The sequence below is a fragment of the Nannobrachium achirus genome, assembly GCF_963921795.1.
Source record: "Nannobrachium achirus genome assembly, chromosome: 3".
Lineage (NCBI taxonomy): Eukaryota > Metazoa > Chordata > Actinopteri > Myctophiformes > Myctophidae > Nannobrachium > Nannobrachium achirus.
Window position 1 is genome coordinate 41,253,491 of NC_137812.1, and position 288,358 is coordinate 41,541,848.

A 288,358-nucleotide genomic window follows, 5' to 3' on the forward strand; every position below is an offset into this window, starting at 1 on the left:
GGGGGAAAAACTTTTGAAAAATAAAAAAATATATATATTTTTCGACTTTTCGACTCGTACTTTTTGAGTCGCGGTGAGCGTGAGTCGATCGACGCGTCGATTTCCGATTTTTTTTCACATCCCTATTGAGTACACAGTGTACTTCCCTGTAGCTGTTTCTGTAAACTGATAATAAAGTATTCAATCAATGAATTAATAAATCAGTACCCATTTGGTTTTCAAGATACTCACGGGACCAGTGCCTGTCAAACTACAGTACTGGCCCGCTGACACGCCCGAAATTATAATAGTATGATACAGTAGGTCACGTGGTCTCTCTGAAAACGGTCTGAAATAGTCTGAAACTCAAGTCGCAGTGTAATCTGCCCCTCGCCCCCCAACAACAGCTGACCAGAACAGTAAGTAGTCTAAGTACAGTCAATTAATTTGATTGGCTTATAATTGCACATTCCCACAATGACATCATAAAGTTTGCCAGCCAAAATAGAATGGTGGTTGGTAGATTAGCCGTGAAATTTCTATTATTGTATTGTGATCTGAGACATAATATTATGTTTATAAACATGAGCCCGCCGCCCCTCCTTCTTGGACAGCGCCGTTGTTTTTTTGTTTTTTTTTCCCAGGTCATTAGCTCACCGTGATTTTCTCGATCTCCGTTGGGATAGAGTGGTGGTTTTGGTCGAGCATCGATCTCCCCGTGCGTTTCGCGTGCGCGATCCGCGCGCATAACGATCCATGCATATAGTCCAGGAGTGACTGAACAGTCGATGTGTCCACTTTGGATAGCCTAGCACCTAGCACTCCAGCTCTGCTAGTGCTAACGTCCAAACAACAAGTGGGTGGGAGGAAGGAAGGCTGACGAAGGAAACGCCATGAGAGTCACTTCTGTTTCATGTCAGAGCAGCCACGAGCCACCGATGGACGAGCGGTGACTAGGGAAGGTTAGACGATCGCCGATTTTCGGATCAAAATCATTTATTCCGGTTTTAATGACAAAGTCCGGGAAAGTACGGCGCGGCTGAGACTCCTTGCTGGGATGTGCGATATACTACGGTTTTAACATTAAGGGGCTCCCTGTGGCTTGGAAAGGGTTAACTCATATTTTAAGATGACTTTTTAAAGTGACAGTACCCCTTTAAAAACTTTCTTTTAGCATTATTGTATAACTTTACCTCTGTACTTTTTGAAAAATGTTAATAAAGTATTCAATAACATAAAAGCATACAATAACTGAGAGGATCTATGTTCACCCAGCTCCACCATAACACTATTCACACTTCAAACATAGCCTCCTGCATATTAAAGGCCTAGTCAGTGATACAAATATAATCAAATGGTATAGCCACAAACAAATATATATTTATTTTATTATCGACTTAGATTGATTGATTCCATTCTAGTGACACAGACAAGACAACACGTCATATTTGAAGTGTTACTGTACATTGGGGCTGTGATAGCTGAATGGCATATTTTTCATCTAGACTAAAGAATTGACTCTGTGTATGTGAAAATAACCATAATTTAAATGTGTTCAAGAAAACCACAGTGTTGGCCTTTAAGGCAGATTGAGATGTATCTGTGGAAACACAATCCACATGTGATACAGACAACAATGGAAAACACAGATTGTATCCTCACAGATTAAATAAGCATGAACTGCATCCACTATTTTCCTCTATCCTGCCATGCAGTTGAAAATAAATTCTTCTTCATATACTGTAGTAGCCTAGTAACAACAGCAACAACAGAGTTCGTCTTTGATTATTTAAGTAGCAAGACATTACAGATCTTATTTATTTTTATGCTTTTGACAGTCAGCAACATAGAAATGTGAAAGAATATAATTATAGTAACTAGATTATTGTTGTATTCTCCATCAGGATCTAAACATTACCTTTCAACAAGAATGTTTTGTCTTTTTATTTTTACCTTGAAATTCTACTTGATCAGTCATTGAATGGAATAGTAATGTCTATACAGAATTCTTTGAGAAACACATATGGGTATTTGGGGGCGCGACTGAGTCTGTACATGACCATTGGGATTTTCTGTCCTATAGTAGTTCAAGTCTATGGTAACTGCAACATGGACCATGGCAAGTTTTCTCATTCCAAAAGCTCCTTTGAATTGAATTGAAATTGACAATGAAGACGGGACGTCAAACTATTTGTTGTTCAAGCTCCCGAGCCACAAGGAGCCAAATCCATGCAAGAAGCACCTTCGTTTGCACCGCCAACACTCAATATTGGACACATTCATCATAGTTAAGATTTGGGGGTTAACTCAACACACTTTTCCTTGATGACTAATTTGACACATAGTAATGTCAGTCTGTAGTTCTATGCTTCTTGTCGAGCAAGCAGCAAGTAGTCGTGACGGTGGTGCTGTGTAGACTGTATACATTATATTTGAACTCTCTTCGATCTATAACTGTTCTATTGATCTAATTTAGCAATTGTACAAATGTGCTGCGTTGTCGGATGCAATAGCAAGTGTTCAGACTTTGGAGTTAACAAATTCATTTCTAAATATGATGGTCCACCGCCAAGAATGACTTAAGTCGATAGTCTTTCAGCTTTTTCAGTGGTTTAGGCTTGATGCCACACTCCCGCACTCATGTTTCCAGGACTACAAATCCCAGAACACAACCGGAAATTACCCCAAATATTGAGCAGCACCTGGCTGCAGACACTAGGGTCCTGTTGAGGTCCACGGGAGACAGGAACCTCAACAAGTGGCAGGAAGTGACCTCACAGTGCGCAAGTGACTTCATGCCGCTTGTGGAGGTCACGTGACGTCTCTGCCTTGCAGTCCAAGGCACTACAGTCCCTTTGAGCCGCATTGTTGCTATGTGTACATGTTATCTTTTAGACAACCCAACTCTACCCCTAACCCTAAACTTAACCTCCATGGGGTAGAGCAAGAAAGAGGTGTGAGGTCACTTCCTGCCACTTGTTGAGGTTCCTGTCTCCCGTGGACCTCAACAGGACCCTAGTGGCTGCAGCCAGGTAGTCTAGCAAATATTCCGCTCCGCCCGGCCCGTGATTTAACAGTCTTAGGAAAAAAAAAACATTTATCTCTGATTCTTTTTTGGGTGGCAACTGTATAATTGCAATACACTCGAGGGAGGGTACCTTTATCATGATTATTGGCACTGTTCTTTATTTATAACTGTCTTTACAGTGAGTCACAGCCACATCAAACAAGATGGCGACCGGAACTACATCACCTCGGGGTGAGTACCCGTCCGAAGGTGTTATGTCACTGTAGCAAAAGAAAAATGTGTGATCACTGCTGAAACAATAAAGTCTGGAATCAGAATAACCTTTTTTCATGGCAGCCATTTTAAACACAAAGGAGGGGGTGCACGCCTGGATTGGTGCGGTGCTAACCACTGCAGATAATAATGTTAAAAAAATAGGCCACACAGAGCTGTTCAGCCACGATGCAAATCATTTATTTAAACAACCAAAGTTTAAACTGTAACAGTCTTCCTCAGGTTTTAACAAACTCATTAAACCCATGAGGAAGACAAGACTTAATCAAAACATTGGTTGTTTAAAAAAAATATTTGCAACGTGGCTGAACCGCTCCGTGCACACAATCTTTTACAACATACACAATAACATTGTTATGTTTGACCTGAATGAAACACAATCTTAATTAGTATCATTGGTAACACCTGTGTTTACCCAACATTTTTGTCAGAATGGCTACTGTGAAAATGGTCTATACACACTTGAATCTTTAACATATAGCAATGTAATTGCACACAGCTGCAGAGGAAGTAAAAGTGAAATGAAAATAATTTAGAAGACCACCCAATGAGACAACCAGGGTTCCCTGGCCTCAACAATTTTGATAGAGCAAATTCTCAAAAGATTAAAATAAAATATGCTTTGCATCACTAGAAGGCATGTATTGGCCTAATTTCCACAAGTATATGTCCCTAACCAAAGCACAATTACAGCTTGGCAACTAGACTTAGAGAATGAACTTCTGAGCCTCTAAACAAATAGGCTTTCAATTCCACTGCCAATCATTATGTTAATTCGCTAATACAGATTAAAAAGTAATTGGCAACAATGTGTACACATAATAATCTGTCTAGGCTGGGTGCCATGCAAAAGATAAGAATAGGCTGCAAATATGTCCAGTGTAGGACATTATATTATATGCTTCATTACACTTTTATTCCCAGAGTTTATTAAAAAATATATTCTTCTAGAGTTGCCCATCTGTGGCATTATCTTCCGGATTCATTTTACCTCATTTAGTCTAATTTCACTTTACAAACAATAATGAGCTGTCAATTTAGCCTACATAGAATGTGAAAACGTACTATCCTTTAGGGGCCATTAGAACTCTCATATAATAAACATACATCCAGAAATCAGAGCCTTGCTTAAAGCCTTTTCTGCTGAGCAGTACCAATATCTAATGGTCGCTACTCGCAGACAAATGTACACTTATTGCTGTGGAAACCTAATCCTGATTAGGTTAGCAACAGTATGTGTGTGACACACACCCGCACGCACACTTCCTGGTGATAAGTTACATGAGTGCCCATGAATACATACCGTATTACATTTAAGAATACAATATAAACACAATCATTGTTTAGTTGATAGCCTATCATAATTGGCACTTGTCACTTCAGAGGGAGGGACAGTCCATTGAACATATGGGCGATTTATTTGTGTCCCCAATTGTAAGTAATTATTTCTAGGCTTGAGTACTTGTGACATGTTCAATAGAACCTTTTAACCCAGAATACGGTACACAGAAATGAATCCACATACACTATATTTATACATAAATTCAGTGCATCAGTTATGGTAATTGGACAGATGTATTTAGTTGATTACTAAAAACCTATGAGAATGTATTTGTCAATTAATTGACATAAAAACATGCTTCCCAATTATTTGATTAACCCAAAGAGTAACAAACAGATATAACAATTCCTAAGAAAATAGTTACTTTCAACTAACTGAATTTAGTTGTCACCCGACAAATTGGTAGACACATACAGTATCTGCGATTGTGTGGCTATGCAAGACTAGTAGACCAAACTAGACCCACATTTTCAGTTTGTGATATCATCATCAGCTGTATTCAGGTTGTTTTGAATCCATTCACTTATGGAATGGCTCACAGTCAAGCACTTCAAAAGCATTTTGCCATTGAGCATTGATTAAATGTTTTCGTCCATAAACAAGTCTTCTACAAGGACAAAGATGAAATGATGGTAGAGTATTGATGCATTGTACATCTTCTCATTTCTCCTTATAATTATTCTAATAGGTTCCTTAGTGCCCCATAATGTAACTTTCTTTTGATTCATGGTACAGCATGGACATCCTGGTTGCTTGGTCTACTGTATACCTTCCCGTCTCATACACGCCATAGTGATGTTTTAAGAATCCAGTATCCAGTATATAAACTCCTTTACCTTCTACAGTATGTTCCTCAGTGTTCAATTATCCATCTACTGTACAACCCGTAGGATCCATTTGGTTACATTTAAATTTGTATGGTTAAATAAGCTCTGAGGATTCTCCATATTGGACAAAGTGAATTGAAAATGTGGCTTGTGACAAGTACTTTGCAAGTACCTTGCACCATTGAGACCATTGTGTCTCAGAATCCCCCTGCATACTATGTACAATATATAGTCAGTGAGTGCACATCTCAGACTTTCAATTTGGCCTCTCTATTCAGATTCTTTAGATTCCCAGAACCCAATAAGCACAGTAAAACCATAAACACGCCAGAGCAGAAAATGATTTGAGAAATATTTCTTATTCAGGTGGACAGCCATTGAAAATGGATGAGGGCATTTCTTACAGTGAGAGTGAAATAGAAAGTCACAAATAGATCACCATGACGTCTCTTCTCCAGGTGTTGACGAAACAGATGTTGCATTAACGGGGGTGAAGCAGTTCACTTGTAACAGATGGATACAGCGTTAAAATAGTTATTCAGGATACAATACAATTAAGACAGTGTTACTTATTCTTCATTTGTGTTTAAGTACAAGTTCATACAAGAGAAAGTAATTGGGAAAGCTACACTGCATGTGCGTATGAAACTGTTGAACTGGTTGAACTGGTAGAACTGTGAAGCCTGCAGGGCAAAGCCACCTCAAGAACTGGGCTGTTCATTTCACGGCTGGGCCAGCGGGGTGGGTGAGGTGCTCTCTCTCTCTCTCCCCATTTACAACATCTTCCTCTTCTCAAACTCCTGTCAAAGTGGACAATAGAGAGAGAGAGAAAAAAGTAAATGAAAAATGAGAGCGTGAGAAAGACAGGAAATGATTTATTCATGGCCAATTCTAACAACTTGTTTTCATCTCCAGTTTCAGATCTGCTGTTCAGAAGAAATGGGGGTCTATCATTAAGAGACCACGATGAGGCTTTCTTTTCCCCTGGGGGAAGTGAAATCATGTGTGTCGGATAAACCGTAATATGTTAAGAGCATGAAAATAGCTTCTACTTCCCTATACCATCAACTCTATTTTCACAACATGAGATTGTACATCTGCTATTCTCACTATTTTTGTGAAGCAAAAAATTAAATAAAATAGGGACACCACACCAGGCTGAAATGAGTCTAGTCAGTTGAGTTTTATAAACCTTAAACCAATGAAAATGATCAACAAGCGCTTGTGATCTAAATGACTACATTGGATCCATTGGAACACCACTGTTACTTTTTTCCAATTCCTGAATAATAACGATTTTGGACATAAAAGGTTTCTGGTCAACAGCTGTTTTTAAGCACTACACACAGAAGAAAAGGCTCACACTTGTCAGAGGTCACTGAACAGTTCAGGTTAGAGAGTTAACAGCAAAGAGTTCAATAATATGACAGCAAAATGACAAAGCATTATGTCAGCCATTACACAGAGGATGTAGTCATTTACATATGCAATTCAAAAAATATCAAACAAGCTGCATGCAGGATGATAGAATGTCATTCCCTCTAGAATTTCCCATTCCACAGAAATATTCCTTTATGCAAATGCATTTATCAGGTCTAAAGAACACACACACACTCACACACAGATGTCGACCCATTCTATATTACTTGTGAATACGCGGTGGCCTACTGCCATCTTGTGGAGAAAGTTATCTTCATAATCCTCCAGTCTGCAGTAAGCTACTGTAAACTACCTTAAAAACCTGTGAGGAAACTCTAATGTCCTTCAGTCTCTGTCCTCAGCTTTGTCACAGAGGGAAGGAGGTGTGTGAGAGCAGAAACATTGAGAGAAGACCGTCAGAGAAGCAGGTACACAACTTACAAACTTCACCATTACAACATACAATGTTCAGACTAAATTAACACACAATATGCACATGCATGCCTTGATGATATACTAAACACAGGTGAGTATATCAGGCGAGGATAATTCAAGGGTACAAGAGCCTGATCTTAGAAACTAGTAGTGTGTCGGACTCTGCTTTAAAAAGCTTTTATGCGAGACAATTACCAAATATAGAAGAGGAGAGATGGAGAGGGCCTGAATAAGACAAGATAAGTCTAGAGGAAGTGGGGGTAGAAAATAAGGGAAATGGGGCATGTCAATCAAAAGTGCTGTATTGTATTTCTCACACAAATATAAGTAAAGTCCTGGCTTTACTCCCTGCCTCACACATAACAGGTTAAGGTTGTGGCACATTGGAGGCTTAATCAGTTATAGTAAGGTGCAGACAAATAAAGAACAAGAGACATAATAATAATCACAATAATAATCACAAAAATATAGTGTCTGCATTGTGTGGAGACTGCACATTATGTTCATTCTCCAAAAACAAATATCATTGTCTGCATGGCACAATTAGAAGAATTGTCTAGGTACTCCATCATTTGAATAGTTTTGTGTGAAGATTATACAAGTCACATACTGTACTGCAACATTTGGTTTCCATTCTGCCAACTTTTCTTAACACCCACAACTCAAAATAGATCATGCCCAACCTCTTCAGCCCAACTGAAAACTGGCTTTAACATAGAAAACATATGCGCCACACACACACACACACACACACACACACACACACACACACACACACACACACACACACACACACACACACACACACACACACACACACACACACACACACACACACACACACACACACACACACACACACACAAAACAATTTGAATAAAACATAAAAAACACGAAGAATAATGCTGCCTTCAGATGCCAAGGCTTAGCCGATGTGACAATTCCTACACTGACATTTATAATAAATATTGTCTTGGTAAATAAAATGAACTGGGTAAGCACTAGGGTTAGGTATCGAAATTTGGTTCCAAGTTAACACTTTTAGTGCTATTATTTTTGTAATCATCCAGACACAGAGTAACGCCATTCACTGCGCTTTATTTTGAAGAGCCCCGGAAGCCACGATCGTGTTCATGTTGTGGAAATTCACAGTCTTGTTATGTGGATTAGGATGTTTACTTCCACACAGTCCAGTCAATCTGAGGTTTGACCCAAAAGAAATTGCAATAGTAATGGTTCAAGGTTTTTTGTGATCCTCAGGGTCATCCAAAACACCTGTTAAAAATTGTCCAAAATATTCTTAGTGGATCAAGGTAAATTCATGGGGTTCAAGTTTAGGTCCCTTCACTTACTATAAAGGGGGGGAAAAAAGAACTAAAAAAAATCTTTTTTTAAGTAGCATGTGAGGGGTCTAACTAGAGTTTTTTCATGATTCTGAATCCATTGCAAGCATTTGTTTTGCATGAAAAATATTCCTCAGGCTAAAAATGAACCCCACAAAAGTGTGAAAAGTGATGACTCATCACTAAACCATCACCATAGTGTTGTGGGTCCGTTTTTGCTATGCTACTCAAAGAAAAAGATTTACGTCATCGCCCAATGGATCACCGCACAGTGAGTTTTCTTTCACCAGCAAGTCCCATTGACCGCGAACTAGTGTTATGTAATATAAAACGATATCCCAAACTAGTTCGGGATCAGAACACTACGGCTGGTTCTGGGAATGGCACTTTGTGTTTTAAACAGGATTAACCAGACGCCTAGAGAGGTAAATGAGATAGGCTGAACCAATGGATATGTTGCTTTATCTATACTATAGGGACAATTGTGTAGTATTCAGCACAAAATGTTTCACCATTGACTATCCCAGGAACTAGTATACACAGTTAGTACTAGTTGCGACTGTAGGTCGCAGTTTACTGTCAGAACCGGCACATCTTGTCCGTATACGGGTAACACCTGACATTGTGGTTCCCCTGACACATCACAGGTGACATCACAGGCGATGTCAGATACTCAGTGCAGGGATCTCCTTATATGGGCATAAAAGGGATTGTATGTTGTGATGTCATGGGAACGACTCTATGCCCATATACTGTATGAAGATCCCTGATGTCATCAGCCCATATCCAACAGGACTTCATATGGGAATGCCCATATATGGAGGAATATAGCCCGTATCTGTGTGGCTGGTTCAGACAGGGATTTCCATGTATGGGGATAAAAGGGATTGTACGTATGTCAGATGTGATAGACGTCAAAGGATTTTCACATAACGAATAACTGAGTAGGCATGTTTGGGGTCTCACAGCATATCTCCATATACAGTTACATGGATCTCCATATATGGGTAACTGGTCCAATATACATCACTGGCCAGGCAGACAAGATATGGCAGAGGCGTCTTACTAGTAATAGTAGAATTTACTATACTGTTTACATCAGTTAACGCTTAGTTATCTTTAATAATAATAATATAAGAAAATAGATCTTTTTTGTTATCTAAACACTTCTTTTTGCCATCATGGGACGAAAAGCATAATCGGAATTGATAAAATGTTAACTAAACCTATCCATAGTAAACACTCATAACTTTCCATCTAGATCACACATCTGTACATGTTTCAGGAATCACTTGTTAACATTGTTTTGTAATTGGCATGGCCACCATGATATTTGCATTAAGTTTTACATACAGCATTTGCTTCCCTGAGCAGTCAACAGATGGCAATGGGAAGAAATGAAGACCAAATAAAAACTAAAGGAAATGGGCACTGCAACTTGGGAATATAATAACCACTTGCAACAGAAATATGAGACGACACATTGAGGTTAGACAGCACACCCCATATTTGGGCATAGCTGCATTGGGAACTCCTTTTATGGTTATGACTGAGTCATGGTGACATACTGTAAAGCCCTTTGCACACAGGACAGTTGTGTTTTTTTCATTTGCTGCATGAATAAAACGCATTGGATTTGGTGTGCAAGGCTGTGCGGAATCGGCGCTGCGGATCCCAAAAGGAGTCATAAAAGGAGTGATGAGTTTTTTACCGCATGCGACAAGACGCACAAATCGAACTGGGTTCGATCGAGAGAAAAACGCACGGCCGCAGCCATTCGTCGCACGGCTAATTCGGATCTGGTGTGCATGAGGTCGTAGAGAATCATTGTTTTCTTTAAAAAAATTGTCCGTTTTATCCGTGCGGATAAACGCGCCTGTGTGCAAAGGGCTTAAGCCTGACGACGTGGTCTGTCCGCAAGTTCTCCCTTGAGCCAAGTGTAATATAGGATACGATACAATGCATGTGTATCTATAGCCATCACTGTGATAAATGGCTAGTGTACAATATGCTGATGGCACTTGGAAGACAACACTTTCAGCATTATTAATGTTGCTGCCTTCTATTTCATTCTTTTATTTGCAATGCTTCAAATAAATGCTCTCATTTCCTGAAGACAATACACTTACTGATGCATGAACACACATTTTAGGTCTACTCTGATTTCTTTTCATTTTTACTATGTTCTTATTAAGATTTGAGGACACATCTGCATATGCATGTTCTCAACTTTATACATTTTAACCATATGTTAGTTCCTTGTGGTTGAACCTGTAATTGGAGTCCTACAGGAGAAAGGTATCACAGAGGATGCAAATGCCAGTTGATTTCTTTCAACCTGTTGTCCCTATTTTATGCATGACATTAAATGTGAAAATTGTCAAAAAGATTGTCAAAAACGTATATTGTGTATATAATAGACCTACAAGGCTATTGAATAGATCTACAAGCTTATTGTCTCATGACATGTTGAGATCTTGTAGATTTGCTATTTTCTCCACAGCAAACTTGCACATCAAAGTATAAAATAGAGCAGGGGTCTTCAAAGTTTTCAGGCCAGGGACCCCCAAACTGATGGGGAGATGGAGCAGGGACCCCCAACCTCGTAGTGTGGGGGTGGGGCTACAACATATATTGTATATTTATGTATAAAATTGTGTTTCATGTGTATAAACATACCATGTTATTGTGCTTTCAATACAATGCTATTACATTAATAGATTAATATATTCATGCTTTTATTTTAAACATTCATGTACAAGTGGCCGTACCACTGCCATTTATAAACATACCTTATTAACTGACAACCAATGTCAATACTAACAATCTATGACTAACAATCTGTCAATTGCACAGTAATCATGTATACAAGCTATTTTTTTTTTCCCTCCAACAATTTCGGGGACCCCCTGCAGTATCCCCACGGACCCCCTAGGGGTAGCGGACCCCCTGTTGAAGACCCCTGAAATAGAGCTTAAGTGGTTAACAAGTGTGTTTGAGTTGGCTGTGCTACACAGAATGTTATGATAGTCCACTCTTCACCCCATATGCTACAGTACAGTACATGTTTGTTTGCTCCCCTTGTGTGTTAGCACACCGATTACAACGGTCAATGACATTAACAGAGATGTATGAACACAATGGGCTGCAAAATTAACAACAAGGGGGCACGTTTTTCATCATTATGTGCAATGATTATCCCATTCAGAACGGGTACACATTATGGTGTATTATTATTTTATGCTTTAACTATTAAAAAATAGCAGATATACAAGCTCACTGCGCGGCACCGAGTGCCGTGCTGCGAGCTTGTAGATCTGCTATTTTTGAAAAATCGTGAACATTTGAATTTTGACACGATTCTATGTCTTTTGAATTTTTCTAAGGTTTTTTGAAAAACCTCTGTTTCTATGTCAGCAATCTGGCTAAACATCGTCAAAGAAAAGGTCCTTTTCACTCAACTGGAGCTCAGTTAGTCTGTTCTTGAGAGACTACTATGTCAGTGGTTCTCAAACCTTTACATGTGAAGGACCCCCAAAATGATATGTATTTGGCCACGGACCCCCATCTCAAAATATTTAGTTCCAGGGACCACCCAGAAGCAAAATCTGAGTTACAAACGTTCGCTTTAAAAATACAAATATTCAAAGATTTGCACACATTTTCACGACTTTTTCAAAAATAGCAGATCTACAAGCTCGCAGCGCGGCACTCGGTGCCGCGCTGTGAGCTTGTATATCTGCTATTCTTCAATAGTTAAAGCATTCAATAATCCTAGGCCTAAATGGGTTATGAATTAAACTTGGGTGAAACACGTGTGAATCTATATCTGGTGCAGTTGTGCCGGCGCTGGTAATGAAAGTATAAGATGATGAATGGCTGTAATACGCGCTTTCACTTTTTATACATCTTGTTAAAAGTGCTTCCCCCGTAATAAATTGAAATAAAAGAGGCAGTGGTGCCAACTCAGCCACTGTCAACAGACGTTTATTAATTTCTCCCGCCTCAACATTGCCTTTTTATTGCATATTAAAAGTTCAAGTCCCATCTTGCCTCTTCATAGCAAATACCAAACATTTTTGCCATGTAAGAAGGACCACCAATGTTAGAGTTTTGAACGTCATCTACAAATATTATTACCAGTTAAGACTCTAATCGGGAGATAAGCAACCGTCACGTCGCATGCACAGACTTTAGAAGGCAATCGTAGCCAATCAGGAGGGAATATGGGAAATGGGACAGATCCATGTTGATGACATGACTTTAGAGATACTGTGTACTGCTTTACGTGATTTTAGGGCAAGATTTGTAGGAGCAGTGTCCAAAAATGTGTTTTGCAAAGATCAGCTTGATGGTGGCGCTAGAAGAAGGCCATATGAGAAATCGGGGGGGAGGTTGTGATTTGCCATCCAAGGAGGGTGTGTGCAAAGTTTGGCATCGATAGGGCCAACGTGGTAGGGATAAGAGTAGGGGAAAAAGTGTGACGTGACAGACAGACGGACAGACATCCTTTTCATAGTAACATATTATTATAAATACTCAACACTAGGTGAAAATCACCAGCCAAGAACAAAAAGTATAATATTTAAGCCTGACCTCGATTAGTCGCAAAGTTGACTAATCGATCAAGAGAGTCTGATTCGACTGCCAATCTCTTAATCGAATAATAATCAGTCATGATTCTCACTCAGAGATTGGCCTAATTTGTTGTATTAATTAAATAGTTTGCCAACATAGGATATATATCATTTATTGGGAGAAACCAAGCAAGTTATGTTAAATCAGACATTAAGCACCCCTATAGCCCAAATGGAATGATCATAACATAACTGGACCAACGGGAATATCTCAGGAAACTTGGGTCGTGGCAGTCAAATATGCATGGTGATAATGTAACATTAAAAGTGTGGATGGATATTAGGGCTGACAGTTTCCCTCTATAATCCCATTCAAATGTCATTCATTTAGCATATTTAGCATATAGAGCATCGCAGCAGAAGTGGATTCCTGGGGTCACTTAATATTCCCCATTCATTTTTGCCATAGACTTTTACAAAAATATTTATAACAATTATGTTAAGCCTCGAACCAAGCCATCCAGGATGGAGGTGAAAGCCGGGGAGCCACTGGGCCAAAATGAGAGAGGACCTGTGATGTCATGACATACTCCAAATTTTTGTTTGTCCTATTAATTTGGTCAATAAGGTACACAGAATGAGAGGCCTGCTCTGCCGGAAATCCTGCGAAAAAAAGTTTCCCATTGACTTCACTATACTGGAAAAAAACACACCAAAAAAAGTAGCATTTGAGGGGTCAAACTAAGGGTTCTTCATGATTCGGAATCCATTGCAAGCATTTGTTTTGCATGAAAAACATTCCTTGGGCTAGATTTCAGCCTCTCAAACCTGTGAAAAGTTATTTTGGTCCGTTTTCTAGCCCAAGGAATCTTTTTCATGCAAAACAAATGCTTGCAATGGATTCAGAATCATCAAGAATCCCTAGTTTGACCCCTCACATGCTACTTAAAGCATATTTATTTTGGTGTGTTTCTTTCCTTTATATTGAAGTCGATGGAGTGAATATACAAATGGCCATAACTTTTTTTCGCAGGATTTCCGGCAGAGCAGGCCTCTCATTCTGTGGACCTTGATGACCAAATTAATAGAAAAAACTAAAATTAAAAGTATGTCATGACATCACAGGTAACATCCTATTCTTTGAGCTTTTGGGCCTGTGGCTCCCCGGCTAACCATATAACCCTTTTTTCTATGAAAAGAACATTTTGAAAATCGCTAAACAAAGGGTAGTTAGTATCAAATAATGTAATATTAAAATATGTTTTCACATAGGATCAAAGGTTATATGATCATGATTCACCTCCATCCTGGATGGCTTGGTTTGAGGCTTAACATAATTGTTATAAATATTTTTGTAAAAGTCTATGGCGAAAATGAATGTGTGTAAAGTACATTTACTTTGAGTACAGGTTTGAGATATTTGTATTTTACTTGCGTTTTTCCAATTTCCAATACTTTTACTTCTACTCCACTACATCTCGGATACAAATATTGTACTTTTAATCCACTACATTTATTTGAAAACTTTAGTCACTAGTTACTTTATACATTTTGATTATGATTACAAAAAGCCTAATACAGATTTTAGCCATTTGAGAATAGACGATTCTCTATTTTCAAATGGCCGATGCGACGCATTATAAGCATGTAGATTCTACAAGCTCACAATGTGTTGCATCAGCCATTTAAAAATAGACGATCTACAAGCTGACAATGTGTCGCGATACACATATCCTTTCCACATACCAGTAAGACTCCCTAATCGGGAGATAAGCGACCGTAGGTGGCTTATCTCCACAAATAGGGCAAAAATGTGTTTTTCCAAAATCTTCCTGATCCATGTTGATGACATGAGTGTAGACATGCTGTGTAGTGATATTCGTGATTTTAGGGCAAAAACTGTAGGAGCAGTGTCCAAAAATGTGTTTTAAAAATCGGCCTGAAGGTGGCGCTAGAATAGGGCCATGTGAGAAATGAGGGGTGGGGTCTCCGCGTTGCTTTGGCGGACGAATAGGTACCGGCCCCGGCTCTCCCGGACGCTCCTAGCCCGAGTTACGGCATTTTATGTGCGCTGCAGTGGCAGGGGGTCCTCCACTGGGGGCGCCACCACTTTTGCATCCGTTCTGGAGCACCAGGAGTCGGTGGTCCCCGGGAATTCCCCGCGAGCAGCCCCGTTGGGGTGGTCATTTGGTCATTTTTGCACATTTGGTCATTTTTACATCTGGGGGTCCCCCAGGGACCCGGGGGTCCCTGGGGCTCCGGGGGTCCTTGGAGGTTGTAGTTTGGCAGGCAAGGAGTGTGTGTGTAAAATCTGGCATGGATCGGGTCAACGGGTGCGGAGATATAAGCAGGGAAAAAGTGTGACGTGTGACGTGTGAGCACATTTGGTAATTTTTTACCTCCGGGGGTCCTTGGAGGTTGTAGTTTGGCAGTCAAGGAGTGTGTGTGCAAAATTTGGCATGGATGGGGGCAACGGTTGTGGAGATATGAGCAGGGCAAAAGTGTGACGGACTCACTGACTCACTCACTCACTCACAGACAGCCGGTGGAGGTTTTGGTAGTAAATGCGACCTACGGTCGCAATCACTCCAGAAAATGTGCCAGAGAGGTGATCTCCACGTCGCTAGTTTCTTCAGTTTCTTGTGTTTGTTCCGTCATGTTTACAACGTGAGAACCTGCTGCTGCTAGTGTACTGACTACTGAGTGTTGCTGTGCTCTGCAGCAGTCTGCAGCGCTCCAACAGTAGGATGGCACGTGTATATCACGTGGCAGCCCGGCAATGCCTGTGTGCTCGGGCAAGAAGCAGCCAAGATTCACATCATTAGATTCGTCATTTACGAGGGTGTAAATATACATGAAATTAATAAATTACAATTACTACATTCGAATGGAAATTTAAGTATTCGAATGTTAATTTCTTTAATATTCGAATTATAGTTGAAAAACGAAATTCGATCTGACAGCTCTAATGGATATTGTCACTAAACTTGAAAATGTACGTAAAAAGAATGGGTAACACAAAAAAAAAATAGTCATGACAGGTCAGATTTTTTCATCTTCTCTCTGTATGCTGTGAGTGGAGAGATGTTAGCTTTTGCATATGATGCCATCACAACCCCACACACACAAGCGTCCTGTAGCATTTGCAAGAAAGGCCTCACCTTGAACATGGTGCTGCCCAGCTGGGCAGGTGACATGCTGACAACAACCCCGGCTGACTGCAGGGCGGCGATCTTCTCTTTGGCTCCACCTTTGCCTCCAGCAATGATGGCACCGGCATGACCCATCCTACGACCTGGAGGAGCCGTCAGGCCCGCGATGAAAGACACAACAGGCTTGGCCTTAGCTCCCTGGACAGACAGACAGAGAAACAGGGAGAGATATGGTGAGGCCTTAGCTCTCTGGACAGACAGACAGAGACACAGGGAGAGATTTGATGAGGCCTTAGCTCCCTGGACAGACAGACAGACAGACACATGGAGAGATATGGTGAGGCCTTAGCTCCCTGGACAGACAGAGACACACGTAGAGATATGGTGAGGCCTTAGCACCCTGGACAGACAGAGACACACGTAGAGATATGGTGAGGCCTTAGCACCCTGGACAGACAGACAGACACAGGGAGAGATATGGTGAGGCCTTAGCACCCTGGACAGACAGACAGACACAGGGAGAGATATGGTGAGGCCTTAGCACCCTGGACAGACAGACAGACAGACAGACTGACATAGAGCGATATGGTGAGGATCCTAGACCAGGGGTTCCCAAACTTCTTTGGCCCCTATAAATATTTTTTTCATCTGAGGCACCCCTACATTGTATTCATAGTTTCACTCCCGGCACCTTATATTTATGCCATATTTTAATATTACCTTTAGCATAACATGTCATTAGGTCGAACACCCTTTGGATCGACCACCAAAACCTAACCTTAACCCTAACCTCAGTAAAACTATGCCTAAACCTAACCCTAAACCTAAACCTAACCTCAGTAACCGTGGCGCGGGTGATTATCTAACCTGCCGATGCTCGCGGGTGATTATCTAACTTGCCGACGCTGTTCAACCCAACGGGAGTTCGACCTATGGGGCAGTCCCCCACAGAGAGAAATGGTGAGGCCTTAGCTCCCTAGACAGACATTATGGTGAGATTTGTGAGAGGAGGAAGAGGATAGTGGCTCTGGAGGTACTGTAGAGCGGCCACTTGGGAACCGGAAGGCTCCCAGTTCGATCCCGGGCTACCCCAGAGTTAAGTGTCCTTGAGCAAGACACTGAAACCCTAAATGCTCCCAAAGAGCAGGTTGGTGCCATGCATGGTTTTCTCCGCCATCGGTGTATGAATGTGTGTGTGACTGGGTTAACACCCAAGGAGCCAAACTCGTTCAGTAACGAGTTAAGGCCACTAGGTGTCATCCTGCCAAAAGGAGTTGTCTCGTCCCTGAACGAGACAACGAAGGGTTAACTGTACGTGCAGCTGCCTGCCCTCTGAACGACCCGAGTCCATACGTCACCCCGTAGCAGAGAGAGAGAGAGAGAGGGAGAGAGAAAAAAAGGCACAAGCTGGTTGCATTGTTTTCCATTCTACTCTGAAACATAAAAAGGGCTTTATCTCTGAATGAGGTGAAAAGAACGCCAGGGAAGCAGAGATCTGATTGTTTTCACGGCGACACTATAACGCGATGGTCGGCTCCCGTTTGGATTTTAGTTTCGCAAGCGTTTGTAAACAAAGGGATTATCTTCCTCAATCGTCAGTGGACACCCACGTGCACACGCACGAAGCTTCCGAGTCTCTTCAAAATAAAGCGTGAGTGAACGGCGGCAGCAGCAACAGCTAGAAATGTTATAAACCTGAGCAGCCCATGTGTTAATGTAATGCACAACCATTGTAAAGCACCTTGGATGAAGGTGCTACATAAATGCACAATTTACCAAAAGTAAGACTGCCGGAGAGAGAAGCGTTGACCAGTGGGAGTGAAAGAGGCAGAGCAGTTAAAGAATGAATTAATGGAAGAGGAGGAAGCAGATTACAAAGGGATAAAAACAGAAAATGTCTTTGTTGTTTATTCATTCGAAGCAGGCAACAAAGCTCCCATTCTGTCCTTCCATTACTGGATTGATTGATTGATTGAAGAATTTACTGGACTGGTCAGTTCTGTCTCAATCAACATTATTAAACAATGGGTCAATCAGGCAATTGAATGGTGTGTGTGTGTGCGTGTGCGTGCGTGTGTGTGTGTGTGTGTGCGCGTGCGTGTAAGGGGCACAGGCAGTTGCCATTTCACATGATCTCATTTCTGAGAAGGTAATTAGTCATGTTGGCAGTGATTAGCTCAGCCCCTGTCAGTGTTGCTCTCTCAATGATAGATAGCTACATTCAGCAGTTGAGATCATTTCCAAGGTGGCGAAAGCTAATATCTCATCTTCAGCAACATCATAATCTGAAGTGTGCAAGCCACAACGTGTAAGAGAGACAGAGTGAGTGTGCGTGACTACATGTGAGTAATAGCTAATATTTCGTCATAAAGCCTGATTTATATTTCATTACAACAATGTGTTGGATTGTTAGCTTGAAAATCTGTTATTTTAAACCATTTAGGCCTAGAATTATTGAATGCTTTAGCTATTGAAAAATAGCAGATATACAAGCTCACAGCGCGGCACTCGGTGCCGCGCTGCGAGCTTGTAGATCTGCTATTTTTGAAAAAGTTGTGCAAATCTTTGAACATATGTATTTTTAAAGCGAACGTTTGTATCTCAAATTTTGCTTCTGGGGGGTCCGTGGAACTAAATATTTTGAGATGGGGGTCCGTGGCCAAATACATATCATTTTGGGGGTCCTTCACATGAAAAAGTTTGAGAACCACTGACATCGTAGTCTCTCAATAACAGACTAACTGAGCTCCAGTTAAGTAAAAATGACCTTTTCTTTGACGATGGCTAGCCAGATTGCTGACATAGAAACATACGTTTTTCCAAAAACCTTAAGGATTCAAAAGACACTTATAGAATCAGGTCAAAATTCAAATGTTCATGATTTTTCAAAAATAGCAGATCTACAAGCTTGCAGCACAGCACTCGGTGCCGCGCTGTGAGCTTGTATATCGCTTGTATATCGCTTGTATAAGCGACCGACAGTCATGCGACATTGTATAAATTACACTTTAGAATAACCATAAAAACCGTAAAGAATGGCAGGACACACCATGTACAGTAAGGGTCAGGGTCAGGTCAGGTTCATCTCCTGATTAAGCTGTATATTATGACTCCATTTACACACTTTCAGAGTTAAATTAACAATCCAGTTTGTACCGTGTAGAAATCCCTAGACCTATATTTCCTTTGGCATTATCATCAAGTCTTCCACATTTTGAATAATTGAAATACCCGTTGTGAATCAAGTCTTAAATCAACCTAAACAGAAAAGAGCTTAATTACTCCATTAATCCACACCTCCCTGGGTACTAAGTACTCACAGCACATAAAAGGAGGTGAATCATATTAGCATTTACTTTTCCTGTCTTTTGTCTTCGAATGTTAGCTGTAGAGATATATGACTTTAATTATGAGCTGTAGAGATAGATTACTTTAATTATGAGACCGTAGAGGGTGGTTCCCCCTATTTTTCGGTGTACTCTCTGAGACATAAGTGAGGAATGCCTGAGCTCTACAAACTATTAACAAGTACGCTCCAAGGTGAGGTATATATCTTTTCAAGATTAAGCTGGTAAACTGAAACAATTGCAAGTTCCTGTTCTCCGGACAGGTAGATATTCATGGAGCTGGTATGTACGTACCAGCACCACGCACAGCACACCATCATGTACCTATTCTAAACACATACCTTTCCCGTGCCTTACAAGGACTTAAAGTTGAGCTGAAATTGCTTTTTTGGGTATTTTATTTTGAAGTATCAGTCTGAAACGCAAGCCAGTGTATTTCTGAACCAATCAGAAGGGACCAGCCCTTCAGGCGATGGGATGGTAACATATCTGCCTAATGTTATCGTTTGTAGCTACCATTAGCCTGCAGCCGCAGGCAGAGGGAGACGGCCAGTCTTGTTTGTTACCAAGTTGCGTATTATTCTAACCTATAATGTTTTAAGATATATTTTAATGAGCTGATTAAGTTTACAATGAATAAGGCGGCGTTCACATGATGCTGCTCTCATGAAAATTCTGCTAAATGAAATGTCAGATAATGTTCAGACGAGAACAGCCACATTACAAGCCTGATAATCTATGAAATGATCAGCCAATTTTATTACCGGACCTCATGTAAAAATGTTCTTCACGCAGTATTTGGCACATACAGTATGACACCATGATGTACCAAATACTGCACAAAGCAAAGTGTAATACCAGTAAGACTCCCTAATCGGGAGATAAGCAACCGTCAGGTCGCAGCGTGATTTTAGGTCCAAAATGTGTTCAAAAAATCGGCCTGATGGTGGCGCTAAATGGGACAGATCCATGTTGATGAGATGAGTGTAGACATACTGTGTAGCAATTTGCGTGATTTTAGGGCAAAAACTGTAGGAGCAGTGTTCAAAAATGTGTTTTAAAAAATCTGCCTGAAGGTGGCGCTATATGGGACAGATCCATGTTGGGACATACCGTGTACCGATTTGCGTGAAATTAGGGCACAAATTGTCGGAGCTGTGTCCGTAAAGGTGTTTTGCAAGAACCGGCCTCATGGTGGCGCTAGAAGAGGGGCATGTGAGAAAAGAGGAGATCCATGTTGATGAGATGTGTGTAAGTAGACATCTCTTTGTCTGTGGCAGAGCAACGCGGTGAGCAGCAAATTTGGGGGCGTCATTTCGTATTTTTTTTTGCTTTTTGGCGGGGGTTCCTGGGGGTCCCTGGAGCTGCGGGAGTCCCTGGAAGGGTGGAGGTTGTGGATTGGCAGACAAGGATTGTGTGTGGAAAATGTCACATGGATAGGGGCAACGATGTCATTTCGTTGTTTTTTAGCTTTTTGGCGGGGGTCCCTGGAGCTGCGGGGGTCCCTGGAATTGTGGAGGTTGTGGATTGGCAGACAAGGAGTGTGTGTGTGTGTGGAAAATTTCACATGGATAGGGGCACCGATGGCGGGGGTATGAGTAGGGCAAAAGTGTGACGTGACATGACAGACAGACTGACGGACAGACAGGCGGTGGAGGTTTTGATAGTAACTGCGACCTGACGCAATGCCAAACAAAAATAATATCCAACTTCAAATGTCAAAGAAAGGCTGATTGTCTCCAGAGAGGATAGGAATAGGGCTGTCACGATTAATACATAATCGTCTATTCGCGATTATTTTTCATATTCGCGAATATTTTTCATATTCGCGATTATCGTCAATTATCTAATTTAATTAAAAAAGTAGTGAGTTTTGACAATAAAACCATTCTTAAACAAGTTAAACCTCACGTCAACACTTGCATTCTTGAATGCGCCTCCCCCTTGTTGCCACGGGAACCCGTGAACGCTCAATGCTGGTCCTCCTCAGTCACAGTCAGTCAACACAACAGCAGCACGGCACGGCACGCAGTTTGTTTTTTCCAGACGGTCGGAACAGACACATGTACCATACACATCCCGGGACTATATATTCCTTTTGATACGATACAGAAAAAGGCGTTCACTTTCGTTTCAACACAGAGGACTGGAGTCAGTGCCTTTACTGCAGCTTAGCTTAGCATAGCTCTGGTCCATAGCGTTAGTGGAGTTCTCCCTCCACTCTCCCTCCACTAACGCTATGGACCAGAGCTAAGCTTAGCACTGCTGCTCTGCTGTGGAGAGGATGATGATGGGTGCGTTCGGAAACCCGCACCGAGTGTGTGCTCGGTGTAGTGAGTGCAGTGGGCGTGACGTTGGAGAGTGCGTTCAGTGTGGCTTATTTACGAACGACCAGTTTTAACAGGGAGCTGTGTGCTTTTTCACTCTGAACTCTGAAGGCAAACTTTCAAAAGCAGCAGTTGCTAAGTATGCTAACGTAACATTGACATTGAAAGGAGATGTAATTCATAGCATTGGCATACCTGCTGTTAGTTTACACGTTAATGTGTGTGAAACTATCAAGGCCAAACGACCAATTAAGCTGCAAATGCTGCATTTTGCGGTAATTTCCTCCATTCTTCACAGCTGAGAAGCGTTCGAGACATGGCTATGAAAACCAACCAATCAGAACACCGAACCACCGCACCACACTGCCTAACCCCATCTTCTGAGTAGGGTTGGTGAGTGCGTGCACTCAACACACCAGTGCGCCGCGCACTGGATTTCCGAACGACAACGCACCAAGTGCACCGAATAAACGAACGACAACATGGCACACCAGTGCGTTGAGTGCGCATTTCCGAACGCGCCCGATGATTACACACAGACGGCTAACTAACTATAGACTAGCCCTTACCCGTTCAAAGATATGAGCTCCGAAATGATGTGCAGTGTGTGGATTATGGGATGTGCACTGTGCACACAGTATATGAGGGATGGAAAGTAACTTTAACTGGTGCTTGCATGCTAATATGTAGGAGCATCAATGTAAGAAATACCCTTTCCATTTAACGGCTACAGAGATACTGTGTACCGATCTGCATGATTTTGGACAACATATGTAACAGGGCCAGAACCCCCCCCCCCCCCCCCCATGTGTGTGTGTGTGTGTGTGTGTGTGTGTGTGTGTGTGGGTTTGTGTGTGATTGTGCATGGCCTGAACAACAGCGCCCCTCCCTTAACATGTGTGGTGACAAAAGGTACTGTAGGCTAAATAGATATAGATACACCATAAAAATGCAATTATACAGCATACGATTTGTGAAAGTGACAAACAGGCTTCACAGTTATGTCAGGTGTGTTCATATGCTGATGGTGATGCGATTTCAGATCAATTGCTCCAGCCACTGATGAGAAACGCGGTTTCAGACAGACAGACACTCAGACAGACAGACATTCGGAAAATTATATGTTAGATGTTGGATCGTGGTCGTGATAAACATTAGGCCTATTAGGCTACTGTCGCTATTTTCAGCTGTAGGCTATTTTTGCAGTTGTCTGCTATTTTCACAACGCAGCGCGACGCGTTGTGAGCTTGTAGATCAGCTATTTTCACAACCCACCGCGACGCGTTGTGAGCTTGTAGATCGGCTATTTTCACAACGCAACGCGTTGTGAGCTTGTAGATCGGCTATTTTCACAACGCACCGCAAGCTTGTAGATCGGCTATTTTCACAACGCACCGCGACGCGTTGTGAGCCTACAGATCGGCTATTTATTTTCAAATAGCTACGGTATAAAATAGGGCTAAAGTTAGCAAGTAAATGTACTTAATAGTTACTTTACACCACCGAACTGATGTTTAAAAAGCAATTAAATTGCTCATTAAGGTACAGTATGAGTATGAGCTCAAAGCCTATTATCATAGTGGCATAAAATGAAGGGGGGAAAAAAGACGATATATTCGTCAATCGGCGATTATTTGTATGACAATTAATCGTCTGGAGAAAATCCTAATCGTGACAGCCCTAGATAGGAAGACCTTTTATGTAGGTGACTTACAAGGCCATGTTACATTGGCAAGTTTCCCAGACATAGTTGCAGAAACTGAACCTTGAAATGTGTTCTACACCATAAAACCTGTCAGTGGAACTTGTTGAGAAGTATAACAAGTTTTATTGCATTAACAAGTTTTATTGCATTTAAGCGCATTTTCTTGTCCACAGATAAACAACCCATCAGTTAGTATCCAGGAACTAAACTTAGTTCCTGGAAACTAAACTTAAGGGATCAATACTTTTTGTCATAAAAAAAAAAGGACCATACCGGCATCACTACACGTCATTGTCTATTCATAAGGTCAGCCAAATAGAGATCATATGTAGCAATCTTTACATAAAGGAAAGACCACAAGCTCAAGCCTTTGAGCAGGGTTTTAAGTTTTAACCCATTAAAACATTGTCATTTTAGACTTTTCACTATTCAAAAATAGAAGATATACAAGCTCTAACATTTAACTAACATTTTTAGAAAAACCTCGAAAGTGTGAGAACTACTGCCTATGATTGGGAAAACATGTTCCTAACTAATGGAGAAATGGTCTACGGTAGAATGGGATCAGTAGCATTTCGGGTTTCCGATCCGGTCGGGAGTGGAAACAACCTACGTCATGTTGTAGTCATCAGACGGACTACACATTGGCCAGAACTACCAAACAGGACAGTTTTAACCCAAAATAATTCTCCGCCGCCGCTTTTAGGGCATACCCAATAAAACTCTTGATGCAGCGTAGTTTTGCTTATTTGGGAAAAGTTTGTTTGGTATATGCATCTTTTAGTCCAAGTCTCACACTGGACTCGACTTGCAAGACGACACTTCTCGAGCATTCAAATCGGGATTGGGGAAAAAAAAAGGGGGACCAAAACAAAGCAATGCCGCTTCTTCTGCCCGTTTCCGGTTAAGGCCACACCTAGAGTGGATCACGTACAGCCTGTTTAAAACAAATATCAGGCTTTCCACCGAGGTGGAAAGCCTGGTGATGCAACGTTAGGTCTATGGTAATGTGGCTGAAGTTATGAATAGACCATGACATAGTGATGCGATTGTGGGCATATGGGGGGCAAAGTAGTGGTATTAGGACTTCCAATGTTTGTAATATGACATGACAACTCATTGATCATGACATTAGCACTCACATTTCTGTGCACAAAACTGCACATTCTATAATTATATAATCTGTTCAGCAGGGAGGGAAGTGTCAAGTTAATGTGCTCCATATCTCAAACACTCCATGAATTGAAAAAATACTTTTGAGCTGAAAATACCCATCTATAAAAGGTAGACCTAAGAAAATAATAAATAACATTACAAAACAGATGGAAGCTGCATGCAGCAATGACGGGGCACTCACAGCTTTGTCCACATCAGGATGCACAACCACGGTCTTGTATGTACATTGAGTGACTTTGAGCTGGATCTAATTATTCTTCAAGAAGGGGTTCGTTAAATTGCAACCTGTTTAAAGATGCACAAAAACTCCATAATACATTCAAAACTTTTTTCACGACGTGATGTGGCGTGCAACTTTTTCTGATGTTTAGACTCACAACAATGCAATTTATCAGTGCTATAAATAATTCCAGCATCAGCATGGACATACTGACATACATATTGCCACAACTTCAAATCTTCTGATGTTCAATCATACTGGTAGTCAATGAACTACATTGAAAACAACATTAAGAGGCAAATTCACAAAGCGATTGTGTGGCTCTTGCAAAGCCAAACCGACACAAACTGTAATTCTCAAAGCAAAAAGGTTGAAATCTGTCGACTTAGCTGGGGTCTTCGACTGACTACTCGAATCATCGGTTTGAGGGGGCAGCTCTAATGAAAATACAATAATATGTCAGAGATACTCAATAAACAATTTTCTTACCCTGCCTGACAATCAATCTATAAATTCTACGGTAAAATAGAATAAAATCAAAGTCACCGTACCTAGGGGCCATACCCAGAACAGGCATTCATTGCACGCATATACATACTGTAGAAACATTCTCAAACACAGCCCCAGAATGAACTACTACTACCCGTCTTACTTACCTCATGCAAATACCATAAAAATAAACGTAATTGAGTTTGAACGATTGTAAAACACTGTCTTGAGGAATTAGGCAAGGTTCTATGATGTGCGTATTTTGTGGTGGTCGGATCCATTTAAAAAGGCGTAACTAAACTATTGTGTGTGCGATGCACTACACAAAATTTACTTTAAGTGGAAGATCAATGTGATTCACGCCCATGCTCCCATGGTCTTTTTCATGCATGTCAGTGTCTCATGTGAATGGTCTCTAGTTGTTGGGGGGGGGGGGGGGGGGGGGGGTTGGTTGTACTTTGAGAGAAGAGTTATTCTTTTGAGACACCATGGAGATTTGCATGCATTAGAGCAACCAGGAGCAAATCAAATCCATTTCTCAGCTCCAGAGCACCTTCGACAGACACACACACTCACACAAAAATTAACAGGGAGGGAAACTCATCTCCAAGTAGAAAAATCCCACATATACAGGCCTATTCAAGTGAGGAAGCACCACTTGAAAGTTCTTTGCGTCTTAACTATATAATCCACCCACAGTTCTCCAAAGACAACTTTCTTTCACACCTTCCTTCACTCCAAATGTGAGGATCACAGTGTGAATAACAGAAAGTGGAAATTCAATGATGACCGCTACTCACCAGTTAAGAGTGGGGTGGCTCAGAGTAGATAACAGAGTACAGCAACTTGCAATGGGCCTGGTGTACAAGATACACTACACCACTATGATACCCAAGTACCTGTCAAAATACTTTATAAACGTTAAGGATGTCCATAATTACAACACCAGAGGCAGTGCCACAGATCACTTTCAACCCAGAGTCAAAACCAACAAAGGGTCAACTCGTTCTTCTGCTATACCACCAAAATGTGGAAAGCCTTACCTAAGGCCATAAAGGAGTGGGGATCCCTAGCATCCTTTAAAATTGCCCTGAAAAACCACTTACAGGCAGCAGCCGTTCGCAACTGGTAAAAAAAAAAAAAACTAGCCCAGCCCTACCCCCCCCTGCCCCTTCTTTGTATATACTTACTGTTTGTTTAGACTTACTGTTTTCTTTTTTTTGTTCTTTCATTTTATTTTATTTACATATCTACTGCATAGTACTGTGTTCTATTCGTCTGTCATTCAATGTTATATGAGATACTTCGTCTTTTCTAGGATCTCCTTTTAGTAGACCTTGTACCAGTGAACTGTACCGTCATGAAACTGTACCTTTTCCTATGCAAACTTCTAATAGTCTTCAAAACAGTCAATGAGTTAAATATCTTTTAACATATTTTTAATTTCCATTTCTGCTTAATAGCAACCTAAATATATTGTAAGTTGACCAATTTGATTTACAGTATGACTGCATACTACTGCAAAGCTGAAACGAAGTGGAGAGAACATTGTCTAGAGCAGGGGTCCTCAAATACAAATCTTGAAGGTCCACAAATATTTTTTTGAAACCGGTCTGGGTCCGGGGAAAAAAATTAAATAATAAACATATATATCCACTTATTTTTATGTCGGTCAATCTTATATAGTAGGCAAAGATACAAAAAAGTACCAACCAGGGGTTGACACTATGGTCTCAGAGGCACTTGCCCGTCTGGCAAGTACAGGTCATGTTCTACTTGCCCTCAGGTCATGGCCACTTGCCCTCATAATCTTACATTAGGGATACCTTTCTTATATTATTTTACATTTGCTAATGTTAGTTTTTTTAGTAGTTTGTTGATGCAGTAATGGTCTTTTTCCGTTTCTTTCTTTATTAAAAGGGTCTTTAAATTATAACTTCACTGTCATCTGGCCTGGCCTGGGGACTCTGAGTCCTCCAAAATCATTTGGGGACCTCACTTCACTTGACTAAAGAACAACAACAACCCATTGAAAGGAAAACAGTAGTAAATCAATGTGGAGCAGAGATATTTTGCACTAGTGTTAGTTGCTCTGGTTTCTTTTAACAAACTGGGATAATCTTCGAATAATTTATGCTTGTGTCGCAACGTGAATATCGATCTGAAAACAAGTTGTTGCGCGTCGGTGACGATTGACGAAACGGCTCGTGGCTCACTCCTGTACTGTACCGAGTACTGCGTGTAGCTCGCCATGCAGAAAGAGAGGCGGCCGTTACGGACTCTCCTGAGAGAAGATTACAATCCTGCAAACGTATTCACGTTGATGTTGATGTGCGTGAATGAAACCCACTGATTTATAACTAGTTGCACTGTTGCAGGCTGCAGCTAGAGCTAGCTGCTAGCTGCCTGCTCTGAAAGCTTCCAAACACGGTCTGTGGTAACAGCCTGTCAGCGCCTCGTTGTCATAGAGATGACAGCCCATAATACTATGTAACCCGGCATCAGCCAATCAGCGCGTCGTTCTCTCTCTCACACACGCACACACACACACACACACACACACACACAGTCTCAGAGCGCATGCAATGAAGTGAACGAGAAGTGGAAACGAGGAGATATTTTCCGATTTCTTTTTTTTTTTTTTTTTTTTTTTTAACTATAATTCGTCCTGGGTCCGGTCGGCGGTGCCTCGCGGTCCGGACATGGACCGCGGCCCGCCTATTGAGGACCCCTGGTCTAGAGAGACAGAATGGGCATGGCTGGGCATGAGTTAGGAAGCCAGGTAAGATTTCATCTGAACACCTGAGGTGAGAAGTTGTGGTGAATGTGCTTTTGTGTCCCCTTACTGAGTTGTGCTGTTTGAGGTAATCTGCTGCATTCTCCTCTGCGTTGCCCCCAATTTCTCCAATCAGAATGATTCCCTCTGTCTTTGGGTCCTGCAGGAACACCTCAAGACAGTCAATGAAGTTTGTTCCGTTGAATGGATCGCCACCAATGCCTGGAAGAAAGAAAGAATCACCTGGGTTATCCAAGAGAGGATGATTTCAAATTGGACTATAGTTCATCAGCCTGTGTTAGTATGCTAAAGAACAGATGAAAAGATGTCTGCTTGGAGTACTTTGAGATACAGTATGTGGTAATAGATTGTGTTAGCCACAATGTTATAAAGAAATTCTAAGTCAAAGCAGAAACAAAACCCACACGAGGCCAATTAATAAAAACAAAAGGTATGTTGCTATACAGTATAGCTCAAATCTAAACTGACACAGATGCTTTCCTGGATTTAATGGGTATTACCACAGAGAAAGAATATTCATTCGAGTTTTATGAGGTTTTCACTCAATTACTTTATGTTCAAGTAAAGTTAGTGTTAATTATTTTCCAAATTTCTATCAGAATGCAGAACATAGTTGCACAATGTCTGCAAGAAAAATATAATTTGCCTGATCATTATTTACTTAACAAAATAACACTATTTTGTTAGTACTTCAATGATTAAAAAACTCAACCAAGCATTAAACGCTTTTTGCAATACTTAAACTGTTAGCTGAATTTGGCAATTGATCAAAATTAACATGGGAACACTAAGAAATAATGAATGAAATAATTGCTATGGTTGGATCAAAGACCCATTAAATGTTGCGTTCAGTATTGCAGTCTAGTGTGAAGTAAATTCATTCAAAGAGACAGTGGTAACAGGCTTACCAATGCAAAGTGATTGGCCGAGGCCAACTTGTGTAGTCTGGTGCACTGCTTCATATGTGAGGGTGCCTGATCTGGACACAATGCCTAAAACAAATGGAAATACAATTGTAATGCTGAGCTGCACATTACAGAACTGCCAACCATAGAGAAATGTTTCAGTACCACATTGCGTGCTTTCGCACCACTTCCGCACTGCTTATCCTTGAACCGTCATTTCCAAACCTGCCCCCACGATAATCGTATTGTGGAGATTTAATTTATCGTGATATCGTCCTCCGTCATGCGGTGGGATCAATTCACCTCTTATTTGACGAGCTGCATATCCGGTACCACTTAAACCCCCTATAGTAACACTATGGTAAATGGTACTTATAATATACAGTACGAAATTTACGTCTTTTGTTCACTCTCTATCAAATGTCTTTGCCAAATGTTCCGCCCCAGGATAATGGATTCTGATTATCGCGATAATATCGTAAATCGTAATTTCTTTTGTCACAATAATTGTGATGACATTTTCATATCGTCCCATCCCTATGGTGGAAATGCTATATTTACTGTATGTTTGGGATCTGTGACAATCAGCACCATAGTAATGGTGGGCCACCACTTACAGCCTTACAACATGATAATGCATGAGCACTTATTTTCATTATGGAAGATACTTATATACTGCAGCAGTGCAGCTAGTGTTGACAGTTCACATTTTAATCCCTTATGATTTACAACACTTGGAATACATATATATTACCCTGAGAATATGTATCCTTTGATGTTCAATTATAACCTGATGTCAATATCAGTTCAAATAATTTACATACAAAACATTAGCAGTGCTGTATGTGATGTGTTATGTGAAAACAAAGACAAATTGCAATATTCTGATAGTAATCACTGCTATGGAGTGTTTATTCAGTGAAATGAGTCTACCCATCTCTCCAGAAAACAGAAAATAGATTTTCAGGTGGGACGGCAATTTCACCCAATCAGGAAAGAGAATCCATTTATCAACTTTATAATAATTTATAGTGTTCTAGACTAGTTCCAGTTTTGTGTTCTTTTTGTTCCATCACTTACAATTTCATTTGTTTATCCTGTATGAGTTCTCTCTCCTGATTGAATGAAATCGGTATCCCAACCTGAAAACGACCTAAAGTATTTTCTGTTCCTTTAAGAGCTGGAGACAGGGAGGTCCCTGTTACAGAGCAAACACTATAGCAATGATTACAATGGGAATATAGAGTTATAGAGCTCAACTGTCCCCCAGTCTTTGCAAATGAGTTTAACTCATACCCTGCCAAAAAAGACGTTTTCTATAATAAAAACGTCTTTTTAACTATGGACCTCCCTGCCAGACGTCTTCTGGACGTCTTTTAAAAAAAAAAAAAAAAGAAAAAAAAAAATTGAAAAAAATGTTTTTGAAAAAAAAAAGATTTGGACCTCCAACAGTGTACTAGCCATGATCGCGATCGCGAAATTGCATGTTTAACCCCCATACCAACCCCATCTTTCAAACATGGCAGCCATGTTTGTTTACATTTGAAGAAAACATAAGGGCTGCCTTCTCCTGAATGCCTGAACGGATTTCCAAGCTGATTTTTTTGTGCATGATCTGTGCACGAATGTGTGCACCAGCGTGCACACTATTTTTTTAACCCTTTGTTGGCGAACCGGCAATATAAGAGGTCCCACTTTAAATATGGCACTGAAGAAGTTAAAGTACTGAGGAACTGGTCAGATGGACTGAGGCAGGGGGGAATGAGAGGGATCAAATCAAGTGCTAACTTTTAGGAATCGGATATGTGTCTGCAAGGAAGTAGCTAATTGTCTGCAAGCTATCATCGAAGCGCAAGGGATTCTACGCTTTTTGTAATTGGGGAGACGTTATACACAGCGCTGTAATGACACACCGAGAGAGGGAGAGTGAACGAGAGGGAGTGACAAAGAGATACAGAGAGAATGCAAGAGAGTGAGCAACACAACTATAAGTGGGGAAAGAGAAACAGTTTGACGTCATGTTGTCAGACGATATTATTAGGGAATCCTCCTGAGAGAGATATGTGCTCTACTGAGACACAGATTTGCACAAACTCACAAGGCATTAGCAGCTTTTTGCATACTTTGATGTCAAAAATTGCACCAGTGCTAAATGAGCACATGGTATCAAACATGACAAACGTGCATATCTCCTTGTATGGGCCGTTCTGTCCTTGATATCAGCTGTGGTGATGTCTGTCTCTGTGTATCGTGTGACCTTAGTCTCGTGCTCATACGGACATAGGAACTTACACACAAAGCAAGAAGTAGGAGCCAAGGAGCGGTTAGCCCATTCTAATGCGTCTGTGGCTGTAGATTTTTGTTCAATTACCTAAGGCTAATGGGGAGTGACAGTTTTTATTCATCTACGAAAATTCTTCAACCTTCAAAGGTTGGGCTTTTGAATACATAAACATTTCACACAGTTCATCAAACCTTACCAATTCTCCCTTTCTTGTGAATGTGGCCAGGCATGATCCCAATCTTACATTCTCCAGGCTGCAAATAAAGCATTTCAGAGAAATAACGGCAGTTTAAAACATTGCATTCTTCTTCTTTATCTTTTTTTTGTTTCCCCTACAGCAAAACAATGTGCTGTAGAATAAAAAAGGTTTATCAAACAATCACCTAACACAACATGTTCAATAAAAGAAGAAAATCTTAGCTGCATTAGAGTTAGAGCTTTTGTGATTTCCTTTAACTCATATGCTGCCATTTAACAATACCTTCGTACTCTTTAACTGCCATTCGTCTCCATAGACTTCCATGTAATTCATAGTGCACGGATCATGCACACCCATGCCTAGATAATGCACCACGTGTGTCCACATTGCTCACAGCTTTCAAACAAAAAAATCCGAATGGAAATCCGTTCAGGCATTCATGAGATAGCAGCCATTATGTTTTACACTGTTGTGAGCTTGGAGGTCTGCTACCTGAGTTGTATGGGGGTTGTATGGGGGTTAAACAAGCAATTTCGCGATCGCTATCATGCCTACTAACGTTTTTGGGGTCCAAAAAAAAAAAATTGAAAAAAAAAAAAAAAAAATTTTTTTTTTACGGGATTCACGGGCGTGGCAGGGTGGTACAACGGGATTTTTAAGGGATTCACGTTTTTGGCAGTTAATGAGTTAAAATGTTAAATATGTACTGGGAATGTTATAAAGCCCTACTTTTTATTAACCTCTATAACCCTGGACAAAACGTTTTGGCTATTTATGTTTGGGTTAGTTAGGTTTTGTTTTTGTTGTATTGCACGTTGCAGGTTTACTTAAATTGTCTGCCTTGACAAATATTTTTATTTTTATCTTGAACCACTAACACTGACTTTGTTCTTTTGGCCTAGTTCTATTAGCATTTAAGTTCAAATGATGGTGTCACAGTGATACTAAATCTTACATTGATGACTCCTGGGCAGTTGGGGCCGATGAGGCGGGTCTTGCTCTGTCGCAGCAGCTTGTGCTTCACTCGCACCATGTCCTGCTGGGGGATTCCCTCAGTGATGCACACCACAAGGGGAACCTCTGCATCGATAGCCTCAATAATGGCGGCTGCCGCAAAGGGAGGGGGGACGTAGATCACAGTGGCGTCTGCTCCCGTGCCTTCCCTCGCCTAAAAACAGAAGTGAAAGCATGAGGCGCATAAAACTGCCAATTTATAAGTAATGAAACAGTGCCATCTAATGGTTCTCGTTGAATTTGTTTTGAAGCAGTGGTTAAAAAGACCATTACCTGAGAATTGCAGGGATTCAAAAAAACATAATTGTCAACTGATTAATCTCAGAGAATGCTCTTTGATACCCCGCGCAACTCATTTCTACTCAAAAATAATATGTAATGGATTTTATTAAGGATAATAATACATTTTATTCATAATGCACTTTACATTTAAATCAATTAAATCTCAACGTGCTACAAGCATTTGCAAAAAAAAAAATCATACCACTTTAAAATATCTAAGAAACTGAAACAAAGATGAGGGCATGAAGTCCAGATAAAACCAGTGTAGCAAAAAAAAGTGGATCTTTTGTCTTCTATTGGTGCCCTCGGGTGGGCAGGGAGGGCGTTGCACAGTGCACAGTTCAGGGGCGGCCGAGCAGAAGGCTCAGTCACCCATGGTACGTAGGTTGGTCTTGGGGGTTTTGAGGTTAGAGTTTTAAGAGCGGAGGTTGGGAGTCAAGGGTTGTGGGGGAGACCAATTCCTTGAGGTAGGAAGGAGTGTTGCCGTGGATGCACTGAAGAGTTAAAACAGGGATATCTTGTTCTCGGTCCGGGGAAAAAAAACAGAGGAGTGAACGGAGGATGGGTGTGATATGTTTGTGTTTGCGCACTCTCATCAGGATTCTAGCAGTGCTGTTCTGGAAAAGTAAAACACCTACTGTACCTCCTTGACGGAATTGAAGACTGGCTTCCCAAGGTGCGTCTTTCCCCCCTTGCCAGGAGAAACTCCTCCGACCAACTGGGAGCCATAGTCCAGAGACTGCTGACTATGGAAGGTCCCCTAGAGGGAGGCAGAGAGAGGTATAGCCAGTTATCCACACACTAAACAAAAGCATCAACCTTGAGATGTCATTCTTGGCAGGAGAGAAGCTGCCATTGACAATGAATAATTTGTACAGAATGTTGAAATGGGATGGACAGCTAAAGGGGTGAGCATTTTACACATACAAATCTGCACCACAATACCATCACTTCAACTAAACTGTTAATAACATAAGGCCTGATATCAAACAATAATGATTATAGTCATCAAATGATAGTGTTAACAAAGTTATCCAGTAATTGGCTCCACTGTCACATTTAATTGGGCCATGCCATGTTCTTCAGGAAGTAAAGACCTCACCGTTTGGTGTCATTAGCAAGTAATCATGGAACCTAGCAATGATTGCAATCCAGTGCAGTGATAAATGTATCCAGACTTATATTACCAGTAAGGTAATACATATGTTTGGTTACTCATTTTAATGCAATGGTACATCATAAAAAATCAAATAAAGAAAATGCTGGTACATATGCATGCCTTTGCGTAACAATTAGTCCATGGGCCAGACGGGTTGTCGGTATCAAAAAGGTGGCAAAGGTTACCATGCATTTTTGAAAAGCTCTATATCTGTAGATTATATTTTGGTATGATAACCCTTTCTTAGACACAGCTAAATTGGTGTTATCAGCCTCTAGAGTTGGTGTCCCATTAACATTACATTACAGGAAAAGAGGTAAAAAAAATAATCTGCTTTTAGTAGCATAAGAGGGGTCAAACTAGGGGGTTTTCATGATGCCGAATCCATTGCAAGCATCTGTTTTGCACAAAAAACATTCCTTGGGCTATAAATGGCCTCAGAAGATGATGCATGTATGGGTGTGCATTCATGTTAGTCGGAGGCCTTAGGGTTTTATTTCTCATGCTAATCAGTCTAAAAGCGCCAAATTTTGCACAGATGTAGCCCAGGGCATGCTCTAATGATTTAGCTAGGGCGCCCGAGTCGGTGACCTTCGGGCTCCACAAAACATCCACAAAACTCTGAAAAGTGATGACTCATCACTTTTCATCACTAAACCATTGTTTTTCTGGAGCTGTGGCGACCCCGAAGGTCACCGACTCGGGCGCCCTAGCTAAATCATTAGAGCATGCCCTGGACTACATCTGTGCAAAATTTGGCGCTTTTAGACTGATTAGCACGAGAAATAAAACCCTAAGGCCTCTGACTAACATGAATGCACACCCATACATGCATCGTTTTCTGAGGCCATTTATAGCCCAAGGAATGTTTTTTGTGCAAAACAAATGCTTGCAATGGATTCGGCATCATGACAAACCCCTAGTTTGACCCCTCTTATGCTAATAAAAGCAGATTATTTTTTTGCTTTTTTCCCTGTAATGTAAAGTTAATGGGACACCAACTCCAGCGGCTGATAACACCAATTTAGCTGTGTCTAAGAAAGGGTTATCATACCAAAATATAATCTACAGATATAGAGCTTTTCAAAAATGCATGGTAACCGTTGCCACCTTTTTGATACCGACAACCCGTCTGGCCCATGGACTAAATGGTTTGGATGGAATGCAGAAAACTATTGTATGAACAGTTAAGTACAATCTTTCATAGAGGCCACATAACAGTAAATCTAGTTAATCAAAGACAAACCTGTGATATTTCTAAATTGATTTCCAACTAACACATCAAATAATATGGCTAAGGATTATAATTTACTAGAAGTGATCCTATCCTTAAAATTGTTTTATTATTTACCCAGGGAGGTAGCTAAGTTAGGGTGCCTATTATCAGCCACACCCTGCACACCCACCTCAGGATTATACTGCTGGCCACTGAACAGTTTCATAACAAATGGGAAATTAGACCCAAAATAGAACGAGTACTAAATGATCTGCAATGGTATAGAAAATCATACCAGTACTAAAATGGAAATCTAATTTTGAATTTAAAAAAATTATAGTATGTATTCTTCTTAGTCATAAAGGCAAGTTAAGGAAAGTATACATTTATGATGGGAATCAAGGGAAATGTCCCCTTCAAATGGCCTCGCAGTTAGAGTTTTGTTTGTCATCTTTTTTTTTAAGGAATCTGGAAGGAAGTTTGATTCGGAAGTTGTTTGATTCTAGTATCAAATTATTCGACAACTTTCTACTCTTAACTCTTTCTCAGCCACGTGGAGCCACTTATAGGTCATTAAAACCTAAATAAATGAAAACAATCGGCAGCTGTCCTCCGTCTCTTCTTCGTCTGATCTAAAAGGATCATTCTCTCAACCGTCTGAACCGGAAGTGCTTCTGGAAGCTTTCCGTTCTCTATAGCCAAATTCCCGTTCACTTTCATTGTAGGAGGAAGCGTTAGCATAGCATCTCTCTGTGATGTTTTCGACCAGATACAAGTTGACATGGGGGCTTCATACGGAGTGGATTACATTCGTTTACCTCGATGTGCACGGATCGTGCACGCGAAGCGCACGGGGGGAAGACGACTCGGCCAAAATCCCCACTATATGCCAATGCAGATCGAGATACTTCTGGTGAGTTTAAACCGGAAAAAAAAGAAGTGCCATTCTAGAAGGACGGGGGGCGCGTTGATGCTTATTAATCATAATATTATGTCCCAGATCATAATACAATAGAAATGTCCGGCTAGTCCACAACAAGCCATTCTGGCCAGGCTGGGAAAGTGTTAAGGGCTTTGCACACAGACGGATTTCTTTCGCACGGAAAAAACGAACGATTTCATTGTTCAAAAGAAAACAATGATTCTTTATGACCTCATGCACACCGGCTCCGAATTTGCCATGCGGTAGGTGGCTGCGGCAATGCGTTTTTTTCCCGATTGAACCCAGTTCGATTTGTGCGTCTTGTCGCATGCAGTAAAAACTAATTGACTCCTTTTATGACTCCTTTTCGGATCCGCAGTGTGGATTCCGCACAGCCTTGCACACCAAATCCAATGCGTCTTAATCATGCAGCAAACAGAAAGAAACGCAATGTTCCTGTGTGCAAAGCCCTTTATTTCCATTTCCAGCACTTACTGTACTATGGACTACCATGTGTTTCATTAATCCTTTCCTGTCAGACAAAGCCAGTGCATGCCTACAAGGAACTTTTGACCTGCCTTGCTGACAACAATGTTGAAAGCAAAGCATTCTAAAGTTTGGGGATATTTCACCAAAAGTTTGCTACAAAGTGAAATGTGCTTTAAAGAATAAGTGCTTCGATAACATGCGGCAGCAATCATAACATGTCTAAAATGACAAACACCTATTAGTGCACAGAAAAGGCCTACATTTGAAGGCAGAGATGTGTGGCATATTTGCCTGCTTGAAACCGGACACCTGCTTGTCCACAGGCAATGTAAATAGCCTGTGGATGGGTGGAGAATGACACCAGCTGCATTGCATCTTCAGGTAGGCCATTATGTCAACTTTAGTAACACTGTCATGTATACAGTATGTAGCTTCATATATTGTACTGGATATATCAAACCAATCAAATATTGGTTCAGGGATCGTTTAAGAACTGGAAGTAGGGATGTAATTCAATTTACAATTCAAGGGGTCCTGTGTGTGTGTGTGTGTGTGTTCAACAGCACCACTTGGCCACACAGCACTATTGCAGCATGTGGGTATGCTACAAACAGACATGGAGAGATAGCTAGATAGCTACAGTAGCTACAGACTCACTCCCAGGCAGGAGGCACTACATGCACCGCTCAAAAATACACCCGCGATGATCCCTGAGTAAGATATAGTCCATAGAAAATGGGGCCGTTTTGACCAAATGCGCGATGTGGGAAAAGAATCTGAGATATAGCCATTCTTCTGCAGCAATCGGTTAACATAGTAACCCGTTAACAAATCTCTGGAATCAATAATGGTACTAGAATCGGAATCTGTACATTTCAGACGATATTATTCTGTCAGCAAGCGGCCATTGAGCTAGACTGCAATTGAGCGAGAACACACACACACACACACACACACACACACACACACACACACACACACACACACACACACACACACACACACACACACACACACACACACACACACACACACACACACACACACACACAATCTGTTGATGGTATTATAAATAGTCTTTGATGGGTGAAGCCAAGATGTTACTTTATACAAACCTGTTTCCCTGTAAAGCCTTGGCAAATGACCTTGGTGTTCTTGTCAATGTAGAGGTTATTTCTACTGGCAGTATAACAGTTCCTCACTCCACTCTGCTGCACTGAAAGGAAAAAGGCACAAAGAGTGAGATTTGGGGTGTAGCAGCCTACAGTATATCAGTGATTCAAAAAAATGTAAACACCTTGACGAGTTATTCTCGATTCTCTGATTATGTTCCAATTCCAGGACACCCCTGAGCATTTGCATACACACTCCACACAGTCAACGAGTCAGGTGAGGACTCAGAGGGGTCGCATCAGGAAATTAATCAATCATGGCAGCTGTCACCATGCCAAGTGGGGAAAAATCACCAGTGTGGAAATACTTCAAGTTAACAGAGGATAAAAGAAAGTCTGTGTGTCAAATATGCGACAAGCACATGGCATTCCACCCCACGGTGGCACAACTAATCACAAATGTAAGTATGAACGCTAATTAGAAGTATCGCCAGGTGCAGGCTGCTGGCACATATTAAAACCTGTTAACAGTCGACGGCCCACCCGTGGGCCCGTGGACTGTATTCTGACAAACAATTAGTGTACACAAGTGGGTGTGTCACGTACATTGGCATGTTATATACAATTTTAAAGCTATGAGTCTTTAAAGATTAAAAAGATGTATGTAAAGCTACTCTCAGTCTCAAGCCTAAACATGTATGGCTTATTTAACTTTAATCATTCCCCACAAATTCACTTACAAAATGCACTTTGATTTAAGGTGTGTTGAAAGATTCATTGTGGTACAGAGTTGTTAGGAAACTTTTACAAGAACCAATCCTATGACTAGTATATGAGTGAGATACAGAATGGTCGATTGAAAACTGTAGTAAGGAGTAAACCACCTAATGTAACCCTTTAAAACTCAAGCTGTGAGGGCACCCCCTTGCCTACTGGTCCAGGCGCATTGCCACATAGGCATGGATGCCTGGCGGCGGCGCCGGTGTGTTTTCATTGCAATTACAACATTGGCTCTGGAGGTTGCTTATTCAATTTCAAGCTCCCTCTGGTTTAATGTCCTTGAACAAGACACTGAACTCTTAAATGCTCCTGATGAGCAGATTAGTGGTTTCATCAAACGGTGTGTGAATGGGAGAATGTAAGATTATATAAACGCACCATTTACAGAGATTGTACATGGGTATTGCTCTGAGCTAGCCAACCATTAACCAGTCTCTTGAGTCTTGCTCCACGTTTCAAACAGCAATCAGTGCACTTTGCACTTTAACCTATGTGCAGGCCCAGGGGTCATCAATATGTCCATACACGGACAAATGTGTCTATGGCAAAGACCTGTCCTCATCCGTGGCAAATTTCTGTTTTACACACCATTATAATGATGTGTCTTATTTTGATGATATGACACTGGTCTACTGTTACTCCTATTGTGCCACCATTTATGGCACAATAGGAGTAAATCAGTACAGTGGTTCTCTACGTTGTATTTCAAGGACCCCGTAACTGTACAAAGACCCCCATAACTGTATAAATAGAACACTCACTGGACCCTATAAGTCCATTTGGTTCCATGTACACTCTCAGAGTTACAGACCGGTTATGCTCATTCAGGGATTTTTGAGTTTCTGATGATGTTATTGTCGGCTCATTTTGTATATTCATGCTCTGTGGCAAAAAAATAGCATTTTGATTTAAAAAAATATATATAATAATCCACCACACAAGCCAACATGGCGATGACCCCTGCCTACTATGTTTGTGTGTAATGCAACCAAGGGACCGTACCTATGTTCCCCAGGTTCTATGTTCCCCACTTTCTTACCACCTAACCTACCCCAGCCGTTCGCAACTGGTAAAAAAATGAACCTAGCCCAACCCTACCCTCCCCTGCCCCTTCTTTGTATATACTGTTTGTTTAGACTTACTGTTTTCTTTTTTGTTTTTCTTTACATATCTACTGCATAGTACTGTGTTCTATTTGTCTGTCATTCAATGTTATATGAGATACTTCAATGGTTTCCAGTGGAAATAAGCTTAGTCTTTTCATGGATCTCCTTTTAGTAGACCTTGTACCAGTGAACTGTACCGTCATGAAACTGTACCTTTTCCTATGCAAACTTCTAATAAAGTCTTCAATCAATCAATCAATCAATCAAACCTACCCTAGCCCTGAATACATGACTATCATATACATGTATAGTCATGTATTCAGGGCTACCCCTATCCCTACTAATCTCACTAAAACTAATGCTGTGAGGTGGGGAACATAGAGAGGGGAACATAGAACCTGGGGAACATAGAGAGGACCCCGAAGAGTTCAGCCGTAGTCAGTTGCAGACAGTGATTTATCAAAAAATATCAACACGTTTATGTTTGACCGTGACGAGGGAGAGGTTCCGATTGGAGCAACAGTTTGACCAGCAATGCCTTAACCCTAAACCTAAGGTGAAAGTGCCGAGCTGATGAATGGGTCAGCTGTCAAATCCATGGCAGAAATGCTGCTATAATAAACATTACCTGCTGCCTCCCATAAAGCTGACATATTAAACTTTAGCCAAGACAATTATAACGTGTTAAGTGAGGCGCGCAGAAGTCAGGCTAAAATAAGCAGGACATGTGAGGTCAAAGTTCTACTTTAATTCTAAAGTGGTCAAGGCTAGCTCTCTAGCCCCGCAAGCTAATGTCCAGCAATGTTAGCTGACAGCAAACACCCTACAAAACCCAAGCACGTCGTTGTACAAAGAAACCTGCTCTCCTTCTTCACTATTGCACTGCAGCACAACAGACTGTGCTGTTGTTGACATTATTTATAACAGTTTGGTACTTACAGAGCAGCCTGGTAAACAACCTACAGTGAGACATCTTCGGTCATTCACCAATGACACGGGAGTCTGTGGACCTAATCCCGACCTGCTGGGTGACTAGAAATATGCCTGATGGAGTTTGACTCTTGAATATTCGTTTTTGGGAAACATTTGCAGAACAGCGATGTTATTATTAATATTATATTATTTTCAAGTCTATTTTTCACGCCCTAGTGTGGTGTTTACTGTTTAGTACACAAGGCAGTTCGTGACACTAAAATAATTAGGGGCTTACGTTCGCAAGGAACACTGGATATTGAAGTTTTTTTTCCCCACGTGATAATTGAAATAATGCTTTGTGAGCACTAGAGGGTGCCACTACTACGAGAAAATCGTGTTTACTGACAGAGAATAATTTCCATGCATGCATTTACATTTAAATTTGAACTGTCAGGGCTGTATGAAATACATATAATGCAGAGTAGGGAAGCCACTTCAAAAGCAAAGCTACTTTAATTATGGCAGTAGCTGAACAAACTATTGACTGTACCCCTGGGAGAAATGTAGTTTATCACTAAAGCTATAGTAAAAGTAGTTCCACTAGCCTACTTTTTAAGTGCTAAATTATAATAATATGTCAGAAGGCTTTCATGGTCAGTATCATGGTCAGTAGCCTATATCATGATGCATGTCGGTAGGCTATGGTCAGTCAGTATCATGTCATGTCAGTAAGGTCATGGTCAACGGTCAGTTTATCATGATGCAATGCATGTCAGTATGGTAATAGTGTTGTATGCTATGTCCAAAATACAGCTCCCGTAGGATTTTTGTGCCAAAATTGATTTTTCTGCAGATTTTGGTTCTATAGGGACCAAACTATCAGAAAATTACAGGGGTCACATTTTCAGACCCCTCCCTCATTTCCTTGGGGCGGGTCACTTCAGTTTTTGGCCCTATTTGGCTATATCCCAATTTCCCATAGTATTCTTTTGCTAATATGGATTTGTTTGCTGTTTTGGCTTCTATAGGGACCAATCCAACTTTCCAATCCAACTTTATTTATAGAGCACATTTAAAAACAACAAAGTTGACCAAAGTGCTTTACAAGAATCACAGCAAATCAGAAGTAAAAACAATAAAAACAAAGATGAACATAAAAAACACAGATAGGCATAAAATAGAAACTCAAAAACAAACACAGATAAGACTCACTCTGGATTAAAAGCTTGGGAATAAAAATGTGTTTTAAGACGGGTTTTAAAAACAGAGAGTGAGGGTGCCAGTTTGATAGTGAGGGGGAGTTCATTCCAGAGCTTAGGGGCAGCCACAGAGAAGGCTCGATCACCCCTATGTACTAGATTTGATCTAGTAGGGACCACCAGCAGCAGGCGAGCAGCCGCATTTTGAACCAACTGTAACCTATGAAGGCCGCCATGGCTAACCCCCAAATAAAGTGCATTGCAGTAATCAAGGCGAGTGGTGATAAAAGCATGAATCACTTTTTCAAAATCCACAAACGATAAAAAAGGCTTGGCCTTTGATAAAATCCTAAGCTGAAAAAAAGAAGATTTTAAAACTGCATTTATTTGCTTGTCCATTAAAAAATCACTGTCCATTTTAACTCCTAGGTTTGTTACCAAACAATCAGAAAATTACGGGGGTCACATTTTCAGACCCCTCCCACATTTCCTGGAGGCGGGTCACTTCAGTTTTGGCCCTATTCGGCTATGCATTCGCAATTTCCCATAGGATTAGTTTTTTGCTAAAATTGTTTTGTTTACTGTTTAGGCTTCTATGGGGCTAAAACTATCAGAAAATGACAGGGTTCAAATTTTCATACCCCTCCCCCATTTCCTGAGGCGGTTCAGTTTTGTCCCTATTCGGCTCTATATTCCCATAGACTTTTCTTCTTTTCTGTTTTGGCTTCTTTAGGGACCAAACTGTCAGAAAATGAGGGGGTTCAGATTTTGAGATGAAGCTCACTATGTCCATCAAGGAACTCCTGACTGTGTGATCAACCAAGGAGAAGTAGACATGTGTTAGGCCAGGAGACTGCTTGAGTATTTCTCAAGGGACAGTTCTTTCATGCTCTTTGTCATATATGATACCTTCATCAAGGGACATGATTTGGAGGAGGTGCACACATCGAAGAGGCTGCTGACACCGACGTCCAATTGCCCTGAGCCCTGAGCTTCCACCAATTGAAGAGAATTGGTGGAATTCAGAGAGTGGAGGGTATGTTCCAGTCAGGTGTCTTGCCCTCCCTGCTCCAAAGGCAATACTTGAGCTCATCACATGTGGCTGCAAAGCAGGTTGCAAGGGACAGTCAGTCTCTGCAAGTGCTATGGCACTGGACTGGAGACTTTGCCAACAGTATAAAGGCCCATTCCCACTGGGCCAGATTAACAGATAAAGAAATATCTTTCTCCATTCAAGTGGATGGTAAGACACAGATAAAAAATATATGTGACAGATATTTTCTTTTATCTGTATCTTACCATCCACTTGAATGGAGAAAGATATTTTTGTATCTATTTATCTGGCCCAGTGGGAATGAGCCTTAAGGGAGGACATAGATAACAGTGATGATGAATAGATCCTGTATTTGACAAGAATAATAACAGGTCGGAAGTATAAATTCTACCCTATCCTCCTCACTTGAACTGTTCCTACCTAAACTATTGAATAGCCTCAGAATATACTGTGAAGTTGTTTATAAAGTACTGTAAAGTGTGTAAAATGTGTACCCCGTCATTTTCTAATAGTTTGGTATAGAAGCCAAAACAACAAAAGAAAAAATATATTTTAGCAAAACAATCCTATGGGAGACTGGGAAAACATAGCAGAATAGGGCCAAAACTGAAGTGACCCGCCCCCAGGAAATGAGGGAGGGATCTGAAAATTTGATCCCCATCATTTTCTGATAGTTTGGTCCCTATAGAACCAAAATCTGCAGAAAAATCAATTTTGGCACAAAAATCCTACGGGAGCTGTATTTTGGACATAGCATACAACACTATTACCATACTGACATGCATTGCATCATGATAAACTGACCGTTGACCATGACCTTACAAGCCAAAACAGCAAAAAAATCAATTTGGGCAAGGCCGAATAGGGCCAAAACTGAAGTGACCCGCCCCCAGGAAATGAGGGAGGGGTCTGAAAATGTGTACCCTGTAATTTTCTGATAGTTTGGTCCCTATAGAAGCCAAAACAGCAAAAAAATCAATTTGGGCAAAAAGATCCTATGGGAAATTGGGAAAACAAGTCCGAATAGGGCCAAAACTGAAGTGACCCGCCCCCAGGAAATGAGGGAGGGGTCTGAAAATTTGACCCCAAAGCCAAAACAGCAAAAAAATCAATTTTGGCATAAAATTCCTACGGGAATACATAGCATACGCACTATAAGTATCATGTACATTTTCAACATTTTCATACATTTTCAAATTGTACTTGAACTCAGCTAGTTGAACTCAGCTAAATGTATTTAAACTAACGGAGTTCAACTACATGTAGTTAATGCTCTCCAAGAACACTGGGCAATGACCGTACAAGCTTCAGGCCATCAACTCAACAAGTCAAGTGACAAGTCAGAAATACACCCAAGCCATGGGAATTAGTGGCACGCACGCACGCACGCACGCACGCACACACACACACACACACACACACACACACACACACACACACACACACACACACACACACACACACACAGCGCGTGCACGAGTGATGAGCGTGCGGGTGATTCCCAAGGTTCCCTGGGGGTCCAATCAGATAACACCAACTCTTCTAACGTTCATTGGGTAAACGCTCTGACGTCACTGGCCGCAGCTGCGCTCATTCTCCAACAGACGTTACGTTACGTGAAGGTTATGTCCACGTTTCACACAGGCAGGCCACCGTACGGAACAAACCCGAGCTTTCACACCAAAATAAGCGCAATGACGTAAACGAGCCTCAGGAACTGTTCAACTCAAATGTAAAACATTGCCAGTAGAACTATAACATTCACGATGGCGTTAGAAACTATTTCAAGGATTATTAAAGTGCAGCTTCCAGCCTACCTCAAGAAGCTTCCCCTCCCCGAGACCATCGGAGGATTCGCACGCTTAACAGGTAAATAATAACACTGTTGTTATGTTGTTACAATGTTGCAACGGCTGTCCTCTGATCTGGACACATTGTAACAACGCTCTTTACCACTTCAAACACCCTATAGTCTACTTTGTGTGTGTATTATCTAATATATCCTCTTGTTTTGTGTGATCTGGTTTGTGAAGTTTCTTCTGGATGGACCAGGCAGACTTGCACTGGTGTAAAGTAGTATCTACATTTACTTAGTACTGCACTTATAAGTAAAGTTTTTAGGTTGGCTATTTGTACTTTACTTGAGTATTTCCAATGTCCAATAGGTACTTCTACTCCACTACATCAAGGATCCAAATAGTGTAGGCATACTACTACATTTATTTGAAAACTTAGTTACTAGTTACTTTCACTTTGTAGATTTTGATTATTATCACAACAAAACATAAGCTACATTAAAATAGTAGTTCAACCCCCAAATTACCTTTTTACTATTAGTCATGCCATGGAGACTTCCTGAGACAAAAAAATGATTATAGTAAATTTACCCCATTGATTCTGGATGGGGACCCAAATGCATAGGCCTGGATGGGGACCCAAATAAGGCCCTGGATGGGGACCCAAATGCATTTGGGTCAGAATCAATGGAGTACATTTAAGTAAAAAAAAAACTACTCCTTTTAAGGGGCGGCAGTGGATCAGGGATAGAGAAACCGTCATTAGAACACAAAGGGTCCCCTAGTTGCTCCCGATGAGCAGGTTGGTGGTGGTGCCTTGCATGCATGGTTTCCTCTGCCATCTGTGTGTGTGTGTGTGTGTGTGTGTGTGTGTGTGTGTGTGTGTGTGTGTGTGTGTGTGTGTGTGTGCGTGTGCGTGTGTGTGTGTGAAATCTGTGAATGGGTGAATGCAATGCACAATCTCTGTAAAGCACCTTGGATAAAGATGCTATATAAATCCACCATTTACCATTATTTTAGTAACATCTTACATTAGGCTTTATATAGTAAATGGTGCAATTACATAGTGCCTTTATCCAAGGTGCTTTACAGAGATTGTGCATTGCATTCACCCATTCACACATGCATTCATACACTGATGGCGGAGGAAACCATGAAGGGCACCAACCTTCTCATGGGGAGCAATTAGAGGTTCAGTGTCTTGCTCAAGGACACTTCAACAATAACTCTGGGGCAGCCTGGGATCAAACTTCCGGTTCCCAAGCAGCCTCTCTACCTCCTGCCTCCTGAGCCACTGCCTCTGAGGCACTGCCATTACGCTTGTCTGTCTTACAATTGATGTATGTACTAGAAAAAAGCTCTAAGGCTTGTTTTGACCCCTTTCCTATGCTACATGAAAGACCCCCATCCCACCAGGGTAACCGGTAGAGTCGCCAGAATGAAGGTCGCCGGGGAACGCGGAAGAGTCGCCCGGGAAATCTCACCAATTGCGGTGGAATTCTCACCCCCCAGATTTGGTATCCTCGCCCATAGCTTCTCCATCTCGCCCCACGATCGTTCAAAGTAACGTATTGTTTGCAATGTGAGGCCGTCAATAGAAGGATATCAAATCAACAATGTAAATATTTTGTAAGTTGTCTAAACTTAATGCGGTCTGCACAATGTTACGTTTTGAAAATAGCAGATCTACAAACTCACAACGCGTCGCATCGCAACACGTTGTGAGCTTGTAGATCGCCTATTTTCAAATAGCCAAGTTATAAAATAGATCTAAAGTGGATTAATGTATGTTTTATAATACTAAAGTTTTCAAATAATTGTAGTGGAGTAAAAGTACTGAAAACTGGAAATACTCAAGTAAGGGTGCACACACACCAAAATACCTATGAGAGTGGATTCCCCATTCCGCCAATGCGTTTCAATGAGAATGGAGCGTTTTTTGCAGAAATCCTCTACTGGCATGAAACCGCTCGCCTCCATTCTCATTGAAACACATTGTCTAAAGCACAAATACCTCAAAATGTACTTGAGTACAGTACTTAAGTAAATGTACTTACTTTACACCACTGAGTGCTGGCTTAAAGTTGACACCAGCACATAGATATCTGCACATATGAACTGCACTGACACATATGAACTGCACTGACTGCTGTTGAGGCAGAACGCAGAGTATTCGGGTCATCGTTGGTCAGAGACAAACGGGCCAGCTTGTACAGTTATAAAGCTTATAGTTTCTCTAAATAGCGCAGGTACATGCAGTAGGGGAGGCTCTCTCCATTCCGACATGTCGCCACTCCGAAATTGACTTCTTATTGTCGGAGTGGCGACACTCCCATAGGGGTTAGGTTTAGGGTTAGGGTTAGAGATAGTGTCGGAATGGAGACATGTCGGAAAGGAGACATGTCGGAGTGGAGAGATGCACCCATGCAGTAGCCTACTAACTATTATTTTAGGGTAATTGATCTATAGAAGTACCCGCGATTGCCATTGCATTGGGTGTGTTCCACACATCTGCAAAGTGATGGACACTTTAGATGCAAACTAAAAGTCACACTTTATGTGTGAATGGGTGAAATTGATGCATGGGTACACTCACTCCCTTTGTTGTCTATTTTGGGCATCTGTGGCCTCAGGGCATGCCATTTTTATATGATTGTGCCGTGGTGATCTTTTACCATAGAGTTAGTCTTTTACCCTGTGCATATAATTAATATAGGTGAGAGTATACACACATTGGTGAGATTTCCTGGCGAGATTTCTCGCTGCGTAGATGAGTATTCCAAACCCCAGGCGAGTTTTCCTAACACATTGGCAACACTTCTCGGTGAGACTCTGGCGACTCTACTGGTATTCCCCACCAGACACTGCTGTGCCTCCCGCCAACTGTCACCTTTGAGAGTAATCTACAGCACTGGTTCCAAAACATTGGGTCGGGACCCATTTTTGGGTCATGGGCACATTTGTATTTTTGTTTCCTACATTTTGTTTTTAATTATTATTATTTCAAAACATTTTCAAAAAACATTCCCAAAAAAGCTAAATTATTTCATTAATTAACAAAAAAATAAAATAATAATAAGATCGGAAGACTGAAGCAAGAGTGGGCAGAGTGTGTTGTCTAGATCCAGGCAAGTGGTGTATACCTGTACAATTTCAGAGCCATTGAGATAGCAGAGTTGCGTCAAAGAGGCATCAGAAACGATATGAAGATGGCACAACTCTTTGTATCCCAATGGTTCCCTCCCTGCCATAGCCATAGTGGCAAGTATATGGGTAAAATTCTGACATTATTGTTAAACAAACAATTTCTGACAAAGCTCAATGTACCAAAAGCGGGCACAGTCAGACCCATAAGGGATTGTTGTGCCAAGTTTGGAAGCAATTTACCAACTTGTGTGCTGGTGCATGCAAGTGCACTAACACAAATTCCATGGCTCTTAGGTTCCATATGTAGGAAGATATGAGGATTGTAATAATAGAACAGGAAATGCAGACATTCAAGAGCTCACTGTGAGCTTAAACTGCCTCTGGCAGATAGGCCTACTGCACTTGGACTGCAATACACACTTTCCTCACGTGTGTCCACACAGTAGGATGGGGGATTGCATATGCCAGTTCATGAATAGATTTTACAAAAATGGAGGAGGTGACTTAAGGGAGAGGGGCTAGAGTCGACATCAATAAAGTCTTAAGTTGGCATTATTGTTATGTGTACAATGTTATTGTAAATAAAGGATAATTCGAGCTATTTTACACTAGCAATCGAGGAAAGCTGTTGGCTATTCTCTTCTGGACAAGCTAAGGAGGCAGTTCAGCTTGACCTTTAAACGTATACCAGAAAGTGTCAAATTCAGCCTATTAATAGTCCCAAAAAGCAATGCTCTCTGAACTGTGCTGTGACAAATGATGTGGGAATGTTATTCATCATAAATGATGAGGTTCCAGTTAGGCAGGGAGGAATTGCATCATAAAATAGTTTGAGACAAGACATGCAAGGCTTTTGGAAACATAAAATGCTTGAACAATTGCTGTGCAAGGATTAATTTCAATAGCTTTGAAGTTAGAAGTTGCCTGAAGTGCTATTCGTATCGGATTTGTGTATAGCCTAGTAGTCACGAGTGTTTTTAATTCAATATGAGTTAATTGAAATGCCCATGGGCAATTTTAGACAAATCCATTCTAGCTTGTAATATGATTATAGTATTATATTCCCTAAATGTTGTAATACTGTAATGATATACATACTCAGTCTGCAGGATTCGAATGTGTCCAAGTCCAAGCTGAGGTATAAAAGAAAAGGGGAAAGTCAGTACATTATTATAGAGTTATTTATGGATATAACCATGAGGGGAGGCTAGATCTTGTTGAAGCAAGTTAAAACGAGACTGCCCGAGGTGAACGGAAACAGTGGGGTATACACACTCTACTGTAAGGAGTGTGAGATGACTAGGGAATGATTAGGACAGATTTGAGTAGTTAAAGGAGTAGTTCACCCCCAACATGACTTTTTTTCTATTGATTACTCACACCATGGAGACTTGAGTTCAGTAATATTTGTTGGTTTTTGTTACATTCCTAAGACAAAAAAATGATTATTCCTTTAATACTCTGGTGATGTGGATCTCTGAAATGAAGGCAACAGGCGTGGACTTGGGCATGACAAATATTTGCCTTTCACATGGAAATAAACACAATTACGCAAATTCATGAACGCAGCATCTGATTGGGGTGAAACTTTGCACGCATATTCACACTACGTTGTGGAACAAATTCCACCCTTTTAACATTGCCCTAATGTCCTATTATAGCGCCACCAGGAGGCAGATTTTTGCAAAACATTTTTTATATTACCTCTACAAATGTTGTCCAAACATCACACAAATTCGTACACATTATCTCTAGTCAAGTGATCAAGAAGGATCCGTCTGATTTTACAAATTCCATCCTGATTGGCAAATTCCAAACCTTGTTCAATTCATACACAGAGATCAGTGATCACCTATATATTCCTAAATAGCGTGACGTGTTCTGCACTGACGGAGTTTGGTCAAGAACTTTCATGTTTAAATCTAGCATTAGAATAAAAAAAAAAAAAAAAAAAGCTTCCAAGTTCCAACTTCTCTGTTTGTGTAAACCTGTGTGTTTGTTCTGTGTATCTTTCTTAGTGTCAGAGTGGCTCCGGTTGCTGCCTCTCTTGGGTATCCTTGCCTTACTGGGGTACCTGACCATTCGACCCTTCCTGCCTAAGAAAAAGAAGCAGAGGGATAGCCTTATCAACCTGAAGATCCAGAAAGAGAATCCCAAAGTGGTTAATGAGATTGACATAGAGGACTTGAACAGCGCAAACGTCTGCTACTGTCGCTGCTGGCGCTCCAAAACTGTAAGTTCCACAGAACGTTAGATAGTGCTAAGGAAATTAAAGTGTTCTTGCAATTGATTACATAGTAAATTTCACACTAATCTTGCCATTAGTGTAAAATAAATTATATTGGTCGAAACTAGAGCCCGACCCATGCCATATTTTTGAACCGATGCCGATGTTTGCCGATGGAGAGTGCTAGACCACCGATTGCCGATGTTTAACCAATGTTTTGTAATAATATAAAATAATAATAAATAGCCAAAATTTAAAAAACGTCTTGCCTTCTTTTCTTTTTTTAACCAATGGTCCGGGGACTACCAGTGGTCCTTGAGTGGTTTCTAGGTGGTCCCCAGCTAAATGATGGAGATTTGGTAACCAAATGGATCTTTAACTTATGAATGTAAAATGAAACCAAATGGATCTTTTAGGGCAATGACAATATAGTTTTGGGTCTGAGTAGCTAAATGTCATCAAATGGTGGTCTAATGTCTAAACGACCGATACATCGGGGAGATAATGACCGATGTCCGATGCTGAAATCGGGGTCCAAAAAAGACCAATAGGGGCCTACATCGGTTCGACCGATACATCGGTTGGGCTCTAGTCAAACTAGCAAAGGAACTAAGGCCCCTGAAAGTTGAGATAACCCTACCTGATATAGAACAAACCACAACCATGTTTTTTGTTTTTCAGGACTTTAATGTCTATTTCTTTTAAATTGATGTTGGATACAAAATATTGTACCGCAAAATGTGTTTATTTGGTTGATGTTTGGTGAGGTCCTCCCCAAAACTGAAAATGAAATGTAGGCTTCTTCAAAAAGTTACAGCATCTGCTTATCTCTTTTATGTCTGGATATATTGACCAGAATGTCACAACATGTTGGCTTATTGTCCATACACAGTTATTGCATGCAATAAAGTATTTAATCAGCTAGTGCAATGTTGGGAACGATGCCTGTTGGCAACGCATGCCCCTCTGGTTAGGCAACATCCGTTGTTAGAGAGCTTATCCATTATAGTACTTGGACCCATAGTTAGGAAAGTTAGAGTCTTTGACCAATCTGGGAACTAAATGCTTAATATTTTACTTGCTATACATCTCTGTGAACAACCTGTCCAAATAGGGTTACCTTCCGCTCATTATTTCCAGAGACACATCTGATAAGGCAGACGCTGTCCCTTATGAAGAATCCTACATGTTCACTATTTGGGGAGGACCAATAATTATCAAATCAAATAAACAAAATGGTTCGGCTTTGTTCTACCATGGGAAGGTGTATCTCAAATACCTTTTATTTATTTATTTTATTATTTACTTAAATCCACTGATATTTGTATTGGATACTGATGTGGGTGAAGGACTACTGTAAAAAATATATTAATTTAGAACTTGTGTTAACAATTCAAGGACTATTCTTCATTTCTACAGTATTAAACCGCTTTCAATCAATAACGTATATATCTTCAATTAATATGTTGAATTTCCTGTTTCAGTTTCCTGTTTGTGACAGATCGCACATAAAGCACAATGAGTTAACTGGAGACAACGTGGGTCCACTCATACTCAAAAAGAAGATTTTATAATTCACCATTGCCACTACCGTTGCCTTATTTTTTATAAAAAATGTTTTTTCTTTTTCTTTTTAGTTTGTGTGTGTTTAGAAAAGGTTTGGTTTATATTTTCAGAAGTTCATTTGTTTGTGCTGATCAAAAATGCAGAATTCCAATGTTTAAGTAATCCTGCATAGTGCATACTATTTTGGTCACACACTTGAAATCCAAGATTTCCCCATTTCTACGTTGTGCAAATGTATTTTTATGTTCTATGTTCTAATGATAGTGTGTGTGAATGGCCATGGGTTAAAACGTGTTACTGGGTCTTTCAGTTGGTTCACTTGATGTTCAATAGCCATTTCTACTGTGGTTAAAGAACGTTGCACTGTATTGCTGTAGCTATCAATTTAGGAGTCTTGGATTCAATCACCTGTTTGAAAACCATCTGGGACCACTTTTAAGGATAACTGTGTAAATTAATTGCCATGACATCATGGCATTTGTAGCAATGAAGTAACCTCACTAATGCAACTCCCTTTAAAAGGGAGTATGTTTGTATTAAACAGTATCATTTGGTTTAATAAAAGGCATATAAATACCTGGCCAACTTGCTTTAATTTGAAATAATACAGTACTGTACTATATGCCAACATATTCCAAATGCTGTCTGGTTTCAAGCATAAAATGCTTAGAATTACATAACGCAATTCCAACAATTAAGCACATTTAATGGAATGTATTTGATAAACCATTCAGTTCAGGGTTTTAGATTATTCTGTATTACAATTGTGTATTTTGTCAGCTGCTAAACTATGTTCAGCTTCATTAATATTCTGGTTCATATCTCTGGTCTCGTATGCTTGTTGTGTGCTACATTGCTGTGAACACTCGCAGGTCATGAAATAGGCTATTATTTTAAGTTATTGTGTACATGGGAAGCTATAATTAATGTTGCAATTTTATGTTCATTGCTTGTATTCAACTATTTGCCTTTGGACATTTCAACCACTGCACCCTTAAGCAGAATCAAATTTGTAATAGTTTTCCCACAACACTAGTATTCAACATCAAAATATGTGCCTGACTCCCCATGTCTGTGTTATCAATGTCAAAACAAATGTTCATTTATTTGCTTTCCTGTTGAAATGATTACCCTCATTCATGAACAATATTGTAAAAAGGTCATTATAATCTGTCAGATCCATATTTTCGTAATGAACAATAATAAAGTCCTTAAGTTGCTCGTTATGTTTTGTAAGAGATAATGTTCTGGTTTATGTTCAACCTTTTGAGAGACAAAGGAGAATTGCAACTCGAGTAAATAACAGACTAGTAACAGTGTCCTAATTAAAATGCCATTTAGAATGTGACCAGGTAATATTATAAATATAATTTAATATGAATCATGCAAATCTAACTGATAAATATAACGTATTGTGTGATACGGATGTAATGTGAATAAGATTGGATGTGCTCAGGTTCAATATAAGTAGGTTATTGCCAACACACATGACACATTTTTCCATGTATTTTTAATGTATTGCTAAAAAGTTTTTTGCTAGATTTTTTTCTTTATGTATAAAACTAAACAGAATTCTATTCATTCAAAACAGCTAAAACAGAGGCCTTATCAATGCAATCAAACAAAAACACAATGTATCCAAACAATAAAAACTTAAAATAAAAAATAACTGCTTGAATCATATTTTGATAGTTTGGTTTTACAGATTGTAAATTGTCAATCTTCAAAGACTTATTGACCCAGTCTTTTTGGGAAGCCTTAACATCAGTCAGAGAAACTTTAGTTATCTTTCATGTATAACATTACATATTCTCTTTCATGTATAACATTACATATTCTCCTAAACTGTAAAAAATAATGTCCATGTCATGTAAAAAATAAATACAGCTAACACAGTGTATAGCAAGGACACATCTATTTATAAATAAACCATTTGATGAAATACCACACTAACTGCAGAAGGCCTAATGGCTAGATTTAGATTCAGTGTTACCAGGTGGAATATGGCTTACATTGATTACAATGCATTACGTAATCCCACAAAGTACCACATCTAGGGCAGAAGTAGTCTCGCGTGGCAAGACTGTTGACTCCCGCGATTTGCAAATGCTCCCGTCATACAGTCTGGGGTAACGTAAGAAGAATGATGAGTACCCGGTTAAAGCGGAAGTGAGGCCTCCTCCTCACTTCCGTTTCCGTCTCACATTTATCCTAAAATAAATAAAAATCATCTAAGCATATTTAGCTTGCTGCTTTGTGCTTAGCAGAAATGACATTTTCAAATATATGTTCATGAACGGAAATGCCAGCTTCCATTACTCGCCGCTCAGGAGCTTTAGTTCCAGACTCTATATAGCATTCAGAGATTGTGGAATAGTTGCTACACGAGACTAGGGCAGAATACACTAGCTTTAAGTACATAATGTGTGTATGTGTGTTTATTTGGTACACAAAGACTGAAACAACATAGGAATGTAACGCACAAGGCAGATGTGAAGATCTCCATGACAAGTCGAGTTCTGTCCCACCAAGTCCATTATTTTCATATATCAGATTCATGACAGAGTGCATAATACAACGCTTATACAGTGGCCCCGTTCCAAAGGGGAAAAGGGTGAGTTTGTGTTTGTATAAACCCAAACTATAACAAACATTTATACTTCTATTTGGTAGACATTTATAACATAAATACAGTAAGTCATTATTAGTGCCAGAGTTAGTGGGGGATATATTGTATATTGACTGATTATTATTGCAAACAACAGCAATAGCTTTCAAGTTAAATAAAATAAATTACCATAATTAAAAAGCTACAAAGTGCCTTTAAAACAGAAAAAAGTGAAACTTTGGTCTAAGGATGATGCTAGGAGAAAGGCCATGGGGCCACCAAAATCAATAGTGCTTATTAGATTATAAGATGTCTTGTGTGGAAATGACTTACGAAAAGGTCATGAGGTTGCGTGCAGTTTAACGTATGAAAAGTGTTGATTTAATGATTAAACAGTTGACCTGAACTATATTTGAGGTGGCCCGATATACAGTATGATTTAACGGATAGTTCTTTGCATGGCCATGGAATAATGATGAATAGATGTGTATTCCTGCAGAATGTCAAGCAGCAAGCACCAAGTCAAGCACCAAGAAGTGATTGTCAAAAACACATACAGAAACATAGAGGGCCACTATGTGGCTAGAAGATGCTCCACTATAACCACGTGGTACAGTTACATGAAGGTCTGTGGTCTTTCTGTTTCACAGTTGATGATAGAATGGTGTCAGAGGGTACTTTCATAGGTTATGGGAGTCTCACTGTCACCTTCAGCTCCTGCTGCTCCTGTCCCTGTATTTCAAGATTGTGAAGAAAAATAAATATTGCGTCAATAATAATGTCAGCACCAGCACCTATTGGCCTGACTAATCTAATGCACTATTCTATAAGGGCTTTTGAAAAACACATAATGAAACACAGGAACATTGCTGGCACATAGGCCTACTTGAATAGTTAATAGTTTAGTTTATAAATGTTTCATGACATTATCCACTTAATTGTTAAGCAAAATATATATTTCTGTATATGTAGGCATATGATGAAAGTCAGTGGGAAGAGTGTCCCTTTGATTTCAGTCAATTGTGTGTTGTAATAAAAACAGTTCAGTAGGCATACAATCATAGGTATGGCACAGAAGTGTAAAAACATTTCTGCTGAGGATAGTCTAGTCTACTACGATGGTCTACTCTACAAACAAACAAAATCTCCAAATTCCTTATTACATGACATCACTTAATATCACGATTCTGTCCTTGTTTTCTTAAACATGGAAATCACTAATACGTGCACTCAATGCAATGATGACGCCATGCCACGACATGGCAAAAGGTTAATACAGTATATGTTCAAACTAGTTTGAAAGTATTTTCGATGTTGGAGCTTTGCAGCTTTGGAACAGTCATATCAAATTAAAACAATTGGACCTGCCAGAGCAGGGAGTGCAGATGTGATGACTGTTTTGGGAGACTGCTTAGTCGTCATGTCATGTTAATTGTCTCCACCAGCCGAAGGCTGAGGGAGAGTATGTTTTCCCCTCCGTCCGTCCGTCCGTCCGTGCGTCCGTCCGTGTGTCCGTGTGTCCTCGCAGTTTGTGTGCAGCTAATCTCAGTCACCGTTGGCCCGATCGCTGCCAAACTGAGCACACACACTCCCTGGATGCCAATCTAGAACCTCTGCCCCACATTTTTCAAATCAGCCTCATGGTGGCGCTATAACAGGCCGATTTGTGTGGCCTGGTTGTTACCAGCTAATCTCCGGCGCCGTTGGCCCGATCGCTGCCAAACTGAGCACACACACTCCCTGGATGCTAATTCAGAACCTCTGCCCCACATTTTTTAAATCAGCCTCATGGTGGCGCTATAACAGGCCGATTTGTGTGGCCTGGTGGAGACCTGTGCTCGGAAGAGCACTGCTTCTAGTTCAACATGTTTTTAAAGGAAGGTAGGCCAAAATAAGAGGCATTAAAACATGAGGTTCTACTACAAGCCATGGTATTGAGCCACTCAAGCTTTTGCAAGTAAAAAGGTATGGTAAATTGACAGCTCATAAATCTGAACAATAAACAATAGCACTGTTGTGTAGAGGTACACTCAGTACTGCAAACTAAACAACGGCAATGCAAATCCTCATACTGTCCCTGCAATACAGGTTAAATGAAAGCGTCAGTGCTTTTCATAATGGGGCACCAAAGCTATCCCAATAGTGGAGCGGCGTAGCTCTTGAAACATGACAAATCGTTCAATTTTGCGATAAAAGCGCCAAACTTGGTAGATATGTTGATTGATATATCAGAAACAAATCTGGATATCGGGCCATCAAAAATTTTGATTTTTCAAAATGGCCACTAGCGGTTTGTTAAACCTTCCTAAATCACCCTCTAGGAGCGACGGTTTTAGTGATAGGAAGCTGAAATGTTGCATGCTGTGTGTGCGCATGTTCATGTCAATTGGTTAAAAGGGGGTGTGGCAATGGGAGTGGCCTATCATAAAAAGGTGCATAACTTTGATATAGATGCACAGATTTGCACAAAATGTTGTAGAAAGGTTGGTCACGACTCACGACCCAAATAACAGCTGAGTAACTGTTCACACCATCTTCCAAAAAAGGGGTTTGTCATTAGGACCAGTGTAATACCAGTGTAGTACCAGTACAAAACCAGAAGCTCCCTGTGGTCCAAACACCCAGAGGTCGTAGCGGCACAGGGCAGGGTGGAGGAAGCATGGCTTGGCTTTGCATGTGAGCCTACTGTGGAGAGACGTGGGATACTGAACGAGGCCAAACAGATTCTCTTCAGTACCTATGATAACATCAAGGGGGAGGAACTGATGGAGGGGTGCAGAGAGTCCAGGCAGCGCATGGTGAGAGGCAGTATGGAGAAGCCTGGAAGAGGACGAGGACCAAGGAAGAGGACCATGAAGGGACAGCTCGAGGGACACACCAGTGAGGAGACCTGGTTCAACCACTTCCGAGGGCTGCTGGGCACAACATCAGATGGAGAGGAGGAAGATATACCATCATTCCTCCAGGACCTCAACATCAAGGATGATCCCTTCATGGTCACTGAGTTTGCCATGGTGAAAAACACTCTGAGAGAGGGTAAGAGTGCTGTGCCGGACGGCATACCCCCAGAGGTCGTAAAGAACTGATGTCTTGACCACATCATCCTACAGTTCTGTAACCTTGCCCTGCTAGGCAACTACCGAGGCATCAGCCTGACCTGTATTGCAGCAAAGGTCTACAACCGGATGATACTAAACCGGATTCGGCATGCCATCGACCCTCATCCGAGGAAAACCAAAAAGGCTTTCCAGAGGAGAGAACCACATTATCCCAGATCTTGGCCCTGAGGAGTTGAATTGAGGAGGTGAAGAAGAACAACCTGATGGCTGTATTGTGCTTTTGGTCCTCTTCCTTGGTCCTCGTCCTCGTCTAGGCTTCTCCATACTGCCTCTCACCATGCGCTGCCTGGACTCTCTGCACCCTCTCCATCAGTTCCTCCCCCTTGATGTTATCATAGGTACTGAAGAGAAGCTGTTTGGCCTCGTTCAGTATCCCACGTCTCTCCACAGTAGGCTCACATACAAAGCCAAGCCATGCTTCCTCCACCCTGCCCCGTGCCGCTACGACCTCTGGGTGTTTGGACCACAGGGAGCTTCTGGTTTTGTACTGGTACTACACTGGTCCTAATGACAAACCCCTTTTTTGGAAGATGGTGTGAACAGTTACTCAGATGTTATTTGGGTCATGACCAACCTTTCCACAACATTTTGTGCAAATCTGTGCATCTATGTCAAAGTTATGCACCTTTTTATGATAGGCCACTCCCATTGCCACACCCCCCTTTAACCAATTGACATGAACATGCACACACAGCATGCAACATTTCAGCTTCCTATTACTAAAACTGTCGCTCCTAGAGGGTGATTTAGGAAGGTACAACAAACCGCTAGTGGCCATTTTGAAAAATCAAAATTTTTGATGGCCCGATATCCAGATTTGTTTCTAATATATCAATCAACATATCTACCAAGTTTGGCGCTTTTATCGCAAAATTGAACGATTTTATAGCCATGCCGCCCTACTACAAAGCAAAGTGGGCAAGAGACTTTTACTAATCCAAAACACGGAGAAAGGGAGAGTGGGTGGGGTCATCGCATTGTGCTTTGTTTTGTACCTACCTAAGAAAAAGGCTGATAAATTGTGTTTGACTGGCTCACCCCAGGATGGGTTCCTTGGTTTCTGCAGCAAGTAAGGTCCAGAAAGGCCTATGAGGAGGGCTCCTATGGGGGCTGTGAGAAGGATGGCTAGGACTGCCACAGTCAGCACATCCATGCCATACTTCTGCGATATCTCATCATTATTAGTCCTGGCCATGTCCAATGCTGTAGAGCCAATAGCTGCCTGAGGGTGGAAAGGAAACATGAAACAGAGTGTAATAAAATGTAATTTTTTTTAATTCAGGAAGTAGTTTTGACCAGGGGGTGCGGAGCGCAACTGAACCTCTGTGAATGGACTATGGGAACGTTCCCGAGGATGTCCTGGACAACAGGTAGTTCCGACGAAGCAATCTGATTCGTTGAAACAATCATGTGACCGTGATTATATTCAGCATTATGTAAAACTCTCATTAATCAAAAAAATCAGCTGCGCTGTCACAAAAAAAGCTGCCGGGGCTGCCTGTCCCAGCACTATGCTAGTGGCTATAGGCTAGCAGTTTTCATGTGGAGTTCAGGGACATAGTAGCTAAATGTGGCATTAAAAAATTACAAATGTATCTATCGAATGTCTTAATTGAATGAAATTAAGTTGATGTGTTTTTTCTTCTTTTTTTAACAGTTGTATAATCGCAATATTACACGAGAGGTTGTGCCGTCATATATCATCACTTCTGTGCTGCCAATGGAACTCGCCTCTCTACTACAAGCCATGGTATTGATCCACTCAAGCTTTTGCAAGTAAAAAGTTATGGTAAATTGACAGCTCATATATGCAGGCGTGATGATATCTGACGATATAGAACACCCTCTCGTGTAATATTGCTTAATTATAACGTGGCATCGATATTCATTACATTTCAATGGCCGCCCCCCAGCACCCCTTGTTATGCTATACTTCGATCATAGGTTAAAATAAAAGCTGATTACTCATCTCACTAAAACCTTTTCATTAGCATGTATTGTGTCGAACAGGATCAATATAACAGCAAGCCAATCCCAAATAGCCGAGATGACATTTTTATATTCACAGAAATAATAATCTGGGGTGGCTTAGCAGACAAACTTCCAAACCTGTACAGTGGCCTTGGGCATCCATGCCAGGGAAATGAACACCTTCTCCTTGAAGTTGAAGCCCGCACACAGCACACAGCAAAATGTGAAGAGTAGTCGAACCAGCAGGGCAATAAGCAAAGAAGCAATACCCAGACCTAAGACATAGAGATAAGAGGAGTCCAGTCATAATTGTCCCCAATATTACTATTTTTATAAACACAATGAACGTTAGACCCCAACTAAACAATGCCTCCGTTGATCCGACCACATTAAAGGGATATTTCACTTGGCCTTATCATCTAATCAGACTTTTGGGAGCACCTGGGAAGTTGCTTGATTCAGTATTTATATATTTGATATTCCTTTTATCAGACACAACCCCTTCCTATACAAACCCATTCTAACTTCAAACTCCATTTTAACCATGATAGATTCATCGATATATACATACTTTTTTTTTTTGTATTTTTTTTTGTATTTTTTTTTTCATTTTCCAAAATAATTATTACAAATAAATGAAAAAACACAGCCAGCTCACACCAGAACCAAGAACGGTTGTTTTCAATGAATCTGTCATGCTTAAAATGGAGTTTGAAGTTACAATGGGTTGGTACAGAGGAAAGGGGCATGTCTGCAAAAATTAATTTCCGTCTTGGGATTTCTTTTTGCTTTAACCCCTGGGGCTAGGCTTCCTTGGAAGCATGACACTTTAATAAAGAAAAATCAATCAATCATACTGAATCAAGCAACTTAAAAACTGCCCTGGGTGCTCCCAAAAGCCTGATTAGACGATATAATGACCACATTTTTCTTTTTTAAGTGAAATATCCCTTTAACCACTTAAAACACATATTCTCCTTTGACCAGCGTCCCCCAGGGAGATTCTATTGGCCTGTGAAATACACTGTGAATATAAAAGATTATCATTATGACTTCTGTTTTGTGGTTATGTAAAGGGATTTGCATCCATACACAAATATGTCTATCTCTCACAATGGACAGCACACACAGACATCCTAAGATATCCGTCTATTTGTTTGCCTGCATGATCTTACCAACTGTGTTTCCCTCCAGCTGTGAGATTGTGATCTCTGCTCCTATCAGGCCAAATAGTAGTGGCTGGAACACATCCCAGGCCATCCCCACAACTTCCTCCACAGGTTCCTACACAGTACACATACAAACACACACAGTTGGATCTTGGCAATAATAAATAAAGATGTGAACCCCTGCAGTAAGTAGGATCAGCACACAAGCTGCCAAAACAACATTTGCACCATGCCTGTCAGGGAGTAAGTAAGTAACAGACTAATTAGATCACAGCTGGACTCAATAGACATGCGTGTGGATAGGAAGAAAGTTTGTTCGATTTTGGAGCGAAATATACGTCCCATTATCTCATAACCCAGCAGTTTAAATTAATACTAATTAATCGCACAAAATAAATGTGGGTAAGGTAAGGTCCTTTAGCTTATAGTAAGGTTGTCTTTTCTCCATATGCACTAGGAGGACCAAGATACAATTTCAGCAGACGCCAAAGCCAGAGATAAAATATGTACAACTGCAAATAAAATATTCCTTTTCTGACTTTCAAAGTCTGTTGAAATTCGAAATGACAACTAGTATGAACTAGGAACTTGTTTTCATAGAGATTGAGAATGCAGGAAGCCATAAGAGGAAGAAGGGAAGGAAATTCTGTGCTTTTCATTTTGAATGTGTATGCATGTACAGTACAGTATGTGTTATTGCTGACCTTTTCTTTATCCCAGCCGAGGCCAGCCAGGAAAGCCAACACTAAGGTGCAGAGGCCTCCAGAACCGGGAAACCCTGCTTGGTTACTTCCAAACACGGCAAATACAGACAGGCCCAGCACCAAGAAGGAACGCTTCATCACCAAGTGTTTCTAGCAATAAAGAAAAAAAATAATAAAACGCAAATCAATCCACAATCTATAACAATACAATAATGTATATACTGCATGTTCACACGTGTGTGATTAGGTAGTTGACGACATCTCACGGTTCAAGTGAAATAAGTTAAACTGAATTTGAATTAATATCAGCTTTTAAAATAATACAGACATAAAATTGGAAAGATTTGTTAGAAACAAAATTAAAACAAAATATATATAAAACATTTTATCTATAAAACATGATATCACAAATCTACACAGTCCATTCCTCAGTTAATGTATCCATTTAAACTCTGATTGTGTAAACAAAATGGACCCGTAATTAACTCTCAAAATAAATACCAAGGGTCTTCAATGTTTTTCAGGCCAAGGACCCCTTAACTGAGAGAGATGAAGCAGGGACCCCCACTACATATTGTACACAATAGTATTGTGTCGCAGATTAAGCTTTTTATAGATAGCTTAAACCTAGCCGATTTACAACGCCTTGTGTGCTTGTAGATCGGCAAATTTGGGCTAATATTATAGGGAATAGGGATGCTAGGGTTTAAGTGGTTAATGCAATTAAATAAAATTAAAAGTTCCTATCACACAAAGATTTGGAGTCTGCTGTAGTAACTCTAAGGACACCCTAGGGGTTCCGGACCCCCTGTTGAAGACCCCTGGTGTATACTGTATGTCAACATAGACTTGGTTTTGACACGGTCTGGACAAATAATACTCAAACCAGCTAATGTAGTCGTAGTCGGGTAGAGCTCACATACTTGGTCACGACTAGGGAAATACTGGATGAGAAAGCCAAGGAGAATCCCAGCAACCAGGCCCCCAGCAACCTCCAGGACGCCTCGCAGCAGGTTGTACCATGTGCTGCCTGAAGGATTCAAAAGAGCAGCATGATGCATCATTAATAACAACTCTGTTTCTGTCTGGTGTGTGCAAGGCTGTGGGAATTAAGGGTGCGGGGGGCAGAATCACCAATTGACAGCAGTACACACAGTGGTGATGATAGCACAAGTTTTATAGATAGTGGCCCTCATTTATCAACGTGGTGCAGATCTGTTTGGTGTACGCCGAAATTTAGGCAAGTGTCGGGATTTATCATCATATCGTGACTTTGACGTTGGCGTAGGGTAGGACACCACATTGTTCCATTGTAGACATGCGGAGCAGCATTGTCAAACTATCTGACAGGCAATGGACACCTGTATCCACTCCAAAATGTATATCTAACACACTAATAAATAATCCCTGTGAATATATAACATTTTATAAAAGCATAGGCCTACATCATGCACATGCACGCCGATTTTATTTCCAAGTTACAATGACAAGCAATTAAAATCTAGCAATACGGAAGCAATCTAACAACAAAAGCTTTAACAGTCATTCAGCCAGCAAGGATGGGATCAAATGTACGCCAAGATTGGCTGTTTAGGACGCTTTCATAAATGCCACTTCAATGTTACCGTTACCATTGTAATGTTACTAAAATGTTACTAATGCAACATTTTGTTCATCAAACCTTGATCATGCATGATGATTACTGACTGACAGCTTCTCTACTCTCAGATGTCTTAACATGGTAAAGGGCTGAGGATCTGCGTTTTCCAGAAGAGACCAACGCACTTTTCAATCATGCAGACTGTACACAGAGACATCACTGAACAGTTTATAGACACAACATGAGGAAAAGCTCCATCAGTGTTTATCCTAAATGCAAGATTACTTTTCAGTATCAGAAAGAAGTAAAACCACGTTTTCATAAATCCCTTGTGTGGTGATCATACCTGGCCAATACACAGATTCTGACTTATTTTTTTCTGTGTGCAGCCCTCATGAAAAAATAAATAACAGTCAAGTTCACTGTGCTTCAAGCCCGGAAACAATGACACTGTTTATCTCACAGTAGTGAGCCACTGACTCCCCCTGCTGAGCTTGTGACAAAGTTCACACCACCAGTGTTTGTTTGTTTTTTGGCATTTTGTCAATGCTGACTCAACTTCACTGAGGTCTGCTCTGCAGGATGCCATTCCCCCCCCCCCCCCAGGACATAAACTGGTATTGAATTCCAGCCCTTCTTATATTTCAATGAACCGTCTCTTGTCACACTCTCACGTGGAAAAACACAACTCCTCCTCCAGCTCACCTGTGGCAAAGGCCATGCCCATGCACGTGGTGAAACCAGTGATGGCAAGGATGTCATCGAAGCTTCCTGCCGCCATAAGAAGGGTGGGGATGCCTTGCTCCAAACCGTAGCCGTCCTTCTGAAGCATCAGCATGGAGGGAACCACCACGGCCGGAGACACGGCACCAAGCACAAAACTAAAGGGTTGAACACACACTTTATTCATTCATTCATTTAACCACTTAAGCACAACATAGTTTGTCATACGGCAAATATTTTGAACTTTCTTGAAAAGTTCTATATTAGTGAATGTTAGTTCTATAAATAGTTGTAAACTATAAGGACAAATGCCCAAAATAGGGACACCAAGAGACAAGGTTATGGTGGTAACTGATATTTTACCCTAGTACCCAAAGTGAGAATTAAAGTCTAAACTATTGCCTAATGACAAAGCTTAGGACTCTGAAGTAAGTTACAAAAGCACATGGCATTGATGACAACACAAGAGTGCGTCATTCACTCGAAAGGAGAACCTAGAAAAGAGAGTGTCAGCGTAATATTGTATTTACCCCAGGATGAAGCCCCACACCCAGGGCAGGCCCATGAGGAAATGAGAAACCACGGCTACGCTGGCGGCCTCTATCAAGCAGGGCCCCATTGCCACACGTACGCAAACACCCTTCAATTTCTTCAGAGCCTGAAAACATACAAATACTTCATTTACCAGCACATAAGATTCAAGATCTTTTGTTGTTACATCTTACAGTATGTAATGGCATGTGTAATTGTTTTGGTTTCCTCAACACAGTTTTGTAGCAGCATACGTCCAGGAACGTGATAGGAATTACAGCGGTGCGGCACCAAGGCCCCGTTATCATGTCCAGGGACGTGTTACATGGTTACCATGGTTACCAGGTAAACAGGCCGCTGGTGAGCGAAAAAGCTTCATATCCTGTGATGCAACTCGGCCGCCATCATCAGGAAGCGTGTAATCTCCTTAGGTTCCTATTCATTGCTGCTGCAAAGAAACTGATTGATCTCGGAATATACTTCCAAAAACACTTTGATCGGCGATAACCTTTTTTTTTCCGTGACACTAGGCCGCGACGGTCGGCCGCGGTTAGAATTTTTCATTTCCTAAAGTAAACATACTGATCTCCATTACAATATCGTAGATTTCCACAACATGGACACGATCGTGGCTTCCAGGGCTCTTCAAAATAAAGCACAGTGAATGGCGGCACTCTGTAGCCAAATAATTACAAAAATAATGGCATCCCAAAAAAATACATAATAGCAGCAATAATAAACAATGATAAATGTTTGCTTTGGGGGAGGGAACTACAAAATCAAAATTTCCACTCGAAATCTGAGTGACGTACTGAGGGATCCAATCCCAGGCCGGCTCTTGCCAGAATGACAGCCAGGGCAATGTTCCTCAGGGAGGCGGACCAGCGGAAGTCGATATACACAGCCTCTGTTACCACAGGGATGTTCCTCAGCAGGAAGCCCATCAGCAGCATTCCTGTGGTGTGTCAGAGAGGGAGAGAGAGGACAGGTGATACCTCTGCAACAACACTGCTGTTTGTTCTTCAAGCTCTCTCTCACACAGCCGGAGAGCCAGTGTAACTTTCACTAGTTACATGTAGTGGTAAAATGTAGCTGTACACAATGAACTGCCATGTTGAGGATGATAGCATGTGCTCAAGACTCAAATGCCTGTTTATGTTAAATTGTGTGCAATGATGTCTGTTGAAGATAGTGTAAACTGATATTAACTTTTAAGAAACCTTTTACGATCAAGGCAGTGATGTTCAGTTACGGATTCTCAATTTGTCATATTTAACAGGCTTAAAATCTAAACAGAACAGATGGAGAAATGGAAGATGGAGTGAAAATGTGAGACTAATCTTAACCAACAGGCAGGGCAAAGTAAACTTTCTGTACAAGATAAAAATCCCAAATCGTTTCAATCTCTGAGGCGCCAGAGCATTGCCAGGGATGGCGAACGATGATATATGGATGCAAAGAAAGGGATTAAGGTACAGTACAGCTGGTACAGATGATCAACTAGACATTACTGTAGTTAGGCCCACAGTCACGTGATAATGTGACGGTTGGTATTATCTAGAAATGTTTGGCTAAACCAACAATGGAACGAGGAGCACTTCTTGCTTTTTCTTTTTCAGATTTCCTACTCGGCTACTGGTCACTCTCGTGCTGATTCATCTTTGTTACTCTGCATACGTGTGTAAACTTAAACTTGGCACACTGCCAAGGTAGTACCTTTATTAAGGCCCTTTTCCACCGGCAGCGATAACGATGACGATAACGATTTAAAAAAGTGGGTTTTCAATTGAAGTGGATCGGCAGCATCCACCCAACACCGATACAGACAACGATAGCCGACATCTACATCGCTAGGATCAACAACGATGTGGTTAAGATCACAGTGATATGGAACTGGGTCTCTGACAAACAGCTCGAGGTGCGCTCTGCCCGAGCGGCTGTTAATTGGCACCTCTTTACATTGATGTCCGATAACTTTATCGGACATCAATGTGAAGGCATAATTATCGCTGCGATATTTTATGGCTATCGTCATCGTTATCGCTGCCGGTGGAAAAGGGCCTTTAGAAGGATAAACACCTGGAGATGCACCATCTCATGTTCAAGGGTGTAGTTAACTCTTAGCATCATACAGACTCATGACTTCATAATGAACTGTACATTCCTGCATTTCAATAGTTTAATAATAATATAATTTGTGTGATGTGATGTTGGTGGGAGGACAGTTGCCTGAGTTTTGTCTGACTCTGAGTGGAAGCCTACAGTCTCATTGAAAACCCCTGCTCTAGTCATTCTTTGACAAAACCTAAAGCAAAGTGAAGATCAAGTTTGTTAATAGGGTCCAGCACACCTTTGGTTTCCATCTTAGTGATGCAGTTGGCTGCTAATTCTAGGGCTCAGTACAAATGTAACATGGAAAATGTTAATGTTAAAAAGAGGAGTCATACCATCTTCTAGTGAAATCTATTTTCACAAATATCCATGGCATGAATAGCACTTGGTGGAACCATATCAGTTTGGGTAAACATGGATTATTTAACTTGGGCATGGCCAGGGCATGAATTCAGATTCTTATCATTATACAAATTGTATTTTGCCATCCTTTTCCACATCTGGTGATAACTTGTTATTCAAATAATATTATATTTTTGGGTTTAAAAACGATTTACTTACTTTGATGAATTTAGAAGGACAATTATTTTAGGCGAATAACATCAATCTAATATATACATTATGATGATAAAATAATTAATGTCTGTTTGATGGAATCAGAGATTAATCACTGAGTACTTTTCTCCCACCTTTGTTAGCATACTTGCACACCCTTTTGATATCACAGAGGACTTTCATCCACAGTGGGATGAGTCAGATTTTCTTCTGTCAGTCAAGTTTTCCCAATGCTAACTTTGACAAAATTAATGAATGTGAAAATGTGCTGTTTAGAGTATAACTAGAGGTTCTTAATATATAGGAAGGTTGTTGATATGCAGATACATTTCTGGTTTACCAGCAGGCTGGACTGAACCAGTAAACTATCTCTTATTCAAATAAAGATAAGCAAGCAGACAATATTACACCAACATCTTCACGTAAACATCTTTGCCAGTCATCTCAAACTTACCGAGAAGTGGGGGAAAGGGTGGAAGTTTAGGTAAACGTATGAGGCCCACCAGTTTGCCACCAGTGACTGAACAGATGAAAACCACTGTGATGCCAAACAAGTTGCCTCCTGGGAGACACTCGTTCCCTGTGATGGACCACACCACTCCAAACAGCACAGCAGCCAAAAGAACTAGATAAAGATAAGGGAGAGCATTATCAATTTGACATTGTACTTCTTGCAATTGGTTCATTGTAACACAGAAATTCAGGAATCGCAGTGGCTTCTGAACTGGCAGTTCCATACCAACAATGCAACAACAATGCCAGTCAGTAGTAACGTTAAAATGCTTGTATGACTCCAAACTCCCAAGATCCAGAGCTTGTGGGAAGGTCAGCACAAATGGCAGGACTGCTAAATGTTACACAGTGGTGGCCACTTAAATCACTTAAGTGAGAATTCCAGGCCCTTATTCCATAGTAACCAGTTCAAAAGAGGGGATCAGGGTTCAATCCCCGGCCGAGTCATACCAAAGACTATAAAAGTGGTACCCAATGCCTCCCTACTTGCAATCAGCATCCTTAGGTTGGATTGTGAGTAAGTTCCTGAGATATAATAGCATGATGTCCAAGGGGTGTACCGTATATAAAGCTGCCTTGTGTTATGCAAACAGGATATGGTACTGAGCTATGGGCCTATGGCTTGGGCACCATTGGTTCCCAAGGCTACTTACTTACTTATACCATAGTAACAGTCACTAACAAAAATACCTCTGAAACAAGTTGGCAAGACAACAATGCTAATGTAGCAGAGTAGCAGAGAGCTAATGCATCATATTTTCAGCTACAATATATATGATGTTGTTGATATATGATGTTGTTGATGTTTTACTTCTGTCCTGCTCGACGACACTGTAAATGAGTCTAACGACTCAGTTGTAATTTCGAGAATAAATAAATATTGAATGAATGAATGAATATATTGTTAAGTCTCTGCCCTGTGCCTACCTTTGGTAACGAGGGAGGCAAACAGGCCTCTTGGTGGACATGGGCAAAACTTGCGGAGCAGTGGACAGCAGACCACTGGCGGTTCTGTGTTGGTGCCTGCATCCGCCACAGCAGCATTGCGAGGAAGGAAGTAGGTAGTCTCCTCAGTGACATTTGGAGTAGAGCAGCGTCGGACCACCACCTGGATCTGGTTCACATTCAGGTGCTGGAGTAGGAGAACGGATGTTGTGTCAATTACTAACATTAGTTGTCCACTCTAGACACATTTGCCCTCGCTTACACCACTTTTAAATTCACATCGTCTTGCTGAACACTAAATATCCCACAATAAGATCTTTAGATGTCTTCAGGTGACATACAGGTATAAATATATAATATCTAATATATAATAAATACAACAATTTAGTAAAATGCATGTGGTGGTCATTATCATCATCACTCAACTATAATAGCCTAGTTGGCTGAGCAGCCTTGTGAAATTAGCATCAATAATGCATCGTCATGACAAATCTACAGAATCCAAAATGTCACAATAACAAAACAATGCTTTGCTTGTGGAAAAACATCAGAACAATGATAAGAGTGGTTCCTTAGGAAGCTTTCCACACTCGTATCAAGTGACTTACCCTGTTGACATAAGGTTAGAGCACAGAATACTACTGTTCGTCAGCAGATTACACAGTTGGGACGTAAATTGGAATAAAGATATGAATATTACAACACACTGACCATACAGTATTAACTGTGTGGTATCCTGACCTTTCTCTGTAGCCTTGGTAATGGCAATAGGTTAACGTCTAGAATTAAGACATACCTGTCATACCCTATGAACTTTATAGTCCCCTGAACATCAAAACAATGGCTCAAAGAATAGAATATCCTGATATTTGGATTTCAAACGGTATGTTTTCACAGTAAGGAGAAATGTTTGTCCTTTTAGAAAAAATAAATCACAGGCAAATAATCCTATTTGACAGATATCTTTGTTAGATGTATTTTCATTCTTTAAATTGCATGTTACCTTCACAAAGTGCACTGTCTAGCGAGGAATACGTGCTTTATTTTATTTTTATGAACGTTATTGAAGCAACCCCTGGTCAAAGTCACAGATTGATCTAATATAATCTCTATGGTACTTACGTCTACATGGTTAACACTGGCAGTAGTCGTAGTAGCTCCTTCCCTTGCCGGACTGGGAGAGGGACTGGGCAGCGGACTGGGCACTGGACTGGGCACTGGACTTGGTGCAGGACTTGCCTCAGGTGTAGCTGGTTTGGTCTGGGTGTCCTCCATGGCATTTAGCTCAAGTATTTCTGGTCCCCTTGCGTCTAACACAGCAAACCCACTAAAGGGGTGTGGTTGGCCATCTATGGGGCTGTTCCTTCAGTGTTGTACAAAAGGTTGTGGCCACAAGCTCCTATTCATATATCACCTGTTCATCAGTGGGGGGAAATAGAATTAAGAATAACACTTCCGGTGCAAGTGATAAAACTGGCATCTGACAAACATGACATAGAGTGATGAACTAGAGGTTCACTTAAATTAACATAAAGTAGGAGACCAATGTCCCAAAAAGGTGAACAAGGAAAATGTCATGCGTTTAAAAAAAAGAAAAATAGTTGTCCATAATAATTTGTATGGTCTTGTAGATAACCGCGTGGACAATTATTTCAAGGCAGATAGGATGCAATATAGCCTATATAACCTTAATGGATAACTTACAGTAACAAAGGCAGATGATGAAATAATATAGCCTATATAACCTTAATGGATAACTTAGTTACTAGTGTGCTATTAACTAAAAGGTCATTCAACGCAAGGGTAATTCATTTCAAGTGTGGTCTAAATTTATTCAAGACCCGTGGCATGGTGCCCACCGCCCACCATGACCTGTGGGCTGAGGGCACACGGGTATCAACACAGCCCAGTGGGAGCAGCAGCCATAAACATTGGTACCAGGTCCAGCGGGCAACGTATAGACGTGTTAAATGGATAGGCGTAATGTTTTGACAGGCTGACAGCAGTAGTATAGCAAGCAACAGACGCTGGTTAATCCAATTGAGGAGGGACCACATCTAATCAATGCTTTACAGCACGACCATATGCCACTTGTTTTCTAGGCAGCTAACTTATAGCCGTCGCCGTATAAGCTAGCAGCCATGCTGGCCGTTAGCATTACGTCCATTAACCTAATCAATGGTCAACTTCCTTGCCTTATAGTTGTATAGCTACTACTGTACCATCATGAAACAATGGCTCGCCTTTTCTTCCTGTTTCCATTCACCGACAAAACGTTGTAGAAACAAGTCAACGACATAGGTACTACACATACACATGGCTAATAATAATACGCAGTATGTATCCATTAATACCCAGTTACGCACAGCCCAGCGACAAACAAAAATAACTTGCGTAGGAGGAATGTCCTCCTCCTAGTGGTTCACTGTAATTGTGTTAAAATGTAACTCACCACGTCGTAAACGTCTGTCATCACAAGTTAGTTAATATCCGTGACAGGACAGCAGCGGGCTTCGGTTCAGGCAGTTTAAACGAGTGGGAATGAGTGGGATTAGAGGAGATTCAAAGCTGTCCCATTTCAGGGGCCGCGCGCATCCTTCAAAGGACGCGGAGTAAACCGGGCAGGCGTGTCCTTGTTCCTCCAAAGACTGTCAGGTCTGGGAGTTCATCCACCAACTGTTGACTTGAAACAAGCGTCTGTCTGTGACTGTGTGCGTGTTCAAGGATGTGGACGTTATGGCTGGAGTTAGACTGCAGTCAAATCTAGCCTAAATAATGTACCGCTATTTCTCAAAACTAATCTTTTGGCCCGACTGTTCACACTGCATGACCAGATCTGATCTGTATGTTCAGACTGATTTTAACAATATCAACCCAAAGCCGCCCTGCGTCGACATACTTGCTTTGGTTGCCATGGTAACCAGCAGGCATCATGACCTCTCTCTCTCTGTGTTTTTTCAATTTTAAATGTTCATCTGACATTGCAGATAGGACCTTGTGTCTTCATATATTGCCTTAATTGTTCCTGTACATTTTCTATGTACTGAGGTATCCCCCCCCCCCCCAAAGTGCTAGGAGACGTTACATTTCTCCTTCTGTCCACTGAATGCTGCTCTGCATTTCTTCTGCAGTGTAAAACATATGCTGAACTATTGTTTTAATTTCATTGTACCCTCAAAATGCAATTCTCACACTCTGAAATGATCGCCATCAGTGGCGCAAGTGACATTTTGGACAGTTTCATGAGACTTGGCTCGTTAGATCAGGTTATTGCGTTCAGAATGTGACACATAATTAGAAATCAGATTTGAATCAGATTTGAAAACACCTCTGGATGTGGTTTGTAAAAATCAGATTTCATGTGACCTGTCTGCATAATGTAAGCACATCTGATTCCAATCTGATGTGACACAGATCTGATTCAGGCTGGATTTGGCTGGCAGTGTAAATCAGGCCTTAGTTCAACGTGTGTGATGGCTGATGGGGTCATTGGGAGTACATAAAACACCAGGCTTGGATGTCAAGAAACATTTAATTCCATAGCTAAATACCATACACACTTTCACAAATAATCACGAAATGGGGATATGTATGCTATGATGATGATGGCACAAATGTGCACAACATCACTGTCTGAGACTGAGTCATCACAACATGATCTGTGTGACCTACTGTAGTACAGTATTTTCCCACACATGATATCCTACCGACACAATCATATCAGCAGTTTTAGTGTATGAATTGTGCGTGTGCAGTCTTAATCATTACATCTGTTGCCCGGCAGCATTGTTTCATTAGGGTAGCAACAAGAGTCTCCTCCTTCCTACATTGTCATGATGATGACAGCACATCACATGTTTGATCACAGACAATCTGTAACAGATTTTGCTTACATTAAAGTTAACAGACATTCTCCAACCACAAATTCAAAAGTAGACCACATTGATCCTATACATAATCATATCAAAAGCAGGTGTGCATGATTCAATCATTAATTTATTTTTGTTTTGTGCAGTCTTATAAATGACGGCTGTTGCCCAGCAGCACTGTCTCATTAGGTTGGCAACAGGAACTTCAGAGTCTCCATCCTCCATCAATGATGTGCTCTGTTCCAGTCACATATGCTGACTAAGGAGGAAAGAAACTCATCATACATCTCACATAAATAGTGTCAAGTCAAAATCTAATTAAAGGACAACTTTGTTTTTTTAGACAAGGGTTCATATTTTAGATTGTAATTAGAGAAAAGAAAAGATTAGTGTTAAAATGTTTTCATTTACCCGTAATTGCTGGACTATAAGCCGCACCTGAATATAAGCCGCACCAGCTAAATTTAGAACAAAAAACAAATGTTTACATATATAAGCCGCACCTGACTATAAGCCGCAGGTGTCCTTCCTGCTTCCCGCTAGAGCGCCCCTGGTGGCCGTTAGCTGTACAAATCTATATAAATCCTTGTTAAAGACCATTGTAAAACGAACTAACTGGCCGTTAACTGTAAAAATCTCTATATAAGCCGCACCGTTGTATAAGCCGCAGGGGTCAAAACATGGAAAAAAAGCCGCGGCTTATGGTCCGGCAATTACGGTACTGCTTTCTATTGTTTTAGCGATTTTAGTATTTTGATTACAGTGGTTGGGGGCATGCGTAGAAGTGGCTAAATGTCTTTTTAGACACAATAAGCCGGCGATTTCTTTCTTACTATTTATACCAGCCTCCATAAGTCACATCTGCCCATGAAAGATTGCGGTCCATCTTGGGAATGGGCTTATTTAGCCACTTTGTTGGGGGTATGCATGCAAATCAAAATCGTTAAAATCACTAAAACCAGTAAGACTCCCTAATCGGGAGATAAGCGACCGTCAGGTCGCATGTAAAAGTCGGCCTGATGGTGGCGCTAAATGGGACAGATCCATGTTGCTGACATGACTGTAGACATACAGTGTACCGCTTTGCATGCTTTTAGGGCAAAACCTGTAGGAGCAGTGTCCGAAAATGTGTTTTAAAAATCATCCTGAAGGTGGCGCTAATGGGACAGATCCATGTTGATGACATGAGTCTAGACATATGTGTACCGATTTGCGTGATTTTAGGGCAAAAATTGTAGGAGCTGTGTCCAAAAATGTGTTTTGCAGGAATCGGCCTTATGGTGGTACTAGAAGAGGGCCATATGAGAATTGAGGGGTGGAGGTTGTGGTTTGGCAGGCAAGGAGTGTGTGTGCAAAGTTTGGCATGGATAGGGGCAACGGTGGCAGAGATATGAGTAGGGCAAAAGTGTGGAGCCAGTGGAGGTTTTGATAGTAACTGCGACCTGACGGGCGCAACAATAGAAAGAGGTAAATGCAAACATTTTAACACTTATCTTTAATATGAAACCTTGTTGTAAAAAAACAAAGTTGTCCTTTAAATTTTGCTATTAGAAAAGCATTAATCTGGGCATTGGCATTATTAGCACACAGACAGTGAACCTAACATACAGTATTATTATTTTGTCACCCATGTAATACACATACCTCATCTGAAGCCAGGTAGATACACAGGTAAGCCACCTCTTCTGCTGTGCACATTCGACCGGTCTTCTGTCTTGCCATGAAGTCCTTAAAGGCCTGCAGACCATAGTTACCATTACCAACCATGTTCACAATGTGCAAAACACAATACAGGGGGGAATAATCAAAGGGTTGGTTGATCAAGACCAGACAAATCCTGGACAATTACAGCTGCAACTGGTAAGCTGTTTATTGTACAAGCCTTTTTGGCCAGTGAACAAACCACTGTCTGGAAGCCATCTTCAGTAAAGGTGTCTGGTAAATATTTATAACTCTGTGTAGTAATAAGGAGAAATATGTGCACACTGAAAAATAAGCTTCCAATGTTTCATTTATTTATTCACATGGAGCTTCATCCATATGACTGAAACGTGAATATGTTAAAGATATTGACGATTCTTTTTCAGGGTGCAAATATGCTCCTTTTATATAGTTATTTTCTTTACCCTGCACGCGCGCACACACACACACACACACACACACACACACACACACACACACACACACACACACACACACACACACACACACACACACACACACACACACACACACACACACACTATATATAATATATACTTTAGAAGACCTGTCACAGAATACCTGTTTGTCATGATACAACTGTTGATGATGATGATGATCTGCTATAAATACAAAATGTAGAAAATACAAAAACAATGAAAAAGTGAAGTACCTGCTCTGGGTCAGGTTGGGCCTGGATCCTACCCCTCAGTGATGGTGTATCAACAGTCCCTGACGAAAGAATAGAGCAACCATTACATTCAAAGTCTAAAAATGATATAAGCTAAGCCTTTAATTTATACGTTGTTTTACAACACATCACTTGTCAAACATAAAGAAGCATCATGTCACATATTTCACTAGAAAATCTGTTATTTTTGTAGTATAAAACAAACACGCCTTTGGTCAGGAGGGATTCCATTGAGTACATTTTGAAGTCATGATGGATCATGGATAACGGCTAGCACAGCACTGTATGTACACTATACTGTATACCACCAATCACTTAATCATATCAGCTGCAAAGGTCACAAAATTGCTGCTGTCCATTTGTCTAAGTATTAACTCATTTTCATTAAATACATACAGTACATACATACCGTACATACATACATATTTAACTAAATAAATGTCTAAATAAAAATGGGTAAATAAATCAATATATTTGAATTACTTGTCTACTATAAGATTTTAAGTACACTACAAACAGCAGCCCGACCGATTAATCAGTCTATCGCTAGCTGCAAGGTTTTAGAGTTATTTAACCAGAGCATTTGGTTATAAAAGAGGATGTTTAACCACTTAAATGTTATATACAGTACTTCATTGACAGCGGCCTCCAAGGGGTTCCCTTTATTTCGTCTAAAATGCCTTCGCAGAAGCCAATCTACAAGCTCACAACAGGTCACAAACAATGCAACGCATTGTGAAATTATAGATCGATATAGATTTTCTAAGGGTGCCCTCATATACAGTACACATACAGTACTGAAGTATGTCTTCAGCAATGTCTGTATTGTAATACACTACAGGGCCTCATTCTGACCTTGGGCTCAACCAAGGAAAATAACTCGGTTTTCTTCACATGGCGTTTCAAAACAATAACATACTTACCAGGGCAGATGCAATTACAACGGATGCCTTGCTCAATGAAATCTGCAGCTATAGATTTTGTGAGACCGATGACTGCAGCCTTGGAGGTACTGTAGACACATCTATTCACAACTCCTGTGGAAGGGAAACCATGTGTAGAGGCAGACACAGAGATACACACACACACACACACACACACACACACACACACACACACACACACACAGAAAACAATTATCACAGATAAGAGGATTACACTGAACATGGGGCATACATTGTTCAGCAATGTTTTTAGGCACAAAACTATTTTATTATAAAATAGTGCTTTTCAATCATAGTTAGATTCTTTACCTTTGATACTTGATGCAACAGATGCCATGTTAATGATATTTCCTGACTTCTTTGCCAACATCTAGAATGAGAATGCAGGAAAATGTCTTATTCAGACTTTTCAAAATTACAGGAATATGAATAGGATGATCATGTGACAATTTTATGTAAAAACTGAATGAATGGGCTACTTTACAAGGCAATTATTCATCATTAAGGCAGTTTGATCAGTTTGAGGCTAAAGCTGGATTAGCAGATGGGAAGTTACTGCCATCATGTCACAGGCTCAAAGTAATACAACTAATCCCAGGGCACAAAGTGAGGGAACAAAAACATATGTCGCTCAATTTACTGCAGATCCTTGTTGTCTCAATAGGATAAGCACAGAGAACATATGTTTTCTTTAACTTAAACCCCATACTTAGTTGACTACGGTCACCCAGGGCTCTATACATGGTCTACTATGTTTTTCACTCAACACCATATCTCTTCACCGAAATCGTAGATCGTTTTTTTCCGCATCCCAGAATTGGGACACAAGGGTTCATGTGGTTAATGATCCAGATTCCTAGAAAGTAGTGGGAGGACAAATGTCACCTTTGGCAGGAAAGCCTTGCTCATGAGGTACATGCTGCGGACGTTTACGTTCATGGTGAAGTCCCAGTCAGCTTCATCGCAGTCCAAGATGCTGCCATGATGCACAAACCTGAAAGCATTTTACATGTTTTTTTAGAAAAAGAGGTTGCACATTCTCAGTAGAGTGCTAGACCCCAAATCCAGCAAATTAAAATAAATACGAAAAAGGTAGCCCAGCCTAAACCTCAAGTCAAGTGAGGGCAAACTACTGACATTCATTTTGATGTTTGGAATGAACTACCTCTTGGTATCTATTGTTGACATATTGTATTTCTCAAATGACAAAGACTTGTAATAGCAAAAAGAGCATGCAAAGTAATACTGGCTATATGCTTACTATATTTCAATGTGTTTGGTGAAATACTGAATCAATGGATCCAAATATTTAAACACCAAGCATTGGGGATCTTAAACGAAGGCTGTTAAACATAAACACGTTGAGTGTCCCTCACCATGAAGCTGTAAGACAAATATGAAGTTGTCAATTTGGAGGCCCCTGTTAAGGTGATTGGTGACATAAGGTCAAGTGGGGGTTAAGTCTTAAAGTATAAGGATTTTGGAAATGTAGTTAAGTAGGGGATGGGTAGACAACATGTGTTCAACATGGAGACATATTATTTGGTATAAGCAATACGGTGATTTCATCATACATTTGAAATCATACAGTAGCAGCATTGCATGAAGAGAGAGATTGATTGTGTGTGTGTGTGTGTGTGTGTGTGTGTGTGTGTGTGTGTGTGTGTGTGTGTGTGTGTGTGTGTGTGTGTGTGTGTGTGTGTGTGTGTGTGTGTGTGTGTAGGGGGGAGGAGTACCCAGCAATATTACACAGCACATCTACATGGTCATGTTCCTTGGCCAGGACTTCAACTTGATCCTTGTTGGTTACATCCACCACTTTCGTCTTGATTCCTATAATTCATGGCAAATTAAAGTAATTAATACATAAGGTAAAATATCAGTACTACCCAAATAAAAAGATGAATTACGCCAAACACTTTTAAAAGGTTTTAAGAAAGTATAATAATAGCAGTATTATAAGTGAGACAAAGGCCTCTCATGTGAAGCAATTTAAACCAAGATTATCAAGCTTACCATGCAGATTACACTAAGGTATCTAAACTTTACACAGTAAAGGACAGCAGTGTTTTTGAAGTCCACTGAAGTAACAATGAATTATGAAGTAATGAACAATATCTAGTGTCTAGTCTACATTACACATGGTATGAGCAGAGTGCTGTATAGTCCAGTGGCCATTGTGTTATTCACTGGCTTAAAGAAGAGTTCAAAAACAGTACCATTTAAGTACCTCAGTGATCAGTGAGCATGACATTTAATAATAATGAAGGCCAGTTGATGCATTTAAAATAGGTCATCCACACTTGGCAAAGCTAAAGTATCCTAAGAAGAATTCCAACAATATGCAATAGTGGGTGATCTTGAACAATACAAATATATACATTGTATTGTCTTTTTTTATATACAGTATATAAATACATATCCTTTAAAAACACAATTTACAAATTTCAATCTACATAATCCAATAGATCCACATCAGACCCACACCAGTTATTCATATAAAATTAAGAAAAGTAACCAATCAACCATACGTCCTCATTTGCTATAGAGGAGTACATAGCATAATAACAACATGATATGGATGTCAAGGAAATTCTGATGATGAAAATCAATAGGCTCATCCTGACTGCACTGTGTGTTGTCCAGTAGATGGCAGCTGTAGACCAAAACAGGAGAGCAGTACCTGGAATGCCCTCCAACTCCTTGAGCTTATCTCCATTGATATCTGTTGCTGTGACCTGAGCCCCCTCTTTAGCAAACGCCTGCATTTGAAAATGAAAATCTGTTTAAAAATGGATCCAACATTTCGATATAAAATACTCTGCCATACAAGCCTAATATTTGATCAAGAAAATAAATACATAATATATATCCAAAAGATGCCATGAATCGACATTGGATTGATATTCTAAAATTCAAGATAAGTCTATCTTGCTATATTAAACACTGACATAAAACACTTGAGTATTTGGCAAGGGGTGGATAAGATAGGTTGCTTCCCATAAAAAATGTAGTCACTGCCTAAAAGAAAATGAACCACTCTGTGACTAACGATGACAATAAGCCATGCCTATATCCAGTTCATAACATGAAGATCACATTCCCAATGGTCCGTGGACATAGAATCATTGTCCCTATTGAGTTTTAAACGATAATACGGTCCACAGTCAGAAGCCAACTCATGTAGTGACTGCATCATTAACCACATAATAGTGTAGGCCTTTTCAGCAGAAGTACCTCTTGAAGTGTAAACAGCACAGCACATTACATTAAGCTCTTTGGGATATAGCTACACAGCCCTAAACAGAATATGTAATTGCTCTAAGCCTACTGATCTGTATGTATTTGATTAGCCCCGCCAAAAAACGGACTTGACAAAGAGCCAATCTTGACAACAAGAGCGATTTATAGAAATGTGTTCTCCTTGGTCAAAGTAACCTTTGAGGATTCAGCTGAAAGTTGCAATAGCCAACACTCTGCATTGTGTAAGATTATTCATTCTAAAACATGCTGCAGATTTGTGTTTCCAAATACAAATATTTAAATTTACATAATACCATAGTGGTGGTTAGTGGCTAAGGAGAATTCCCAGCATGCACACTACAGTTATTGCTGTATTATTGTGTTATCATTTGCCATGGGGAAAGTGTTACGGGAATAACATTTTTATGTTTTGTGTCATTCATTTAGCCATTTATTTTGTATGTGTGTTTGTGGACTATACCATAATAGGAGTAATTATGGAGGGCCTCCGCCTCCCTTCAATTTACAATTTAGGCATTTAGCAGAAGCTCTTAATCCAGAGTGATTTACAATAAGGACAGCACAAGATAATACATCTATACATCACCATCAATACATCAAATGCATAAAAATAGTAATCTAAAAAATGTAGGTAGATCAAGAACCTATTAAGTAAAATCAATAATAATCAATCGAAACAATGAAAACATCAATAATCTGTACATCGAAGCTATACACACTATAGCTTCGATCTACGATAGGATGTCAAAATCCTTTGCATGACGACTACTCCTTCCGATCTGACTGGCCATTAAAATACAGTTTTGGCTTATTTTCTCTCTAGTCTAAAGGATAAAATACTTCTTATTCACTTTCAGATATTCAACAATATGATAGCCCTGCCCCCCCATAAAGACGAAACCTGAATCCCAAGAGAAATCCAATACTACTCTGACAGGGATCATTCTGAAGTCTTATGCTGAATGAGAAAATAAATGTACTTTATTTTTTGTAGGATTTGTTGATTTGTGGTTGCAGTTAATTTATAAACAACATTCAAAGTTTGACTTCCCCGGCTCAACCCGAACAAAGTAAAATAATACCCCCAGTCAAATACTGGTGCCATGGAAACGGTCGGCACCTGGTATAAAGCTTGATATATTCATTCTTTCACTGTATGATGTCATGTTGTAGTAGCCACATTAGAGTGGCTACTATTCATGTCAAGGATCCCCAAACTTATATATGTATTTGGCCGCAGACCCCCCCATCTGAAAATATTTTTTGACCATAAATTGTTCTGTTAAAATGTAAAAGTGTCACACATGCAACACGTTGAGAGCTTGTAGATCGGCTATTTTGAAATAGCTGATGTACACAGTATATAGGGTTAAAGTGTTTAAACAGATTCTTATGCCATACTGTATTAACTTATATTGTTGGGACCCCCTGGAACCCCCAGATCCCACTTTGAGAATCTCTGGGTTATGAAATGTAACAGTGTGAAGTAGTTATGAAGGTTCATTACTATTGCTGCTGCTCGTCCAATCCCTTGTGCCGCTGCTGACAACACGATGACTTTCCCATCCAGACGGCCCATTGTGTCCTTTTACAGCTACTGTAATCAAACAAAATAAAGAATACAAATATTATGGGACCATGATCTTACTTACTTACTTTTTTTTTTAAACCAAAAATGGGTAAACTAAGTAATGCAACAGTTCACACATACCTCATTGTTTACACTTTTTACAGTCAATGCCAATCTCATTGGTGTTTAAAATCTGATTCAGAGTAACCATTTTTGTTTTATACATTTATTTATAAATGTGTGATGACTTGAATGCTTGAATCACGTCAAAATCAAATTAGAGAATGACAATTTTCCAAAAAGAACTTAGTGTGGGTACAAAATCTTACTTCAGTAAGTAAAGCTTAAAGGACCACTTCACCTAGCCTCGGGTCAAGACTATCATACATTAGTTGTATTTTATGATTTTGTAAAAATCGATAAGAATGATAATCTTGATCCAAGGCTACATACACTTCACCCATTTTCAACCAATCTTCATACTAGCCACAAGCAACTCTTAGGGCACGGTCACACCACACTTTTTATTCTACCTGCAGTATGAGGGCGGATTCTGGAGCAGTTTGTTGCCATTTGCGGATTTCTGCAAAAAAAGAGGCTCCATTCCCATTGAAATGCATTGGCAGAATCCACCCTCATAGGTAGAATATTAAAGTGTGGTGTGACATAGACGCAAATTGCAACAGTAGTTTTGTTTTAATCGGTTTAATCTAGGGTTGCAATACCTCCCATTTAGGCAGCCGATCCATCAAAACAGTTTTTTCTGTTGTATTCTGATTGTATTAAACGACGTCAAACTCACCAATATTGGGGCTGTATGGAAAGCTCTTTCTATCTGAAAATTAAGGGTTTGTTTCATAAAAATCCACCATAGACATGTTATGAGCTACTTTCTCTCAAGAAATTCAGTTCAGGTGATTATTTGTGTTACGATAATTTTTCTATTGGAATTTGGAAACGCTCATAGGAAATCACTCAGCGCTCCTATGTGTGTACCACCTGGTTAAAATGTCACATAATGCAGGAGGCAGCGGGACGTTGCATTATTGAAGATAATCCAAAGTTCAACACTTAGAAACAAAACCATGTCTGCTCAGATTTATTGACAGAAAGTAACTCATAACATGTCTACAGCGGTACAAAGGCGATAATCCAAGCTTTCCGTACAGCTGCAATGTTGAGTATAACGTAGTTTAATACAATCAGATCAGACTTTTCTATGAGCTGATTGAATGATTTGTCAAGGTTTGGTTAGAATTCTAACTCTAGATGCCAATCAATGCTCATTATGGTACTTTTTCCCCCCTGTTTGGTCTGTGTCTCAGAGGAGGGCTGTGGACAGTTCAGAAATCCACCTACCATGTTTTTTGTTGTTGTTTGTTTTTTTTAAACACCAATTGCTTCTATTATAGTATGCCAAATGTCCAGGAGGAGAAAGGCTTCCTCATTGATGGTGTCACTGATAGGTGGTTTTATTAACTCTCCACAGCCCTCCTCTGAGACACACTGACACAGACCAAGTAGGAAAAAACATGTAACATATTATAATTATAATGAGCATTAGTGGGGACCAATTATTATGAACATGGGTTGACAATGGGCAAAGTGGTTCTTTAACTAATGCATGGTTCATGGCGCATGAATGAATGCAGGATGTAATTGAATTCCTGTTCACATTAGCAAATCAACTAGTCATGCATTACTTTAGTTATGCGTACAGAGTAGACCTACCCTTGATTTAATGTACTGTATTATCCCTGTATTCTGTAAATGTCTTGCTGAACATTTGTGTGAAAGTTCATTTATGACTGACCACACTGTTACTCTCTAGCGCAGTGGTTCTCAAACCAGGACCGCAGGACCCCCAAATTGACACTTAGCCCGCGGACACCCATTTGAAAAGATATGCCAGGGACCCCCAATCACCATAGAGAAGATATTTACGGTTCTAGCAGTGATTCTCAACCATTTTGATTTAATTAAGGACCCCCAGTTTGACATGCATTAGGCTACGGACTCCCATTTAATGGCATTTCTATCTCTGTAGACCTCAAATGGTATTGTAAAATGAATGTTAATTTAAGTGTACAAATGGAACCAACTATGCATACTCTCTGAGTAGCCCTGAATACAGGACGGTCATATACATGACCGTCCTGGTGAACATCAGATTTCAAAAATAAAGTGCTTACCTAAGCCAACTTTGATAACAATTTGACGCCGCACAACGTTCATTACACGCCGCTACCGGATTGTTGAATAAAAAGCATTTTTGTCCGAAATTATTTTGCTTAACATAGGACTTCTGCCTCTAGTGGACAGTCACGTCATCCGGTTGATCATTGTAGTGAACGGAGATGATGCGATGACGCGACTGTCCACTAGAGGCGGAAGTCCTATGTTAAGCAACATAATTTCGGACAAAAATGCTTTTTATTCAACAATCCGGTAGCGGCGTGTAATGAACGTTGTGCGGCGTCAAATTGTTATCAAAGTTGGCTTAGGTAAGCACTTTATTTTTGAAATCTGACGTTCCTAGCTCAAACCGTTAAGGGCTCGATTGCCCACTACTCCTCAAGTTGAGGCGGCACCAGGACGGTCATGTATATTATGACCGTCCTGTATTCAGGGCTAACTCTCTGAGTTACATAGCCTACCCATAAGGGTCCACTTGGTTCCTAACTATCATTTAGCTGCATGGGGACCACCTGGAACTCCCTCAAGGACCCCTGGGGGAGTGGGGGTCCCCGGACCCCTCTTTGAGAACCAATTCTCTAGCCTACCATGTAATGTAACCCTAAAGCACAGGTTTTTTTTATAGGCTGCCAGAACGAATGTTTTGATAGTAGATTCCGCCTGGACCTGCTGCTTATGAGTTGTCCCTCCTTGTGTTTTCTGAAACCTTTGAACTCGCCGTGGAATGTATAGCATGTGCTCTAGCCTTCCGCATGGAAAGACTATTCTTAGCTGAAGTATAGTTGTCATTCTGCAACAAGCTACTAAAATAAAATAATAATAATCACCTTCTTGTTTTGCAAGAGCAAATACCTACTCATACTGACTCGTTTCCTACTTACCTTCACTTCTTTCTGTCACTCACGACTCACGAGTGGTTATTGAAAGTGGTCAAAAAAATGTGATGTCGTCACATGCTTGGTTCTGAAAATGCTATTGGTTCTTAACCAGGAAGTGTATCTCCCATAGTTTTACATTGCACCTGCAATATAGTATTTGCCGCTAGGCGTCGTTGTTGTGTGGAGGAGCGCAGATTCGTTCAGAATGTCAGATGCTATTCATTTCAAGTACATTTGAGTAATCATCATTACAACAGATTGAGATTATTAACTTGAGTAATCAATACAACAGATTATTAACTGGTACTAAAAGCACCCATGTTAAAATTATAAAACTTACATTCATTTGTCTACATTTTAGGATTGAGCTTTTGTGGTCTGAGATAATACAACATTCAGCCCTTTATGATTCAGCCAAGCTGATTAAAAAAAGGTTACACAAATAAGATAGGTCTACAAATCAGTGCAGCTTTGAGATCCATACCACCCGACAACATTTGAAGTGAATGTACTTTTGCAACCTTCAATGAAAGGACACCACTGAGGAAAACATTTGTGGTCTAGACTGGAAGTGGCAAAGTGTCCTGCAATCCTTAATTATAATGAAAGTCTTTGAAAGGTTTCTCCATGCTTGATGTCACAAGCACACATGCTATCCAATTAATTCCTTATTTTGTGCTGGGGTTAGGAGACATTCAAGAAGATGAATATGTTGAAGTGGTTCATACTCTGCATGAGATCATCATCCTTAACTAGATTGACACATGAGAGTGAACTGGGAGCCGGGAGCCATCTATCACACACACACACACACACACACACACACACACACACACACACACACACACACACACACACATGCAGGGCCGTTTTAATGTCAAACTGGGCCCTAGGCAAAGGCTGATTTTCAAGCCCCCCATGTGCACGGCGTGCATGCTCATCTGAAATTATTTGTTTTGTTTATTGTTTTGTTTTCCGGTTAAAAACGGGTCAGGGGTCACTATAAGCAATAATTAATAGCATGCAAGTCGCTCCCCTCCAGCTCATATGTAAACACTACTTACACTATTGATGTAATTGTTATTTAATTTAATGAGATTATGTCAACAAATCAACACACTTAAAAAATTTGAAAAACATGAAATTATAAATGATTAACAGAAAAAGACTTCATTGTGTGAATGTGACACATCAGACCTTGCCCGCCCGGCCCACATCCCCACTGAGGCTCTGTCTCAAGGTGGGTGATACTGTAACAGCAAGAAAAAACAAAATCACCTACCTGGGTTACATCAATTAGAGTCAAACCTTTCCAGTGAAAAAATTACTACTAAGGTAATCAAAAAAAGTCAACCAACGAATTTGTTGATCGGCCCGCTAGTAAATAGCAATACACGAAGAAGGAGGTGCACTCATTCTGCCCCTTCTATGGAGTCCACGTATGGTAATGTGATGCCCTAAATGCCTTAAAGGTTCTACACCATGCATTTAAAAATAATTAATACCATTAAGACTCCCTTTTTGCAAGAATCGGCCTAATGGTGACGCCAGAAGAGGGCCATGTGAGAAATGAGGGGTGGAGGTTGTGGTTTGGCAACCTAGGAGTGTTCGTGCAAGGTTTGGCATGGATCGGGGCAACCGTGGCGGAGATATGAGTAGGGCAAAAGTGTGACGTGTGGCGTGTGACTGACAGACAGACAGACTGACAGCCGGTGGAGGTTTTGATAGTAACTGCGACCTGCCGGTCGCAATCATATATTGTCCCAAAAACGTTTTTCAAAAGGTTTGAGGCTAAATTATGCTACATAGATCCGCCCATAAACTGAGAAAGACACAATGGTCAGAAATAGGACTTTGTGAGGATAGAAGGTGCTGGTGGGACAAAAAAAAATAAAAAATCATGGTGTAGTCCCTTAGCTTTTCGAAAGCTCCAAACACCCCAAAACAAACTGATTATAGGATCCTGCTTGGCCTTCCTTCTCGAGCTCACCTTACCATCACTATCACTATAAAAGCTTGTGGTGGCTCACGATAGCTGACAGAGTACAGCATCTTGCAATGGGCCTGGTGTACAAGCACTACACCACAAAGATAGCCATGTACCTGTCAAAATGCTTCCTAAACGTCAATGATATCCACAATTACAACATCAGAGATACTCCACAGATCACGTTCAACCCAGATTTGGCAAAAAAAAAATGATCAAATTCATTCTCCTGCTATAAAAACCACTGTAGTATTATATGCCAGGCCTGGCTGTGAGTGGAGTGTAAAGCACCAAAAAGAGCCTTTGTTTTTATGAAGTCCACTTGTTGCTGATGGAGGTAGGGAGGAGTACGGCTTGATGTACAAGTACACCTGGGCGCTAGTATGTCGCAAACCTACCTCCAATCAAACCCTTGATGCTTAGTGCCATGCAAGCAGGGAGGCATGGGGTCCCATTTTTATAGTCTTTGGCATTATCCGGGTGGGGAATCGAACCCTGACCTCCCAAACACAGGGCGGACGCTCTAACCACTGAGCTCTAACACATGTGTAATGAGGATTAATTAATACTAAATTAATACTAAACTGCGACCGTAAGGTCGCAGTTTAGTATCAAAACCTCCACCGGCCGTCCGTCCGTCGGTCGGTCGGTCGGTCGGTCGGTCGGTCGGTCACACGTCACACGTCACACCTTTGCCCTGCTCATAGCTCCGCATCAGTATGACATCACACTGCTGACATCAGTATGACGTTTGTGTATTGTATGACATCACGCCACATCATCGGCTGAGGACTGTGTGATGTCATCATATCTCCATATATGGAGACATAAGTTGCTCATGCCCAAATATGGGCTGGTGAGGTCAGACTTAGTGTGATGCGTAGGTTATCTCCATATATGGAGATTCAACTTCAATGAGTATATAAGACCGGCATTATCTACCGACAGCTGCTATAAGCCAACCCTGGCGATAAGGTCTGAGTCGAAGAAATGCTTCTTTCCTGGCAAGAATTGCCCCTTTATACTGTAGGGCTCGTTTGTGTATTGTATGACACTAGAGGTTCGTGGCCCTTCGGGCCGCTCACATCTAGAGATCGCGCCTGCTTCGCAGGCGCTCACAGCTACGTTGCAGCAGTGATCCACCCACATCCATCCATCCATCCATCCACATCCATCCATCCATCCACATCCATCCATCCATCCACATCCATCCATCCATCCATCCACATCCATCCAGCCATCCATCCATGCATCCATCCATCCATCCATCCATCGACATCCATCCATCCCCATCCATCCACATCCATCCTCCATCCATCCATCCATCCATCCACATCCATCCATCCATCCACATCCATCCATCCATCCATTGGAAGAACCTCTCTCCAAACGAGAAGAACAAGGCTCGAGGCCCGAGCCTCTCTACTCCGCCTAAGTTGCACTAAAACTTCAGAAGGTGAGGTTATGCGTAGAACAAGAATGAGTATGGATGTGCCAGTGAAATCAATACTAAAAACAGGAGACTTCTATTTAAAATAATAGCAGTTAACTTTATTATATCAATACCGTTTGCACAAATGGGCTATTCTAAGTTCTAAGTAAAATCTATGTAAGGAGACAAAAGAGAAAATAATCCAAGTACCGGTACCAAGAGGTTCGTTCAGTAAAGTACACAACAGCAAGCTGTAGTGTTCTCGTAGAGACGGACGCAAAATGAAAGTAACAAGAGTCTTTATAGTATTTCGCAGGTCTTCAGCAGGGGAGGTGAGACTTTCTGATTGGTTCGTGGGAGGAGTCCCGGGCTGGACTCTATTGGCTGTTTCTTCAGCTGAGCAGGCATGATTGGGCCACACTCTCAGAGGGGCAAGGCTGTCTGCCTCCGCCCCATCACCACGTGATCTTCACTCCTCCTTCCCCCGCCCCTGGGCTGTGCCAGGAATCGTTGGGTTTCTCTTTACAGATAACAGAGAAATGTAGCTTTTCCAAGGCGGCTGAGACCCCGCAAGTGCGTGGGTGCGGGTATCTGCACGTACAGGCTGACTTGTGCAAAACAGGTGCAAAACATCATTCACAGAAGATAACAGAGAAATGTAGCTTTTTCAAGGCGGCTGAGGAGTATCGGTGCGCACAAGCTAACTCATGCAAAACAACATTCACAGAGCATGCACTACTATATCATTGGTGACATGAGGTGAGCATGAGCTGATCACGCTCTAGGTGCATGCTGGCGTGCGTGTGAGACAGGACTGTGCGTGAGTGGATGAACCTTAAAATGAACTCTAGTAACCTGACTGTGGGACAATACTGTAAAACATTGGCTTTTGGTACTTAGATATAATATAAAAATATAGATTTACTTAAATCAGCTTAGATCAGATATTTAGCAAACGTTTTGGTACAAAAAGTATTTACAATGTCATCACATCATATCATCAAATCCCCCTTTGATCTGCCTCCAGGGCAGATCACTAACTAGTGATGTGATACTTGGCACATTTTTCAGAAAAGTTTAAACTCCCCCTTTGGACTTCTTTTAAGAAGTCCACCTAAACTGGGTAACGTTTCTGAAAAATATGGTGAGCGGGGGTCAACAGAATCAACACTTGTTTTTTTAATAACTTAGAAACAATAAATGGCACCCCCTTTGGGATGCAACTAACACATAAACAATGGCACAGGATTCTATGTTTCTGATGACATCTATTTCATACTTGTCAGTTTCTATCTTTTGACCATAAGGTCAACTTGGTCCCTGAATCCAGAGTTTTCACTTGGTTGGACAGACCACAGTTTTTAGCCACTGACATGTCAGTCTATAGTGGGGTATTGTTGATCAGATTCCCTAACTTTTTCTGTTACAATTGTGATCAACATACCCCTGTCATTCCTGTGTGACTGTCCAACTTTACTTTTTTGGTTGTAAGACAACATCCATAAGATGACATCAGAAAACATGAATTGACACAAGACCCCCTTCGGGGTAAAACAGAAATCAGTGCAGAAAATACCTAAAACTATATCACCTAGTCCTTTGGGGATGCTAGGGATTCACACAAGCAGGGAAAAACAATTTCTTATAGAAAACAACGGGTTCAATGTGTAAGTAGACTGGAGGCTGGTCTATGCGTGGGTGGATTAAACCATCAGTATGTAAAAAAACAAAAGCTCACTCAAATGCCTCCTCGTAAACAGGAGGTGGACGGACCTGGTCCGTAACAAGATCCAGGAGAGGTTGGTGGACCTCTCCTTCGGTCAGTTGGGCTAGCTGGAAGTCAGTAGAAGGGTAAACAGTGCGGACAGCTTTGTTAATCATGTATTTCAACATTGGTATGGCTACGAAAATGATGAGCCCTACGATCAACAGGACTGGGAGAATGGTGGTGACAAACCAGTTGCTAAAGCCCCCTAGTAAGCTAAAGTCAAACCAAGTGTTTGGAATCTGGGGCTGTGGGATGGTAGCTATGGCATCACGAGAATGAGAGATGAGGGAGGAAATGTTAGCATGATTATTAGGGATTAAGAAACAACATTTTCCACCTAGCATTTTGCACACACCACCTTCCTTAGCCGTCATCCAGTCCAGGGCAGCACGATTTCTGAGGACTACTGTCCTGATTTGGGACTGTTCGTTGGTTAGGAGCTGACCTGCCAGCTGGAGGTCAGAGAGGGAGTCATGTAACATTAGCAGTTCGGCAGCTAGAGTGTTAATCTTTTTCAGGGTGAACTCTTCAGTCACACCAGAGGTGATAAAGGTGGTGGCACCTAGGCCATAGGCCATTTGGGAGTCTGAGTCAGTCCATGGGTCCTTGAATGTGTAACCTGGGTACTTGGCCCTAATGTATTCTAAGTTAGTCTGAGTCTGGTCTGGAGTGGCCCAGGCAGTGGTGGGTGTTAGGCTTCTCTTAACTCTATTGTGGGCATTGTCATCTTCTGGGGGAACAACAGGGTAAATTATAACACTGGTAAAAATATAACCCGGGTGGCAGCAGCCGTTCCATTTGGGTGGGAGAAAATGTCTTGCGGCTCTGCCGCAAGTCCACACAGCTGCATAGCTGAGGTGAGAAACGGATACATTAAACCATGGACATGAGACATTTAGCAGGGTGCCATCTAGAGCCATAGAGGTGCAATAACCGTCATTAAGATGGATATTGCGTTCGCACAGAGATATACCTAACGCTACAGTGCCTGGGGAGGTGTCGTGGGAACACAAACATACGGGGGCCTTGATGGGTTTGACAGGTAGAACGTGAGTACGTTGGGTCATTGATTGGGCTGGTTCAATACACTTCAGGGTACCATCTAGGGAGGAGTTGGTGATGGTTATGTTCCTGTCTATTAAATGGGACATTGCTAGTAGCTGGAGCATGTCACGGGGAGAGGTGCAGTTTTCAGTGGAGCTATCATGGTCAGTGAGAGAAATGGGGGTTACCCTAAGATCAGGACGGTGATGGACACAGACCCAACAGTCAGCGTCCTGCATTGCATGGTGGGCGGCAATCGCTGCCTTAACACATGCAGTATTACCTTCGCACCTCTCCAAGTATCCGTGGACACGATGTTTGGTGATGTCTGGCAGTTCAGAGTTGAGGTCTCTAGTAAGCCATTCATCGAGCTCCTCCTCATCATTGATTTCTTCTTCATAAATGATGCGTTCAGGAAGTTTAGCTGTGGCGTTAGGTTTGGGAGAAACGTCAATAAACAGTTTAGCATAGGAGTCTCGTCCGGTCAGAGTTAAACCTAACCATAATTGACCTGTGTCGCCAAGTTGTGGGTTTCTTAATTTCATGATCACATAAGGACCAGCCCGAGCCAGAGTTAACCTTCCGTTAGCTCGCCCAGTTGAGTCACCATCAAAGGATCCCCAATGTTCCCTTTGGGCTCTGCAGTCTCCGTTATGGCGATTGGACAAGGGGCGGGATCCTGCAATAATTTGACAATTTCTCTGACAGTTCCCTATGCATGCGTCTACATGGTAACCAGCGCCGTAGTAAGTATACCAATCCCCTCTCACGTGGGTGAAACAATCCACCCCTTCAGTACAGAACATGTGATGATGATAATAATCTGATGCTTGATAACCTCCGGATATGCGGTTTGCACTTTGGACAGGAGTTAGCAAGTGTACAAACATCCATATTTTGAGGAGTGTAAGTACAGTCAAGAGCATGGCATACTTCCTACGGCTGGGCATAGTGTTCCTATATATCCTAATATCACTCTCTGACTTACTATATGTTTTCAGATCTTTCTTTTAAATCTGGGCGTAGTCAATTTCTAAATTATGTGTAAGTGTAGATACTTATCTAAACGCCCAGATCTTTCAGTTATCCTTTCTGGTGTCAGAGGTGGTGTTCATGTAGTTATCAATAGATGATTTCTGTGGAGACATAGAACAACAGACATCAGTACATGACATTACAACAATTAACGGACTTACTATCATTCGAGAGCTACATAGAGCAATATGGTACTCTAGAGAAGGACTGGTGTACTAAGTCTAATCCTAATCCTCAAGACCTCGGTCTTGCTCTTCTGCCACATACATGTGTTGGCACATTGCCAAAGTTGTCTCTTCCTTCCTGTTCAGTTCCTCTAAATCTAATTGGACCTGGTCCACACTTCTTGAGTTATCTCCATCTGGCATGACTTAGACATATCTGGTGCATGGCAGTTGGGCTTTCTCATCGGCTGGCAAAGTTTTTTAGTAGTAAGCTATTACACTATTACACTACATTACACTACACTACATTACACTACGTTCCCCGCTATGTTCCCCACCACATTACACTACGTTCCCCGCTATGTTCCCCACCATCCCCCTTATGTTTCTGAGAAGGACGGCAAAATGCAGTCCTATATCAGAAACATCCAAGATCTAAGGTTGATGATAGTGGTCTTCCATTCACTAAGAAACTGCATCAGTGATTCGGTAACCCCCTCCCCTGTTACCTCTATATCCTCCCCCTTGGTTCTGCCCATATCCCTGTTGCTGGTAATGCTGGGTCTGGTTTTTTTCTGTTTGGACATTCTCTGGCAAAATGATCTGGGGCCCCGCACTCGAAACAACACCCTTCATTTTGTTGATAGTTGGACTGGTACCCATTACCTCTACCCCTATAACCTCCCCGGTTATATCCACCCCCTCTTTTGTATCCTCCCCTAGATTGCTGTGTAGAATTTTCTCCAGCCAACATCAGATGGCTTTGGGAGCTTGGCAAGAATCTCTCCTGTTGAGAGTGGATTGTACATGGGCAGGGGTGCACCGCTATTAGGCTGGGGTTTGTACAGAAGTGGGGCCTGTAAAACAGGGGCTTGGGTGGAGACCTTCTCTTTACATTCAGCAGTGTGGCGTCTATCTGGGGCTGGTTTACCACAGTAGGGACAGCTCCCCATGGAGCGGTGGTGGGATTCGTTGTTGGTAGGAAGGTGGGTGTGTACCCCGTGGCTCCAGTTTGCTGCTGGCCTAGTGGGACGGACATGGAGGTGGAGAATGTGAGGGTTTGCATGGTTTGCGAGAGGCCATTTAGGCCTGGGGTAGTGAGACCTGGATAGGGAGGAAGACCATTTGGATTTGGACGGGGCGGAGGTGGCCCCTGCTCGTGTGGCTGAGATGGGGGAAAACCATAACCAAATTCTTTTCTTCTTCTTTCCCCAACTCTTTCTGCTTGCTCCCTCCATTCTAACAGTTTTTCCCTTTCTGACTCCAACTTATCAATTCCTTCCTGCACTTGACTGTTTGTCCTGCGTGTACTGTCCCCTGCTGGGTACGTGTCTCTGACCTTTGCTCTATCCTCATCTATCCGATCCCGCTCCGAGTCCTCAGATGAGTGAGCATTGTCACTCATCCTTGGCCTCGTGTCAAAGCTTCTCTTTGGCTTACTTCTCCTGTCTCTGCTCCCATCCTCACTGGAGGATGTACTACTATCCATACTTACAGTTCTCCTTCTTCTCGCATGCTTTTCCCTTTTCTTACTTCTACCTTGCCTCCTAGGTTCTCCAGTCTCAGTATCGTGAGCAGGGGATCCCCCTGCTGGAGGAGCGGGCTGAGTAGGATGCTGTAATGGTTGCGGTAGGCCCCTACTCTGTCCCCCACCGTATCCCTGGGGACTGCTCAGAGCATGGGGAGGGCCTGGATACTTACCACCTGAACGGTATCCCTCCCCTCTCCCTCTTCCACCCCCTTTGCCTTGGCCTATGAATTTGCCATCCCGATAGTTTGCAGGATTTCTGAAACATTCATTTCTATAATGTCCAAGCTTGTGGCAATGATGGCATCTAATAGTTTGTTTGTTTTGAGTGGGACGAAAATTAGAAGATCTATTGGCTTGTTGATCTGTTTTGTCCACTACCTGGGCGTTCATATCTTTTACTCTTTTGTTAGCGTTAGTGTTGTCTTACAAAATAATCTATTCTAACATTTATGAGTTCAGGAATTTTATGAGTTTTGAGGGATTGGATATACGGGGTATAGGCCAACCTCTTGTAGCATGCTCCAGAGTAACAGGCTTCCGGTTTTATTGTCCGAATGCGAACAAGGGGTTAATGGATGTTCTTGGAAAGGTGTGGACTTCCAGAATTTCTCTCTGTATTGATCTAAAGGTTGCCACTCACCGATGTCTGTTAGACAAATGGGACAATCCAGCTGGAACAGCTCTTGAATACGGCGATGGAGCTGATCGTAGTGGGTTAGTTTTTCAGTGAACAGAACTTTGGGACCTATTTTTATTTTAAAATACCACTCTGGGCTTAGGTGGGCACCCCAGCTCTGCAGTATACCTTCTAATGAGAAGCAGGCACAGTAGACTAATGGATGTAGGCTTGAGGCCTGCATGAATTTAGACTATTAAATGTTGAAAATCCCCAAATTATATATCCTGAAAGGTTCCCTTCCTCCACTCAAAAACGTAGGGTCAAACACGTTCGTTAGCACAGGTTCATACATATACAGTTCGCAGGGATGGTGTGTGCAGACAGGCTCTTCAATTGGACGAAAAGGATCAGTTCTGTAATGTATGAATACAGTACGCCCTAAAAATGGCCCTGTTGTCATCCAGTGCCCTCTTTTAATGAAACAAAGGCAACATTGGCGTGTCTCTGTCTCAATTATTCTTGTTTCTAATTGTGTCCTGTTCTCCAGAATTTCTATGAACCAATGTTTATGATAATTGACGGCAATTTTAAAACACCAATCGAGACTGGGAGATGAACTATAACTTGTTAGTACACCAGCTTCAGTAAAATAGGCTGTTACTGTAGTACACATTGACAAAGATATTCTTACTTTAGCTGTTCGTCTTACAACAGTACACAGGCAGGAATTGTCAGACTTATACTAGGTTTAATTAATGATTTAACACTGTTTAAGTATTTTTATCCAAACCATCTAATGGTCGGAAGCTTCTTAAGACTTTCTAATTTCTGGACTCTTTGAGACAGTCAAGATTGGTTTTTATTCTAAAATGTTCAAAAATGGTTTTAATTCAAAAATGTTCACTTAGAAGGAATCGCGCGGCGCAGTCAGCGAGGACAGGGCAAATAGTCAAACCAACACTTACAACACCTCAAATGACAACCTTTGGTCAATCACATCTCAAACTCGACTTGTACTTGGCATCTTATGCTATGTGTATAACATTACCAACTGACTTGCTTGTTTGAAACTGTTAACCAATATTGTCAACGCTCACAATAACCACACTCACTAAATGCCTGCCCTCGCAGTGAACCACCAATATCAATAACAACAATATACATGTCCCATGCCTCAAACTGTAGTCCCCGATTTATATGCTGACAATATATATAATATATGCTCAGAAGGAACGCTGGGATGTATTCTATCTACTAAAATTATTTAGAGAGCTTACAAAATTGTTTAACTATTTTTAAAACAGTCCGTTATACATTGAGTTCATTCAAATCATCAATCATTCACTTTATTCCATTCGCTCTCACAATCTCTCACAGTCCCTCTTGTCCTCCAGAGACACTGTTTAAACATTCACAACACGGCGGAGACACCGTAACAGCCCCCCTTGTACTCCAGAGACACTGTTATTATTTACAATACGGCGGATACACCGTTGTGTTATTGGGAAATGCACTCCCCTCACACTTTTACACATAGGCAACTTCTTTATACTGCGCTCCTTACAGTAGGCAACTTCTTTATACTGCGCTCCTTACAGTAGGCAACTTCTTTATACTGCGCTCCTTACAGTAGGCAACTTCTTTATACTGCGCTCCTTACAGTAGGCAACTTCTTTATACTGCGCTCCTTACAGTAGGCAACTACTTTATACTGCGCTCCTTACAGTAGGATGCAGTTATACTACGCTCCCAAGCAGTGTTTGTCCCACAGATTTTACTGTAATATTCCTATCGAACTAGAATGTTTGACAGTAACATACAACAGCACAACTAAATTTAGAACCTATGCCAATGTGCACAATTTCAGTTTAAGAGGTTTGTGCTTACCTTTTTAGAAGATGTAGTAGGCGGCCGCCCGTTGTACTGGATGGAACTGGAACACTCGGGGAAAGCAACAACTCGATTTTTACCGAAATTTGGATTCTCGAAAATGTTCAAAAAGGCACAAAACTCATCACGTCGGGGTCACCATGTTTTGGAAGAACCTCTCTCCAAACGAGAAGAACAAGGCTCGAGGCCCGAGCCTCTCTACTCCGCCTAAGTTGCACTAAAACTTCAGAAGGTGAGGTTATGCGTAGAACAAGAATGAGTATGGATGTGCCAGTGAAATCAATACTAAAAACAGGAGACTTCTATTTAAAATAATAGCAGTTAACTTTATTATATCAATACCGTTTGCACAAATGGGCTATTCTAAGTTCTAAGTAAAATCTATGTAAGGAGACAAAAGAGAAAATAATCCAAGTACCGGTACCAAGAGGTTCGTTCAGTAAAGTACACAACAGCAAGCTGTAGTGTTCTCGTAGAGACGGACGCAAAATGAAAGTAACAAGAGTCTTTATAGTATTTCGCAGGTCTTCAGCAGGGGAGGTGAGACTTTCTGATTGGTTCGTGGGAGGAGTCCCGGGCTGGACTCTATTGGCTGTTTCTTCAGCTGAGCAGGCATGATTGGGCCACACTCTCAGAGGGGCAAGGCTGTCTGCCTCCGCCCCATCACCACGTGATCTTCACTCCTCCTTCCCCCGCCCCTGGGCTGTGCCAGGAATCGTTGGGTTTCTCTTTACAGATAACAGAGAAATGTAGCTTTTCCAAGGCGGCTGAGACCCCGCAAGTGCGTGGGTGCGGGTATCTGCACGTACAGGCTGACTTGTGCAAAACAGGTGCAAAACATCATTCACAGAAGATAACAGAGAAATGTAGCTTTTTCAAGGCGGCTGAGGAGTATCGGTGCGCACAAGCTAACTCATGCAAAACAACATTCACAGAGCATGCACTACTATATCATTGGTGACATGAGGTGAGCATGAGCTGATCACGCTCTAGGTGCATGCTGGCGTGCGTGTGAGACAGGACTGTGCGTGAGTGGATGAACCTTAAAATGAACTCTAGTAACCTGACTGTGGGACAATACTGTAAAACATTGGCTTTTGGTACTTAGATATAATATAAAAATATAGATTTACTTAAATCAGCTTAGATCAGATATTTAGCAAACGTTTTGGTACAAAAAGTATTTACAATGTCATCACATCATATCATCACCATCCATCCACATCCATCCATCCATCCATCATCCATCCATCCATCCATCCATCCATCCACGCATCCATCCATCCATCCATCCACATCCATCCATCCATCCATCCATCCATCCATCCATCCATCCATCCATCCACATCCACATCCACATCCATCCATCCATCCACATCCACATCCACGCATCCATCCATCCACATCCATCCATCCACATCCATCCATGCATCCATCCATCCACATCCATCCACATCCACATCCATGCATCCATCCATCCATCCATCCATCCGTCCATCCACATCCATCCATCCATCCATCCACATCCATCCATCCATCCATCCACATCCATCCATCCACATCCATCCATCCACATCCATCCATCCATCCATCCATTCACATCCATCCATCCATTCACATCCATCCATCCATCCATCCATCCATCCATCCATCCATCCATGCATCCATCCATCCACATCCATGCATCCATCCATCCATCCATCCATCCACATCCATCCATCCATCCATGCATCCATCCACATCCATCCATCCATCCATGCATCCATCCACATCCATCCATCCATCCATCCATCCATGCATCCATCCACATCCATCCATCCATCCATCCACATCCATCCATCCATCCATCCATCCATCCACATCCATCCACCCACTTACTGTACTGTACTTTACTGTACTCTACTGTACCTTACTGTACTGTACTTTAATGTACTCTACTGTACCTTACTGTACTGTACTTTAATGTACTCTACTGTACCTTACTGTACTGTACTTTCATGTACTCTACTGTACCTTACTATACCTTACTGTACTGTACTTTAATGTACTCTACTGTACCTTACTATACCTTACTGTACTGTACTTTAATGTACTCAACTGTACTCTACTTTACCTTACTGTACTGTACTGTAATGTACTCAACTGTACTCTACTTTACCTTACTGTACTCAACTGTACTCTACTTTACCTTACTGTACTGTACTTTAATGTACTCAACTGTACTCTACTTTACCTTACTGTACTGTACTTTAATGTACTCAACTGTACTCTACTTTACCTTACTGTACTCAACTGTACTCTACTTTACCTTACTGTACTTTGCTGTACTCTACTGTACCTGACTGTACCGTATTATACTGTACTTTGCTGTACTCTACTGTACCTGTACTCTACTGTACCTGACTGTACCGTATTGTACTGTACTTTGCTGTACTCTACTGTACCTGACTGTACCGTATTGTACTGTACTTTGCTGTACTCTACTGTGCCTGACTGTACCGTATTGTACTGTACTTTGCTGTACTCTACTGTACCTGACTGTACCGTATTGTATTGTACCTGACTGTACCGTATTGTACTGTACTTTGCTGTACTCTACTGTACCTGACTGTACCGTATTGTACTGTACTTTGCTGTACTCTACTGTACCTGACTGTACCGTATTGTACTGTACTCTGCTGTACCTTGCTGTACTGTATTGTACTGTACTCTACTGTACTCTACTTTACCTTACTGTACTTTGCTGTACTCTACTGTACCTGACTGTACCGTATTGTACTGTACTTTGCTGTACTCTACTGTACCTGTACTCTACTGTACCCGACTGTACCGTATTGTACTGTACTTTGCTGTACTCTACTGTACCTGACTGTACCGTATTGTACTGTACTTTGCTGTACTCTACTGTACCTGACTGTACCGTATTGTACTGTACTTTGCTGTACTCTACTGTACCTGACTGTACCGTATTGTACTGTACCTGACTGTACCGTATTGTACTGTACTCTACTGTACCTTGCTGTACTGTATTGTACTGTACTCTACTGTACCTTGCTGTACCGTATTGTACTGTACTCTACTGTACCGTATTGTACTGTACTCTACTGTACCTTGCTGTACCGTATTGTACTGTACTCTACTGTACCATATTGTACTGTACTCTACTGTACCTTGCTGTACCGTATTGTACTGTACCTTGCTGTACCGTACCGTACCCCCCCCCCCCCTCTCTCTCTCTCTCTCTCTCTCCCCCTGTGCAGCTGACCCCCCCCCCCCCCTTCCCTCTTGTAACCTGAGACGTTGGTGATGATAATGACACATTGCTCTACAGAGGATTGCGCAATAAGTATTGCGAAATAACCATACAAACACAAACTGTACGGTAAATATGCATTTTGAAAACATGAAATGTTGACAGCGCAAAGCGTCCAGGTTAGTCTGTCCTGGTGGGTATGTTTATGAGAGGTGTTGTCAGATATTGTAGATGTAGATACAGATACAGATTTGTCGCACCGTCGCACCATTGGAATGTTGCTTGCTGGAGTGTATGATGCTGATCACGCCACATCATCGGCTGAGGACTGTGTGATGTCATCATATCTCCATATATGGAGACATAAGTTGCTCATGCCCAAATATGGGCTGGTGAGGTCAGACTTAGTGTGATGCGTAGGTTATCTCCATATATGGAGATTCAACTTCAATGAGTAACCATGGCAAACTGTCAACTGCCCGTATGTCTTGATAATTGGTAAAACAAACTTTTGGCCTATTTGTGGAGATAAGCGACCAACGGTCGCTTATCTCCCGATTAGGGAGTCTTACTGGTATTAATAAATACATACAAATAAAAAGTTACAAATGACCGTCTAACTATAAAAACATGTATTTCAAGTGATACATTTTTATTCAGCATTTTGGATTTGACATTTTCCTAAGCCTTGGGCACTCTTAATAATGCATTGTCTAGACTAGGTCTTGATGTTAAAGTGATCCCTGACTAATACGACAAATATGCCTTAATACATTATAATTGTCCTCTATAATTACAATGTAAAATTAAAAACACCTTCAATATTTTATTTCTTCAAGAAATAGCTAATCTTTCACTCAATAGGGGAAATGCATGTCGCAAGTTGATGATGTCATAAATGTCATGTGTGATCTATCCCTATGGAATTTATGGAATGCATGTGCAAAAAACACATTTGAAATATTGAGTTGATGCTCATAATAACCATAGGAAGTATTAAGTTTGTTTTTATTTGCACATGCATGCCATAAATTCCATAGGGATAGATCACACATGACATTTATGACATCATCAACTTGCGACGGGCATTTCCCCTATTGAGTGAAAGATTAGCTATTTCTAGAAGAAATAAAATAATTAAGGTGTTTTTAATTTTACATTGTAGTTATAGAGGACAATTATAATGTATTAAGGCATATTTGTCGTATTAGTCAGGGATCACTTTAGAGGTGGTGCCATGATTCCCCCCCCCCCCCCTCTAAAACATGATTATCAGGTATTATGATTATACTAGGAGGAAGATTTGTTTCCAAAAAAGTATACAGAAAGAGTTACAATTGGGTTTGTATGTGGCCACACCCCCAGTTCATTAAGTATGCATGGATGGCATGGTGGGTGGTGACCCAGCTGATATAGCCACACCCCACAGTGTTGGGTGAATGGCAATTGGGGAGGAGTTGATACTGTGACACACTTAGTATCTGTGTTTTTTAACTGACACTTTTGGCCACAAGGTGGCAGCCTCCAAGGGAAAACAAACAAATACTAAGAGAATACATCATTTCTCAAAAAAAAACACATCAGGGGGTCTAATGAAGTACTTTCAACCTCCTAGACACATGAAAAACAGAAAAAGTACAAAACTATGGCACCACCTCTTTAACATCTATTTGATCCAGAACCCTGTTGCAAATCTGTATTGATCAGTTCACCTATACGGAAACTGGAAAATACTGAAATACCTATTTAATGTTGCCTGCTTAGATAGAAACAACTGACAATGCATTAGCACTGGTTCTGCATTTGAAGTGATTGTAATGTCTCCTCATAAATGGATAGCACAAGTATTTATTGACTTATTGACTGAGTTGGAAGAAAGCACACTCTGCCTTCGGGCCATGTTTCCTTTGATTCAACACAACTTGTCAAGACCTTTAACTGATCCATTTCAATTGTTACAACTACATAAGCAAATATATTTGCCATTAAACATTAAACACATGTTGGATTTAAATGGTGTCAACACTGGGAAAATCAATATACACTGTACAGTAGCTAATGCTATAGTGCTAGCTTACATGTGCTCAAGGGGTTGAGTGGATCCTGCAGCCTAACTGAGTGAAAATGGATAATATGTTTTTTTACAATAACATTTTAAAATGTCACCATCATGCATACAGTCATAAACCATGCCATCAATCTGCAATTCATATTATTCCTAGTGAAAGGTGGTGTGTTGCTATGGGCTCATATACTATGCTGAAAGATGAATATGTTTCTGTCAGGGGTGATTTGTTAGCTGGCTGTAGGCAGAGTACTTGGGGTGGCTCTCCAAAAACACATAAACCTGCAATTAATTAAGCTGATTGGATTTGGTGGCCCAAAGCCACTTTTTTACAGTAGCAGAAAATGTATTTATGCATGCTTATTTTCTTTTCAAGCAATTGAATTAAAAAACAAAACACAAAGAATGTGTGTACAGTATATGATTTAATGCTTGTGTGTCTAATGGCATATCATTTCTGAAGTCAAATAATCAAGTAGTAATGGGCTGGCCTACATAGACCATTTGACTGAATTCAATCAGTTTACTAATTATACCTACGCACCTGCTTGAGAGGAACTAGGTGTGCGAAGTCTCTTCACAAATAGGTCATAATTAAAACTAGTAAGAGACCTCAGTCGTGCCATATCTTGGCCATCTGGCCAGTGATGTATATCGGACCAGTTACCCATATATGGAGACCCCTGGTACCCATATATGGAGATCCATGTACTGTATATGGAGATATGCTGTGAGACCCAAACATGCTTAATCAGTTATTTGTTATGTGAAAGTCCTATGACGTCTATGACATCTGACATCATACATACAATCCCTTTTATGCCCATATATGGAGATCCCTGTCTGCAGAACCAGCCACACAGATATGGGCTGTCTTGGCCATCTGTCTTGGCCATATATGGATTTGGTATGTGGCCATATATTGGCATATCCCATATGAAGTCCTGTTAGGTATGGGCTTAATATTGATGACATCAGGGATCTTCATATATGGGTATAAAAGGGATTATGTTAGTGTGGTTCCCCCCACAGAACAGTGATGTTACAGTGTGATGTCAGAGCAGCAAACCCATAGAACGTAACTCCACTAATTCCATATACCCACATAGTGTAGGCCTACTCAGAGTTACTTTGTTCTTGTTTTTGTTCACAAACAGTGCATTTTGCAGTGGCAACAAATTTTTTTTTTATTATTATTATTATCGTGAGAACAATGGCTTCCACTTTAAAATTGCAACTTTTCAGGAATAGAAAGCCTGCAGTTTCTATAAGCTGGATTGGCAATCGATGATGTCACAAGATGATGGGTTTCTGACCTGCCCCTTGCCCTCCTCTGAGAAAAAAAAAAAAAAAGCTATTTTTGAGTGAGGACCAATTATATGAACATAGGTTGAAAAGTGGTGGAGTGCCCCTTTAAGTAGACTTCACTATAGGCACCAACAGGTACCGGTAGCTGCTTTGGCACATAGGCTAATATTGGAAATCGTGGCAGTCTCTCTGTGTTTCTTTACCATCGTTCAATTATAGCACATAAGTATTGTCACATTCATTTGCGCTGAGCAATTGCTGAGACCATAATTATGTCTTGATTAGATTTTCAACACATCAGCACATCACTCACAGGAATTCCCTTGATGACTGCATATCTTATCTCAGCTAGCAGTATATCGACAGAATGGTTCATCCACCAGTAGTTCATTATACACTTTTCCCCTGAAGGTGAATGAAGAGGACTATAGGATAATGCATTGCTTGTAGGACTGTCTCTAACCATTGCTTATTTCAGAGTCTTGTCTCTGAAGAATTAAAACAAGGGTTTAACGTCTGCTTAACATGTTAAGCACATAGGCCTATGGCTATTGCATGATCATGTCTAATTTATTTGATAGTGACTTGAGCAGTCAAATGACTGGTATAGGCTCCAATTCGATAAGAACATGTTTATTTTTATTTGTTTAGCCTATACAAGCCTCTAGCCTGTCAAACGACTGTTCTGAACTGACCATCTCCTGATATTATCCTGAAACAGAGATCTTCCATGAGATGAGACTAATTATACAAATAATATGCAATTTAATACATTATTAATGAATAATAATTATAAAATATGTTTTTCTCTGTATTGCCTTGTGCATCTTGTGAATTCGTCAAATACCCCCAGACTGAATGAGTGGACGCTCATGCAGTCTTGGCCATATACAACATGGAAATGGTACGAGTAAGCCATTTACCATGAGAGGGAGTGGGTTGTTGGCTGATTTACCACTGTTTCAGGGTTGTGGCACAAGGTGAAGCAATTAAATTGCTTTTCACTTCTACCATATAAATGAAAGAAAACACAGTTGTAACTTGCAAGGTTATTTAGTTATACAACTGCAACACAACAGTGGGCGGGGTCCATGAGCCAACTCAAGGTTGTTGACTGATTTACCACTGTTTTAAGCCAATCAGAATCCAGTATCTGAACATGTGACCACAAAAAGTGGTAGAAATAGAACTATTTAATAAGTTCCATTTTCTTTATAGAGTGTCTGTAGTTAAGAGAACCTATTCTGACATCTGCCTTGAGGGTGTTTGGCTATTGCTGCTCAGGTCAGGTCATTTCAGAAAAATAACCACCGAAATTGAGTAGCAATTAAGGCGACTGTCTTGCCTGTCATCATGCCTTACCGTGTTTTTAAAGGAACTATGTATGACTTTCTCTGATATTCCAGTAAGCTCTCTCTGCTAAATCACAGTTTAGCTTAGGCCTTTTTTTATTTTATTTATTTAGCTAAATACAAAAACATTATGGTTTTGTAATATTCTATTTGTAGAGTACATTCCATAGGATCTCAAGGTTTTTCACAACACTGAGAAATATACAGTAATATAAGATGAAAAGTGTTGATGATGATTCCATCTAAAAAGACAGAATTCCACTATTACCGCAGCCTTTGAAGATTCCCCTGCAATTCCCCTCCTGTCAATTGATATTGTTATTCTCTTCTTCCTTGCTCAGGTATTCTGCCTTTCAAATTCATGCCATATAGAGAATTGTTCCTGTGCCAGTCAGCACACACACGCACGCACGCACGCACGCACGCACGCACGCACGCACGCACACACACACACACACACACACACACACACACACACACACACACACACACACACACACACACACACACACGTGTGAACTCAAGCATAAGATAGAACTCAACCTGTGTTCAACTGGTGGGTTTTGCAAGTGGGCCCCCAATTGTCAAAACACACAAATTTGAATGATAATATAACATTTATATAAAAAAAACATTCATGGTATGCTTTCTTTAAAATTTGAAAAAAAAAAAAAATGTTTTCACTGTGCCTAAATAGGAACTTAAAATATATTGATCCAATTTGTAACACAATCGGAGAGGGTGAGCTCCCTCCTGGACAATCGATTGATCATTAAAATAACATGCTCAGCAAATGCACTTGATCCACTCAACTGACAACTTATTACAACAGATTTCTGTTTTATCTTTTACATTTTCTGTAGCTTATCCTTTCCCCCTTTTTTTCTCCCAATTTTAGTCGTTTTGCCAATTCCCAATTTTCACTGCTCAACCCCCACAGTTGGTCATGTGGGAAGGTGTAGATGAGCATGTAACGCGTGCAGACAGAGGAATACATAATCCACTTCCTCTCATTGCTGAACAGACAGGCACCAAGACCAACCTATGAGTCAATAGTGCAGCGACCAAGATCACCCTAAACTGCCAGCGAATTCCAACCCTTGCATGGCCCATTGTGTTCTTTGGAGTGTCCGACCAAGACAGAGGATTATCCCTGCACCAACCCTTAGATGTTGTCATTTTCTGTACCCCTTGATTCCCTATAGTGTCTGGGAAAGAGGCCAGGTTGCTCAAGAAAGTGCAGGGCTAGAAGATGTCCTGTCAGGTTATTTGACAAGATTTGTAAATACAAGTGAAAGCAGTCATGCTCATATACCAAAAAAGAAAAAAAGAAAAATATGGATGGCTTCCCTGAAATACAGTAAGAGGGGGGAGTTTGCTTCACTGTACCTATACAGGTACCACAAATGAATTTAACATATAGAACACATGCTACAGTATGTTTTGTCTGGTGCTGTCAAACCAAGCCTGCTACTGTACATGTGTCAAAGGTTGAGAAATCATCAATTATAGACCAAAGAAACCTTGATATACCATATATTGTATTATTTATTGCATGCTCCAAGACAAGTGCATAAAACATGTCGGGCAGCAATATGAAAAACGATGATATAGACATGTATTTTGTTGCGCATACTGTTGTACTGTACTGCACAATAAGGAAGAAACAGGATTTAAAACATTTCATTTGTCATACAAAACACCTCGCTGTAGCAAAATCAAGTATTGGCATTCACTTGGCTTCAGTCTGGCATCTCTTATGTTCTCTTCTATGGGACAAAGCATGAACCATGATGAAAAGCCAACTAGGTCTTTGATCATTCTTTGGAAAAATACGTCTGACAGAATGAACATCTTGGTATGTGACATACGGTATGTAAATTAAAAAAAGATTTCTTTACCCATAAAATACATGTAGGTAGCTATATACAGTGCATGTATATAGCTACATATATATATATATATATATATATATATATATATATATATGTGTGTGTGTGTATATGCAGAATTACTTACACCTTTTGACATTTCTCGAAAATAAAATATAGAGTTGTGTTTAATGTTTTTGAAAATATTCTAATCTGAAAAGAAAACATTCATTTGTACGGCCAAATCATGCAACATGACTTGTGGCCATGAAATAATTATTATGCTACAATACTACAGTACATCATATCTGATTACTACAGTCTGATGTCACTTGGAGTCATGAAGTCATAGGGCCCTATCTTACATCCGGCCGTCACAAAGTGCCGTGGTGCAAGGACGCATTGCACCCAGCGCACACGCCATGCGCCCTCGTTGTCTCTAGATAACATCATATTGTTGTTCTAGACTAGAGTTTATAAACACTTTTATATAGATTTGCAGTTGTTAATCTCTAACTCTGTTCACTTCAATTCATAAAACATTTTCTTTGTTTTTGGATTCTTATACAAACAAATTGGTCTTGTGTCCGAGAGCACAACAATATAAAGAAAAGAAAAGAAAAGAAAATGCCAAAACAAAATCCAAACCACAAGGTTATGGGTTTGAACCTGGGCACCAACTCACCATATGAGTGTAGCACAGCTTGGGTGCGGCAAGTCATGCATAAGTACCAGGAGCTGATGGTAGATGTTGTGCTCCCCCTCAACAATCCATCTCCCATCATTAATTAACGGATTGAAACAGGGATTGACTCACACGTTCTCGGCTGATGCCGAGAATAAGCCTCTCCAACCTACATACGGTACTTGTATTCAACACATCACGGGTTGAATAAAATAAAGTAATTGTTTGGGTGAACTTCCCCAAGCAGGAAGGTTGTGGGAAATTTGGCAATGTAAACTTGTGTGATACCATAACATACTTAATACGCGGGTGCCTGTGTTTACACTGAAAAGGGATTTCTGGGAGATTTTCCACAGGCACTGAGCAGATCAGGCTATTTCATTCCACTGAGGTATTGTAGCTGAACCCTGCATCCTAATCACTTCAGTTCATTCTTGGGGTCTGGTGGGCTTCTGCTCTGTTGAGGAATAATTGGATCGTAAAGAACATGATTGCCTTTTGCTGAATCTTTCAAAGGAGTCTGAGTGTGTGCAACAGAGAGAGAGAGAGAGATTTGATTTTCAAGACCGCCAACGCCACTTTTTGCAGTAGGACAGTAGGAAAAACATGGAAATCAAACGATTCTATCCCATATAATATAAGGCCTGTAAAATAACAGAAGCAAACCAAAACATTTTCTTTGCAGAAAGCAACCTGTGGAGCACTATGATGAGGCACTATGATGAGCACCTGTAGAAACCCCCCAATGTCCCCCACCAGGTTGTAGTAGGCGTTCTCTATTTTGATGCAAGCTGCTTGCCATCAACAAGGGATCTGCTGCCCCTGAACCTTATTCCTCCTGGTTTTACAGTGTTACAACAGGTCTTCTCTTGCTGCTGAATTCTGGGCCAAAATTTAAACTTTCAAGAAGAAAATTAGACCCAAAAATACGTCCCACCTCCGTGCCTTAAAGGAATAGTTCACCCCCCAAATAACTTTTTCTTTTATTGCTTACTCACCCCATGGAGACTTGAATTCATGGATGTTTTTTTAGTTTTTGTCATATTCGTAAGCCAAATAATAATTTGAGGTAAAAAGAAATCACAACAAACCAGCCGACACCCCCCCATAGGACTCGAAGAAGTTGACAGACATCTCCCAGACTCCCACAGCGAATGACAATCATTTATCTGCCAAATTGGCGGTTCAACGACAAATGAGAAGACATTTCACGGTTTGCCATGGGTGGTATTGGTGTACCAGCTTCACACATGTGAGGTACGTTGGTGGGAACATTTGCTTCGCTGAACTCTGCAAACCACACTGATTATTAATAACAGGAATTTCTCCAATAAATGACTGTCCAACTTGCCTTATCTCAGTGTTGCAGCAATAGTTACAACGAGTTAATATAGTTTCTGAGTCATGAGGTCAGGTGTTTACTTACTGCTCAAGTTCACTTTGGCATTGGGAAGTTCTCACACCCCAAGAAACCCTAATCTTCCCTCCCCAGTGTGCGTGCGTGCGTGCGTGCGTGCGTGCGTGCGTGCGTGCGTGCGTGCGTGCGTGCGTGCGTGCGTGCGTGTGCGCGTGTGTGTGTGTGTGTGTGTGTGCATGCGCGTGCATGTGTGTGCGTGTGAGAGAGAGATCATTAAATTTGACCAGTTGATATGGAGGTCAATGCACACCACTGAGAATATATTCCACATTCCACTGAAGCGTCAGTGCAGTGATTGAATTCAGAGATGTGAACAACAGCCCTGTCTGCCATGATGCATAATAGAGAGATTCTGAACCCCTGCTGAATTAATTATATGTAAGGCTTATTGATAGATCGTCTTTGTGATTGCAGACACTATGCAGAACACACTAATTATTTGTCTTGTCCATCTAGAAGGATGTGTTATGTTAGCAATTATACCTGCTTGGACGAATATTTGGGAAGTATACAGCTTAAAAACCAATGACAACAAAAATCTATAAATTATTTCCCCATAATACATAATTATTTATTTATGCGATGACAGATTCGTCTGGTTCCCAGGCTACAACCTGGTGTCTCCATTTTGGGTATGTCATTATTACAGGAAGAAAGAAAATCTAAATCTAAAAAAATAATCTATGATAGTACTCATTGCTACTGTACACCGTGTTTATTCAGTAACAGGAGTCTCCATGTCTCTCCAGCTCTGTTATTAAACAGAAAGTTTAAACTTCAGGTCAGGATATCAATTTTACCCAATCAGGATAGAGAACTTAGTCAGGATTAGGGATGCGGTATCGGTACTCGTGGTATCGGTACTCGCCCCGATACCAGCCTATTTTACGGTATCGGTACTCGTCCGATACTGCTCACAAAGCGCCCGAGTACCCTGTGTGTTCCGCCACTTCGCCTTTCTCTCTCTCTCTTAAAGTATCAAAAGTAAAAATACAAAAGGTTTGAGCATAGCAGATCTAGAAGATCATGCACAGTACAGGAATTTCCATGGGCTAAACCTGAAAAAATAAGTGAAATGTGTGGCAGTTGTGCCATGTTCTGGGAAAGCAATGCAATTTAATGTGTTATATACAGCCAGAAAGTGAGGAACATCTGATAAAAAAAAATAAAAAAAACGTAATTTAAAGACATTTTGTATTATTAATTGTACTCGTATCGGTGATGACACAATGACATTACCAGACAATGACAATTGGAACTGGAACACTATCAAAATGAAGCTGATAAATGGGTACTCTCTCCTGATTGGCTGAAATTTTAACTTTCCACCTACCTGAACATGCATATTTTCAGTTTATTAAAGAGCTGCAGAAACAGGGAGACTCATGTTACTGAACAAGCACTTTATAGCCATGATTATTATGCTTTAACCTTTTAACAAAAAACCTTTTGTTTAAAGCAAGAAATATCACTTACCCTACCTTTAAATGGTTATGTGGTGTTTAAAAAGTCATGTGGTTAGCTTCAGGCACGTGCACACATAGACATCAAAGGGGGCTTGAGCCCCTGCCCTTGTATCTGTCTGTAAAAGTGCCCTCTCCAGACCATGAATGCAGTATTTTCTATGGTGAGGAATGCAATTGCCCTCTTTCCATGCTATACCTGAAGGCAGCATTCAAGAGAATTGCCTGGTCCAAACTCTCCTGAACTTGAATGCAGCATCTTATGTTGAAAGAATTGCCCTCTCTGTGTAGGAATCAAGCATTGAAAATAGCCGACCTCGACGCGTTGTGAGCTTGGAGGTCTGCTATTTTCAATCAGCCCTTGTCTCTCTTACATTCTCTGCATGTCCCTGGTTAGCTTCCCTCAGGTAACATCAAACAACCATTTCACGCATAGCCATAGATTGCTGTGTTACCATATGAGCAGTACCAATTCACTCACTTCAACTGCAGTGCTCTCGTATGAATGTTTTTCCCTTCTTTTATTTCAAAGAAAGGGCAAGTCCTTTTTGGAAAGTGCCTCATACTCACCTTGCAGTGTATAATCTAAATGTCATCCCCTGTACACACAGTCTCCACATGCACACTCATGCATGCATGTACACACATTTTTGCACACACAAGCAAGCAAGCAAGCACGCACGCACACACACGCGCGCACGTGCACGCACACACACACACACACACACACACACACACACACACACACACACACACACACACACACACACACACACAGCTCAACCATTTTATTTTTACTCTTCCACCCCATTTAACATACATTCTGTCATTAGATTTGACGGCGCAATAACAGCATTCTTCAAAGCCTTCAAATGTAATGAACACAATGGTGGGCTTTTGAGAAATTATACAAACCTTTTGGTTGATAGGTAATTAATCCATGTAAATTGCCTGTAAACTGATTCCTGGTTCAATCCCGGATCAAGTTCTTCCTGGCTTTATGACCAAATGTAAAATGCTTTGGATAATTATGTTCTTTGCAAACAGAACAACTGATTTGATTTGACCCATATCTCAATGTCATTGTAAAGATCAAAATAAATAGGCCTACACTAAATGCTACAAGTAAAGTAAGTCATTTTCCAATCAAAGGAGTAGTTTACTCCCAAAATTATGACATTTTCGATTGATGTAAATAGGCAGCCAAGGCAGCAAAACTATATATACAAAAATCTGTATAAAATCCAAAACAATGCTCACAGTATAATCTCTAGTGTCAGGTCCAGTCATATGTCAGTACTTCCAATACATCATTATGTTAAGACATTTTACTTTTCAATACACTTGAGTGAGGAACGTGTGGGTGTGCACTGTGCAGTGTGCACACCCTTGCCGGTTGCAGTCGTGGCCATTTTACTCTGAACTAGAGGCTTCAAAATGGGTCTGTAGGAACCAATCGGGTGACATCACGGCTGCCTTTGTCCACATTGTTTTACAGTCTATGCCCTATATACATTGATTATTTGAAAATAGCCGATCTAAACTTTCACAACGTGCCATGATGCGAAGTTGTGAGCTTGTATATCTGCTATTTTCAGACTATCTTGAAAAATTGTGACATATTTGGAATATCTTTATACATACACATCTTGTACTGGGAGTACCTGACACAAAATATTTTCAGATGGGTGTCCGCAGCTCCTTGACATGTCAACATGAGAGCCACTGTATTAAAATAGCCTATCTCAGCTCAGCTTGCTGTGGGCTCCATGCACTCTTCCGTCTTACCTTTCAGGGCCAGACATTAACCACTCTGCCTCCCTTTCAGTGTGTCCTGTCCATGCATGGCCTCCACCATGACCTGCTAGTTAAAACCCTCTCAACATCCAACAAGGGTAGTCAACCAGAGTCAGAGATCCCAGCGGGGAAGCTCTTATCTATTCTCACTCGGCAGCACACACTGCTGTAATACAGCTGTATCTAAATGCAGTTAAAAGGCTCTCCTGGAGGCACTGTTGCTAACATGAAATTGTGTGTGTGTGTGTGTGTGTGTGTGTGTGTGTGTGTGTGTGTGTGTGTGTGTGTGTGTGTGTGTGTGTGTGTGTGTGTGTGTGTGTGTGTGTGTGTGTGTGTGTGTGTGTGTGTGTGTGTGTGTGTGTGTGCACTCTGACGCTTTAATCATAAATATTATATATGTGTTCAATATACATAAAACCTTACATTTTAACTGAAAAGATTGCAGATTTCTGTAGATAGCAACACCATGGTTCAGACCAACCTTTTTACTCCACCGATGATACATACATTACAAGATATGGAGGGAGCAATTTTTAAGATATGCAAATACAAAAGCATGGAAGCGTCTCAAGATGAATGCCAACTGCACATCGAAGCAAACAGAATAGATTATCTTTGGTTGATGATCAAGGACTCCTTTGCAGCTTGACATCAATTTAAACTAATGTGTTCTTCTCATGTTCTTTAGGAATAATTTGAAGGACTCTATCATCTTTTCTATGGAGTCATTCATGTAATCAAAACTTTTCATTTTCAGTTTGACAGAAAAGTTTGGCAGAAAAGCAATCTCTATATTGCTCTCCAAAAGCATCGACTGCTTCCAATATGAAAATAAATGATGTGCGCTTCACAACATTCAAAATCCCTTGAGAATAAGATAAAAAGGAAAAATAGCCTTGCAGAGGCAGCCACACATCATGGATCACAGCCACCTGCACCGATCTCATAGTCAGTCAGTGCTTTCAAATGAGAAAATAATTAACCTTTTCATGTCATGGACCCCCAAATGTATAGGTGTTTGGTTGCGGACCCTGAGGAAGAATTTAGGCCTGCATATCTATTGTTTTTGGTACTGGTACATCCTGTCTTGTTGGTTCAGCTTGTCCTCGTGGCAGCTACTGTATTATAACTATGATCTGATCCCTGCACGTTGGCAGAGCTACCATACCACTGATCGTACTTCTCCCCATACCCCACTTTGAAAAAACACTGTTATGAATTATGTCTTAGGTGATGATGGGTGTGTTTCTTTCTGAATAGCAGTAGCCTCCCTGGGAGAGTAGGAGACTAGGGGAAGGCGGCTACTTGAGTAAGCAGTCCCCTCTATGATTGAACTTTGCAACAGCCATATAGTGCCACTAGTGTTCCCATAAAACATAACGAATGAATATTATGACATTGCTTTGAGGAGGGCACACGTAATAATGTTGTTTAACTACCTGACATGGGTGTATTGCGTTGGCAACAGTGTTAAGGAAATAAACAGATCCACCACCACTGTGGTGGGTAAGCGGCTGCTCTAAACATGAATAAACTGACAAGTGTACTGACACAGACCAGCAGACTGCACTCCAAAACCATGCGTAGAACACATACCAATTGCCTTATTTAGTGGTGGGCTTCCATGCTTGACTGAAGAGTGAAAGAACACTTCATTCTTAGCACAACTGCTATTAAGTAACCTGTGTTAAAACAGAACAACCTTGTGTATTACAGCTCCATCTTAAAAAAGTTTGAATATTGTGTAACTTCTGTAATATAATTCAAAACATTACAATTTTATATATTCTAGATGATGCAGTGAAATATTCCAAACCTTTTTTTGTATTAATTTAGATTTGTATGGCATACAGCTCATGAAAATCTAAAATCTCAAAATATCAGAATAGAGGGTAATCAAAAGAAGGATTTATAATACAGAAATATCAACTTTCTGAAAGGTATGTTAATTTATACACTCAATACTTGTGCTGGTCTGGACTACTTTTGAACACATTACTTCATCATTGGGGCGTGGCATGAAGGCGATCAGCCTGTGGTGCTGCTGAGGTGTTATGGAAGCCCAGATTTGTTTTGATAGAGGCCTTAATATAAAGTCAGTTAAGCACAGTACCATGGTCAGTACAACAGTTACTAGTAGTTTTGGCTCTGTGGGCAGGTGCCAAGTGCTTCTGGAAAATGAAATCAGCATCTCCATTTAACGCTTGTCAATGTACAGAAGCACAAAGTGCTCTAAAAAGTGTTTCTTCAGTAATCAATTTCTAGTGATTTCTGCTTATCTTTACATTTGAGTAAATATTTATGATAATTGATACAGCTTTACAGAGGGGTGGATTAGTGTTATGGATTAGAGTAAACAGGACAGCTATATATAAATGAGTCATGACAGGAATGACAGTATATTGTACATGTGTGTTTGTATGTCTTGTCTCTCCTTCGCATATTGAGAACTGTTAATCCGAACAACTTCACACGTAGCAGGTGTTTTGCTGAGGACCCAAGGGAGTGCAGTGTTGAGTGTAAAGTCAATCAGATGAGTGGTTCTTGAGAATGCGAAAGGCCACCCACCTCCCAATGAGCACTTTACTTACTATAATATAATATTTTAACTGCCCTGAATGCCCTTTGTATGTATGTAAATAGTCAACAATGTCATAGTCATAGTTTTTGTAAACAGTACATTAAGCTAATGTGTAAGCTACTGTTTGACACACAGATGTCTTAAATTTAAGACACATTTTTTACTTACTATACAGATGATTGCCTACATCAATTTCTATGTATATACACCATAAATGTTTTTAATCTATTGCCTATGGGAAGATTATTTATCTCTATATGTGTGTATTGTAGCGTGCCTACTACACTACTAGATTATTTTGGCTGCTATGTTGTACATTTTCTATAATGTATTTTTTCTTTACCTGTTGACTGATTCGTTGGTTGATTTGATTAGCACATTGAGGTGGGTTATGTCACAGCTCAATATAAACAAATCACAATTGTGAAACATGTTAATCTCCTTTATATTAAAAGTGTTGTATCGTTGAAGTAAGCGTGAGACCATCACAAAGGGTTTTATGGAGTGTGCACTGGACATGGATGTGAAATGAATCCTGAGGTTTCATTCTTTATGTCTTATATTATATATGTCTTATTTTCCCATTTGGTTTGTGTCCAGTAAAGTTTTTGATGAAATCCCTACCACTCTACTGCACAGCCAATCTCCTCATTTCAAACTCGGCAAGATAAAGGATATCTGTTGACTCTGTCCATCCAAATGACCAAATGAATGTGTACCGGTATGTGAATCCCCCTGGCAGACATGGACTGATATGCCAGCACTCGTTTTGGATAACCTCAACTAACACCAATGTAATATATTGTACATAATATTGAAATATAATTTATTATACTTTATTGGTCAAGTCAAAACACACAATACAACGAAACACAGACTCTTACATTAACACAACAGCAGGCAACACATGTACTGTACTACAGTACACCAATATTGACTCAAGCCTAAAGTCAGACTCATTTTCATCTTACCAACAGAAATATGACACTGAATTATTAAGTCACATAAGAGTAAAAACACAAACACGCGCACGCTCAATGTGCGCGCGCGCACACACACACGCACGCACGCACGCATAAACACACACACACACACACGCACGGTCACACACACACACACACACACACACACACACACACACACACACACACACACACACACACACACACACACACACACACACTAAGTGAAAGTACCACATCTGCCAGCACAATCAAGTAATACTGTATATGCTACAAACAAGCAACAAAACTAAAGGCATATATTCACTATTTCACGAAAAGTGAGGCATTGTCCTTTATACTGTACATGTTCATACAATACACTCATACTTTTAAACACAAAAATAGCTTCATCGCTCGTATCTTAACACATACATTACTTAACATTATTACAAAGCCAGCAGAATCAGTTAAACAAGTTAATTACATTTTAAAATATAAAGCTTTACATGACAACACTGAAAAGTACAATTTGTATTTCTTACTTCATTTTATTTTTTTTACATTCTTTAATTTATACTTTCACAAAGTCTCAGTGATGCATTTCAGAATCAGTGTGTCAAAACACAAGGATCGGTTTGAATGGTTACTGCTTTATTTCACATTTTGTTTAATCCTTCTTGATGAAAAACTGATTCAGAATCCACATGGGAAATAATGGTTTCACAGTCATCATAATCCCCATAAACTCAGTTACTATCCACTTGTGACAAAGAAAGCGAGTAAGCAGCAAAGTACATTTACAAAATGCTATTTTAGTGTTATGTTTAAAAGAAAGATAAGCCTACTGTAAGCATCACAGGTGGAAAACATAAATTGCACTTGAACCCCAGCTTTGACAAAACACAACACTTACATGGGGGGCCGGACCACCTTTATTAGCTGCCTAGAGCTCTGAGTTATCTTGGCTGCTGGTGGAACTCACAGTGGACCCTCAGCGACGACGCAACAAGCCTTCAGCTCAAGCTCTAGTCTGTGTGTTGTCACTGGGTGGCGAGCTAAGAGGGCCATGGTGCTGTTTGTGGTTCATATAAACATACTCAACAGAGTATGCTGTCTCTTGTCATGTGTTTAACTGAACATGGCATAGGCTGGTTCCTACAGTATATTGTTGGAACAGCTCAGGGTATAGGCCGGTTACTGTGAGCTGCTCACAGTGGCATTAGGCCAATGCCTTTTCATTACAGAGACCCTGGTTTGAACATTCTTAAAGGGCATGTATTAAGATAAAGAAGGCAATAAAGGCAAATGCCTGCTGTACTGTATGTTAATATGACACATCTTTTTGCTTTTCCTGCTCATTATAGTCATTATTTGAATAGAAAGACATACTGCCATCCAGTAGTTAATTCACATAAAATATGTTTATTGACAAACTGCCTGTTATTGACATTCTGTAAATATATAAATGTTTGCTTCTGGCTCTTTGCCAGCTAACAGGAAACATGTCATATAAGAATTATGTAAGCAAAAATACAAACTAATGCTTTCAGAGCAAAATCCATGCTCAGCACCAGGCTTAGTTCAATCAAAAGCTATTCCATTGGCAATCTCTCTGTGGTTGCGGACACTCAGCCTCCAGGGTATGAAAACTCTGTGCATTATTCACACATACCGGTACGTAAAGGAGGGAAAACTGACAATATCAATGTGTTCAATCCTAATCTCTATTCATTGTTTTTAAAGCCATCTGTATTGTGGTTATGTCATCATGCCTTGGTGCTATAAAGTATCTAAACAGAAGAGCAGCGCTGTAAGTGTAATCTCTTTTAGCTCTGCGTTGTTTAGAGGCCCCTATACAGTATATATGTAGATCGTTTTATGATTTTGGGCATTTTGGGGCAAACCCGTCCGTTCCTGCAAATTTGAAAGCCAATTGTAGGCAATCGGAGTGAAATTGGAAAAATATAGCAGATACCGGTACATCTTGAACATATGACTGCAGAAATAAGGTGTACTGATTTGCGTGAGTTTTGGATAAGGAGTAGTAGCAAAAAGTGTGTTGTGCAAAAAATGTTGCCCATGTTGTAGCACTACCATGTGGCCGATTTGAGTGTGTGTGCAAAGTTTCACGCCAATCGGTCCAGCAGTGCCTGAGATTAGCTGTTCACTTATGGACAGATGGACAGAGGGACGGAGTGAAAACATAATCCCTCGCCTTGGGAATAATAAACCCAGGCAAAGAAATAATAAATAAATCAGCATTCAGCCTGCAATCCCCCACCCGCCAAATACACACAAAGAGTAATGTAATGACCTTCAATATAATCAATATACAGTACCTCTGTCTATTTTGTTGTTTGTTGCTTGTGTTCAAATAACCACTTTCAGGTTTCAATAAAATGGTCCTGTAAGTGTAATTTTTTTTACACTTACAGGACCATTCAATTAACAAATCAATTAATTCAATTAAAACTGATGCTTAAAACTGATGCTTAAAACTGATGCTTTGTCTATAAAGTAGCAGTAAAATGGGCATGTACAGTATGTACTGTATACTATATTGTTTGTATGCACTCTCCATGCTGTTGTGTATAGTGCATGTAAATACATTTCTTTACATGCATTCCTGTGGTTATGCCCTTTAGGAAAACCTCCTTAGCCTGAGGGTTTCAGTGTTTACGCTATCCACTCTGTGTTTTAACACTGCCACCATTACAAGCGCTGATCTGATCTGTATGGCGAAATGCCGTGTAGCTTTTCTTCCTAGCAGTCGCAGATGTTGGCTTTGTGCCACTGTCACCACCACCACCACCGCCCTCACCCTCAGTTGGGTCATAAACGACCACCATGCTGGTCTCCATTCTCGACAGCGTGTACATGCTGCTCTGGCGTGCAGGGTGCAGCCGTGTAGTGCGGAGTTCCAGCTCATCGTAGTTAGACACCTTGACGAATGGACACCAATGGAACACTCGCTTGAAGCCTGCCCTGAACCTGGTGACAACGTGACATAGGGAGGACAGTAGATCACGGAAGTGCAGAGAATGTTATAGAGGCAGGGGCTGAAATTCCTAAACGGCCTTTTGGTGAAAATATTGAAAATAGCAGACCTCCAAGCTCACAACGCGTCGGCTATTTTCGGTACTTCATAAAACACTAAACTAAGCATAAAAAAGGCAATACTGGAGATGTGGTGTGGATTTCTGGACAGCGAGGGCAATTCTTTCAACATAAGATGCTGCATTCAAGTTCAGGAGAGTTTGGACAAGGCAATTTTCTTGAATGCTGCCTCTAGGTGTGGCATGGAAAGATGGCATTTGCATTTCTTTCACCATAGTAAAAACTGCATTCCTGGTCTGGAGAGGGCACTTTTTTACAGACAGATAACAGGGCAGGGGCTCACGTGCCTGCAGTAGATGGAGAGGAACAGCAAACAGCAAAATGGAAAGGAGTTGGAATGGAGGTTCCAACTCATGGAGGTTGTGGAAGGAAGGGAATGATGTAGTTAAATAGGCATGGCGATTCTGTTTAAGAATTATCCTATTCACTGGTATTATATTCACTTGTTTATTATACTATGGCAGCTGTTGTATAGTCCTTCAAACTGATGTGAGGTGTAATAGCACAGAGTTGTATGATCCCCTCAAGGTTTTAAGCTGTAATGATTGCTAATAGTTTGTCAAGTGTTTGTCTGTGTCTAGGTCTGAGCTGGGTTCAGAATGAGAGCACCCTACTTAAGACTAGAGATAAATACTTCAGATCGACTTCTCAATGCACTGACAACAAACAGCTCAGTACACTTGAAGGAGTGATGGACAAAGAATCAATTATATTGAGATTTGTTCTACTGAGAATGATGCCACGGATACTTTTCACTTGAACGGGTGAAAAGTACACTTATATGATGAACTCTAGAAATAGGAATACAATAACAACCATCCAGTCCTTTGTTTGTTTTTTTCCATATATGCTGCACAATGCCCATATATGGACATATATCGGTCAGATCAGCGGTTCTATACAACCACTTATCCGAAGGACTCAGCGGCGAGCACGCACTCCCTCGAGTCCTTGCTGATGCAGACTCGAGGTAGTCCCATATATGCACATGACCATATATGGCCATAGCAGTCGGATCTGTGGCTCTGGATAACCAAATCTCTATATATGCCTATATATGGGCATATCGGATTTGTTTATGGTTATTTCTGAATCATAGTGACGTGGTCATGATCCAATTTTGGTAAATATCTGCATGCTTCCCAATTTCTAACTATCATCCAACACTCATTCTTCAATAAATACTGTAACTCAGGGGTCTTCAATGTTTTCAGGCCAATGACCCCTTAGTTCAGAGAGAGATGCTTAAAACCTTGAGGGGATCATACAACCTTCTCATAGATTCCATATAGTTTCTTCGTTTGACAGCACAATAATCATGTGTATTTTGGATTCATGTCAATCTGTGTTTTCAGACATTTAACCACTTGAACCGTCAATACTTAATAAACTTGACCTTTCACTCTGTAATTAGTCTGTTCTTTTCCCCCTCTACACCCAACCTCTTTGCCGAAAATAGCCGATCTACAAGCTCACACCGCCTCGCAATTTTTGGCTTATGTACACTAGGGTTCAAGCGGTTCATATAAAAAAAGGATAAAAAGTATCACACAACAATTTGGAGGACCCCCTGTAGCAACTCTGAGGACCCTCTAGGGTTCCCAGACCCCCTGTTGAAGACCCCTGCTGTAACTCTTTGATTTTAAAGTTATTGATAACACAGTAACTCACCTGCCATTGAGGCAGCAGTAGATGATGGGGTTGTACATGGTGGAGCTCATGGCCAGCCACATGATGGACAGGTAAACCTGCTGGATGTACTTCCACTTGTTAAGTTGTTTGTTGAGGCCTGTCACTATGAAGTAGATGTGATAAGGTAGCCAGCAGAGTGCAAACGTCACCACTACGATGATCATCATCTTTACCACCTGTGAGAGAGAGAGAGAGAGAGAGAGAGAGAGAGAGAGAGAGAGAGAGAGAGAGAGAGAGAGAGAGAGAGAGAGAGGTATATATACGATAATAAATCAGTTTTTATCTCAACTCAATTCAGCTCTCAGGGTTAGAGGGAAAATGGTCTTTAGTCAAATATAGACTGGGCTGTTCCAGAGCCTGGGGGCAGCCGCTACAAAGGCTCAGACATGCCTGGGTATATTTAGCTAGATGGGGCCAACCAGCCCCAAAAGCTCTGGATGCTGTGTGACCATGAAGAAATTAAGCAAGGAACAGTGGAGCCTTCCCCGTTTTGAGCTTCAACAAACAGGCTATTTTACTTAAAGACTATTTTAAAAAGGACATGCAGCCACCAGCCAGAGGCCAAATTTTGAGTAATGTGGTCACACCTTTTTCCAGTAAGGAGGCGGGCAGCACCGACATTTTGAACAATCTACAGGTGCCCAAGCAACGACTGATCAATGTCAACATACAGGGGCATCATGTCCTATCATATCCAAAAAAGTATTGTCATACACGATCAAGCTACGCCACCGTGAAGGTGTGGTAGAGACTATGTTTTCATAGTGTGTGCGTCTGTCTTTCTGTCTGTCTTTGGGCAACTAATCTCCGGCACCAGAGGTGGAGCAAGCTTTCAACTAGGTTGGTTGCTTAGCCCCAGGGCCTGGGAGGGGTCAGCCAAAAATCACACTTCATTATTAGTTCATTAATCAATTAACGTTCCACACTTAATTAGTGATGCAGAAGCCATATGAATCTCCAATGACATAATAAACCAAAAAGAATAAAGAAGTTTCTGACAACATTTCTCTTTCTGAATCCGTCCTGATTGGCTATGATTGGCTTCCAAAGTTTGCACGAGTCGCCTGTTTTGAACAAAAGGCCTCAAATCATGAACGCAGCGTCCGATTGCCCATTAAGATTATGATCATATGTCATTTAAGCAGTCCAGCAATGGGTGTAGTCAGTTGTTGTTTTTTGCTTTTAAAAACAGGTAGAACTGGATTCAGTCAGCGAAACAGTGAATATTATTTTTTGACAATGATTGCCTCTAGTCTAAGGGCAATGGAGACTTAAGGACCCCAAGGTATGGGTGGCCTCAGTTGATAAAAACACCCCTAAATGCACAGAGAAGCTCATGTATCTGTCAGTTATGACTGGAACCAGTTTAGGGTAGTACCTGTGATGCCTCTCTTGTCTTTGTTATATTATTTCACAAACGGTAGCCAGACTTGCAAGTCAGTACAAGTCTGTCAAAATCATCTACAATGCTGAGAAGATGCAGCATAAGCATCCTTACAACAACACTGTATCATTATCACACAACCACACCAACCAACCCCTGGGCTAAGATTAAAAGCATTTACTCTTCCTGTCTACTGGGCACTGAGGTCAGAGGGTGCCGTTGTTTCTCTAGCAACGGAAAAAATAAAGCAAACCTCATTTATAAAATGCTACTCAATCTGATATCTACAAAGTCAGAGTATTCTTCAGCTTGTGTTGTTGTGGATGTACCAGTAATATAAATCTAACCAAACTAGTCTGTTGTCATGTGAAAAAAAAAAATATATATATTTAAAATAAGTCGGGACTATGGACTTTATTCATCTCACTATACCTAAATTCCCCCACAGTGATCAAAGAGGTCCCATCTATCTACATACATTCAAACCACTTTTGAGTTTCATTAACATTTTTAATTGATTAATTGAGTCTGCATAATATGCAGACTCAATATTATTCAGACTATACAGCCAGAAGTTGTTGTTTTTTGTATTGTTAAACTGAATTCCGACTGTTTAATTTATTATTATTATTATTATAATTTTTTCTCATCTCGAGAACCGTTCGTCCCACCGGCTTCAGATTTTCTGTAATGGGTGTGAAACGTTCGGAATCTCCGTATGCAGAGCTGATTGTTGACATCAGGCTGTTCCGGGGGAACCGGCGCAAGCGCTGACTCATTGTGACATCACTTCATAAAAGTTCAAATTCCCTGTTCGCCGCAGCAGGTAGTGCAATGCCCTGCCTCGACCTGACCGGATACACGATTTTCCAGAAACGGCGTGAAAGGTTCGGATTCTCCGTATGCGGAGCTGATGTCTGACACAGTGTTTTCCGGAACCGGCACTGTTTCTGCAGAGATCTCCATATGGGCATAACATGGACGCAGACAGACAGGTATCTCCATATATGGGCATAAATGGACACAGAAAAAACAGATGATCAAAACGGGTCCTATGACAGGCACAAGCGGAACTGGCACAAGCACTGACTCATTGTGACATCACTTCTGCTGACTCATATTGACATCACTCCTGTGCAAATAGACGATTCCTCCGCACTTTCACTTTGCACTCTAGGTCAAGTATGCAGAGCTGGTGTCTGACATCATGTACGCCACATGAGTCAACACAGACTTCGGCATGAGCATTCCCCGCCGCGGCGACCCGATACGCGGTTTTCCGGAACAATCAGAGATGGAATACATTGATGCTCCCAAATCAAGGATGCTTAACAATTCATTTCCGTTGCTTTTCGGGACCAAGGATTTCTTAGTTGGTGGATTTTAATTTGCTGAAATAGTCAGTGGCTTCAAAGCAGGTCTGTAGAAATGGCCTCACACTGTGTGCAAGACATTTATACATTTTGGACTTTGGTGGGTGAAGAAAGGTTCCACTCATTACGTGTGGTGTGACATAAGAAAAAAAAAAAACAAGGGTCACTGTTTGCCAACTGTTTCTTTACAATAGCAAACTTTAACATTTAAAACAATTTGAATGGCATTTCTGCTTGGCCATTTAGAGCATGGGGAAGGATGAGAGAGAATGGAGATGACATGTCAAAGGTTGTGAGCTGCTTTCAAGCTCAAATGTCATGCTGAGAATAAATTGCACAGTTTGTAGTGGAACTTTTTTGAATATCCAATACATACACACATTTTATTTTATGTCAGAATTGTATGTTGCAATGTCTAGACATTTCATTTGGCGCCTAACAAAGACAGACCTTCATAGACCTTATAATTGATCCAGGGGAAAATGTTGTTTTCATAGCAGCATCACTAAGCAGGCAAATTAATTCAATAATAAATGAATTGCCATATATGGAGATCTCTGTGTCAGTCCTTGTCCCTTTATGCCCATATATAAAGATCATCTATATTAAGCCCATATCTATGAAAGCCCATATATGGACATACTGGGCAGTCTCATGTGGTCTATGATGTCAGACATGATGATGTCAGCCATCTCCATATATTTTGGAAAAGTTACAATTTTAATTAAAGTCAATGGAGAAAATTAATTCATAAATAAATGTATATATAAATTAAACTATACAATGTATATCTTAGCAAAATGCACGCATGTGTGTCCCGATGTAGCCGGACGATTTGACATATGGCCCAAGTGCGTGTCACCAAAAATGTGTGAGGAGTAGCGCAGCAAAAAAAGTTTACTTAGGAGACGATGGAAGATGGAATAAAGTAGGACAAGTGCTTTAGTGGGGTTGCAGCTGCAAGCAGCGATAAGGTGGACAAGCAGGAAAAGCTGGAAAAAAGGACAAGTGGGAAAAGAAATCAAAGCCAAACTAACAGATATAGCCAATCTACAAGCTCATAACGCGTTGCCATCCGAAAAGTTGAAAGATTGTAGATCGTCTATTTTTACAAAGTATGTCAAACATTGCATTAATTAACAAGGTCAATGTTAAATAGCAATCTAAATAAAGTCTGCATCAGGTTAGCCTCAAACCGGTGACAGTCGGAGTCAATAGCACTGATTGAGCTAATTGAACATCAGGCTGAGGCCCATCCACCATTTTCCCCCCTCTATTTAATGGAGCCAGCCCTTTAAAATATCCATCGGCTCATGAAGGGGGGCAAAAACTAGCAGAAATAGCCGATCTACAAGCTCACGTTTCAGTCGTCATCAATAGCGTCCTGGGCTGATCCATTCTTATGTCCATTACACCAACAGGTGAGTTTTGAGTGCATCCATCATTATGTATATCCAGTTTTGAGTGGCTGACAGCTGTTGTCCATTAGACCAAAGAAATCATTCTTATTCTGCACCCATTAGCTTTTAAGTGGATTTTCCATCTGCTAAATCTTGGTAATTCTAAACCGATGGTTCTGGAAACAAATCATGTGCTCTTATCAGCAGGGTGCTCAAAAACATTTAAAAACTAGAAAGATGTGGTTGTTGTGGCGCGAGTCACAAGGAATCCGCTGGGAAATTAATTCCGTCTTACCATTTATATTAGATATTGTGATGTGAAGCATGACCAAAAGCTTAACTTTCTGTTGTGCAGCCGCCCAACCCGGATAACATTACTCATAACGTTTACAAAACACAGGTTCACTTTGCTGGGAAAAAAAAGTTCTCTGACCTGTCTTCTCTCTTCTCACAAAGATGCACTGAAATATCTACTTCCTATTTTCTCAATATCCAAATCAAAGCTTGTGCATTATAAAGAATCGCACAGAAATGATCCTATCAAACGTCAAAAGGCAAAAATGCAGTATGAAGCCGCCAGCCCTGATGAACATTATAGTGTATGACCATTGTTGTGTCCTATAGCACACAACAAGCGAATAGTCTTGTGGCCCTCGACTTGGTCATTTTACAATTGTGCCCCCTGCCCAGTGTTACCAGATGGGAAATGTTGAATTATCGTACCGGAGGCTCAGAATTATCGTATTTGACATGAAACTATCGTACACGGCCAAAAAAGAGAAATCACTCGCGTAAAAACGTAATTTCACCAAAAAATGTGTCTCTAGTGTAAGAAACGACCTCGTTTTAGACTCCTGCGTGACAAAAACGCATCAGATATGCTGTGTGGAGGCAGGCAACTTCTTGGAGCTTACACAAATAAAAGCCTGAAACTGGTCTGGAAAGATGCAACCAGTGTTTTTAATGCCTCCAAGTACAGATCTAGGGTCAGATTGACTGATTTCCTGGCTTATTTTGAGAAGCCAAACCAGATCCCAGATCAGCAGCCAGGGAAAATAGTGAATTCACGCTCTTTTTGATGATATGCCGAAATTATCGTACATTTGGGCATTTTTGGAATTATTGATCGTACATCGTACAGAGGGTCAAATTATCGTACAAATACGATAATTATCGTACGTCTGGCAACACTGCCCCTGCCTAATCTAGTTGAACAACCCCCCTTACTGAGCTGTTTGAAAACCTGACTGAGGCTCATTAACGAAGTATGTCATCCAATGAAAAGTTAAAAGAACAAGGTTATGTCCACATCCTTTCCAGTGCCTTCATCAGCTGGCCTGATGAAGTCCAGCTGATGGCCAAAATATCGTCACATTAAATGTTTTAATAAACACTGTGGATGGAGCATTAGCTGTTTGTGCGGACTTCCATTATTTTTTATCATACATTGAAAATACCTGTTCACAGCTTTAAAACAAAAAAATCCGCTTGGAAATTCGTTCAGGCATTCATGAGATAGCAGCCATTATGTTTTCTTCAAATGTAAACAAACATGGCTGCCATGTTTGAAAGATGGGGTTGGTATGGGGGTTAAACATGCAATTTCGCGATCGCGATCATGCCTAATACATTTTTTGAGGTCCAAATTTTTTTTTTTTCAAAAACGGCCCAAACTCGGGAAACTCGGGGTTGGCCCTGAAATATCCATTGGCACTAAACTAAAAATTGATATCAGTGGAGAGCCAGCCAGACCATCCCAATTTAAAAATGCTCTCACTGATTCTCACAGCAATGTCATGTGCTCAAGGTCATTGATTGATTGATTGATTGAAGACTTGTTTGCATAGGAAAAGGTACAGTTTCATGACGGTACAGTTCACTGGTACAAGGTCTACTAAAAGGAGATCCATGAAAAGACTAAGCTTATTTTCACAGGAAACCATTGAAGTATCTCATATAACATTGAATGACAGACAAATAGAACACAGTACTATGCAGTAGATATGTAAAGAAAAGAAAAATGAGAGAACAAAAAAAAAGAGTCTAAACAAACAGTAAGTATATACAATGAAGGGGCAGGGGAGGGTAGGGTTGGGCTAGGTTAGTTTTTTTTACCAGTTGCGAACGGCTGCTGCCTGTAAGTGGTTTTTCAGGGCAATTTTAAAGGATGCTAGTGATCCACACTCCTTTATGGCCTTTGGTAAGGCTTTCCACATTTTGGTGGTATAGCAGAAAAAAGAGTTTGACCCTTTGTTGGTTTTGACTCTGGGTTGAAAGTGATCAGTGGCGCTGCCTCTGGTGTTGTAATAATGGACATCCTTAAAGTTTATAAAGTATTTTGACAGGTACTTGGGTATCATAGTGGTGTAGTGTATCTTGTACACCAGGCCCATTGCAAGTTGCTGTACTCATCTACTCTGAGCCACCCCACTCTTAACTGGTGAGTAGCGGTGAGGTGAGTCTGATAGGGAAGGTTAAGCAGGACCCTAATAGAGGGTATGCACGTCCACTGGGACCCGCCCCCCTAATCTAGACTGAGTGGCAAAACATTGAGCAGCAAGGAGCATTGGAGTTTGGAAGTGCTAGTTGCAAATCACTCAACGGTCCTGCATACCGCCTGTTTCTAAATTGCACATAATGCAGGAGGCAGCAGGATGTTGTGTTGTTGAAAATGAGCGCTTCCAAACTCTGACACATGGAAAAATAATCCCCTGCACAGAATGTCTTGACAGACAGAAGCTCATAACATGTCTATGGTGGATTTTTATGAAACAAAAACTTTGCCGATAGAAAGAGGATAATTCAAGCTTTTAGTACAGCCGCAATGTTGGTGAGTTTAACTTTGTTTAATACAATCAGAAAGGACTTTTCTGTTTGGATGTATTGGCTGTCAATGGCAGGAATTAGCTTTTTGCCACTCAGTAGGCATTCCCACATAACTTCCAGCAACAGTGATGTCATGCGCATACCCTCTATTAGTTTATTTTGGGCTGTTTGGAGTTTAGTTTTCAGGGCTTGTGGGGCGTCACAATACCATACGTGGACTCCGTAGTCAAAGAGGGACTGGATTATTGCACCAGCTATGGTCTTCAGTGTGTTGAAATTGACCATTGGGGCGATCCTCTGTAGGAAACGAGTTCGTTGGTTGATTTTATTCATTACTTTAGAGGTCATCTTTTCACTGGAAAGATTAGCTTCAAGGATACATCCTAAGTAAGAGATTTCGTTTTTTCGTGTTATGACCTTGTCACCCACTTTGATTGTGAAATCGACTTTTTTGAGGTTATGATTTGATCCAAAGAGGATGGACTCAGTTTTTCCCAGGTGAATTGATAATTTGTTGTCGTTAAGCCATGTGCAGATCTTACTTAGTTCAGAGTTAAGTGTCTTTGAAACCTGCAAGTGGTCCTTGCCCGAGACTAGGAGAGCCGAGTCATCCGCGAACAGGAACAGGTTGCAGTCACAAGCAGATGCCATGTCGTTCACGTATATTAGGAACAACAGAGGTCCCAGTATGCTACCTTGAGGAACACCACAGTTTACTGGGAGGGGGGGGGACAGGGTACCGTTAATCTCCACCACCTGTTCCCTCCCCACCAGGTAAGATTGCATCCAACTCACTGCTGCGCTGTCAAGACCGATGGCTTTTAGTTTCTCAATCAGAATAGAATGATTTACGGTGTCAAATGCCTTCTGGAGGTCCATCATGATCATGCCGCTATATTTGCCGTCATCCGCTTCGCGTTTGATTTGGTCAGTCAAATAGAGAAGGCATGTGTCAGTGGAATGAGATTTTCTGAATCCAGATTGGAACTCGTAAATTATTCTCATCGAGATATCTTGCAATCTGTTCGTAGACTATTTTCTCCATGACTATGGATATGGAGCTAAGAATGGAAACGGGAATTATAGTGAGATGGAATTCATTGATGCTCCCAAATCAAGGATGCTTAATTGTTTCCCACCTCCTTAGATTGTGTGTTGAATATGTTTCATGCAAATTGCTAAAAAATCCCAGGATAAAAACAGGTTTAAGTGTTTTACAAACTGCTCAAAATGGCAGAAAATTGAAGGGCGGAGCTTACTGAACAAAGAGACAGATGTGTTCCTCTTGAGTCAAGGCACATGTGTAAGCAAGTATGGCTTCAGGCCAAACGAGGTGTGACTTATGCTTGTTTAAAGTTAGAATTTTCAAATGCTTGCTACAGTGCTCCCCTTTGGCCAATTGGAGTAAGAGGCGGAAGAATAAAAGGTAGCAATACAATAGTGGCTCAAGCCCTTACGGGCTTGGCAACAAAAAATAAGGTTGAAATGTGAAAATAAGGGGGGCACGGTGGTGCAGCCAGTAGCGCTGTTTCCTCACAGCTAGAAGGTCCTTGGTTCTATTCCCGCCGGGGGATGCTATGGGCACTGGGGGCGTGTTCTCTCCTCTCCTTCTGTGTGGAGTTTGCATGTTCTCCCTGTGTCCCCTAGGGTAGGTACGCTCACAAAAACATGCAGTAATCTCGGTCTCTATAATTAAAAGTAAGTAACATTTAATAGATTAGTGATTCAAAATAAGTTCCATTATTATAGGACTAAAGAACTATAGGAAAGAAATGTGGAGATAACATAGGTAGAGCCTATCATTAATGCCCTTAGTCTAAACACAAACCGTGGCACCTGTCTGGTACCCTGACTGAGAGCAAGTTTCGAGTATGTTTATGGTACAAATAGCAATGCTATGAATTTGACATATAAACTCAATAATGTGTAGTTTATCTCTAAAATACTTACACACACACACACACACACACACACACACACACACACACACACACACACACACACACACACACACACACACACACACACACACACACACACCTGTGTGAAGTGAGCAGTGCTGCTGATGATGATGATGACAGGCCCACGTGACGTCACAGGATAGACCCACATGACATCTCATCATTATATTGTCCAATCAGAAAAGGGACACGCTGTACGGATACGTATTTGATGGCCTGTCCATTTTTCAAGGATATGGACATACACACATGGACATACTGTACACACAAAGCCACGCATTGGAGCGGCTGGCACCGCTCAATAAATGTTGAGAAGGACATTAATAAACTCAAGTCCTCATTCCTCCCCAAAGTAATGGGGAATGTGGAAGAGATGCAGGTTGGAGTGGGTGGAGGAAAGTGTCTGGAGTTATTTGTGACAGTGGGATATCAGCAAGAGCGAGAGAGAAGTTGTTATAAGATGGTGAATGAAAAAAACGGAAAGTCAGAACTATTTCTATTACTGACTCCCCACCCGTCAACAACAAATCAACAACGAATAGATTGCAACTCAGATCAGAGCAGCACCTCTATAAGTTGCCTCCTAAAGAATTAGGTCCAACCAAAGTTAAACATACTGTAGCCCTATGGGAAAGTTTTTACAAAAGAGGGGAAGTCCACATGTCTCAGACTCTTCTCCCAAGTTCTGGCTCATTTGTAGACCTGGAATCCTATAATGTGTATGGTTTCAATGTACAGATTTATTTAAATTTTTATTAGGTGATTGACAGTAGGGCAACCAGACTATTGTTCTAGTCCGGCCAAAAATTATTTGGTCAACATAGCCAATCAGGAAGCAGCATTCTCGGTGAAGTCACCAACCAGACTATTGTTTTACAGCCATTGAGTTCAATTCTGTCACAATATATAGGCAACAACACTTGCAACCACACTTTCCCAGAATTGCATATTTTCTAGTTAGTGTGGTTGCCTGACAGGGCAACACATTATAGTTCATTGGAAACTTTATAGACTTCTAGGGTATAGCTGTAACTGTTTATAGACTTCTTTCAGGGTAACACCTCAAAAATGACGTAACTTTCATCATCAATGACGTAACTTGATTACTAGGGTAACTTTTCCGCTGCCATTGGAAATTGATGAAATCAATGGGAATGGGAATCAATAGGCAATCAATAGGGAATCAATGGGAGTGGGAATCAGTAGGGAATCAATGGGAGTGGGAATCAATAATCAACACAGCATTCTTGGTGACGTCACCATCAACAAGTGCAACGTGAAATGAATAACAACGCGAGTGCACAAGGCTTAAGTTGGCACCTGGACATAGCGCAGTCTAGTTATTGTGGGCTCGCCGAAGGCGAGAACACTATGTTATCCTCATTATTTATAGAGTGAGTTCCGCCGCAGACAGTTGGCATTTTCCGCCGCAGACAGTAGAAAGGCAGAGCCACTAGCCAATGAGGTGGCATGATTGTATTTGAGTTCCGTCGTAGACAGTATAAAGGCAGTAACCAATGAGGTGTAATTGAGGTGTGGAAAATCTGGGAGTGGTGTTGAGCTTCACATGACAATTAACACGTCACCTTTGGGGGGAAATATATAATGAGTTCTGCCGTATATTTTTGCCACATATTCCTAATATGTCGATGGGACAATTGGAGGGACAATTGTTGAGCGGTGCAAACCGCTCCTATATTTCACTTTTGGTTTATTTAGCTAAAACATATTAGCACGGGACGATTCTTTCATTCTTCATCGATTGGCTAGTTGATTAACTAAACATTAGAATTGACCAATCAGAAACTGTTCTACCCATGACGACATTTGTTAGCTAAACAGAACAGACCAATCAAATGCTGTATTGTTCATGTCAATTTAGATCAGGAAATTCAGCACTTTTTTTGGCTTCGGACGCAAAGTCTGACCAACCCCATATCCAGGACTTTTCCTTAACTTCAAACCGAACTTCAAGCTGGTGTTGACTGTGTCTCAGCGCATGTTTCAATATGATGATGTTATAAAATTACGGATTGACTCAACTTCGACTTAAAAAGAACTTGAGTCGTTAATGCCCTAATATATAGATATCCCCCAGAATCCCTTTTATGCCCATATAATGAAGATCCCTGATGTCATCGATATACATCACTGGCCAGATGGCCAAGACATGTATGGGCATAAAATATATTGTACCGGTATGTTGTGATGTCAAGGGGAACCACTCTAACAGAATCCCTTTATGCCCATATATGGAGAGCCCTGATGTTATACATTACACTGGTTTACCTATGATCCTTACGACTTCTATGCATTTGGCCTTGTATTTACCTGCTTACTGTAAATCGCTCTGGATTAAGTGGCTGCCATGATGCACGTTAGTCGGGGGCTGCCCATAAGTCCGAAGGTTCATTAGTCCTACATGAGGTTAGGGTTAGGGTTAGGGTTAGGTACAAAGAGGTTTCGGACCAATGCCATGGCACCCGTTAGTCAGGCTTTGCTCTGCTACCAATGCATTTTTTTCCACCCTGGAGCTCTTTCTGATATACCGGTAATAATCGTTGCTATAAGAGGGCTGTGTGAAACTCATTTCAGGGTGTGGGCCACAATGTGCCAAAGGAGACTTGATCAGGGCTGCGAACACTTTTGGAATCAAATCAGTCAGCTCCATATATGAGCAATAAAGGGGGCATACAAATACATGGACAAAGGACCAGGACTGACAGATACAGAGATCTCCACATTGGCATAAAAGGGACACAGATAAGAAATAAGAAATAAACAGACATCTCCATAATAGTATGGTCACAAAAGAGACATAGACAGACGGCGACAACGGTTACTCTGACAAAGCCTCCGAAACTATGACTCAGACATATTGGTCGGATCGGCGGGGCCATGTAGGTTTGAGGGCCACGTAGCAGCCCGAACTCTAGATGTGGCCCGAACCTTTAGTAACTACAAATTTGTAAATGGCTGCAAAACCGCTCCTACATCTGGCTTTGTGTATATGTATGTCCGTCCCGCAAAGCTTGGCATTGGCCAAGCCTCACGGGCATGTATGCACATAAAAGGCACCACTGGGTATGATTTTCTTTCTTTCTTTTCCTCTTTTTTTTACTTGCTGCTTCCAGACACTAGACATTGATCTTTGCTTTAATCAATTTCAAAGTCAATGTCAGGGACCAATTTCTGAGCAAAAAGCCTAATAGTAATTTAGTGGATTGCACAACTTTACCATGCTCTTAATTGGAACAAAGAGCTACATCACTCGCTCTGTAAGGGCAATCAAATGTTTCTTCTATCTCTTCATGTTAGGCCTATCCCTTCAACAATCTATACATGCCTACAGATTGTTGAAGAATAGACTGCAGAGAGCAAGTTGAGTACCGTCAATCAGTGCTGGGAGAGAGCTGAACTGCAGCCATTAACAGGCCATCAGCGGAAGTAGTTTTGAAAATCGATGTGCACTCAACCCCCTCGGGTCGGGGGTGACGTGCTTACCAAGTATGAAGTCGGTCGGTCGGAACAGTTGTCGAGATACGTGAACTACGGACACAGACATTCTGTGCATTTATTGTAAGATTATTAGTGTTGTTGCCCTAACAGAGCAACCAGACTATTACATATACGTAGTATAGACTTTATTCTCTCTTTCCATCTTTCCGGATAAACTTTAATTTGCTGTGCTACTCCTCCAACAATTATTATTAAAATTATTATAATTATTATTATTATTACCCGTATTATTAGTATTAGTATTATTATGAATGAATGAATGAATGAATGAATGAATGCATTAATTAATTACTTAAAAAATGCAGATCTACAAGCTCAGAATGCTCACAATTCATTGTGAGCGTGTACTGTAGATTGGCTATTTTAGCTATCTTTGAAATAGTGCTGTGGTTAAATGTAAAACAAACAAATACAAACTATATTTTTAGAGAAAATAACACCTGTAAGTCAGAGAATTTGTTCCTGGTGTAGCAACGTGACAACAGTTTTTTTTACACCAAGTAACTAAGCAGCTGACACAATGTTGAGATCTTTTATGAGACTTCTGCAATCCTTGCTGGCTAAATAACCTCTTTACATACTGTAATGAGTACTTTGAATAATCACACAGGCTGACATGAGTATATGTGTCATGTTTTTAATGCTGGCCAAGCAGACATTAAAATATCAAGTCAATTAAATAGGCTACTGTGTTGTAAAGAGAGAATGACACTCACTTGTGTTTTGGTTGCAACAAGCATCCATATTTGGTCTGCCACACATCTGTATGCAAGCTATACATTTCACATTGTGTATATACAATAAATATTTTACATGAGCCTGGTTTATGAAACAGTTACTGTAGGAGTCTGTTTTAACACCCGCCAGAGACATATTAGCTGATCTACAGTATATACAGATTGTGAAACTGTGAAATTATTCCCAAATATTCAGATATGTTTTTCTTATTTTAACCATAACGAGGATATCAAGTGTATTTTCAATAATTGGCAACAAATACAGTAATGTACACAAAGGTAATCTTTGATATCAAATATATCTCGTAGATAAATAGTATCAAATACTGTATATTTCATAATGCAGCTGATGAAGGTGGTGGCACGATACCCATGAAGTATTCCAGACCTTGTGATGAGTATGAATATGTAGACACAATTCTGACTAATTTGGAAACTTTCCACCTGACAAGCAGGCTAAGAAAGGCAATTATATATGCTCACTGCAATTGCTTCACAGTATGGGAAGACGCCTATGCATGCATAGCATGAGAAAACCCTGCTGTCTTCATGTCTACTAGCTACAGGGTTTAATGAATGTGGCAGCAGGCCTGACTGGTCCACAAATACAATGCCGACGGATGGAAAATACTGGCTTGGCAAGCAAGGGAACTGGAGTACAAAGGCTTATGCCTCTAGAGTTTCTTTTAAGGATAATATCATATTATTATCTGAATATGTATATATTTCTTTTAAATCATCATCTGCTTCGGCATATCCAGCAACACACCTAGACCTAATTTATGTCTTCTTAGACATTAATTAGGTGTTAGTGAGCAAGTGTGTGATTACTGTAGCTTCCTGAGGAAAGTGTGTGTGTGTGTGTGTGTGTGTGTGTGTGTGTGTGTGTGTGTGTGTGTGTGTGTGTGTGTGTGTGTGTGTGTGTGTGTGTGTGTGCGTGTTTGTGTGTGTGTGTGTGTGTGTGTGTGTGTGTGTGTGTGTGTGTGTGTGTGTGTGTGTGTGTGTGTGTGTGTGTGTGTGCGGGCGTGTGCGTGTGTGTGTGTGAAAGAAAGAGAGAGAAAGAGAGATGCTTCATCCAGTAAAAAGCTACATTGACCTTTGAAAGGATATATCGCAGTGAGATATGAATTACAGTTTTGCATAAGGCACCTACCCAATCCATCCTCTCCCCAGGTAAACCCTAGCCAGACTATATCACACTGCAACATCAGGTAACATAAATGGAATGTCTGACCACAAATGCAAAGAATGTCATTTAAATAACGTGTTGTTTAGACAGTTGTAAGTGTCACATTTACCTGGTATCCTAGTTTCTTTAAAGCACTAAATTGCTTACTTCGCACTCTACATACCGTATTTGATTATTTACCATCTCGTTTTGTTGACTAGGGTTCAAAGCATTTACATTGATTTCGCACTTTTAAGCCACCCGGGATAAGAGCCTCATGTCTGCTAAACACCTAAATTGTAATTGTAGGTAAGGTGCACACAGTCTTGTTTAGTCTGAGGTTTTCACCGTTGATGTCAGGCAAAAGTCTATCCTTGTTGTGTCTCTTCTATTGCAAATGTACAGTATGGCTGTACTGCAGGGGTCAGCAACCTTTTTGAAATGAAGTGCTATGTTTTTATTTTCTTGATAGTAAGTGTGCCATGTCAACATACAATTTAATAATGTATCAAGAATTCAACCTATTTTGATTGGCAGACAATGTTATAACGATCATTAGACTATCTCCCCGACGCCATCCCCAGTCAGAGTTCAGAGTTTTAATGAATGTAGAATGTTGTATTAGTAACTTTAAAAAGCCTCTCTCTCACACTTCTGCCAGTGTGCCAGTGATCGCCCTCCCCTGTGCCAATGTTGGCACCCGTGCCTAAGGTTGCCTACCCCTGATTTACTGACACAACTAACAGGTGGTCCCCAGCTAAATGAAGAGTTGGTAACCAAATGAACCCTTAAAAGATCATTAACTCTTGAGAGTGTAAAATAAAACCAAAGGTTTCATTTGACTGACACTGTTGTTTATAATTTCACCTGCAGTGTCAGTTGCTTGAGTCATTAACTGAAGCGACCAAATGGAACATCCTACAGAGCTGTTTGGAATGGAATACATTTATTTTGTTATTTGGGCCCGCCTCACTGCTTCACTGCAAAATCCTGATCCTGTTAATTCCTTTAACTCAAGATTGTGCAAATGGAACCAAATGGACCAGAGTGTGCAAATGGAACCAAATGGACCTGTTACGGGTCCATTCGGTTCCATTACGAAGTACGCTCTCTGAGTTAAATGAAAACCGCTTATCAGGGTGGCCAGGTGTGTTTCCCACACAGGACTAATTATTTTTTACTGTGTACTTATCATGCCTGTGATATCCTGGCTCAAAAAGCTATAGCTGCTGTCTTTCTCTGTTATCCAGGTAAAAGGCAAAGAAGGGAAGAAGAAAGGTACTGCTGCTGAGATGGGTTATAGGTTTAACATAATATTGCTTATGGATTGTGCAATGGTCTACCTATGAATATTGATGTAAGCGATGGTCTGGCAAGGAATGAAAGAACAGTGGGGGGTTACAGAACAAAGAGAAACTTTAGCAGAGCTTACGTGTGTGTGCGCGTGCGTGCGTGCGTGCATGCGTGTGTGTGTGTGCGTGCGTGCGTGCGTGCGTGTGTGTGTGAAAGAGAGAGAGAAAGAGAGAGAGAGAAAGAGAGATGCTTCATCCAGTAAAACGCTACATTGACCTTTGAAAGGATATATCGCAGTGAGATATGAATTCCAGTTTTGCATAAGGCACCTACCCAATCCAACCTCTCCCCAGGTAAACCCTAGCCAGACTATATCACACTGTAACATCAGGTAACATAAATGGAATGTCTGACCACAAATGCAAAGAATGTCATTTAAATAACGTGTTGTTTAGACAGTTGTAAGTGTCACATTTACTGGTATCCTAGTTTCTTTAAAGCACTAAATTGCTTACTTCGCACTCTACGTATTTGATTATTTGCCCTCTCGTTTTGTTGACTAGGGTTCAAAGCATTTACATTGATTTCACACTTTTAAGCCACCCGGGATAAGAGCCTCATGTCTGCTAAACACCTAAATTGTAATTGTAGGTAAGGTGCACAGTCTTGTTTAGTCTGAGGTTTTCACCGTTCATGTCAGGCAAATGTCTATCCTTGTTGTGTCTCTTCTATTGCAAATGTACAGTATGTGGCTGTACTGCAGGGGTCAGCAACCTTTTTGAAATGAAGTGCTATGTTTTTATTTTCTTGATAGTAAGTGTGCCATGTCAACATACAATTTAATAATGTATCAAGAATTCAACCTATTTTGTTCGGCAGGACAATGTTATAACGATCATTAGACTATCTCCCCGACGCCCTCCCCCGTCAGAGTTCAGAGTTTTAATGAATGTAGAATGTTGTATTAGTAACTTTAAAAAGCCTCTCTCTCACACTTCTGCCAGTGTGCCAGTGATCGCCCTCCCCTGTGCCAATGTTGGCACCGTGCCTAAGGTTGCCTACCCCTGATTTACTGACACAACTAACAGGTGGTCCCCAGTGTGTGTGTGTGTGTGTGTGTGTGTGTGTGTGTGTGTGTGTGTGTGTGTGTGTGTGTGTGTGTGTGTGTGTGTGTGTGTGTGTGTGTGTGTGTGTGTGTGTGTGTGTGTGTGTGTGTGTGTGTGCGTGCGTGCGTGCGTGCGTGCGTGTGTGTGTGTGTGAACTGTCCACAGCCCTTCATCTAAGATGAAAGTAGACAGAAATGGTCCAATCTCATAATGAGCAGAGTGAGGACCAATTATATGAAGATAGCCTGAAAATCAACGAAGAGGTCCTTTAACACCCCATCTCCATTGATTTGTAGCCATTTCTGAGTTGTGGGTGCATTTTGACGATCACATCAAAGAAAGAATTCTCCATGTACATCCATTTGCTTTTACACAGTCGTATGTTTCATTCAATCTCTCAAGAGTGTCGCGGGCTGAATGTCATGATGCTGTGACTCTCAACAGAGAGTTTCCATACAAACACAGAAACACTTTCATCGTGCCAGCTTGGCTCCACAACTTTATGTCACCAAAATGGACATAATGTGTCCATTATCGTCATAGGACCTTTAGCACATAACAATGGACATCAACCATTAACAAGTTTTGGTTGAAGTAATGAAAAACATTTAAAATTGTCATCCTTTACAACCAACCATCCAAGATTATTATACATTTTTTTGTAATATGGAATGTGTTCCAGGGCCGCAAGAAAACTCAACTGGCTGAATTTGGCCCGCGGGCCGCCAGTTGAATATCACTGCAGTACAGTATGCATACAGTAGACATACACTACATGTGCATAGGCACAATCAACTAGAATCAAGCCTGTACAAAAAACAGAAAGCCTCACAAAGCGAACAAGTCAACCAAAGGACTTCTCTGTATAAGCTCATTGAACTTCAGCATTCAAGACATGAATGAAAAGCACAAAACACAAAACCAGTCATTTAAACACAGGGGGACATCAAAAGGAGCTTTCTTTTTTTCCTATTGTAAATTGCAGTAAAACAAAGATGACCACAGCACAGCCACAGGCAAAAACAAGGAAAGTAGTGGCAGTGAATAAGACGGGTGAGTGCAGACATAATAATATGTGATTATTAAATGAATTCTTCTTAAGGCTGAAGCATACTCCAAACAAAACAACGTCAAACAATTACTGGCTTCTGCAGATAAATAAGATCAAAATGGAACACATGCTCTGCTCTTGGCAGTCTCTGCATAGCAAGCGTTTGTTTCGGCAGTTCTTGCATCTACAGCATCACTGCACAGACGTGTGAATGTTGTGTGGGCCGGTGTGCGCTTGTGATTGATGTTTTATTTCTACACAGGGGCGTCACACCAAACTCTGGGCCCTGGGTACAAGGATTCACTGCAGGCCCCCCCATGAATGTTAACTATTGAAAAATAGCAGATATACAAGCTCACAGCGCGGCACCGAGTGCCGCGCTGTGAGCTTGTAGATCTGCTATTTTAGAAAAAATTGTGAAAATGTGTGCAAGAAACCTATGTCAAGGACCCCCAAGATGATATGTATTTAGCCACGGACCCCGATCTCAAAATATTTAGTTCCAGGGACCCCCAGAAGCAAAATTTGAGTTAGAAATGTTCGCTAAAAAAATACATATATTCAAAGATTTTCCCACATTTTCACAACTTTTCAAAAATAGCAGATCTACAAGCTCGCAGCGCGACACTCGGTGCCGCGCTGTGAGCTTGTATATCTGCTATTTTTCAATAGATAAAGTTATTAGGGCCCCTCCACCTTGGGCCCCAGTAACTCAGTCCCACTTTCCTACCCCTTGTGACGCCCCTGTTTCTACAATATATTTGCAACGTACCATGGCAAGTTTTGAATTAATGATGTCTGAGGAGGTCATCTCAATCCCTCTCTGAGCAACCGCAAACACAACCTGACGGCAATTATAGCAGGGTGATAGCACACACTTTGTCCACTGTGTCTGTCACAAGACACAACGGAATCTCAGAGACACATTATGTCAAAGCACGTCAGAGGTTGATGATACACTGTCCCCTTTGAAAGTGTCATTTCACCCAGGAGTGGTGGCATAATTGGTTGGCAAAATTATTTCACAGCTGTTAATGTACACGTTCACATGTAAGGCACAAGAACACTGTCAAAGGCAATGTTGTTGGGCAGAGATGCCTTGCAGGTTTCAACATCAGCCTGTTAACAATAGGCGGCTTCTATGTGCCATGGAATAGCAGAATATATTTGGAAGGCAAGTCAGGTGTAGGTTTATATTCAGATAACTAGTGCAAGGCAAGTAGGGACCAAATGGAACCAAATGCAGACGAATGGATAGCCTAGTTCCAGACCCTGAATCGCTAGCCACACCCCTTTAAATTTAACGAAATGTCAATTCAGGCTGAGTGTCAGGCTAGACGAATGGAGGCAGAGCAAGTTCCAACTCCAAGAGCTTCTATTTACGACTAGTGATTTGCGGAAGAGAGAAAAAAGGAGGGAGACTATTATAGACACCTGGGTCTCTGGTCAATGAAGCATATTTTCCTCTATCGATTACTCACCCAATGAAGACTTGAATTTATGGATTTTTTTGTTGCATTCCTAAGCCAATAATTTGATGACCAGCAGTGGTTCCCTATGAAGACACAAAGTTCCCCTTTACTACTGTTTAGATAGGAGTGGTGGGACTGGAGGGAGCTTAGCAAATAGTCCATTGTGTTTGTAGGGAATGTCAATACTAAACCTTTGATTAAAAACAACAACAACAACAACAACAACAACAACAACAACAACAATAATAATGATCTCGTACCAAATCTAAATCGTACAACCTTCTTGCCAATATCACATCAAACCATTGGGCATGGCATAGCTTATGTTGCACATCTCAACTACTCTAGCCAACAATATGCCTAAATTGAGATTCCCTTCTCCCAATTTCCTAGACAGACTGCACCTTAAATTAAACATAATAGCCATGGGAACACTGCCACGGTTTCATCCTGCTGAGTGTTTCTAATGAGATGGATGGAATCAATCAACATCTAATCTAAAAGAAATAATAAGGAATGCGCCATCCACATTTGCCCAAAGGAAATTCATCTCTATAATAAACAAACAAAATATCGTCACGCCAGTTTTATTTTGGAATAAATGCAAAACTGGACAGACTTGATGGAAGGTTTGAAACAATCGTGTAATGTAACGTTATTAACAGTAATAATTCTCTGCCTTCATTGCCATGGATCAGGAGCATCTTCTGAAGCATGTGAAAGGCTATAGAGGGGAATGCTGCTGTGTGGTCACACAGTGGGTAGTCAGCTAGTGACATTACAGCAGATTATTACATCTGAAGAGCATACAGTACAGGGGCGTCAATTGGGTATGGCAGGGGTATGCAGCTGCCATACCCTGGGTCCAGGGGTGAAGATAAAAGTTACTTTTAAATATAAATACATGAATGTCTCTTTGTCTATCTGTGCTGGTTATTATTTATGTTGTTAAATTACAGTAAAATAAAAATGCAACATTTTACAAAATGGTCACTTTAACAAGGTATTATAATTCTCCACATTTTTATTCATCTTGACAGAATGGTATATTCCCAGGTTCCGCAGGTCAGCTGCACAGCCAAGTTTAGCTGCACTTGAACAACTGTTCCAGGCTGCCATATCCAGCCCAAGAAACCGTAGAAACGGGAGAAAAAAAGAAAATGTACTTCTCAAAATAAATGAATCATGCCTGTTGATAAGGTATGGCAACATGACTGGTGTCTTGAACGCGCGCGAAGGCGCGCGTTCAAGACACCAGTCATGTTGCCATACCTTAGCTTTTTCTGAACTGACGCCACTGATACAGTAGCTGGAATGATAGTAACTACACCATCCCTGACGAGCACTCTAGTTTCCATGTCAAGGAAAGGCAAATAGTCATAGCTTCTGGCTGTGACCTATTGCAAAATGCTTATTATCAGTAGTAGTAGTAGTAGTAGTAGTATTCCATTTTCCTCTCCTTATCAATTGGCCACCCTGGATGTAGTCACGGACAACTGATTTTTCCCATCTTAAGAGCAACCATTTGCGCTGCTTTGCGCTATACACTCTCTCTATATTCCAGGGCCCTGGTAGGGTACAAATGTAACCAACTTTACCTGCAAGGTTTTGGTCACATTTACACACTCCTATTTATACAAATAGATACATTTAATAATAAAATAACAATGGAGGATTTTACTGTGTACACACCATGTTTGATGTGTACTCACTGCATTACCTTGCATTCAAGATTTGTAAACTAATTTTCAGTATCTCAAGGCTGAAAATGTGTTTTTGCATGATGTGATAGCTTTTAAAGGATTATTTTGGTTTGTTCAAAGGAACACAGTCCATAAAACTAAATAACAAATCTGAAACAAATCTGAATCCATAAAATCGTTTACTGTTCACCACTTTCCACTAGTATTAAGCCTAAGCCTATTCTTCACGAGAAATAAAGTCCGAAATAGATAATAGGCAAGTGGTAAAACACTATTTCAGTGCATATTTGGAGCTGAAAATGGAAGTTTAATGAATATCAAATGCTAATGAGCATTTTAAAGGGGTGGTGACATCCAAAAATAAATTTTGAGTTTTTTATGCTTTTTTTAATGTTTCCTGGCCTCAATTACACCAAAAAAAACGCAACTTTTGACATGCAGTGGTTTTCCTGCTATCTGTGTGTTTGTGCTGGTTTCTGCATAATGAGTCTCAAACGCGCAGTTCATTGGCTACTGGACTCATACGTCGTCAGTCGATTCACCTCTCTCCCCTCTCCCAGTGTCCCTGTCTGTATTTCTCCACAGCCCAAGTTTTGAGGAAGTGACCTCTTACATTATATTATCCTTTAATTGTAAATATGGGCATATAAAATATATTTACCCATTCGGATATATTTACATCAATATCCTTCATATCAAGTAGTCAGTTTATGCTTTTGTGAAATAATGAAAATCGCTATATATCGCTATGTATTTTCCGCCCTGGCTGGGTCCGTGGGCAGCGCCTCCCTCCTCATCACCGAGTCCCCGAGGACAGCGCACTTCTCCCGGGGGCAGAGCTCCGTGGACCGTGGAGCAGCCGACTATAACTCCACGCTGCCCTCTGTCCTCCCTCCACACACACGGGCACGGCGACTCAGAGAGCAGACAGTAAAACGCTATGATAACACAAGCAATAGGTGGTTCTCTAAACGGAGGCATTTAGACAAAATATGTTACTATAATTTCTACAGAAGGACCGTGAAGTGTTTCTGCAGCGCGGAGCAGAGCTATAACGTTACCGCGTACGGTCTAAATTGAACTCCGCGGGGGTACAGATGTAACCACAGAGATCCGGTAACGTCGGTCCCGGGGAAGAAAAAAACACTCGCGACTCTCGATGCTGTTTGTGTGTGCCTCGTCAGGGCTCAGTTCAGCCTCTGTGTGTGTGTGTGTGTGTGTGTCACAGTGTGTCTTGTTCAACAAGACTCACAGTGTGTCTTCACACTGTGACACACACACACACACACACACAAGACTTGTTGTACCAAAGCAAAGCAGCGAAACACATGCATCGCGTCTGCGAGCATGCATCTCTCGGTCATTGTGTTGGAGCTGGGCGGACCTCTGTGTGTGTGTGTGTGTGTGTGTGTGTGTGTGTGTGTGTGTGTGTGTGTGTGTGTGTGTGTGTGTGTGTGTGTGTGTGTGTGTGTGTGTGTGTGTGTGTGTGTGTGTGAGCGTGCGTGCGTGTGGCCAGTGGCCACTTTGGGTACCAGTTTGAGAACTGCTGAGTGGGAGAGAGAGGCTCCCCTGGTGGTGATTATAGAGTATTTCAGGTGACAGACCGTTTTTCATGACACCTAAACAGAGAGAGAGACCATGGCTCCATGGAGTGGATTTTCAAGTTTAAACATTTTAAAACATGTTTTTAGGACCAGGGCAAAGACTTTTATGATTGGTAAAAACAGAATGTCATTTAACCTTTAATGTGTACAATGGATATTGAGTTAGTTTGTAACAGACCAGACTAGTCCTGTGGCATGCCCACACAGGAGATTTATGTTTGTTCATTAATCCAGTAAATGACTACTCATTAGTACAGTTTGAAACTGAAATCAGAAGAGAAATTGGAATATAATGCTAACATCAGTGAATCATGAGACTGGAACCCAGTCTTTGATTTAATAAGGGAGATGGTAAACAATTTGAGTGGGAGGGAGAAATACAGTACACATGTTTGCGGGCTAATACAGAGCATCTTTCAATTCGGATGAGAATAAAATGTGATTTGTATTAGATATTATATTCAGTTATACAGTCAACAATAGAATGGTGTCACTTTTACATGCGAGCAGCTCTACAAGATCTGGCCTGACCATCGGGGGAAATGCATGATTCGACTGAGAAATTGGCCTAATTTGTTATATTAACGAATAGTTTGCCAAAAAATAGGATACATATCATGATTTATTGGGAGAAACCAAGCAAGTATATGTTAAATCAAACAATAAGTACCCTTACAAATGGAATGATTGTCTATTGCATAACATTTTCTTTGCATGATTCGAATGAGAGATTGGTAGTCGAATCAGATTGGTAGTCGACTGCCAATCTCAGTCAACTATAATAGACAACATTTGGCCAAATATTTTCAGATGGGGGTTGGTGACCAAAAATATTTTAATTTGGTTGGACCTGGCAAAGGAAATATTCGCACATATGCAGATGCAGGTGTGTTGGATGATAACAAATTAACATTCGTGAAGAAACATTCAGGAAGACAAATCCTGCACACTGTTCTTACTCAGCATCGTTAATTTCGAACATAAATGCTTGACGTTTCGTCAAAACCTTTTTGAATTTTGGGGGTCCTTGAAATGAAAAGGTTTGAGAACCATTTGAATAGGCCGACAGAAATAGGAGCCTATAAGGAGGGCACCTGGTTGTGGTGATTTTGGATGAACTAAAAACAATTGATTGTTGATTGAATCTAAGTTGAACAAAGACATGGAGACACACACTTTAACATTACATAACTGTTATGCTCAATGTTTAAGAGCCAGACACACTCATGTCTATCTATCACACTGAAACCTTGTACAGTATGTCCAAAACCATTACTTTCCTGGAAATGTAAAAAATAACCTGTGTTCCAATGGGCCCACTGTAGTTATTATAAGCTCTCGTTAATAATTTTCATTGGTTAAACACACATCAACCTGGCATAGCTATTTAGTGAAAATAACAGATGTACTGTACTGGTACATGTACAGTATAAGTTCACATTCCGTTGAATGAGGACGGATTGTGAGCTTGTAAACTGGTTATTTTCACTACTTGCACGTCATGTGATGACATGAAATAGGACACGTTTGACGTTTATGAAATAATTAAATAGAAAACACAAAAAGATTAACGAAATATGGAGATACAAGGTTTCTGCCTGGCAGCAACTATATCATAATTGGCCCAAGATTCAGCTTTTATGAAAATAGTCAGTCAGTATTCCATCAATGTGAATGGTTCCTTTATTAACAACTTGGGAGCCAAACTCGTTCAGTAACGAGATACGGCCACTGGAGGTCGCTGTGCCAAAAATGAGTCATCTCGTTGAGAGACGAGACAAAGGGTTAACTTGGTTACATGCAGCTGCATCCGTTCTGTGTACCCTGTGAAAGACCCTGGTCCATACGTCATACCGTGGCTCGCAGAGAAACAAAATGGAGGATCTAGGCCACATACGCTTCAATTCTAGGCTGAAACATAAAAACAGCTTTATCTATGAATATGGTGCAAAGAACGCCAGGGAAGCAGAGATCTGCCTGTTTTCACGGCGACACTTTACCGCGACGGTCGGCCCCGGTTTGGATTTTAGTTTCGCGAGCGTTTGTAAACAAATGGATCTTCTTCCTCAATCGTCAGTGGACACTCACATGCACACGCACGAAGCTTCCGAGGCTCTTCAAAATTAAAGCGTAAGTGAACGACGGCAGCAGCAACAGCTAGAAATGTTAGAAACCTTGGCTTCCCATGTGTTAATGTACAAAATAAACGCTCCAGGTGTGTACGTTTTGAAAACTGCACTCACAGCGGAGTTGAAATGTACAGTATGACAGGGTCACAGACAGTTACAACATAAGCCGTAGGGCTGCTTTTAGAATGTTTGACAGTGGTGCCAATTCTGCCAAACACTGTTCTTTCTTTTCGTTTCAATTTTTTTCCCCCCCCAACACTTTCTGGCTTGCTGGACAATGTGTGACATTTGTACAGAAGACAAACATTGTTCCAGGCAAAACACTGTGGCAGGAAGATTGATGGTCACATTTACACATTTGGGCCTACTCGATGGATCACAATCTGGGTAGGAGCCTGAAGAAACCCAAAATAATGACCATTTGTATTTACTGAGTCTTTTTTGATTGATTGAAGACTTTATTAGAAGTTTGCATAGGAAAAGGTACAGTTTCATGACGGTACAGTTCACTGGTACAAGGTCTACTAAAAGGAGATCCATGAAAAGACTAAGCTTATTTCCACTGGAAACCATTGAAGTATCTCATATAACATTGAATGACAGACAAATAGAACACAGTACTATGCAGTAGATATGTAAAGAAAAACAAAATAGAAGACAGTAAGTCAAAACAAACAGTATATACAAAGAAGGGGCAGGGGAGGGTAGGGTTGGGCTAGATTCTTTTTTACCAGTTGCGAACGGCTGCTGCCTGTAAGTGGTTTTTCAGGGCAATTTTAAAGGATGCTAGTGATCCACACTCCTTTGTGGCCTTCGGTAAGGCTTTCCACATTTTGGTGGTATAGCAGAAAAAAGAGTTTGACCCTTTGTTGGTTTTGACTCTGGGTTGAAAGTGATCTGTGGCGCTGCCTCTGGTGTTGTAATTATGGACATCCTTAATGTTTATAAAGTATTTTGAGTCCCCCACTGGTACCGGTAAAATATACTCTATACAATGAAGCAGCACACGCACATCATTCTAAACAGATTTCTCATTTCTGTCATTAAGATTTCTCTGTAATCTGTCAAGTCTGATAGCTGTTAATTATGTTTTATCGACAGTCAGTCAAGTCCACTCAATTGCTTTTTAGACAGAGAGAGAGAGAGAGAGAGAGAGAGAGAGAGAGAGAGAGAGAGAGAGAGAGAGAAAGAGAGAGAGAGAGAGAGAGAGAGAGAGAGAGAGAGACAATCAATTGAGCCACTTAGCAAATGTTTTCATGCTGACTTCCAATGGCCCAGCACATGGGTCAGAGAGAAAGGTCTAGCCAAATACACATTTCTCTATAAACTCTAAAGGTCATTTTGGGGATGTGGCTGTTTATTTATTGTCTGTTAATTGAATGCATACTTCGACATTTTGAAGAGTACTCAAATACTGTATAAAAGTTTATACTCATTGTTGCCTTGATGAGTGCTCAGTGTAACACCAATGGCAATATCATTTGTCTTCCAGAATGAATGAATGAATAAATGAACGAATGAATCAATCAATCAATCAATCTATCAATCAATCAATCAATCAATATAAGACCCCTTTGATTTAAATTATTTGGAATAAAGAAATGAGGGAATTTGAATGAATCTTTATTATTATGGCTTTGGGTGTACTTTTTAGAATAGAAAGGCAATTTGAATTCCTTTAGATTTTCAAGTGAGGCTTACGTACGTTATGCATAAGAGTATTACAGACCGGTGAATTAGTGAAGCAATGCGAATAAACGACCTGAAAATGCTAAATATTCCGCCGCCGAATCTCCACGCGTTTGTCTATACTCTATACACACCTACCGGGATGCGAATATAAAATTCATCAAATTGAATAAAGATATCTGTGGTGCGAATTGTTTGGGGCTGGCATCAAACAACCCATCACATCACAGCAGAGAGGACACCACCCTGAAGGGTTGCCCAGCAGCAGCCAGGCAGTCACAAGGCCAGGGCTCCATCGGGAATGTTCCCTTTTTAATGATGCGGAGGGAGGAACACACCCCCAACACCCACAGCGTCCCCCGGCGGGAACCGAACCCAGGACCTTCTAGATGTGAGGCAAAGTGCTAACCACTGCGCCACCGTGCCCCCCGGTTCATTTTTTTACGCCGGGCGATGCCAGCATGACGCTGATGGCTGCAGTGGAGCCCTAGCAGCAGGCAGCAGCCAGTGGTGTACATTTACTTGAGTACCGGTATGTCCAATTTCCAGTACTGTTACATCTACTCCACTACATCTCGGATCCAAATATTGAACTCAACAATTTATTTTAAAACTGTTACTAGTTACTTTGCAGATATACATAATTATAATATTATAAAACATACATAAACCATACTTTTACTTAAGTAAGACATTTTAGTACTTTTTCCACCACTGGTGGCAGCAGGCAGCCACACACAGACGAGACACAGAGAAACACGGTTCCCTCTCAATGCAAAGGGATAGTCACTCGACCATATCCTCTTTCTTTAAATTGGGTAGAGTTAGCTTGCTTTTGATACTGAGAGCAGTTCGCCTGCGAATGTCCGCCAAATTCAACACCAGAGCGAATAAATAACAGACGCCGTTTCGCTCTGTGGAAATTCGTTGCCGGTGTGTAGTACAACTAACTTGGAAGGAAAAAAGAGCCTCAGGGGTGTGCCCACTTAATTTGAGCGAGAAAACAAGCTTTCGTGCCCTGCATGGTGACACCAATTATACAAGTACCATGTCAACCACTTAGGCCTAGGGTGTTTCTGCACAAAAAGTGTCTTCTCTTTTTTGTTTTTATTTTTTTTATGTATTTATGTCTTCAATTTATTAATTTTTTCATTTACTTTTTTTTTTACAATGGATCAAATATATTGTATAATCTCAAAAGTACTTTAAAATATATATAATAATAATCTGATAATTGCTACTCAAAGCTCAAATACATCAATGCATGCTATAAACCACAAGGCTGTCTTTGACACCTGCCTACCTTCCTTTTGGCTTGAAGCTGTCCATGATAATTATCAGATGAGTCCCCTGGGATCTCTCCTCCCCACAGTGTCACCCCTACGATGGTGTAAGTGACGGCCATCACCGCTAAAGGCAGCACGTAGACCAGCATTGTCACGATGATGTGATACCTATAAAAGCAAATAGGACAAAAACATTGAACTCCATGAATTCTAAACACTTGAACCCTCTAGTCTTAGTGATATGGACTGAAATCATTTACAACTGTAATCTGACTTCTTTTTTTTTCAGTCTAAACCAAATATCTTAGCCGATTTACAAGCTGGATATACTAATTCTACATTCTACAACCAATATGTGCAAGTCTATTTGAAGGAGCTGCATTTGAAAATATCTCTCACATGAAGGGATTGTCCTGGGGTTGAGGCCAAGCCACAAAGCAGACGGTCCTGCTTATCCTGGGTAATGTGCGGACAGTGGAGAAGTAGCAGAGAGGGAAGGCCAGTACCACGGCCAGGCTCCAGATACACACAATGACCACCTTGGTGGCTGTCGCTGACAGACGGGGCTTCAGAGGGTAGATGATGGCCATGTACCTAAACAACAGAGAGAACTCATTTAAAACATTTAATACAGGCCTGCATTAAATGTGTACTGAAATGAGTAGTTGAAGCCTATTTGCAAAACAATTATATTTTTGAGGCTGGTTTGTTTTGGGATTTTATCAACACTGCCTTCATAATTTGGAAGATGGCACATGGTGGCAAAACTTGTGGAAATGGCTGTAAGCTTATGGTGAAAGGACAGTCAATAGCCCTAAAAATAGTACAAACTATATCCTAAAATATGTACTACTCAATTATGTCTTAAAGCCTAACATTTGTTTAACAACCAAGTCATATTACATTTACAACTAGAAGCAGTGCTCTTCTGAGCACAGGCAGGTCTCCGCCAAGTCAGGTATGTTATTGTGGCCTCCTGTTATGTCTTCTTCAGCCTTTGGGAAAATCGTGCTCTTTCGAACGACCATCATTTCGACCAGAGGGTTAGCGACTCACTCCACGGAGGTTAGGGTTAGGGTGAGGGTTAGAGTCGGGTGTCGAAAAGATGACATACAACAGCGACACGCTCCCCTGCCTTTAACAGCAATGGGATGCTGCATTCATGATTTGAGGCATTTTGTTCCAAAAAATCGTTTTACATAAGTCGACCTGCTAGTGGCGCTAGCATAACAGGCCAATGTGAAAAGGGTGGCATTTGTTCCTCGACCTAGTTTCACAGATATTGCACACTGCGTTCATGATTTGAGGCATTTCGTTCAAAATGGACCAATCCTGCAAACTTTGGAAGCCAATGTTAGGCAATTAGGATGGAATATGAAATATGGGCCTGTCTTGATCACAGAGATAGAGACTATAGAGATACTGTGTAGCGATTTGCATGATTTCTGGATAAAATCAAGAAATTAGTTTTACATAAGTCGGCCTACTGGTGGCGCTATAAAAGGCAAATGTGAAAAATGCAGGGCAAAGGTTTTTCCTTGGCCACTAGAGAGTGCGCATACTGTACAAGGTTTTACACTGATCGGTGGAGTTATAGGTAAAAAATGTTTACCTATAACTCCACCTAAAAATCCATCCATCCATACATCTTCAACCGCTTATCCGGAATCGGGTCGCGGGGGTAACAGTCCAACTGAGACTTCCAGATTTCCTTATCCCGAGCAACTTCCTCCACTCCCTCAGGGATTATACCGAGGCGTTCCCAAGCCAGTTTGGAGATGTAATCCTTCCACCTTGTCTTTGGTCTGCCACGGGGGTCTCCTCCCAGCGCTCGGGGGGCATCCATACTAGATGCCCGAACCACCTAAGCTGACACCTTTCCAAGTGTAGGAGCAGCGGTTCTACTCCAAGTCTCTCTCGGGTGACTGAACTTCTCACCCAATCTCTAAGGGAGATACCAGCCACCCGTCTGAAGAAACCCATTTCGTCCGCTTGCACCCGCGACCTTATACTTTCGGTCATGACCCACACTTCATGACCATAGGTGAGAGTAGGAACAAAGATTCCTCGGTAGACAGAGAGCTTTGCCTTCCGGAGCATTTTCAGCGTTTTTGCAGCATTTTTGCAGCATTTTCTTCCAAACGGCCCAATCCTGCACACTTTAGAAGCCAATCTTTGCCATGATGTAATATTGAAAATTGGACAGATTCATGTCGATCACATGACTGTAGAGATACTATCTTTTTGCGTGAGTTTTGGAGAAAATCTGTAGGAGTACTGTCAAAAAATTTGTTTAGCAAAAATCCGCCTCATGGTGGCGCTAGAACAGGGCCATTTGAAAAATGCTGGGCAAAGGTTCTGAATTGGCATCCAGACTAGATGCCAACGGCGCCGGAGATTAGCTGGTAACAGATGGACGGATGTAACGCACACACGGACGGACACACGGATGGACAGACATGGTGCAAAACATAGTCTCTCCCCATGCCTACATTTTCCTGTGGGTTATGGGATCTCAAAGGCCATGGATATGTAAATAAGCAGAAGGAAGAGGTCTCCCCTCAAGGCTTTCTGCCAGAAAAGGCTACAGAGGTGCTAGGGTGGGGTCCACCATGGTGCATCTGCAGGTTTGTTGAGCGTCTATATGAAGATTACCCCCCCATACGCCCCATCCCCCGTGCGGAGGGAAGCCAGGCGGGGAGGGTGATATTTGTCATGTACTCAAACTGACCCCCATCTCAAAATATTTTGTTCCAGGGACCCCCCAGAAGCAAAATTTGAGTTACAAATGTTGCTTTAAAAATACATATATTCAAATTGTATTGTATATTTGCTATTTTTCAATAGCTAAAGTATAAAGCCCCCACCTTGTGAAAAGTATAAGCCCCCACTTTGTGACACCCCTGGCAGTGGGGCTCACTGGCAGGTGAGCCAGTAGGATACAATAGCAGTACAACACACAGTTGAGTGTGTGGGGAGGAATCAATGGCATAACAACTAAATTGGGTAGAAAAACGGCTAAAAGCCTCAGGTGAAATGCAATAACATGCACATTGGACCTTTAAAGGTAGGGTAAGTGATTTAATTTAATTTAAATAATACCAAAATGGGTCTGTGTTCTGATAGTACTAGTTACTAGAGTGTTTGATCCATATTAAGCCTTATCTCCTGTCAGGAGAAAAAGGCAGTTTCAAAAACTGTTGGGTGACAAGTTTTCCTCCAATCAGGATAGAGTGGGGCCTTCCTCCAATCATGGTCGAGTGGGGGCGGGCCTTACGAGCACCAAGGCCTGCCCCCACTTGATCATGGTTGGAGGAAGGCCCCCGCCTGTCACCTACATGAAAACTGAAACTGAAACTTAAAGATGGGGTGCCATGATTTTCCCCTCTATAAAACATGATTATCTACTATTATGATTATACTAGGAGGAAGAATTTTTCCAAAAAGAAGTGTACAGAAAGAGTTAAAATGATGTTTTTATGTGGCCACACCCACCAGTTCATTGGAATGTGTGGTTGTCATGGTGGGTGGTGACCCAGCTGAAGTTAGCCACACCCACATGTGTTGGGTGAATGGTAATAAGGGGAGGGGTTGATTCTATGATGTAATAAGTATGGGTGTTTTTGGAACGGCACGTCTGACCCAGCAGGTGGCATCCTCCAGCTAAAAACCCAAATAAAAAGAGAATGCATAATTGCTCATAACAACCTCACCAGGGGGTCTAATGAAGTACTGTCAACCTCCTAGACACATGAAAACCAGAAAAAGTACAAAACTATGCTGCCCTACAAAGGCAGAGTGCAGTAACGGTTTCGGACACACCGACTTATTTGTCGCCCAAAGGTCAAATTAGCCTTCATGATATTGGGGGGTGAACAATTAGCTCAAGAACAAATATACAATCAGTGTAATATCACTTGTATGTCTATATCTCATTTGGCTGATCAGCTGTAACACTTTTAAACCCATGTTTCAGTGAAATTCGTGAACGTAGTTACTGCACTCGGCCTTTGTAGGGCAGTATGGCACCACCTCTTTAAAGATGAGATGACACGCCCGAAAAATAACATTATGTTACAGGTCATGTGGTCTTTCTACAAACAGTCTGAAATGGGTATCACAGAGTCAGAGCCTCTTCACAGAGTGACTGTAGTAGTGAATGTATACTGTACTTCGTCCGTCGAATGGGGTAGCGCACACAGAAAACAGACAATTTACTAGCTAACAATGTGTCGCGTCTGTGACGCGTTGTGTGCTTGTAGTGCGGTTATTTTCTGTCACCACACACACACACACACACACACACACACACACACACACACACACACACACACACACACACACACACACACACACACACACGTTGTGTTGGGGTAGAAACCGTGCTGATTGCTGAACAGTCAACAGTACTTTCAGCGCTCCGCGCTCCGAGTGCTTCCAGTGGATTAGGCCGATTATACAGCAGGACTAAAAATATCAAGAGCACAGGAGGAGAAAGTGACACCATGCTAATCTTTGACGGCTTGTTTGTTGAAAACTTTTAGTGGTAAATATGCCATGAAGTTGCAGAATCTTTATAATCTGTACACCTGTAACTGCTAGTTTAAATTTTTGTTATCACAATTTGCATTCTCACTTCGGTCAGTTCTCTGTGGCTAGATTCAGAATAATGATGCAAGCTCAACTCCGCCCCTCCCCCATATTAGCCAATCAAATTAATTTTATTGCAGTTACTGTACTGAAAGGCAATAAATTAATTTGATTGGCTAATATGATTGATGATGTCAAGTTGGGAATATGCCCAACTGTACATCGTCAGTACCACTTTAAGGCCTATAGGCTATACAAATCTAGATATTTCTGTACCTTTCTTTGTGTGATTGGGGCTTGCAGCCACACAAAGCTGGAGATTTCGGCCGCTAAACTGGATCTTTTTGAAACCGGATAAACAAGTGAAGATGTATAAAAAATCACACCCGTGTGAACTGAGCGGTGGTTCCCCCCCCCTTCCCCCCTGTGTGTGTGTGTGTGTGTGCGTGCGTGTGTGTGTGTGTGCCTGGTCTGGCCTGGCCTGAACAACAGCGCCCCTCCCTTAGCATGTGTGGTCAGAAAAGGTTACTGCAGGCTACAGACAGACAGACAGACAGACACGCAGACAGACCCACACACACGGCCACGTATAGAAGCGTTGTGACCACCGCTCAAATATCCGATTCAGTGGATCCGTGTAGGCATGAAAACCGGAGTTGCTCTGAAAACGATGTGCGAGGGTGAGTGCATGTGAGAGACTCAGACTTAAAGACCTGCAAAAAATACTCTCCCCAAACCAAGCTTGCACGCATGCTTGTTCTTCTATGGTATTACAAATCACTTATCCGCCACGGAGCCACCTACTGGCCTGGCATGCTTGTTGGAGCTAATCATGGGAGCTAGATATTTTTGTCGTGTGGACCTGGATATTTTTCTATATGAATATGCGAAAATGTACGATCCAAAAAAGATCCATATTCGTATAGCCTAGGCCTAAGTGAATTCACTTACCCTACCTTTAAGATACTGCAAAATTGCCTACATTTTGGACACAAAGAACTGACTGAAGACATGCAATCAAGGAAAATGTAGATTAATGTGTGTGGACAGGTGGCCGAGCTTCACAGATATCCTACTAGAGTATAATAGAGTATTTTAGACACCAGGGGGCCAGATCCGCTTATGCTAATTTAAAACATAATCACAGTAATTATGTTTTACACATACACCATTCTCTTCCACAATGACTCATACATTATCAAAGCATACCGGTACATAGGATTTTACTGTGTCCCTCAACATATTTGTGTTTGGGCTTTGAAGACATGCTGTTAATTACAATACGTCTTAGACTGCTGCTGTGTTGTAGCAGCAGGTCTTTCTCTTGGGAATCCTTCATGCCTTACAGGAGAGACAAGTAGAAACAAAAACAAGCACACTCAGTCCATTCAAATACTGTTTGCCGGGTGCACGGCTCAAGAAGATAGTGCTAACCGCTCCTACGTCTGGCTTTGTGTGTCCCTATGTCCATAGTACAAGACCAATGTCACACAAGACTAACGTCATAGAAAGTATGCAGAGACTGTCATCACCACAGCTGACTAGTGCTAGTCGTCTGTGGCCAGGTTAAGGTTTTTTAACCAGTCATGTTGCTTATACAAGGTCACGTGAGGGGGTTGGCCTAAGCTTTCAAAGTTGCATGTTCCACTCCACCCATGGCGATTGTGATTGGACTACGATAAAGTAATCAAGGATTAGTGATAACGTCACCGTTATGTGACACCATACACTCGATGGCATACCATCTGCTTAAGATACCAAGAATGCGTCACTATGTCACAGTAGGGGTGGGCGATATGGAAAAATACAATATCACAATATTTTCCCAAGCTGTATCACGATACACGATTTTATCACGATTCTTTTTTCAAGTTGGTTTTTAATGGATATTTTTCAAGTTACTTGACAAAAACTAGACTCTCTGGGTTCATTTTGGGAGGTCTAAATTGAACTTTACAAGTATGTAACTCTGACAGTATACAAATGAAACCAAATGGACCCGTCGGTTTCATTTGTATACTGTCAGAGTTAAATTGAGTAAATTGAATTCTGCAATGAATCTCTGTATTAACGATTAAACATGATTTTTTACAAGGCTCCCTCAATTGTATCACGATATATACGATACCTCTAAAAAGGCATATCGTGGAGACATTGTATCATCTCAACGATAGTTATCACCATATCGCCCACCCCTATGTCACAGTCATGCGACAATAATTGTTGACGTGTTTCAAAGACCATAATTAAAAAGGAGTATAGCCACACACTCATAGCTGCAGATGCAAACTTATTTATTAATAGGACACAGAGAGTAGTGGACCAACATTTCGGACAGACAAGCTGCCTTCTTCAGGGTCTGTGTTTCAAAGACCAGCGTCTTTGGTTATGTATTGTTTCTCTGTTATCGCTCCACCACCACCAGAATTAGGGCCGACACCAATTGAGTTCAGGATCAGTGTTGTGGAAGGAGGTCTCACAGCACACCAGTGCTCCAGCTGAGTTCACACTTTGCACAAATATTGCTCAGTGCTCTGGCTATTGGGATAGCTGCTTGCCGCACTGTTATTGTACTTACACAATGGAAAATTTGTAACTCCATTATTGCACAACAATTTTGGCCATGCGGTCTTAGTGGTTTTATGCAATATGTGTCACTTTTGCAGTTACACAGCCCATGCGAGTGTGTATTAGTCTCACACAGAGACAGACACATTAAGTCAATAAAGGCCTTTTCAGAGAGATTGTATAGATCACAATAGTACAGTAAGTGCACATGCTATGAGTTGCAGTTCTATAGGCCTACCTCAATTTATACTGGAGTAGTACGGCGGTGTCAATCATCAAAAAGAGTAGATCTACAAGCTCTACAACACGTTGGGAGTCGACTCATTGTTTGCTTGAAGTTCTGTTATTTTTGCTCACGCATGCTTCCATTTTAGTAATCGCCTCTTTGTGGCGCAACGCAGAAGCAAGCACTCACTGGACACAGACACAGAGGAGTTGTTCCCTGAATAATTGTCTCCACCAGCCGAAGGCAGGGGGAGAGTATGTTTTCGCCTCTGTGCGTCCGTCCGTCCGTCCGTCCGTCCGTCCGTCCGTCCTCCGAGTTTGTTACCAGCTAATCTCCGGCGCCGTTGGCCCAGTCGCTGCCAAAATGAGCGCACACACTCCCTGGATGCCAATTCAGAACCTCTGCCCCACATTTATGTACACTACTCCTACATATTTTGTACAAAAATCACGCAAATCAGTAGACAGTATCTCTACAGTCATGTGATCGACACGGATCTGTCTGATTGTCCATATTCCGTCCTGATTGGCTGCGATATTGGCTATTTTGGCCGTTTTGGACAAAATGCCTCAAATCACAAACGCAGAGTGCAATTAACATGAAATCGCGCACACATGTTCCCACTAGGCCGAGGAAGAAATGCCACTTCAAATTTTTGAAATCAGCCTCATGGTGGCGCTAGAACAGGCCAATTTGTGGTTTTACCTATAACTCCACGGATCAGTTTCAAACTTTGTAAGCACACTCCCTATAGGCCAAGGAAAAACCCTTTCCTTGCATTTTTCACATCAGCCTTTATAGCGCCACCAGGAGGCCGACTTATGTAAGACATATTTTTGGATATTACTCCTTCGGATCTTACCCAAAATTAACACAAATCAGTAGTACACAGTATCTCTATAGTCATATGATCAAGACGGATCTGTCCCATATTAAATATTCCATCCTGATTGGCCTCCAAACTTTGCAGGATTGATCCGTTTAGAACAAAATGCCTCAAATCAAACACAGCATGCAATTGTAATGAAATTGTGCACGCACATTCGCAAAAGGCCAAGGAAGAAATTACACTACAAACTGTTCAAATCAGCCTCATGGTGGCGCCATGAAAGGTCTAAGATTGGTGAAGAACACATGCCACCCTTTTTACAATGGCCTATTATAGCACCACCAGGACGCGAGGCCTGGTGGAGACCTGTGCTCGGTAGAGCAGTTCTTCTAGTTCGACATCAGTCTATGGAACTGGTTTTCCAAACAACTGAATGTGATGCAAACTAAGCTTATTTACAAGGTTTGCAACAACAATGTTAGAACGTCACTCAACGTTACTGTTTACACGCAGCCTGCGGGTGAACAGGACCAACCAACCCCTTCCCCATCCCTGCATTATGGGGGCATTGGGATTACTAAAATGTTTGGGTTTCTTCCTTCAGGGACCATGATGTTTTGGCATAATGGTAGTGCTAGACAGAGTAAAGGCAATGGGGTCAACCAAATGAGTAGAGTTCAGCACATTACTCCCACGGTCCATTATTCCAATGTGGCATTCCGATGTTGGCACCCACAGAAAATCCTAGGCACCCTTGGAAAATATTACGTGCAGTAGAGTGTCGGACAAACCGACCCACCGACCAACAGCCGTCATTAGAAATGCGCCATTACTAGAATAAACCTAATGTTGCCAGAGACTGATCACCCAACCTGCTTGCTGCAGTGATTCATTACTTCAATGCTTGTGGCTGTACTGTACTGGAAGTACAAAAAAAAGGTCTGATATCACAGATGGGAACAAACTGTGCTAAATACCCACCCACGCAAGACCAGAGGTTACATCTTCAGCATATAGGCCAAACCACTGTTCTCTCTGTATCAACACAGAGCTGATAAATTGCAATGGACACTCCAGATCAAAGATACAGACAGAAGGAACTTGTTGCATCCACAAAGCAAAACTGAGCAGGGCCTCAGATGAGATGACACGCTGCTCCCTTTGCATACATCAGTGAGTGTTAAAGATAACCAGTAAGACTCCCTAATCGGGAGATAAGCGACCGTCAGGTCACAGCTTGATTTTAGGCCAAAATGTGTAGGAGCAGTGTCCAAAAACTGTGTTTGGAAAAATCGGCCTGATGGTGGCGCTATTTGGGACAGATCCATGTTGATGAGATGAGTGTGGACATACTGTGTACCAATTTGCGTGATTTTTGGGCAAAATCTGTAGGAGCAGTGTCCAAAAATGTGTTTGAAAAAATTGGCCTGATGGTGGCGCTATATGGGACAGATCCATGTTGATGACATGAGTGTAGACATACTGTGTAGCGATTTGCGTGATTTTAGTGCGAAATCTGTAGGAGTAGTGGCCAAAAAGGTGTTTTAAAAAATCTGCCTGAAGGTGGCGCTAAATGGGACAGATCCATGTTGATGACATGAGTGTAGAGCAAGTATGTACCGATTTGCGTGATTTTAGGGCAAAATTTGTAGGAGCAGTGTCCAAAAATGTGTTTGAAAAGATCGGCCTGATGGTGGCGCTATATGGGACAGATTCATGTTGATGACATGAGTGTAGACATACTGTGTAGCGATTTGCGTGATTTTAGGGGCAAATCTGTAGGAGTAGTGTCCAAAAATGTGTTTAAAAAAATCGGCCTGAAGGTGGCGCTAAATGGGACAGATCCATGTTGATGAGATGAGTGTAGACATACTGTGTACCGATTTGTGTGATTTTAGGGCAAACATTGTAGGAGCAGTGTCCAAAAATGTGTTTTGCAAGAATGGGCCTCATGGTGGCGCTAGAAGAGGGTTATGTGAGAATCGATGGGTGGAGGTTGTGGTTTGGCAGGCAAGGAGTGTGTGTGCAAAATTTGGCATGGATCGGGGCAACGGTTGCGGAGATATGAGCAGGGCAAAAGTGTGACGTGTGACTGACGGACGGACAGCCGGTGTGACGGACAGCCGGTGGAGGTTTTGATAGTAAATGCGACCTGATGGTCGCAACAAATCTCATACCCCTGACAGACAGTATTGCCAAATGGCATATACAGTACCTGTATGTCTTTGCCTGGCGTTGCCAGCCTCTATCACACACTTCGTTTTGGGAAGAGAGTCTGGGATTTCAGGAAGAGTTTTCATTTCTGGGGTTTGCCCCAAACCACATGCCCCAAGCCTACAGAAACCACGTGCCGCAAGCATACAACCCTGATTGGCCAACCCTTGAAGCTGGTTGAGGAAATAGAATCTCAATGGATCGGTGCCAGACCGTACTACAACACCACTACCGCCAGGGGGTGTTGTTGTGTTCGGTCTGGTTTAACCAGGCAATGTATGTCTCTCTCTATGTAATAAAAATCACAACCGTGTGAAGTGAGCAGTGCTGATGATGATGATGATGATGATAAATATAGACCCACATGATGTCTCATCCTTATATTGTCCAATCAGAAAAGGGACATACGGATATGCAATAAGTGTTTGATGGCCAGTCCATTTTGCATGGACATACAGTACACATACAGTCATACACACAAAGCCACATATCGGAGCGGCTAGCATGCACTGACAGAAACGTTTGCCTAACAATGCAGGCCATTGAGGCCCACTGTCAGACACAACAGAAACCTTTGCCTAACAACATCATTTTGCGCCTATGGCCCCTGGGCACCCCCTGATACTCCCATTACTCCCAAATTATGAAAGAAAGTGCTCAAGCATTAGAACGACAATATCAGTCACCAGAAGCAGCTATAGGGATATGTCTTCAACTCATCTAACATGGTTAAAAGGTTACAATGGGTCTATATAGGAAGGAGACGTGTCTAACATAACATGGACTGATTTCAGACACAACAGGGGTCTTAAACAGGGGGTCCGGGACCCCTAGGGGGTCCTCAGAGACAGAGTTACTACAGGGGGTCCTCCAAATCTTTGTGTGATAGAAACCTTTTTCCTCCTTTTTTATATTAACCACTTGAACCCTAGTTTCCATATATTCTGAGAACTTTAGCCAAAAATAGCAGATCTACAAGCTTGTATAACTGCTATTTTCTGCAAAATGGTTTGGTGTAGAGGGGGAAAAGTACAAAGTGAAAGGTCAAGTTTATTAAGTATTGACGGTTCAAGTGGTTAAATGTCTGAAAACACAAATTGACATGAATCCAAAATACACTGATGATCGTGCTGCCAAACATATATGGAATTTAAGAAGAGGTTGTGGGGGTCCCCGCTTCATCTCTCTCTCCACTAAGGGGTCCTTGGCCTGAAAACGTTGAAGACCCCTGACTTACACCATTGTGAACGTAGGTGTGAGGGCCGCATAGCCTCTAGTAGTACAATACACACTGTCACGTGAGAAAGAGGGTGACAGACTCATATGTTAGAGGGTAGATAAGATTGTGGCACATAGGGAGGCAATGCAGACCTTTGAGACATTGATTTATCCCTTGAGGAGGATAATTTAGAATCACATTCGTTGGATAGGCATGTGGTGAGTGTCATGAGATGGTATAGACACCCTGTAGTGTAAATCATACCAATGTAACAACATAGCCACATCTATCAATAATAAACCATGGGGTGCAACGAGTAATGCAATGAATGTATAAGGCCCCCTACTGCACCGGATACACGAACAGCGGGAATATCAACACTCACACTGCGTGCCATTATTCTGGTGAACTATTGTGAGTTAGTTGCACAATAACAATTGGCCCTATAAGGACCTGCTACAATGGCTTCCATCAAGAGAATGAATGTATACTTCTTTGGTGATACCCGTGGGGAAGCTATAAATAAATGATTACTGGCTTAATGTGAGCAGTGGCCATGAGAACATTTGTCAAATGACTAATTGCCCAACAGCCATGCCTTGGTATAACTTTGTATAGGCCTCTCTCCTTTCTCAATCCAAAAGCATGCCTGAAATGTATACATTTTATGGACTTTATTTTCTATGCATCCTGGTAAATAGCCAGCAAAATATTTATATCTTATTATATTTAATGTATAGAGGCACAGTCTGTATCTCTACGGGAATGTTTTAATGGGAGTTTTTCTGGTTGATCTATATTCAGAATACATAATACTGTAGCCTATGTTGTCCATTCTGATAGAGGGACAGAGTAGAGACTGAGAGAAGGAGAGAGGAAAATAAATTATCAATCCATCAGATATCCTGTTTGGCATTCCACCATCTCTATTATAGAGCAGTGGTTTTCAACCAGTGGTCAGGGGACCACCAGTTGTCCTTGAGGGGGTTCCAGGTGGTCCCCAGCTAAATGATGGAGAGTTGGCAACCAATTATGGACCCTCTTTAACTGAGAGTGTAAAATGAAACCAAATGGACCCATTAGTTAAATTATTGTTAACATCTGTCTGCATATAGCCAATACTTAATTTACAAATGACATTATAACATTTAGAATAATTGTTATTTTGATAAACGTTTGCAAAATTGTGGACAAAAATACCAACGACAACAAAAGGTCTGAGAGGCAAAATCTCATCAAATGGTCGTCTTTGGCTCATAAAATAATGGTCGTTGATATGAAACAGGTTGGAAAACACTACTATAATAGAGCTTACCTGTCAACAGCAATTGCTGTCATGGAATAGATACTCGCAAATACCGACGTCACGGGGAAGAAATTGTGGAATTTGCAGTAGGCTTCACCGAAGTACCACTCCCCGTGGGCAGCATAGATAAAGTTTATCAAAGTATTAAATGCGGCCATCGACGCGTCGGAGAAAGCCAAGTTCAAAAGTAAGTAGTTTGTCACAGTCCGCATGCGTTTGTGTGCAAGAATAATCCACATCACAATCAAGTTTCCAAAGACGGCCACTGCCAGGACCAAGCTGTAGGCAACAGACCACATAGCGATGCGCCAGGTCGGCTGAACAAACTGGTTGGTGTAATTCAATGCCGTCAAGTTCGATCCGTTTTGCGGGACAGCCATAATAATTAAGCTAGTGTTATCCATGATTGATTATTAATAACAATACAATGTTTGTATCGTTCTGAAGACAGGAGAACAGCTATATTGCAAATGTGGAAGAGTGGTTTCCAATATGAGGCACCATTGTGCGCAACAGCGGCAACACCAACATCAACTCTCCTATAATAGACTATTTTCTCCTGTAGGTCTAATAGCTATAATATTACGGCGGGAAAATAATAATTTCTCGTTCTCTGTGAAGCAAGTCGGATTCTTCAGTGCCTGTTGAATGTGGTTGAGCGCAGTTTCTCCTCCAGCATCAGCAACAAGCAGAGCTGAACGCGCACCCGCTATGACGCACGAGTCGTGGCACAAGTGGTGTGAGTGATTGATTCTTCCGACCGTTGCTTTGAACTCGGTGAAAAACAACTGTGCGGAATCGGTAGGCTAGGGGATATCCTATATCAATCATGCAGTAGCCTAGGCAATTTTCTCCCCTTTTTTTCTTTTAAGTTCACACACTGCATTGCACTAGGCCTACATTCCAATGCAATGCCTACACAGTGACACAGTAACATAATAACCCAAGACCAAGCGCAAGTGTGTGTGAATAACGCACCATATAGGCTATATAGCTGTCAAGTCGTGTGTCACTGAGTGTGTGCATTAACGCCAGGACTCAGGAGATCACGTTTTCGTGTGTGTGTGTGTGTGTGTGTGTGTGCGTGTGTGCGTGCGTGTCACGCACGCACGCACGCACGCACGCACGCACGCACGCACACACACACACACACACACACACACACACACACACACACTCCTTTTGGAGAGCCAACATTTTAAAAATCGCACCTGTGCGAAATGAGTGCAAACTAATTCCTGCAAGGGTGCCTGTGCAAATCAGTGTTGATAGTCAAGCATATGGCAATATTCTTTTTGTTGTGTGTGATGTCAGAATAGAGGCCTGGTTGGTTTCATATGTGCTTAAAAATGTATTTACATTTTTAGACGTGAGAAGCTTCTATTTGTTTTTGCTAACATGAAGTGTCCAGGATATGGGTTTGGTTAGACTTGGCCCTCGGACTTTGCCTGCATGGGTTTTGGGTCGGGGTCGGCTGGGTGCCGCCTGAAACATCGAGACAGTGACCACAATCTGTGCAAGTGTGGTTGCTGCCTCAGGTCGGCGCCGGTTTGAGCCAACATGGTGATGACCCCTGCACTTGAGGACCCCTAACCCGAGGACTCAAAATGACCCACTAACAATCTTCAGGGGAGCAGTGGTACCGCAATGATCTGGGAAAAGTAGGACGGTCATCTGGAACTGGCAACGTCTCCGCTTGGAGCAGGCGAGAGATTACACCTCCAACCTGCCACAGAGCTGGGTTGTCCCTGTACTTTGGGACGAATTTCGGATTCCTGCATGAGCAAGTGGGCTGGTGTCAGCTGGGCACCTGTGACAGCGACCAGAATATGTGCAAGTGTGGTTATATTGTCTGTACTGTCTTACTGTGGGTGGTGTTCCATGGGTGCCGGTTTGAGGTTCTGTTTTTGATTGGATCGTGCTAGTTTTGCGACTTTGTCTGGGTTTTGAGCTTCTGTCAGCTGAATTCCTTCTGAGACCTGTGACAGTGACCACAATCTGTGCAAGTGTGGTTGCTGTTTCGGATGCTTTGTGATATTCATCTGGCGTCGGTTTGAAGTTCAAACAAAAAACAGAATATGTGGTTTGAGGTTCAGTAACGTCATGGACAGAACAGCCTTTGATTGGTCCATGCTCTGTTGACATCATGGACAGAATGGCTTTTGAATGGCCCGTGCTATGTTGATCCGTGCAATTTTTTCTTGGTTAAACAGACAAAATCCAGAATGTGTGTTTTTTTAGGTTCAGTAACGTCATGGACAGAACTGCCTTTGATTGGCCCGTGTTATGTTGATCCGTGCTATTTTATGTATTTATTTTTGGTTAAACTCGTTCTGGAACTGTCAGACCAATCAAAAGCCACTGTGTCCAGGACGTTATGGACAAAACAGCGTTCTATTGGTCTGTTCTGTTTGGCTAACATTTGGCACCCAGGAGAGGGCCAGTATAAGGTGAATAGAGATTCCAGACTAATATCTACGCAGTGATATTAGTCTGGCCATGCCAGGCTATGACCATGCTGCAGTATTTCCACCTCATGATGAGGTTGTTCAAATAGAGAAGGCATGTGTCCGCGGAATGGGGTGTTCTGAAGCCAGATAGGAATTCGTATTTGTTTTTTTCTCATCAAGATACTTTGCAAACTGCTTACCACAATTCCACTAACCCTAAAGCTGTGTATCCAACATTGAAGTAAGCAATTTACCCCGAGTGAGAGGACATTATGCTCTGATAATGTCCTGTGTGAGGGGGTGATCGCCGAGTCCGATAACACCCTCACACAGGACATTATCAGAGCATAATGTCCGACCCCGAGTGGTAAATAGCTTTTCTACCACTTTTTCCCTTATACATGAAAGAAAACACATAGTTGTAACTTGCAAGGATCTTAAGTTACAATCATTATTGCCTATAAAACTTCCGCGAGACAGCAGATAGTTCCACCAACAACATCTTCTACTCACCAACAGATGGCGCCAACTCCATACTAATCCATGCGTCTAGCTTACAGCTAAGCTAACGTCAGTTAGAAGTACCGTTCCGGCCGTAAATAGAGGCTGTTCGCTTCCAGAAAGGCATAGGTTCAGAGAAAAGGGGCTTTAAAGTTGGCGGATTGCATTGGATCCAAATAAATCGGCGACTATAGCATGCACGTTAGTAAACATAGGACCGTTGCCACGGCCATTTGTTGGTTGGGGGAAAGGTGTTCCGACTACCTCCTGAAGTCCCCGGATGTACACTGAGGCGCATTGATCTCGGACAAGTCCTCACACAACTTTGCGGCAGTTGTTCTGTCATAACCTCCGGAATTTAGCCAATCAGAATCCAGTATTTGAACACGTGACTCGAAAAAGTGGTAGAAGGAAATACAATCACACCATGGAAAAAGTAATTCCATAGCTGAATACTCTATTCTAGTGGTTCTCAACCTTTTCAGGCCGTGACCCCCCAAAAGAATCACATTTGTACTGGGTGGGGACTCCCCACCCTGACAAGCACTTGGAAAAGTTGTTCATTACTTTTGACGCATTAATGGTCTCTTTACATTTATTAAAAATATCCTAAAATGATTTAAATTCTCACTAGTGCACTGTAGTGCAGATACCCTGTATACATACTTCTACTCATATGTTGGTTTGTTTACTGTTGAGTGTAAAAAACTATGTTGCACATTAACACCCAAGGAGCCAAACACGTTCAGTAACGAGTTAAGGCCACTAGGTGTCACCACGCCAAAAGGAGTTGTCTCGTCCCTGAACGAGACAACGAAGGGTTAACTGTACGTGCAGCTGCCTGCCCTCTGAATGACCCGAGTGCATACGTCACCCCGTAGCAGAGAGAGAGAGAGGGAGAGAGAGAAAATGGCGGAGGCTGGTTACATTGATTTCCATTCTACTCTGAAACATAAAAAGGGCTTAATGAGGTGAAAAGAACGCCAGGGAAGCAGAGATCTGATTGTTTTCACGGCGACACTATAACGCGATGGTCGGCTCCCGTTTGGATTTTAGTTTCGCGAGCGTTTGTAAACAAAGGGATTATCAATTGTCAGTGGACACCCACGTGCACACACACGAAGCTTCCGAGGCTCTTCAAAATAAAGCGTGAGTGAACGGCGGCAGCAGCAACAGCTAGAAATGTTATAAACCTGAGCAGCCCATGTGTTAAGCAAATCACCTGGGCACCCCTCAAAATAATTTGGGGACCCAACCGGGACTCCCGGCCCACAAGTTGAGAACCACTACTCTATACAAACAATAAATCCATTAATACACTATCTCCCTAAAGCAAAACATTGTCTTATATGCAGTCCAGTTTGACTATAATTAGTAAATCTTTCCATTTGCAGGCAAAGTGAAAAAGTATATTTTTCCATTATGTAAATTTCTGCCCAATTCTCTATTGTAAGAGGAAGGATCAGTGAGCATTCTGAGCAACCAATGCCTAAGGATGTTTTTTTTTATTTAAAAGAAAGTTATATTGATATACAAATCTATCAAACAGATATTTGTTGGAGTTGGAGTGCCCTGTATGAATGAGTCAGTTTTCCCCAGAAAGAAAATATCAAAGTAAAAAGTATTTTTTTTTTGGAATATAACTTCCAGTGTCTTATGTATCTCTGATCCGAAATGTCTAACGGCAGCCCCACAATATAATTATGTACTCTAAGTTGCGTGCAACATCAGTTCAGGAGTGTAGACCACCCTTTGCTCAACTTAGCCACTCACATCCCCTAGCTTATCACCCACACCTGTGCCCCTTATCTCTCAGCCAATCCACACGTAATCATCACAGTATAAATAACAACCCTACATGTCACCTGTTTGTTTCCGCTACGTGGATTCCAAAAACCCTCCCCCTCCCCAATCACATCCTTCCTCAATATTTTGCTCTACTAACTTGCAACCGAACGCTCTAGAGCTGAGCAAATTTTTGCACTTGTTGTTAAATAAAATTGTTGTATATGCGATGCATTTAGCCTATGTGACTTTATTATGGTCCAAAGGTATACAATATGACAGGAGATGCAGTCTGCCTTTGTTCACATGCAATCATATTTATGTTACGTTCACATTGGCAGCTACAGGCTATACCATTGATTTTCGATGGAAGCCAGCGACTACCATGTTGGCAGGTTGGCATCTGTTAAGGTTCAAGGTTTTTATTTTTTTCATGTACTCTAAATTAATTTGCTTTGTGAATGTGAATTTGTGCCCGTCCCAGGGTGAGGCAGGCAAGTTTTGTCATTTTCACTAACCATAACATCACAAATAATTTACATGAAAACTCGAAATAAATACACAGCATTTATCCTAAAGTGGGAGATTCCTGAGCTACAAAGGACTGATTTAGTTAAGTTATAGCCTACCTCCAAATAATGTCTTATAATTATATCAAATATACTATATCAAATGGAGGAGGATGATTTAATTGTGCCACCTCCGAATTTTGGCTCCAATCTAACCTATACCAACTAGCTAATTACAACGCTCTTGTCTCTGACTTAATATTGAATGTACTAGTACCAGACGAATGAGCCAATTACCAATCTCTCAAGACATGATTCAGCTCTCTGCAAAAAACAGCAGAGGGTGCTGTTTCTTTCCTCTTTTTTTACCAATGGATTCCCTGATTGACCAAATCGGCCAACACAAGTCGACCTTAGATTAACATCAATTTAATAATAATAATAACAATGATCTGTCTTAAGTCAATTAGCCCCTTTGACAGATAGTGCCAGCATTCACCAACACATGCACGCACACAGAACTGATGTTTCTTTCCTGAGACAATGCTGGAATGGTCTAGCTGCCACCATTCTGATATAGCTGAGCTGTATACATCTCATCCTACATGCCATTACTTGTCAGTTTTCAACTGACTGTCAACTTGTGTTATATAAATGACATTACAAAGCAGAGCTTGTAATTAACACTTCCAACATTCTAGCTGGTTGGGTCACGCACACACACACATTGCAATTATATTAAGCTACCAGTAAGACTCCCTAACCGCTCCAGCTATCACTGCTCCCCTCCCTGCGCGCCTTGTGCGAAGCACTGGGGGTCAGCTTGGTTAAGCTGAAAACTGAATTTCCCTTGTGGGAGGATGTAGGTACCGGTAAATTCTTTTTTTTTTTTTTCTTAATCGGGAGATAAGCGACCGCCAGGTCGCAGCGTGATTTTAGACCAAAATGTGTAGGAGCAGTGTCCAAAAATGTGTTTGAAAAAATCGGCCTGATGGTGGCGCTATATGGGACAGATCCATGTTGATGAGATGAGTGTAGACATACTGTGTATTGATTTGCGTGATTTTAGGGCAAAATCTGTTGGAGCAGTGTCCAAAACTGTGTTTGAAAAATCGGCCTGATGGTGGCGATATATGGGACAGATCCATGTTGATGACATGAGTGTAGAGCAAGTGTGTACCGATTTGTGCGATTTTAGGGCAAAATTTGTAGGAGCAGTGTCCAAAAATGTGTTTGAAAAAATCGGCCTGATGGTGGCGCTAGAAGAGGGCCATGTGAGTATTGATTGGCAGGCAAGGAGTGTGTGTGCAAAATGTGGCATGGATGGGGGCAACGGTTGCAGAGATATGAGCAGGGCAAAAGTGTGATGTGTGACGTGTGACAGACAGACTGACTGACTGACTGACAGACGGACAGACAGCTGGTCGAGGTTTTGCACCCGTTTCGAATGGTCGCAATAACACTGTGACATTACATTTGTCATCCCACACTACTTTTTGATGTGTTCACTGTCCAAGGATTCTCCATACACCCTGTCTACTCTGGTTGTACCGTAATGATGTGATGATGTGTTGATGCAATTATTATATCCATTCCCCCAAGATTATTTTCTGCATTTCTATTTTATTATTGATAGAGACAGAAAACAGGGAAAGGAAAGGTTTGACAGATGAGGGATGACATGCAATAAAGAGCATCAGGTCGGTTTTACCACATGAATAAGGATTCATGTAGTACACTCTTACCAAGTGAGCTGAAAGCCCCCCGAGACTTTTCATGCAACCCCAAAACATTGTCATACCATGCAACCGCCAGAGAGAAAGGTGGGAGGCATGCTATTAGTGCTCCTGAGTTCCCCTTTCAGGGGTTAATGGCATAACCTGGAGTAGAAGTAAAGTAGTGGGTTTTGAGTTTAACCACGTAACTCTATCATCCTTGTGTGAGAACACAACATCACCCGTTGTGACGCTAGATCGAATATTTTCATCAAAGAGAATATGTGTAGAGGCGAAAAAAGAGCGGACCAGATAGGGCTTCATAACCAAAGCTAATTCAGTTCAGCTCTGGCTCATCACATCCTCTATTGAACTAAGCCAGCTAGCCAATTGGCTACAGTAGGCTACATTTGGTTTAACCACATCTAACCCTTTATACTTTGTTGGCCAGGGCCCCCAAGCATATATCTTAGCCGAAAGGCTAATCTCTTTGCCGAAAGGCTCACAATGTGTGAACTTGCAGATAGTCTATTTTCTGTGAATGTAGATTATTTTCTCTGAATGCTTACCTATTATGACATGCTCAGAATGTCAGGGGTGATGAAATACCATGATTTCATGGAAATCGCATGCTGTCTTCATGATTTGGTGCAAAATCTGTAGGAGTAGTCAAAAAATGTGTTTTGCCAAGATCGGCTTCCTGGTAGATTTTGGGCAGAGGTTCAGCTCTGGCATCCAGGGTGTGTGTGTGTGTGTGTGTGTGTGTGTGTGTGTGTGTGTGTGTGTGTGTGTGTGTGTGTGTGTGTGTGTGTGTGTGTGTGTGTGTGTGTGTGTGTGTGTGTGTGTGTGTGTGTGTGTGTGTTTCACTGAGATCAAGCCAATGGTGCTTTGTTCCAAAGCCTAGGAGTGGCAGCAGCAAAGGCGCAGTCTCCCCTACTCTCCTCAGTCCGGTATTGGGAACCTCTAAGAGCAACTGGTTGGCTGACATAATTCGCTGCGTAGGGTGTAGGTCTCCAAAAGTACAGGTACTGTATGAGCGTATGCACGTGACATCACATCATCATCATACTCGGAAGTTATACGGGAACTGAGTGGCAAAAAAATACTTTCTGGCCTTGACAGCCCATACATCCAAACATTAATTAATCTGATTGCATTAAACAACCTTAAACAACATTAAACTCACTTGACTTGCCTTTCACTTTATGCATGCACATGCCCGCTATTGGGGGGCCGTATTGTTTGACTGTGTATCATATCGAATCGTTTTGCAATGCAAATAATTGATTGTATCGATACTAAGTAACTGTGCATTATATTTAAGCCAGAGTTTCCCGAGTTATTCCCGATGGTTTTGCGTGCCAGGCCCGAGTTTCCCGAGCTATTAATAAAATAAATCTGATTAAAGACAATCCAAAATCGGATCGCCGATCAGGAGTCACTACCTTTGGGACTGGAAGCGGAGCCGGATCTTCCTTTTTTGGAGGCGGGACAACACGTTTCTCTGTGACCACTTTCTGCTGCGTTTACTTCCTTGTTACACAACACTGCACATAGCTCAGCAACGCTAGCATGGATTAAGATGGCATCTTTTGTCATCGCGAACGGACCACGACATGCACCCGGATCGTGCATGATCCGTGCACCATCGTGCACGCGCCCACGTTAAAAGGTAAGACAATCGTGGCAGTTAACGTGAAAATCGCAGTTTTTTTCGTGGCAGTCAATATTTAGAAGAAAAAAGAGAAAGTGGGGTTAATAACTTTTCCATTCCATATTGTTACACTTGGTCAACAGATAAATGTGTGTATTTTCTGTTCATGGATGATGCGGGTTTGTTCATGTGTTCAAATACAATGTTCATGTATTTGCCTGAGAATGACTGTTTACTTATTTATATAAAAAATAATATGTTTTTTTCTGAACAAAACTGCACTATCCACACGTTTCACACAGATTTTATTTCTTTGCTAAATAGTTACTGTATAGATTTTTGGAGCGTGTGCTAGCACAAGCTCCCAGTACGTGGCTTTGTGTGTCCAATTGTGTTGGTCAGCACGGCGGGATCTGCGCATGTGCGACTTTTACCACGTGCACACACGCACGCACGCACGCACGCACGCACACACACACACACACACACACACACACACACACACACACACACACACACACACACACACACACACAGTCAAGAGATATACCCAGGCATGAGTCCCTTCTCTTGCATGTGACGTCGTCGTCAGCTGGCAGCGCTCAAAGTCAACACTGACTGCACCATGGACTGCACTCACTCAGTGCGCTGCGAGCCACAGTACAGACAGAGGAGAGTAGAGCGCTCAAAGCTCGCAAAGTTGCCGACTGTGGACTGTTGGCTGTTTGATTCGCTTGCATCGCGGTCGTGCGCTATTCTGCATCGATGCGTGATGTGATATTATCAGTTATTAGCCTTGTTGATTTTACGATGATTTGCTAGCTTAGCTACATGCTAACGCTAGAGTGCCGTGACATCTGCCTACAGAAGGAGGCTGGTCTCTCAACTTAAAGGTCCTACACCATGCATTTAAAAATAATTTATATAACACTGTTTGTGTCCCAAAAACGTTTTTGAAAAGGTTTGAGGCTAAATTACCACTCCTGAATACAGAGCCCCTGTCATTTCTGCCTGGCTTTCAGAGCATCTTCAGCTGCAGTACCACCTTGTCCTGAGTGGGAGGACTGCGCTATTGAGCCAGTTTTGGCCCCACACTCCTCCCCACCTCCTGCTCAGCAGGCCTGCCCACCCCTCCCCAACCCTCTCCCAGCTCCTCCTGCCTCCTTCTCAGGCCTGCCCACCCCTCCCCAACCCTCTCCCAGCTCCTCCTGCCTCCTTCTCAGGCCTTGTGACATCACAAATCTGACATTTCACAATCAGGACCGTTCTGAGACATGCTAACATAGATCTGCCCATAAACTGAGAAAGACAAAATGGTCAGAAATAGGACTTTGTGAGGATAGAAGTTGCTGGTGGGACACCAAGAAAATACATAAAAATTGGAAAAATGAAAATTCATGTTGTAGTCCCTTTAAGAACGGCCTAACTGAGCTCGACTCGAGTTACAAGTGAAAAGGATCGACCTTTTCCTTTGACGATGATGGCTAGCTAGATTGCAAAAAGTCAGCCAGGAGAATCCACTAAATGAATCGTCTGTGATTTACAACTGTTTCCCAAACACTGGGTCGGGACCCATGTGTGGGTCGTGGACACATTTTTATGGGTCCCTTCATTTTTAGTTTCCTACTTTTCGTTTTTAATTATTTCAAAACATTTTCAAAAAACATTCCCTCCCCAAAAAAGCTAAACATTTCATTATTAAAAAAATAAGTAAATTACTTTTCTAATTTCATGAATAAATAAAATACAAATGATCTAAGAAATGATCTTAGAAAACAAATAGGCCTATTTAAGAAGTAGTAAAAATAGCCGATCTACAAGCTCACAGTGCACATTGTGTCACTGTCTATGCCTGTCTATTAAAGACAAGTCCCTAAATATTAGGATATTCCTATAACTACCGGTATATCTGTAGGCTATATTATTGTAGATTTTTTTTTATTATTATATCTAGAACAATCGGTGGTAGGCAACAAGTCCTGCCCCCCCACACACACACATGGCTCGAATGACCGAACGAACACATCAACAGACAGAGAGGAGAACGTACAAAGTGTGTGATAGAGTCTGGTTTATTAACCAGGCAAATGTGGCCACACACACACACACACACACACACGCTCCAGTTCGAACCGAGGTTTGATTTTTAAATAATTGAATCGTAGTGTATCGTATCGCCATGAATTAACCAATATCGGCCATGTATCTTATTGTCAACCATGTATATCGTGATGCGTATTGTATCGCTGTTAAAATGTATTAACGATGGTTTTCCTACCGTAAAATCTGAGTGACTGTGGTCCAGACATTGAACTATTAACCATGAACAAAGCCTGTTATATTCCATAATAGTAGGACATGTGCCGCTAAGGGACAAGAGCAGATCTACAAGTGACACAGAGCGACACCATTGTACGAAGGAGTATGAAGCTTAAAGGCCTCTTTCAGCTACATGGCCCTGATTTCCTCACACTAAACCCTGTTAGCACACACATTTACATACCTTTTAAGTTCCATATTACATCATGACCTGCCAAATCCAATCAGAGCAAGACTTGATTTTCACACTGGCACTGGCAGGTGCCAGTGTCAAGACAAGAACATATTTCTCTTGGTAGGAGGAAGCTAATGCATTGGTTTGCTTTGTATTGGGTTATTTGCAAATTATTTTCTCTGTTAGTCTTTTCAACTATCAGACATTTCAAGGTAACTGAGTTGCAATATACCTTAAATGTATTTTTTTTTAGTGTAAAGTATTTGAAACGACTAGGACCTATGTTGCTATACCTGTCAAGGCCATAAATGAAGATTAGCTTTTCAACCGTGTGTGAATTCTGAGCACTGCAATTAAAATATTTTTCATTGACCCCAAACCACTGTAAAATAGTCATACCGGTATCTCTTTTCTCACCATTTTAATTGCATTTCCTTTGGCTTGTATTCATGTGTTTGACCTTTGCAGTATTAAAAGTGTGGGTGGTTAGCTCCGTTTGTCTTTAGCCTTGCACTCAGTATTGGAAGATTGGATGGATTGCCAACTGATGGGAATTACAGTATATAAGGAGAAGCTAATTTAACGATAACATTGTACAATTTCTATGTCTGATTTGATTCATATTTTGTGGTATATTGTACTTAACGTATAATGGGCTTAACCCACCATCGATTTAGTGATTTGTTAAAGGAATGTTGAAATGTCTCAAGTTTAAACACTGTGCATGAGATGATACATTTCAGATGTACAGTATAGGCATCTGGCCCTGTTTGAAACAAGGTCCCCATGAAGCTTGCTTCCATTGATTGAAATTCACAGCAGACATCCTCAGTGTTATAGTTGCTCCCTGGGGGATATTTAAACGATGTCAATTCTAGACAGTGAAAGTCTGTTTCATATTCATATACTGCATTTATGGAAATACTGTATACATAATTCATTCAAATTCAATTATGTTTTCTATAATGGTGCTTTAACTCAACTTCAGTTTTAATCTAGACTTTCTAAAAAATGAATATTTCATAAATGTGTATAACCTTGAAATAATGTTTTCTTCAGATGCCGTACCCCAATATATTTCAAAACAAAAATCTATATTTTCTACTCAAGAATTCAGATTGTTTAAAACCTCAATACATTTTCTTGACAATAGTTTTGTTTCAGTTTCCATCAAAATAGGAAAATTAATGTAGCTAATCACCTCTCCCATGAGACTTTTTCCTGAAACATCACATAACATTAATGCAAGCCACTCCTAACTGGTCGTATGTAATAAAAAGCAACGGGTTGTGCATACATTAAAGCTACAGAACTAGTGTGCTAGTGCTTAGATTTGTATTGTGCAATATTCTTTAAATTAAGTAGGCAGTATGCATATTACGCCATCTAGTGTCCCTTTGGGATACATTCTTATCTTAGTGCTACAAAGTAATGCAACACCTTAACAGATCTTTGTGTGGGCATATCTGACAATGTTATGCTACTGTCACACAAGCAGACTTTCTGCATCTGGCACTGGTAAATGCAAGAACAATTTGACCTCGCTTATGTGGAGGTTAATTTGGTGTGAGAGAGAGAGGGAGAGGGAGAGGGAGAGGGAGAGGGAGAGAGAGAGGGAGAGAGAGAGATAGAGAGGGGAGGGGAGGGAGGGCAATATGACAGGAATAATTATAATTTCCTGTGTAGACCCTGCCTTCTTCTGCCTTGGGTCATTACCATGATTTGGTCATTATGCATCTACTGTAGACGCCTACTCAACATGATTTTCTTGAGGATTTTATATATATTTTCATATGGTTATAGGGCTGTCACCATTACACATTTAAGATGACAATTAAGTGGCAGACTAATTGTGATTAACATCTAATTGTGTTTTTGGCATAGAAAAGAAGAAAGAAATCACTGACATCTTTATACATTTTTATATTTAAAAAATAAATAGGTAATATAACTGATCTACATGCTTTGCTGACGCGTTGTAAGCTTGTAGATTTGCTATTTTTGCTTTTTTATGTATGAACATTTCTTGAACATGGAAACTATTATGACGATTATGACAAAATAATTGCAATTTTCTAAAATAATTGCAATTAGATGATTATGTAATATAGGCCTACATATGGTTTCAGTACATGCACTGAATAGATGACGATAGGTCTACTGGTGGCTTGCTATGTTAAGTCTTTCCATGCAATATGACACTGACAGTATAGTTGACAGTAGGCTAATGCTGACCATTCCCCTTGTTTTTCAAGGAAGCAAATATGGATTGCATTCATTTTAGTACGGAAATGTACTTTGAGACTTCACACTTGAATCCAACATGAAATCTGTCGGTACATTGTTGTCTATAGCACTGCATTTTTATGCATTTGATTTGATTTATTTCTCAAGTATTTCAGAAAACAGGAAAGATTTATTTACAATAGAAATTCAACCCCTTAACTCAATGGAAATATAGCAGAGAAGCAAATCCTTTAAGGTGGCTTCATCACCTGAACATTATGCTGTCACACAACATATAACTGATGTGGGAAATCTATTATGGTTATGTCTGAGTCAGTAAACTCTATGTGTAACCGCAACAGAGATAGAACAGATCAGTAATTCAACTACACCATCCATGCCACCTTGGGAGTTCACCCAAGGAATCCATTAAAAGTGCTAAGGTAACCACTCTGAATGACAATACAGGTTTACAATAAAAAATAATACAAAATACACTTGTAAACCAGCAGAGGCTGGCGAGAGTAGCCACAGTCAGACTGTCTGGGGAGGAGAGAGAGAAGGGTTGGTTTTGATTGATTGATTGATTGATTGATTGATTGATTGATTGATTGATTGATTGATTGACGGATGGATGGACGGACGGATTGATTTATTGATTGATTGATTGATTGATTGATTGATTGATTGATTCATTCATTCATTCATTGAAAGTGACACAGAATTATAATGCTGAAGGGATAACCCAAATAAGCCCAGGGCTTGTTTCCATTAAGGTCCTGTGTATTAAATGTATTGTGACATAAAGAAAAAGAATAATAGGTTATACAGTAATATGCAAAAACATGATAATTGCGACCGTCAGGTCAAGTTATATGAAAAGCTCCACCGGCTGTCTGTCTGTCTGTCCGTCCGTACGTCAGTCTATCTGTCACGGCACACTTTTGCGCTACTCTTATCTCCGGCACCGTTGGCCCTATCCATGCCAAACTTTGCACACACACTCCTTGGATGGCAACTCAGTCACAACCTCCACCCCTCATTTCTCACATGGCCCTCTTGCCTCTTCTAGCGCCACCATCAGGCTGATTTTTGGACACTGCTCCTACAGATTTTGGCCTAAAATCACACAAAGCGGTACACAGTATCTCTAAAGTCATGTCATCAACATGGATCTTTCCCATTTCCCATATTCCCTCCCGATTGGCTACGATTGCCTTCTAAAGTTTGTGTATGCGACCTCACGGTCGCTTACCTCCCGAGTCTTACTGGTATATGCTAATTGTCTACTATAAACATACCCAATGGTTACACTGTAAATATCCTTGCACCTGAAAAAGACAGGATTTTTTTCCCAAGTGAAAATGTCAAAAACTCAGTAGCTATAAAACATTCCTGAAAATGATTTGACATTAACTTCCTCTTCCAGGGTTAATAGTTGAAGGTCTATTGTTTGTTCAGCAAACACACACGCACGCACGCACGCACGCACGCACGCACGCACACACACACACACACACACACACACACACACACACACTAGTCTTGTCCTGATGAATACATAGGCTACATACGTATGCATTCATTATAGTTATACGCACGCACACACGCATGCACGTACGCACGGCGCACACACTCACTCACTCACTCACTCACTCACTCACTGTAACTGCAAGTCGATTCCTCGTTGAGGGGAACACGTGATTTTTTTTAAACTTGGAAACTTAGACCGGGAATCAACGCATAATCCTTTAATCCCTAATGTATTCATGAAGTAGTCTGGACTTTAACAATTGGCTTAAAGTGGATGTTAAAATTCAGGTCTGAGTCGATGACTAAATCAGATGTCTGGCTGGGTTTATTTTAAAGCTATACTGTGTAAGATTCTCAACTAGTGGTCAGTAGCCATATAGCAAACCGCGGTCGCGTTCGCGTCTTTCGCCCATTTTTCGTACCTTCACACCCCCGCGTCTGCCTCCACAACGCCGAGAGCTATCTTTGGAGGGGTCCCTGGTTCCTGTGCGTTCAGGCATTCCGGAGAAACGGACTACTTCACCCTGCCTGGTAGGCGAGATTACCTTTTGAGTAAAGAGACACACGGGCGACTACAAATATGGCGACCCCACTTCAAGATGCGCTGTGATTGGCCGGTAGTGTACCATGTGTGCATGATCGGCGATGTGATTGGGCAACGTATACACAACGTATACAGATGATGCAGATTACGTCAATTTTGCGCGAAATCCGGTCCACGGCCAGGATCATAGAAAACATATAAAGAGAAGGCTTCAGAAGCTGAAAATAACGGAGTGGGTGTTCTAAAACTTTAGCGATTTAACAGTTAGGACAATTTTAAGATTTGTTTTATAAAAAAAGTTACATGGTACAACTTTAACTTTACTGATGCTGAGTAGTGACCTTTAATCTCCTTTGTTCCCCCCAAAAGAATTTTACTTCTGTTGTTTAATTTAAGGAAGAAAACTCAAAATACTTCAGTTGTCTTTGTTTAATTTATATTCATTCATAAGCGAGGTCAAATTGTTCTTGCATTTACCAGTATAATAATAATAATAATAAAGATAATACTTCACTTATATAGACTTATATAGCACTTCCTACTCAAAGACACTCAACAAAAACATTATTAAAGAGGTAATCATATCATCAAATAGCACCACTCACTTCACAATGTAATTGTTTATCTATGTCTCATATTATCAAGTAATGACACGCTGTGCTCCTAGAGTTGTAGGGGGCACTGGGAGAACCCAAACATGTGTCAAGCTATGAGGATCAGTTTGATCCCTGAACAACTAATTGCTCCCGATGAGCAGGTCGGTTCCTTGCATGGTATCCTCCGCCATCGTTCTGTGAATGTGTGCAGAATGTAATGTACATTATGAATGGCCTTGGATAAAAGGCACTATAAAAATGCCCATTTACCATTCATTTATTTACATTTATATTGAGAAATCCTAGTGGTCAATTCCACAGTGACACAGTGGTGAATTCTCCCATGGGAAATCTCTTCTATAGGTTGCAATTTCCACAGTCGATAATATTATATTTTGCAGTCAAAGCTTCCAAGGCACTTATCGTCACAGTGCAGCCATGCCCTATAAGGTTTGCTTCCAATTTCAAGTCACAAGGTGTGAAACACACACATTAAAAATAAGAGATTTAAGGCACCCACTCTTGTGTTTTTGTCGAGTTCAATGATAAATTTGATGACTAATGATTTGCATTACATATATATCCTATTCCTCTGCACTTCTCTTTTAGAAACGTAATGTTCAAAGCGTGTCTTCACCATAACATTAACCACATTAACCCTGGCATCCATATCATCATTAACATCAACTGTATTTATTTATTTAAATGTAACCAATATAAAACTGTGTACTGTAGATCTGCTATTTTAGCCATATGTAAGTGGTTAATGGAGTTGAGCAGTACAGTATCACACAAATCAAGCCATTAAATGCAATACTCCAGGTCCACGACATAGGATCTCAAATCCACTCGATCCAAAGTACCTCGCCAATGACAAATCAATACAGCTCTGCCTCAACCTTGAAACCATCTCATCTCTCAACCAGCTGTTTCAAACTGTTTGCTTTGCACAATCTATTATAGCACTATCAGCAGCTTGATTTAGGCATAAACACTGAGATACACCTGTGTTGAGGGACAAACACAGGGGGAGGATTGAATTGGTATCACATGCTCCTCTGCTCTCAAGCCCATAACTAGAACTGAGGGATTTCCATCCATTTTATTCCCTCTGAAGTCTGACTGCACATACAAAGGCTGTTAGCATCACATGTGATGTGATAGGCCTAGCAAAGTTATTTTGGAACCCTAATGGACGTGGTCTGCAACTCTGTAAAAGAGGTAAGGGCATCCGTGGCCTCATGAATACTAAACGGGGTCCTTGAAATAAAAACAAATTGACACACACACACACATGCGCGGGCACACACGCATGCACGCACGCACGCGCACACACACGCACGCACGCAAACACACACACACACACACACACACACACACACACACACACAGGGACGTGCTGGCCATTGGGAAAAGCGGGACAACTCCCGAACGGCCGGTTCATTCCCGGCCGGTCCAGGCCGGCCATTAGGAAAAAAAATTAAAATACATTTTCAGCCTTCGTTCCATTTTGGGGGCTGGGCGGCCAACAAAGTAAATCGTCACTGTCGGGCAGAAACCTTTTTTCGCAAAGCAAAGCCCTGCTTCACCATACAAGGCCGTCGCACAAAAGTAGTGAAAACAGCAGATCTACAAGCACACAACGCCTCGCACCGCGAGGCGTTGTGTGCTTGTAGATCGGCTGTTTTCACTAGTTTAAATCATTTTTAAAATGATACATACAAAACAAACGGTTTTGGACATACAAGGTTTCCACCCGACAACGACAAAATTTGACTTGTGTAATTGGCCCACTGACTTGTCACTTGTTATGGCAAAAAGGCAAATCTTTGAGTAGCAGCAGCGCCATAGAGAGATCTCTCTCCATAGCGCGCAGTGAGGGCCTCTACAACTCTTTTTCCCGGGCTGAATCAGGTGCCCAGCACGTCCCTGCACACACACACACACACACACACACACACACACACACACACACACACACACACACACACACACACACACACACACACACACACACACACACACTACCACACAAAGACCAAAGACCTTTTATTCATATTATATAGCCAACATTGGAAACCTAGAAACCAGACAGTCAAGATGCAAATCTGTATGTTTCAAGTGTCCATAATCAAAGAACATACAATTTAATCAGAGATGGAAATCACTAATGGAAAATGAGTATGACATTCCTGCAAAGAATGATTATATTTCAGGACTCGTGATAACACACCATGTGGCACAATAGTATACAGACAGACAGGGGCGTCACACCAAATTCTGGGCCCTGGGTACAAGGATTCACTGCGGGCCCCCCATGAATGTTAACTATTGAAAAATAGCAGATATACAAGCTCACAGGGCGGCACCGAGTGCCGCGCTGCAAGCTTGTAGATCTGCTATTTTTGAAAAATCGTGAAAATGTGTGCCAAGAAACCTGTTTCCATGTCAGTGATGCTCAAACTTTTTCATGTGAAGGACCCCCCCCCCCCATCTCAAAATATTTAGTTCCAGGGACCCCCCAGAAGCATTACAAATGTTCACTTAAAAAATACATATTCAAAGATTTGCGCACATTTTCACGACTTTTAAAAAATAGCAGATCTACAAGCTCGCAGCGCGGCACTCGGTGCCGCGCTGTGAGCTTGTATATCTGCTATTTTTCAATAGCTAAAGTTACTAGGGCCCCTCCACCTTGGGCCCTGGTAACTCAGTCCCACTTTCCTACCCCTTGTGACGCCCCTGCAGACAGACAGACAGACATATCACATTGTTGGCTGGACCTGAAATAAGACTGGTGATTAAAAAAAAGGTGTCAGGTATTATCCATGACAATACTTCTTTAATGTTACCATCTATAGCAGGGGTCTTCAACAGGGGGTCCGGGACCCCTAGGGGGTCCTCAGAGTTACTGCAGAGTTACTGCACAACGCCTCGCGCTGCAAGGCGTTGTGAGCTTGTAGATTGGCTATTTTAGGCAAAGGGGTTGGGTGTAGAGGGGAAAAAGGGCAGACTAAGTACAGAGTGAAAGGTCAGGTTTATTAAGTATTGACGGTTCAAGTGGTTAAATATCTTTAAACACAAATTGACATGAATCCAAAATACACTGACGATTGTGCTGCCAAACAATGAAACTATATGGAATCTATGAACAGGTTGTGGAGGTCTCTGCTCTCTCTCAGCTAAGGGGTCCTTTCCCTGAAAACGTTGAAGACCCCTGGTCTATAGTTTCGTTCACGTTCGTCCATGTTCTATTGATCAAAGGGATTAGTCCCATGCAGTGATTTTTCACTTACATGACATGCTGTACATTTATGGGTCAACACCTTCATGTTTTGCAATGTTGAAATGAATGTATGCTGCAAACATAAAAAGGAGAAGATCATGGTGTAGGTGATCACTGATTATAATAGATAATATATAAAGGATTATATAAGAAGATGTCAGTTCCAATGAATGAAACCAGGGATGTATATAGCCAAATTACACCATAGATCAAATGTTGAAATTCACAATCACTTTGCAGCACAACTAATATAAATGTTGTAGCCTATGTCAAACGTTCATATGAATACAGACATTATATTGAAATTCCATTCTTGAAAATGTGCAGTTATACAAGAAATATTTAATGGGAGGACTTAAAGGACAACTCCACCCTAAAACACTTCTAGGCTCATTTTCCTACTTATATTGACCCAAAAGTACTGTCCATGGGGTCTATTAGGCATGCAGAAATGCCCCTGTTGTCAGTTTCCCCAGCAGAACCCAGCAGCTCTCATAGCACAGAGTAGAGCCTATAAGCCTATCACTTTTTACACTATTTGTTGTGGTCAAAGGTGTTTTTATTTTTCATGAATGTGTTAATAGTTGTCATTACAAACACATCCATGCCATCGTTGTCCCACAAAAGCCATCACACTCTGCTAAACAGATGTTATGCTTTTATGTGTTTTACCAAGTCCCGGAAAAGATGCCCTGTGATTGGCTAGTACAGTCACTTTGATTGGCAGTTGTGCCGAATGCTCACCCCAAAACATGATTTATGAGATTGTGGTGGCTTGTGTTGGACAACCAAGGCAAGGATGTGTTTGTAATGACAAACAAAAAAAATAGTGTAAAAGCGATAGGCTTATAGGCTCCACTCTACGCTACGAGAGCTGCTGTGTTCTGCTGGGGAAACTGGACAACAGGAGCATTTCTGCCTAATAGACTCCATGGACAGTCATTTTGGATCAACATAAGTAGGAAAATGAGCCTAGAAGTGATTTAGGGCGGAGTTGTCCTTTAATAGTTCAGCAAGTGTCTTTTGCTCTTGTCATTCATGTATTTCAACTAGCAAGTCCAAGCTAGATAGTAAAGAAGCTGGATAGAAAATCTATTTTTGTCTGCGTCTTTCACTTATGTGTCTTTTTTCTCCTCCTTTTCCTCTTTATCTTCTTTCTCCCCCTCCTTAATTATTTCCACGTCTTTCACCTCTTCCTTCTTTGCCTCTTCCTCTTTTTTCTCTTCCTTTTTCTCCTCTGCGACTACCTGCGCTGCCCTTTTCTCTTCTTCATCCTCCTCATCATCTTCCACCTCCTCTCCTGTGAGCCGCTCTAGCTCAGCAATACGCCCTTTGATGGCCCGCCGCGCGTTCTTGTTCTTTCCCAGGATCCTCTTTAACTTGCTCTGCATCAATTCCATGTTGCCGTACAAGCCGTTCACTTTCCCCATCAATTCCATGGTCTCGGGTATGATTTTAGAAGGGTCCAGTTCTATGAGATTATCCTTCATCAGGATATCCCGGCCCTTCTCCTCCAACATAGCCTTGGCATCGGGGTATTCCGTGAGGGATTCCATCAGGTCATCCTTGGACAGACAGAAGAGGTCAGAGTACCCAACGCTACGGATATTGGCTGACCTCCGGTTGCCCACTTTGCTGCCTTTGATGCCGAGGATGCTAAGATCACCGAAGTAGCTGCCGCTGCCCAGGACAACAAACTGGGTCACGCCATCATCAGCAACAACTGCTAGTTTGCCATCTTTGATGATGTACATCTCACGGCCAATGTCGCCCTTTTTACAGATGTAGTCGCCGGGGCTGAAAACCTGTGGTCGAAGCTTTAGCACCAGCACAATCAGCAGGCCTTCTTCACACTCTGCAAAAATACGGACCTTCTTCAGAGTGTCCATGTGCACTTGGATAGCAATTTCAGACCGTAGCTTGTCTGGCAGATACCTCAGCACCTCCCTCTCATCCTGGGCTTTTCCGGTATTCCATAGATAGTCAAAGTACTTGATAGTACGTTCTTCAAGCTCCGCACTGACATGCCTCACCTACAATGGAAAGGAAATGTAACTTTCAGAATATAATAAAAAAGATGAAGATGATTATGTTGTTTGGTAATTGTATTACATGTTTTTTCACTTGATGCACCCTGTACAGCACTTTGGGCAATTTTTTTTTGTTGTAAATGTGCTATATAAATAAAGGTTGATTTGATTTGATTTGATTTGATTTGATTTGATTTGATTTGATTTGATTTTGACCCCCCCAACCCCAACCCCAACCCCACAATTGTAGTGGAGAAAAGATACTCACATGCATGTATTGCTTGATGTTGTCAATGCGAGACTGAAACTGTGCCTGGGCAGCGTTCATGTTAGAGATCATTGTGGCAATGTTTCCCACAATGGTGGCAAAGACCAAAACCCCAATCAGGAAATCCGACGCATGATAGAGGAACTCAATGTCCTTTTTTGGACCTGGCATCTCTCCGACAGTTGTTAGGGTCATTGTGGACCAGTAAAGGCAGAAAGAATACTTCCTCATTAGAGTTCCAAACGCGGGCTCTTCAGGGTCATCCAGTGCAGGGTATACCCAGTCATCGTCACCGAAACCGATCCACTTGGAGAAAGAATAATACATACAGGCATTCCAATGGATGATGATGATGATATACAGGATCAAGTTGCCAATGCGGAAGATATTTGGGTAGTTTGTTTTAGTCTCTGTCTTTTTGAAGAACTCAAACATGCGGCCAACCCTCAATAGCTTGTTCATGCGTATCTCAGGGTAGTCAAGGCCAAAGTAAAGATAGAAGATGTCAGTAGGCAGCATAGACACAGCGTCCAAAATGAACTGGACGCTATTTGTGTAGCGGTCCTGTAACCTCTTCTTATCTTTTACTATTAGACCTTGCTCCAGGAAGCCTGTGTGGAGAGATTTACAGTATGAAATTGATAGATATGCTGTGTTAGATTGAAATGAAAAGGCTGTTATTCTATTATTTACAGAGATTATTATTTGTGCGGCCCACAGTAAATTGAAATGAACAAAATGCATTTCACCTGTTCTGGTCCTGAACACCATGTCAGCTATGTACATGAGGTCTGAACTGTAGTCCAAAAGCACCCAGTAAATAATGTAGTCATGCTGAAGCTCCTCAAACGTGGCCCTGCATGTCAGCATTTAAAACAGAAGACACATGAGCAAGACATTTCTGCATTTTCAAATTTTATATTTAACATTTTCTACGGTGGGCCTAATGCCCATCATACAGCATACATTATTCGTAGGAAAGTTTTCCTTGACTTGAATGATTGTTGAATGATCTGGATCATGTTCCATTTTTCCCTTTTAGTTTCTAATGGCATGTATGTACTGTATGTAGGAGCCAGGTGTGTATTTGGACTACCTGTGCTTTGCTACTCCTTACACCCAACAGGACATTTTGGCCAGTGAGAGGCACTACATGAAAAGCCATGGGGTTACCAAAATAAGAACGTTTCATCCTTCAGTCTGCCAAATTAGACTATCATACAGTTGGTAATGTGGACTGTGGTGTCACTACAAATGGCCATGGGTTCACTAAATGTTTAAAGTTATTTACTGTATCTGGGAGTATGAATGTGCTCAGCAATTTTCTGCCCATTACATTCTGGCATATAGGGGTGGCACAAGCACTTATCCTCTGTAGGGAGCGTGAAGGTGCTGGTGCACAGCGAATTCCATTCCAAGACATGTTATTATTTTGGAACAAAGTGCTGGACCAATGAACAAACAGACAGACTGTCCAATATTGCCATTTATGGAGCCCTATAGGCTAAAAAGGATGAGAGGATGACTGTCAACAGGGTTTTCTTTTAAAGGGGCCCCACCATGCTTTTCAAAATATATATTTTATATAAATATCGGTCCATAATACGATGTTATACAGGTTTTAGCCTAAACAACCACTCGGATATTTAAATTTCATGTTTTGTCTGTCTCTAATTCCAAGCTATTTCAGATGCAATACCAAAATGCCCTTTGTTGGCAACGGGGTGCTGTCTTTGGGCTAAAATTGGAATGATACAGAGAAGATTAGCATGGTACCACGATGAGAACCATGTAAAGTCAATCCAATTCAAGACAATTTTAGTACCACTTTACTTCATGGTTCCACCTCATATATATTGTCTCAGTAGAATATTAGCCTCACATAGCCAGGCTTACTCATCTGCAAAGAGAAAAGCCTGGTCAAGATATGAAGCAGAGAGAGTTCTAGGAGGTGGGGCTGAATTTTCACGGAAGTTGTCTTTTTTTCACAGTGCGGTGTCCCTGCAAACGTGTTCCCTGCTGAAAAAAAATCTGTTCTACTTCTCCCACTCCATTGGTTGCGCTCGCAATAACAATATACAAACAAAAACTTTGATTCGGACAACGTTACACCTATTAAGAGCGAGTTAAGAGCTACAATCTTTGTGTTTGTTTTGCTGGGGAATGTAAATAGACCCGCAACACATGACGTAGCTTCCGTTAAACGCAGCACTTCCGCCACTTCAGCTAGAACCAACCAGAAGTCATATCTTGCCCAGGGTGGTAGTATATAGCCTCCCAAAAAGTACCGCCCTCAATAGGAAATGAGCCCCTTTGTGACATAAGCAAGGCCCCGATTTCAAAAGAGTACCATTCAGACACTCCCATTCAGAAAATCACTGAAATGAAAGGCAAGGCTTAGAGTTAATGAATGGTTTTTTGGGGGGCTGGAAGAGACCAAAAAAACAAGGAAAAAACTTAAGATTTGAAATTCATGGTGGGGCCCCTTTAAGGAGATTAGTAGTGTACTGACCAAAATATTACTGTGGTTGTATGTAAAGAGAGGGCAACAAAGAGAGAAAGAAGACTCAGAGTAATCATATTCACTTTACGCTATGACCATAATTATTACCTGGCAACAATCATGATCCAGTTGTACATGACTGGACATGTGATGATGAACAGCCATTGGTAGTACAAACCCCCATCTGGGTTTATGACAAACATTTCTTTTGGCCTGTAGGAAGAGACAGACGTTTATATCGTCACTGTCGGGCAGAAACCTCGTATCTCCAAGTTTAAAATGTGTACGTTTTTTCGTAAAGTAAAGCCCTAGCTGCTTCATCATACAAGACTATCGCACAAAACTGGTGAAAATAGCAGATCTTCAAGCACACAACGCCTCGCAGTGCAAGGTGTTGTGTGCTTGTAGATCGGCTATTTTCACAATTTTAAATCATTTTTAAAATGATAAATACATAACGAATGGTTTTCGACATACGGTTTCCACCCAACAATGATGATATGGATGCATTCAGCACTGAAAATGTCTGCATCAAAAATTAATCTTATAGTGGAAACAATGAAATATCAAATGAAAAGTTCAACGTAGAACTTACTTGTTCTTCTCTTTTTCCGCCTTTTCTTTTTTCTCTTTCTCCTCCTTTTCCTTTTGTTCTTTCTCTTCCCTTTCCTTTTGTTCCCTCTCTTTCTCCTCCTTTTCCTTTTCATCTTCCTCCTTTGCTTCTTTGTCATCTTCTTCCTTTACTTCTCCTTCCTCCTCCTTTTCCTTTTCCTCTTTATCCTTGTTCTCCCTGAAACACATGTATCAATAAATTAAAAGTATCAATACTGCAATGAGTGAAAGTCTGGCATTCAAAATGTACTTGAATAAAAGTATGAATATCAAAAAGTAACGCAATGCAACGCGTTGTGAGCTCGTAGATCGGCTATTTCAAATAGCCTAGGTATAAAATAGGGCCAAAGTATAATTTATACCTGCAAAGTAACTAGTAACTAAAGTTTTCAAATAATTGTAGTGGAGTAAAAGTAAAATATTAGTGGATTAGAAGCAAAAGTAGTGAAAACTGGGAATACTCCAGAAAGTAAAAAATACCTCAGAATTGTACTTGAGTAAATGTACTAGTTACTTTACACCACTGAAAATGGAGAAGCCTTAAAGCATAGCATTTGTTTAATGATCTGTGACATAAAAATGAATTACTCTTTTTTTATTTCTTCTTCCTTTTTATCACTGGAAAGAGAAGAGATGTCAGGTTCATATAATATGTAGTGTAATGGTTGTTCATATCTGAGGGGGAATGTAATATATTTCATAAATGTAAATGTATTTGTTTATAGTAAAGTTTGCACTTACTCTTCATTATTATTACTGTTGTTCACATTGAAACATCGGATAGGAAGAAGGACCGGTTGATTTCTGAAACATACAAACAAAGCATTTTTACACTTTATCATTATTTGGCACATAATGTTCCTTGTATTGTATTAGAATCTAGCAGGTCTAGCTAGATCAGTGGTTTTCAAACTGTGACCAAGGCACACAAATGGACATAGACATTTCTAAATCTCAAGGCACAGCTGTATTTATATGGGAATAGCCATTCTAAAAGCTCGCGATCGACAAGCAAGTGAGCTTGTAGTTTTAATGTGTGAACTGAAAACTATTTAAAAATAAATTACTAATAAAATGAATATATTTTCTGACATGCCCAAATCCAGGCATGACGAAAGGCTGAAAGTGTTTGAAATTATGTTGGTGGTATAGAATATTTGTCTGTTTTGGGAAGTAAGTGGATCACAAAATACTGATTAATAAAAATAAATATGGATAATTGTATACGTATGCATTGCAATAATGTGTGATTGTCACAAAATCACCAGGCACACTAATATGCCTCGACACAACATTTGGGAACCACTGCCTAGGTCAATGAATCATTGCTCACATGTTTTCAGTGTCTGGGGCCGATTGTGGTGCAATTCGAGGTGGAACAGTAAGGCGAGGACGGCGCCTCGAAGACGCCATGGCAGCAGAACAGCAGAATAGCCTATCAAACAATATAGTAAACATAAGTACAGTACAAAATGTACCTCAGAGAGCATGAAATGTATTATACAATATGTGTATATTTTATATTAATACAATCAATAAGCATAAACATTTCTCTCACATCAGAAGCATTCCTACTAATTACTGTTTGTGTCACGTTCAAACAGATAATAAATATCTTTAATGCCACTATGCTCTCTAGTAGTGAGCCAGTGGAGTAGAATGCATTCAGGCTTATCTAATCAAACTTACCGTCACCCCAGGTTAATTTAACGCACAGTCCATATTCCTTATTCATGAAGCCTTTGGAAGCCTGGATATTTGGCTACGACTACATGTGTCTATTTTCCATGTTCAAATGTCTTATTCTAATCCTAAAATTATATTAAAATGCCGCTACATGAAGTAAAATGGACGCATGGAGGCTATTGTTGGTAGCAGAGCCTTGGTGACCCTGAGAAGGATTTGTGGATTAGAGAACAATGAAAGAGGGAGAGAGTGTCACTCATCCTCCTTATACAGTCACTCACTCACTCACTCACAGGCAACAGGCAACTACAGTACATACAGGACATTAGGTGCACGAAGGTTTCACTGTTTTATCATTCAGTAGAGGTTTAATGTCTTGTCTAAATGACTGCAGACCTAGTTATGCGTAAATACGAATGAATTTGTATTTAATTGGTATAATGAGCTATCTCAAAATGCCACCACAAATTAATTAACTTATGGTTGACCTGTTCTTGTGAATAGTTACAGTATTTTCCGGACTATAAGGCGCACTTAAAAGCCTTTAATTTTCTCAAAAAACTACAGTGCGCCTTATAGTCCAGTGCGCCTTATATATGGATCATTCATTGACATTGACATTCCCTTTAGCACAGCTCCATCTGTTGGATGCATAACTTCTATTATGTGCGCCTTATAGTCAGGTGCGCCTTATATATGAAAACAGTTTGAAAATAGACCATTCATTGACAGTGCGCCTTATAGTCAGGTGCGCCTTATAGTCCAGAAAATACTGTATTTATTTATTTTTCTTCACTGGTAATGTTTTAGCATAAGCATCAATAGGATATACCTTCTATGCATTTGTAGGACAGTAAAAGATTTAGTGGACTTGCAGCCCAGCTGTAATGCTACCCCCGCTGCCATCCTGCTCACTCAGCACTCCACTTCTGATCCTATTAGAGATAGCAGCTGAGCGATGCCGCTTTCACTACTGATCTGAGGTCGAGTGGACAGGTTTCCTATAATAGCTAATCATCCAGAGAATGAAACGAAATCTGAACCTGTGTCAGTCTTTAGTGGTGATGAGTCTGTAGCGAGGCACAGTCAGGCACTCATTTGTGGGCTTGTACGGACATTCGTTGGATCAGTGGCTCTCCCTATTGGTTGGGATTCGACTTTGTACAGCAGAGAATGTTGCACCTTTGAACTGAATAGCATAGCAGAGTATGCTGCAGTGTAATGTGTAATTTACTGTAGGCCTGTGCTTTGATGAAAAAGTGTTGTGCGACTCGTGTCAACCCGTTTTCAGTTGAAAATAGGTAATTGTACAATATTTGTTTTACTGAAGCAAAGTTGGCCTTAACTATCTATTGGAGTCTATTGTCTATTGGAGAAGGATTATAATCATTAATTCTTCCCCAGATATATATTTTTAAATTATAGTTATAGGGATTTATGATCAATCAAAGAAAGGAAGCTTTATGACAGGCTTTATTTTTTATCTTTTTTATTTTTTTTATTAAAGATAGAAAAGCGTATACAGAGGGAAAAAAAACATTTTGATTGTACAGAGCAGTTACTGGTTTATTCTCTCGAAGAGCACAGAAACCATTTTATTGTATTACAGCAATTGAAACATTCCAGTCCCTGTTCAACAAATTCTGCCCTTTCCATCCATTTGTCCCGAACACTGCTGTTTCCACCTGTTGCTATCGGACTTCTGGAAGGGAGGAACAATCAGACCGCTTGAAATGACCACAGTGTCAACAACTATGGAGCAGCAGCCTCTGCGGCCACATCCACAATGGCGGCGCCAACCTCGACGGCCACTGGCGCAGCAGCAATATCAGCTGGGACGTCAGCAGCAGCAGCAGCGACATCTACGGCCACCTCAGCAGGGGCCACATCAGCAGCAGGGGCCACGTCGACAGCAGCCACATCAGCCGGGACCTCAGCTACGGCAGGCTCAACGGCAGCTTCAGGGTCAGCCGCGGCGGGGTCGGCCGCGGGTTCAGCTGCTGGGTCAGCTGCTGCCTCTGCTCCTTCGGCTACAGCTGGTTCGGCCTCGGCCTCGGCCTCGGCCTCAGCCTCCGCTCCTGCGGCGTCCTCGCCAACCTCATCGGAGTTTAGGGGGGCAGCAGGTGCAGCGTTGCCATAGAATCCAGGCTGTTGTACAAAAAAAAAACATAACAGGGATGAGTTAGAGTGGATGTTGCTGCCATACATGCATTTCCTGTAATCTGTTTGGTTGTTTGTAAATGATCATGTCAATCCAATCTTCAAAGTCTGTACAGTAGACTACATTTTGTATGGACAATCCAGGATCTCCACCTGCTAGGCTGCTACTGTGCTCAGTATTGACTTACAAGGGGTTTGTTCGTGTTTGCAGCATAGCAACTTTTCATGTATGTTTCTTGTTATGCTTTTCTTATCCAGTAGGCTTGTAGGGGCTGACAGTTGATAATACCTATGAATGGATTCTAACGTAAATAATGAAATGCAACTCACTGCTGCCTCTTCATCAGATCCATCTCCAGCAGGCATAGGTGGAGGAGGAGGAGGAGGAGGGAGGTGTACCTACAGTATGTGCAAAAGACATACTGTAACCCAGGGATATATTTTTTGTGGAAACGTATCGTTTACCTGTTTATCATTCTCACATATTTTACATATGATAATATGACTGGACTGGTAAATATGATAATATATTACAAATAGTAACATTTATAATATTTTAATATTTACCATTGGTGGAGCGGCCGGTGCACCCTGGGGACAAAATAACAGCCAGTGAATGAATAATTCGCAGAAGTATCTACAGTATTAAGTTTATGATGGTGGTTCCAATACCAATCAGGTTGAGACCCAAAAGAGAGATTGGACGTTTACCCAAACTAGTGAAAATAGCAGATGTACAAGCACACAACGAGTGGTTTGGTGCCACATTGAGAGCTTGTAGATTTTCACTACTTCTTAATTATCATTATTTTTTCATTTATGGAATTTCTAAGATTGATGTGTTTGTTTGTTTTTAAATGTATAACATTAATAAAGAAATATATATTAAGAAATGTCTAATATATACATTGTTTGGGAAACAGTGATCTAGATTTGATTCCTTTTGGACATTTGTGTTTTAACAAGGGAAAGAAATTGTAACTCACTGCTGCACCAGCTGCTGCTGCCGGGAGGAAAGGGTTGCCAGCTGCTCCCTGAATAAATTACAACCAAATATGAGAGCAGAATATTGTGTTATCTACACATGTCTGTGCTAAATTGTCATTACAGTACTTTGTTTATACTCAGAATTCAGACAATGTTGCTGTATTATGCCGCTACTGTTCACCATGCAGCTATAATTGTTATTGAAAATTGCTCATTGACCTGCTGCTGCTGATACAGTCTGTACAACTCCATCCACCTCAGGGCTTCGTTAGCATGTGCTGCAATCTGCTGGAGAAATACCAGACAACATAACTCCCAGACATGTAATTAAGCTAATCGTCGTCTCTTTCTTTCACACGAACATATCATGCACTCGATGACATGGCTAAAACATGATACAACATGCAATGTTAGCGGGTAGTAAAGCATGGCAAAAACAAAAACTCCACTTACCTCATTGCTTCCACTCTCTGGGGCCTGCAAAAGACAAGTGGTGGAAGTAAGTAAGAGGCATTGCAATGCCCTTAATGTTGTTAATGTTAAAATAACGTTAAAAAAACGGTCTTGAGACAACATTGTGATTTGTGGTATTTAAAATATAAAACATGTAGACTTACAGGGGCAGCCAGAGTAGTGCTCAGCAGACACATCAAAAATACCACTGGCTTCATCATGATTATCCTGCAGGACATAGGTCAAGAGAAGATGAGAGGGGGGGGGGGAGATTAAATAAAACATAACCCTGTGATTCTCAAACTGACACAGGGTGTCCGTGCAAGGTCTTTGGAATGTGTCGACTCCAGGGAGTCCGCAAAAAAAGAACAAAAAACAACAACATTGTGTCTATATATTTTTTAAGACTTAGTAGACAATTGTACTGCTCTTTATGCCCATACAACCACCCCCTACCCCCCAGTAGGCTCCTAATTCGCTGAGCACATATGATTTGTGGTATGTTGCTAAACAGCAGCCAAGAGTGATTTTATCTACCAAACAAGGCACATAATGTAATGAGCAAATTTCATGCAAAACGGTCCACAGAAATAAATGTGCTAAAAAGATTGAAAACCACTGGTTTAACAACATGCCAGGATTATACATAATTTGTTCTCGATCCAACAAAATGAAATGCAAATAAAACATCCACAGAGACATAATAATTATACAGGTTCTATATTTCTAACATAGTGTATCCATTTTTATCTGTTCCAAAATGAAGCTCCATCTCACCCTTTTTCCTGAAAAGAGCAGCTCAAGATGTGTCCTTCAGAGGAAATGAAAGTCATCTACTACTGTACTTCTTCTGAGATGTATGCCATTTATACCCCTTGACAACCACTGACAGCCAATCGCATGCCCTTATCCGGCAAACATGCAGACCTTTGATGCTTGAAGAAATCTCCTTCCATTTCAAAACTGATGATGAAGACATGTAGGTTTCATGTCTCACTTAATTTTATAATTGCACACTGTTCAAATATGCTTAGCAAACATACCTCCTTAATTGCACTAAACCCAAACTCTGGGGAACTGAGACGATATCACCTGACTTGAAGGTCAGATAACAGCATCACTCTCCAAAACAATTAAGAGATAGAGGGTGCAAAGAAGAAAACGTAATGAAGAATGGTCGAATGAATAAGCTAATAGTTTTGATAATAATTACTATAATGGGGGGGGGGGGGGGGGGGGATAGTAATAGAAATGAAAAGGTTGAACAAGGGGGAAAGAGAAAGTCAGTAGGTCTGACAAAATATGTGGGAGCCCATTTATTTCACAGCTTCACGTTTTAATTAAGTATATGATGACAACCAGCCAGGTCCTATGACTGTGCATACTTGACAATGCTTTTCATCCACTGTTATTAAGAGACATCACACAGACACTGCTGTGTCTTGTCTGGGTTTCACACATGCGTTTGTTTGAGCTTGCTTTACATCATAAAATGCCCCTTGGTGGTTTTGGGTATTGGTGGTTTGCTGTTGGTACTGTGGTTCCAAATCAGATAATGAGTGAGACATTCTTTGGTTTGAAGTTCGTCTGCCTTAAGTATGCTGAGTAACAGATAAGACAGGAACTTCATCATTAGTTATTGAAATTAAAGAATGAAAATGTTTAATTCCCCCATTATCTTGGGCACCAATCTTCATTTTGCTTTCATCTTTTAAACCGGGTGAGACTATAGCTTTTATCTTATCATATCATAATATGGGTTTTCCAAATCACTCACTCGCTTAATGTTCCAACCTATAGCATCAGGAAAATCGTGCCCACAGTTATTCATCATTATTACCTTCAGCTGCGGAGGAGAAGTTTGCTGTAGCGTAGCCAGAACAGCATGAGCGAGATAGGTCCACCACAGTGAGAGGACCCTGTCAACATTTCAGCATTTCTTCATAATAAAATCTAAAACATATATGTCTGCACTCTTAGGAGGCAGATATGGCCAAACTATTTAAAGAACATCATATATTTGCATACTCTATATTCACACATCAAACATAAGTGGTAAATATGCTCAACATGAGTTCAAATGTAATGATGGCCTATCTGCCGCTAATACATTTTTGGGAGCAAGACTTTTCTCTCCTGAATTGTTGCTATATGGCCTACACAAAATGCCTTAGTAAATCTATACAGTATATACAGTATTATGTTTGTTTCATCTCATCAAAAGGCAATATTAATATCATGTCCTGTGCCCTAATCATCTTGTAAATGTATAGGCCAAAATATATACTGTATATTAAGCAAGGGATAATTGCCGGGCCGCTGGTCATTATTGAGAAATAAATCCCATTACGGGACTGACGCGTAGCAAAGGTGCCTTATCATCACCCTGAAGGTTTTGCTCTATTTATTTTTTTATTTGACCTATACCAAACAATCTGAAAGTGAATAGAACATGTGAGTTGTGGTCCTTCATTTTGTCATCATGTTTTCAGACAGGAAAAACCTGGCAGGCTTGTCATAAACCTTCTCAGCCGAAAATATTCACTAACTATTTTAGGTGAGAAAAGGGCAGTGGAGTTGATACATATTTGATCTGCCATGCCTTCACAGTTTGATATGAGTTTCGTGAGCTAGGTGGATGGATTCATTTGCAAATGTCATGCAAATGTGGACTGGTGAGCGTTGCATCTCACAGCTTCATATCCTGATTCCTCTACAGTACAGTAAATTGATGGAATGCATTGAGCTGACTGACCCAATGAGAAGCCCTCTCATGATAAGTTGCCAAAGGTGGCATGTCCTTCAGCATTACTATAAGAAGACTTTGACTGACAGGTTGATGGCACAGTGCTATTTGCTCACCTCTATAGTGCCCCTTTCTCTTGATATGGTGAGTCTACCAGCAGATATAATCACTAAAGTTGTCCCTCCCTTTTTTAAATACCTACTGTAGCCTACTATTGCCAAGACACTGTGCTAAAAGAACAATGGTGACTTACAATTTGTTTTACCACTTAAACAAACTAATAAAAACAATATATATATATATATATATATATATATATATATATATATATATATAGTTTTAAAGTCGTTCTAAGCCAAGTGGATGGCAGTGTTCATATCAACTATTACAAAAATACAATGAGATTTAGTTAAGATATACTAGTTATTGTTATCTTTATAGTTATCGTGCCCAGTGGGAATGGCTCTTAACCCGAACACTAACGCCGGGTGATTTTCACCCAGACAATTATGTTTAGGCCTATGTGATTTCCATAATGTTGCTGATGTCTGAGGTGGGTATAGCCTGATTTCAGACTCAGAGAGTGGGCGGGGTCTATGGTCTGGAACCAGGCAAAGGTGGGTAGGTCCTTGGGTACCTTCAGGATGCACAGTGTCATGTGTGATATTAAAGAAGAGTACCTCAAGAAGTTGCCACGTATTGTTGTACTTTAATATATTTTGATGATAAGTAGGCTACTTTTTATGGAATATATTATATTGGGTAAAATATACCCAGCGTTAGAGATGGTGTAACAAAAAATAGCGTTAGTGTTCCAAGGTCCGGTTTAACACAGGAGCAGCAATACGAATGAACATACTGGAGCAACTCTTTTTTTTTTGTACAGTACAATCGTTTGTACAGTACAAACGATGATGGATTTTGTTTGAGTTGCTCCTGTACCTTTGTTCTATTATTTAATAAGTATCGATTAACAGATTCATCAACAGATTAACAGAATCAACTTTATTATCGCATCACAGGTTAACAGGTGTAAATAAGTGGGTGAAATTCTTCAAAATAAACATTTCAAATCAAATCGAGGAGGAGCAAGGAGAACCTGATAGAAACAGGTCAAAAGAGAATCTATCTATAGGCATCATATACACTATACAGTATACGCATAGCATAAATAGTAGCAGAGATAAGGTATTTAACATTTGTAAACTGATATCTCAAATGTAAAAGCATTTCAGTAGTAAGTATAAGACTGTCTCATTAGTGTGTGTAAAAGTGTTTAAAGATTTCTGTCCCAAACGGCCCCTCATAGATATCTAGACCGGCAGCCATGCAAGATGGGAATATACACACTATGCAATAGGCTCTCCTGTTATAGATGTATTCCTTGTACCCATTGTCAGCTCTGTGTCTGTCTGTCTGTCTGTCTGTCTGTCTGTCTGTCTGTCTGTCTGTCTGTCTGTCTGTCTGTCTCTCTCTCTCTCTCTCTCTCTCTCTCTCTCTCTCTCTCTCTCTCTCTCTCTCTCTCTCTCTCTCTCTCAATTGCTCTCTCTCTCTCTCCCTCCCTTCCTTTCTTCATCTTCTATTTATAATACTATAATGGGGAGAGTGGAATTAGGGCCAAAAGTTGAAGTGTGTCTGTGCCTGTCTGCAATCTCTGATCTTTGCTCCTTTTCATGAACCCAATTCTTTTCTTTTCACATGATTAACTTGCTCCCTGACAGTGCATTATCTTTGTTCGTAGTACATTGTGATGCGTTGTTTAAGGGCTTAGTTTTATTTGTGGAATGAAATGTGCATACGTGCACTTTTAACACTAGGCCTATAATAAAGTTGTTAGTTGAAGACTCCTGCATGGATTCTCGATTCATTGTTTAGTTAAGCAAAGACCATAATCCAACATAATGACCACATGATCCATGGTCATTTCATTATGCTCCTTCATCTGCTGACAGTGATACCCGTATGTCTGTGTAGGTATTAAACATGAGATTATCCTAAATATGTCTGTAGTCTGTAACACTATAGCACTTGGCAACAAGAGCTGATCTACAAGTTCATTTGTGAGCTTGTACGTGTGCCCTTATCGGCAAGCAACAGTATATGAGTCAGGCTTTAGCTTGAATTGCTGATGTATGGTTCTATGTTGCCATAATCTGCACCCACTAGATTGCTGTTGTGCACCGTCTTGGATGAATGAAGAAGGATGTCATTGTTCATCTTCTTTCCTAGACGAGGCAGTTTATCAGGACTGAGCATACACTTTAGAGGAAAAAAATACCTTTTGGAAGGGATAAGATTAATGAGACTAAGTTGTTTACAATAAACATAGACCTTTTTCATACAGTATGTCTGCTTAGAGTTATCTTATATCTACCATCCAGGATTCCAAGGTTGCTATAGAATGGAATTGTTGTGCTCTTCTTTACCCTATAGTTTTATAAGGAATATTATGTGAAACATTATCAGCCCCTGGTTTAGAAACATTATTACTTTGATGAATTGATCTTCAACTGTAATACAGTTCTTCCCCACAGTGCGACTGCAGTCCCCTCCAACTCAATCTGGTTAACACAAGAAATATGTAAAGTGGTTAATACTGGAACCCCAAGGACCATCTTGACATTGAACTATTATAGCCATTGTTTTTTGGCTTGAAGCGGGCCCACAATTGTTTCGAAGGAACAATATTTTCTAGTTCCCAAAGATATTCAGAAATAATGCGAATATATATATATATATATATATATGTGTGTGTGTGTGTGTGTGTGTGTGTGTGTGTGTGTGTGTGTGTGTGTGTGTGTGTGTGTGTGTGTGTGTGTGTGTGTGTGTGTGTGTGTGTGTGTGCGTGTGTGTGTGTGTTTTGTATTTTGTGAGTTAGAATTAAAGAAAGAATCGATGCAACCGATGTACAACGTGCAGTTACGACATCTCCTTCATATGTAGTCGTCCTTATACACTGCTGAATCATTTCCTGGTAGGCTACTATTAACCTTTGAATCATATACATATCTTAAAAGAGTGTTTCTCAAACAATTTCATGACAGGAACACCCAAATGTAGATGTTTTAGGTCAAGGGTTCCATTCCTAAACGTAGCTGCGACCACACAAAAGAATCATATTGGAACTGTAGCCCACCCCTAACAATAGGTACATGACTCTGTTTCACAGATAAACATTGTGAAAATACCCACAAAATTGTTGTTCAAATTGATTTTATATTTAAAAATATTCTATGTTGTTTGTTTGCTATTATGTTGATGTATTCCACTCTTTATTGTATTGTCTTGTATATTATTGTCATATTGTTGCCAACGAGGAATAAGATTCCCTCTGTTTTAAAGTAGAGTCATTGTCGGGTGGAAACCTTGTATGTCCAAAACCGTAACTTTTCAGAAAATAGAAACAAAGAACCTATTTGAAAATAGCTGATCTACAAGCTTGTGTCGCAATGCGCCGTGAGCTTGTACATCTGCTATTTTTTCTACTTTTGCGTGATGCTCTTGCAGGGCATTCATTTATGAACAAGTTGAAATATGGAGATACAAGGTTTCTGCCCGACAACAACAGTGTCATGTCCGTGTCATGTCCTACATCCAATAAAGTTTCCGTATCTCAGGGAGAGTGGTGTCTAATCATTAAATAACATCGAACACGACATCTGTTTTATCTGTCATGTTTTCTTTTTTCCTTTTTTTTTCTTTTTTGAAAGACCACTTACTTGGACTTTGGAGGGTGTATATTAATGTTAGAGGTGCTAGGGCAAGAAGGCCATCACATAAAACAATGATTTTCATTCCACAGAAATAATTACATTGATCAATGTTTTCAACTCTGAAATATGTAAACGATAAAGCTGTTTATTAGTGTGGTTGCCCAATTTCCAATTGCATCTTTATAGTTTCTCGCTGTGTGTCAGTCATACCCATATATGGAGCCCAGATGTCATGCCCAAAGATAGATAGCGTCGATGATGTCAGGCTTGGATGTTTCAGCTATCTCCATATATGGAGTTCCAGGACAGAGTCTGTGATGTCAGATTTGGTTATGTCAGATATCTCCATAAATGGGGATGCCAGGATGGAAAAAGTCAGTTATCTCTGTATACTGGGTTCCGGGCATCCTGATCGTGGTCTTTTATTTATTGACGCACGGTTCACAAAAATAAATCACACCGAGCCAATCACAGTGTGTCTTGGGAAGCTACCGGTACAGTCTTTGAGCCGTTTGTGCCAAGATGTAGGCCACACATCATTTTACTTAAGCCCCGGAATTTCTTTTACACCCTGTCATCAGGCGGTGGAGAGGATGATGCGCCGACTGTCGGAGAGGAACAAAGACATTCCCGAAATGTCGTCCCTTCCCTGGAGCGTCCACGTGGTTGATCCCACCTGCAACGCCTTCATTCTGCCCGACGGGACGGTGTTCGTGTTCACCGGGATGCTGGACGCAGTGGCGGACAATCACCATCTTGAGTCACGCTGCAGATGATGCCAGCCTGTCTCACATTGTGCACTTCCTGTCCCTCATCCTGGTGACAGCCATCTGGGCCGTCTGTCCTTGGGACAGCCTGGCCATGCTGGGACACTGGATACAGAGCCGACTCACACAGCTGATGTTCAGTCTTCCCTATAGCAGGAAGCTGGAGTCTGAAGCCGACCAGGTTGGATTACAGCTTGCATCCAGGTGCGAGGAGGCCCACTAGTGTTCTGGCATGGGCAGAGCGAGCCCGAGCCCGTGCCCGAGTGGAGGTCCATGCACCCCTCAGACGGGAACAGAGCCAAACACTTGGGCAGCCTCGTACCGCAGGCTCTGGAGTTGAGAGAGAGAGCTATGACGCCAAGGGGCCACAAGTAGGGATGGGACGCTAAGCGATATTATCGTTTATCGTGATAAAAAAACACTCACGATACTCGTATCATGGAGATTTAACTTATCGTGATATCATCCTCCGTCATGCACTGGGATCAATTCACCTTTCATTTGCCAAGCTGCATATTCCGGTACCACTTAAATCCTTTGGTAAAAGGTACTTATAATATACGTACTTGATACAGTCTTTTTTCCACTCTCTATCAAATGTCTTTGCCAAAAAATAGCCGATCTACAAGCTCGCAAGCTGAGCTATTTTTTGGCAAATGTTCCGCCCCAGGATAATGGATTTTGATTATCGTGATAATATCGTAAATCACGATTTCTTTTGTCACAATAATCGTGATATGAAATGTTCATGTCGTCCCATCCCTAACCACAAGAGAGAGGGGGACAATGGAACAGTCAATAACACACCAGTAAGACTCCCTAATAGGGATACAAGCGACCGTCAGGTCACAGCGTGATTTTAGGGCAAAATGTGTAGAAGTAGTGTCCAAAATGTGTTTGAAGAAATTGGCCTGTTGGTGGCGCTATATGGGACAGATCCATATTGATGAGATGAGTGTAGACATACTGTGTACCGATTTGCGTGATTTTAGGGCAAAATCTGTAGGAGCAGTGTCCAAAAATGTGTTTTAAAAAATCAGCCTGAAGGTGGCGCTATATGGGACAGATCCATGTTGATGACATGAGTGTAGACATACTATGTACCGATTTGCGTGATTTTAGGGCAAAATCTGTAGGAGCAGTGTCCAAAAATGTGTTTTAAAAAATCGGCCTGAAGGTGGCACTATATGGGACAGATCCATGTTGATGACATGAGTGTAGACATACTGTGTACCGATTTGCGTGATTTTAGGGCAAAAAATGTAGGAGCTGTGTCCAAAAATGTGTTTTGCAAGAATCGGCCTTATGGTGGCGCTAGAAGAGGGTCATGTGTGAATTGATGGGTGGAGGTTGTGATTTGGCAGTATGTATGTGAGTACAGTATGTGTGCAAAATGTGGCATGGATCGGGGCAACGGTTGCGGAGATATGAGCAGGCCAAAAGTGTGACGTGTGACGTGTGACAGACAGACAGACTGACGGACGGACTGACGGACGGATGGACGGATGGACAGCTGGTGGAGGTTTTGATAGTAAGTGCGAGTGTGCGACCTGACGGTCGCAACACCTACTATTACGGCCAGCCGTCTAATATACAGTATATTGGTATTCAGGTTAACTGGGTTAACATTTTTTTAGTAGAACCGCCGATCCAACCAATATGCCCATATTGGGCAAATAGTCCTACTGATGCTATCATTATGGTATTACGGCCAGCTGTTTTAATGTATATTGGTATATATTTTTGCCTTCACGATATAAGCTTATCAGCTTTATGACAAGACAGAAGCCTGTTGGGAAAGGATTACAGATTTGCAGGAGGAGTGGGCACCTCGATGTCAAATTGGATGGAATAATTGCTGTGTGTGCGTGGTTATATGAGCTGTGTCAATCATTTTGACAAATTATAGCTCGCAGCAACCTTTTTTTTTTTGAACCATGCATGAACCTTTTTTGAATTGTGAACTACCAACTGAACAAGTTATATGTTATCTTCATTATTTCTTTATATATCAGTCAAGTTCTCGAGCCAACTCTGTGTCGCTGAAAGCGAGCACACGTATGTTATCCTCATTATTTATCTATCAGTCATACTATATCAAGTTCTCCTCAAAACCTTTCCACTCCTACATACTTACACCGAAAATCGATATTCAAACATCAATGTGTTCAGCTTACAGTGCTATTACTTTTTACAACAATCGGCCAAAGGGTGGCACTGTAGGAAGCATTTGAAAGTGCAAACTTTGAACAGGTATAGCTCATGCTCTGTTTGACGTACAGCCATGAAACACACATATGCGTCTCCTCATGCCGAACAACTTTTACACTCTTGACTTTTGACCTTTGACCTTTAGATCTTCCACCATTTTGAATTATATGAATAACAGTAAAAATGTATCTCCTCCTGGTTTTTTTTGCGTTACACAAAACGTTTTTTACATGAACTTTGGACCAATCTGGTCAAACTGTCTGGTCTGATTTATTTTAATTGAAACATTTTTTTTTAAATAATTCAATGAATATTGCATTTTATGCAAATTATTCTTCTGCCTCTAAATCGTACATGCAAAGTCACACGTGCATGACTTTTGGCAAAAATGTAGAGGGTTAGTCCAAATATCAATGAAACCAATCGTATTCCAATTGGCCAAAGGGGGGCCCTATATGAAGTGTTTGAAAACTCAAACTTTAAATGGGCATAAGTCATGCCTCGTTTGGCTTGAAGACATGCAACTTGCTTACACGCGTGCCTTGACTCAAGAGGAACACATCTGTGGATTTTCCGCCATTTTGAGCAGTTTGTAAAACGCTTAAACCCGTTTTATCCTGGGATTTTCGCGTCACGTGCACGGAACTTTTTTTACATTAATTTTGGACCAATATCTAAACATCTGTCTGATTGAATTTTTTTAATAATTCAATGAATATGGAATTAACTCATCGGATGCCCACGAGGTGTCAACGCGTCAAACTCTCTAATGTCTCTGGAGGCCCACGACGCGTTTGACGCGTTTACTGTATTTACAGTAACAATATTAAATCTTACCGTAAGGTCGGGGCTACGCCTGGATGTTGCCCAATCACCGCGGGTTGTTTCCATTGGACTCTGAGAGCATCGCGCGGCCGTTTTTCTCCATATAATCCAATGCATTTCCCCATCTTTAAAGCCCTTTATCTCTGATGTATTTCTTATGGCTAAAACTGTGGCAAACTGTGGCAAAATGACCAAATTATGATCGGCAAACAACAGCTATATGCTACACTGGCCCATACAGGTGGAAGACAACAACATCCTGACTACGGTCATGTGACCAAGTGACGTCATCACGCATGCATTGACGCAACAGGGCCTTGTATTCTACAATGGAGGTGGATTTGGGCACTTAGAGGGGATGACTCAGGCGCCACCTGGGGCATTCAAATATATGCAAATTATTCTTCTGCCTCTAAAACATACAAGCAAAGTCACATTTTCATGATGAAATACTGTAGAGGGTTAGTCCAAATATCACTGAAACCAATCTTACCCCAAATGGCCAAAGGGGGGCGCTATATAATTTTGAGCAGTTTGTAAAACACTTAAATCCGTTTTTATCCTGGGATTTTTTTGCAATTTGCATGAAACATTCTACACGCAATCTAAGGACCTTTATCTAACATGCCTATGAAGTGCATTTTTTTTAAATAATATTAATAATAATAAATATAGCTGCAAGCAGCGATAAAGTGGCCAAAAACACCTCAAATCATGAACACAGCCTGCGATGTGCATGAAATGTTGCATGCACATTCCCACTAGGTCAAGTAACAGATGCCACCCTTCTCACATTGGGCTGTTATAGCGCCACCAGCGGGTCAACTTTTGCATAACACATTTTTGGAACAAAATGCCTCAAATCATGCATGCAGCGTCCGATTGTGTCTGTAACGTCAAAGAGAGCACTGCGATCTTGACATTTTGTACTTTTATAGCCATTGTTTTTTGGCTTGAGGGTGTGAGCACATACCCTGAATGAGGACAGGTCTCTCTCTGTGTGTGTGTGTGTGTGTGTGTGTGTGTGTGTGTGTGTGTGTGTGTGCGTGCGTGCGTGCGTGCGTGCGTGCGTGCGTGCGTGCGTGCGTGCGTGCGTGTGCGTGTGTGTGTGCATATAAAACGACTGACGTTGTAAATGTACAGCTTTCTCCAAAATGTTTAAAAGTTTCGAAATGGGCCTAAAATCTGAGAAATCTGAGGTGTCAAGGTTGGGTTTAATCAAGGGTTCCACCACTGCATGCTCAAAATGAGTTGGAACTACACCGAGGCCGAGGCAAGACTATGATTAATAATCAGGAACCTTGAAAAGGCATTAGGGACAATATCAGTGGGACAAGAATGCAGGTTTTAATTGAGAAGCAATATTGTCGAGAAGGGAGGGTGACACGGAGGAGAGATATGACCCATTTATCAGCTTCAATTTGATAACATTCCAGTTTAAATTTTGTCTGTTTCATGAACCACCCACCACACACACACACACACACACACACACACACACACACACACACGCCATTGTCTTTGCAACTGTGCACGTGTGCCTGCATGTGTGGTTCCAGATCATTCGGGGTGTGTGTGTGTGTGTGGGGGGGGGGGGGGGGGGGGGGGGTGCTCCAGGACTATGGCCATCATAGCATCATAGCACATGACAAGTGAAATTAGGCCTTTTAAAACCTGTGCTGACAACTGCTACTACCTGCAGGTAATAGAAGTGAGAATTGTACGTGATACAAAGCTCGAGGCAAGAGAGCCTGTGAAGGGGAGACAGTCATAAATAGTTTTAAAGATGGCGCCTGTCTATCAGTCTATCTTTTGAGAGACAAGTGTGAGAGTGCAGATGGAAAGATCTGTTGTTACTGGCCCCAAGCCTCAGGGCAGAGGGCAAGGAGAAGAATGATGAAACCAGCAGTCTTTCTGAGGTACCCTACGGTATCTGTTACAATGTCACACATCTCACAGAGCAGAAGCTTCTCTTTGAGCAATAAGTATCAATTATGCACTCATTTAATCAAGGGACACCTGGTTAATTTATGTATCAATGATGGGCAAATATGAAAAGAAAGGCTGAAATGTTGCTGAAAATGTAGATTTTATTTATTGAAAAAAAAAAAGTACATTGAAGAGAGACATTCAAAATGGACATCAAAGTATGCAGACGCTCTTTCTTTCTGATATAATGTAAATTATACAGTGCTGCATTTATCTATGACATTAAGGAGTCAAAAGGTCCACAGCGGGTTTGCTTTAATCTATTGAGACTAATGGAGGAAGCAGGCAATTCGTTGGGCTTCTTCAGACAAAAGCTTCATGCTATGTGATCTTGTAATGATTTGTTCTGCAGATTAATCTCGGTGGCATTCTACAGATGCAGGGTACTTGTCTGAGCCTTTGCTACTGTAGCATAGATTTAACAATTGCCTGCATACACATACAGGCAAAAATAAATATAAAACCATCTCAATCCGCCTGTGAATAAACAGCATTTATTTCATTGCAATTGTCAAAATGTTAAGCTTGGTGGAAAAGTCTGGCATCTGGTGTGTCCATATTTTATTGGTTGGCTGGGGCCTGTTGAGACAAATAAATATTTCAAAGACATATACTTTTATTTAACAACAAGGCATTACACACAAGCTAATCTAAAACAATACGACACAATATGATAGCTGTCTATCTGACAATGTATTAGAACACATTTAAATGAATAGGACTGGATGCTTACCTGGCTTGCTTGCACAGGCTGGTCCTGTGGAACTGGTTGTAAAGGAGCCTGGGACTGAGGTGGAACAGCATCAAAAGTAGCAACCTGAAAAAAGAATACAGTGGGTTCAGCTTGAGAGCACTTGAAGATATGAAAGCATGTGCAATGATCTAATCTCACCTCTGGCCTCAAATTAAAGAATGTCTTTACTCACATTAGGGGTTTGCTGCCTTTGCTGGGGTCCAGTTTGGGGAGGATATTCAAAAGTAGCAACCTGAAAAACAAATACAGTGGGTTCAGCTAGAGAGCACTTGAAGATATGAAAGCACGTGCAATGATCTAATCTCACCTCTGTCCTCAAATTAAAGAATGTCTTTACTCACATTAGGGGTTTGCTGCCTTTGCTGAGGTCCAGTTTGGGGAGGATATTCAAAAGTAGCAACCTGAAAAACAAATACAGTGGGTTCAGCTAGAGAGCACTTGAAGATGTCAAAGCGCGTTGGGCAATAATCTAATCTCACCTCTGGCCTCAAATTAAATAATGTATTTTCTCACATTAGGGGTTTGCTGCCTCTGCTGGGGTACAGTTTGGGGAGGATATTCAAATGGGAAGACCTGTAAAAACACAATTACATTAAAAGCTGTAAATGAAACACTTCTTCTGAGGTTCAAGGGAGTGTATATAAATCTGGAGAGGGTTGTGTCTTACATTTGGAAGCTGTGGCATTGGTGGCAAGAGCTGAAACACAAGTAAATAGCTTGAACATTGCATCTAAAACACTGCAGAAGTGAATAACTTTTTGCTCAGGTGAAACGTTTACCTGCTGCTTGTTGAAGTCATAGGGGTAGTACTTTAAAAAGAAAGGATGGGAGTGCAGAAATGTTAGCCAGGAAAACTGGGTAAAACATGTTTCCTCAGATACGTTCACCACAAAGGAATTTCTAATTTGAAGCAGTGAACTGATATGATCTATGCAAAACTAAGACATTATAGCAGTTGATATACATTCAGTCAATAACAGACATTTGCAGATGTATAATTTAGTGACGTCCATGTGCGCAGTCAGTGATAAGTCATGATTCAACAGGCTCAAAATTGTGCATATCACGTGTCTTTGAGCAATAATTGAAAGAAATTGTGCTTTTCAGTAATAATGCCTGTAATCTCTGTAATCTCAGGGGGAAAACCAACACTTACAATTTCCACACTCTTTCTTCCTGGTGCCTGGGGTATGGAGTACTTGATGAATGCCTGAGAGGGAAAGGACTACAGAAAGGAAGATGACACAAAGTGTCATGAAAATGAATGAATGGGGGGAGTAATTAGGGGAAGCTTTTAAATTCTCGTTTGTCAAAGTCATGTGTGTTCAGGGAGATTTTTTTATGCCATGTTAACCTGTCCAGGGATTGAAGGGCCTGCACCGCCAAATCTACGTGGGAACACCTTTAAAAGAGCAAATAATTGAGATTGTGACATGTGTGACAGCATACACAGCCACAGATCAATGAAAGATGTTATTTACTGCCTCTTCAAGGACAATATGAAACACATCAATAAAGTGCACAGCAACACATGGAGCGATCATTTGACCACTTAGATCCAATCTACTACATACATCAATATTTACTGATCTACAAACTCACAAGTAACATGATGATGAGCTTGTAGATGTGATATATTCTTTGCCAAATTTCTGCCTATTTTCACTAGATGTTCACCTATTTTATTATATGCCCAGAATAGGGACGCAGGGGTTAGCTCTGAAAGTGTAAACATGTCTGAGGTATTATCCCATTTCCAGTCCTTGAGTTAATAACTGAGTATGACGGAGAAACATACTATTTCCATGCTGATGGGGGCCATTCCAGGTGATATTTGAGGCATTGGGAAGGCACCATTATTACCCTGAGAGGAAACAAAGCCCAAACATTATGGACCGCAAAAATAATCATATGCCAGCTTCACAAAGACATGTATTCAACACAGCAATCTTTCTGCATTTTTCATGTAGGTCGCAAAATTACCTACATGAATGAAGTTTGCCTATGGAGTAGGCCTACAGTATAGAAAGAATAAAACACCAAACAGAATGTTTACCTGTGTGGATGGTCCTTGTCTGGATCCACCAAAATGAGGTAGGTAATGTAGGAACTATGAGGGAGAAATATTTGCCCAAAGACAAATGTGTTAATTGTTAATTCAAATTATCCCCTCTCTATTGAGGCAAATTCATCAAAGCATCATCAAAACAGCCTGTGTCTATCTCTCCAACTTACTGGTGCAGCAGAGGCTGTGCTGGCCAGACAAAGGCACAAGATGGCAAGTTTCATTTTTACTGAATTCTGCAAGAGCTGCAAATAGAATTCACAATCAGTCACATGAAACATATAGGCTATATGTATATCTTTTTAAATGCAATGAAAACCAAACGTATGTATATTTCTCTTCAAAACGGCATACATTTAGTTGTTGATATCTCACCTTCTGCAATAAAGGTAGTGAGGATGAAGGGAGAGATGGGAATGAAAGTCAGTCCTTCATATTCTCCACTGAGATAGTTATGGCTTTTAAAGGTTTGTCTGTTCATCGCAGAGCCAATCAGAACAAATGGTTGTGACGTTACCCAATGACTAGTTATGGGTGTCTAGTCTTGTGCTTTAGTAAATGACCAGTGGTCAAATCCACATTTTGTATAATAGCAGCCTTTGGTTGATTATACTGTCTAGTAGGGTGAACGCCTCAGCATAATTTACTCCTTATTCCGGAATTTGCGGCATACTGTATTTATACCATGGATATATTTATTGTACTGCCGCTTCACCACCTGTGGTATTTTTGACACATTAACCAAAAAGAATAATAGGCCCAATTTTAGTTGTTTTGTCTTTTCCTGGATGGCAATGCAATCCTTAGAAAACATGACAGCCTACTACCACCACCTAGTGGAGCAGAACAAACATGTCACTCATTCACCTGTGAGTGTAGTATGTTGAGTACAGTAGTATGAGGAAAATATATCAGATAAAATAGGTGTGTCGACAGGTTCAGGGTAAATGAATGGAAACCTCAGCAATTCAAAAGTGAATTAAGATCTTGATGCAGCCTTATTCAATGACTGGGTTGGTCTGCATGTGTGTTTGGCATACACAATAAAGCTTTTGAAATGGGTATTTACAGTAAAGGGCTCAAATTGCAAGGATAGACAGTTACAGATTACATGTAATGAAGTTGTAATTATGATTGCAGTACAGTACAGAAAGTAATATTAACCATATACTGTAGTGGTAATGCATTTGTAATAAGATTATTATATATATATATATATATATATATATATATATATATATATATATATACATGTTATATTATTGGACTATAATTGTTATCTCGAACAAATGGATGATAGTTAGAGATTGAGACGTGGGGCCTAAATGATCCCAAAATACCAACAAAATCACATTATATTCCTCTACATTTGAGTAATCGAGTGGATTTTCTTTACATTATTTTGTACAGAGAGTAGACATTCATGCATGGTGGGTTGGGGAGAAACAACAAGTACAGTAAATAAATAATACAAATTAAACACAACAGATTAGTTGATCATTTTTATTATCAAGCACCTTGGTAGCAAATTACATTAGCGGAATACAGTAGCAAAAAAAAAAAAAAAAAAACATCTTCAAAAGCTGTCTTGAAAAAGGGCATCATAGTGTAGCTTGAAACTTTGGGTAGATAAACGCGGTGATGGCGGGACATATCTTTCAAATCGTGTACGGTCAGGCTGTGGCATCGGTCATCTGAATATGGAGGAGAAACAGCACATATATCAGTAAAACATCTGGGCGCACACATACACACACGCACACACTCGTGCACACACACACGCACGCACGCACGCTCGCTCACACACACACACACACACACACACACACACACACACACACACACACACACACACACACACACACACACACACACACACACACACACACACAAACACTATATGTGTGTGTTTTTGTCTTGTTATTTAGTGGACCACAATGGAAACAAGTCCTTGGCAATTTGGGGATTTTATCGACATTGGCATTTTATTTGTATGTTTTATGTGGTAAAAAACAAATTGGTAATAAAAGTATTCAATTCAATTCAATTCAATTCTACTCAACTCAACTCAATTAAATTCTCTCTCTCTCTCTCTCTCTCTCTCTCTCTCTCTCTCTCTCTCTCTCTCTCTCTCTCTCTCTCTCTCTCTCTCTCTCTCTCTCCATGAATTGAATGCCAAGGACTTCCAATGTAAAAAAGACTGTAAAAGGACTTACAGTATTTGGGATGTTCCTTTTAGGCAGGGTGTTTAACTGTATTTGTACTGTACTACATTTCTATTGTATTGACTATACTTGTACTCTCAATAAAGGTGTTGATGTTGATTGGAAGGATATTTTAAGAAATATTATCTAAAAGTTAACATTTGCCGTAAGTCACTTTAGTGTGTGCACTGTGCATGTGTGAGGGGGGTTCCTTACTGTATATAAATAGGCAGTGCTTACTCACATTTTTACTCTTCTTCTTCTTCGTCATCATCATCAGTCTTGCGCCTGCGAGCCTGAAATAAGCATGGGTTTCAACCAGTAATAATAACAATTTTGCACATTTCACTTGGTGTCTGTTACAAATCCAAACTTCAAAGTATATGACTGACTCAGCTCTTTTCTCAGTGTAGGAAATGGATCTGTTTCACTTACTTGATCCTATACCATTCATAATCATAATCATACTTGATCCTATACCATTCACAATCATAATCATACTTGATCCTTTACCATTCATAATCATAATCATACTTGATCCTACACCATTCATAATCATAATCATATACTTACTTGATCCTATACCATTCATAATCACGGGTGGAAAACTTGTATGTCCAAAACCATTCGTTTTGTATGTATCATTTTAAAAATGATTTCAAAGAGTGAAAATAGCCGATCTACAAGCACACAATGCCTTGCGGGTGTGGATCTGCTATTTTCTCTAGTTTTGTGTGACAGTATTGTATGATGAAGCAGTGCTTTACGAGAAAAAAAAATACACATTTGAAACTTGGAGATACAAGGTTTCTGCCCGACAGTGACGATATAGTACCTGTACATGTATACCTTTCAATAGGCCTACATGCTGGTATTTATGCAGCAAAGAAAATGCCTAAATGATTCATTGGAAATGGAAAAGATATCCAAAGAATCCACAATGCAACAACAGTCAGCCTTACCGGGGGGGCAGCAGGGACGGCCACAACCTGAACCACAGGAACAACTGGTGCAGGCGGGGCGAAACCGAAGGGATGGAGCTTTGGACATTTTGAAAGATTCGGGAAAAGACAAAATGAGCTCACAATGCTGATGTACTGTAAATAATGGAGTTTTGACTCCAATCTGATGAATGGAAAGCTGGTGTCACTCACAATTTCAAGACTCTCTTTTCCCGGTCCCTGGTAAATTTCCTGCTTGACAAAGCCCTGGGCCTGTTGATGAACACACATGTGCATGAGTACATGCAAGCAAATGTCCATATTGTTAGTAAACCGCTATGTGTCATATAGACATACAGTATTGCATAATGCAGTGGTTCTCAAAGTGGATTTCAGGGACTCTCGAGGTTCCTTTATGGGGGTCTAAATTGACCCTTATACAGTAAGTCTGTAGGCCTAACTTTGACAGTGTACAAATGGAACCAAATGGACCCTGGCATGTCCATTTGGTTCCATTTGTACACTGTCAAAGTTAATGTTTTCAATGTTTGAGAACCACTGGCATAATGCAGAGCTGCTTAGAACAGAATCATTTCACAACTCACAGCTCCTGCAACAGGTCGGCCCCGAGCATCTACTGGAAGGATCTATAATAAAGAAAACAGTGCAATGTGACAGTCAATACATTGTTTAGATGATGAAGTAAAACGGTGGTTTTAAAACTAGGAAGGAAATCTGCAAAATGTAACCCTTACCAATTCCAGACTTCCCATTGGCACTCCAGCCGGGGCAGCCTGAACAGCCTTTAAATAACATGTTCATACGATTAATTCACAATGCATACAGTATACAAACATTTTGCTGTTTATAAAAGTATGAATCCACTAAGAAACCACCTGGTGCAACTGTTGCTTTGTCAACGAAATGTGAACAGTGAACACCATAATAAATGACTATATACATTGCACATTCCTGAGTGTTTTAAGTCAGGATTTTGCAGTATACCGTTCAAACTCATGAAATATTTCGCTCAGAGGGGCAGAGATTGAGGAACTTTGTCCACTTTGTTAAGCTGTAGTTGTGGTTTAAAACTGCTGTTCATGTAAAGCACCTCCAAATTGATTTGTATCAAGCCACAGACCCCCATCTGAAAATAGTTTGTGCCAGGGACCCTCATATACGATTTGTGTTGTTAATTCTTTTTATTTATTTTTTAACACAAATATTATTTTATTTATTTATTTGTTGTAAAATAGCAGATCTACAAGCTCACAACTCCTCACGATGCCGATGTATCTACAGCAGGGTTACAGTGGTTTTGATTATTTTGATGCTATTATTCACTGAGGACCCGTCAAGGACCCCTGGGGTCAACAGATCACTGGTTTAAAATGTGTTCATCATGTGGTCTCAGGTGCTCCTCTTACCTGAGCTGAGGCATGACGGAAGTCAAACTCCATGTAATTTTGCTGCAAGGGTTAAATGGTAAAATAATACTCAGTAAAATACAATGTAGTGCAGCACTCTTTTCACTTTGTAAGTCACTCATAAGAGCATCTGATAATACATTATACAGTATTTAAGTTGTGCTGAAACAGAAATATCTGAGGTCAGTTATTTAGATAATAATAATAATATTCAGAAGTGTATTATAAAATAATATAATGTCCTTACAGGAGCACAGAGGACAGTCCCGAGGACACAGGCGAATAGCAGGAAGACTTTCATTTTGAATGAATCTGTCAAACAGAGTTATGGAGATTACAAACTACATACATCACCAGTAACACCAGCATGTTTCTTTTGAAGTCGTAATAACATAACATAACATAACATAACATAACATAACATAACATAACATAACATAACATAACATAACATAACATGTATTTTTTAAAAGAAGCAAAAATATCTCAAAGTTTCCCTAAAACATTAAGATATTGATTGATTGATTGATTGATTGATCATACATTACCTCTGGATTTTCTAGCACCGTGCAAGAACTGACAAAGATCGTCGCAGAGTGGTGACTGGGGAGCGCTCAGCTCCTTTTTATTTGCTTCCAAAACAAAGGTGCATTAAACTTTTGACAGGTATTGGTGATCAGCCAAGCTCTGTCTTTTATCACTCAAAGCATGCTGTAGCAGCACCTTCATATCTCCCTGAGGAATCTCAACAGATGCATTTGGCTTGAGATTAGTACTGTACATTAATTATGGTTGGTCTTCTCACCCTGTCTCTTGTCTGGTATCTCTAGTTTATACCATCTAAAGAGGTAATGATATCACTCATGGCTATGCATACGTGATGAATGGTATACAGAGAGGAACACAATTAAAGATGAATTATTGGTTTCAAACCTGATTGCACCACAGTTATGAATGTTAAGATATCTTAAGTCTGGTGTAGGAGGGTTTTTACAAAACAAACACTGAAGAAGAGGCTTAAACTTTACACAGAACCATACAGTTGTAAATGTTTCTATTTTGAACATGCAAGCATGCATGTACAGTACAGTGTATATGCAATATATATTAGGAGAGTGTAGACTCTACATGTCCTGCAAGCTGTGTAAGCTGACCATGTCCTGTATCTCTACACTGTAGAGAGACAGGACATGGTCAGCTATAATAATTTTAAAAACAATAGTTGAAATGGTAAATCTATAAGCTCACACAACTCACGCTGCAACTCGTTGTGAGCTTGCTATTATCGCTATTTGAATTTTGAATTTAATTGAACTACACTGGGAAAGGAAAGCATAGGGAGATTTCACTGGAAGAACAAAAGCCAACCAGACCAGAGACAATACACACAAGAGGAACAGCAAGGAAAACCAAATGACTGAAATAGCAGTAATTGCCATGAAAATTATATAGGGCCTACACACTCTATATTGCATGGGAGATGGTGAGGGGAGTGGTACAGCAACTGAATAGTACTAACTGATATGAGAACCCTTAGGCAAAAAAACATAAAAAAAAGCAGAATTATGCATTATACTGTCATGTGATAATAATAAAATGGAGAGCCAAATGATTACAGAAGGAAATAGTTCAATCACAACTTTATTCACCATCTCATTATTTTAAATCATTTTGTGAAATCCATTGTGATGGTAGCAAAACAAAATGGTTACATAACAGAAGACATACAGTATCATTAGTGTTTCTTTATCCTTTAGTTTATAACAGTTCATTTACAGCAGGTTTGAGCAACCACCTTCTATCTACACTACCAGGTGATCACATATCGAGGTGATCAATTGAGTAGATCAAAAACACCTATTATAGCTTGATTGCATAAAACTATTCTCCCCCAGATAGTCAGAACTTATCTTACCTATATTATTCATATGAAATCATTGAATCGTCTATTTATTAGCTTTTATTATAAAAGTATTGACTTGTTGCTCATATTATTCTAATTAGCAGCTTATAATAATTCATAAAAGCAATAGTGGTTTTCACTGTCTGACATTGCGTGATGATCACGCAGCCTTGGAAAACAGCCAAGTGACCACGTGCCCTAAAAGGTTGCCCACCCCTGATTTTTCAGTATTTGGACAAGGCCTTTTCATAAAGTTCTGGGGCATCTCTCAGGGATGATAGATATCGTTGATCTCCATGGCTGTGCTTGTTGTCTTAGGGAGGGAGTTGGTGAGTGGAGGAGGAGTGGCTTCAAACAAGGTGCTACGGCCATTTGTTTGGTGGCTGGGCTGGCCTGGGATAGAGGCTGGGTTCTGACCAGAGCTTTCCAGGCCAACAGGGGCTGCGTTACCATCAGGGAGACCTCCAGGGATTGGTTGTGCTGGCTGGGAGGTGCCGCCCGTAGATGGCAGCAGGCCTGCTGCAGGTAGACTTAAGTTGGGTAGGTTGGCAGCATTTACTGGCACATTCACCGCTGCACTGGGCAAAAACATGCCCACCTGGCTCATTCTAGCTGCCACCTGTAACAGAGAGGTACATGAGTTCATTCAAGTTCTGTTTATTGAGTTTATTGAGTTTATTGAGTTCAGTGAGTTCATTGTTTCAACAACACAGACGGATAAAGATCTTGGATGTGTTACCTCAAGTTCCTCTGAGCTGAGACCGCCAAATTGCGTCTAATTGATAAAAACAAAAGAAACATCTTCAGCCAGAAATAGCAAAAATATGGAAACAGCTTGCTAGGTGTCTTCAGTTGCTCTAGCATGTTTGTGCACTGCAGTGTAGTGCTGTTAATCTAACTCTGAGAGTAAAAAAAACTATTCACATTTTCTTTTTCTTTTCTTCCAGTGTGTAATTCCATAGCCACTTTCCATTTTGTTGCTTTATAAAATGTATTGTAGCTACTTGTGTAAGACACTCTGGAAAATAGTCTGCTAAAGGCCTAAACTATAAATTGTAACTTGAATTATAACTCTAATAATTGTATGTATCATCGCTGTTGTGCAGCTGTTGCTGTCACCGCTATCAGGCAGCACTATCATATTACTTTGTCATATTGTCATATTGTTGGGCAATAATAACTGATTTACAAAATCATAATTTTGAAAATTGTTAACATAATTTCTGACCTACAGTAGGCTATAATTATTTAATGGTTTAAAGTGATTAAGTCTGTCTGTGGGTTTTATAAATATTGAATGAATTAAAATAACAAGAGCTTGTGACTATAATAACTACAATGGATCACATGTTATTTTTGTCTTTTCAAGTTCCTGAAAAGTAAGGTTTGTGGACATACTGTAGAAGTTGCTTACTTACTTACTACTAGTGACAATATACTGACGTTGTATTTACCATTGGTTGACGAAACATGTATAAGATTTGATGATGATTCTGTGTCTGGAAAAAAAAGTAAAACAGTTAAAACAATGTAATTATTATGTAATTGTTTCAGAGAATAATAATAAATGACGTTGACAATGTTATAGCCAAAGATCATTTGGTCTACTCTAGACTACATTTTCTCTTCAATTGATGAGCAGGGTGAGGTTTATAAACCTAAACATACCTGTTGCCTCTCAGGTGGTTGAAGCGTGTTTGCTGCAGCACCCGGTCCCGAGGGTATTTCTGCAGGTACCACTGGACTCACTGCTGGTTGAATTGGTGGACTTTGAGGGACTTGGGGTGACTGGAAAATCATTGGGAATCCATATGGGTTGTACTGAAGAGAAAAACATCTTTGTTTTATTTTCTCTTTTACAATTTAACTGGAATTTGACATGGAAGTAAATTACTCCATATATTGTAGGCTATATGTTGGCACTAAATCATCTGCCTGACAACATGCTGTCATAAACAATCTCTGAGTACTTGGAACAGTTTTGATGTCAGAAGTCCACCGCCCCAACAAATAAAGCAACTGTTATGATAACCCTGCCAAGAGTTAGCAAACACATAGTTTCTGTGTGTTGAGTGCTGCCAGCACATTCTAAAAGGACAAAAGAAAACGATAGAAAATTTGAGAGCCCCTCAGGCACGCTCTCAGAGTTTAATAGGTTCACTTGAGGCTTAGGTGAAAACACTTTTACATGTTTCAGTATTATTACTTAACGATCTGTTTTACTGCATGCAGCTTTTTATTAGACCATAAACATGTCAATAGTTTCTCACCAACTGATTCCCTTGTGGTGGTGAGAACATAGGGTAGTATCCATAAGGAGAAAACATCTGTGGAAAATGAAGCAAAAACACAAACGCAAAATAAGTTCCTTCTTATCCTTATACAAATGGTAATAATGAGAATACTACTTGTTACTATTGCTTGAAGATGAAGTTGAACATATTTGTTGAAGTATATTGGTATATTATGTATGCTAAAAATGTTGTGAAATACATAAAATTAGGATTTATGGTGATTATGGTGATTATTCATAATCATATAATAATAGGCCTATCTCCTACCAGAGGCTGCTGCAGCTGCTGCTGTTGCAGCTGCTGCTGCTGCAGCTGCAGCTGCTGCTGCTGCTGCTGCTGTTGCTGCTGCTGTGTAGGCATGTTTGCATGTTGAGGTCCCTGCATGTTTGGCTGGTAAGGCATCATCAGCTGAACTCCGTGTTGGGGAACCCAGGGTTGGTGTGGCAGCGGTAGCAGGAATTGCTGCGGTCCACCTTGAGGACCCTGCTGTTGAATTACTCCAGGCTGGGGTTGCTGCACATTAGGCTGAATCTGGACCAGGATCTGGGGTGCAGGTTTCTGGCTTGAGGCCTCCACAGGCGGAACGTTTTGACCTGGGATGTGTGTTTGCTGTGTAAGACCTGTATCTGGAGTTATCTGACAGAAATGGACCCATGTACAGTAGGTGTTATTCAGTAGTATCCACAATGCAAAATGGACCCGGAAGACCTTTATGGGTCCATTTCTACACTCTCACTCTCACATTAAATGAATGCTTTGGATTTTACGGTGCATATATCTTTTAAGTTGCACATGTATAAGGTTAAGAAGAAAAAAAAACATATACATACAATACTGGTTTAGAGAATAAATATGGCTACATACCGGGATTGTAGACACTGTCATAGCAAGACATGTCAATATGAATGTCACGATCATCTCCAAAGAATTTGTTAAAACAATATGAATGCCAAGACTTCAAACCCCCCAGGAAACACTTCAATCAAATGAAACAGTGTGCAAGTGGACAGTGCCTTATGAACTGCACATGGACTAAAGCAACCAATCACGAAACAGCAAAACACGTCAAATTAGACTCATCTGCTTGACATAGACAATGTCATGTCATTTGGTTCATAGACAATCCACTGATTACCCTAAATTGTCTGTTTTCCTTTGGTAATGCAGTAATGTCTGGAAGGCCTCGGCTAGCGGTTTTCCTATTATCGAGAATACATCACGGTGTGGCTGATGTGTCATTGTCTCACTACTGTAATTATGGTCAACCCAAATGTGTGCACTGCACAGTTAACCAGTGAAAAAGAAATGATAAAAAAAATTGAAGAAAATCGGCGTGAAGCTCAGACCTACTAAAGAGAAGTAGATTTGGAGGCCACTCCATGAGAAGAGTCAGTGGCAGTTTTGAACAAATATAGCAGGAACTGTGTCTTAAAAGAAAGAAGGTACTAGACAACAAAGTGATAAGATATCAGATAAGAGCAGTGGATTTGGTTGCCTTGCTTAATCTGATAAGACTTTGCCATTTAGGTAATTAAATGTGTGCAGTCTCAGTGTGTGAGGAGGCCTTAAGCAGTCAACAACAAACCTATTTCAATTATAGGGGATGTGTGACATCTTTTAAAAATGAGGCCTTTAATTTGACGTCAAAGGTGCGTGCTTATGCATGTGGATATGTGTGAGAGGGAACAGGTCGACACATACATGCCCACACTTGCACAATGTCAGCCGTGCCGTGTAAGGCTTGATTTATAGTTTGTTGCACGCTGTATCGTGTACTGAAAACAGCAGATCTACAAGCTCACGTGTTGTGCTGCTGCTACATGTTGTGAAATAGATTATTTTATTTTCAGTGCCAGACACTGGCACACGCCTAAGTATATGAGGCTTAACTGTCCGAGGGTTTGAAGTTCCAACCCAGATGCACAGTTTAGGGCAAAGTGATGACCTTGTCACTTAGTAGGCTACTATTGCTGGGTTGGGTCACACCCGCCTTATGCGTATTTAAGGTGATCATGGAGAAATTATACATTAGCACTAGGTGGCAGACGTAAGCTAGATAAATATTTACGGCTGGCGCTGTATCCCATCAATCAAGAATGCTCATTGGGTGGTGGCACTGTTGGCTAATATAAGTACAGTATGTCAGAGGTAATTCAGACTGCTGCGATTTTTTTATGAGAATCACGAGAATCAAGAATCAAGAGGGTTTATTTATCACTCATACAGGTACAAAAGCAGCAAAATGCTAGTGTGGCAATTAAGGTCAAGACAAGACTGTGCTAACAGAACAGCAATAACAACAATAATACTGGATATTATTTAAAAAAAAGTATAACAATTTAAAAAAGAAAATAATACAAATATAATTAGTGCAGGCTTCTTGCTCTTTACAATATGGTGATCATATTAATTCCAGCTCTCTAAATAGCACACGTATGTCAAAAAGTGCACTTGAGGGAGTTAGAGGGGGTGTTTTAAAGCATTTCCAAAGTCTAACAATGACAGCACAAATTAGAAAATAATACATTCTTTAATATCAGCTGGTTGTAACCAGTTGAGTAGTTTGGTATCGGTACATGAAAACAGCATTGTTTGATATCGTTATTGTTATTGTTGTATTGTTTGGCTTATTAAGACAGTGGAATTAATTTTCAATCACAAGTCAACTCGGGAGGGTCTCCTCCTGTCTCCCAGAGCTAGGGATAGATGTCTGGAAGGCAGCTGAGTCAGGGTAACTGTGCAATACAGCAAGGGTTGCTGGTGAACCATAAACCCAGGTATTATGGGATCAGCACTGATCCTATTCCTAATCTGTGTTCATCCAGTGATAGTGGTGTGCAAGCCCACTGGGTGGATATTATCCTGGGGTGTCGTCAGCACGTTCCCACAGGTGTCACCACCGCCCTCGCTAGACAAGTTAAACCCATAATTAAGTTCTGACTCGATATGTTTATTACTTCTTTGCAGTATCATGTTGTACATTCTTTGGATTTTTTTCATCGGATAATAAATAATAAATAATACATAACATTATAGTGATCAACTGTGAAAGAAAATTACGGGGGGGGGGGGGGGGGGGGGGGGAACAAGATCAACATGATATAAATCATCACAAACATTTGGACTGGATCCCTGACTAGCGCTATGAGAGCAGGCATACAAAAACATAAACACTGGTTATAATAATTCAATAAAGTATAGTGCAACATGCGAAAAGTGAAACATGACACCTAGATAACACCCACTCAGTGCAGTCAAACACCATTTTCATTGAATACCAAAGTGTTGGAGGTGAGATGCTGACTTGATTTATCGGTTATCCCCTCTCCTCTCGGTGACGGGGGCATCTGTGGGTGGTGGCACCGGGGCTGGAGTAGGAACAGGTACTGGTGGTGGTACTGGTGGTGGAACAGGTGGTGGAACGGGTGGTGGAACGGGTGGTGGTACTGGTTGTGGTAGTGGTATTGGTATTGGTTGTGGTGGTGGTCGTGGTACTGGCTGTGGCCAAAAACCAGGAGGCCAGTTGGGGAAAGGAAATATTGGGATGCGGTAGATGTACAATCTCTGTGAAAAGAGAAACAAGTTAATCCTTCTGCTATTTCTGACTATAATTTCTTGACAAATAATACAGTGTATGTTTTGATATATTTTGTTTTGTGTCATTGTTATTATTATACTTTTTTACCTCATCACTGTCAGAACTGCTACTGCTACGCACATGTCGACCAGAATTCTGCAATAAAATCAAAGGACTGATTGATTTTAGTTTTATCTGAAATCACACTACTCACTACACTACTTTAGAGAAAGCTAAAACAAGAATTATACTACTTACAGTCACATGGCAATCAATTAATAAAATCATCAGCAGAATAAACTTCATCATGTTCTTGAAACTGAAAAACAAATTCAAATTATTTGATATTAAAATTACCATAATCTTCCAATGAAAATTGTAAGCATAGAGTAGAATAATAGAACCTAATATAGGCATGAATAAAATTTCAGTAATTTACCTTGCAGCTGATCCTTAATGAAAACTCCATTTGCTTTTGAACAGCAACCATATGTCTTCATTGTCGTTTTCCTTCTCTAACCTTCAAAGTGTGTTACTTCATCTCGGATGTGGGTAGACTCACGACAACCTCTGTGTACATAATCCAGATAGGTGGGAACGTTATCCTGTATAATGGCGCTATTTTGATACATATCCTGATCATAATCCCTGTAGATTTGTAACCGATTCTGACACATACATACGAATGCTGTGTGTTGTGTGAATGTTGGCAAATGACTAATAACGCAGACCATTGTTACACAAGATTCACATGCACATGCGTGCACACACACTCACACACGCACATGCATGCACGCACGCTCGTGCGCACACACACACACACACACACACACACACACACACGCACGCGCGCGCACGCACGCACGCACGCACGCACGCACGCACGCACGCACGCACGCACGCACACACACACACACACACACACACACACACACACACACACTCACAGTATACAGTATATACTTGTGCTTGTTAATTGCAGGGTGGAATTTGGAGAGGAAATCTACCAGTGGGAGCTGAATGAACAGTATTGTTCCAGTATCACTTAACTTAATCATAACTTGATGTCCTATTTCCCCAGGCAAAGCAATATTTTCCTAATCCTTCCAAACACCTTTGTTGCAGCCATGTTGTGTACTTCAATATTACTGTTATGCATGTGTTATCAAATACAATCAAAAAATATTCCACCTCTTATATTGAAATAGTGTAATTTTTTTCTTTGGTTAATAATAACTACCTATCCCACGGGGGAAATTCAGTTTCAGCTTAACCCAGCTGAGTGTTGACCACAAGGAGCAGAGGGGAAGGGAGCAGTTAGGTGTCTTGCTCATGTACACTTCGACACATAGCTGGAATCATACCAGGGTCCTCTGGGACCTCCAGAGTCCTAGGCATGGACACTAACCATTCAGCTATGGCCGGTTCTGTAGTGAATAGACAATCGTTCAAATCAACAGGACATGGACTATTCTGTCAATAACTATAATTGAGTTACAATCTTATCCTTACAGATTAAATTAGTCAATTTATTTTGCTCTGTTGATACAAAAAGCACCAGCAACAATCCACAACAACAAAATGAACAATGAATGTCAATGACATTCATACGTACATGATAGATCACAAGAAATGAGGTACAGTAAGAGGACCTACTTTGAGTTAGAAACTATTTTAAACTACTGTAGCTAAATATTTGTCAGGTTAAGAAAGATAGATATGACTATGACAAACCTTGTTTTACTGGTCGCAGTGTTGAGCATTAACAACTTCACAAAAAGATTTTGTAGACCCATGTGGGCTTGACAAATATTACTCTACAGCATGTAGATGTGATAATTGCTGTGTAGCACTTCCTATCCGTGTACAGTACAATGACTGGTCAATAGAGCTATAGCATTAAAGAAATGAGCAATACGTTTTACCTATAGCTTATTTTAAAAACAGACCACCCAAGTACAGGAGTACAGGAGTACATGTAGGTTTTGATGTACTGTGTAATATATTGAACTAGCAACAACACAATACAATCCTCTGTGTTCATTTAATATGAAAAATATTTATGAATATACCAAATAAAATAAAATAAAACTCCCAGAGTGAAAAGGGCTTATAATCTTCAAGAGCTCATTAACTAGTAGACCTATCACTCAATACGAATAATAGACAGGGACATCAAAATGCATCTAAGTCATTACTTTATTGTGTGTGCTCCCCTCTATCGCCCACCAGGAGGAGGTGGTGGTGGTGGTGGTGGGGGTGGAGGTGGAGGAGGAGGAGGAGGAGGAGGAGGAGGAGGAGGAGGAGGAGGAGGAGGTGGTGGAGGTGGAGGTGGAGGTGGGGGTGGGGGCGGAGGTGGAGGTGGAGGTGGAGGTGGAGGTGGGGGTGGGGGTGGGGGTGGAGGAGGTGGAGGAGGAGGAGGAGGAGGAGGTGGAGGTGGAGGAAAGAATCGTCTGAACATGAGCAGGCGTAGGAATGACTGTTGAAGAGAGAAAATAAGATGGGATTATGACAGCGAACTGCAGCAAAGATGAGGTTCATAACATTGTAATGTGATAAAATCATCCGCAAATACTGACCTCTTCGCTTGAACTGGAACGCTTCACAATGACATGACCAGTGTCACCATCAGCCTTTAAAAGTAGCAGAAAGATTGTAGTTACAGTTACAGTTCAGGTAGCCTACAGTACATGTGATTATTGTGATGTCTGGGACAGTGAAAAAGGCTTACCACACAGCTGGACAAAAGTGTGAGGAAGCTAACAAGAGCAAGTATCTTTACTCCAAATAACTGCATCTAAAAAATAAATAAAACATCATCAAAGAAAATGCAATAACTCTCGAAAAGAAAGTTTGAAATGAAAAATATATTTTATAGCCTAACCCATACCTTCTTGACCATCACAGTATAACTCTCCTTTCAAGTCCTTGATTTCAGTCTGGAGTATACAGTAGTCATCAGTGCAAGTCCAATATTAAGACCAGCATATATATTGCCTTCCAGCCAATCACAATTCATATTATAAATCAAGTTTATATATGTTGCAATTTTGTCTCCTATTGTATATAGCTTATTGTCTGAGTGCAACTTGTAGCTGTGGTTTTGCAAAAAAAAGATTCAGAGACACTTATTAATCCATGTTTAGCCGCAGAGATAACAATATTAAAAGCATTGGTGTATGGTTGCATATACCATGACCAGTTGCATATCTTTACGTGACGGATAACATTTAAAAATAGTTGTGGATATGTTGCTCAAAATGATACTGGAATTATGTGGGTGCAAACACCTGCATCATAATACCCACAAGCATTAAAAGCGTACATTACAGTAGGCTACAAGACACTTTTAATTATTGCAGCACAATCTAACTTTCAACTTCAGGCAATAGCCTATAAGAACTTTGCATAGTCAGAAGTCAGCGTCTCAAAAATAAACACAGACATACACATACACACAAAGTACCTAGTATAACCCATGATTCACATTCCTATCAATGTACAAGGACTGTCTGGCACAGCAATAGAGTCAATAGAGCTATACTGTAGTTTATAGAAATGACAAAACAATAAAACATTTTAACAAGCTTATTTTCAAAACAAACCAACTCTCAGAAGTACAGTCATGCAGGCACTCCAATGAGCAATCTGTTGACAATAATCTTGTTTTGGATGTACTGTGTAGGCTACTACTGAACTAGCAACATCACAATGCAATCCTGTTCATTTTATGAAAGATATTTATGAATATTAAAAAATAGAGTGTGAAATGAACAGGGCTTACATCCTATAAGAGCACATTCACTAGTATCACTCGCTCATCCCTACTACTATTTGACGTCGAGACCCATGGGGTCCCGAGTCACCATGTCACGGGTCTCACAGCACATGTTTGGTTCTACAGACTCCACCTTTCGCACACGGATAGCTCAGATCTTTGCCTACATTCTTACAGTATAGCTACTTCCCCTGCCGTTAATGTACTTGCATGAAGTACAGTTGTACGAAACAACATTTTTCAGTAGAACCACCGATCCAACCAATATGCCCATAAAAGGGGACAAGGACTGAGAGATACAGAGATCTCCATATATGGGCACATTCAGAGATCTCCATATATGGGCACATATGCGATTTACGTCACACTGACATGCATAGTACTGTGTTCTATCCGTCTGTCATTCAATGTTATATGAGATACTTCAATGGTTTCCTATGGAAATAAGCTTTGTCTTTTCTAGGATCTCCTTTTAGTAGACCTTGTACGAGTAAACTGTACTTTTCCTATGCAAACTTCTAATAAAGTCTTCAATCAATCAATCAATCAATGGACTTAGTCCTACTGATGCAATCAGGGATCTCCATATACTGTATGGGCATAAAAGGGACAAGTCAAGGACTAACAGATACTGACATGCACAGACTTTCACATAAATGTCTGTTTATGCTCAAATCTACAATCTACAATCATATGGTGGACATCACAGACACAAGTCAGGTTTTACTGCTGTCTGTTCAAGGGACCACGCAAAAAAACATCACTGAGCATTAGGACACGCAATGTCAAACACATGTGTCCAAAAGACTCCAACTTTTGCACATGGATAGCTCAGATTTTTGCCTATGTTCTTAGCTGCTTCCCCTGCCGTTATTGTACTTGCACGATGTACAGTTATAATTTTTTTTAGTAGAACCACTGATCCAACCAATATGCCCATAAAAGGGACAAGGACTGACAGATACATAGATCTCCATATATGGGCACATATGCAATCATCATGGATCACTGACACCGTCTGGAATCCCTGATCATAACCTCAAGTTGAAAGTAGGCACACCAGTCACTTTCAAGAATGGTGCCAGAATGGCGGTAATGCAAATGATGGACAAAGCCTTTGAATGTGAGATTGCATTATAGGCACAAACAGGGGTAAAACAATCTTCCTCCCAGGAATACCTCACAATGACAGAGGTGATGAGCTTCCCTTCACCTTCATTAGACGACAGTTCTCTATTCACTTTGCATTCTCTGTTACCATCAATAAGGGTCAGGGCCAAGCGAATGAACAAGTTGGCATCTACTTTCCTCAACCTGTGTTCACTCATGGCTAACTCTACAAAGCCTTCTTCCAGGGGAAAGAGAGTAAAAGTTTTCATTGTGGTTAATGACTAAGGCATTACACATTACTGACAACATTGTTTATAGCGAACTTTAATTAGCCAAAGACAATCATTCAAACATCCTTTTTTACATAAAACATTTACTCTGCTGTTACTACTGCTATAGAGACACTTCGCAGTATATAATTCTATGTTGCCTACCTCACACACTTTGCAATTGCTACTATCTGGAGGCATATTGACAAGTGTCATTTTAGTGCTATTTCCTTTCTTATATATGTTGCAACAAACTGTCCTACTGGTATATTAATTACAACATGACAATAAACTATGACATCTAACAACAAATGCTTTCTCATTTCCATCAACAACTGCCCATATGCATTTATACCCAATTGTCATTCATACTCATTGCTCAACAACACCTTCCTTACTCACTACATGAACACAACTGCACAGTACAACGTAACTGTGAGGGCTGCGTAGCGGCCCGAACTCTAGATGTGAGGGCCACGAAGCGGCCCGAACTTCTAGTATGAGTAATAGACAGAGACATCACAATGCATCTGACATGTTCTTTATTACAATCACAGATGTCAGTGAATAGTCTTGTTTTGCATAACTTCATTGTGCTCCCAGTCCCCTCTCTGTATTAGGTTATCCCCTCTACCGGTATATGGTGGAGGGGGAGGTGGAGGTGGTGGTGGAGGTGGAGGTGGAGGTGGGGGAGGAGGAGGAGGAGGAGGAGGTGGTGGTGGTGGTGGTGGTGGTGGTGGGGGTGGGGGTGGAGGTGGGGGCGGAGGAGGAGGTGGTGGAGGTGGTGGAGGTGGTGGAGGTGGGGGCGGAGGAGGAGGTGGAGGAGGTGGAGGCGGAGGTGGAGGTGGAGGTGGAGGAGGTGGAGGTGGAGGAGGTGGGGGTGGAGGAGGAGGTGGTGGAGGTGGAGGTGGAGGTGGAGGAGGTGGAGGCGGAGGTGGAGGTGGAGGAGGTGGGGGTGGAGGAGGAGGTGGTGGAGGTGGAGGAGGTGGAGGCGGAGGTGGAGGTGGAGGAGGAGGTGGTGGAGGTGGAGGAGGTGGAGGAGGAGGTGGAGGTGGAGGAGGTGGGGGTGGAGGTGGGGGTGGAGGAGGAGGTGGTGGAGGTGGAGGAGGTGGGGGTGGAGGAGGTGGCGGTGGAGGAACAGGAGGTGGAGGAAAAAGTCCCCTGAACATCATCAGGCGTAGGAATGATTGCTGAAGAGAGAAAATAAGATGGGATTATGCATGGAACTGCAACATTAAGATATAAGGTTCATAACATTGTAATGTGATAGAATCAGCCGCAAATACTGACCTCTTCGCTTGAACTGGAACGCTTCACAATGACATGACCAGTGTCACCATCAGCCTTTAAAAGTAGCAGAAAGATTGATAAATAATAATAATAATAATCTGTACCGTAGTTATAGTTCATGTAGCCAACAGTACATGTCATTGTTGTGATGTCTGGGACAGTGAAAAAGGCTTACCACACAGCTGGAAAAAAGTGTGATGAGGCTAACAAGAGCAAGTATCTTCGCTCCAAATAACTGCATCTAAAAAAGATATAAAACATAAAATAAATTAAACATCATCAAAGAAAATGCAATAACCCTTGAAAAGATTGTTTGGAATGAAAAATATATTTTTATATTTGATATATTTTATAGCCTATAACCTTTTTGACATACATAACATACCTTCTTGACATCACAGTATAACACTCCTTTCAAGTCCTTGATTTCAGTCTGGAGTAGTCATCAGTGCAAGTCCAATATTAAGACCAGCATATATATTGCCTTCCAGCCAATCACAATTCATATTTTTAATCAAGTTTATATATTTTGCAATTTGGTCAGCTATTGTCCGAGTGCAACACGTAGCTGTGGTTTTGCATAACAAGATTCAGAGCCGCAGAGATGACCATTTAACAGTATTAAAAGCACCGGTGTATGGTTGCACATACCATGACCAGTTGTGTATCTCACTGACTGATAATCACATAATCACATATCAAAATGATACTGGAATTATGTGGGTGCAATCATAACGCCCACAGGCATTAAAAGCGTACATTACAGTACAAGACACGTCTTAATGTTGATCATGAACAAGTCTGTGAAATAGCTGCGGCTATAATTATTGCTGCAAAAGAATCTATAATGAAATAAAAGGTGCATTTGAGTTTTTAGCACTTTCTAACTTTCAACTTCAGGAAATAGCCTGTACTGTACCAACTTTGCATAGTCAGAAGTCAGTGTCTAAAAAATAAACACAGACAACAAAATGCATTTCAGGTATTCTTTATTATACTCAGATAAAGAAACTCATATGAGAGACTCCTAACACTTCTTTAAGTACATTTTCACATCACACTATTAGGCTACGCTGTGTTTCCTCTATCGTCCTGGAGGAGGTGGGGGTGGGGCCCATGCCTGGAGATATGGGAGGTAGTAAAGCATGCGTAGGTAGCGCTGGAGGAGAAAGAAGGCCATACATTTGTAATAGAACACTACAAAAAAAGAGATACCGCTTTCAAAATATTTAAACAAATAAACAGTGCACACAATCATTTGAAAATAATTACCTTGAAACCAGAAGAACGCTTCTCAATGAGATGACCATGGTCTCGATCAGCCTTTAAAACCATGCATAAAGTGTTACAATGTGATACAATCATCGCGTCCATCAGAACAGTGGTTCTCAAACTTTCTTTATTAGTGTAACACCACTCTTTCAGCTGAGGAAACCCCTTCACCAGCGTACCTTTCGTCCTGATACTGACACATTTGTGGCGTTCTAAATTTGTGGCATCTACTAGTACTGCATTTGTGAAACGCTGTATTATTTAGAAAATACTGACCCCATGGCTCATATATTTCTCAATACCATGATCATGGCCACGGTCAGCCTTTGAAAGCAAGCAGAAAGAGTGTTCAATAACTAAGTAAATAGATACTGTATGTACAATTCTAAATGTCCTTGTTGTGATGTCCCGTAGGTCTTACCACACAGCTGGACAGAAGTATGAGGAAGCCAACAAGAGCAAGAATCTTCACACCAAATAACTGCATCTAAAAAAGGATAATGACACACTTTAGCCCAGGTGCAATATCTGTATATTATATCTATTAACATTAGACATGGTAATGTTTGTGTAATATCTAATATATTATGCTCTCTCTCTGTACACACACACGCACACACAGACGGACGCGCGCGCGCGCACTCATGCACGCACGCACGCACGCACGCACGCACGCACGCACGCACGCACGCACACACACACACACACACACACACACACACACACACACACACACACACACACACACAAAGTACCTGTGTAGTATAACCCATTATTATACCGTACACTATTAGATGATACATGCCAGCATACAATATACTTCCTAAACCTTTCACTCTTGGCCTGACTATTTATACTTGTATTTACTTTTTGTAATGTTTGATGTTATTTGATACCTTATCATTATCTCGCTGTACGCAACTTTAATGCACCAAGTGAGATTCCTTGTATTCTTAAATACTTAATAATAAACAATAAACAATCTGGAGTCTGATCTTTAGAGTAGTATTCTGATCTGTTTTCAATATCCTTCTATTCAGGGTTGTGGTATACTCAACAATGCAAGTCTAAGATTGTCCATAATTCTGTACAGTATTTATACAGCGTCTTTCGGCCAATCACATTTATTATTTTATGTGTTATTGTATCATTTTGTGTAAGTGTATCCTTGCAAAACAAACAGATAAGTGTCAAAGTAACTTTTTAATCCATGTTCAGCCACAGGCTGGAGTTAAAAAGTATTAAGAGCATTGGTGTATTATATGGTTGCATGCTATATCCAGTCATGTGTCTTGTGAAGTGACTGATAACATTTAAAAACACTGGTGTATTTATTGCTATCAACCAAAGTTGGAATCATGGGTGCGGAGAACTGGATCATAGACCCAGCAGCCTCAAAAACCTAAATCACTTTAACCTTAACAGGAAGAACATACTTACATATTGCGTGCTAATACTGCATTTTATTACCATTTCCTACACTTTCATCAACAAGATGATGTGCTGTACAGTATAGTATACCAACAACTCTATCTACAAATGCAGACAGACAACAGAGTGTATCTTAAATGTTCTTTATTGTACATATTTACTGTTATTCATTATTTGGTACTGATATCAAAGATCACTCATTTTCTGGCCGGGGCAGCAGGGGCAGCTGGGGCAGCCGGGGCAGCTGGTGCAGCAGGGGCTGGAGCTGCAGGTGCTGCCGGGGCTGCAGGGGCAGCTGGTGCTGCTGGGGCTGGAGCTGCTGGTGCTGGTGCTGCTGGAGCAGGTGCTGGTGCTGGTGCTGGTGTTGGTGCTGGTGCTGGTGCTGGTGCTGGTGCTGGAGCCGGGTTGGGGGCAGGGGCTGGAGCTGGAGCTGGAGCTGGAGCTGGAGCTGGAGCTGGATTCAGTCTCTGGAGCAAACTCATGAGATAGAGCATTTGCAGGTAGTTGCTGAAGCCCTGCAGAAGGAAAGCAAAAAACAACATGCAACAATAGATGTACCGGTATATCACTTTTGCATGTGGTACAAAGATCCTCTGTATGCATGCAGTCCAAACGCTGACCTCTTCACTTGAACTTCTCTTCTGGATAACATGATCAGGGTACGGGGCAGCCTTCAAAAGCAAAATGAAGATATATGGTTACATAAATGCAGTACCGTTGTGTTATGAATTCCAAAATGTCTTTATTGTAATGTCTGATACGTCACATTGGGCAAGTCCTACCAAGCAGCTGGAGAGAAGTGCCAGTACGGCAGAAAAGACAACAGTTTCCTTTACTCCAAAAGCTCCCATCTGAGAACAACGATATACATTCATTAATATCAATAAAATATTAAAGTTCTCTGATGAATAAAAGCAATACTTAAGGGTGATCATACCTTCTTGAATGGTGTGGTATAACTCAGTTTCCGAGTCAACTGAATGAGTTCTTGCTTGTTTCCATGCGGTATATATATCGTAGTGTAGTGTCTTTCAGCCAATCACAGCCATAATTAATAGCGTTATATCTTTTGCAATGTAGAGTTTAATTTAGTGAGTTGTCTGGGTGGAACTGTGACCTTGCAAAACACATGCATGCTTGAGCAGTTTATTAAATCTCATGGAGTTAGAGAGCAAATAAGAATGACTGAATAAACTGACTGTTATTGTTGACTGATAAGATTTAGAAATAGTGTGGAAATGTTGCTGTAAAATCTACATTGACATAATATGGGTGTGCACTGCAAAGCTGCAAAATACTGTAGTGTCCCAGTAAAAACAATTCAAGACAGTTGAGAGCATGTAAACTGTACAAACAGCATAAAAATGTGTTTTGCGAGCACATGCACACACACATCGTATACCAATGATGCCCAGCTTAATTTACCAGCATGCACTCAAGCGTGTGAAATAGCATCACACCATGGGTGTACTGAAAAATAAATCACCACAGGTGACTGGACGCTGCTCATGCATGGTATCACTCTTTTTAAAAACTATAGAAACCTGCCTTTGTTCTCCATTCAGTAAAAGTGGGTGAGAAGGCTATTTTAATTGTCCAAAGGCCAATATCCAATTTGTCAGTCCTGGCTATTGTTCTGGAAGGTCTTGGGATTGATCAACTAAATACGTTTTTGTACTATACTTTATATTTAACATCTCAGATTTGTTCTCAAACTACCATGTATAATGAACTCTTCTATAATAGTTGTCGAAGTTATTTACTATTTATATACGGTAATTAACTTGGGACAAAACATGGGCATTAATTATGAAAAGGTATATGCAATGCCATTGTGGCAGACACATAGGCTATAATGGGACATTTAGGAGAATATCTAGCATATTATTGCTTTTCTTTGTTCTGTGATAGTTAACAGGAGTTGTATTTTAATGTATTCTTTATTGTAGTATGTATGTGTTGTTGTTATTTCTGATATTTGTTTTGATAATATGTGACTACAAAAAAAGAAAAAGGAGCACTCACTGATGCAGTTAGGCTACATGTATAGCCTACTTTTGAACTGTGTCAATTGTCACATTTGAAACAGAAAGAAAAACAAGAGAAAAACCTCCATGAATCCTTGTAGGTTAATTCCTGTGCGCTGCACTAAATAGTGTAATTTTGTATAATTATTTTTAATGAGATGTAGGTCTGATATTGACCATGCATGGTAAAATCACGTATGGTTACAATATTTCCGAACATTTGCACAGCATTTATTCTTTTTTTCGCCCTTCTTCTTAAATTTTGGAAAGATTTGCCAATTTAACGGTTGAGGCGCCCACAATGTGTAGGTGCCCACTCAACCTGTCCTGTATCCATTACCCTGTCAAATTGTGTGTAACTGTAATGGTCTGACTCATGCCAATAAAGCCTTTTGAACTGGATTGAATTGAAAGACAGAGAAAGATAGAGAGAGAGAGAATTTGAGAGATCACCATTTTTATTAAATCAGTAAATCTTATCACAGACAGTTATTTTCTAGAGATAATTCTTTGAGTCTGGCAAATCCACTTATCTGTTCCTATATGGTTTCATATGGATGGACATGAGCCCAGCACCAGCTCTTGGAAAGGATGTGCGCATCACCTTTGTTCTTTTAACTTCATATGGACATACTTTAGTACAAGTAGTATTCTCTTTTACATGTATATAGAGACCAAACAATTGAAGACATTAACATAAAACTCGCTCTTACTCATTTACTGATTTATTTATACATTTTAAGGACTGAGGACATATTAGTATTTTCCCCTTTTATCGGTTCTTTTGTCATGTACCTTTATCCTCTGTACCTGCATGTACCGTTTGCCCTTTATTTCATGCAGGCTACATGTACTGTACCTGTACCCTCTCTACCTACAGTACAGTAGTCGACTACTGTCTACAGGTAAGCACCAGGGGGTACAGGCTATACCCTGATGCTGAAAATGTACCTTTATTAAGCCCCCTACAGTATATCCAGATAATATATCACATAATATGACAACATTTAAAAGATCAACATGAAATCAATAATCACAAACAAAATACAAATTTGACTGGATCCATGATTAGCACTATGAGAGCAGGCATACAAAAACACATTCAATCCTGCTCCATGTTAAAAAATGAAACCTATAGATAACACCCATTTAGTTCAGTCAAACACACACTAATACATTGTACTTTCACTGAATACCCAGAGATGCTGATTGGCTAGCAGTGTATCCTCATTTCCTTTCGAGTTTCAAGTTATCTCCTCTTGGATTGGTGACGGGGGCAGCTGTGGGTTGTTGCTCCGGGGCCGGAGGAGGCTGTGGGGCTGGAGGTGGAACAGGAACCGGTGGGTTTACTGGTGGCTGTACTGGTGGGTTTACCGGTGGCTGGACTGGTGGGTTTACTGGTGGCTGGACTGGTGGATTTACTGGTGGCTGGACTGGTGGATTTACTGGTGGCTGTACTGGTGGCTGTACTGGTGGCTGTACTGGTGGTGGTACCGGTCGTGGTGGTGGTGCTGGTCGTGGCCAAAAACCAGGAGGCCAGAAGGGGCGGAAACATGCTGGGACACGGTAGAAAGCTGTGCTCTGTGCCAATAGAAAAAAAATTATACACTTTACATGCCCTTCCATTATGTCTTCTTACAGTGTTTGTTTTGATTGGTTGTATTTCTGTATCATCTTCACCTCATCATTGTCAGAATTACTTCTACATACATGTCGACCAGAATACTGCAACAAAACCAAAGGGCTATTGGATTCTGGTTTAGCTGAAATCAACCTTTTCACTATTCTGACCAATTTAGATAAGACCTTATAGAGGGCAAAGTCCAGAATGCTACTTACAGTCACACAGCAATCAATGAGGACAATCGTCAGCAGAATAAACTTCATCGTGTTCTTAAAACTGAAAAACAAAATGATAATTCTTTAAGAATTAATATCTTAAATCATTATTTTACCACTGAAAAAAAATAGAATACAACACTAGAATACACAATAAGGATGAATACATTTTCAGATTTACCTTGCAGCTGGTCCTAATGGAAACAAATCTTGCTTTTGAACAGCTACCTTCTGTCTTTGTTGTAGTTCTCTAACCTTCAAACTGTGTCACTTCATCAATCAACTCAGATGTGGCTAGAATCACTACAACCTCTAATAATAAAGAAAGGCGTGAACATTATCCAGCTTACTGGTATTTTGAAACATCCTGTTCATAATAGATTTGCAACAGATGCTGACACATGAATGCATTTACAGTAACCGGTTAAATACACAGACAATTGGTACAGGAGATTAATACACACACACACACGCACGCACGCACGCACACGCGCACACGCACACGCGCACACACACACACACACACACACACACACACACACACACACACACACACACACACACACACACACAGTTGTTTGATTTGTCATATTCCATCCTGATTCAATGGCTAAGATTGACATCTAAAGTTTGCAGGATTGTGGTGAAACTTTGCACACATATTTGCACTACGTTGAGGAACAAATGCCATCCTTTTAACATTGCCCTATTATAGCGCCACCAGGAGGCATATTTTTCAAAACTCATTGTTTTAATATTACTCCTACACATTTTGTCGACAGATCCGACTGATTATTCATATTCCATCCTGATTGCGAATTCTGAACATTGCTGGCCCACAATAACCTACCTGACCTGGTGGAGATCTGTGCTCTGATGAGTGAGGAGCACTTTTTCTAGTTACCTCTGTCTCTGTCATCCTCTGTAAGTCTGCCAGTCAGTCAGTTTCTCTAATCCTCATTTTTCTCCCTCAACGGGGTGTGCAATTGAACTTAAACATGGCCTTTCATCAAGACTTTTACTTTCATATCTACGATAGTCTTGGCTAGCACCCCTAGTGCATCCTGCACTTTCACCAGTAAAACCCATACTTCTCCGCACATGTAAAAAGAATATATATTGCAGATCAATCTAAAAAATATATATAATATTGTGTAAAAAAAAAACATTGCAGATGCCCTAACACCCCAAATCATAACTAACTGCGAAAAATTCCCACTGGACTTCAAGCAACTCTGACTTCAAAAGGTTGACATTTCTCTATTATAAATCCTCGTTTTGAGTGGTCTAGTGTAATATTGTAATATTTTTAAATATTGTTATGATATTCATGAGCTATATGCCATACAAATTAAAAAAATATATGAAAAGCTTCAAGAAAAAATATATCTTGATAGGGTATATACAGTTGCCCCAAATTCTGGCCCTTCTGAGTGTTTTGTGCAATGTATTAGTGTAGCCTCGGCCGGGAGGTGAACCCACGACTCCGATATCCGATGTTAAGAGTTAAGATCTGTTTATTTGACAGGGACCTTGCTCATTAATGGACATGTCAGTTTTCACTTCAATGTAAATGAGCCAGATTTAGCCCGCTGTGGGCTAATTTCCATCTGCAGTCCCTGGACCCCCATTGGTGGTGATCAACCCCCCCAATCCAACCCTTGATGCTGAGTGCCAAGCAGGGAGGCATTGGGTCCCATTTTTATAGTCTTTGGTATGACCCGGCAGGGGAATTGAACCCCCGACCTCCCAGTCTCAGGGCGGACACTCTAACCACAAGGCCACTTAGCTCTGGTCCATCGCTTTCACCTCCCGCATTGCTCCCGGTGAAGCTCTGACAGACCCGTCGGGAAACGCATGGACTCGAGATTGTCGGCCCCGCCGAGCGCTCAATACTAGTGAAAATAAACAAAACCGTTTCACTACTCACCAAACCAAAGGTCGTTTTGCGCTTTTGAAAGTCTATTCTCCGCGGTGGTGAACCCCTCAGCACCCCACCTACTCTGTAAAATACATTATTTTTGTCATGAAATAAAGTGCATCCAACTCGACCGCCGCTTATTTCCGGGTTGTGAACCATTGTATCTGCGGTGGCCGCTAGGTGGCCTGAGGTGTGTGCGTTTTATTTCATGACAAAAATAATGTATTTTACAGAGTAGGTGGGGTGCTGAGGGGTTCACCACCGCGGAGAATAGACTTTCAACAGCGCAAAACGACCTTTGGTTTGGTGAGTAGTGAAACGGTTTTGTTTATTTTCACTAGTATTGAGCGTTCGGCGGGGCCGACAATCTCGAGTCCATGCGTTTCCCGATGGGTCTGTCAGAGCTTCACCGGGAGCAATGCGGGAGGTGAAAGCGATGGACCAGAGCTACAAGGCCACTGAGCTGGTCACATTATCAGTCAGCCAAAGAGCCAGGCTCACTAGCGAGCAGCAATGCACACACCGACACCGTATAGCCTACAGTCGTCGTCCCCACCTGGAAGCGCATCCATGTGCGCCAGTCAGGAGCTATAGGCTCAACTGCCTGGGGGGTCCTCGGTCCTCCGCAACCAGGCAAGTAACACGCTGTCGACTACCAGGCTTAAGGTCTACAACGACGGAGGAAATGACAGAGCACCTGACAGTACCTACCGATCCCACCAATGTAGCCTCGGCCGGGAGGCGAACCCGGGACCCCGATATCCGATGGCGTGTACGTTACCAGTCTGCCAAAGAGCCAGGCTCGCTAGCAAGCAGCAACGTACACACCGAATAGACTACATTAGTCTGTGTATTTCAATAAAGAAGTGTTTTTATCCCATCTGTGTCGGATTACCTGTATTCCTCATAGAGTTATAATAAGGTATTCCTCAATGGGCAGTAGTGATGGGGCACATGCAGTGAAAGCCAGAATTACACGCAACGTAAACAGGAAGTAAACGAGGTCAACCAGGTAAGCACTTTATATATTGTTTTTAACATGTTCGGAGAAATACAAGATTTACTGGTGAAAGTGCAGGACGCACTGGGGGGTGCTAGCCAAAACTAGTAGATTTTGTAGATACGAAAGTAAGAGTCGATAAAAAATACATCTAGCCTATGATAGTCTTGATCCAAGGGTACCATTGACTATAGCACATGAAGACCATGAGGAAGCCTGTTTTTCTCCACAAATGTAAGATGTTTATTAGTGTTTTTGTGTAAACGCAGAAGATTCGGTGTTCGGACTATGGGATCTGTATTGTCATGGTTACGCTCTGTTGTCATGGTTACAGCCCCGCAGGAACAGAATGAAATCAACGCTCCAAAACTTAAACTATGCATACTGCACGCATTACCAAAAGCCTAATATAAATTATTTTGGCTGGGCACATTGTATGGACTAGTTTTATATATATCTTTTTTAACATGTACCCTTGCAAAACATGTCATATACTGTGGCGCAACTTTATAATCCATGTTCAGCCGCAGGCAAAGGGTATTAAGAACATTGGTACATGCCATGAATGAGTAAGTGTATTGATATGAGTGCATATCAACAAAATGTTTGAAACAGTGTGGGTTCGAGTAGCACGCAAAGTACAGTATGATGATGACGACGTATGATGATGATGTACAGTATATACCCTGCACATAGTGTCATACGTATACACAAAGACATAATGTGCTCATCATTATATCCAATCAGAAAAGGGACATACGGATAGGGACATACTACTGTATACAATGAAGAAGTTGCCAGCACGTTCTACTGTATACACATGGACATACATACAAACTACAAAGTCACGTACAGCTAGCACCGCTCAAAAAATACTGAACAGGCTATTGTGGATTTATTGCTTTCAAACAAAATGGAATTATGGAATGGAATTATGGGTGCAGAGAACTGGAACATATCCTATAATGCTAGCAGCCTCTATACGTACAAGTCACTGTACTGAAACCTTCTACCTTTCCACCTATTTACTATTGTCTATATTAATAATTCGTTGTATCACCATATTTACACCAAAAGTATATGGGTATACCAAAAACAAACAAATACACAAGAACAAAGTTTGACATAAAAATGTTCTTTATTGTATTATATTAAGCCATTGTTTCCCAGGTGGAGGTGGTGGTGGTGGTGATAGTGGTGGTGGTGCAGGCCCTAACCCGCCAACCACCAATAGTACCAAAGCCACTACAGAAGAAAAATTAAATAAAAACATAATTATAATACAACAATAAATGTATATAACTTTTGTGTGTGATTCAACCATCCTTTGCATGCATACTGCAGTCCATTGACTGACCTCATCTGAAAATGAACGCTCCTCAATGACATGATCATGGTGTGGAGCAGCCTTCAAAATCAAAGCAAACACATTGTAAATACAGTACCATTAAGTTATGAATTGTTCTTATTGTCATATCTGGCACATTGCATTGGAAAGTCTTACCAAGCAGCTGGAGAGAAGTGTCAGGAAGGCAGCAAGGGCAATAATAGTCACTACAAATGACTCCATCCTGGTGATACAAATGAAGGAATCTCAATAAAACATGAAAGTACTGTAAACACAATTATTTTAAGGGTGATCATACCTTCTTGATTAGTGTCGTGTAACTCAGTTTCCAAGTCTTGAATGAGCCCTGCTATTGTATAGTCATCAATTGCAAGACCAGTTTTCAATACGGTATATATATACAGTGTCTTTCAGCCAATCAAAGTTTGAATTCATGCGGTTTATATCTTGCAATGTAGGGCGTTATATAGTGAGTTGTCTGGTTGAAACTGCAACCTTGTAACACAAATATGCTTGAGCAGCTTATTAAACCTCATGGAGTTACAGAGAGCAATTAAACATTACTGTAAGTGCACAGGCTGTTATGGGTGCAGTGCCACTTAATAGTGCCCAGTCATTACAAAACAATGCATTGTTTTTGTATGTGTACAGTGCATACATGTGTAGATCAGTATGTGTGTAGAGTATAAACAAACATTACTTCATACCAGGAATTAAATGAAATTAACATGCCCATATTGTACGCTCCCAATTCAGTAGCGTAATGCATGGTATGGATGTATGGATGAGGGAGTGGTGTAGTGTGTGAGTGTTCCGTGTGCAGAAATGGAAAATAAGGATCAAGGTGGGAGAGGAGCAAAGGGGAAAAGAACAGAAAGGCATTTTTATAGTGCGTGGACACCCGAGCCCAGGTGCACGCCAATTTACTGCTCCCCAAGTCCTGAGGGAATCAAGGAGAAAAGGAAATTAAATTATTAATACGAAGCAAATACACAAACCATAACCATAACCAATAACCAAGGAGTGACATATATAACCTGACCCCGCCAGATGGTGGCAGCATTGAGTTCACAAGTTAAGTTCACGATGAGGCTGTATTGTGAACTACGGTAAATACCGCTACCAGTCAGATTATGATATATAACCATTTAACCATTAACCCTCCAAATGCAGGGAACCGAAATGTCTTAATAACCTGCTGGTCGTTATTCATGCGTCAAATACGATAGTCGCTTGCTGGTATCTCTTCAGCGCGCCGCGCTCACAACGAATTTCTAAATCGGGCCCATAATGTCCAGCACCTCTAGGGGCATACAATATGGGCATGTTATTTTCATTTAATTCCCGGTATGAAGAAATGGAGGAATGTTGGTTTATACTTCCTAAACGCATGATTGTGTGAGTGATATTTAGATAGATACAGTATCCCAAGGGGGAAATTCAGTCGCCCATAGGCAGCACAGCAGTTTAAGGTTTACAAGGTTACAGATAAATATGAAAAGAAAGAAGTAGCCTACTGTTGTACTGTAAAAAGAGGAATATATACTGTACATAAAGTGTCAATAACAGTCAACGCTCATAAGTATCATAACTGTCACAAGTGTCATAAGTGTCACAACACAAATAGCAAAACTTAAAGCACAACTTATCAATGCAGTGCCAGAGAGAGAGATTTGCAGTCAATCTTTCGCCACAGCAGATTATGTAATAAGAGGACGATTCTCTTTGCAATGCAGTTGTCTTCCCCTAAGTTCCTATGAGTTCTACTTAATACTTCTGGTCTTAATACTGACCTCATACTGACCTCATGCTATTTTCCATCTGGGTGAAGGATCTTTTTTTGTAAATGTAATACTCCAAGTTTTTGCTGTGTTTAATCTGTTTATACAAAACACCAACAATAATCCAGATAATACAACAATGTATTTACTAGTAAGACACCTCAGGGCGACAAGCGAGGTCGCGCCATGTCTTTGCCGTCTGGCCAGTGATGTATATCGGACCAGTTCCTCATATATGGATATGAAGTCCTGTTAGATATGGGCTTAATATTGAAGACATCAGGGATCTCCATATATTGGGCATAGAGTGGTTCCCATGACATCATAACATACAACCCCTTTTATGCCCATACATGGAGATCCCTGTCTGAACCAGGTGTCACTGTGATGTCACCTGTGATGTCACAGTATGTGTCAGGGGAACCACAGTGTCATGCGTTATCCCTGCTCTGAGTATCTGACATCACTGTGATGTCACAGTGATCAGGGGAACCATAGTGTCAGGCGTTACACGTATACGGACAAGCTGTGCCGGTTCTGACAGTAAACTGCGACCTATGGTCGCAATTATGTGTGTGAATTATCATCACTGGAGTCACAGTAGCACAATGTAGAATTTCATTATGATCACAAGAGATAATGTAAGAACAGAGGTCCTGCACTAGAAACCATTTTACATTTTCAAAATGGGTGGGCATTAACACAACTAACACCTTGTTTTACTGGTTTATCCGTCAGTAGTCTAGTCATTAGCCTACTCTAGAAGTGTTTTGCTGTCAACTCTAGATGCTAGATAATTGTAGTGTACACAGCAATATGTTTAGTTATGAATAAAATGAGATCTTGTTTATGCCAAAACGGACTACTGCTTTTCAAAACAGACGAAAACCCTCAGAAGTATTACTGGTAAATGACAGTGTTAAATGGAAGTCAACAGTCTTCTGCTGAGATGTACTGTAAAATAAAATTCCATATCCCAATATACCGTAGGAACCACCTACAGTAGTAGCCATTGTTTTACCCTATAGAAAAACCAACTCTATTTAAAGGACAACTTTAGTTTTTTACAACAAGGGTTCATATTTTAGATTGTAATTAAAGAATATAAAATATGAGTTTTAAAATGATTTCATTTACTCTTTCTATTGTTTTAGAGATTCTTATTTCAGTGGTTGGGGCCATGCGTACAAGTGGCTAAATATGTCATTTTACACAGAATAAACCCATTCCCAAGATACAACGCAACCTTTCATGGTTGGATGTGACTTATGGGGGCTAGAAGTGTTACTGAAAATAGCAATAAAGAAACTGCTGGCTTATTGTGTCTAAAAAGACATATTTAGCCACTTAGTTGTACGCATGCCCCCATGCGTACGCATGCCCCACATTTTAGCACGGTAAACGCGATAAAACAATAGAAATAAAACATTTTAACACTCACTTTTTCTTTTCTCTAATTACAATCTAAAATATGAACCCTTGTTGTAAAAAACTAAAGTTGTCCTTTAACTATCCTTCAGGATCACATTAAAACCATTCACTCGTATCTCTCAATATAATTAGACAGAGACACCAAAATGATAATGACGTGTTCTTTATTGTATTCACACTGTTAAACCATGAAGTACGTCTTGACAATCCATGACTTCATAGTGCTCCCCTCTATCTGCCTGGAGGAGGAGGTGGTGGAGGCGGAGGGAACATCATGAGCAGGCGTAGGAGTGATTGCTGAAAGAGAGAGATACGATATTATTATGACAGGCAAAGATGTGCTTCATGACATTATAATCATCATCAATCATCATCCGCAAAATACTGACCTCTTCACTTGAACTTGAACGCTTCACAATGACATGACCAGTGTCACCATCAGCAGCAGCATCAGCCTTTAAAAGTAGCAGAAAGATTGTTTTAAAAAGTGTGTGTGCACAGTATGTTACAGTTCCTGTACAGTTCATGTTTGTACTGTATGTACAGTATGTCTGGTTCATTGGCTAAGTGTTACCTCACAGCTGGACAGAAGTATGAGGAAGCCAACAAGAGCAATAATCTTCACTCCAAATAATTGCATCTAAAAAGAATAATACAAGATAGCAATAACAATATAATAATGAACAAAGAAAATGCAATGACTAAAAACATTACAACAACTAAAATATAGTATGAAAAAAAAACATAATTTGATTTATGCCCATACCTTCTTGACCATCGCAGTACTGTCCTTTCAAAGTCCTTGATTTCAATCTGGTATAATCAATACAAGTCCAATATCCAGTCCAGTATTTATATTGCCTTTCAGCCAATCACAAATCATCATATTAATGGGGGTTATATCTTTTGCAATTTTGTTTGTTACCCTATATAGCTTGTTGTCTGAGTGCAACATGTAGCTGTGGCTTAGCAAAACAAGCTTCAGAGCAGTTTATTAATCCATGTTCAGCCACAGAGAGGAGTTAAAAAGTATTAAGAGCATTGGTGTATGGTTGCATGCTATGACCATCCATGTGTCTTAATGTGACCGATAACATTTAAAAATAGTTTTGGATAATGTTGCTCAAAATGATACTGGAATTTTGTGGGTGCAAAGAGCTGCATCATAATGCCCTTTAGCACAAAAAACAAACAGCACAGTACATTTCAGTAAAATACACTTTTGTGGACATAATTAATGTTGTACATTCTATAATGGGGTGTTGATAATAGTTTCTAAGGAGCTGAATGATAGTCTATTGCTATTATAAATGTACTAAGCAAAACCAAATTGTTTATTACTATCAGATTATCATGATCAGAACAGTACCAACTTTGCATCAGTGTCTCAAAAATCAACAGACAACTAAACGAATTTCACATGTTCTTTATTGTACTTAGAGATATCCCTCCTGTAAAGTTTCACACTTTACAATGTTGTCTTTCCTCTATCTCCCTGCAGCAGGTGCGGGTGGGGCCCAGTACCCCCGGAAGTATGGGTAGCCATAGCGATAGCCATAGCCATAGTAGCGCTACAAGAAAAAAGGAAATTATGTGATTGTAATAGCAGACAACGCAAAAAAATAAAAAATAAAAAAAATAATCAGCTTTCAAAATATTTAAACCAATAAAATATTCAAACCAACAACCAGCCTGAACAGATCCATTACAAAATATTCACCTCGTAGCTCCCACCGGAACGCTTCTCAATAATGTGATGACCATGGTCACGAGCCTTTAAAATCATGCAGAACAGTTTTTAATAATTAGGTAAATTGATATTCATATTTATTTTAATTCTTTTGATGATGTCTGACACCTCCTTAACAGATTTTGTCAATGTGGGATAACCACTTGACTATCAGACGAGATACGTGTGTGAGAGAGAGAGAGAGAGGGAGAGAGAGAGAGAGAGAGAGAGAGAGAGAGAGAGAGAGAGAGAGAGAGAGAGATAATAAACGAGTAAAGAGTACCCCTAGAAGTACCCTCAAGTACCTAGGGCTACTAACATTTGTGAAACATTGTAATAGAAAATACTGACCTCATGGTTCATATGCTTCTCAATGACATGATCATAGCAGAAAGAGTGTTCAATAACACAGTAAATAGATATTTACAGCTCCAAATATCCTGTCTGGTACCATATACCGGTAGGTCTTACCACACAGCTGGACAGAAGCATGAAGAAGCCAGCAAGTGCAAGAATCTTCACTCCAAATAACTGCATCTAAATAAAATAGAGAATAACACAGTATTTATTAATAATAATGTGATCTATATGTCTGTCTGTCTATATTGTACATACATACATACATACAGTATATATACATACACATACACATACATATATATGCATACACACATAATACACTACCCTTCAATACTGGTTACACTTGGTCTCTTTTATGCTTATATTTCTATTATGTAACATTTCTGTATCTAAGAGCAAAGCGCCAATCAAATTCCTTGTACAGTATGTGACAAAAAAAATCTACTCTGATTATAAAAAGGTATATGAGGATACAAATAATGCTTCTATATTAATTTACCTTGGCTTGAAAGTCGTATTCCAATGCGTTTTCCAAATCAGTGCATTCAGGGTTGTGGTATACTCAACAATGCAATTTTAATTTGTGCAGCATTCTGTACAGTATTTATAGTGTCTTTCAGCCAATCACAATTATTATTGTATATATTTAGCAATTTTACCTGTTATTGTATCTTCTATTTTTTACGTGTATCGTGTATCCTTGCAAAACAGACAGATAAGTGTCAGAGCACGTGTTTAATCCATGTTCAGCCACAGGCAGGAGTTAAAAAGTATTAAGAGCATTGGTGTATGGTTACATATGACCAGTCATGTGTCTTGTGACTGATAACATATTAAAATACTGGTGGATTTATTGCTATCAACCAAAATTGGAATTATGGGTGCAGAGAAGTGGATCATATCCTAGCAGCCTCAAATCCTTCGGGCCAGCGGTGGCCTAAAGCAGTGGTTCTCAAAGTGGATTTCAGGGACTCTCAATAGGTTCCTTTATGGGTGGTCTAAATTGACCCTTACAAGTCTGTAACTTTGAAACTGTTAACTTTGAAAGTTAAGGGGAGACCTTCAAATTTCAAAGTATGAGAACCACTGGCCTAAAGGTTAGAGGAGGTATTTGTGACCGAAAGGTTCCCTCACAGGCAGCAAGAATCTGAGTGGGGAAGTGAACGGCCATCACTTACCACTGACTTGCCCTTGAGCAAGACACCGAACCTCCAAATTGTGTGTGTGTGTGTGTGTGTGTGTGTGTGTGTGTGTGTGTGTGTGTGCGTGCGTGCGTGCGTGCGTGCGTGCGTGCGTGCGTGCGTGCGTGCGTGCGTGCGTGCGTGCGTGCGTGCGTGCGTGTGTGTGTGTGTGTGTGTGTGTGTGTGTGAGAATCACATACCGGTAATTTGATTTCATTCACTTTTATGAAATTAACAAGAGGACTTATTCCAAAGCATCTCTAAACAAAAATGCAAAGGACAACAAAGTGCAACTTAAAATGTTATTTATTGTACTTGCTGAAATGAAGACTTAAAAAGTAGTGTTTCGATGTACATCAAGGAGAATGTGGTGCAGGTGGAGATGGACACACAGATGCACATGGGAGAAGGTGGAGCTACTGGCGAGCTCTTTAACGTCCAGCTCTAGGGTGGAGGAGCTGGTGGTGCTGATCCAGAGGGTGGAGCTGGAGGTCCAGGTCTATTGGATCCAGGTGGAGGAGGTGGAGGAGGAGGAGTAGGTGGAGGTGGAGGTCCAGAGGGTCGAGGTCTAAAGGGTCCGGGTGGAGGGGGTGGAGGAGGTGGAGGAGGTGGTGGAGGTCCCCAGGGTCCGGGTGGAGGAGGTGGAGGTCCCCAGGGTACGGATGGATGTGGTGGAGGTGGTGGAGGTCCCCAGGGTCCGGGTGGAGGGGGAGGTGGGTATGGATATGGCCCAGGTGGAGGGGGAGCCAATACACTGAATAAATCGTAGACCTTTACTACGATTCTCCAGAGCATTTCCTTGGCGTAGGCATCCTACAGAAGGACAACAAAAACAACATTATAATCCAACATGCAGCCTGTATATAACGGTGCATTGTGATAGTGATGCAACCATTCTTTACATGCGTACGGTCCATACACTGACCTCTTGACCCTCCATGCCAGGATCGGGAGGAGGAGGAGGCACATAAGCCTTCGAAAAGCAAAAGCAAAGGTGGATATTACATAAATGCACTGCCATTGTGTTATGATGAATTATGCCATTATTGTAATGTCTGATACATTGCATTGGACACGTCTTACCAAGCAGCTGGAGAGAAGTGCCAGGAAGACACCAAGGGCAATAGTCTTCACTCCAAATGCCCCCATCTACAAACAGTGATTTTCATTACATTAATTTATTTCAATAAAATGTGAAAAAAAGAGATTCTATCAAAACATATATGAAGAAGTAGTAAAAATAGACAATCTACAGCATAAGCTCACAATGTGTCGCATCATGATGCATTGTGAGCATAGATCGGCTATTTTCACTTGGGAAGCATTGCTCTAATGAATAACTGAATTGACTGGTATTTAAGGGTGATCATACAGTACCTTCTTGAAACGTATGGCGTAGTTCAGTTTTTGAATGAGTCCTTGCTGGGATATACAGTCGTCAATGCAAGACACATTTTCATGTTGGTATATATAGTGTTATTCAGCCAATCACAGTTATCATTAAGGAGGTTTGTATCTTTTGCAATGGTGGGTGTTATACTGTAGACTATATTGATTTGTCTGGGTGGAACTGTGACCTTGCAAAAACAAATACAGGTTTGAGAAGCTTATTAAGTCTCATGGAGTTACAGAGAGCAATTAAAACGAATTAAACTGACTGTTATGGTTGAACGCCTTGTCACTTATGTTGCCATGAAATAAAACAATATTCTGTGTGTGCAGAGCTGCAATAGTGCTCAGTCATTTCAAAACAATGCAAGCCACTTGTGACTGAGCTTCTAGCATCAATACTGTAGGCCTATGTGTATGTGTTCCAGTTAAAAATGTGTCTTCTCATTTATGTGTTTTATCTCTTGCAATTTCATTTGTTTATCCTGTATCTCGTTCTGTATCTTTTGTTTCTCTTCAACTATATTGTAAGAGCCTAAGACAGGTGTTTGCCGTTTGTGTCTGGATACCAGCACATTCTTCTATGATAGGGCCGGAACAGAAGAGATCAATGGCAACAAAAGGCTCTGTTACCATTGAAAACAATTGCAAAAAAGTTAGGTGTGAGTGTGACTATACCCTTAGGAAGCATCCTCACAGAGTGAAATACAGTGATTTTCAGATTTTGTTTTCCCATCGAATTATGCCTCCAACTTGTCATGCCAATACAATGACATCAATGACATAAATTTTCAGATTTTCATCCCATTTTCCCTCCTGTACCAGGTGTGTCCAAAGTGCAGTCCGGGGGCCAAATGCGGCCTGATTACAAATGTTCTATTTCTATGGCCCGTGGCTTTATTCCTAAATTGTACTATCAACGGCCTGCCAGCACCGTCAAACAAGAATATTTTATAGTATAAATAGTCAAGATTCCTCCTGTTATCTCATTCTGAAGGGGTAAAAGAAAGGCTATTTTGTTGTACTTTTTACCTTGCACATCTGGTTACATTTGGGAATGTGAGTTATTTGTGTTTTGTTCAGAGCACACACCTGACAAAAGACCATTGATATTTAATATTTATGATGATAATTGCGATGCATATGTATGCATATGTATGTAACTTTGTTATGGTCCGACCGAAAGTACATTTTGTCAGCAGATCTAGTCGGCCCTTGGGTGTTTTAATATTTTCTAATGTGGCCCCTTTTGAAAAAAGTTTGGACACCACACGTACCTTTATCCTCTGTACCTTTACCTGTACCTTTACACATACTGGACCTTTATCTTCTGTACCTACAGTATACACATACTTTTTACCATTAGTGCGCAAAGTACTCAATCTCAGTAATTAAAGTAAATTAAAGTAAAGTAAAGTAATCTCAGTCTGTCTTGCTGCACAATTGGCCCGTGTTCGGGGGAGGGAAGCTGGCTGAGGAGGGTAATATTTGTCAACACATGCGTTCTTATGGGCTGGACGACACCTATCAGCAGGGAGTGTTGGGCGGGAGGAGTAGGACTGGCAGGTGAGTCAGTAGGATACGACAAAACAAAATGCCAAGTTGAGGAAGCCCTCATGAACTCAGCAAAATCCATACTTGGCTTTAGGATAAGAAAATGTCATTACACCTTGGTAATACAGAAACCATTTTTTTCCCTACAGATAAATGTTGTGGAAAATAGCTGAATAGCTGGATTTTAGCTGGAGGTAATATTTGACAATTTGGCCACAGTTTGACCATTTTTATAGTATCGTTTTTTTTCGTTACTCATGACGTATGAATGGTCTTATAACTAATTTATTTTTTGTTCATTTTTCGAGTTATTAAAAAGGTCTTAAAAGTCCTTAAATTGTCACTTGCATTTGGCCTGGTCTTCAAGATTCTAAAAAACAAAAACAAAAAAACAAAAAAACAGGGATACCCATACCTAACAGGCTACTTCAACAAAGTGAAAGACACACACAGGAACAACACCAGAGGGAGCTCCACTGATATCAGTCAATCCAGTTTCAGCACAAACATGGGGACAAATTCGTTCTGCTATTACACCAAAATGTGGAATGCCCTTCCAACCAACATCAAAAAGTGTTCAACCCCAGAAATTGGCAGACTTTTTTTATTTTATTTTTTATTTCTTTGATGGTATGACCTACCAAAAAGAGGCCAACATAGCATTACCCAGGTTTTAATGTGTGTACCGGTATGTGTGAATCACACCATTTACATTTATATGATATCAACAAGAGACATATCCCAAAGCATCTCTAAACAAAATGCAAAAGACAACAAAGTCAATTGTAAATGTTCTTTATTGTACTTGCTGATGTGTGTGTTTCAATGTACATAACTCATGGAGAAGAGGGTGCAGGTGGATATGGACACACAGATGCACAGGGAGAAGGTGGCGATAACGTACAGGTGGACATGGAGCTCTTTAAGGAGCTGCAGGTGGAGGAGGAGGAGGAGGTGGAGGTGGAGGGGCTGGTGGTGCTGGTCCAGAGGGTGGAGCTGGAGGTCCAGGTCTTTTGGATCCAGGTGGAGGTGGAGGTGGTGGGGGTCCCCAGGGTCCAGGTGGAGGAGGTGGGGGTCCCCAGGGTCCGGGTGGAGGTGGTGGGGGTCCCCAGGGTCCGGGTGGAGGAGGTGGGGGTCCCCAGGGTCCCCAGGGTCCGGGTGGAGGAGGTGGAGGTCCCCAGGGTCCGGGTGGAGGAGGTGGGGGTCCCCAGGGTCCGGGTGGATATGGCCCAGGTGGAGGTGGAGGATGAGCCAATACACGGAATAAATCATGGACCATGTCTTTGATTCTCCAGAGCATTTCCTTGGCGTAGGCATCCTACAGAAGGACAACAAAAACAACATTATAATCCAACATGCAGCCTGTACATAAGGTTGCATTGTGATAGTGATGCGACCATCCTTTGCATGCGTACGGTCCATACACTGACCTCTTGACCCTCCATGCCAGGATCGGGAGGAGGAGGAGGCACATAAGCCTTCGAAAGCAAAGCAAAGATGGATATTACATAAATGCACTGCCATTGTGTTATGAATTATGCTATTATTGTAATGTCTGATACATTGCGTTGGACACGTCTTACCAAGCAGCTGGAGAGAAGTGCCAGGAAGACACCAAGGGCAATAGTCTTCACTCCAAATGCCCCCATCTACAAACAGTGATTTTCATTACATTCATTTATTTCAATAAAACATGAAAACAATTCCATCAAAATATATATGAAGAAGTAGTGAAAATAGGCAATCTACAAGCTTACAACGTGTTGCATTTTCACTAGTTTGGTTCCCATTAGTCTTGAGCTAAAAGGTTTGGGAAGCATTGCTCCAATAACTCTCTTGTTGACTGGTTTTTAAGGGTGATCATACCTTGAATCGTACGGTGTAGCTCAGTTACCAAGTCCTTGAAAGAGTCTTTGCTGTGATACACTTGTCAATGCAAGACACATTTCCATGATGGTATATATATAGTGTTATTCAGCCAATCACAGTTATCATTAAGAAGGTTTGTATCTTTAGCAATGGTGGGTGTTATACTGTCTGGGTGAGTTGTCTAGGTGGAACTGTCACCTTGCAAAACAACAGGTTTGAGAAGCTTATTAATTCTCATGGAGTTACAGAGAGCAATTAAAACGAATTAAACTGACCGGTGTGGTTGCACGCCTTGTGATCAGATTTAGAAATCGCGTGGATATGTTGCTATAAAATGTGCAATTAAAAATATGCTGTGTGTGCAGAACTGCATAATAGTGCCCAGCCATTTCAAAACAATGCAGGCCACTTATAAACTGCATCAATACTGTATGTGTACATGTACAGTAAGTATGTTTTGTTGCGACCGAAGGTCGCATTATACCCTGAAAAACCTTGTAGCTTGTCTAACTGTCTGTCTGTCTGTCTGTCTGTCTGTCTGTCTGGCTGTACAGAAAGTGATGTCAGTGTGATGTCAGTGAGTCACAGTGATGTGGTACAGAATGACTCATATATGGGCATAAAAAGGATGTCACGTGACATCACTTCTTGTACTGACAGTCAGACAAGCTACGAGACTCTCGGGGTATAAAAGTCCATATATGGTGATTCCCAGAAAAAGAAAACCTTTTATGCGTGACATCACTTCCTGTACTGACAGTCAGACAAGCTACGAGATTTCTCAGGGTATAAAAGTCCATATATGTGTGGCGGAGAGAGTCGCAGCCCCAGCCTGAAGCCTCAAAAAGTCTAGTATCTGCTCTCATTCCATAGGGATATCCCTTTGGAGTGATGGTTAAGATATTGGACTTTCGCGTGGGAGACCTGGGTACGAAGCCGGGGTGGGACGTTCGGATCACCTCCGTTACATATGGTCATTCCCAGAAAAAGAAAAAAACCTTTTATGCCCATACATGGAGATTTCTGATGTCATAAATCCCAGGCCGAAAATGACAATGTTAGGGTACCCCATTATGCCCATATGGAGATCCACAGGCATCAAACCAATGCCCTAACTCACCAAGGCCCTGCTTGGCATAAAATGGCGATCTATGGCGATTTGGCTGTGAATCAGTTAACGTACGTTTTATGCCCATATATGGAGATTCTTATATTGTCAATATTAAGGACATTATTAAGGATATTATGTTATCAATATTAAGGACATATATGGGAATGCCCATATTTGGTAATGTCCATATGGGCATGTTTTGACATAACATAACTATCATGAAGAAGGGGTCTCCATATATGAGTAACTGGTCCCAAACACATCACTGGCCAGATGGCCAAGAATTGGCGCGACCTCACGAGGTCGCTTATCACCCTGAGGTCGCAAGTCACCCTGAGGTGTCTTACTAGTATATGTGTGAGTGCGTGCACGTTTGTCTTTTGAATAACACACCATTTAGTCTTAGTCCTGTCTTAGTTTTTTAGAAATTATACATAAATACAATACAATACAATACGGGTAACAATACAAATAAATAATAAATAATAATAATAATAGGGAGCCAGGGTTAATGTACCTGTAGTTAATTATTCAAAGGAGGAGGCAATGGCATGTTCTGAAAAAATAAAGCAAGGGTGGCTACAGCACCCCAGTGCAGTGAGCAATAGTGGGCTATTAGACGTCTGTCTAAAATCGGTCTAATCAATCAACGTCTAGAAAATAAAGTTTTTTAGACGTCTAAGCTTAGACTAGACGTTGATAGCTTAGACTAGACATAGTTATACTATGAAAATCGGCAGATCCTGTCAGAGGGTAACGTCAGAGGCCGGGTAACGGGTAACGCGCAGCAAGACAGCCTGTTCAACTCCATATGGCCCCTACAGAATCCCTTTTATGCCCATATATGGAGATCCCTGATGTCATCAAGCCCGGGTCCTATCTGACCATATGAAGTCCTCTTAGGGGAACTACACTAACAGAATCCCTTTTATGCCCATATATGTAGATCCCTGATGTCAATATTAAGCCCATATGTGTGAATGCCAATATATATACATGTCAGTCTATCAGCAGTCTACTCTAGTCTAAGCTTAGATGTCTAAAAAACTAGACGTTTATTAGACCGATTTTAGATTAGCGTTTAGACGTATATTAGTCTAATAGCCGAAAAATGCTCAGGGGAACATAAGCAACACCTCAGCTCCCCTCACTTTGGGTTATCTTTTTTTTTTTAGCCTTAATGTCTTACGGTAACACGTGCTGTTTACATTTCTGACTAATAATGTATTCACTATAAATGGCAATCGGACGCTGTTCATGATGCATTTTGGTGAAAAAATGTGTTTACCAAAAATCAGGCAGTATAACAGGCCAATAATGTGAAGACGGTGGCATTTCTTCCTCTGCCTAAATGTGTGTGCAAAATGTAAACTTTGGAAGCCAATGTTAGCCTTCAACAAGCATTGTCTTGATCACATGACTATAGAGATACTTTGTACCGATTTGCGTGATGTTTTACAAAAGTCAACCTCCTGGTGGCGCTATAAAATAAACATGTGAAAAATGCACTCCTCTTGGGAGTGTGCATAAAATGTTGCATGCAGATCGGTGCAGGAAAAACACAAATCGGCCTGTTATTGCACCACCATGAGGCTGATTTGGACAATTTCAAGTGACATTTCTTCTTCGGCTTAGTGGGAATGTGTGTGCAAAATGTCACAAAAATCATGCTGTGTGTTGGACGGACAGACAGGGTGCAAAACATGGTCTCGGCCATACCTTTTGGCCTGGTTAGGTATACCCTTATACCTAACAGGCTACTTTAACAACCTGAAAGACACACGGGCACAACACCAGAGGGAGCTCCACTGATATCAGTCAATCCAGGTTCAGCACAAACATGGGGACACATTGCCCTTCATTAAAAAGTGTAACTCCTTACCCTTTCAAAATTGCCATAAAAGAGTACCTGCATGCAATTTGTAACTTATTGCCTTAGAACAATCTTCCCGTTTGGGGGGTACATTTACATTAATTGCTTCTGGCGTTAATGATGTCTTCTATTATTGTATATTATTGTATGTTTTTAAATGTCTTGATGAATTGAATACCTGGGACCACAATGGAAACAAAAGAATATCTATGAATTCAAGTAATCAATAGGGGGGGAAATGGCATGTGTGTATGTCTGTGTGAATCACATCATTTACACTTACTGTACATGATATCCACAAGAGGACATGTTCAAAAGCATCTCTAAACAAAATGCAAAAGACAACAAAGTAAGTGCATCGTAAATGTTCTTTATTGTACTTGCTGGTATGTTTCAATGTACATAACTCATGGAGAAAGTGGGTGCAGGTGGATACGGACGCACAGATGCACATGGTCTCCCATGTGCATCTGTACATGGAGCTCTTTAAGGTCCAACTGGAGCTGGAGCTGGTGCAGGTGCAGGTGGAGGCGCTGGTGGTGCGGGTCCAGAGGGCCGAGGTCTAAAGGGTCCACGACGTGGAGGTCCACCAGGTCCTGGTGGAGGAGGTGGAGGTCCATTGGGTCCTGGTGGAGGAGGTGGAGGTCCATTGGGTCCGGGTGGAGGTGGTGGAGGTCCGAAGGGGCCGGGTGGAGGTGGTGGAGGTCCATAGGGTCCGGGTTGTCGGGGAGCCAATACACGGAATAAATCATAGACCTTTTCTACAATATTCCAGAGCATTTCCATGGCCATTTCCGTGTCACCGTAGCCACCCTGCAGAAGAAAAAGAAAAACAACTTGATATAGAACAATAAATCCATTTCACTTTTGCTTGTGATGCAACCATCCTTTGCAATACATATGGCCCATACACTGACCTCTTCACTATCCATGCCAGGGCCAGGAATGGGAGGGGACATAGCCTTCAAAAGCAAAGCAAAGATATTGTTACATAAATCCAGTGCCATTGTGTTATGAATTCCAAAATATCCTTATTGTAATGTCTGATACATTGCATTGGACACGTCTTACCAAGCAGCTGGAGAGAAGTGCCAGGAAGACACCAAGGGCAATAGTCTTCACTCCAAATGCCCCCATCTACAAACAGTGATATACATTCATTAATTCATCTCAATAAAACAAGTTTCTTTATAATTTTTTACTTCTTTATTTATAGTTTTAGGAATAGACAAAAATGTGCGATAACTCCTATTCAACATTCCTTGTGTGCTCCCCGCCTGACTTTCCTCCCCTGAATATGGCCAATTACGTTCATATGGACACTAAGACAAACTGGACCCACCGTGGTGGGTTTAAAACCCTATACTCTGCATTGGTGAGCAGGTACTTTTACCCCTGCAGTACCTTCTATTGAGCACCCTATGAATAAAAGCAATGATTCTCTCTTGACTGGTATGAGGGTTATCATACCTTCTCGAATTGTGTGATGTAGTTCAGTTCCCAAGTCCTTGAATGAGTCCTTACAGTGATACAGTTGTCAATGCAAGACGCGTTTTCACGATGGTATATATATAGTGTTGTTCAGCCAATCACAGTTACCATTAAGGAGGCTTAATATGTATTTTGCAATTTTGGGTGTTACACATATTGAGTAGTCTCACTTGTCTGGGTGTGGGTGGAACTTTGACCATGCAAAACAAACGCAGGTTTGAGCAGCTTATTAAATCTCATTGATTCTCAAAGAGCAATTAAAAATTACTGAGTAATCTGATGGTTATGTTTGCACCTGTTGTGACTGATAAGATTTTGAAATTGTGTGGATACGTTGCCATAAAAAATGCGTGTGTGCGTGCGTGCGTGCGTGCGTGCGTGCGTGCGTGCGTGCATGCGTGTGTGCGTGTGAGGGCAAATAGTGATTTCATACATATTATAATATGTTTATATTAATGTCTCTTTTGATAATTGCAGCTACAGTAACATTACATTTAACCTTCTGTAACAATGCAGATTGAAACTTTAATAAGATTCTCACATATTATTGGTTTGTTTGTTTTTGTACAACTTTATTATTGGATTTTAAACAAACGAGCAACAAATACATCAAGAATCCAACTTACAAAAACTAAAATATTTCCCTTTCTGTTGTTTCAATCCCAACCTCTATCTTTATCAAATCCTACATGCACATAAAACAGGGAATGTCCCACGTCTTGTAACAGAAAGGCCTGTGAATGCTCTTCAGAGTTACTTCACTGACACTGATCCACACTGACCAGTGGCTTTTTTATAGTACATACAGTAGTGTTTTCTAAGTAGCTTTCTTAAGGGACTGCATTTTGTTATTTAAAAAAATAATAATTGTCTTCTCATTTATTAGTTTAATTTCTTCCGATTTCCGGTTTTGTTTGCATAAAGACAATTATATTGTAAGCGCCTAAGATGGGTGTTTCCGTTTGAGCAGCACTTACTTCTATATTTAGGGCAGGAATGGAAGAAATCAATGCAATCAGTGTTGTCTGTTATTCAATATAAAGTTGAAAACATTTTAATCACTTAACCCTATAGTATATCATTATAACGAATATAGCAACGTTTATCTACAAGCATTTTTTATATTGTCTTTAAACGTTTTTTATATTTCCCTAACAATGACATGCCCAAAATAGGGCTCCAGGGGTAATGTTTTTACTTATTTGAAGGAGGGGACAATGGGATGTTCCTATACATTGGCACAATGCTTCAGTGTTTTTTACATTTCTGCTTTCTATCTTGCACTTGAACAGGCACCTCCTGTTCCTCTTCACTTACTGTGGCTTTGCTTTCAAGAGCTGCACCCAAAAAGTATTTTTCCACTTTTGCAATACAATGATTACTGTTGTGCTTAATAATCATTCTGATTATTTTTTATTATTTTCAGATTTAGTTTTCCTATCCTTTCAAATGTATAATGTAAAATGTGCAGAAGTATTATTATTATTATTATTATTACCCTTATTATTACCCTTATTATTATTATATCATATATGTTTATACTGTATAGCACATTAATCACTCTTTTTCAAGGAGGACAACATTAATAATTCTTTACACATAATCAATGTATCAATCAGTTTTCAGATTTTCATCTCATTTACATCTTTATCTTTACCATGTAGCCTGACCTCTACCTGTTCACTTTTATCAGTAATTGAACCAACCAAAGTACCGTATACTCCTTGTCAAATATTACTGAAATAAAGTTGCTCACGACATTTTTTACTTGGGTTAAAGTACTGGAGTAGGCCTACATACAGTACAGCAGGGGTTTTCAAACTTTTTTGTCTCAGGGCACCCCATAAATATTTGTTTTAATCCGAGGCACCCCTACATTATAATTTTCACCCCCAGCACCTTATATTTATAGCATATCGTCGTTGTCGGCTGGAAACTGTTCGTTTCGTATTTATCATCTATAAAATGTACTAAACTAGAGAAAACAGCAGATCTACAAGCATACAACGCCTCGCGATTCGAGGCGTTGTATGCTTGTAGATCGGCTGTTTTCACTAGTTTTGTGCGACTGTCTTGATGACTGTATGATGAAGCAGGGCTTTGCTTTACCAAAAGACGTACATATTAGAAACTTGGTGAGGTTTCTGCCTGACAGTAATGATATTTTAGTGATTATGTCGCAAGGAAAACGTTGAGATAATAGCCATTTTGGTTGGAACTGAAAATAAACTTGTACTTCAAGTTTAAAATGATACTAAGTAAATATATTTTTAAATGTCCAAATAAATTTCAAATATTATCAAATTATCTTGCGGCACCCCTGGACTGCTGTCGCGGCACCCCAGGGTGCCCCGTCACCCACTTTGAAAACCCCTGCAGTACAGTACTTAAAATTCAGTATTCAAAGGTACAAATTACAAAGTGCATTTTCCTTTTAACAACAATTCATCGCTTTATTGAAACTGCAATTAATTGCAGAATGCAATCAAACACACCATGCATTGGACTTTCACTGAACAGCTGATGAACTAGCAGTGTATCTCCTTAATGTATCAGTTATCCCCTCTTGGAGGGATGACGGGAGGCATCGGTCCTGGTCCTGGAGGTGGAACAGGCACTGGAGCCGGCCGTGGCAGGAAGGGAAGGAGAGGCCAGAGGGGATTCAGGGGAAAGGGAAGCTGGGGTTGAGGCCAACTTGGCCAAGTGAATGTCGGGTAGATGTAGAATCTCTGTGGCAAGAGAAAAAGAGAACCTTCATGCTTTATGTCCATAGTTTAGTGCAGGGGTCTTCAATGTGTTCAGGCCAAGGACCCCTTAGCTGAGAGAGAGATGAAGCAGGGACCCCCACAACCTCTTCATAGATTCTATAGTTTCATCTTTTGACAGCACGATCATCAGTGTATTTTGGATTCATGTCAATTTGTGTTTTCAGATATTTAACCACTTGAACCGTCAATACTTAATAAACTTGACCTTTCACTCTGTACTTAGTCTGCTCTTTTTCCCCTCTATACCAAACCTCTTTGCTGAAAATAGCCGATCTACAAGCTCACAGCGCCTCGAGGCGTTGTGAGATTGTAGATCTGCAATTTTTTGTCTAAAGTTCTCAGAATATGGATATTAGGGTTCAAGTGGTTAATATAAAAAAGGAGAAAAAAAGTTTCTATCACACAAAGATTTGGAGGACCCCCTGTAGTAACTCTGAGGACCCCCTAGGGGTCCCGGACCCCTGTTGAAGACCCCTGCTTTATGTCCATAGTTTATCTGCAATTAAATACAATGTATGTTTTGATTTTTACATTTTGTATTTATTCTTTTACCTCGCCACTGTAAGAATAACTGCTGCTATGTACATGTCGACCAGAATTCTGCAACAAAATCAAAGGGCTGCTTAGTTTCTGTTTTATCTGAAAGCATTTAGCTACTCTGACATTTAACATATTTAGATGAGATCGCAAAGATAGCCATATGGCCAGAATTAGTACTTACAGTCACACAACAATTAATTAAGACAATCATCACCAGAATAAACTTCATTTTCCTGAAACTGAAAGAACAAGGTATACATTTTTTCCAATGAAAAACATATAATATCGTAGAATACAATATGAATACATTTTCAGTTTATGTACTTTACCTTGAAGCTGGTCGTTGACAGAAACTCAAGAATATGAGCTAGTTTTCTTGCTCTCTAACATTCAAAGTGTGTGTTACTTCATCTCGGATGTGGCTGGACTCGCCACAACCTCTGTGTTCATGATCCAGATAGGCGGGAACATAATCCTGTTTAATGGTGGTATTTTGAAACATCCTGTTCATAATCCTGGTAGATTTGCAACAGATTCTGGCACTTGTAGGAATTTGGGGTGTTCAAATGACTAACGACACAGACCATTTTACACAAGATTTACACATGCCACACGCACACAGACACACAATTTACTTGTATTTGTTCATTGCCGGCTAGAGTTCCGAGAACAAATTCTACCAACAAAAAACTTCATAAATGTACAGTTCACCACCAGCAGTAAAGGAAAGCCCAAAGTATCTTTAAGAACACTCTACACCCAGGGGGCAGTTGGTAGCGCTGTCACCTCATAGCTAGAAGGTGCTGGGTTTGATTCCCATCACGGACACTGTGGCTGGGAGCGTGTTCTCTCCTCCACGTCATCAGCGCCCACTCCCAAGGTGGGGTTGATGAAAGGACCTTTCTGTGTGGAGTTTGCATGCATGTTCTCCCCAATCCCCATGCCCCCTATACCCTCACAAAAACATGCTCACTCCTCATGCACTGAAGGAAGCATGAGCTCAGTTCGGGACTCTCCACAGGTTGGCAGAGGGAGAGCAGCACCCAGGATTACAGTTTAGGCAATTGGCACTGGGTGAAAAATGGGTTACAAAATCGTGGGATAAAAATGTATTAAACAAATAAAAAGAACACCCTGCTGATGTTCTGTTCTCATTCCTCCTATCATGTGTGTGCAGTTTCACATAGATCTGGCCGACGGTGCCGGAGATTAGCTGTCCACAGATGGACGGACGGACGGACACACACACGGACGGACGGACGGACGGACGGACGGACAGACGGACGGACGGACAGGGTGCAAAACATAGCCTCGGCCCTATGTGTTTGCTCATACTGTAATAACTGTAATATGATTTACAATATTTGAACTAGTTAAAAACCAAGCTGCAGTGTACAGAGAGTTGCAGTCTAGGCCACTGGTTCTCAAAGTTAGGTCCTTAAGGGAGTTCCAGGTCGTTCCCATCAAAATACCTGTGTTAATAGCAACACAATCAGTTTAACCAACCATATTTTGTGCTGAAGCTGTAAAAAATGTCTTATCTATTTGATTTTTCATTTTCTATTTAAATCTTGAAAACAATATTTGAACACAAATCCGCACAAATCCGCTCTTCTGGAGGTCCCCAAGCAGGAATAAATGCTCTCAGATCAGATCAACAAGAACAATTATTTTTGCAACTTGTTTCTGATGTGATAAAATAAGGATTGAAACGAAACCTGATCCTGGAACCTGTATCGGCACACACACACACACGCACGCACGCACGCACGCACGCACACACACACACACACACACACACACACACACACACACACACACACACACACGTGTTTAACGATCTGTGCCCCCTTCTTCTCCAATGTGTTCTGTAGCAGCTGCAAACGGAGTTGATGCTGCTCTCCTCCACCAGAGGTTGTCAGACATCCATGGTATGAGAGAGAGAGGCAGACCAGACCATGTCGTCACACAGTGCCTTAGCTAAATACCTGCCCATGTTTATTCAGCATCTTCTTCAACATGATACCTTAAGATTAGGCAGTTTATGCAGAGTTATAATCACACACACACAAACACGCACGCACGCACGCACGCACGCACTCACTCACTCACTCACTCACTCACTCACTCACTCACTCACACACACACTCACATGTTTCAGTTTGTACCAGTACTATTTACATGACTTAAATATAGGTTTACTTCCTGAATTTGTACATAGATCAATGCTTTATATTGGCACAGGTTTTATTTAATCTCTGTTTATCATTTGTGTCTTTTATTGTTGATAATTAACATGCAAAATAAACACATAAACAATTAAGTATATCAATTAATTCTAGAAATCATTAAAGTACTGTATTGTTCTATCATTGTTCTTTACACATTTATTTTCAGTGATGAATCTGTAGGTTGCTATGGTGTGTGAAATGACATGCATGTACTGTAGGGCATTAACAACTTGTGATTTTTGCAAGTCGACTCGACTCAGTAAAAAGTTGAGTTGAAGTCGACTTTATCGTTGATGACGTCATCACATCACACACGACCCCCCAATTATTTTATAAAGTTTAAGTAGAGAGTATCTTCATTCTTCACATTTTTAAAGTGCCAATTTAAGGACTTTTTAATACCACTAAAATGACAAATTAAACATTGTCCAAATTGTCAAATATATAGAGGCAGAAATTGTGAAAATAGCCGATCTACATGCTCACTGTTGTGAGCTGTAGATCTGCTATTTTCACAATGCTGTGAGCATGTAGATCTGCTATTTTCACAATAGAACCATGAAATGTAATGTAGCACTGTCATATTGGATCATTCCGTCCTTGACAATAAGTAATCCTACTATTTGAATGCTGTACAGATGCACACATGGAGCAAAAATAAAGAAAGAAAAAATACAAAGGATTTCTTTTTCTACTTCGACTTTCGTCTTTCTCTGGTGGGAGTCGACTTGTGTAAATTGACTCAGTCGACTTGTCGACTTTTTCGTTAATGCCCTAATGTACTGTATGATGTCTGGTATTTGGCTGTTTGAGATTGTTATCCATGTGGGATTATGCTGTTGTGTGCACCTGATGTGTCATTGGCCACACAGGCCCATGGTTTGTTGTTGTACAATGAAACACACTCAAACTCTTAACTATAGATTGTTTTCTTATGAATCTGTCATATCATTCCACAGTGAGGTGTTCTTGTAGGCTAAATACTGTAGTTGTACCGGTATGTGTTTACATTTTAATGTAGGCCATGTATGTTATGGTTTTATATCTGAAAACCACTGTGAATTCAAGTTATTCCCACGCCACGCCCCTTCTGCTTAAAATACACTGATTGGCTTCAAATTCACAGAGAGATGTCAGCCATCCGACAATATTATTTATTTTGCTCTTAGTCTTAATTTGTATTGTTTTATACTCACTTAAAACATACAGTGTTTTGGCAAATAGCAATACTGTAACGCTAAATGGTCAAACCAAGGGTCTTTTGAATTGAACTAAATTGAGTTGAAATGACATTCAGAGAATAGAGAGAGAGGGGGGGACTGGCATTTTAATTACATTGCTACAGTGTACTAGATTAGATTATATGTCTTTATTATCCAAAATCGTTTTGCTCGACAGTAATGATAAATCTGCTTCCCTTTTCCATATGGTTTCTTTCCAATACATCCGCTCCAAAAATGTTCTATTTAGCCTACAAGAGTGCATGAGTATGATGTTTTTAAAAAAAGAAATAAACAGACGCATTAACACAAAATCCACCCTTATTCACTTACTGATTTATTGATTAAGTAAATTGTTACAGATGTTATCACAGCTACAACAGTTTTCAGATTTCAGATTTCCTGTACCTAAAAACCCTCCACATGTATTAATGAATAGACCGTTTGTCAGCCTTCTGATTGGTCCCTGAGACTCCCTGACTGGCCAACCAGTCGGGGGTGGAGTGGGAGAATGTTGCTTTAGTCTTTCAGCACTGTGCACACTGCGGAACACGGCAAGCGTGCAGTACGGCCCCGCGCGAACATAGCGATTTCGATCATTATAATGAATAAGCTTCAACAGACTAGTTCACATGAACAATATCAATGTAACTAAGAGTTTCGATTGGGTACATATATTTTAAATGGGTAGAATTACGACAGCCAGCCTATTTTGCAGTGGATTTATAGGCTGGCTGACAGAATTCCTACCCAAGATGCACTGCGCTTTCTCTCTCTCTGTAACTCTCCTCCGATTTTTTCAGAGGATTAAACTAATTAAAATATGTATTTTTGGGGGCAAACCCCTGTTTTGCAATGTAACTACTGTACTTTGGTCTTCCCTTTTTATTAATATCAAGTAGATGTTTCTCTTTTGGTACTTTAAATAGCAATAATGAGGCTATGAAAAATCTTTTTCCCCCATCCACTTCCACTATAAAAGAATCTGCCATGGTGATTCTGTCCCACTGGGATTGAACAAATTAAAACATATATTTTCGGGGGAAACCCCCTGTTTTGCAATGTAACTACTGTACCTTTGTCTTCCCTTTTTATTAATATCACCTAGATGTTTTTCCTTTGGTACTTTAAATAGCAATAATGAGGCTATGAAAAATCTTTTTTCCCCCATCCACTTCCACTATAAAAGAATCTGCCCTGGTAAATTTGTTCTACCTAGTAACAAGAGCAAAATGGGGCAGGATTGACATACGGTCTATTACCCCCTGCAGCTTTGTCAAAGGCAGTGGCGTCAGTTCAGCAAAAGCTAGGGTATGGCAAAGATGGTCCTCATGGATAAGAGGCATTACATTTTGGATAACACGGTTATATTGTGAAAATAGCCAATCTACATGCTCACAACGCCTCGCAGTGAAAAAAACTAATTTTGGCTGTTTTTTACACAGGTTTCTACGGTTTTTGGGCTGGATATGGCAGCCTGGAACACTTGTTCAAGTGCAGCTAAACGTGGCATGTTAGTAAACGGGCCACAATTAACAATTAACCTGCGGAACCTGGGAATATACCATTTTGTCAAGATGGGGAGAAGACCATTTTGTTACATTTTGCATTTGTAGTTATGTTACTGTAATTTAACAACATAATAACCAGCGCAGATATAGACAAAGAGACATTCATGGATTTATATTTAAAAGTAACTTTTATTTCCCCCCCCCCCTCGACCCAGGGTATGGCAGCTGCATACCCCTGCCATACCCAATTGACGCCCCTGGTCAAAGCCATTTTACAACATACAGTATGCATTTAGAACAGTATAGCTGCTCTTATCCAGCACGCTGATAAGCCAGCAGGACTGGAAGCAGGCCTGTCAGTAATGTCTGCAGGTCATTATTGTTATTGTTGGTTGGTGGAGGATAGAATGGTTGTTGTGGAGGATAGAATGGTTGTTGTGGAGGATAGAATGGTTGTTGTGGAGGATAGAATGGTTGTTGTTGTGGTGGTTGTTGTTGTTGTGGTGGTTGTTGTTGTTGTGGTGGTGGCTGTGGTGGCGCAGGTAGGTATCTTACAACAACCCTCTCCCTCTGGAACAAAATTAAAAAATAATATTTTAACATTGTTTCTACCAATCAATGCTGCGAGAGAGAGAGAGACACAGAGACAGAAACAGAGAGAGAGAGCACACTGACCTCATTACTGCTTGACCGCTTGACTCTGTCATTCTCCTCAGACACCTACAGAAATAAATAATGCAAATGAAATATGAACATAATTACTAACATTATAGAGCCAGCACAATTACAAAACAGACCATTTGTTGCTATGGAGACTTACAGTCAAGGAGGAACTAAGTGCTATTGTTAAGCACATCGCCAGGACCAGCAGTTTCATCATCGCTGAGATTCAAAATAAGATCTGTGGAGCAACATTGAAAGCATTAAAAAAGAAGAAAAAGTATACATAGTTTAACCACTTGAACCACAGCAACAGCAACCGCCTTAGAGCAGGAATGGAGCGATCAAAAGCTGCTATATGGCCATAGATGGGGCTACAAAACCGTCCCAATCATCTGACTGTGGAGAAGATGACCATATGATGCAGCACGGCCTTGTCTGCCCCCTGCTACCCAACCTGTGCAGCTTAAAAGATCTCACAGAGTTCAATAACAAAGCAAAGGACTGTGTAAAGAAATGGGAAACTGTCATATAACTGCTTCAAAGACACAAAAATAATAATAATGGGGGGACGTTTGCCATTGCAAAGAGCTGTGAACTTGTAGAAGTGGCTATTTGGTAGATGGAAAAAAGTACAGTTTTAAGAAATCAAATACAGGGTTTAAGTGGTTAATTGTATGAGGAAACATCTAAAAGCAAATGTCCTCACATTTAATTCTTACCTTATATTGAAGAATAATGGTTACTTTATCGGTGACGACCTTGACCATCCGTCAGTGGAGCTGGAGAATGTGCACCTTTTAAAGAACCTTTCCGCCTCCGGTCATCCAATCAGCTTTCAGATGTGTTGTTGGCTACTTTCCTAAATGTTATGAAATGATGTTTTTGGTGGTTCTTGTCTATAATAACCATCCTATGGTACTCATAAGCCCATGGTGTTGGGAAACTGCAGAGAGATGTTGAAACGGGACATGTGCTTTACATTGCATATGTACAGTATGCATTCTTCAACTTCAACTTGAACTCAAGTGCATGAAATTCCCATCATTTGCACTTTTCCACCTGCAAATCTGTGAAATAAAACAACTACTGTAGATTCAAACATGATATAACATTCACAAATGTTTAGTAAATGCTTAAACATGTTGCATACTCCTGCTTGTCTGTTGTGCTTTTTTTAGATGCCTGTTTTGATTTATTTTGGTGTTTTTATTCTCACAATAAAAGCAGTACAAAAGTTAACAATTATTAAAAGACAAAGAAATAAGTGCAGGTGCAATAATAGGGCTTATAAGGGGGGTAATAATAATAATCAAAGTTGTGTACACTGTAGGGAGCTACAATGGAAAAAACTATGGCTCGTGGACCAACCGGTGACTTTGTACACGACTTCGTACATTTCCCATAGATTCTATGGGACTTGACCACTTGCTCCTGCCCTTCGTGTACACGGTCTGTGCCGTCTATAGTTTCTTAATGGGGGGCAGCAGAGAGCCATATGTACACAGGCCCTAGGTGGTGTCCACGACCAGTAGTTTTACATGAACCCTCAGAGGGACACTGTGGGCTTATCAAGTGGTCCGTGGTGGTTCTCAAAGTGAGGTCGGGGGACCCTCAGAGGGACACTGTGGGCTTATCCATACGTTGGCTACAGGGGGGAAATAATTAAATGTACTTTTCATCGTGCCTGTTGCTAAGGTATGGCAACATGATTGGTGTCTTGCAAGACACCAGTCATGTTGCCATACCTTAGCCTTTCCTGAACTGACGCCGCTGTGAACATGTGTACACAGCCAGCATATTACTCAATGCCAAACTTTGCACACACACTCCTTGCCTGCCAATCCACAACCTCCACCCCTCCAGGGACCCCCAGGGCTTATCTCCCGATTAGGACACTTTCCAGCATAGTGACATGCAGAACAAACTGTCCATATAGTATGGTTTACATAAAAGTCAGTTGTCTTTCACACACACACACACACACACACACACACACACACACACACATATATATATATATATATACATATATATATATATATACATATATATATATATATATATATATATATTTCATTTATTTATTTCATAAATATTTTTCATCACAATTGGGTTTGTGGGGAGCCATCCCTGCTTCAAGCTGTCACAGCACGGCACCAACACTTCAAACTAGTTAAAAAAACCAATACAGCAGATCTACAAGCACCTCACAGATCTACAAGCACCTCGCACATGCCAGGGACAGAGTAGGTTGGCCTGCATAAGCCTTGCTGTCAACACACTATACTACACCACTCAGGCCACCAAGCCAGGTGTGGTCAATTAGTGCCTTCTTTTGATCAGTGGCTTCTGCTTGATGAGTGGCACCAGTCTGTCTTTGTTCCCTGGTCAGTCAAGTTCACTGGGAGAGAATGTTTCAGATCAGTGCAAGTGTATTTGTTTTCCATTTGGACTTACTGTGTTTTGTTGGTACAGTATGCGTGCGACTAACTAATATTTCTGATAATTCCAATTTGTTTGTTGTTTAATTAGCCGGATTGTGAATGCCCTGCATTTTTCTTTCATCTTTAGAACCACACGTGTGTAACAAAACAGAGTGGTGATCATTTGGTGTGGGTGAAGAGAAGAAAAACATTTAATTAAAGGAGTAGTTCACCCCCAAAGTGACTTTTTTTCTATTGAACTCAAGTCTCCATGGCGTGAGTAATACATTGAAAAAATAAGTCATTTTGGGGGTGAACTACTCCTTGAATGTCAGTTTTGTGGTGTTTTGACTGGACACCCTGAGGATATTGCCAGATAGATAGACAGACAGACAGACAGACAGACAGACAGACAGAGAATTGTAGGCCTTGCATTTATTTGACTTGGTTCCAACAGATGGCGAAAATAGCTAATCTTCAAGCTCACAATGCCTCACTGTTTGGACAAAGAGTTGAGGCGTTACATTTTGTAAAACACGGCCTTGTGAAAATAGCAGATCTACATGCTCACAACACCTCACAACGCAGGGCGGCGTGAGCATGTAGATCTGATATTTTCACAATTTCTGCCCCTAATATTTAATTTATCATTTTAAAAGTATTAAAAAGTCCTTAAATTGTCTCTTTAGAAATGTGCAGATAGCCTCTGTATACTGTTGAGTGGAAAAACAATGTTTCGCATTAAGCTAAACATTTGGGACCACCCAAGATCATTTGGAGACCCCTCTAGGGGTCCCATAGTTGAACCACTGACTTATAAGGGGAGTATGGAGACCCCTCTAGGGGTCCCATAGTTGAACCACTGACTTATAAGGGGAGTATATGAGGCTGGATCCGTCTGGAACACTGCACTAGGCTCTCGCCAGCTCTGTAGCTCTCCACACTTGAACAGTTGTGTCCTTAAATTCAATTATAATAATTAACCCCTGTATATACGGGCAATAGTTTTACATGACTTTGTGTACTGTGACGGTTCCCTCAATAGGAGGTTATATTATAAGTGTCACTCCTTGTTTATAGTTATATGTTCTTGGTATTAATGATTTGTGTTCTCCTTCCCATAGGACTGGGGAGCAGCACTGATTGATGATTGGCGTGCACCTGGGCCCGGTACACGCCTATAAAAGCCTGCTTCCCCAGACCTCTCCCAGCTCTCCTCACTCCAGCTCCTCTCCCACCATTCCCCTTGTTTTTTGCTATTTCTGTTAATACATGCAACACTCACCCACTACATCTCTCACTCATCCATACATGCACTTCACCACTGACTTGACTGACTGCCACACCTCACTCTTCATTTTGGTATGTTTCCTTAACTTTAGTTATTTAATAAATTGTTTAAAACTTTGTTTGACTGCGTCTCCCCCAGTTTTTGTTGTGTTTCCTGAAACCCCTAGACCAGGAACATAACAAGTGGGGGCTCGCGCCGGTAAATTTTGACTTTTTATGCAGTGAGTTTGGAGAATCAAGTGATTCTCCCTTCTGCATTTGTTTGCTAGTGCTGCGCTGCAATAGTAGAGTCAATTGGCAAAATTCTGCAATAGTAGAGTCAATTGGCTAATTTGGGCGTCGGTTAATGGCTCGTTTGCACAGTGGTTGTGTGAATGCAGTGACTTCATTTGGGAATCATTCCGGGGGTTCCTTTGTCCTGTTTGAACAACAGTCCGGTGAGTACAGAAAGCGCTGCTTTGCTTTTTGATCTGGACTTTAAGTTTGGGAGATGCAGTTAACTTTTGGGTTGAACTTGAGTTTGGTTTAAGTTACATTAAGTATTTGGTTAAGTTTGGTGGGGAGGTTTTTCCTGGTTTATTGTGCTGCTAAAGTGAAAGTTAGAGTTTCCTGGCTGGTTTTAATTCATTTTGTATACAAGTGTCCCTGTGAGGTGCGTTTGTTTCTTTCCAGGTACTGGGGTAAAATAATGCAAGTCGTTTAGGCCCGGGTGGTTTAGGTGCACGGGGCGGCTGGAGATTGCGGGTGCGTACCGGTGTGTGCGTACCCCGTCTCGGGAGCGCAGCCAGGTGGTGTACGCAGGTCGCCAGCTAGTGGTTTCCTTTCCTACCCCTGGGTTAAGCTAGGCCTTTGCGGTGGCCTTCATGTGCATAAATACCCACCGTTAACCAGCACATCCAGTCGGGTGGAGTTAGCGGGGTGGTTTAAATAGTGGGGCACTTGTATTTTGTTTTTGTTTGCCAGCTGGGAAATCTGTGAAAGCACACATTAGCCAGGATGGTTACTGTAGATGAATTCATAGATGCTCCTTCTGAGGAACTGTTAAGTCAATGCACCAAAGACCAATTACTTAAAATAGCAGAACATTATAACATTGAAATTGAGTCAGTTGACAAGAGATTAAAGGAGACTGTATTTCAAGTGTTAAGAGAGAATTTATTTGAGAAAGATGTTCCTGTTCATGAGGGACAAGGGGCATTGTCTGCTCCAACAAAGTCAGTGGTCACAGCGGTGGCGCCGCCGTTTGTGATGCCTGTAGTGTCACCAGGTTTGAATTTCGAACAACAAAAAGAGTTAATTTTGTTGCAAGCTAAATTACAAGCAGATCAGGAAAAGGTGAGGCTGGACACACAGTGTGCTCAAGAAAAAGTGAGACTAGAGCAGGAAAGACTGAGACTAGAAACTCAGTATGCAATTGAAAAAATGAAACATGATACTGAACAAGCTAAAATACAGGTGGAGCAGAACAAGTTAGATTTGATAAGGGATGGTAAGATGGAACCTGCTGCACAAGTATCTCCTAGACCTGCAGATCAGTCCGAGGGGTCGTTTGACATAAATGGAAATCTCCGTCTGGTGCCAAAGTTTTCAGAAAGTGATCCAGAGACATTTTTTGTTATGTTTGAGCGGGTGGCTGACCTGCGTAAATGGCCTGATTCGGCGCGCACATTGATGTTACAGTGCGTCTTAACCGGCAGGGCGCAAGAGGTTTTTTCGGCAATGAGTGTGGCTGACAGTCAAAAATATTCCCGTGTTAAAGCAACGGTGCTTAAAGCCTACGAGCTCGTCCCCGAGGCATACCGCCAGCGGTTCAGGTTTTCTAAGAAACATGACAAGCAGTGTCATTTGGAATTTGCACGTGATTTAACTACGTCTTTTAACCGCTGGTGCAACGCCTCGGAGGTAACAGAGTTTGAAGAATTGTGTGACTTGATGATTTTGGAGCAGTTTAAAAATTCTGTTCCTGCTCGAGTGGCGACGTATATTAATGAGCAGAAAGCGCGCACTGCTGCAGACGCGGCAGCGCTCGCTGATGATTTTGTCTTGACGCACCGTGAAGAGTTCAATGCGGGAGGTGGCAATCATGCTGCCAATGAGTCACATGGCCGATATGAGAAACCTCATCCTGTCGAAGCTAAAAGTAACAGCAGTGGTAATGTGCGTGAGTCGGAAAAGGTCTGCAATCATTGTCATAGGCGGGGCCACTGGAGATCAGATTGTTTTAAGTTGAACGGTTACCCAAAGACTGACAATTTTAACGCAGGTGATCGGCAACCAAAAGGGGCTGGCATGTCCGCTCCAGTTCATCCGGTGTCCACTTGTGTTACACCACATTTCGGTCAAAATAAAGATGCAGTAGTTGCAGCAGTAGATTCTTACCGTCCATTTATCATGAAGGGTTCTGTCTCTTTGGTGCAAGGTGGGGAAGAAGTACCTGTAACTATTTTGAGAGACACAGGGGCTTTTGACTCATTTATTCAGGCTGGTGTTCTTCCTTTGACTAATGTTTCTGACACTGGTGACAAAGTGCATATCCAGGGCATAGACATGAACATACTGTTGGTTCCCTTGCATAAAGTGATGCTTAAATGTGAATTGTTCCAGGGAGAAGCAAAGCTCGCTGTGCGCCCAGCACTGCCGATTCCTGGGGTGACGGTGATTCTGGGTAACGACCTGGTTGGTGCTCGGGTGTGGGCAGAGGGTCCACCACCGGCAGTGGTGACGTCCGTTCCCCTGGTGACGGGGGAAGCTAATAAAAGTGACCGTGACGCTCCAAAGGTCAAAGTATCTGAGAAGTTTCAAAGTATGAAAACTGACAAGCCTAAAGAAAAGTTGGCATTAGTTCAGGATAAGATAAAACCGGTGTCTGGCGTTAAAGCTGAGTGCCGGGTGTTTAGTCCAGGAGACCAGGTCCTGGCTTTACTTCCAATGTTTACTTCACCATTTCATAGACTCTCAAAGTTCTCTGGTCCACACAAGGTTGTGAAAAAGGTCTCCGAGCAAAGTTACATGATCTCAACACCCAATCGTCAGAATTCCACCCAACTGTGCAATGTAAATTTGCTTAAAAAATATTGTCACTAAACCCAATTATTTCCCACTTTACAGATTCTCCATTTAGGCTCAGTTGGTCCTTCTTTTGTCCTGTCCTGTGATGGCCTGCAGGGGGGGTTAGCCTTTGGAGGAACAGGGGTTGGGTTTGGTAATACTGATAGTGATGGTGTTACTTTGGCATTCTGTTTTTCAAATAATTTGTTAGTACTGACCGTTTGAATGTTCTAGCTAAAAATTAGGTTTTATACTGCTAAGGCTAGATGTTGGAGACCTGCACATGTTGCATGTCCTGTTATTCTTTTACCCTAATGTCTCCTGGGTTTTCTTCATTTTAGGCCATTCTTTCATCGTCTCTTAAATGCTTCCAGATATCAGTTGCTGAGGCGGTAGTTAGAAGGGTGTGGCAAGGTGGAGTTAAAGGAGGGATAGGGGATAAGTAGTACAGGTAGTATGCAAGACAATATTTAAAGTACAATATTTAAAGTAAAATGGTCCGGTGTTCCCCTTTGGACCCCGTCTTTATGGGGGGGGGTGTGACGGTTCCCTCAATAGGAGGTTATATTATAAGTGTCACTCCTTGTTTATAGTTATATGTTCTTGGTATTAATGATTTGTGTTCTCCTTCCCATAGGACTGGGGAGCAGCACTGATTGATGATTGGCGTGCACCTGGGCCCGGTACACGCCTATAAAAGCCTGCTTCCCCAGTCCTCTCCCAGCTCTCCTCACTCCAGCTCCTCTCCCACCATTCCCCTTGTTTTTTGCTATTTCTGTTAATACATGCAACACTCACCCACTACATCTCTCACTCATCCATACATGCACTTCACCACTGACTTGACTGACTGCCACACCTCACTCTTCATTTTGGTATGTTTCCTTAACTTTAGTTATTTAATAAATTGTTTAAAACTTTGTTTGACTGCGTCTCCCCCAGTTTTTGTTGTGTTTCCTGAAACCCCTAGACCAGGAACATAACAGTACACAGCCAATAGTTTTACATGAACATGTTCAGGCTTTAGTACTGTACTGTCTCGTGTAGCCCAACAGAGCCCATCACAGCACAACACGGCCCACCAGAGCCCAATACAGCCTACCAGAGCCCAATAGACTCCAGCAAACCTAAGTCCAGCCCAGTCCTGCCCAATAGGAGTATAGACCAGGGAAGGGGGGTAGTTAGATGACTGCACCAGACTCCACCAGGCTGCTCCATGCTTCAGCCAGCTCTGTAGATCCTGTGTACACGGCACTCCTAACTCGAAAGGTCAAGGAAAAGGGTCGTTTTAGGCGTCAAAACAGGCCCTTTGTCCTTAAAATGAATTAAAAAAAGCATGCCCGATCTGATGGAATGGGTTTCGTGTCTCTCCGACACTTTGAACCCTTTACGATTGCGAAAAAGACACCGAAACCCGGATTTTTGTCCTTAAAATCAATAAAAAAATCTAAAAAAATCTGTTTGTTTTACGCAGGAAACACTTTTCATATTTGAAGGATGCCTGATCCGATGGAATGGGTTTCGTGTCTCTCCGACACTTTGAACCCTTTATGATTGCGAAAAAGACACGAAATTTGCACGCCACCAACACGATTACACATTCATTCGGATAAAAGACACTTATTCTGACTTACTTTTTGACGCTGAATCCAACAAACCCGGTCTCGTGTCTCTACGACACTCCTAACTCGAAAGGTCAAGGAAAAAGCCACTGTGTACACAGGCAATAGTTTTACATGACTTTGTGTACACGGCCAATAGTTTTACATGAACATGTCTAGGCTTTAGTACTGTACTGCCTCGTATAGCCCAACAGAGCCCAGCACAGAACAGCACAGCCCACCAGAGCCCAATACAGCCCCCCAGAGCCCAACAGAGTCCAGCAAACCTAAGTCCAGCCCAGTCCTGCCGAGTAGGAGTATAGACCGGGGAAAGGGGGTAGTTAGATGACTCCACCAGGCCATTACTGTCCAGATCTGGCTTGAATAGGCCAGACCAGGGTAGACAGGACTGCACCAGACTCCACCAGGCTGCTCCAGCCAGCTCTGTAGATCCTTGCACATGCGATTAACCACTGTGTACACGGGCAATAGTTTTAAGTTTTACATGAACCCTCAGAGGGACACTGTGGGCTTATCAAGTGGTCCATGGCCGGTTCTCAAAGTGAGGTCGGGGGGCCCACAGTGTCCCTCTGAGGGGACACGGCACAGACCGTGTACACGAAGGGCAGGAGCAAGTGTTCAAGTCCCATAGAATCTATGGGAAATGTACACAGGCGTGTACAAAGTCACCAGTAGTTTTACATGAACCCTCAGAGGGACACTGTGGGCTTATCAAGTGGTCCATGGTCGGTTCTCAAAGTGAGGTCGAGGGACCCTCAGAGGGACACCGTGGGCTTATCAAGTGGTCCATGGTCGGTTCTCAAAGTGAGGTCGGGGGACCCTCAGAGGGACACTGGTCTTATCAAGTGGGAGCACAAAGTTGGTGAGGGGGGTACTAGCTATAGTAGGATGATCAGGCTTGTCGAGGCCAAAGGGTGTACTAGAGTCTTAATAGGCACCATTAGGTTGTTCTAGGCCGTTGTCTGCCCTTTAGCTGCTCACACAATTGAGACCAAACACTGTGTACAGGAGCCTTAGTTTGTGTGTACATGACCAATAGTTTTAAATGGATATTTCTAGTCCATCGCACACCACTGCCTTGTGCACCCTTGGTTGGTTCGTCTTTGTTTGGGAAGGAGGGACTTTGAGGATGTACCTCACTTTGAGAACCGACCATGGACCACTTGATAAGCCCACAGTGTCCCTCTGAGGGTCCCCCGATCTCACTTTGAGAACCGACCATGGACCACTTGATAAGCCCACGGTGTCCCTCTGAGGGTCCCTCGACCTCACTTTGAGAACCGACCATGGACCACTTGATAAGCCCACAGTGTCCCTCTGAGGGTCCCCCGACCTCACTTTGAGAACCGACCATGGACCACTTGATAAGCCCACAGTGTCCCTCTGAGGGTTCATGTAAAACTACTGGTGACTTTGTACACGCCTGTGTACATTTCCCATAGATTCTATGGGACTTGAACACTTGCTCCTGCCCTTCGTGTACACAATCTGTGCCGTGTCCCCTCAGAGGGACATTGTGGGCCCCCCGACCTCACTTTGAGAACCGGCCATGGACCACTTGATAAGCCCACAGTGTCCCTCTGAGGGTCCCCCGACCTCACTTTGAGAACCGACCATGGACCACTTGATAAGCCCACAGTGTCCCTCTGAGGGTTCATGTAAAACTACTGGTGACTTTGTACACGCCTGTGTACATTTCCCATAGATTCTATGGGACTTGAACACTTGCTCCTGCCCTTCGTGTACACGGTATGTGCCGTGTCCCCTCAGAGGGACACTGTGGGCCCCCGACCTCACTTTGAGAACCGACCATGGACCACTTGATAAGCCCACAGTGTCCCTCTGAGGGTCCCCCGACCTCACTTTGAGGACCGACCATGGACCACTTGATAAGCCCACAGTGTCCCTCTGAGGGTCCCCGACCTCACTTTGAGAACCGACCATGGACCACTTGATAAGCCCACAGTGTCCCTCTGAGGGTTCATGTAAAACTACTGGTGACTTTGTACACGCCTGTGTACATTTCCCATAGATTCTATGGGACTTGAACACTTGCTCCTGCCCTTCGTGTACACGGTCTGTGCCGTGTCCCCTCAGAGGGACACTGTGGGCCCCCCGACCTCACTTTGAGAACCGGCCATGGACCACTTGATAAGCCCACAGTGTCCCTCTGAGGGTTCATGTAAAACTTAAAACTATTGCCCGTGTACACAGTGGTTAATCGCATGTGCAAGGATCTACAGAGCTGGCTGGAGCAGCCTGGTGGAGTCTGGTGCAGTCCTTTCTACCCTGGTCTGGCCTATTCAAGCCAGATCTGGACAGTAATGGCCTGGTGGAGTCATCTAACTACCCCCTTTCCCCGGTCTATACTCCTACTCGGCAGGACTGGGCTGGACTTAGGTTTGCTGGACTCTGTTGGGCTCTGGGGGGCTGTATTGGGCTCTGGTGGGCTGTGCTGTTCTGTGCTGGGCTCTGTTGGGCTATACGAGGCAGTACAGTACTAAAGCCTAGACATGTTCATGTAAAACTATTGGCTGTGTACACAAAGTCATGTAAAACTATTGCCCGTATATACAGGGGTTAATTATTATAATTGAATTTAAGGACACAACTGTTCAAGTGTGGAGAGCTACAGAGCTGGCGAGAGCCTAGTGCAGTGTTCCAGACGGATCCAGCCTCATATACTCCCCTTATAAGTCAGTGGTTCAACTATGGGACCCCTAGAGGGGTCTCCAAATGATCTTGGGTGGTCCCAAATGTTTAGCTTAATGTGAAACATTGTTTTTCCACTCAACAGTATACAGAGGCTATCTGCACATTTCTAAAGAGACAATTTAAGGACTTTTTAATACTTTTAAAATGATAAATTAAATATTAGGGGCAGAAATTGTGAAAATATCAGATCTACATGCTCACGCCGCCCTGCGTTGTGAGGTGTTGTGAGCATGTAGATCTGCTATTTTCACAAGGCCGTGTTTTACAAAATGTAACGCCTCAACTCTTTGTCCAAACAGTGAGGCATTGTGAGCTTGAAGATTAGCTATTTTCGCCATCTTTTGGAACCAAGTCAAATAAATGCAAGGCCTACAATTCTCTGTCTGTCTGTCTGTCTGTCTGTCTGTCTGTCTGTCTGTCTGTCTGTCTGTCTGTCTATCTGGCAATATCCTCAGGGTGTCCAGTCAAAACACCACAAAACTGACATTCAAGGAGTAGTTCACCCCCAAAATGACTTATTTTTTCAATGTATTACTCACGCCATGGAGACTTGAGTTCAATAGAAAAAAAGTCACTTTGGGGGTGAACTACTCCTTTAATGAAATGTTTTTCTTCTCTTCACCCACACCAAATGATCACCACTCTGTTTTGTTACACACGTGTGGTTCTAAAGATGAAAGAAAAATGCAGGGCATTCACAATCCGGCTAATTAAACAACAAACAAATTGGAATTATCAGAAATATTAGTTAGTCGCACGCATACTGTACCAACAAAACACAGTAAGTCCAAATGGAAAACAAATACACTTGCACTGATCTGAAACATTCTCTCCCAGTGAACTTGACTGACCAGGGAACAAAGACAGACTGGTGCCACTCATCAAGCAGAAGCCACTGATCAAAAGAAGGCACTAATTGACCACACCTGGCTTGGTGGCCTGAGTGGTGTAGTATAGTGTGTTGACAGCAAGGCTTATGCAGGCCAACCTACTCTGTCCCTGGCATGTGCGAGGTGCTTGTAGATCTGTGAGGTGCTTGTAGATCTGCTGTATTGGTTTTTTTAACTAGTTTGAAGTGTTGGTGCCGTGCTGTGACAGCTTGAAGCAGGGATGGCTCCCCACAAACCCAATTGTGATGAAAAATATTTATGAAATATGTGTGTGTGTGTGTGTGTGTGTGTGTGTGTGTGTGTGTGTGTGTGTGTGTGTGTGTGTGTGTGTGTGTGTGTGTGTGAAAGACAACTGACTTTTATGTAAACCATACTATATGGACAGTTTGTTCTGCATGTCACTATGCTGGAAAGTGTCCTAATCGGGAGATAAGCCCTGGGGGTCCCTGGAGGGGTGGAGGTTGTGGATTGGCAGGCAAGGAGTGTGTGTGCAAAGTTTGGCATTGAGTAATATGCTGGCTGTGTACACATGTTCACAGCGGCGTCAGTTCAGGAAAGGCTAAGGTATGGCAACATGACTGGTGTCTTGCAAGACACCAATCATGTTGCCATACCTTAGCAACAGGCACGATGAAAAGTACATTTAATTATTTCCCCCCTGTAGCCAAGGTATGGCAGCTGCCATAGCTTGCCATACCCAATTGACGCCCCTGCATGTTCACCTCCAGTAGGTTGGGAAAGTAGCCTGCCACCCTGTGGAAATAGGCTTGAACTGCAAGATAGGACCCTAAAACAAATAAAATGGAATAAAAAAGCATCCGTAAGACGGATGGGCGAACAAGTGGTGTCCATACGTAGATGGGGTCCCAGAGGACATGTAGAGCCCACCCCCTTATTTTTCACGCCCCCAGGGAACATTTGTCGTGTACACCAGCCCTAGGACCTCGGCTTCGTGGACCGATTTAACGATAGTGGCAATAATAATAATAATAATAATAATAAAGCATTATTTGTATAGCACCTTTCATGACATGAAATGCAGCTCAAAGTGCTTTACAGAGCAGAAAATGAAGCACAAGTGCTTAACAGAAAAAATTAAATACACATGAATACAATAAAGCAGAAAAATAAAAACATAAAACATTGAAGAACAATTTCAGAACAGCGTGGACATCAATAGCATCAAAGAGATTAAAAAATTCAGCTAAAAGCAAGAGTAAAGAAATAGGTCTTGAGCTGTGCTTTAAAGCTATCCACAGAGACTGCCTGTCTTAGGTGTAGTGGGAGTTTATTCCAAACTGTCGGTCCATAGAAGCAGAAAGCTGCTTCACCATATTTTTTATATTTCATTTTAGGCACATCGAGTAGGTCAGCACTAGAAGACCTGAGTGGGCGGTTTGGAACGTATCTATGCAGGCAGTCATAGAGGTACGAAGGAGCCAGACCATTTAGAGCTTTATAAACAAGTAAAAGAATTTTAAAATCAATCCTAAAAACAACCGGGAGCCAGTGTAGCGACGCTAAGACTGGAGTAATATGTTCTCTCATCTTAGCTTTAGTTAAAACTCTGGCTGCCGCATTTTGAACTAGAAGCAGTGCTCTTCCGAGCACAGGTCTCCACCAGGTAAGGTAGGTCCTGGTGGCGGTAAATGTGAAAAGGGTGCCATGTCTTCTTTGGCCTTTAATAGCAATGTGCTATTAATGTGCATGACTTGAGGCATTTTGTTCCAAAAATTTGTTTGGAAAAAGTCGACCTGCTGTTAGCGCTATAACAGGCCAATGTGAAAAGGGTGGCATTTGTTCCTTGACCTAGTGGGAATGTGTGTGCAGAATTTCTCTGTAATCACAAGCTGCGTTCATTATTTAAGTGATTTTGTTCAAAATGGACCAATCCTGCAAACTTTGGAAGCCAATGTTAACCAATTAGGATGGAATATGAAATATCGGACAGATCTGTCTTGATCACATGACTATAGAGATACTGTGTACTGATTTGCATGATTTTTTGGATAAAATCTCAAGGAATAATAGGAAAAAATGTGTTTTACATAAGTCGGCCTCCAGGTTGCGCTATAAAAGGCAGATATGAAAAAAGCAGGGCAAAGGTTTTTCCTTGGCCTCTAGGGAGTGCACATATAAGTTGTACACTGATCAGTGGAGTTATAGATAAAAACATGAATCGGCCTGTTATAGCGCCACCATGAGGCCGATTTGAAAACATTTAAGTGGCATTTATTCCTGTGCCTATTGGGAATGTGCATGCACAATTTTACCAAAATCGCATAATGCGTTCATGATTTCAGGCATTTTATTCAAAAATGACCAATCCTGCTAACTTTGGAAGCCGGTTTTAGCCAATCAGGATGGAATATGGAAAATCAGACAGATCCATGTCGATCACATGACTGTAGAGACAATGTCTACCGATTTGCGTGATTTTTGAACAAAATCTGTAGGAGTACTGGCAATAGTTCGTTTTGCAAAAAACGGCCTCCTGGTGGCGCTCCATCTGAAAAATGTTGGGCAGAGGTTCTGAATTGGTATCCAGGGAGTGTGTGTGCACAGTTTGGCAGCGACCGGGCCAACGGTGCTAGAGATTAGCTGGTAACGGACGGACGGACGGACGGACGCACGCACACACGGACGGACGGACGGACGCACGGACGCACGGACGGACGCACGGAGGGGAAAACATACTCTCCCCCATGCCTTCGGCTGGTGGAGACAATAAGAAATGTCTGTAAATGTTCCAGAGGTGGAGGTGTATATTCCTTAGTTATTAATGCATTACCACATTTAAATGTGGTCTCCAGTGCCCGTGCAGCAACCCTTGAACCTTGAACCCAGTTACTAATCTATATTAACAATACCCTAGTGCAGGGGTCTTCAACAGGGGGTTCGGGACCCCAAGGGGGTCCTCACAGTTACTACAGGGGTTCCTCCAAATCTTTGTGTGATAGATTCTTTTATCTCCTTTTTTATATTAACCACTTGAATAGCGTCCATATTCTGAGAACTTAAGCCGAAAATAGCCGATCTACAAGCTCATAACGCCTCGCAGCTTTGGTGTTGAGGGGAAAAAGAGTAGACTGATGCCTCATTCACACTACAGATATATAGTTGAACGTTTTGCTTGGTAATTCAATGTAATCTCAATGGAAACCAGCTTTAAAGCTTTCAAAGCTTTGTTCTTTGTGTGTGCTGCATCTTTAAAGCTGGTTTCCATTGAGATAACATTGAATTACCAAGCAAAACGTTCAACTATATATCTGTAGTGTGAATGAGGCATAAGACACTAAGTACAGAGTAAAAGGTCAGGTTTATTAAGTAATGATGGCTCAAGTGGTTAAATATCTAAAAACACACATTGACATGAATCCAAAATACACTGATAATTGTGCTGTCAAACAATTAAACTATATGGAATATATGAAAAGGTTGTGGGGGTCCCTGCTTAAATTCTCTCTCAACTAAGGGGTCCTTGGCCTGAAAACGTTTAGGACCCCTGCCCTAGTGGGTTGGACCCTCATCTGGGTAGGACGCTAGGACCCTACGTTGTACCTACAGATGTTCTACCAGACCACGTGTCCAAAATGTATTTAGCCGCAAATTTGATCATGCCTGACGCCGCTGGACAGTGTACTTTTAATTGTTCAATAATACATTTGAATTTGTTATTTCGCTCATATTTTGCCTCAGTAGCGAACTATTCTATCCTTCTTCTTCATGTACCGCAACACTGGATGCCTCACGGCTCTTTGCTGCCTCCCACATGTTGGGATAACGCAGGTTCACACCTGCAATGTTGCAATCCAGGTTGTGTTGTTATTAGCACACATACAGTAGCTTAGCCCAAACAGCTTCAACATCAATGTATCATGGCTGTGGGAGAGAGTGCACATCCCCACCTAGCAGCGCCAGGACCCCCAGCGAATGCTTCACAGACCCCACAAAGCATTTGCTGCATGGGGGTCCAACCAGCCTCACGGCTGTGGAAAAAATATTCTCTCTGGGAATCGGGACGTGTGAAGCTGTCCCGTACAGGCGTACACATGTGTGATCGTGGGTATTACTTACTACTTACTACTTACTAGGACTGAGTTACTATAGGGCCCAAGGTGGATGGGGTCTTAAAGGAGTAGTTCACCTCCAAAATGACTTTTTTTCTATCGATTACTCCCCCCATGGAGACTTGAGTTCAATAATATAGTTTTGTTTTTGTCGCATTCCTAAGCCAATAATTTGAGGAGACTCTTTGTCCATTGATTACGGATGGAGACCCAAATGCATTCTTCATCCGAAATCAATGGGGGTAAATTTATTATAATCAAATTATTGGCTTAGGAATGCAACAAAAACAACAAAATATTATTGAACTCAAGTCTCCATGTGGTGAGTAATCGATAGAAAAAAAGTCATTTTGGGTGTGAACTACTGCTAACTATTTTATACTCTAGCTATTGAAAAATAGCAGATATACAAGCTCACAGCGCGGCACCGAGTGCCGCACTGCAAGCTTGTAGATCTGCTATTTTTGAAAAGTTGTGAAAATGTGTGCAAATCTTTGAATATATGTATTTTTTAAGCGAACATTTGTAACTCAAATTTTGCTTTTGGGGGGTCCCTGCATGGAAATACATATTTTGACATGGGGGATTTTGCGATGGGGGACGGTTTTTCAAAAATAGCAGATCTACAAGATCTACAAATAGTACAATTTATGTTCTTTTGTTCCATTCATTGATATAGGCTACTGATTGTAAAATAATAGAATATAGCATGGAATTATTGTATGCCCATAGTACTTCGCAGTATATGTATATTTTCAAAGTCTTTGATTTCAGTCTGTCATACAGTCATCAATGCAAATACAAAATCAAATACAAAAAGTATATATTCCCTTTCAGCCATGATTCATATTATTATTAGGGCTGGGATGCGATAACATTTTTTAATCTAATTAATTACAGGCTCTGTGATTAATTAATCACAATCACAATCACAACCTGAGAAGCATTTTTTTTTTTCAAGTAAAACACATTTTGTTGTACAAGTGAATCAATGAGTGAGTTTTTTAAATCTAAATTTCGCATCCACTGGGCCAAGCAAATTAAGCGCTCTGATCAGCTACTTCTCCCTTTGCGTTTGTTGTCTCTTCTTGGTTGGTGCATCGCTATGATCGGTATGCCCGAAACTGAAGGTTCTGTAGTGCAAAAACTAAGTGCGATTAAAATGCGTAATTTTTTTTAATCGTGTTAATTTTCTGTAATTAATTAATCGCAATTAATCAGTTAAAGTCCCAGCCTTAATTATTATTAATCCGCTTTCTTAGCATGTTGTCTGAATGTAATGTTGACCACAATTCTGCAACACTGCCAAACATCCATACATGTCCTGTAGCCTGTAGAACATATAGTAGACCTACAGTACAAGCCACATTTCAGATTTTATGATTTTATGATTTAACCAAAGCTGTGACTTAATTAGAAATAGCTGTGGACATAAGTATTGCTAAACAAGATGAAATAACAGGTTCAAGGACCTTAACTAATTGTTTACATAATACTTCTTAACTCACATGAATTGCATAGTACATGTACGCTAAAAGGCAAACATGAGAAAATAATACTAACTTTGCACAATCAGAAATCAATGTCTCAAAGACAACAAAAGACATTTCACATGTTCTTTATTGAGTTATTACTCCTTAAAGTAAACATTCATATCACATTGCTACGTGTTGTTTACTCTCCGCCACCTCCAGCAGCAGCTGCAGCAGGTGCAGGGGTTGGAATAAGAGTTGCCAGCAGGAATGGCAGCAATGCCGTTAAGGCATTGTTGTTATTGGTGGGTGGATAGTAGGGGTAGTATGGAGGATAGAATGGTTGTTGTGGAGGATAGAATGGTTGTTGTGGAGGATAGAATGGTTGTTGTGGTGGTCTTTGTTGTTGTGGTGGCTGTGGTGGTGGAGGTAGGTATCTTACAACAACCCTCTCCCTCTGGAACAAAAGAGAGAGAATTAAAAATAATATTTTAACATTGTTTCTACCAATCAATGCTGAGACAGATAGAGAGAGAGAGAGAGAGAGAGAGAGAGAGAGAGAGAGAGAGAGAGAGAGAGAGACAGAGAGACAGAGAGAGAGAGACAGAGAGAGAGACAGAGAGAGAGAGAGAGAGCACACTGACCTCATTACTGCTTGACCGCTTGACTCTGTCATTCTCCTCAGACACCTACAGAAATAAATAATGCAAATGAAATATGAACATATTACAAACACTATAGAGCCAGCACAATTACAAAACAGACCATTTGTTGATATGGAGACTTACAGTCAAGGAGGAACTAAGTGCTATTGTTAAGCACATCGCCAGGACCAGCAGTTTCATCGCTGAGATTCAAAATAAGATCTGTGGAGCAACATTGAAAGCATTAAAAAAAGAAGAAAAAGTTTACATAGTTTAACCACTTGAATCACAGCAACAGCAACCGCCTTAGAGCAGGAATGGAGCGATCAAAAGCTGCTATATGGCCATAGATGGGGCTACAAAACCGTCCCAATCATCTGACTGTGGAGAAGATGACCATATGATGCAGCACGGCCTTGTCTGCCCCCTGCTACCCAACCTGTGCAGCTTAAAAGATCTCACAGAGTTCAATAACAAAGCAAAGGACTGTGTAAAGAAATGGGAAAGTGTCATATAACTGCTTTAAAGACGCAAAAATAAAAAGAATGGGGGGACATTTGCCATTGCAAAGAGCTGTGAACTTGTAGACTTGGCTATTTGGTAGATGGAAAAAAGTACAGTTTTAAGAAATCAAATACAGGGTTTAAGTGGTTAATTGTATGAGGAAACATCTAAAAGCAAATGTCCTCACATTTAATTCTTACCTTATATTGAAGAATAATGGTTACTTTGTCGGTGACGACTTTGACCATCCGTCAGTGGAGCTGGAGAATGTGCACCTTTTAAAGAACCTTTCCGCCTCCGGTCATCCAATCAGCTTTCAGAGGTGTTGTTAGCTATTTTTGTACTTTCCTATTTGTTATGAAATGTAGTTTTTGGTGGTTCTTGTCTATTAGTAACCATCCTATGGTACCCATAAGCCCATGGTGTTGGGAAACTGCAGAGAGATGTTGAAACTGGACATGTGCTTTACATTGTATGTACAGTATGCATTCTTCAACTTCAACTTGAACTCAAGTGCATGAAATTCCCATCATTTGCACTTTTCCACCTGCAGATCTGTGAAATAAAACAACTACTGTAGATTCAAACATGATATAACATTCACAAAACATTTAATGTTTAGTAACTGCTTAAACATGTTGCATACTGCTGCTTGTCTGGTATGATTTTTTTTTAGATGCCTATTTTGATTTATTTTGTTGTTTTTATTCGCACAATAAAAGCAGTACAAAAGGTAACAATTATTAAAAGACACAGAAATAAGTGCAGGTGCAATAATAGGGCTTACACAAAGTTAAACATGAAACATTCTATAAAGACAAACAACAAGTAAAGCCTTTGTTTAACATGTGCCTATAAGTTTTTATCTTTTAGTTTTTTTGCATTCAAATTTACATTTAATAAAAAATGTAATGTAAATGTTCCACAGGTGGAGGTGTATATTCCTTATTAATGCATTACCACATTTAAATGTGGTCTCCAGTGCCCGTGCAGCAACCCTTGAACCTTGAACCCAGTTACTAATCTATATTAACAATACCCTAGTGCAGGGGTCTTCAACAGGGGGTTCGGGACCCCTAGGGGGTCCTCAGGGTTACTACAGGGGGTCCTCCAAATCTTTGTGTGATAGAAAAAAAAATGTCCTCCTTTTTTATAACTCATTCTGTGCCAATGACTGCTTATGACGGTTTTTTTCCAATAGCCCTGTGTGCCAATGATGGCTTATGACGGTTTTTGTGTTTTTTACATAGAAAAAAAAAATCATTTTTTTTTTTTTCTAAAGATGTCAAAATGACCTGAGATCAGAGAGATGCTTTTCTCTGTTTGTGTGTTCGCTCCCTCGTTTAGCTGATTGAGAAAATGTGTGTTCATGTGTGTCCATTCTAGTGGATGGACACTTTTTTTCATTCAAACAGCTCTATCTCTGGAACCATTTGTCCGATTGCCAAAATTCTTTTTGCCACAACTGTGTCTGTTTCTGTGGGGAAAAAATTATAAAAAACAAATCTTTTTTTTTCATTGCATTGTAAAGAAAAACATACAAAATCTCGGCACAGCTACCTTGGAGCCATTCTGGCATCTGGCACAGAATGATTTGAGTAGCGTCCATATTCTGAGAACTTAAGCCAAAAATAGCAGATCTACAAGCTCACAACGCCTCGCGCTGCGAGGTGTTATGAGCTTGTAGATCGGCTATTTCCGGCAAAGAGCTTTGGTGTTGAGGGGAAAAAGAGTAGACTAAGTACAGAGTAAAAGGTCAAGTTTATTAAGTAATGATGGCTCGAGTGGTTAAATATCTAAAAACACACATTGACATGAATCCAAAATACACTGATAATTGTGCTGTCAAACCATTATACCGGTATATGGAATCTATGAAAAGGTTTTGGGGGTCCCTGCTTAAATTCTCTCTCAACTAAGGGGTCCTTGGCCTGAAAACGTTTAGGACCCCTGCCCTAGTGGGTTGGACCCTCATCTGGGTAGGACGCTAGGACCCTACGTTGTACCTACAGATGTTCTACCAGACCACGTGTCCAAAATGTATTTAGCCGCAAATTTGATCATGCCTGTCGCCGCTGGACAGTGTACTTTTAATTGTTCAATAATACATTTGAATTCGTTATTTCGCTCATATTTTGCCTCAGTAGCGAACTATTCTATCCTTCTTCTTCATGTACCGCAACACTGGATGCCTCACGGCTCTTTGCTGCCTCCCACATGTTGGGATAACGCAGGTTCACACCTGCAATGTTGCAATCCAGGTTGTGTTGTTATTAGCACACATACAGTAGCTTAGCCCAAACAGCTTCAACATCAATGTATCATGGCTGTGGGAGAGAGTGCACATCCCCACCTAGCAGCGCCAGGACCCCCAGCGAATGCTTCACAGACCCCACAAAGCATTTGCTGCATGGGGGTCCAACCAGCCTCACGGCTGTGGAAAAAATATTCTCTCTGGGAATCGGGACGTGTGAAGCTGTCCCGTACAGGCGTACACATGTGTGATCGTGGGTATTACTTACTACTTACTACTTACTAGGACTGAGTTACTAGGGCCCAAGGTGGATGGGGTCTTAAAGGAGTAGTTCACCTCCAAAATGACTTTTTTTCTATTGATTACTCCCCCCATGGAGACTTGAGTTCAATAATATAGTTTTGTTTTTGTCGCATTCCTAAGCCAATAATTTGAGGAGACTCTTTGTCCATTGATTACGGATGGAGACCCAAATGCATTCTTCATCCGGAATCAATGGGGGTAAATTTATTATAATCAAATTATTGGCTTAGGAATGCAACAAAAACAATAAAATATTATTGAACTCAAGTCTCCATGTGGTGAGTAATTGATAGAAAAAAAGTCATTTTGGGTGTGAACTAACCTAAAAAGTCATTTTGGGTGTAAAGCTAACCTAGCCCAACCCTACCCTCCCCTGCCCCTTCTTTGTATATACTTACTGTTTGTTTAGACTTACTGTTTTCTTTTTTTGTTCTCTCATTTTCTTTTTCTTTACATATCTACTGCATAGTACTGTGTTCTATTCGTCTGTCATTCAATGTTATATGAGATACTTTAATGGTTTCCTGTGGAAATAAGCTTAGTCTTTTCATGGATCTCCTTTTAGTAGACCTTGTACTTGTGAACTGTACCGTCATGAAACTGTACCTTTTCCTATGCAAACTTCTAATAAAGTCTTCAATCAATCAAACTACTGCTAACTATTTTATACTCTAGCTATTGAAAAATAGCAGATATACAAGCTCACAGCGCGGCACCGAGTGCCGCACTGCAAGCTTGTAGATCTGCTATTTTTGAAAAGTCGTGAAAATGTGTGCAAATCTTTGAATATATGTATTTTTTAAGCGAACATTTGTAACTCAAATTTTGCTTTTGGGGGGTCCCTGCATGGAAATACATATTTTGAGATGGGGGATTTTGCGATGGGGGACGGTTTTTCAAAAATAGCAGATCTACAAGATCTACAAATAGTACAATTTATGTTCTTTTGTTCCATTCATTGATATAGGCTACTGATTGTAAAATAATAGAATATAGCATGGAATTATTGTATGCCCATAGTACTTCGCAGTATATGTATTTCAAAGTCCTTGATTTCAGTCTGTCATACAGTCATCAATGCAAATCCAAAATCAAATACAAAAAGTATATATTCCCTTTCAGACATGATTCATATTATTATTAGGGCTGGGATGCGATTAATATTTTTAATCTAATTAATTACAGGCTCTGTGATTAATTAATCGCAATTAATCGCACATCGATATTTGACCTGAGAAGCATTTTTCTAAATTTCGCATCCACTGGGCCAAGCAAATTAAGCGATCTGATCGGCTACTTCTCCCTTTGCGTTTGTTGTCTCTTCTTGGTTGGTGCATCGCTATGATCGGTATGCCCGAAACTGAAGGTTCTGTAGTGCAAAAACTAAGTGCGATTAAAATGCGTAAATTTCTTTAATCGTGTTAAATTTCTGTAATTAATTAATCGCAATTAATCAGTTAAAGTCCCAGCCTTAATTATTATTAATCCGCTTTCTTAGCATGTTGTCTGAATGTAATGTTGACCACAATTCTGCAACACTGCCAAACATCCATACATGTCCTGTAGCCTGTAGAACATATAGTAGGCACACAGTACAAGCCACATTTCAGATTTTATGATTTTATGATTTAACCAAAGCTATGACTTAATTAGAAATAGCTGTGGACATGAGTATTGCTAAACAAGATGAAATAACAGGTTCAAGGACCTTAACTAATTGTTTACATAATACTTCTTAACTCACATGAATTGCATATAGTACATGTACGCTAAAAGGCAAACATGAGAAAATAATAGCCTACTAACTTTGCACAATCAGAAATCAATGTCTCAAAGACAACAAAAGACATTTCACATGTTCTTTATTGAGTTATTACTCCTTAAAGTAAACATTCATATCACATTGTGTGTTTGTTTACTCTCCTCCGCCTCCTGCACCAGCTCCGCCAGCTCCAGCTCCAGCTCCAGCAGCAGCAGCAGCTGCAGCAGGTGCAGGGGTTGGCAGAAGAGTTGCCAGCAGGAACGGCAGCAATGCCGTTAAGGCATTGTTGTTATTGGTGGGTGGATAGTAGGGGTAGTATGGAGGATAGAATGGTTGTTGTGGAGGATAGAATGGTTGTTGTGGAGGATAGAATGGTTGTTGTGGTGGTCTTTGTTGTTGTGGTGGCTGTGGTGGCGCAGGTAGGTATCTTACAACAACCCTCTCCCTCTGGAACAAAAGAGAGAGAATTAAAAATAATATTTTAACATTGTTTCTACCAATCAATGCTGAGACAGATAGATAGAGAGAGAGAGAGAGAGAGAGAGAGAGAGAGAGAGACAGAGACAGAGAGAGAGAGAGAGCACACTGACCTCATTACTGCTTGACCGCTTGACTCTGTCATTCTCCTCAGACACCTACAGAAATGAATAATGCAAATGAAATATGAACATATTACAAACATTATAGAGCCAGCACAATTACAAAACAGACCATTTGTTGATATGGAGACTTACAGTCAAGGAGGAACTAAGTGCTATTGTTAAGCACATCGCCAGGACCAGCAGTTTCATCATCGCTGAGATTCAAAATAAGATCTGAGGAGCAAAATTGAAAGCATTAAAAAAAGAAGAAAAAGTTTACATAGTTTAACCACTTGAACCACAGCAACAGCAACCGCCTTAGAGCAGGAATGGATCGATCAAAAGCTGCTATATGACCATAGATGGGGCTACAAAACCGTCCCAATCATCTGACTGTGGAGAAGATGACCATATGATGCAGCACGGCCTTGTCTGCCCCCTGCTACCCAACCAGTGCAGCTTAAAAGATCTCACAGAGTTCAATAACAAAGCAAAGGACTGTGTAAAGAAATGGGAAAGTGTCATAACTGCTTTAAAGACGCAAAAATAAAAAGAATGGGGGGACATTTGCCATTGCAAAGCGCTGTGAACTTGTAGATTGGCTATTTGGGGGGGATTTGGTGTAGATGGAAAAAAGTGCAGTTTTAAGAAATCAAATACAGGGTTTAAGTGGTTAATTGTATGAAGAAACATCTAAAAGCAAATGTCCTCACATTTAAATCTTACCTTATATTGAAGAATAATGGTTACTTTAACGGTGACGACCTTGACCATCCGTCAGTGGAGCTGGAGAATGTGCACCTTTTAAAGGACGTTTCCGCCTCCGGTCATCCAATCAGCTTTCAGAGGTGTTGTTGGCTATTTTTGTACTTTCCTATTTGTTATGAAATGTAGTTTTTGGTAGTTCTTGTCTATTAGTAACCATCCTATGGTACCCATAAGCCCACGGTGTTGGGAAACTGCAGAGAGATGTTGAAACTGGACATGTATGTACAGTATGCATTCTTCAACTTCAACTTGAACTCAAGTGCATGAAATTCCCATCATTTGCACTTTTCCACCTTCAAATAGCAATTATTAAAAGACAAAGAAATAAGTGCAGGTGCAATAATAGGCTTATACAAAGTTAAACATGAAACATTCTATTAAGATAAACAGCAAGTAAAGCCTTTGTTTTCATATGTGCCTGTAAGTTTTGATCTTTTAGTTTTTTTGCATTCAAATTTACATTTAATAAAACATTTCTGTAAATGTTCCAGTGTTGGAGGTGTTTATTCCTTATTAATGCATTAACACATTTAAATGTGGTTTCCAGTGCCTGTGCAGCAACGGGGTCCTATGTTCCCCGCTCTATGTTCCCCACCTCACAGCATTAGTTTTAGTGAGGTTATGGTTAGGGTTAGGGTTAGGGGTAGGTTTAGGTGGTAAGAAAGTAGGGAACATAGAACCTGGGGAACATAGGTATGGTCCCGCAGCAACCCTTGAACCTTGAACCCAGTTACTAATCTATATTAACAATGCCCTAGTGGGTTGGACCCTCATCTGGGTAGGACGCTAGGACCCTACGTTGTACCTACCGATGTTCTACCAGACTATGTGTCCAAAATGTATTTAGCCGCAAATTTGATCATGCCTGTCGCCGCTGGACAGTGTACTTTTAATTGTTCAATATACATTTGTATTCGTTATTTCGCTCATATTTTGCCTCAGTAGCGAACTATTCTATCCTTGTTCTTCATGTACTTAATTCCGCAACACTGGATGCCTCATGGCTCTTTGCTGCCTTCCACATGTTGGGATAACGCAGGTTCACACCTGCAATGTTGCAATCCAGGTTGTGTTGTTATTAGCACACATGCAGTAGCTTAGCCCAAACAGCTTCAACATCAATGTATCATGGCTGTGGGAGAGAGCAGAAAAGAAGAAAAGGTCCGGACACTGTCTATAAGCTCCCTAAATATATTTATTAATAGAGCGGAATAAAAAATCACAACGTTTCGGCCTACATGGCCTTCTTCAGGTGTAAACTTCAGTTTACAAACTTCAGTTTACACCTGAAGAAGGCCATGTAGGCCGAAACGTTGTGATTTTTTATTCCGCTCTATTAATAAATATATTTGGGGAGCTTATAGACAGTGTGCGGACCTTTTCTTCTTGTCTAGTATTATTCTTTTGGTCCAGCACCCGTCGCAGTGCTTTAGGATGTGCGTGTATCCACAGACCGCTGTGGGAGAGAGCACACATCCCCACCTAGCACAAAGGACCAGAGCGCCAGGACCCCCAGCGAATGCTTCACAGACCCCACAAAGCATTTGCTGCATGGGGGTCCAACCAGCCTCACGGCTGTGGAAAAAATATTATCTCTGGGAATCGGGACGTGTGAAGCTGTCCCGTACACATGTGTGATCGTGGGTAGGCTATTACTTCAACCCGCGTGTCGGACGCGCTCATTTTCGTGCTGCTCACATGTGTGCTTAAAATGAACTGCATAAACAAATGGACTTTACATTAGAACGGAATATGACTTTATGACAGCCAACATCTGGTTGATCATCTTTCTTTATCTCAGTGTGTGTGTGTGTGTGTGTGTGTGTGTGTGTGTGTGTGTGTGTGTGTGTGTGTGTGTGTGTGTGTGTGTGTGTGTGTGGATGTGTGTGTGTGTGTGTGTGTGTGTGTGTGTGTGTGTGTGTGCGCGCGTGCGTGCGTGCGTGCGTGCGTGCGTGCGTGCGTGCGTGCGTGCGTGCGCGTGTGTGTGTGTGTGTGTGTGTGTGTGTGTGTGTGTGTGAGGGCAGGCTACTAGAGGTAAGGGCTGCATAGTGGCCCGAACCTCTAGTCAGGGGTGTCTCAATAATTTGAGTAGACTCTTTGTAGGCCCATTGACTACGGATGGAGACCCTCCATCCGGAATTAATTTATTATAATCAAAGTATTGGCTTAGGAATGCGACAAAAACAACAAAATATTATTGAACTCAAGTCTCCATGGGTGAGTAATCGATAGAAAAAAAGTCATTTTGGGTGTGAACTACTCCTAACTATTTTATACTTTAGCTATTGAAAAATAGCAGATAATACAAGCTCACAGCGCGGCACCGAGTGCCGCACTGCGAGCTTGTAGATCTGCTATTTTTGAAAAGTTGTGAAAATGTGTGCAAATCTTTGAATATATGTATGTTTTAAGCGAACATTTGTAACTCAAATTTAGCTTCTGGGGGTCCCTGGAAATACATATTCTACCACTTTTTCTAGTCACATGTTCAAATACTGGATTCTGATTGGCTTAAAACAGTGGTAAATGAGACAACTCTATGGAGTTGGCTCAAAGACCCCGGATGCGTTGTGATGCAAATGTTGCACATTTCCAAGATCAATGCGCCTCCCAAACAACTAGAGTCGGAACACCTTTCCCGATCCAAAACAATGACAGACTTCATTGTTAACTTTGATTTGCTGGGTGGTTAACGCTTGACGAGTGGTTAGAAGAGGATTTGAGATGGGGGATTTTGCGATGGGGGACCTGCACACATTTTCAAGATTTTTCAAAAATAGCAGATCTACATGATCTACAAATAGTTAAATTTATGTTCTTTTGTTCCATTCATTGATATAGGCTACTGATTGAAGGGGTTGTAAAATAATAGAATATAGCATGGAATTATTGTATGCCCATAGTACTTCGCAGTATATTTATATTTTCAAAGTCCTTGATTTCAGTCTGTCATACAGTCATCAATGCAAATCCAAAATCAAATACCAAGAGTATATATTCCCTTTCAGCCATGATTCATATTATTAATAATCCACTTTCTTAGCATGTTGTCTGAATGTAATGTTGACCACAATTCTGCAACACTGCCAAACATCCATACATGTCCTGTAGCCTGTAGAACATATTGTAGGCCTACAGTACAAGCCACATTTCAGATTTTATGATTTTATGATTTATGATTTAACCAAAGCTGTGACTTAATTAGAAATAGCTGTGGACATAAGTATTGCTAAACAAGATGAAATAACAGGTTCAAGGACCTTAATAATAACTAATTGTTTACATAATACTTCTTAACTCACATGAATTGTATAGTACATGTACGCTAACAGGCAAGCATGAGAAAATAATACTAACTTTGCACAATCAGAAATCAATGTCTCAAAGACAACAAAAGACATTTCATATGTTCTTTATTGAGTTATTACTCCTTAAAGTAAACATTCACATCACATTGTGTGTTGTTTACTCTCCTCCTGCTCCTCCTGCTCCTGCTCCTCCTGCTCCTGCTCCGCCAGCTCCAGCTCCGCCAGCTCCAGCAGCAGGTGCAGCAGGTGCAGGGGTTGGAATAAGAGTTGCCAGCAGGAACGGCAGCAATGACATGAAGGCATTGTTGTTATTGTTGGGTGGATAATAGGGGTAGTAGGGGTAGTATGGCTGCTGTTGTGGTGGTGGTGCATATCCTCCGTACCCCGGGAAGAACCGCCCCTGAAGAGAGAATGAAATATTGTGTTTTATACCAAACAATATTGATTAAGATGTGTGTGTGTGTGTGTGTGTGTGTGTGTGTGTGTGTGTGTGTGTGTGTGTGTGTGTGTGTGTGTGTGTGTGTGTGTGTGTGTGTGTGTGTGTGTGTGTGTGTGTGTGTGTGTGTGTGTGTGTGCGTGCGTGTGTGCATGTGTGCATTCATTTGAGAGATACCGTAGATACAGAGAATCAATAAGGAAAGGACACTAACCTCAGAACTGCTTGATCGTTTGACTCTGTCATTCTCCACAGACACCTATAGGAACAAAATGTAAACAGGGTGCACTGTAACATGCATGTAACAAGCAATTCAACCAGAACAATTAAAAAACTGCATATCTATTGATATGGAGTTATGGACACTTACAGTGACGGAGGAACCAAGTGATATTAAGCACATCACCAGGACCAGCATTTTCATTGCTGAGATCGAAGAAAACATCTGCAGAGAAAAGTTAATAGCAATGTATTTAGAAAAAATCGTTTTTTTATATAGTGAAATAATATGGAAGCTTTTGAAAGCATCTTTCCTCCCATCTAAGTCTTACCATCTTTCAAAGAATAACGGTTCGTTTATCGGTGACCGGGTTGACTGTTCGTCTGAGATTCTGCAGTGGAGATGGACTTTTAAAGAAGATTTCAGCCCCCAGTCATCCAATCAGCTTTCAAAGGTGTTGTTATGAAATGATGTATTTGGTTTTTCTTGTCTACAGTCCTAAAGATGTATAGTACACGTAAGCTCATGGAGTTGGGAAACTGATGTTGAAACTGGACATGAATCATATGCATTGCTTTACATTGAAAACCTACATACTGTATGCTTCCCTTTTTGCCTTCCAATGTCTCTTATCGTATTTAATCTATTTTATGTTTCTGTCTTTTTAATTGCCTTTTCAAGCCTTTAAATTCACTTTTTATAAACTTGCTTTGCCTTTTTTATTTCTTAATTCAATATTATGACTTTATCCCGTTATGCAGAGGTACAGTAAATGTCCCTGAGGTGGACATAATTTTTACAGTACTCCATAGCCTACCTCACAGCCTGTTCTCCAACTAGGTCTGTATGTTGTGTTGCAGAAAGGTGACATTATAGCCATATTTATGTATTCATTTATTATATAAACCATATATTGTATACCATAGCAATCGATTGAAAAGATGAACAGGCATGCCTTATTTGACCTACTGCCATAAATGCATCAGAGAGTGTAATACCTGGGCACTTCAGGAAAGACTACCCATGACTCTGAGGAAGACGCAAGTGGATTCGTCACTCAGCCCTACATAATAATAAATACGTGCAGAGTCAAGTATTTTGTTTGGGTAGTCTGAGCTCCTGAAGTTTTACAACTGTTTTTTCTTTTTGCTATTGATGATATCCTCTGCATAGTACTGTGTTTTATCTGTCTGTCATTCAATGTTATATGAGATACAAAAAGGTTTCCTATGTTAACACTTGACATGATTTTTTCTCTTCAATGTCCCACGTTGCCATGGTTACCATAGACTTCCATGTAATTGCGCAATTGTGTAAAAAGTGCACGCCCATGCCTAGATGATGCACCACGTGTGTTCACACTGTTCACAGCTTTCAAACAAAAAAATCAGCTTGGAAATCCGTTCAGGCATTCATGATTTATCAGCCATTATGTTTTCTTCAGATGTAAACAAGAATGGGTTGGTATGGGGGTTAAACATGCAATTTCGCGATCGCGATCATGCCTAATACAT

The 288,358-nt window shown here is 41.0% G+C and overlaps 7 protein-coding genes across 8 annotated transcripts; 1 reads left to right on the top strand and 6 right to left on the bottom strand.

The window, feature by feature from the left end:
• Window positions 1-5,789: 5,789 nt before the first annotated feature.
• On the bottom strand, window positions 5,790-40,947 carry suclg1 (succinate-CoA ligase GDP/ADP-forming subunit alph). Its single transcript, XM_080721506.1, has 9 exons — window positions 40,844-40,947; window positions 38,022-38,122; window positions 33,764-33,880; window positions 32,780-32,992; window positions 31,822-31,879; window positions 29,345-29,428; window positions 28,486-28,637; window positions 16,385-16,573; window positions 5,790-6,249 (listed from the first exon to the last, which is right to left on the bottom strand). Exons 1-9 carry the CDS (start codon window positions 40,875-40,877, stop codon window positions 6,223-6,225), a joined length of 975 nt encoding a protein of 324 aa, XP_080577632.1. The 5' UTR covers window positions 40,878-40,947; the 3' UTR covers window positions 5,790-6,222.
• Window positions 40,948-44,792: 3,845 nt separating this feature from the next.
• Window positions 44,793-51,866, top strand: cisd2 (CDGSH iron sulfur domain 2). Its single transcript, XM_080721255.1, has 3 exons — window positions 44,793-44,941; window positions 50,034-50,248; window positions 51,727-51,866. Exons 1-3 carry the CDS (start codon window positions 44,839-44,841, stop codon window positions 51,814-51,816), a joined length of 408 nt encoding a protein of 135 aa, XP_080577381.1. The 5' UTR covers window positions 44,793-44,838; the 3' UTR covers window positions 51,817-51,866.
• Window positions 51,867-55,020: 3,154 nt separating this feature from the next.
• LOC308281147 (sodium/hydrogen exchanger 9B2) lies at window positions 55,021-70,982 on the bottom strand. 2 transcript variants are annotated; one of them, XM_080721253.1, is made up of 13 exons: window positions 70,811-70,982; window positions 69,481-69,772; window positions 68,341-68,545; window positions 67,355-67,525; window positions 65,046-65,188; window positions 64,233-64,360; window positions 63,685-63,860; window positions 62,303-62,409; window positions 61,380-61,529; window positions 60,682-60,790; window positions 59,645-59,781; window positions 58,535-58,757; window positions 55,021-55,148 (listed from the first exon to the last, which is right to left on the bottom strand). In XM_080721253.1, exons 2-13 carry the CDS (start codon window positions 69,631-69,633, stop codon window positions 55,084-55,086), a joined length of 1,767 nt encoding a protein of 588 aa, XP_080577379.1. In that variant the 5' UTR covers window positions 69,634-69,772; window positions 70,811-70,982; the 3' UTR covers window positions 55,021-55,083. The 2 variants fall into 2 exon arrangements, with proteins under 2 accessions (XP_080577379.1, XP_080577380.1); XM_080721254.1 differs by having other exon boundaries at window positions 55,026-55,148; window positions 58,574-58,757.
• Window positions 70,983-71,871: 889 nt separating this feature from the next.
• Window positions 71,872-83,532, bottom strand: bdh2 (3-hydroxybutyrate dehydrogenase, type 2). Its single transcript, XM_080721329.1, has 10 exons — window positions 83,475-83,532; window positions 80,335-80,424; window positions 78,247-78,325; window positions 77,300-77,396; window positions 76,449-76,557; window positions 75,873-75,933; window positions 75,543-75,656; window positions 74,602-74,660; window positions 73,872-73,964; window positions 71,872-72,486 (listed from the first exon to the last, which is right to left on the bottom strand). The coding sequence occupies exons 2-10, from the start codon at window positions 80,404-80,406 to the stop codon at window positions 72,433-72,435; spliced, it is 738 nt and encodes a 245-aa protein (XP_080577455.1). The 5' UTR covers window positions 80,407-80,424; window positions 83,475-83,532; the 3' UTR covers window positions 71,872-72,432.
• Window positions 83,533-88,624: 5,092 nt separating this feature from the next.
• On the bottom strand, window positions 88,625-159,519 carry tacr3a (tachykinin receptor 3a; the record flags this gene model as incomplete). The annotated part of the gene is made up of 10 exons (XM_080722585.1): window positions 88,625-88,917; window positions 89,104-89,388; window positions 89,986-90,126; window positions 91,833-91,924; window positions 92,397-92,568; window positions 116,478-116,668; window positions 118,466-118,662; window positions 146,205-146,355; window positions 146,587-146,781; window positions 159,149-159,519. The coding sequence occupies 10 exons, from the start codon at window positions 159,517-159,519 to the stop codon at window positions 88,625-88,627; spliced, it is 2,088 nt and encodes a 695-aa protein (XP_080578711.1).
• Window positions 159,520-179,547: 20,028 nt separating this feature from the next.
• Window positions 179,548-184,034, bottom strand: cnga1a (cyclic nucleotide gated channel subunit alpha 1a; the record flags this gene model as incomplete). Its single annotated transcript, XM_080722586.1, has 5 exons — window positions 179,548-180,465; window positions 180,731-181,341; window positions 181,480-181,586; window positions 183,342-183,446; window positions 183,829-184,034. 5 exons carry the CDS (start codon window positions 184,032-184,034, stop codon window positions 179,548-179,550), a joined length of 1,947 nt encoding a protein of 648 aa, XP_080578712.1.
• Window positions 184,035-187,246: 3,212 nt separating this feature from the next.
• Window positions 187,247-189,349, bottom strand: enam (enamelin; the record flags this gene model as incomplete). The annotated part of the gene is made up of 4 exons (XM_080722587.1): window positions 187,247-187,766; window positions 188,678-188,725; window positions 189,132-189,155; window positions 189,296-189,349. 4 exons carry the CDS (start codon window positions 189,347-189,349, stop codon window positions 187,284-187,286), a joined length of 609 nt encoding a protein of 202 aa, XP_080578713.1. The 3' UTR covers window positions 187,247-187,283.
• Window positions 189,350-288,358: the final 99,009 nt, after the last annotated feature.

Coding starts and splice junctions, on each gene's coding strand:
- suclg1 (XM_080721506.1), bottom strand. CDS start 40,877: ATGTCTCACTGTAGGTTGTTTACCAGGCTGCTCT. Junction 38,123..40,843: donor GTTGTTTACCAGGCTGCTCT/GTAAGTACCAAA, acceptor TTTTCCTTTCAG/TGCAGCAGAGTGGAGTGAGG. Junction 31,880..32,779: donor ACTGCCCAGGAGTCATCAAT/GTAAGATTTAGT, acceptor CTTTATTTGCAG/CCTGGAGAATGTAAGATTGG.
- cisd2 (XM_080721255.1), top strand. CDS start 44,839: ATGGCGTTAGAAACTATTTCAAGGATTATTAAAGTGCAGCTTCCAGCC. Junction 44,942..50,033: donor AGGATTCGCACGCTTAACAG/GTAAATAATAAC, acceptor TATCTTTCTTAG/TGTCAGAGTGGCTCCGGTTG. Junction 50,249..51,726: donor GCTGCTGGCGCTCCAAAACT/GTAAGTTCCACA, acceptor TTCCTGTTTCAG/TTTCCTGTTTGTGACAGATC.
- LOC308281147 (XM_080721253.1), bottom strand. CDS start 69,633: ATGGAGGACACCCAGACCAAACCAGCTACACCTGAGGCAAGTCCTGCA. Junction 67,526..68,340: donor TGCCTCCCTCGTTACCAAAG/GTAGGCACAGGG, acceptor ATCTTTATCTAG/TTCTTTTGGCTGCTGTGCTG. Junction 60,791..61,379: donor TCGGCTGGGATAAAGAAAAG/GTCAGCAATAAC, acceptor TGTACTGTGTAG/GAACCTGTGGAGGAAGTTGT.
- bdh2 (XM_080721329.1), bottom strand. CDS start 80,406: ATGGGCCGTCTGGATGGGAAAGTCATCGTGTTGTCAGCAGCGGCACAA. Junction 77,397..78,246: donor GGAGTTGGAGGGCATTCCAG/GTACTGCTCTCC, acceptor CATGAATTATAG/GAATCAAGACGAAAGTGGTG. Junction 72,487..73,871: donor TCTACCTGGCTTCAGATGAG/GTATGTGTATTA, acceptor TTTCCTCCTTAG/TCAGCATATGTGACTGGAAC.